The 288,358-nt window shown below is 39.8% G+C and overlaps 4 protein-coding genes and 1 non-coding gene across 10 annotated transcripts in view; 3 read left to right on the top strand and 2 right to left on the bottom strand.

Moving 5' to 3' along the window:
• VIRMA (vir like m6A methyltransferase associated) overlaps nt 1-58,951 on the bottom strand; it is a 63,262-nt gene extending 4,311 nt beyond the window's left edge. Inside the window, exons 1-21 of one of the 2 annotated variants that reach the window (XM_043483232.1) lie at nt 58,711-58,950; nt 43,410-43,525; nt 39,464-39,550; nt 38,320-38,368; nt 36,664-36,832; nt 29,671-29,793; nt 28,825-29,097; nt 25,825-26,965; nt 21,627-22,118; nt 20,506-20,660; nt 18,378-18,460; nt 16,086-16,179; nt 15,379-15,923; nt 14,625-14,860; nt 13,927-14,179; nt 11,686-11,903; nt 6,257-6,389; nt 3,003-3,155; nt 2,394-2,554; nt 1,403-1,499; nt 150-316 (exon numbers count right to left, since the gene is read on the bottom strand). In XM_043483232.1, the coding sequence (XP_043339167.1) occupies nt 150-316; nt 1,403-1,499; nt 2,394-2,554; nt 3,003-3,155; nt 6,257-6,389; nt 11,686-11,903; nt 13,927-14,179; nt 14,625-14,860; nt 15,379-15,923; nt 16,086-16,179; nt 18,378-18,460; nt 20,506-20,660; nt 21,627-22,118; nt 25,825-26,965; nt 28,825-29,097; nt 29,671-29,793; nt 36,664-36,832; nt 38,320-38,368; nt 39,464-39,550; nt 43,410-43,525; nt 58,711-58,773 (4,808 nt within the window). In that variant the 5' untranslated portion in view covers nt 58,774-58,950. Of the gene's footprint in view, nt 1-149; nt 317-1,402; nt 1,500-2,393; nt 2,555-3,002; nt 3,156-6,256; nt 6,390-11,685; nt 11,904-13,926; nt 14,180-14,624; nt 14,861-15,378; nt 15,924-16,085; nt 16,180-18,377; nt 18,461-20,505; nt 20,661-21,626; nt 22,119-25,824; nt 26,966-28,824; nt 29,098-29,670; nt 29,794-36,663; nt 36,833-38,319; nt 38,369-39,463; nt 39,551-43,409; nt 43,526-58,710 lie in introns of both variants that reach the window. The other variant, XM_043483233.1, reaches the window with a different exon arrangement.
• An 82,720-nt stretch (nt 58,952-141,671) lies between these two features.
• LOC122450957 (translation initiation factor IF-2-like) lies at nt 141,672-146,003 on the bottom strand. Its single transcript, XM_043483327.1, has 4 exons — nt 145,999-146,003; nt 145,152-145,937; nt 144,757-144,929; nt 141,672-142,706 (listed from the first exon to the last, which is right to left on the bottom strand). Exons 1-3 carry the CDS (start codon nt 146,001-146,003, stop codon nt 144,899-144,901), a joined length of 822 nt encoding a protein of 273 aa, XP_043339262.1. The 3' UTR covers nt 141,672-142,706; nt 144,757-144,898.
• A 1,481-nt stretch (nt 146,004-147,484) lies between these two features.
• Nucleotides 147,485-204,386, top strand: ESRP1 (epithelial splicing regulatory protein 1). 5 transcript variants are annotated; one of them, XM_043483927.1, is made up of 16 exons: nt 147,485-147,674; nt 148,176-148,304; nt 149,929-150,042; nt 152,845-152,959; nt 166,304-166,402; nt 166,569-166,623; nt 167,877-167,987; nt 168,114-168,246; nt 168,356-168,398; nt 170,450-170,751; nt 173,651-173,869; nt 176,303-176,489; nt 179,265-179,433; nt 191,169-191,319; nt 194,576-194,685; nt 202,866-204,386. In XM_043483927.1, exons 1-15 carry the CDS (start codon nt 147,543-147,545, stop codon nt 194,648-194,650), a joined length of 2,034 nt encoding a protein of 677 aa, XP_043339862.1. In that variant the 5' UTR covers nt 147,485-147,542; the 3' UTR covers nt 194,651-194,685; nt 202,866-204,386. The 5 variants fall into 5 exon arrangements, with proteins under 5 accessions (XP_043339862.1, XP_043339861.1, XP_043339863.1 ...); XM_043483926.1 differs by having other exon boundaries at nt 176,303-176,501; XM_043483928.1 differs by lacking the exon at nt 191,169-191,319 and having other exon boundaries at nt 176,303-176,501.
• A 4,257-nt stretch (nt 204,387-208,643) lies between these two features.
• Nucleotides 208,644-208,750, top strand: LOC122451567. The gene has a single exon (XR_006272461.1). It is a non-coding gene; the product is annotated as a U6 spliceosomal RNA (small nuclear RNA).
• A 9,054-nt stretch (nt 208,751-217,804) lies between these two features.
• DPY19L4 (dpy-19 like 4) lies at nt 217,805-281,401 on the top strand. Its single transcript, XM_043483509.1, has 19 exons — nt 217,805-217,960; nt 223,700-223,810; nt 232,688-232,812; nt 235,181-235,271; nt 235,541-235,662; nt 235,769-235,914; nt 244,125-244,248; nt 248,824-248,958; nt 251,461-251,592; nt 251,690-251,788; nt 252,336-252,409; nt 255,041-255,199; nt 255,894-256,013; nt 258,813-258,933; nt 264,790-264,846; nt 265,559-265,641; nt 268,472-268,604; nt 272,192-272,350; nt 274,347-281,401. Exons 1-19 carry the CDS (start codon nt 217,945-217,947, stop codon nt 274,509-274,511), a joined length of 2,172 nt encoding a protein of 723 aa, XP_043339444.1. The 5' UTR covers nt 217,805-217,944; the 3' UTR covers nt 274,512-281,401.
• Nucleotides 281,402-288,358: the final 6,957 nt, after the last annotated feature.

Here is a 288,358-nt window from a genome sequence, read left to right as displayed (position 1 = left end):
ATTATCTTCTTAAAAAATTCAAGACGATATTTATGACTCAAATACTACATCAGCGTCCTTTTTCCTTTAATAGTCACGTGTTTTAAATTACACTAAAATAACTAACCTTACTTGACCCTATTCAAGATCTGCAGCAAAGTGTATTTTACCTTGAAGTTATAAAGGTCTCGTGCTTGTGCTTCCCAAGTTTGAATCCTTTAGTCGTCTTGGTTCTTCCGGGAGATGACGGCTCGGACAGAAACGAGCGCTCTAACTCTGAGTGTAAGTCAAAGTCACTACAACATTTTTCAGAGAGCTCAATTAAGTCAACCTTAACCTGCAGTCATAAAAACAAAACAAAAAGAAAAATATACCTTAAATGCAGCTATTCATGCAGCATTATACTTTAAATGTAACTATTAATGTAACATTTGAATATAGCAATTCCAATTTTCTATAAACTATATTTGATTCTCATAAGAAATTACAGGTCAGCCTCTTTCCTTCCTCTTTTCAAAAAGCAGCATCACTGGTAGTTTAAAAAAAAAAGTCTTAGCAATTCAGCTGCTTTTATTTCAGGGGTTGGAGGTGGGAAGTTAGCATTCTTACTCAAAGAAGGGCTATGAGTCTGAGATCTTTGCTGCCTGACAATGAACTTAGGGTTTCTCTAAATAAATTAACAATGGAGTATCTCCGGAACTTTTCCAAAAGAATCTGAAAATAACATACTCCACAAGCCTTGTACAGTCACTGTGTTATAAAAGGATTCTGTACCAAGGATCTCCAAGTTTTATGAATTTAATGAGGTGCCAACCAAAGTCAACTTTCAGAGGAATGAAAATTATGTTTACTTAGGTTTTATCCAAATTAATTAAAACTAAAAGATCAAAGATGTGGCTGCCATCATCCTTCCTAATACATCTATGAGAAGCATAAAGCAGGCTCCATTAAAATCTTTAATTATACTTTTACCTATTCAGTATTAAGTTAAATAATGTCAATTCCCGTTCACACTATAATTACTTTAGCAAATGTCTTTTTTACATTTCCCCAAAGAGCAGATACTACAACCTATTTCTTTCCTTAAACCCAAATAAAGAAATCAATTATAATTTCGTCAGATACTACTCTATGTCTACAAATATAAGAAACCAAAGTGCTTCACAGTACTTATGCAAAAACATGGTTTTCCCCTCATTCTCAAATGTACAGATCATTAATTAGAAAGGCAAAATCAGTAGCATAAAAAAAAATAGTCCTCGACACCATTAAATGGGCAACTGACATAAAAATAGTGCAGTGTGGTCCTGAGACAGACTTTTGACAGCCATATAATATGTCATCTATTTTAGTTCTAACAACATGCAAAGAAACAAAAATCAACAACTTTTTCCTAAATATTTAGTAATAAAATTACTTATACCAAATCCAGATCTGTGTCAATTTCCTCAGCCTGAAATGGAGTGAACCACATAGATTTCAACTGATCATCCATGACATCAGCTAGCACATAAGCAGTTCTAGAACAGAAAAAGTATTTCTTAAAAAGCAGAATTCCAATATCAGGTATTTTGGCTTAACTTCTAAGTAAAACCTGTGAGCAACAGAATTAAAAATATTACCCTCTAAAATATTAGCAAAATTAGCACTTTTAAAAAGACTCCTTCAAAAAACTACTTAAGAATTAAGTATCCTTAAAAACTAGCAACTTGGGAATTAATCTTTCTGTAACAAATTTTGATTTTTCAATAAAATAAAACAGAGCCCTAGCTTTCTTTCCAAAAAGCCAAATTTATAACACTGTACCAATGTGCAATTTTTCTAAATTTAGAGAATAATTTCACCACATTAAACACTCATTATCTCTAGAACGACAGTGCTCCAAAGATCAAGAGGCATAGCCTCTAGATCAGGGATCAGTAAACTATGACCCTATTCGGCCAACCTGCTCTTGTATAGCCTGCAACCTAGGAATGGGTTCCACATTTTTAAAGCTTTTTTAAGAAAACCAAAAGAAACAAGCAAAACGCTACAGAAGTGTATGCAACAGAGACTGAACGTGGCCTGCAAAGTCTAGATTTTTTCTTACCCAGCCCTCATGTGTGCTGTGCTGTGCGTGTTCAGTCGTGTCTGATTCTTTGCAACCCCGTGGACCAGAGCCCGCCAGGCTCCTCTGTCCATGGAATTTTCCAGGCAAGAATACTGAAGTGGGTTGCCATTTCCTACTCCAGGGAAATCTTCCTGACCCAGGGGTCAAACTGTGTCTCTAGCATCTCCTGCATTGGCAGGAAGATTCTTTACTACAGCGCCACTTGGGAAGCCCTTACAGAAAATAATTTGCTGGCCTCTTCTAGATCCCAGCCATTTGCATGTTTCCCACTCTCTACTCAACCACAAAACATTGCTTGTTTCACCTGTTGTTAAACAGATTCTGGAGAGATTCTGGAGCTGAAAGTACTGGTTCCACATCCTGGTCACCAAGAGGTAAAGGATCACCTGATGACTCTAGCATCTGCTTAAGTCCAACCACATTGTCCAACAGAGAATCCAAATTGTCATCATCTTTTGAATGCTCCTAGATACAAACAAAAGCAGAGTAAGAGAATGCAGGTAAAACTTGAACATGTATGCCCATAATCTACTGACTCTTTAGTAGAAAAGGTGGTATTCCATTAGTAAGAAATTTGGAACACCATCAAGAAATTAGCAATATTAAACATATTAAAGTAAAATAAATGCCAAAAACACTTGCGATTTTATTTCTAAATAATGGTATCGGGGGCACTCTGCATTCAAACAATAGATCATTCAAAAAGTACTGCCTTCGTGTACTCCTTAAAATTCATAATAGCATGGAGGACTTCACTCCAAATCATTAATTCAGAGTATAAACACCCAACTGAGAGTTCACTATTTTTAAAAGTCACTAGGAAAACTTGTACTAGTCAAATTGAGAAGAAAGTATGTCTTAGGAAGGAGCTGTTTTTGTTTCTGGTTTTTTTGTTTTGTTTTTCTTTTTTTACCAAAACAAGCTTCTCTAGTTCAAGGAACAAATTTTCTGGACTTTCTTCTTTGCTTTGTAGAAGCTGTTTTAACTCTGCAGCATTAATACTCATCGTCCGTGCTGAATGAGCTCCCTCTACTTCCATGAGACCACTATCGTCTCCACAACATCCCTGTAAATGTCACACACAAGTTAAATTTGAGAGCAGAGAAATTTGCAAAAATGCTTCCAAAATTTCTCAGATATTTAAAGATTGCGGCAATCTTCCCCTCAGTGTTTTGGTTTTTACATCAGTACAAACGGCTGGTTTTAAGAATTAGTCAGCTCAAAGCAGAAACAAGTTTTTAAGACTCACAAAATAAACAGGTAAACACATTTCTCAACAAAAATATCCAATGACAAACACACTGGCACTTGCAGGAAACAGAATACACTAATTGATACTCAAATTAATAAAAATGCCTGCTATAACAGCTAAAAAAAGCTGAACTTCCTTTTCTGGAGACAAGGCAAACAACTAAAGAAAACAGTAACCATACACCTAAGACTATGTGTTGTCTACAGATATCATACAGAAAGCTATTATTTTCTGCTTTAAAAAATATGGCACATAATAATGTGAATGTGGGAATGGTGAGAAAAAATCCATCAGACAAAGCAAATCTCAGTTCATGACAATAAATCCATCCGTATTGTCACATAGAAAGAAAACTTAAGTAGTTTCAAATCTTAGAACACAGCCCTGTTTTAAACATCTCAACATCTCAACATGAATAACGGTCCCACCAGTTCAGATTTAGGATTTAGTATTTTTAAATTAACAGTAACATTAAAATTTGTTTATAGCTCCTACCATTTTTCCTATAACTGGACACATTTCAGTGAAAATGAAATGAAAATTATTCTCCACGGATTTCCACTCAAACTGATACTGTGCCTAAAGCATACTTGCTCCTTTCAGTAAACACTAGACTAAGGAGTCATTTACATGGCATTAAGGAAGAGGACATGCAATTTTAACGAGAAATTCAATAAACCATATGTCTACAAGGGTTTTACCTGCTCTGTTTGGAAGTGGTGATAAAGGGTATATTGATGATGGTCTACCTTATACTTTATTATTTTTTAGACGTATGAATTAACAGACTAAATATATTTTATAGAAGCAAGTATATTAATGAGATTACAAATTACCAAGGCATCTATCTGACTTCTTTCCTCACTTAGTTATTCACACCACGTTAAACAGGTGGAACAATACAGATGAATCAAAAAGTATTGTATGTTAAATGTTGGTTGCTCAGTCATGTCCAACTCTTTTGTGACCCCATGGACTACAGCCCGCCAGGCTCCTCTGTCCATGGAAATATGCAGGCAAGAATGGTGGAGTGGGTAGCCATTCCCTTCTCCAGGACATCTTCCTGACCCAGGGACTGAACCCAGGTCTTCCATGTTGCAGGCAGATTCTTTACCATCTGAGCCACCAGGGAAACATTATAATGATTATTATTTTTCAAGGTCAGGAGAAGCAGAAGAAAATAATTTTTTAAAGAGAAAAACTACGAATGAATTAAAGTATTTGGAATAAAATAAAAAAATATTTGGAATGATATAAAGTTTCACCTCTCGCTCCTACCTTGCTTCTTCATTATAAACAGAAATTGTTTGAACAAAATAAAATACGTTTTAAATTCTTATCTACTTGCTATTAAAAACAGCCTTAGAAAATCTAGAGTCAAATTTAGCATAATTTGAAGATTGCTCTCTCTATATATATACATATACATTACTGTGAAAAGTAGCAAAAGAATTTCTAAGGAGATTTTTTAAAATGATAATCTACAAAGTGATTTTAGGAAAATAAAAATTCTATCAAATATGTCATACCACTTCAAATCTTCATAATCATTTGTCAAACGCTTTAGCCATTAAACTACAGAAGACACTATGCAATTACACTAGGAAAAAGCCAGTAAGACATGGTCTCTGACCTAAATGATGTAACACTTGGGTAGTGGAATAGGAAATGGTTAAGCAGGCATATAAATGATCTATAAAAAGAAATCCAGTAACATTATGTGAAGTATACAGAAAGAAAAGTAATATTAAAAGGCTTCACAAATTGGGATGTGTTAAAACAGGCACTATAAATAGATCACAGTTTGACCAAGGAGACAGAGAGACAGAGAGAGAGAGAAGAACAAACTAACAGAAGCATGGCCAAGGAGACACATGTGCGTCGAGGAGATTATGGATGGGGCCTCCCAGTAAGAGAGAAGTGGCTGCAAAGGCAGCTTTTTGCCATGCAGTGAACAGTCTTAAATGCCACGCTAAAAAGTCTGGCATTCATTCTACAGACACCAGAAGTTATTGGAGTACAGTGATATGATCTGCTGTCTGCTTTAGGAAGTTATAAATTCATACAGAACTATTCAGAATGTACCAAAGAAGTAAATGCTGAGAAGGAAAAACTGGAAAGAAAGTTGATACAGTACTCTACAAGAAAATATCAATAAACAGCTAAGAGTTATACAAAACCTGAACATAAATTCTGGAGTGGGAAAGGACAATAAGTCAAACAAAAAAATTCACTAGAGGGGCTCAAGAGCAGATTTGAGCTGGCAAAAAAAAAAAGAATCTGTGAATTTGAGCACTGTCAACTGAGATTATCTATTTTAAGGAACAGAAAGAAAAACATTAAGAACCACAAGCACAGCCCCAAAAGATGCTTGTGGAGATACTATCAAGAGTATCAACACACATAATAAAGGGTCTCAGAAGAGGAAGAAAGAGTCCGAAAAAATATCTAAAGAAATGGTGACTGAAAACTTTACAAATTTGATGAAAAACATTAATTTACACTTTCAAGAGGCTCAACAAACTCCAAGTAGAACAAACTTAATCCACTCTTAACACATGATCAAGAGCCAAAAACAAAGCATCTTGAAAGCAGTAAGAGAGGTGACTCAACTAATAAAAGATTAACAAGTGATTTATTGTCAAAAACCATGGAAGCCACAATGCAGTAGGAAAACATATTCAAACAGCTGAAAGAATTAAGAATGATTCCTAATAAATTCTACTCTTAACCATCTATTTTCTTTTATAAATCAAAAACCCATACTTTTAGTGGGGTGAGGACATATTAAAAAAATACGATTTAAGTTCCAAGTTCCAAATAACATCATTCCAAGATATTTTTGAACCCGTGATTTTTTAACATATATATGTTTGTAAATATGAGAAATACCAAATACATATATATACACTTACCATTGTATCAGAATTAAGAATTTGTCTCATAAATTCCAAAAATGAAGAGGCAAGTTCACCTGTGTCTTTACTAAATGTGCTGACCACTCGTTTCAGTAAACTATGCAGAGCATTACTATTTTTCCTTAAAGAACTGCAGATAAAGGAAATAGAGAGGCAATGTGTTAAAATTTGAGCATATAAATCTGGTATGAGAAACGAACCATCTCAGTTCAGACAAAATTTAGTATATTAAAATGTTACATTTCAAGAAATGTAAAAAAGTACTTTGGTTTATCTGTCATACAAACTATATAACAAAGCATTTCTTTTTATAGTTGATATCTCCTTTTAAATAAGACAGACTTCAAAAGGGTTTCCTCATAGCTCCAGCGGTAAGAAATCTGCCTGCAATGCAGGAGACCCAGCTGCAACCCAGGAGACCCAGAAGAGAGGCCTGACGGGCTACGGTTCATGTGGTCGCAGAGCTGGCCACGATGAGCATGCATGTACATGAACTTCAAAAACACAGAAAGAAGAAAAACACCCCAAATAACAAAGCTACAAAACTAAGCAAATAAACTCGAAAGCCTAACTTATATAATAACTACAAAGGCTGATTATGACACTGTAATCTGAGAGAAAGAAATCAAGGGTATAAAGTAGGCATCAGTAAACTTTTTATGTAAAGGGCCTAACAATAAATATTTTAGGCTTTACAGGGTTATACAGAACTCAACCTGCTCTCTATACAAAATAGCAGTCTCAGTCACAACTACTCAATGGCCAGTGTAGTGGGAAAGCATCTGTAGACAGCACATAAATATTGACTATGTTCCGATAAGGGCTGGATTTGGCCTGTGGCTCACAATTTACCAACCTCTTACACAGAGAGATTTTGGTATAAGAAATAATCATGCTATGTGTCCAAAATCATGACAATACATATAGTCCTGCTAAAATTATGGATTTACATAGTTCTTAGTCGATCAAAATAAAATTTCAAGACTTGGGTAAAGCAATACAAAATGGAGAAGATAGGACTCGTGCTCATGAGAACTTTATAAAATAATGAAATGGGCAAAGCACAACAAACAGGAATGAGGTTAAACACAGAGATAGTACAGTCAACTGAAAAAGCTTAAGTTAAAAATTGGATTATACCAATTACTAGCCTCTACTTATAACCTTAAGAGAATGAACTTTATTTAGATGGCCTATCAAAAACAGGGGTCCACTGCACACTTTAGAATGTCTACAATTAGAAAAGTAAACTAGCAATACCAAAATCTGGTATTTTGTCACTCAACTTGTAGCAGTTGTCTATAAGAGGGTGGCACCTAGACTGCCGGGGTGATGGCTTTGCATGGAAATGTGATAGGAGATACATGACAGTCAAAATCCACAGAACTGTACATCATACAACATGGATGATGTTACAAAGAAAGGCGGAAAGTTAGAATCCACCCTCGGATATTGTATGAGAATCAAAGTACTTGTACAGACTCATCTTTTAAAAATACATACATACAATAAATAGATGGAAAAAAAATGTAGATTTTTTTGGTAGATGCATGAGTTAGGACACACATATTTCCCAGCCTTAGTCACTGAGAAAAACCAAAATTAGTGACGTAACTTGAACAACAAAATAAATAACAACACACTGTTCAATTATTATACAACAAAAAAACTTAATGTCCACAAGTCCATATGGATATAAATACCCAAATAAGTAAGTAAATGAGGGAAAAGTGATGAATTCATCCCTACAGATGATAATTAAGTGAAAAAGGAATAAGAAAAATAGGAAATCACTATTAAAACACCATGGGTTTCCCCTGATGGCTCAGCTGGTAAAGAACCCGCCTGCCGAAGGAGGAGACATAGGAGACACCAGCTTGATCCCTGGGTCGGGAAGATCCCCTGGAGAAGGAAATAGCAATCCACTCCAGTATTCTTTCCTGGAAAAATCCATGGACAGAGGAGCCTGGCAGGCTTCAGTCCATGGGGTTGCAAAGAGTCAGATATGACCAAGTGTGCATGCACACACACACACATTAAAACACCACAGTAATAATTGACATGTGCCAAGATTCACTGATGGACAGTAAAATTGAGTGGATGAAAATTTTAAGTAGAAATAGGACATTTACACAGTCTTGAAGTATATTATTCAAAATGTTTAGTATTTAAAAACAGAAAATTAGTAAGTCTGCTGTGCAGAATCCTAGCAGACAGCATCTCAGTTTGGTGACCAAGGTTAGCAATGCATGATATATTTCCTGATATGATGTACTTAGAACATTACTAGAAAAATTGGTAAAATCTAAGCAAGTTCTGTATTTTAGTTAACAGTATTATGTCAAGTTTAGTTTCTAAATTTTGACAAATATTCAATGGTTATTCAAGACATCAACATAAGGACAGGGATAAGGGTAAGTTGGATGAAGGGTATATCTGAGCTCTGTACTATTATTTTGTAATTTTTCTGAAAGTCTAAAATCATCTCAAAAAAAAGTTTTTTTGAGTGAGGCCTGTCTCAGGAGTAGAGGATATAGTGATCTATCTATTTAAAAAGCCAGATCACACTATACCTCTGCTCAAAACCTTATAATGGCTCTTGTGTGTATGTGTGTACGTTAGTCGCTCAGATGTGTCCAACTCTTCGTGATCCCATAGCCTGCCAGGTTCCTCTGTCCATGGGATTCCCCAGGCAAGAATACTAGAGTGGGTAGCCATTTCCTTCTTAGGGAATCTTCCTGTACCAGGGATCAAACCTGGGTCCCCGCATTGCAGGTGGATTCTTTACCATCTGAGTCCCCAGGGAAGCCCATAATGGCCCTTATAATTAACTCTAAAGGCCCCTGATGACCTGTCCTTCCCTCACCTACCCACTACCTCTCTGACCCGGGGCCCTGTCATTTTCCAATTTGCTTACTCACTTCAAGAGCAACCACCACGGTCTCCAGGCCATTTCTCAGACAAGTTAGGCATACCATATGCAATTGCTCTCCCCCAGCATATTAACATGTTTCATTCACCTCCCTCAGTTCTTTGTTCAAGGGCCACCCTCTCAGTGAGGACTTCTCTGATTACCTCCTCAAACTTCAAATGACAACTCTCACCCTCACTTCAGCACTCGCTATTCTTTTGCTCTATTTTATGTTGTTCTATAACATGCTGTGTATTTTATTTACATGTTGATCATCTGTCTACTTCTAATAGAATGAGAACATCAAGAAGAGACAGGGATTTTTCTTTTTTTTTTTAATTAAATCTCTAGCACCTAGAGCAGTGTCTGGCCGAGAGAGGAGGGCATTTAACAAATATCTGTGAACTAAATAACTCTAACATTCCTTCATAATGCCTACTATGAACCAGGTTTCTAGGTGCTGGAGGGAGTCCAGTCAAGAAAAGACAGTCCCTGTCCTTGTGCAGATTATATTCTATTGAGGGAGACAACCAAATAAGCAATAAGTCTATATGACATAATGTCAAAATATAAAGGGGTATAAGGAATGGGGACACAAAGGATATGCATTTTAGGCAGGCATTTAGGCAGGAAAAATATTGATACAGATTCCTGAGTGAAGTAAAAAAATAAGTCCTAGAAGAAACTAGGGAAAAAGCATTTTAGTAAAGAAAAAAAAAGGTCTAGAAATAGGAATGAGCCTGATAGGGAGCCAAATTGAGGATAAAAGAGCTATGAGAACAGTCAGAAAAATAAGCAAGAGTTGGACTGTATAAGAGCCCGAGAGATCAATATCAAGTTTGAATTTTATCTGCAGTTCAACGGAAAGCCAACAGAAGGATTTAAGCAAAGTAACAATGACGCATACACATTTAAATTGTTTTAAATTTAAAAAGATCGATCTGAGCGCTAAGAAAATATTTTTTATGGGGACAATAGTAGAAGTAAGAAGACTGAAGGCTATTGCAATGGGTCATATAAGCAAATACAGTCGAGGGGACAGGGGTGGTAATGATGGAGGTGGAGAAAGGCGATCAGATTCAGGATGTTTTGAAAACATAATGTACTAGACTTCTTGACAGACTGGACGCAGGGAGAAAGGAAAAGAGAACCAGCAAGAATCTTCACATTTAACATTTACCAAGATAAGCAAAACAGAAACATGTCTTAAGCAAGAATATCAAGAACTCTGCTTTGGGTCAGCTTGGGTGCCTGTTAGATGGCTAAGTAGAGACATCAAACAGATACATGAGTTACATGGAGCTCAGCAGAAAGATCCAAGCTAAAGATACAAAAGGAAATAGGTTACAATGACTTACATGAACCTAGCAGAGCCAGCAACGTCACATAACATGCTATGGAAGCGGTACGCAAAGGGTATTTGTGAGAACACCTAAACCAGCTAGGAATGGAAGAATCAAGGAAAGCTTTTTTTAAAAATTAAGTTTAATTGGATATGTAGTGTATAAGATGAGTTTTAAAAGATATACAGTAAGTATCTGGGCAATAGGAAAAAAGACATTTAAGAAATAAAATTTAAAGACTTTGGCGAAAGACTGGGAGGTGGCAGGGGGAGAACCCGGATGTTCAGCAGGTACCATCAACTGAGAGAGCGTACAGGAGGACAGGCTAAGCGGGGGAAAGATGGGAAGCAGCAGCAAGCGCTCCACCTGGAACATACGTTTCCAACCAGTGTTATAAGAATTAATGAGAGGCACAAATACATGTTGCCTAATCCTCTCGATCTCATAATCCTACATACTTCTACAAATCCCCAGGGAAACTATGTAGTAGCTATCTATCTCCCTAGTGAAGAAAAAGATGAGGGCATGGACAGCAGTGGGAAGCAGACATTACACCTGAGAGACTGAGCAGAGCATATCTCTATCATTCCAAATCCAGCTCAGACCAGCCACTCCTCTAGAGAGTGAAACACACAGCAGCACTTTCAGCCTCAGAGTCCACAACACCACACTACCACCACCTTTGAAGAACCAGAGGTGTCCATGCAAACCAAACAAGTATCTTCGGGCACTGAATTCATGACCCCGGAATGATAAGACTTCCTTCTCAATTTACATTACCTAAAGATTTTATTACTAGTACATTTCATTGCTAATGAATCTTTTCCACAAATTCAAAATTTCTCCACATGAAAGAAATCATACCTTCCACCTTCTACAACATCTATGAATTAATTAATATGGGGGGATTAAAATACAAGAATATAGTAAATTTGTACCACTTCCTGGCAGCTTATTGGTAAAGAATCCACCTGCCAATGCGGGAGATGTGGGGTCAATCTCTGGGTTGGGAAGATCTACTGGAGAAGGAAATGGCAACCCATTCCAATCATCTTACCTGGGAAATCCCACGGACAAAGGAGTCTGGCGGGCTACAGTTCATGGGGCTGCAAAAGAGTCAGTCACGACTTAGCAATTAAGAAACAACAGAATTAAATTAGATAAAGCATTACCTTTTTAAATGAAATAATCCATAATCATGCTCTGCAAGAAACATCATTGTTCTGACACATGTCAGTAAACAGCTGTAACTGCTCTCCGAGTTAGCTACCACAGCCAGGAGACAGTCACAGATTGAGGCCATCAGTTCTTTGTTTGGTAGAGAATTGGAGAGTTGCTCCAGTTCAGAAACAGAACCTTCAGAAGAGTTTGGCAAAATTAGTGCAATGTCCTGTGAGGGAGGAGGGGAGTTGGGGAAAAAACAAATTTTTTTAAATGATTGTCACTATCACTTCAAGCTTTTATTTCTGAAATACACAGCAATTAATAGTTAGTGGTTATCAAAATATTATAGTTATTATCCCATCCCAAACACAGATTCAAACACATTAAGTACAAAGGAATTGTTCTGCCCTTCTATAAAGGTTAATACAAGGATACACACCTAAAGAAATAAAGACAAATACTTTGCTTCACAGTGTTTTTATGCTTTGTAAGACTGATACCTAACCACTTGTCAACAGAACCTGACTCACAGTATTCTTATTTTAAAAGAACATCTCTTTGAAAAATTTTTCCTTCTGGCTTATATTAAGTGTAATTTCTATCTTCAAATGGTTAGGTTAGTACTTTTGGTACTAAAATATTTTAAATTATTATATTATTTATTCATCTGAATATTTTTAAATTTATAAAGAAAGCATTCAGAGAAATAAATTTTAATAAATATATCCATACTTGAATTTATAACATCACAAAAAGAAATGGATGCAGCAAAAAAACACTTAGGCACAGTCTTCCAATACCTTCCTCTAGTTTTTATATACATCTAAAATTCAAGTTTTTCAATGTCAGCAAGTTTACCTAACAACTAAAAACCCACATCACTCTTTTTATAGAAGTAAAGCAGACTTTACAGAAACATTTTTAGCTATGTGTTATTGCCTTTAATTACTTCAACACACTGGAAACCACTATTCAACTTGGGTTAAAACTATAAAACAAAGCTTGAATAGAAGGGAAATACAACTAGGTGAGGCCAGCCAAGAATGAAGTTTATGTCATCAGGGCAGCCAGGATGCTAAGCTGTTACTCAGCACAGTCATACAACTCAATATTAATTATAATACAAATACCAGCTGATTGGACATTTTGAGGTATAAAGACTTAAAACAGCCTTTTGGCCAGGTCCAAAACTATTTTCTACCAGATCTCCTTTTTGTGAAAACAAGTCACACAAAAAAATGTTTCTTCTTGACTTGAGTGTTAAATGTAACCACATTGGATTTTCTTTTTTTTTAGCTAGAAAAAGGTAATCTTCTAATATGTGTGTGCTTAGTCACTCAGTCGTGAATGACTCTTTGCAACCCCAAGGATGGCAGCCCTCCAGGCTCCTCTGTCCACGAGGATTCTCCAGGCAAGAATACTGGAGTGGGTTGCCATGCCCTCCTCTAAACCTTCTAATATGGGATCCTATTAAAAATACTCTGCCTGGAAAAATCACATTCGATTAATTAGATAGTAGGAGCATTTTGACAAGCTAAAATTCTATCAGGCATAGAAATCTATGATGATCCCTGTAACAATGGGCTTTAAAAGTTAGAGCAATTCTCATTAACTCATGGAACTACAAACTGGAAGTCAATAATATGAACAGCAGGAAGAAGTACTACTACTTTTAGTCAACATCTATAAGCACAGTAGTCTGAAACACACTAAAATTGTAGTAGCCTGTGATGCCTTCCAAAGTCGTCCAAAGACTTCCCTGGCTTCCCAGTGGTTAAGACTCTGCACTTTCCTGGTTGGGGAACTAAGATCCCCACATACCTCTAGGCACGGCCCCCAATTTTTTTTTTTTTTAAAGTCCAAACAAAAAGATATAGTATTAATTCAACCAATCACAAAACTACAATATTCAAGAATGAATCAGTACAGAATATAATTGGAAAGAAAATGAAATTACCAGACATAACCAATCCCAAAGACTAAAACGGCACATAGAATAAATACCCAAAGACAGCATCTCATAAAGAAAATGAAAAAACCTCTTCAGAGAAATATGTGATGTACAAGGTCAAAGAAAGTTATGTAGCACCAAATCATTTTATTGTTGGTTCACTGGTCAAATATTCCCCTAAACAATAACATGAATAATGAAACAGATAAGATCTCTTTGTTAGCAGCCAAGAATTACATCAGAAGTTTTTTAAAAATATATACACCCACAAAGAATTTATAAAAATAACTATAAATACCTGATCACAGAGAGACTGCAAAATGGATGTGATATATTCAACACACTGCTGACGAATAACACTGTCTCCAGGAGACCGCACCAAAACCAACAGATCCTGGAATATCTCTGCATATCTTTCATCACCTTTAATAGTTCCACTAATTAGATGCAAAATAGCTAATTTACAAGCTTTGTGTGAAGCCAGAGCATCAAGAAGAGCAAGCAACCTGGTGGTTTGGCTAGTATACTGTTTTTCTTTATCTTCTGAAGTGCTGAAATAAAATCAACACATTTAGTAAACAAAATTCTTGATTTTAAGGCATTACTTAATAATTTTCTTTTTCAACGCATATTATACAAATCATAATAAAAAATTTCATTCCTTGGGTATGACAACTCTGGAATTTTACAATTACTATAAAATTTTGTAAATTTGGGTTTTCAATAACATATTTTCTTAAGTCAGAGTACTTCATAGTTCACTTTTCCAGTACCCCAAATCTTGAAATAATTCAAGGTATCTTGCACATAAAATAATAGCTTTCTAATTAAAATTTATCTTTATATATTCATATATGTGTGTGTGTGTATTTTATAGGTACACATATTATCTGAGCATTCTAAAGCCTGGTTTCCAAAGGCTGTTAATTTTTTTTTTAAAGTATTTGTGTCAAAAATACCTTGAGGAAAAAAATTTTTAGTGCAAAATGAAAATACCTTTGCAAGTCTTCTACAATCATATCCAACACAGTTCTCATAATCAGAAGTGCAGTTGGTGAGGCAAGGTCACACAATTGAACACAAATACGCCGTAACATATGTTGAATGGGCTGGCAGGTTGTGCCAGAGAAAGAGCGAACTATTTCTTGGAGCAACTTTGCTTGAACATGAAGGTGCATGCTCCACAACTTTCGGGTGTTGAGTGCCACTGATATATCATGTGGCTCAATAACCTGTTAAAAAAGTATAATGTGTGTGTACATGGATTTTTAAAAAATATTTATTTACAATCACAAAAACTGTTCAGGAAGAACTAAATATGGAAAGAACATCTTTACCGCATGCTTAAAACATTTAATTTTCTGTTATATAATTATACATTTGCTTGAGTTCAATGCATCTAATAAAAAATCTTATTGTTCTCAGGTTAGCAGTCAGTAGAGCAGAGTCCATTGATGAAGCAACCTAGTTAATGGTGGGGGAAAAGGATTTAAAAACAACAAAAGTACAAGTATACATAACAGCATAATAAAATTCACATTAACAAAAATTTATTTAAAATGTTACTCCCATGTTTCCTTAATGACCAACTTGCTTCAGTTTTTATCTCACCCTCATCCAGTTATTTTGTCTTTCTTAGGGGAAGGAGATGAGGGGGTTTTGTTTTTGTTTTTTTTTAAGCAAAACCACTGGATTTTAAAAAAGTGTTATTGCCATCATTTATAAGATGCATGTTATATGGAAGTGATACCTGAGTTGTTTGCATGGGCAATGGTAGAGGCAGCAGCTCTGAAAGGAGTATGAGTCCAGAAAAAAATCCTTCAGGAACCTTCAATATCGAAGAAAGAACTTCTTTTAACATTAAGGACCAAGTATTGTTAGCTAGAGTCTCTTCTGAGATAGTGAGCTTTTCATTAACTCCTTGGGTAAAAGTCAGTAAGATATCAATGATATCATTCTGAATTTTCTGCTCATCACTGTCCAGACGGCCTGAGAGAGGGATAGAGCAGAGGAGCATGTGTAAAGTCACAAGCGCTGAAGGGACACGCATGTCCTTAAACTCAAAGGAGCCACCTCTCAGCAGTTCCGTTAACATAGTTTTAAGAAGAGTGAGTGTGCAGCGAGCCATCGAAATAGTGGTAACTCTGTGAAGGGTAGTCCCCATGTTGACATGGAGCCTCCAAGGCTGAGTCAGAATACTGTTCAATTTTTGCAGCACCCGAATAAAGGTGTCCATTCCTTCAGCAGAAAAAAGCTGAATGACAGCAAGATTCCATTTCAGGTCTTTCTGTTGACCTTTACATAAATAAGGGAGAAAAAAACACAAAACTAATTACTTAAATATTAATCATTGGTTAAGATTTTTTTAATAATTATTAATATTTTTAATATTTTATTTAATAAATGATATTTACACCAGGCTTAAAAAATAGTTTTTAAGTACAGTAGCCACATTACCTTCAACAGGGGGTGGGGGACAGGCCACATTACAGAGAACACGCAAGGCAGTAGTAAGGCCAACTCCTTCAGGGGTCATCAAGTTATCAGTATTCTTCAAAAATAAAAATGAACAGAAACTTTAATTTCTTAGTACCTATCAGACCCAGAGAAGGCACTGGTTAAAAATAGGAGTTTCAAGTTAAGTGCTTACATCATTTTAAACTTCCTAAGTACACTTAAAACATGAATAAAGCTAATGAAGTTTTAAAGGTTATGCAATCTTTGGCATATGTTGTATCATATTTGACATTATGTTTATAAAATGAATAACTGCTGACACAAGTATATTAAAAAGTACTGACTAAAACAAAAGCTATATACAGATATTTATGAAACTCTCCATGTTAAGAATTTAAAATAGCTCCTTTGTGGATACTCTTTCTATATATCTGTTTTTCCAAAAAGAAAGCAAGGATTCTGATTTTACAGAGCCCTGTGGGTACTAAAACCTCTTTCAAAATTGATGAAGCATCCGGGAGTGGTTTAATACTACATAACATATATTTCAAAAAACACAAATACCACAGGAATCTAGTTATGATGGCCATTTGGGGCATGAAGAGAGGAAAAAGAAATACAGTTACCTATGTCCTCAGCACCTGCCCAGGCTGTTTCCTGGCAACAAATAGTTACACTTAAGCTGCTTTATTTTTGTAATTTTCAAAGAGCAGCAAATAGATGGTTTAAAAAACTTAAAGTAACACTTTAAAATGTTACTACTTCAGCCTCTAAACCTCAGAGTTTGAAACCTAAAAATAAGAAAACGCTTTTCCTCATATGTTTCCCACCCTTGTGGCTCAGCTGGTAAAGAATTCGCCTGCAATGCGGGAGATCTGGGTTCAATCCCTGGGTTTCGAAGATCCCCTGGAGAAGGGAAAGGCTATCCACTCCAGTATCCTGGCCTGGAGAATTCCATGGACTGTATAGTCCATGAAGTCTCAAAGAGTCGGATACGACCGAGTGACTTTCACTTTCCCCACCTTAGGTTATCTTTCCCTCTAACTTCTTCCTTGCTGCCTTTCAGTTATTCCACAAGTTACTTAAGACAGCAGGGAGCCACAGAGTGACGTTTCTGTCCTAGATCAGCTGTTTTTTAGCACATCTTAACAGTCATTTATAATAACCATACTTAATGGGACAAGGATTTACATAAAAATTAAAACTTTTAATTAAAACATGGAATTCAAATTTCTAGCACTGAACTTTTTACTGGTTAAATACTTTAATCCAAGTCCTCTGGTATTTACTGGATACTTAATATATTCTCCTAACTATGCACAAGTACCCTAAATACCTGACCATCTAGATTTACAGGACACTAATATACCTCCGCTAAATAAAAGACTGAATATAATGAAAACCTCTAGATATTCTTTGAGGCATAAAATAAAGAACAGAAGAATGTGATGGCATTATAGGAGGTAAAACTACTCTTAGGGGGAGATGGAGGAAAAAGAGATAATTCAAGGTCCATTCTGCCCCTCTAGTTTAAAACTTTTTATGCATCATTTTAAAAGAAAAAAAGGAAGAGCACCTTAAAAAAAAGAGCACTTTTTTTTAAAGCACTTAAAAAGAAGAGCACTTTTAAAAAAAAGAAGAGCACCTTTAGTCCTTCATCCTATGATACACACTGGATCAACTAAGGAGCAAAGAAAACTTTTTAAACTTCCCAAACTAACAATGTTTTGATTATAACAGATTTTTTCATTATGAATTACCTGACTTGTATATGAATTTTTCAACTGTAATATTATGAAATATAAGATTTTTCAACTCCCATAAATTACTTCAATTGCAGATTGAAGTAATTTAACCATCCCAAATGAACAAACAGAACTAGTCCTCATTCCAATTATCTAGAATTAACTCTTACCAATTTTCACCTAAAAATTTTGAGGAAAATTCTTTTTCAGAAAGTTTAACTAAAATAATTATATGTCACATTATTATAGCATTTAATTTAAAACACTTTTGTAAATGTCACCAAAATGGTAGGTGATATTATTCTTATTTGAGAAAAAAAAAATAGGACAGAATCTGGCAATAGAAAGCAATATCATTGTGGGCATCTGTGTTCATGTATACACACAATTATACATCCATCTATACCCACTACCAATCTATACCCACAGGACTAGTAAATCAATCACATATACTTAAATACATTATCTATACAAGTGATTTAATATAACATTACTATATACTACCACACAGTTCCATAAAATCAAGATACTTTTAAGTTTTACTTACCTGTTTAACATATTCAATTAGGTTTGGGATGCAGTTAATCTCAAATCTAAGGTTTTTCAGAGGTTCAAGCCACTTGCCAAGTTCTTAAAAATGAAAAGTAATTTACAATATAATATTTTAAAACAAAAGCCTTATAAACAAGACTTAATAACAAAGGAAGTGAAAGTATTCTTTTCCAGAGAAAAGCCATGTTTTCAGATTGCAAAATCCATGCTCATTTCAATGGAGTCAATTTTATACAGGAATTATGTGTCTAAATTAACTAAACAAGCCTTAAAATAAAATGTAAATGTTGTACTATACTGGTTCAGAAATAAGAAGCTATCACTGTTAGTTAATTTGGCTTCTGAAAACTTAAATGTTTATACGATTAAACAGAACTATCTAACTAAACTGAATTTTTCTACAGCAATCAACTTACAACATTGAAACAATTATAAAATTAACTGCCCATAAACAAACAAAATAACATAGTGCTTATTCACCTAATACTACCACTGATTCCCACACCCCCCAAAATAGCATACACAAATGCATTCATTTCTAACAGGATCAAAATCATGGAGGAACATTTGCTGAGGGCCTTTTCCCGTAACAAGAATTTTAAATTTTGTCAATTTCCTAATCTGCCTTTACAAAATTAAAAGTGATCACTCTCACCACCAAAACAGTAACAGAAAACTTTGTTTGTGGAAAAAATACATGAAATACACCGTTACTGCAACTGAACCGCCTGGAAGCTGTGCCGTAAAAGTGAAGTGAAAGTGTCAGTCACTCAGTCATGTCTGACTCTTTGTGACCCCGTGGACTGTAGCCCGTCAAGGCTCCTCTGTACATGGAGTTTTCCAGGCAAGAATAACTGGAATGGGTTGCCATTTCCTTCTCCAAGGGACCTTTCCGGCCCAGGGGTAGAACCTACCTATCACCAAAAATGTTTTTATAAAAGTGTTATAATGTAATAATTTCTAGACACTTTATAAGAAGAACTGACGGAAACTGCAAATAGGAGTCATCTCTCCTTGGTACTACATTCCTTCTGAGGACTACAACAGTTTACATCTGAGTATTTTTCCTATGCACTTTTAAATTACCTCTTTCATGTATATAGAATATATATTGCTCAAATGAAAGATAAAAGGAATAATAAAATAAACATAAGTGTACTCATCACCCAGAATATGTACTAAAGCATTAATAATACCTTTGAAGATGCTACATACCCTCTTTTTGTAAGGGCATACTTCGAGGGGGGAAAATGATCTATTTTCAATATGGAAAGTTGAGTTTAGTATCCAACTTTTACTGGTAACACTTTAATCTTTTTAGGATTAATCCTAAACTTTAATCTTTTTAGGATTAAAAGGAAAAGAGGCCTGGGATTTCCCCAGCAGTCCAGTGGGTTAACACTCCTCACTTCCACTGCAAAGGACACAGGTTCCATCCCTGGTCAGGGAACTAAGATCTAAGATCCCGCATACTGCGCAGCATGGACAAACGAGAAAAAAGAAAAGTGGCCACATACTATCCTAACATTTACTGTGTTAAAATTTCTATTTGGCTAGGTCAAAAGCCAAGAACAAAAATAAAATAATAAAAACCTATAATTAAATACCTTGAACTTTTCAAGACTACCTACATAATAAGGTTCACCTTATTATAAACCTTATTATAAACTTAATAAACTTCATTCAACATACATTTAGAAAATAATGTTCTCTCATCATTTTTCACTTGAGAATAGCACGTATGTGTTAAGCACAAGTGGATTTCTAAGTGGTACTCAGAAATAAGCATATATTCAAAGAACACACACACCTACAAACTGTACTTCTGAGTTCATCTTTAATTCTATGTTGATTAGGAACTTCAACCACCTACAAATTTCCATGACTTCTCAGATAAAGGTATTTTCAACAACTTCCTAAAAAAATCTTCTTAAGAATACCATATAAAATACCTCCATAAAAGGTGTTGAAACTTATACAGAAAGTTAACACAGGGTGTTACTAGGTATATTATCAAACATGATAAAGCCCCTGGTCCCAAATGGCAAATACGAACTACAGACAGTCAAGGGCTTTTTTCCTTCATGTATCATAAATGCTTAAAATACCTTCAAGTGCCATACCTTGCAATTTAGCATTATTTTCATCTGCTTTACAAAGCTTCAAGAGAGATGCTGCGTGCTGCTCCAACATTTGGACGTCACTGGAAGATTGGACCACCACCAAGATAAGTATGCACGCGTAATTATAAGCGACTGACTTCTTAGACTTGGAATCACTGAAACAAAATAAGGTTTTAAAGGTTTTGGTATGAAAATAATTTTTTAGGAACAATTTTTTAACTGTTTTGTTTTTTTTTTACTTGGTTTTAAGAGGATCAAGGAATTTTACCATGAAACATTACTAACTTCCTGAAAACAGGAAATCACATTTTAGTTTAACCTCCAATTCACCTGAAACCACTACTTAAAAGTATATTAACAACAAAGCACATGCGTCAAAATGGAAAGTGGAATTCTATTAAGAAATATGATCAGAACAATAAAATATGAATAAGTACACTTCATCAGCAACGAAAGATTAGGAAGCACACTTCATTAATCTCCTTTAAAATGTTTTTTCACTCTGGATAAATAGGAAAAAGTGTGATGAGTCAACCTACCACTGTGGTTATTCGGACTTCCACTACAGAACTGTAAAGGTACCGCTAGGCACAGAAGCACTCCTGTTCGCCTTTTACAGTCCCCTCGAGAGATCTGTCACTCAAGGGGTCGTATCAAGACTTGGATGCAAAGGATCCCACTGCTTTGTATGGCATGAACCAGGAGGAGCGAGTTTCTCTTCTCATAGACTAAAACCCTCTGCCCAAGAGGGCAAGGTCTTCAAAAACCACTATCATTCTCAAACTCCCTCATCCAGTCAAAACACTTCTAAAGTCAGAGCAGGTGAGGGAAGAGACACCAAGATAGTCTTCATGACTCTTAAGTTATATCTATAACTTTGAGCCGTAGTTATGCAATCTTTGTTAACTCTGTGGGGAAACTGAAGAAGCTGCTATTTCATTTCTTTATATCCACATCTTAAGAGAGTTCATCATTCTAATCCTTGATTAACAAGTTATAGGCTATGTCAAAAAAAATTATAGTTTTTATTTTCAAAACAACACATTCTTTCAAGAATCTATCCCACTAGTGATGCAGTTTTCCAATAGAACAGGAAATTTAAGGAGTAAGCATAAAATTACCCTAAGGCTTCTTTGGAATAGTACTCCATTAGTGTAATAAGACTTTGGAGATTTTTCTCAAGACTGAAAACGTGGCCAACAGCTGATCTTCCCACAGGATTAAAAGTAATCAAGTAGAGGTTGTGCAGAGTTCCCAGCAGATCCGAGTGGTCAGTTTCCTCACTGGCTGTACGATGCTGAAAATGGCTGAACAGCTCTGTAATACACTGCAAGGTTTGTGTTGAGTCCTGTAGCCACAAGGCAAAGGCATCATCAATAACACCGTCAGATTGGAGACCTTCTTCTTCATCTTGATCATAAAGATGACAAAGAGCTCGGATCAACAAATTTGTTGCTTCATATTCTGACATAAAAAAAAGAAGACCCTTTTGTGACTGAGCAAGAAACTTTAAAACATCTTTTGTGGCTTGCAGCACACCAGGGTGTGCACTTGTTACTGGAATTGACAGAAGCAAAGTAACCAACTCCAAGAAGTGATGACTGTGAAGATACCTGTAGAAGAAATAACAAGATATATGTTAAGTCAGTGCAAAACATTTTATTTATTCAGTTTTCATTAGACAGGTAGTGTTAAAAATTTTAATAGCAAAAAAAAAAAATTTAATGGCAATAATCCTTATTCTCAGCAATATACTGCTTTAACTAAAAACATAATGTGAATAGCAAGTCTTCTCTCCACAGGGCCAAACGAAAGTGAAGGTTCTATAAGGCTTTTTCCTAGCATTCAAAAGATGTTTAACTAGTAACTGTTGACAAATTTTCTCTTCCCAGAATCAATCTTGACTTTAAATTCTGGTCCTTCTCTCCAGGCCACTTTTCAAATGCTCCCTCCTTTTTAACCATGGTCCTACTCAACTCATGGCATATCAGTATATCTGAATTCATGTATCTAGGGAGAATACAGTGCATATACTATAAAAAGCATTTGGTATATTCAGATTTACTACAGGTAGTATATCTGAATTGGTACTTCTAGAAAGAAAAAAAGGCCAAATTATCAATCTTTAGTACTTAATACAACAGTACTCTTTTATTACACCCAAGAACCATTTTTTAGTACACATAGTTTCAGTAGAAAAGGTATGAATTTACCTAACACCCCTAAAAGACACAATTCCTACTGATACAGAGTATTTTCATTAACCTAATAATACTCTGTGTCCATCTATGCATCCCCCAACTAGCTCCCAGTCCCTGGAAACTGCTGATCTTTTAACTGTCTCCATAGTTTTGCCTTTTCCAGAATGTCACAAAGTTGTAATCAAAAAGCATAAAATTGCCTTTTCAATCATATTTCTGCTTAAACTCAGGCTTCTATATCATAAGGAAAGCACTTGCAGTAAATGCTTACCACAAAGGTAAACACTTCCACACTCTTACGAGTATCCTTAATCACCTTACAGAATGTTCAGAAAACAGTTAACATGGCAGGCCTCAGAATGCTTATTCTTAGAAAGGCTGGTCCTTGGCTGGCCTCTAGGGACTTGGATTTTGGGATCGTTTCCACCCACCAACTGATAAGAATACTCACTGCACATAAACTGTTTATGCAAATAATACGGTTTATTCTGAACACCTGCTTTCCCTCTGGCAGTATGAAATTCTAGTACATGCTAGGTACTGGGTGCCTACATGGCTATCCACCATTAGGAAGCCTGGATGCTGAGATTCTAATGAACTTCCTCAGTATGCAACATTTCACACATGTCATAATTTGTTGTCAGGGGACTTAAGGTGATCCTTTGCCCTAAACTAGGAAAGGACTCTGGAAGTTTATGACTCATTTCCCCAGGCTTTGTCCCATGTACCTCCTTCCCTTTGGGGATTGTGTTTTGTATTCTTTTGATGTAATAAATCCTGGTTGTGATTACAACACTGAGTCCTATGAGTCTAGCTAGTCAATCTGGGAGTTATCTTGAAGACCCCAAGGACATTAGAGCCTTGTCATCACTTCAAACTAACCCTTCCAAAATGTAATCAGTTCTCTTTTCAAAGTTCACTCTCCCTCCTAATTTATCAATTTCTGTCCATAAAAGCACAGTTACAGTAGTTACCCTCGTTAGAAACCTCAAAGCATTTTAGCTCCTTCTTACTTTCTCTTACCAGGTCCAGTTGCCAAGTCCAAGTAATGCTCCACCACAAACTCTCAATATTGGCACAGTATTTTTGTCTTCCCATTTTCTATAAATGCCACTATACTAGGCCCAGTATTCAGCACAATACCCACACCCTGGAATCTTCAGACAGGCTTATCTACCTAATAACATCAATTTGTTTTTCATGGCAATACATCTCATAACTATAATATAATCTTAGAACACTACTCAGATCATATCAGATCTGCTACTCTAAAATATTCAAGATCTTTCACATTGTAAAAACAAAATCCCCAGGAATTCCCTGGCCATCCAGTGGTTAGTATTCAGTGCTTTCACTGTCAGGGGCCTGGATTCAACCCCTGATCAGGGAACTAAAATCCCACGCACCAAGCAGCACAGTCAAAAAAGAAAAATTAATCAAAAAAAAAAAAAAAAAAAATCCAAATTCCTTAGCCCAGCATTCAAAATCCTTTATCTCCTAAAATCTGACACCCAAATGTACAATCTCCAATTATGGGAGGGAAAAAAACAGCAATACTTAATAAGCCATTAATTACTAGTTTCCCCTCAATAACTATTTGGGAGCATCATCTCTCTTCTTATACTCAGTCACCCTCAGGGCATTACTTCAAGTCTTAATTTACCAAAAACAAGACCAGTGAGAAGCACCTGTCTCCTCTACTGTCTCCATACTACAAAGATAACTGTATTTGTATACTCAAAAGGTTTCCATTCTCTTGTTCAAAGCCAAACCCTTACACTTGTACTCTTGGCCTCATCTCCTACTAGACTTTGCTCTAGCAATTATCATCTTACACTCCTGTAAGAACTCAAGCTAAGGCAAATCTGAGTTTCAGCTAAAAACAGGAATGGATAGGTACAGATTTTAGAATGGACAAGTATTGATTTTTTGCTAATACATTATGCTCCAAAGCAAGGCAAAAAATAGTCACTGAAATAAAGAATAAAATAATAAGAATGTAATTTTTACATTTGATAAAAGGTTATTTACAGGCAAAATGCCAAAAAAGAAACCCTCAAAAATTAACGCAAATTTAAAAAATCTACTGTGAGTACCTAAAAATGGCAAAACTGTACCAGTAGATAACTAAAGCGTTAGAAGGCAGAAACAAGTGACAACTGAACCTTTAATATATCTTTAACAAGGACTGTAAAATTAACTTAGTAAATTATCAGCTTAACTTACGTTTTAGAATGATAAGGTACAAAGAGGCTTACAAGGAAAAGCTCTCTCCTTCCTATGCCATCCTCTTTGCTTCACGTTCCCAGAAGCCACCCAGCAATTTCTCCTTTATTCTTACTCACAGATATGCTAATATAAGCACTATGGTTGATTATTACTTATATCTTTTTTTTTTCCATTTATTTTTATTAGTTGGAGGCTAATTACTTTACATATTGTAGTGGTTTTTGCCATACATTGACATGAATCAGCCATGGATTTACATGTGTTCCCCATCCTGAACCCCCCTCCCAATTATTACTTATATCTTTAACTTAAGTTGCTATTACTACTTTTAAGTATTAACAAAATATAGCTCAAATACAGTAACATACTTCTCACTACTACCTATTTTGAAATATCAAGGCATCTTTACAAAGACACACATTACCTATAGACAGATTTTTAAAAAAACAAGCAAGGGGCTCCCTTGGTGGCTCAGTGGGAAAGAATCCACCTGCCAATGCAGGAGGCACGGGTTCAATCCCTCGTCCAGGAAGATCCCACATGCCACACAGCAACTAAGCCTGTGCACCCCAACTATCAAGCCTGTGCTCCCGAGCCCAGGAACTGCGACTACTGAAGGTCATGTGCCCTAGAGCTTGTGCTCTGCAACAAGAGAAGCCACTGCAATGAAAAGCCCTCACACTGCAATGAAGAGTAGCCTCCATCCGTCTCCAACTAGAGAAAAGCCCGCACAGCAACTAAGACCCAGCCCGGCCAAAAATTAAGTAAATAATAAATAAAATTTAAAAATAAAGCAAAGGTTTGTAGCTTTAAAAAAAAAAAAAACAGCCACATGAAACTGCCTCTAATAACTGGTAAAATGTACTTTCCAAAGCCAAAAATGTCTCACCTAAAGAGAACAGGGTATGGATCATCCCTCTCTGGTGGACCAGTAATACGTGCCATTGTTGGGAAAGACTTAACAGGAGGTTGGATCATTGTATGAGGTGCAGTTTCCATTAAATGAAAAACTTCTTCTAAGAGGTTGATAAGCTTTTCTATTTCTCCTTCACTTATATTTGAGGATTCCAAAAGATCCATATCCATAGAAGCCTCTACCTCGTTTTCATATTCTGGGTTTGTTCTCTCAAGTCCAGCATCTGTATCATGATCAGGTTCACTGTGGTTAGGAACAGAAGTCGTCTTCTCTGCTAAATGGTCACCAAGTCTTTTAATCTCTGACAAAATTTCATAGAAATGGCATTTCTGAAGAATAGCTGAACCAGCAGTGACAACCCTCACAGTCTGATCTAAAAGTATGAGCTCCAGAAGTTTCTGATAGCCACTTTTTTCACTCTGCCTACTTCTCAGAAAAGCTTCCATTCCTTCTGTCATACTAATGACACTGTCCAAAGCTTTAAATGCATTTAATTTAAGGGAAGATGAGACATGATCAGCAAACAGGAGCTCAAATAAGCCACTGATCACTCCTGCTTGTAGCAGTCCCATGACTCCTTGGGTCCCACATTCTGCTAGTGAAGACACTAACTTGGTCCCAGCTTTAAGCTGTCGGACATTTAAGGCAATGGGTTGGCGAAGAGCTACTTGTAAATTTAAAGCTTGCATGGTCCAGTCTATCAACTGACCAAGGGCGTCTTGTTTTGTGTTTTTCAACTGCAAATAACTTAGTCCTTTTATTATTAAACTAGGAATTTCTTCTAAAGCTGTTACCCATTTTGCACCTCTATCTTCTTGATACAAATCCAACAGTTCAGTTAACTTCACTGAGGCTTCTACTGCCCCTGAGTTCTCTTTATCTGGACCTTGATCCTTCATTCTACTGATTTCAATTTCAAAGGTGGTCTTGTATGGACAGCTGAAGTGTAAGAGTGGTACCAGCTCCCTATCATATGGGTCATATGTCATAGGAGGCACTGAAGCTAAGTCTTCAGCAGTGTATTCAACATCGAAGTTTGGATACTTGAATGTTTCACGTTCCAAGTCAGCAATTCCATCTTCATCACTGGAAATCTGCTCATAACCATCATCTCCTGAAAATGAGTTTAAATAATACTTAGTTGTTACATCATTGTTGTTCAGTGCAAAACAATCTGGTTAATCAAGATAAATTATTTAATAACATGGCAAAAAAATGAAAAGTAATGATTCCATCAACAAAATTAACTTCTGCCTCAATATTTTATCAACACTTATTAACATTTTATAACTCCTAATAGAACAATTATAGAGAAACTTCATAAGCAAAGTCTCCTATTATATCTGTTCAGCTTTACAATAACTCTGCTATAGATCTTTCCCTCACAGAAATAAAATTAGAGATGTCTAAAAAAAAAAAGCAGCAAAAATACCTCTCTCAGGAGGGGAGAAATTAAGCTTGCCTTGTGAGAGAGTATCTTTAAGATGGAAAAGATAAACTGATGGGCCAAAATAATTAACTAAGAATTATACCGTAATTACCAAGTCATACCAAATATTCTCAGGAAAAACATACTAGAATTTCATATTCCTTCACCTCTACTTCTCAGTATTTACCTGTTACACAGTTCCCAGTTCTGTATCATGTTTGCCTGGAAAATTTGTTTATAAAAGTACCCATCTTTGCCAAAGCAGAGTTTTCATATCGTGACACATGCAGTTTTTCCCTCTATTTAGTAATACAGGACTAGAGACAGAAAATTTATTAGTTTTAAACATGACTATTACCTGGCTGTGGTAAAACAGAGATGAGTAACATACAGCCTAAGAAAGAAAAGGAAATATTTCCACAGTACTCCTCCAGTAACAGCCCTCTATGGACATTCTTAAGCTCAAAACAACTTAACCATAGCAATACACTCATATTTGATAAGAAAGGGCTTACAGAGACTTGATTCAAGACTAATCCCCAGATGTCTTCTGGTAAAAATCAAATTAACCAGCTTCATTCTCTTATCTTCTCTACAAAAATGTCCTCTGATTAACAAAGCTGCCTGAAATCTAACTACTTGCTAAATGCAATAAATGTAAAAAGGATTTTGCGGTATCCTAGAAATAGGGTAAGTTAAGAGTTATCACTCAGTAACTCAATCACTTCTGTTTTGTAAAAGGGCCCCTGTGATACTGAAATGGTTCTCATCCTCATGTAGAATGACGCTCCCCTTTACTAGCTTATAGAACAAAGCAGATGATCTGTCATTTTACATAAATGCTTTAACATTACACTCTATTTACTGGACAAATTAAGAGTCAATTAGCTTGAATAGCTCTTTTTGCTTTCAAAGGAAAAATAAGACCTAACTAAAAGACTGCATCGTGATGCCTTATGTCCATCTGTAATTGAGATTTCTTTTTTTCCCTTGTGAATGTCTAATAATAATGTAGCATTTTGCCAAAATATTGAGGTGACAGACATCTTTGGGGATTCTAGGCAGCTTAAAACACCACTCCTCTGAAGACAGATCACCAAATCCCTAATCACCATGTATTTACTGCATATCCTTGCTTTCCTGGACAAAGCCTATGGTATCAAGGGGAAGCGGATACCACAGCAAGCCAAACAGAATCTCTCTCCCAGAAAATTGGAAATGGATCTGAGACACAGTCAGGTAGTTTAAACTTGTTGGTTAAAGAGAAGATATTAAAGATGTGGGGTGAACAGAGACATAACAGTTAGTTTAAAAAAAAAAAAAAAACTAAATTCATTTTTCTAACTAAATAACTGTTAGAAAAACAAAGCAAAGCAAAGATGGAAATCCTCAAGTCTAGTCAAGTCTCATGGCCCAGCTACAATCTGACTTTTGGGTTTCTTGAAAGCCATTTATCTCAGCTATAAATTCTTTTGCATTGCTAAAAGCTACATCAAGCGAGTTTCCAGCACTTAAAAGCAAGAAGTCCCAGGCAATTCACCCACCTTCACCTTCTTCGTCTTCTTCACCTTCTTCCTCTTCATCCTCCTCTTCCTCCTCAGGGATACTGTCTACTGTATGGCGATCATCTTCATCCTCATCCTCTTCGTCCTCCACATCCACATCATCTTCATCATCTTCCCCTTCTTCCTGCTGTTCCTCCTCTACCTCTCCTTCATCAGAATATTGACTTTCCTGGGGAACAGAATTCCGATCAGGAGAAATGGGTTCAAAGTAATCTTCTCTATGAGGAGCATCCTCTTCCTTGTCACCAGACACTGAAAAATTGATATTTAAGGCACAGATTATTTTAACTGTTTAAATAATAAGAGGCAGAAGGACCGGATATTGCAACTATTGGTATTTTGGATGATTTAGCTCATAAACACCTTTAAAAAAAAAACATGGTAGAATTACCTGCTCTTAAAAAACATTAAGAGTAAACACTGCACAATTTTCTAGAGTGGGAATTAACAAAGTATGCTATTTCATGTTCTTACACAATAATCCTCTTTTTTAGCTATTAAGTAACTACAGATTTTATCTCTTCCAATACATACAAGTTATTTTTACTGGTCCTTCTCTATACTATCATTATAGTACATTAACATTTTATTTTCAAAGCAATGTTGCTTCAGTTTCAAATGAATTAACTGATTTTTTTTAAAACAAATTCACTTGCCAACAACAATAACAACAACAAAAAAAAACACAAGAAAACACTGCTCAGAATGCGGGTGGGGGACATTCATCAAGATTTAATTACCAGCATCTAATTTTTTTTCTCTAATAAAAAAAGTACTATTATATTAACATTAAGCAAGAGAGGAAAAAAATATTATTATTTCTACCTGGCAATGGCATGGGATCATCTTCATCATCATCAGGGGGAGGGGGTCCTGGTGGAGTTCTTGGTCCCCTTGGCTGTGGTCTTGGAGGGCTTCCATTAAATTGATCTTCTTTCTCCCCATCAGCTGATTTTATTAGAAAAAGAAAAAGAACTTTAAAATTATTAAAGTTAGTGATATAAATACATGACAAAATTGCTATTGATCATTTAGGTTTTCATCCTCAGAATTTATTAACTTTTTTGTTCCTGATGTCTAACAGAAATTTTGCTAATCAGTTTATAATGGGACAATTAGAATTTCTGACATCCCATATACCAAAATATAATGTATGGAACTCTTAGGAATTATCCCAGAGAAATAGAGACTTATTTTCTCACAGGAAGATGTACACAAATGCTCATAAATAACTTTATTTGCTAAAGTAAAAAACTAGTTCAGTTCAGTCGCTCAGTCGTGTCCTACTCTTTGCAACCCCATGAATCGCAGCATGCCAGGCCTCCCTGTCCATCACCAACTCCAGGAGTTTACCCAAACCCATGTCCATTGAGTTGGTGATGCCATCCAGCCATCTCATCCTCTGTCGTCCCCTTCTCCTCCTGCCCTCCATCTTTCCCAGCATCAGGGTCTTTTCAAATGAGTCAGCTCTTTGCATCAGGTGGCCAAAGTATTGGAGTCTCAGCTTCAACATCAGTCCTTCCAATGAACACCCAGGACTGATCTCCTTTAGGATGGACTGGTTGGATCTTCTTACAGTCCAAGGGACTCTTAAGAGTCTTCTCCAACACCACAGTTCAAAATCATCAATTCTTTGGTGCTCAGCTTTCTTTATAGTCCAACTCTCACATCCATACATGACCACTGGAAAAACCATAGCCTTGACTAGACGGACCTTTGTTGACAAAGTAATGTCTCTGCTTTTTAATATGCTGCCTAGGTTGGTCATAACTTGTCTTCTAAGGAGTAAGTGTGTTTTAACTTCATGGCTGCAATCACCATCTGCAGTGATTTTAGAGCCCCCAAAAATAAAGTCAGCCACTGTTTCCCCATCTATTTCCCATGAAGTGATGGGACCAGATGCCATGATCTTAGTTTTCTGAATGTTAAGCTTAAAGCCAACTTTTTCACTCTCCTCTTTCACTTTCATCAAGAGGCTTTTTAGTTCTTCTTTGCTTTCTGCAATAAGGGTGGTGTCATCTCCATATCTGAGGTTACTGACATTTCTCCCGGCAATCTTGATTCCAGCTTGTGCTCCTTCCAGCCCAGCACTTCTCATGATGTACTCTGCATATAAGTTAAATAAGCAGGGTGACAATATACAGGCTTGACGTACTCCTTTACCTATTTGGAAACAGTCTGTTGCTCGATGTCCAGTTCTAACTGTTGCTTCCTGACCTGCATACAGGTTTCTCAAGAGGCAGGTCAGGTGGTCTGGTATTCCCATCTCTTTAAGAATTTTCCAGTTTATCGTGATCCACATAGTCAAAGGCTTTGGCATAGTCAATAAAGCAGAAATACATGTTTTTCTGGAACTCTCTTGCTTTTTCAGTGGTCCAGCAGATGTTGGCAATTTGATCTCGGGTTCCTCTGCCTTTTTTAAAACAAGCTTGAACATCTGGAAGTTCACGGTTCACGTATTGCTGAAGCCTGGCTTGACTAGAAGCTTACCTAAATGTCCTTCAATGACTGAACAATTAAATAATACATCCATACTATTTCTTACTACTCAGCAACAATAAAGAATGCTCTACTGATACACAGAGAAAGTAGATAAATTTCAAAGAAATTATGGTGAATGAAAACAGCCAATCTTAAAAAGATCCCAACTTCATGATTCCATTTTGTAACATTTATGAAATAATACAATTACAGAGACAGAGAATAGATCAATGATTGCCAAAAATAGGTACAGGCGGGATGAGTGTGGCTAGAAAGGGTAAAACCAGGGAATACTGTGACAGTACAATCAAGTATCTTAATTGCAATGATGGGTATGCAAAACTATACATGACATAAAATTACACACAGCTACACATATATACACACACACGTGTGCACGAGTACATATACAAACTGGCGAATGTGAACAAGCTCTGCAGATTGTAACAATGCCTATATTGTTTTGATATTGTACTAGAGTTGTCAAAGATGGTAACTAGGGGAATCTGGGAGGAGTGCACAGGACTTCCCTACACATTTCTTTGCAGCCTTCTATAAATCTGTAACTATTTCAAAATAAAAAGTTAAAAACATGCACACATATATTTTAAAGCAAGTAAGAGTGAAATAAGTCAAGAAAAAGACAAATGTCATATAATACTGCTTGTATGTGGGATCTGAAAGAAATTATACAAACAAACTTTTTTACAAAACAGAAACAGAGTTATATATGTAGAAAACAAACTTATGGCTACTAGAGGGAATGGCTCATGGCTACTGGAGGGAATGGAGCAGGGATAAGCTGGGAGACCGAGACTGAGACATACACACTAGTAAGTGTAAACTAGGTAACTCATAAGGACCTATCACTGACTCACTTTGCTGTATATCTGGAACTAACACAACACTGTAAATAAAAATTATACTCCAATAAAATTTTCTTTAAGAGTCAGTAAATTTTTTTCCACTTCTTGTTATTTGATGTACAGTTGAATAACAATGCCATGTTCAATTCTGCTGTGCAGCAAAGTGACTCCATTATACACATCCTTTTTTATATTCTTTCCCATTGCGGTTTATCTCATCTTGAATGTAATTCCTTGTGCTATACAGTAGAACCTTATTGTTTATCCATTCTATATGTAACAGTTTGTATCTAACCCTAAACTCTCACTGCATTCCTCCCCAACCCTGCTTCCCCACTTGGCGACCACAAAGCTGTTCTCTGAATCTGTATGTTTCTGCTTGGTAGATAGGCTCCTTCGTGTCACGTTTTCATTCCAGATATAAGTGATGTCATTTGGTGTTTGTCTCTGACAAATCAGTAGACTACAGTGTGATAAGACTAGAGACAATATTGATGAAACTACAAGCTTAGGAAAGATGACATTAGTAAACCTTTAGATAGACTCACTGAGGAAGAAAAGAGAGAGAACTCAAGCAAAACCAGAAATGAAAGAGGAGATGTTACAACTGATGCCACCGAAATACAAAGGATCATAAGAAGCTACTATGAACAATTATACACCAACAAATCAGACAACCCAGAAGAAATGGACACAGCCCTAGAAACATACAACCTACCAAGACTGAATCATGATTAAACAAACTATCTGAACAGACCAATTACTATAAGGAGATTGAGTCACTAATCAAAAACCTCCCCAAAACAAAAGTCCAGAACCATATGGTTTTACTGATTAATTCTACCAAATATTTAAAGAAGAATTAATACCAATTTTTCTCAAAGCTTTCTAAAACTCATTTGCAAGGCCAGCATGACTCTAATACCAAAACTAGACAAGGATGTCTCAAGAAAACAAAGTTGTGTCTACGTGCTCAGTCGCTCAGTTGTGTCTGACTCTTTGAGACCTCATGGACTGTGGCCCACCAGGCTTCTCTGTCCATGTAATTTTCCAGGCAAGAAATACTGGAGCAGGTTACCATTTCCTTCTCCAGGGGATCTTCCCGACCCAAGAATCAAGTCTGTGTCTCCTGCTTCCCACGCAGATTCTTTATCACAGGGAAGCCCAAAAATGAAAACTACATTCTCCAATTAAAAATAAATAAGTTTAAAAACAAAAGAAAGGTACAGGTCAGTATCCCTAATGAACATGCATGCAAATACCCTCAATAAAATATCAGCAAGCAAAATTCTATAATACACTAAAAGGCCCATATACCATGATCATGTGGGATTTATTCCAGGGATGCAAGGGAGGTTTAGCATCTGCACATTAGTCAATGTGGTATGTTAACAAAATGAAGGATAAAAATCATATGATCATCTCAACAGACGCAGTAAAATAATGTGACAAAATTGAACTCAATTTAAGATAAACACTCCCAACAAAGCAGGTACAGAGGGATTGTACCACACACCATGTGTGTGCTCTTTGTCATTCAGTCGCGTCCAACTCTGTTCACCTTATGCCACTTTACATTTACAAAACTTTATGTTAGCACCTGTTTTCACTAACCAAATAAATTTTGCAGTGCACTGTTATAGAGTGAGCATAACCCCAAAAAAGTCAGAGTGGCACCACCAAGCTCCTTCCCCAGCAACTACACTTAGCATCTCAGCATTAAGCCACCACAGCTTTGAATTATGTCTGTGATCATCTGTGCTTTATCCCAACTGACTCTGTACATCCATTAGCAAGATGTGTCCTAAGGTAATTGTTTCTCCACTTTGTATCATTCTGGCTTACAAAACGTTTCACAGGAACACACTTTCAGAGAGCAGGGAAAACATGTATAACATGTATAAAACCCTACAGATTCCATCGGATTTCCCAGGTGGCTCCATGGTAAAGAATTCACCTGCCAATGTAGGAGACACAGGTTCGATCCCTGGGTCGGGAAGATTCCCTAAAGGAAATGGCAACCTACTCTAGTATTCTTGCCTGGAGAATCCCATGGACAGAGGAGTCTGGCGGGCTACAGTCCATGGAGTCACAAGAGTCGGATATGACTGAAGACTCCATCAGAAACCTATTAGAACAAACAAAAGGGACATGGAACGATGCTCAACACCATTAATTAACATGGAAATGCAAATCAAAACCACAATGAGATCACTTCACACCTGTCAGAAATTGTTGCTTTTTTAGTCTCTAAGTTGTGTCCGACCCTTTGCTACCCCACGTATTGTAACCCACCCGACTCTTCTGTCCATGGGATTTCCTAGGCACAGATACTGCAGTGGGTTGCCATTCTTCGCCAGGGGATCGTCCCAATCCAGGGATCAAACCCACATCTCCTGCTTGGCAGGTGGATTCTTTTACCACTAAGCCACCAGGGAGTGGCTATTACCAGAAGACTAGAAATAACAACTGTTGGTGAGAATGTGGAGAAAAGGAAATCTTTGTGTACTGTTGGTGAGAAGGTAAACTGGTGCTGCTAATAAAAAGAAAACAGTATGAAGGTTCCTCAAAAAATTAAAAGGAGAACCAACATAATGATCCAGCAATTCCATTTCTGAGTATTTACCCTAGAAAATAAAAATTTAATTTGAAAAGTTATATGCACTCCCACGTCCACTGCAGCATTATGTACAGTAGCCAAAAAACAAGGTAAACATCTATCAACAGATGAAAAACTAAAGAAAATGTGAATGGTGTGTATGTGTTATTCCATACACATATTAATACAACGGAATATTATTCAGCCACAAAAAAAAGAAAGAAATCTTGCCATCTGCAACAACATGGACCTCAAGGGCATTATGCTCTGTGAAATAAATCAGACAGAGAAAGCCAAATACTGTGTGATGTCTCTTATATGTGCAATCTAAAAAAAGTAAGTTTAAAAAGAACACCAATAACAAGCTCATAGACACAAACAGACTGGTTGGTGGTTTCCAGAGGATGGGGGGTGGAGATGAGTGAAATGGATGAACTGCTTTTGTTTTATATAAATAAAATTTACAAAAAAGACCAAAGATACAAATACAAGTAAAATATACTTCTCTGTCCACAAAAAGCTCACAGTCTAGAAAAAAAGACAAATGAGCACAGAAGAATGAAGGATACAAAGAAAAGTGAAATATTAACTGTGCTTAGCAGATAAGATACGAGAAAAAAGGTTAGACAACAGTGTGTGACCACCATCAGAGACAAAGGCCTCACACAACAGTGTTATATAAGGGTTAAGAGAAACAATGGTCATTTTATTAGTGCTCATAAAATGCTAACTGTAAAGCAAACTATTTTTCCCTATGACCTCAACTGTAATTTCAAAATTTATCCCCAAATCTTCTTAGTTCCACTAGCTCAATCTCCTTATTACAATGAGTAATACCAGTGAGGAAAACAGGCCCTGGAAAACCTAAGCCTACCTGTCTGCTTTATATAAGGAAAGTCACTGAAGTTTATTAGAAGGCTTATGCTTTGTTTTGTTTCAGGGGGGTGGGTGGGTTTGTGGGGGCGTTTTCTGGGAGCCACGCTTCATTGTATGTGGGATCTTACCTTCCCAGCCAGAAACTGAACCCTCGCCACCTACACTGAAAGTGCAGAGTCTTCATCAGTGGGCTACCAGGGAAGTCCCTAGAGTTTTTATTTTTCCCAAAAGGGGAAAATCTCCTTTAGCTAAGATTTAGACATACAAAGAAATCTGATAAAAGAAATGCCATTAACACATATTGAACTTATTGCCTCTTTTTTTTTTTTTTAAATAAACAATAAACATGTATTTCGTGCACTTCTGAAAGCTAAGAAGTCTGACATCTGACTGCCAGCATGGTTGTGTTTGATGAGAGTTCTTCCCCTGGCGTGCAGACAACTGCCTTCTCACTGTGTCCTCACATGCCAGAAAGAGGAAGCTCTGGCCTCTCTTCCTCTCTGTTTTTTAATACTATTTATTTGGCCTCACCAGGCCTTTACTGTGGCATGTGGGATCTTTAGTTGCAGTGTGAGAACTCGTAGTTGTGGCTTGTGGGATCTAATTCTCTGACCAGGAATCCAACCCAGGCTCTCTGCAATGGACACACAGAGTCTCAGCCCCTGGACCACCAATGATGTTCCATTCTCTAATTCTTTGAAAGACAATTTTCATAGTAAATCACAAATAACCATGGATTCTACTGTCATTTATATATTTTAAAGAAACAAACAAAAAACCTAGATCAATTAAAAAAGCATTTTTGGAAAGTAGAGGAAGAAAATAAAATGCAACCACCTCAACAGAAAAAGGAACTCTTCTAAGAAAGAATGGAAGATTGACAGATAACTTGTCAAGGCTTAAACAACGTTCAAAAGATACAAGAGTTCTTTGAGTTACCTTTCCCACTGTAATGAAAGTAAATTTCACTGATAAAAACAAATTTAAAATTCTCACCATGCTTGGGATTCCTTTTCACACTTGGCTGTGGCTGGGGAGGCGGTGGAGGAGGAGGTGGAGGTGGAGGGGAGTCTCTGTCGTGACTTATGACTCTGTCCACTGATCCATATATTGCCAGCGTCAGACAGTTGTACCAGCCTCTCAGCACCAAACCATCAGTATTCACCTGATTTGGTGGGAGGGGGAGAGGGGAAGAGATATCTTTCAAATTAATGTTTTAATATGTCAGAAGTAAACTGGTATCAAATTACTCTGTGGGTTCAACTAACATCTAAAGGCATGCTGAAAAGGCAAAGATCAATATTGGTGGAAATTCACCCAGAGGCACAACTTTTACATGGCCCTCTAGAGTTATCATACCTAAAAGTGTCTCAAGACTATATCTTCTCAGTCCTATACTTTAGATCAATTCTATTCAAAAAGCATAACCAGATTTCTAACCAAGAAAAATGAAAGGGAAATTAGAAGGGAGGTACTGCCAATTAATAAATTAAACCCAAATAGTTACAGGGGTCATGAAGATACACAAAAGTACAAACTGTGTCCAGTCTCAAGAATTATAAAGCCCATAAAATTACATGGCATTCTTTTTATTAATACATGCCTGACTCATACATGCAAATCAGGTATATTCTATGTACCCACCCTGCACTTAAAAAGTAAGGGTAACCAGAGGCATGAAACAAATTATTTTTGCAAAGACACTTTATCCTAAAAAGATCAAAGACTTTATCAAGGCCATTAACTCTCAATATTTCCTTATAAAATAATTTTACATTTTTCAGAGCTTATCTACCAACAACAGAAATATTATCAACAAATAAGAAAATGAGAGTGTCAGCAGGAAAACCCTGCAACTAAAGCCACTGACTTCTGAGTTCTTCTCCCACTCTCTATGTTGGGTAAAGATGAAATAAGTGGTAATGGGATCCCTTCTAGAGAAAGAAATTATTATTTCCCTTGCTCATCTTAGCAAACTCCAGCAAAGGGAAACTGGGGACCAGAAGTAATGCTCAAAGATTATACCCATGGACTGACAGACTTTGAACAGAAAAACCACTAGAAGGAAGATAAAGAGATAGAGAACACGATTTTTAGTTTAAACAACATGCAGAGTATTAAGTACTCCTTCACCAAAAAAAAACAGCAGGCTGAATAGTCCCATATTAGATCATCATTATAGTTGGATTTTGGCTTTTTCATGGTTCAGATCTTTTAGATGCTTTTAGAATGGCATTTGGTATCAAGAAAAAAGACACACTTCTGATATGCAAGGAAGAAGTATGAAATATGAGTTTTTAAAAGAGACACCTTAATTAAGATACAATGGTGTTTAATAATTTACCTGCCCATCATCTTCAAAATTCGCCCACCTAAATGAAAAGAAGGAAAAGCAGATACTGGCTTTTTCCTGACCCAAGTATGAAATTAGAATGAAGACCTACATGGGTAGATAATAGCATTACAATAGTTTTGCTCCATTTGAAAATAGCTTCTGGAATACAAAGGAATCAGACAAGAAATGATTAAATTCTCTAGAACTAGAACTAAATAAGCTAACATTCTGCATCACTAGGTTTATCTGGATCAAAAACTCTAAATGGAGGTGAGAACAACAGTAGTAACAAGTTGAAAACTGACTTCCACAATTACCTTTGAGTTGGGTCTAAAGATGATGGAAGTATTCTCATCATATTCCAGGCTGTTAAAAGAGGAGGAAAAAATATATAGGCTCAAACACTGAACATCACAGTTCATGAAGATTCATATATTTTAATCAAAGGCTAGATTTTTATTTTAATAAACTACAAAGTTGGGGTTTAATTTACTCCCCACAAAATGATATCAAGTATAAAACAAACCCCCCAGATTCTAGTTCAACTGCTTTTAGGTGAGTGTAGATGTCAAGGTTTGTTTAAAAGCACCCCATGTAAAAATAAATAAATAAATAAAAGCACCCCATGTAATTCTAACACACAGCCAGATCAGAGATCCACAGCCCTATAGTCTTCAAAAAAAATGCATACTGGGACTAAAATTTTTTAAAAGCCCCTATTTTATCAGGTAGGTACCAACTTAAAAAAAATATTCTATATATTCAAAATTAGCTGCATCAGATTACCCAGGCTCCCTTCATTTAAAAAAAAAAGTTAAATTATCAATGTTATTTAATAATAAATGAATGAAGAATCAATAAAAGAATAAGCAAAGCTTAAAAAACTTACTTATGACAGGGACAGAAAAATCTCCATTTTTAAGCTGCCTTTAAAATTTTTTATTTTAATAAATGAGTAAAACCATTTAATGGTTAATTAATTTGCAGATATCAAAGCAACCAGTGCTAATAATACCTAGTCAGTATGTATTAAATTATTGAAAGTAGGGGTAGCTATTAACGAAATTCTCATTCTACAAAAATGTGGCTGTGGAATTTTAAATTATGCAGCAGTATGATGTAAAAACACAGATAAAAATCTCAATGCATTTATAGAGGGTTTTTTTTTTAAGAATAAAAAAGTAATATTTTCCAAATTAGGCTATTACCAAATCATGTGATATGTATAAGAAATGCATACACCTATGAAAATCAAACAAAAGATGGCTAATGTTTCACACATTTAAAGTTTTATTTTATAAATAAACACAACTTGTTCTTAGGAGCGTGACATTTCCTTGATATTGTCAACTGTTAAAATCAAACCAAATTCTTGGGTCTACTATCATATATATAAAAGAATAAAAAGGCTTTGCTTACTAACTTATGAGTGTCTGGTGAGATTACCTACTAAATACATACCTTCCCAGCCTATCGAAAACTGGGGCACTTGGTTTGCTGACATTGTTAAAGAATAAGTCTAACTGAAATGTGTGCGGTGAGGTCTCCCTGTGAATGAAACAAAGGTGAAATGTCAGCCTTTACAATAACCAGTTCCTAAGTTACAACAAAAACAAAGTAAGTACAAATTTAAGAGCAAGTCCAGAATTAAAATAAAATATTCCTAATATTTAAATAAAACACAGAGTTAACTGCAACATTTCCCGTAATTTTATTCACACCCAATTCTCAAGTAGTCAACTATTCATTTTGAATATTACTGAAAAGGTTTTAGCCATCAAGTTTCTTTTGCCTGATGCTTGGACCATTTTAACACACACATACATTTAAATTTTTTATGCATTTTAATGCAAAATGCTAATTAATCAAGATATATAGTTTTTTAATTCTTTATATCATTATTCTATTAGCAAAAAAGAATCAGGAGTTAACTTTAAGTTGTAAATAATAACTACCATTTAATTTCAACTTAACCCCTATTCATACAGGACTGTAATAATTTGAGCATCAGAGCCCTAAACTGTGACTTAAAGCCTAAACTGCAATTTGTATAGCATTAACTTACATGAATCTTGTTTTATAGACTTACCTAGTAAAGTTTAAAGCCTATTTAATTTGCATTAGAATGAAATCTTACTATATACCCTTGGCTGAAATTCCTTTGCCTCAACTAAAATCAATTTTTAGACAACCCATGCTTTGTTTATTTACAAAAAATCTAAATGGTAAAAAGTGTAATGCCCAAAGTACTATGGAAGAGATTCCCTTATAACTTCTGGTAGAAATACAAACAGGTACAGCCATTGTGAAAGACAATATGGCAATACAACTCAGGAGACTGAGAAAATATTCACACCATTTAATCTAAAAATACTTTTCATTACAAAGTGTTTCTATGGAAACACTGATATACAAAGATTTTGTTTTCAAGAGGAGATTCACTATACTAATAATCTGAAAACTAGAAACCATCTAACAGTCCCCACTTTAGGAACTAGCCAAATAAATGACAGTACATTGATCTGTTAAGATTATGCAGTCATTAGAAATCATATTTTCAAATAAAACTAAATGATGAGAAGGAGTCCTGACATAATCTTGGATGAAATAAAGGAATACACAGAATACTATGCAATTGGGTCAAAGCAGCATCATACATTTCATCTTACCCAAATTCAACTACATGTGCTCAACAACTCTAGTCTCTCTTCTCCTATCTTTTGCCTTAAAACCAGACCCTGGCCTCCAAAAGGAAAGGAAAAAGGGTTGAAATGCAAATTATTTCCTCTGGAGGCAACAAAGACTTAGGTGCTGGTCACTGAGAAGTGCTTTAATGAATCCATGGTAGTCTGATTTCAGAAGATCTTCACCTTAAAAACTGTTGACTCTAAAACCTAATCTCACATAAGATACACTTACTCCCCCCCCCCAAAAAAAATACATATACACATATATATACATATACACACACAAATATACATACATATACACACACATATATACATATACATTGGAGAAGGAAATGGCAACCCACTCCAGTGTTCTTGCCTGGAGAATCCCAGGGATGGTCAGCAGCAGCATATACATATACACACGCTTCACACCACCTGGGGAGCCCCCTCATTAAATGCTCCCATATAAATTTAAAAACACAGGACATCAAAATGCTAAGATCTCTCAGAATAGAGGGATTATAAGGATTTTAATTTTACCTTACACAGTTCTGAATTTTATAATGAGAATGTTATCATAAAGTGTGCTGCACAAATATATGATCTCTAACATTACTTTCAACCTTGAGATTTCAGGCTTCCCAATATCTTATTGGGTCGGCCAAAAAGTTCTTCCCGGTTTTTCCATAAAATGTAGTGGAAAACCTGAATGAACGTTTTGGCCAACCCAATACATTTGGATTACTGAATTAGTACTTCATTTTATGGTTTATAACATATTGTGTATAACGCTGTTTCTGGTAACAATTTCATGTTTGGAATTATTAAAACATAAGTAGTCATTTATCCCCAGCTAAGAAAAAGGAGAGAGAAGAGGGGAAATGTGACTCTCTTACCCACTGCAGCTAACAACAAGAGATCCATTTTGCCTGCTGTTATAGCCAGCCTCCAAAACAGACCCCAAAGACTCCTGCTTCCTGATATTCACACCCCTGTATAGTCCCTCCCACACTGTACCAGTAGAATGTGTAGTCAACAGAATATAGTAAAAGCAGTATGCTGAAGCATGTGACAGATGCCACTTCTGACATTAAGCCACAAACTACAATGACTGTGGCTTCCTTCTTGGGCACGCTCTCTCGCTCATTCTCGGATCACTCACCCTGGAAGAACCCATGCTGTGACGCAGAGACCCCCAGAAAGGATCTCCTGGCAAAGAACTGAAGATCTCCCGCCAACAGTCATGTGAGCGGGCTTCTCAAATTCCCCAGCCTCAGTCAAATCTTCTGAGATTGCAACCCGAGGCCTGTAACTTGGTTATAACCTCATGAGGGAACCTGAGCCAGTCAAGCAGCGCCCATGTTCCTGACCCTCAGAAATAGTGGGGGATTAAGTTGCTAAATTTCCTGAGGTTTGTTACACAGCAGCAGGTAACAATAGAGCCTTCTTGCCCCAAAGCAGTGCATTTAGAAAAGTCTGCTGGATACTCTATCATTACTCCATCTTTCTCATTCTATACATTCTAGGAAAAGTAAAAAAAAACACAGGAAAGCAGGAGTTTTTATTTCCTTACACGTGGCAAAAAAGTTAACTATAATGATCTGTCATATAAACATTAATCAGTCTTATTGCTTTGTTTTTATGTTTTCCCTTTGAATGACCTTAAAACATTTGAAAAATTTTATATCTACCTCTACAAATAACAAACTACTTTTCACAACTATGAAGAAATGAGCCCTTAACTTTGAGTCTGTACTGTACCAGCCACCACTACGTAGCCGGCTTAACTCTCGTGCAGCAGAAACTGAGCTATCAAAGCAACGTGGCACTGCTACCTGGGCTACAAGCTAAAAGCCCACGACACATTCATCACACACATTCATGCTTCCGTAACCAAATTTAGCTCTTATCTCCAATTCATGTAACTAAAATCAGAAGATGATGATTATTATTCACATTATAACAAAGATCAAATTCCTCTGTTTTATGTCAGTTGTTAAAGTTATCAACAACTCTACATCAAGGAGTTCCCTGGCAGTCCAGTGGTAAGGAACTTTTTACTGCCACGACTTGGGTTCAATCTCTGGTCAAGGAACTAAGATCCCACAAGCCTCACAGCACAACCAAAACAAAGAATAATTAAAAAAAAAACAACTCCACATTAGGAACAATGTCTTACATTTGATTTCCCACAGACCTTAAAAAAGAGAAATGAAGCTCAAGTAACTACTTGCTCAGTACAACTAATGGCAAATGTGAAGCTACATATTTACAAAAAGACACATGTATCAGGCTAAGATGATCACCAATAAGGCATGAAAACTAACACTATAATATAAAAAATGTAACATAATAAAAGATATATTTCTCAATATTCAGATGCATTTATTTTCAAGGAAAACAGCACATTAAAAATACTCTGTCTACTATACTGTGCCACCCTACAATAGTTTGGAAAATATAAACCTATTTCTACCAATTAAAAAAAAAGAAATGAAGAAAGAAAAACTTAATCTAGTACTTAGGTCAAATAATTACTCTTTTCAAGTTTATAGTAATATATGGATTATACAGAAAACTTAAAAGTCAATTATAATGCAACATAACTAAAACTGAATAAGGGTTTATTTTTGTTTTTTTTACTTACAAAATTATTACCTTAAATTTTTGCATTTGAAAGTATGTTTCTAGGTCATCTTTAGTCAAAAACACTTTAAAAAAGAAAACTGACTCACCCATATGCTCTATTGTCAGGCAAGCTGCTATGGGCTCTTACTCCCGGGGGTATGACTCGAACTTCATTTATATAAACCACACATGGAAAACGAACCACATCTATATGAGAACTTTGCTTTAAGAAAAGAGAAGAATATACTGTAAGCAAAACACTTTGTCTAGTCAAAATTTATTCACCTTCAATTTGTTTCATTTAGAATGTCACAAATAATTTTTAAATAAACACTATCATTAAAACAGTGCTATTATATTATAAATGGTGTAAAAATCATTTTTAAAAACAGCCAATGAGGGACGTTCCTAGTGGTCCAGTGGTTAAGAGTCTGCCGGCCAATGCAAGGGACGTGGGTTTGATCCCTGGTCCTGGATAACGATTCCACATGCTACGGAGCAACTAAGCTCACATGCCACCTCTACTAACCCCACGCTCTAGAGCCGGCCAGCCGCAACTACTGAAGCCACACGCCCTAGAGCCCGTGCTCTGCAACAAGAGAAGCCATCACAGTGAGAAGACCAGGCATGGCAACCAGAGAAGAGCCCGCACTGGCCACCAGCTACAGAAAGCCCAACGCAGCAACGAAGACCCAGCACAGCCAAAAATTATTGTAAAAAAATAGCTGATGATACAATGTACCTAGTTAAATCCCTCCCCTTGTATAACAACATTTTCTGCATCTGCTTCCCTGCTGTCTTGCCTGGGCCAATACAGACCAATGATTCCTTACGGCAGGGTTCCCCCAAGCCCAGGGCACAGGCTGGAAGCGGCCACATGGCAGGGCGTGAGCAGCAGGTGTGCAAACGAAGCGTCACCTGCAGTGACAGCAGCTCCCCCTCACTCACGCTGCCCCGAGCTCGCCTCCCGCCGGCTCACCGGTGGCATTCGATGTTCACAGGAGCGTGGATCCGACACTCATGAGGGACCGCAGCAGCATGCTCCTTATGAGAATCATCCCCAGAGCAGCACCTCCCACCCGCAGTTATGCTATCTCCCACGAAACCCGCCCCTGGTGCCAAAAAGGTTGAGGACTGCTGCTTTATTGGAAACCTCTGGAGCCAGAGGCCTTTCAGAATCCTGACTTTTTGGATTTTTAGAAACGAATGAAATACTGCATTATTACTTAACACCCCAGTAGTTTCTGCGACAGTACTGTATAACCAAAACATTAATACTTCTGCAGCAAATGTATAAACATTCACACTAAGTAAAGATTATAACAAGCAGTAAAGTCAGTTCGAAGCACAGCACATGGCCTGATGAATTCAGGGCAGATTTTCCTGCCATTTTTTGAATTTCTGAATTACAGATGACAGATTGTGAATCTCTTAAATTAGCTTAGTTTACCAAACTTATATACTAACTAATCTCAGGAGATCAAGGGAAGTCAATCAGGTACTGATTAAAGTAAACCCTCTCAAATTTAAAAAAGAGAAAAAAAAATCCACAAACTTAAGAATTTATCAGGACTTGCCTGGTGGTCCAGTGGCTAAGATTCTGAGCTCCCAATGCATGGGGCCTGGGTTCAATCCCTGGCTAGGGAACTAGATCCCACATGCTACAACTAAAGAACCTGCAGGGCGCAACAAAGATCAAAGATCCCTCGGGCCACAACTAAGACCTGGTACAGCCAAATAAAGCAATAAATAAATATTTTTAAAAAAGAATTTATAATAACATAAATGGATACCATAAATTTAGTGTACATTTATTTCTATGTATCACTAGACACAAGATCAGACAAATTAGCTCTTGTGATTAATAATTTTAGAAGAAATTTTTCACACTGTTTTTGGACTATTATTTTATATCAAATTTTCCTAGCAGTTCAGCTACAACTACTAACCCCATGCTCTAGAGCCTGCCAGCTGCAACTACTGAAGCCCACACACCCTTGAGCCTGTGCTCTGCAACAAGCAGCCAACCATCACCGCCTGGTGAATGCAGTTTTTAACAAAAATGGTTCATATAATTTGTATCTAGAAGGACTGAGTCCTGAGTGCTCTTGATGCTTCAAAGAATACTGTCTCTCTACAGACCAGAAGACTGGTCAAATGAGTCTTTCCTAAAAGGGGACAGAGGATGACTTTCTAATTTTGCACTTTAAACTCAGAGACTAAATATTTAACCAAATATGTAGATCTAGAAATCTTAATATAATTTAACTATTCAAATGTACTTTATACTCTCAAAGCTATACAAGAAACACGATGAACATGAATTGAGGCCGACTGCTAGCTGTTTTCCAATACAACTCTCTTAGAGTTAGGCACAAGTGAACTAAAGACTGAATTTCCTAGATTCTGGGAAGCCAGTGTGAACATGTGATTGCTAGATTCCGATCAATGGGATGTAAATGGAAATGATGTAGGCAACTCTGGGTCCTTAAAAGAGAAAGTCCTGACTTCAGAACCTCCTGCCACCTCTTCTTCTACACTCTGCTGCTTTTCTAGAACACATGTTACAGTGAGCTGTCTTGGACGATGCAGGAGATATCCTAAGAATGAGAGAGGAAGAGACCAGAAAAGCCTGTCCCTGACAACACAGAGCTGTCACGCTAGCCCTAGAATACTTACGGTCAGACTGAGAAAGACAGTCTTATTTTACCTAATCCACCATTATCCTGACTTGAGGGCAGCAGCTGAAACTGTATCCTAATTATTACAAATATACTGTAGGTATTCAATAAATACAACAGTAGAGTTTTTATAAAAGAAATAAGCATTCTGCCTCAAACTTTGGTTCTATGTTTCCTTCCTGTAAATAACTCCTTTATTTAAAAAATCTACTGTATAGAAGCTCCTTTGCTTATATGGTTAAAAATTATCATTAAGGGTGGGATGAACTGGGAGAACGGCATTGAAACAAGTATATTATCATATGTGAAATGAATCGCCAGTCCAGGTTCGATGAATGAGGCAGGGCGCTCAGGGCTGGTGCACTGGGATGACCCAGAGGGATGGGATGGGGAGGGAGGCGGGAGAGGGTTCAGGATGGGGAACACGTGTACACCCGTGGCTGATTCATGTCAGTGTATGGCAAAACCACCACAATATTGTAAAGTAATTAGCCTCCAAATAAAATAAATAAATTATATTAAAAATTATCATTAATATTTACAAACAAAACTTCAAACAAAACTTTACTCTATCCTCCTCCACCCTGCAATTCTGCTATTTAATGAAGGGTATTAGTAGTAGTTAGGGTATAGTCACTATGGACCTAAAAAAATAAACTTAAGGTTTTACAGCTTTTCAAAATCTATTTTATTTGTAAGTAGAAGAGTTTCTACATTAGTTGCTATCACTTTTAGTCAATATTTATTTCTAAACATTTGTTAAATGTTTGTAATGTACCAAGGTATGCCAGGTCCTGAGAATATAAAGACAGATAGGGATTATTCCCTATCATAAAGGTACAATCTATTGTGGTAGACAAACAGATAAATTACTGTGATATAGACTCCTACAGAAAACTTCAAACTGGAAGGAGTACTTACCTAAATCAGATTGTAGGCAAACATTTGTGAGGGGAAAAGAATGTCAGGGAAGGCTTCCCAAAAGAAGTACCACCTGATCTAAGTAAATCTTTAAGGAAAACAAGAATCAGTGGAACAGAGGGAGAAACAGTTTTCCAGGCAAAGTGAGAAGCATGCACAAAAAGAATGCAAACAAGAACTAGGAAGCTTCAAGAAGTTACAAGCATAGTTCACAAAGGCTAGAGGGCAAAATGTGGGAGAAAAGTAGGGCAGAGTAGCTTGTTGTTGTTCAATCACTAAGTTGTGTCCAACTCTGCCTGTCCGAGCAGGCTTCCGGGTCCTTCACTGTCTCCTGAAGTTTGCTCAACCTCATGGCCATTAAGTCCACGATACCATCCAACCATCTCATCCTCTGTCATCCCCTTCTTCTCCTGCCTTCCATCTTCCCCAGCATTGTGGTCTTTTCCAGTGAGTCAGGTCTTCGCATCACATGGCCAAAGTACTGCAACTGCAGCTTCAGCATTAGCTCTTCCAGTGAATATTCAGGGTTGATTTCCTTTAGGATAGACTGGTTTGATCTTGCTGTACAGGGGACTCTCAAGAGTCTTCTCTAGCACCACAATTAGAAACCACCAATTTTTCAACCCTTACTCTATTTTATATATTATGGTCCAACTCTCACATCTGTACATGACTACTGGAAAAACCATAGCTTTGACTAGATGGACTTCTGTCAGCAAAGTGACGTCTCTGCTATTTAATACACTGTCTAAGTTTGTCATGGCTTCTCTTCCAAGGAGCAAGTGTCCTCTAATTATGTGGCTGCAGTCACCATCTTCATTGATTCTGGAGCCCAAAAAAAGAATATCTGTCAGTTTCTGGTTTTTCCCCATCTATTTGCCATGAAGTGATGAGACCAGATGCCATGATCTTAGTTTTTTGAATGTTTAGTTTTAAGTCAGTTTTTTCACTCTCCTCTTTCACCTTCATCAAGAGGCTCTTTAGCTCCTCTTCACTTTCTGCCATTAGAGTGGTATCATCTGCATATCTGAGGTTGTTGATCTTTCTCCCGGCAATCTTGATACCAGCTTGGGATTCATCCACCCCACCATTTAGAATGATGTATAAGATAAATAATGTTCCGTGGTGGCTCAGATGGTAAATAATCTGCCTGCAATGCAGGAGACCCGGGTCTCATCTCTGAGTTGGGAAGATCCCCTGGAGAAGGAAATGGCAACTCACTCCAGAAATCTTGCCTAGGAAATCAAAAGGACAGAGAAGCCTGGTGGACTACAGCCCATGAGGTAACAGAGAGTCGGACACGACTGAGTAACCAGCAATTTCACTTTCATAAATTAAACAAGCAGGGTGACAATACACAGCCTTGATGTACTCCTTTCCCAATTCTGAACCAGTCTGCTCTTCCATGTCCAGTTCTAACTGTTGCTTCTTGACCTGCAGACAGGTTTCTCAGGAGACAGGTAAGGTGGTCTGGTACTCCCATCTCTTTCAGAATTTTCCAGTTTGTTGTGATCCACACAGTCAAAGGCTTTAGCATAGTCAATGAAGCAGAAGTAGATTTTTTTTAATCCTCTTGCTTTTTCTATGACCCAATGGATGTTGGCAACATGATCTCTGGTTCCTACACCTTTTATAAATTCAGCCTGTACATCTGGAAGTTCTCAGTTCATGTACTTCTGAAGATGAGCTTGAAGGATTTTGAGCATTACCTTGCTAGCACGTGAAATGAGCATAACTGACGATAGTTTGAACATTCTTTGGCATTGTCTTTCTTTGGGTTGGAATGAAAACTGACCTTTTCCAGTCCTATGTCCATAGCTGAGTTTTCCAAATCTGCTGGCATACAGACTGCAGCACTTTAACAGCATCATCTTTTAGGATTTGAAATAGCTCAGCTGGAATTCCATCACCTTCACTAGCTTTGCTTGTAGTGACGCTTCCTAAGGCCCACTTGACTTCACACTCCAGGATGTCTGGCTCTAGGTAAGTGACATCACTGTGGTTCCCTGGGTCATTAAGATCTTTTTTGTATAGTTCTTCTGTGTATTCTTGCCACCTCTTCTTAACCTCTTCTGCCTCTGTTAGGTCCTTTCCATTTCAGTCCTTTATTGTGCCCATTTTTGCATGAAATGATCCCTTGGTAACTCCAATTTTCTTGAAGAGATCTCTAGTTTTTCCCATTCTATTGTTTTCCTCTATTTCTTTGCATTGTTCACTTAAAGCTTTCTTATCTCTCCTTGCTATTCTCTGGAAGTCTGCATTCAGTTGGCTATATCTTTCCCTTTCTCCTTTGCCTTGCACTTTTCTAAGGTTTTCATCCACTGCTGGGAAGTCAACTCCAAAAATCTGTACCTCCATTAAGACTTCTCTCCTGAGCCCCAGACCACTACATACAACTGCCAGCTGGACATTTCCATTTGTATGAACCTCTGGCAACAAAAGCTCAACAAGTCCAAAACTAAACTGTCTTATATCAGTGATTCTTTCTCATTCTCTCGCACCTAAATAATTTCTTCATTTAAACATCAAGTTCTATCAATTAAACCTACAAACAGCTCTCAAATCTGTGTATCATGTTGGTGCAAAAGTAACTGCAGTTTTTGCACTGCTGAAATTTGCTGCTTGATTTTGGAATACCTTCTTAATAATGTGGGTATGTTATCATTTTAATGTGCATTTCTGGCTTTTTTTTTTTTTGCTAATGACTTATTACTTGCTGTTTACTTTGTATTATTTTAGACTATGGAAATGATGTTAGACAAAATGCAAATTCAAGCAATTTTCTTACGAGTTCAAAATGGGTCGTAAAGCAGTGGGGACAAACTGCAACATCAACACCACATTTGGCCCAGGAACTGCTAATGAACGTACAGTACGGTGATGGTTCAACAAGTTGTGCAAAGGAGACAAGAGCCTTGAAGATGAGGAGAATAGTGGCTGGCCACTGGAAGTTGACAACGACAACTGAGAGCCATCATCAAAGCTGATGCTCTTACAACTACACGAGAATCTGCTAAAGATCTCAACATCCATCATTCTATGGCTGTTCAGCATTTGAAGCAGACTGGAAAGGTGAAAAAGCTCTATAAGTGGATGCCTCATGAGCTGACCAAAAATTTAAAAAAATGTCATTTTTGAAGTGCCATCTTCTCTTACTGTACGCAACAAGGAAAAATTTCTTGATCAGATTGTGATGTGCGATGAAAAGTGGATTATACACGATAACCAGCGACGGCCAACTTGGTGGTTGGACTGAGATGCTCCAAAGCACTTCCCAAAGCCAACTCTGCACCAAAAAAAGGTCATGGTCACTGTCTGGTGGTCTGCTGCCTGTCTGATCCACTACAGCTTTCTGAATCCTGATGAAACCATTACATCTGAGAAGTATGCTCAGCAAATCAATGAGATGCACTGAAAAACTGCCAATGCCTGCAGTCAGCATTGGGTCAACAGAAAGGGCCCAATTCTTCTCCACGACAACACCTGACTGCACTTTGCACAACCAACACTTCAGAAGTTGAATAAAGTTTTGCCTCATCTGCCATATTCACCTGACCTCTCACCAACCAACTACCAAGCATCCCGACAATTTTCTGCAAGGAAAAAACTTCCATGACCAGTAGGACCCAGAAAATGCTTTCCAAGAGTTCACAGAATCCCAAAGCATGGATTTTTTATGCTACAGGAACAAACGAAACTTAATTCTCATTGGCAAAAAAAGTGTTGATTTTAATGCTTCTCATTTTGATTAATAAAGATTTGTTTGAGCCTAGTTATTAATAATAATTTAAAATTCATGGTCCAAAACCACAACTGTATTTGCACCAACCTAATATTTCCCTTCTTTTCAGTGGTCACTTCTCTAGTTCTAGACACTAGGCCAAATTCCTTGGTCTTACAGACAAGTATTATCACTCCAAACGTATAGCCTCAACATGCCCTGGTTTTCCTCATCTTTAGGCCCTCACTCATGCCACTGTCTCTGCTTAGAACTCTCCCACACTCCTCTCCCAATTCCATTCAGATGTCAACTTTCTCTTTTTTTTCTTTTTCTTTTTTCAACTTTCTCTTAAAAGCCAAGTCAGATCAAGTCTAGATGAGTGCTTATCAAACTAAGTTTGAATTGCATTTTTTTTGAAGAAATATTATACTTCTATCCATCCAATAAGCACTGTATAGCAGATCACACTTTTTAAAATTTGTTTTTAATTGGAGAATAACTGTTTTACAATGTTGTGTCGGCTTCTGCCGTACAACGATGTGAATCAGCTACAAGTATACATATATCCCCTCCCTCTTGAACCACATGACCCCATCCCACCCCTCTAGGTTGTCACAGAGCACCAGGCTGAGCTCCCTGTGTTAAAAAGCAACTTCCCACTAGCTAGTGAGAAGCTATTTCACATATGATAATGTATATGTTTCAACGCTACTCTCTCAATTCATCTTCCTCCACTGTGTCCACAAGTCTGTTCTCTGTCTGTAACTCTATTCCTACCCTACAAATAAGTTCATCAGCAGCATTTTTCCAGATGCCATATACATGCGTTAAAATATGATACTTGTTTTTCTCTTTCTGGCCTACAATGTTGGCCACATCCTCTGTTTAACAGGCTCTACGTTCATCCACCTCAGTTCAACTGACTCAAATTCATTCCTTTTAATGGCTGAGTAACATTTCATTGTATACATGTACCACAACTTCCTTGTCCATTCATCTTCAAAGGACATCTAGGTTGCTTCCACATCCTGGCTATTGTAAATAGTGCTGGAATGAACTAACTGCTTCTTTTAACTCTCCTGTTACAGTGGTATTTCAAAAAGACAAGAATCAAGTCTTAGTTTACTATTACGTTCACAGTGCTTAGTATATTCATTTAATGAAAGAAAGACTTTTAACAGGTGCTTAATAAGAGTGGACTGAATTGTGTTTTTAAAGCTAAAAATATTACAGTGAAGTAGCAGGTACTTAAAATATCCAGAAGAGTACATATACCTACAAAGACAGGTTGACAGTGGGAAACCACAGAAGGTTTATGACTAGAGAGGTAACAGGAAACTGAAGAATAGATTCCACAACTCAGCCACATTTATCTAAGAAAGAAGTCATTCTGTGTTTAAGTCTTTCTATGACTAACAATGGCCCACCAGTTCTGTAGTTCCACTAGTTCTCTATAACTAGAATTCTCATTTTTAGCTACTCTTACATGATGAGTTGCAATCCTGGCAATTCTTTTTTTTTTTTTTTTTTTTTTTAGTATTTACTTATTTATTTTGGCTGTGCTGAGTCTTGCTGTTGCTCTTGGGACTTCTCGCCACAGTGCGCAGCCTCTTGAGTCATGGCACAAGGACTCCAGAGCACGCAGGCTCAGTAGTCTCAGCACACAGGCTTAGTTGCACCGAGGCATGTGGGGTCTTAGTTACTGGGCTAGTGAACAAATGTTCATCCCCTGCATTGCAAGGTGGATTCTTAACCACTGGACCATCAGGGTCCCATCTTTTCAACTCTATAACCAGAATTGATAGTGTACCTATTCCTTCCTTCTTAGTCCCAGTGGGACATAGCATTGCACAGCTTTAGAGTCAGGAAATATGCATTGGCATGTCTTAATTCAGCTATGTCACATTAGGAAAGTCACCTAATTTTCCTAAGTCTCACGCTCAGTTTCCTTATCTATCAAATGGGGATAACTATCTTTTAAAATGATGGGTTGACATTGCAACAAAAAGAATAAAATACTTAGGAGTATATCTACCTAAAGAAACAAAATACCTATACATAGAAAACTATAAAACACTGACGAAAGAAATCAAAGAGGACACAAACAGGTGGAGAAACATACCGTGTTCATGGATTGGAAGAATCAATATTGTCAAAATGGCTATACTACCCAAAGCAGTCTATAGATTCAATGCAATCCCTATCAAGCTACCAACGGTATTTTTCACAGAACTAGACCAAAGAATTTCACAATTTGTATGGAAATACAAAAAACCTCGAATAGCCAAAGTAATCTTGAGAAAGAAGAATGGAACTGGAGGAATCAACCTGCCTGACTTCAGGCTCTACTACAAAGCCACAGTCATCAAGACAGTATGGTACTGGCACAAAGACAGAAATATAGATCAATGGAACAGAATAGAAAGCCCAGAGATAAATCCACGAACCTATGGACACCTTGTCTTTGACAAAGGAGGCAAGGATATACAATGGAAAAAAGACAACCTCTTTAACAAGTGGTGCTGGGAAAACTGGTCAACCACTTGTAAAAGAATGAAAAACACTTTCTAACACCATAAACAAAAATAAACTCAAAATGGATTAAAGATCTAAATGTAAGACCAGAAACTATAAAACTCCTAGAGGAGAACATAGGCAAAACACTCTCCAACATGAATCACAGCAGGATCCTCTATGACCCACCTCCCAGAATATTGGAAATAAAAGCAAAAATAAACAAATGGGACCTAATGAAACTTAAAACCTTTTGCACAACAAAGGAAACTATAAGTAAGGCGTAAAGACAGCCCTCAGATTGGGAGAAAATAATAGCAAATGAAGAAACAGACAAAGGATTATCTCAAAAATATACAAGCAACACCTGCAGCTCAATTCCAGAAAAATTAATGACCCAATCAAAAAATGGGCCAAAGAACTAAACAGACATTTCTCCAAAGAAGACATACAGATGGCTAACAAACTCATGAAAAGATGCTCAACATCACTCATTATCAGAGAAATGCAAATCAAAACCACAATGAGGTATCATTACACACCAGTCAGGATGGCTGCTATCCAAAAGTCTACAAGCAATAAATGCTGGAGAGGGTGTGGAGAAAAGGGAACCCTCTTACACTGTTGGTGGGAATGCAAACTAGTACAGCCACTATGGAGAACAGTGTGGAGATTCCTTAAAAAACTGGAATAGAACTGCCATATGACCCAGCAATCCCACTTCTGGGCATACACACTGAGGAAACCAGATCTGAAAGAGACACGTGCACCCCAATGTTCATCGCAGCACTGTTTATAATAGCCAGGACATGGAAGCAACCTAGATGCCCATCAACAGACGAATGGATAAGGAAGCTGTGGTACACATACACCATGGAATATTACTCAGCCGTTAAAAAGAATTCATTTGAATCAGTTCTAATGAGATGGATGAAGCTGGAGCCCATTATACAGAGTAAAGTAAGCCAGAAAGATAAAGAACATTACAGCATACTAACACATATATATGGAATTTAGAAAGATGGTAATGATAACCCTATATGCAAAACAGAAAAAGAGACACAGATGTACAGAACAGACTTTTGGACTCTGTGGGAGAAGGAGAGGGTGGGATGTTTCGAGAGAACAGCATGTATACTATCTATAGTGAAACAGATCACCAGCCCAGGTGGGATGCATGAGACAAGTGCTCGGGCCTGGTGCACTGGGAAGACCCAGAGGAATCGGGTGGAGAGGGAGGTGGGAGGGGGGATCGGGATGGGGAATACATGTAACTCCATGGCTGATTCATGTTAATGTATGACAGAACCCACTGCAATGTTGTGAAGTAATTAGCCTCCAACTAATAAAAATAAATGAAAAAAAATAAAATAAAAAATAAAATGATGGGTGGATTAGAGATAATATATTTAAATTACCAAAGGACTACGTCTTGCACAAAATAAACATTCAATAAATGCTAACAATGATTGCTGCTGCTGCTGCTTCAGTCATGTCCAACTCTGTGGAACCCCACAGTTGGCAACCCACCAGGCTCCTCCGTCCCTGGGATTCTCCAAGCAAGAACACTGGAGTGGGTTGCCACTTCCTTCTCCAATGCATGAAAGTGAAAAGTGAACTCAAAGTTGCTCAGTCGTGTCCGACTCTTCGAAATCCCATGGACTGTAGCCTACCAGGTTCCTCCGTCCATGGGATTTTCCAGGCAAGAGCACTGGAGTGGGTTGCCACTGCCTTCTCCCTCACAATGATTACTGCCCATCTATTATTAAGTTTTCATTATGTCTCACCTTTTCTTCTTTTTTTTTTTTTTATTATTATTATTTTTTTTTTCCAGTGGGTTTGTCATACATTGATATGAATCAGCCATGGATTTACATGTATTCCCAATCCCGATCCCCCCTCCCACCTCCCTCTCCACCCGATTCCTCTGGGTCTTCCCAGTGCACCAGGCCCGAGCACTTGTCTCATGCATCCCACCTGGGCTGGTGATCTGTTTCACTATAGATAGTATACATGCTGTTCTCTCGAAACATCCCACCCTCTCCTTCTCCCACAGAGTCCAAAAGTCTGTTCTGTACATCTGTGTCTCTTTTTCTGTTTTGCATATAGGGTTATCATTACCATCTTTCTAAATTCCATATATATGTGTTAGTATGCTGTAATGTTCTTTATCTTTCTGGCTTACTTCACTCTGTATAATGGGCTCCAGCTTCATCCATCTCATTAGGACTGGTTCAAATGAATTCTTTTTAATGGCTGAGTAATATTCCATGGTGTATATGTACCACAGCTTCCTTATCCATTCATCTGCTGATGGGCATCTAGGTTGCTTCCATGTCCCTGGCTATTATAAACAGTGCTGCGATGAACATTGGGGTGCACGTGTCTCTTTCAGATCTGGTTTCCTCAGTGTGTATGCCCAGAAGTGGGACTGCTGGGTCATATGGCAGTTCTATTTCCAGTTTTTGCCATGTGATTATTCTGAACCATTTTAGGCACTATTGATGTACCAATGTACTGATGTACTTGTCGCTTAGTCATGAAGTTGTGTCCAACTCTTTTGTGATCCCGTGGATGGAGGAGCCAGGTGCGCTCCTGTCCATTGGATTTTACCAGCAAGAATACTGGAGTGGTTTGCCATTTCCTTCTCCAGGGGATCTTTCCGATAGACCCCAAGTCTCCTGCACTGCAGGCAGATTCTTTGCCACAGAGCCACCTGGGAAGCCCACTAGTGTACAAATCTACCTTAATTTTACTAATCACATCATTTTCCTGCTCAAAAACTAATTATTTCTTACAAAATAAAGCCCATGCCCATTTGCTGACCATTTAAGGAACTCCATGATCTGGCTTCAAACTGTCCATCAGAGGCCACTTCAAACTGCTACTTCAGCATACCCTTCCAAAGGAATTACTACTCCAGGATACCCTTCTTTCCTATCTACAACTGTGTAGCATATCCTCTCCCACCAAAGATCAAGTTCAAATGCCACATGCCTTGATGAAGTCTTCCCTGATACTCTCAAATGAAAAGTGATCTGTCCCTCCCCTGAAATCACACAGCCTTTATTTGCACCATCAAAAGGAGCTAAATAAATACTGCCTGGAGTCCTAATATATCAGACACTGATGGGTATTTTGGAAATAAAGGAAAGAAATCTCAAGGCTTTTCCACTCCGTCTCTTCAGGCGCTCGTCATTATTTAACTTGAGTCATAATTTTGTGGATCTCATCTCCAATGCTAGTTATAAACTCCTTGAGGACAAACATCCGTCCCCCAAAACCCCTACTCCTCCTTCAAGACTCAGTTCAAATGTGATCTCTACTAGGTCTTCCCCAATCATTGCCAAAAGGTATTTATTACCTTCTGGTAGTCCTATCCTCTCCATGGTCCTCAATGCTTGCTTAAGAATGAAAGAAAACTAGATTTCTAAATAAATGAATGAATGCTAATGTTCCTAAACTAGAATACTACTAATTCATCATACCCTTTTCTTTCATTTTTAACTGTTCTTTATTTCTATATTCATGATAGGTTTGTTCTTATCCAACTACTGCCTCTACTGTGAGTTTTCTAAAGCATAGCTGAAACTATATTCAGAGATGTATGGTCTTTGAACAAACAGAGCTATTTGACCCACATGAAATGAAAGACCACAAATCAATTCACTATTAGTATGATATGCTAACAGGCTTTCCAGGTGGCACTAGTAGTAAAGAGCCCACCTGCCAATGCAGGAGACATAAAAGATACAGTTTCCACTCCTGGGTCAGAAGATCCCCTGGAGGAGGGCATGGCAACCCATTCTGGTACTCTTGAGCGGAGAGTTTCATGGACAGAGAAGCCTGACAGGCTACAGTCTATGGGATCACAAAGGGTCCGACTGGACTGAAGCAACTTAGCACACACACAGCACATGATATGCTACAGTTTCCAAATATTTTCTTTTTTAGATCTATAAGTTATTCATTAAAATAAGACCAAGGTTGTGAAAGTTTTTATTTTATCAAGTTCCGAAGTACATCTGCTACCCACTACCATCTCTATCTGAAGAAAGAAAAGTTTTCCCTCAAGGCACAAACGACTGAGCATGTGTGTGTGCTAAGTCGCTTCAGTAGAGTCCGACTCTTTGTGACCCTATGGACTGTAGCCAGCCAGGCTCCTCTGTCCACGGGATTCTGCAAGCAAGAATAGTGCTGGAATGGGATGCCAGGCCCTCCTCCAGGGGGTCTGCCTGACCCAGGAATCGAACACGCGACTCTTATGTCTCCTGCATTGGCAGGCCACTAGGCCACTTGGGAACTCCACAAATGACTCTATGTATAGAATAAATAAGCTTAAGGGCTTCCCAGGTGGCCGCAGAGGTAAAGAATCCGACTGCCAATACAGGAGACGCAGCCGGTGCAGGTTTGATCCCTGAGTCGGAAAGATCCCCGGAGGAGGAAACGGCAATCCACTCCAGTATTCTTGCCGGTAAAATCCCACGGACAGAGGAGCCTGGCGGTCTACATTAGTCCATGGGGTCGCAGAGTCAGACACAGCGACGTGCACACAAGGATATATTGTACAGCACTGGGGATACAGCCAATACTTTATAATATCTCTAAATGCAATATAATCTATAAAAAGTGTAAAGCACTATATTGTACTCTTGGAACTAATAATGTAAATCAACTATACCTCAATTTAAAAAAAAAGTTCTCTAAATTACGTCTACACTTAAAGAGAAATGTGAGCTCTGGGGTTTCTTTTAAGTTTCTCTACGGACTTCATTACTGTTCGTTGTTGGCCGGTTTTCGGGAACCTCTGGTTAACTGGTTATTTAATTTATATATGGCAGAGCCAGTCATACATTCAAGGGCACTCAAGTTAATACAGAACGATTACAACAGCCCACTCTCACCCCTCAAGACGACAACACAATTGTTCTCTACAGTCTGACTACAAATCTCTCCTCTTCACAAGCATTCTCCATGCAAAGGACGTTCGGTGTGAGTACTTCTTGTCCTTACGTGTGAAATCTTTCTAAGAGATAAGTACTTATTAAAGTTTCAGAGCAAACTGGAGAACGCTGCAGTCTTCAACCGAATGAATGTCACACTTGGGTGGCATGACTCCCGTTAGAAAAGGGACCTAGGAGCAGGAACTTAGAAACCAGAAAACCAACGTAACCCGCTGAGTCACCGACACTGCTGTCAAACACAAGCTGTCCAAGACCCCTTTCGAAACACCACTTGCAGTAAACGTGATACTCAGGATCCTTTTCAAGGCCCAAAGAGGACCCGAGGGGACTGGTGGGAGGGTGGGGGGAAGCAAAGCCAAGTAGAGCAGCCAACTCAACCAAAGACGACGCGGGGCCTCAAGTAACTCAGGGAAATGAGGAGGGGGTGGGGGAGCTCCCGCCACCCTCCCCAGACGCGGCGCCCACACCCAGGCTGAGAGGACAGTGTGTGATGAATTAAAGCGGCAATCGGCACAAGGAAAAGGCGAGGCACGCCTAACAACTTTTTTTTTTTTTTTAGGGTCCCCACGTCGAAAAACAGGGTCGGAATCACGTCGCGAAGACGTACCTCGGCGCTCGGGTGCTTGAAAGTGTCTAAAAATAGCAGCTCCATCGCCGAGTCCACCGCCATGTTTGCTGCGGGCGGGGGAAGGGGGAGGACTTCCGGGGCAGCCCTCCAAGCTCGGCGACAGCGGCTGAGGAGAGGGAGAGACGACGGTACTTCCCGTGACCGGAGCGCTGGCGCCGGAAGCCTGGACCTATCGCTACGCGTCGCGCTGCCGGAAGTCGCCTGCCCAGCCTTCTCCAGGGCGGCGGAGAGCGCTCTCCTAGCGCCGAGAGATGTAGAGGGGACGGGTGGGCGGGGAGAGGACTACGGAGTCTCCAGTGATCCAAACCGCGTCGTCCTACCGCGTTTTAGAGCCACGACGACCTCCGGGTGGCCGAGTGCCGAGCGGGCTTAGCAGAGGCGGAGGAGGGTTAGGGAGTCTTGCCAAGTCAGGATACCCGGCCCCGGTGAACCCGCCAGCAAGTAACTTTTCCAGGGCTGGCAGGAACAAGGTGCAGTCAGCGCGGGTGAAAAGTAAGACATTTTTCTTTTTAAAGATGAAACTCTCAAAACGAAGAGGTTATTTTTTTGGTTTTGTTTTCTCATCTGGAAAAATGTCCCTTGTCAATCATAATACCTAATCCACAGGCTTACTGTGAATTTTTTTTAATAAATTTCAAAAAATTGTAAAACGTGAAATGCCATGAGCAGTTACCATGTAGAGTGAAAAGGAAGCCTCCCTGGCTCCCTGTTGATGAACACTGCGGCAACTGGAACTCTTCAGTAGTGTACCGTGGCGCAAGTGCAGGAGAGAGCAGTTAGGGATTCTCTAGTAAAATCACTCGTGCCACCCCACTTCTAGCTTCCCAGGTGGCTCCATGGTAAAGAATCCACCTGTCAATGGAGGAAACGCCGGAGACTCAGGTTGGACCCCTGGATCAGGAAGATCCTCTGGAGCAGGAAATGGCAACCCACTCCAGTATTCTTGCCTGGAAAATTCTATGGACAGAGGAACTTGGTGGGCTGCAGTTCATCCGTGGCAAAGAGTCCGAAGCGACTGAGCATGCATACCCACACACCCCACTTTACGAAACTTCTTGCACGTGTGCCCAGAGAAATACCTACAGATACGAGAGTATTCATGGCAACACTTTATAGCTTTAAAAAACTGTAAACTTAATTGTCATTAATAGGAAATAATCAAAAAGAAAAAAAAATCTCAAAAAAAATCAGTAAACTCTGGTATATTTATGCAATGCAAAATATAAAGCAGGTAGAAAGAATGCTGTATTTAATGCTAAATGCAGTTCTATATGTACTAACATGGATAATCTAAAAAATGGTTAAGCAAATACCCATTCACATGTCGAAAAGTGTACAGCATTTAAATAGTTTTAAACATACAAGATAAATTTTTAGGAGCATATATATGTTACAAAATTAAAAAGAAAAGCACTGGAGTGATAAACACTAAAATTTCAAGATAGCGGTGAACCATAGAGAGATGTAATTGATGAGCTTCATATGTTTTGATAATGTTTTATTTTTTAGACTGGTGTTTTTCGGTGTGTCTGAAATATTTAACAAATTATTTTTAAATTTTTTAAAGTAAGTCTCCTATCCACTGCCTTCCTCAGCCATCCAGTTTCCCCCGTTAGCTAACAGTTTATCTATTTTATTATTTGTTTTTTTCAGAGAGCCAGTTGTTGCATTTATGTTTATTACTCTTATCATTTTTCTGTTTTCTGATTCTTTGGTTTCTGCTTTTGAATTTTCTGATTCCTTCTTTCTGCTCTCTAGGCTTATTTGCTCTTCTTTCTCTAATTTCTATGGTGATGTTTAAGTTACTTCTATTCTTATTACTTTGTATGTCCACCAACTCCTCCCTAAGCTCTGCCTTAACTGTAATTAATATATGAATTACTTTGCCAACAAAGATCTGTCTAGTCAAAGCTATGGTTTTTCCATTAGTCATGCATGGATGTGAGAATTGGACCAAAGAAAGCTGAGCACGGAAAAACTGATGCCTTTGAACTGTGGTGTTGGAGAAGACTCTTAAGAGTCCCTTGGACTGCAAGGAGATCCAACCTAAAGGATATCAGTCCTGAATATTCATTGGAAGGACTGATGCTGAAGCTGAAGCTCCAATACTTTGTCCACCTGATATGAAGAACTGACTCACTGGAAAAGACCCTGATGCTGGGAAAGATTGAAGTCAGGAGGAGAAGGGGACGACAGAGGATGAGATGATTGGATGGCATCACCGACTCGATGGACATTAGTTTGAGCAAGCTCCAGGAGTTGGTGATGGACAGGGAAGCCTGGTGTGCTGCAGTCCGTGGGGTCACAAAGAGTCAGATAGGACTGAGTGATGGAACTGAACTGAATATATTAATACCATATAATGCTTTTACTATTGGTATTTTTTGCATAGTCTGATTTTCTTAGCTTTAATTTTCTTTTTGACCTAAAAGTAATGTGAGGTAGATTTAAAAATATAGTAATATCTGGAGAATTGCCTGGCTGTCCAGTGGTTAGGACTCCACGCTTTCACTAATGAGGGTGTGGATTCAATCCCTGGTTGGGAAACTAAGATCCCACAAGCAGCGTGGCTTAATAATAATTAATTATTTTTTTAGAACAGCCTTACTTTTATGGGAAATTGAGTAGGTAGTACAGAGTTCCTATCTATGAGCTTCACTGGTGGCTCAGATGGGTAAAGAATCCGCCTGCAATGTGGGAGACCTGGGTTCGATCCCTGGATTGCAAAGATCCCCTGGAGAAGGGAATGGCTACCCACTGCAGTATTCTTGCCTGGAGAGTTCCTATCTCTATATAGCCCCTTTTCACTAATCAAGGATTCCCCTATTATTAACCAGGGCACCACAGCAGTGAAAGTGCTGAGTCTTAAAACACCTGATACACTGGAACACCAGGGAATTCCCAGGATGATACATTGATTACAACTGATGAGCCAGTATTGATACACTGTTATTAATTAAAGCCCATAAATTACCTTATGTTTCAGTCTTTGTGCTGCACGCATATACCATGTGTGTATTTGAATTTTTAGATTATCTCTGAAATAATTATGCAAGAAACTGATCATTATTTTTGCCTCCAGGGAGGGGAACTTGATGGCTAAGAAATAGAACTTATTTCCTAATATAAAATAAAATTTATCAAGATGAATACTAATTGAGGACTGTAAAAAACTTGTATAAACAACTCTTTCAAGAACTTTTGTTGCATAGGACAAAGAAATGGGGTAATTGTTGGAGGGGAACATGGAATCAAAGAGAATTTTTAGGATGGAGTATAATAGAGCATGTAGACTGCTTGGAATGAAGCAGTGGAGAAACAGTGATGATGAAGAGAGAGGGGACAATGTATTGCATGGATGGCATCTACTAGCCAAGTAGAAGGTGACCTTTGCCATTAATAGGATACCTGCTCCTTGGGAACCAGGGGCAAAAAAGGAGTCCATGGGTTCACAACAGAAGGGAGTAATGGTTTAGTATGTGGAAACAAGGGAGTTCCTTTTTTATGATTTTTACTGTCTCAGTGTGATCATCAGCTACAACTGAGAGAGCAGAAAGATGTATAGGAGGTCAAAACAGTGAGATGTATTAGCCAGACTTCTGGGAGAGCCCAGAATCCCTGATTGTCTATCCATCACTTCTCACGGTGTGAAGGATCCCAGATTTGGTTCTCCTTGCTCACTCTTTCACCTTGTCCCACTTTGATGATTCAACAATTCCCATCTAGATATGGCTCCCTTAATCCAGAGGTGTTTTACATCTCTGTGCCCTTGTTACATGTTTTCCTCTGCTTTCAATATCACCCCCTCAATATGGCTTTCAAAAACCTATGTACAGTTACAATAGTATCTAAAAGAATGAAACACCTAACAAATGAATTTTACCAATGAGGTGACCAGCTTGTACAATGGAAGATACAGAATATTGCTGAAAAAATTAAAGAGGACTTAAGGAACTGGAAAAACATTCCATGTTCATGGATTGGAAAACTTCAAATATTGTTAAGATGACATTACCCAAAGCAATCTAGAAATTCAATGCAATCCCTATCAAAGTCTATCAGGCTTTTTTCTTCTGAAATGGAAAATCTGCTCTCAAATTCATATGGAATTGCAAGGGGTACCAAATAGACAAAACAATTTTTGGAAAAAAGAGCCAATTTGGAGGATACACACTTCCTTATTTTAAAACTTACTACAAAACTACAGTAATTATAAATGTGGTAATGGCATAAGGATAAACATATAGATCAATGGAATAGAACGGAGTCAGAAATGAAAAGATGCTCAACAGCACTAACTTTTAAAGGAATAGAAATCAAAACTACAATGAGGTACCACTTTACAACAATCACAATGGCCCTGGTTAAAAAGTCTACAAGTAACAAATGCTGGAGAGGGTGTGGAGAAAAAAGAATCCTATTACACTGTGTGTGGGGATGTAAATTAGTGTAGCCACTGTGGAAAACAGGATGGAGGTTCCTCAAAAAACTAAAGTTGCCATATGATCTGGGAATCCCACTCCTGGGCGTATACCCAGACAAAACTAATACAACACAAAAAGATACATGCACCCCTATGTTCATAGCAGTGCTATGTCCAACAAACAGATGGAATATTGTTTAGTTTCTAAGTCATGTCTGACTGTTTTTGCAACCCCATGGACTGTAGCCTGCCAGGCTCCTCTGTCCATGGGATTTCTCAGGCAAGAGTACTGGAGGATCTTACCGATCCATGGATTGACCCTGTGTCTCCTACATTGGCAGGCAGGTTCATTACCACTGAGCCACCATGGAAGCCCAGTATGGAATGTTGCTCATCCATAAAAAAGAATGAAATAATGCCATTTGCAAAAACATGGCTGGACCCAAGAATTGTCACACCGAGTAAAGTAAGTCAGAAAGATAAAAATACCATATCACTTACATGTGGAATCTAAAATATGACACAAATCAAAATATCTGCAAAAAAAAAAACAAAAAAAAAAAAACAGACTCCCTGATACAGAGAAAAGAGTTGTGGTTGCCAAGGCGGAGCTAGAGGAGGAAAGGATTGGAACTGGGGGATTAGCAGAGCCAAACTTGTATTTTTTTAAATAAAATAATGCACTTTTTTTTTTTTTGGCCATGCTGTGCAGCTTGTAGGATCTTAGTTCCCCAACCAGGGATAGCACCCTGACTCCCTCAGCAGTGAGATCACGGAATCCTAGCCACCAGACTCTCAGAGAACTCCCAAACGTTTATGTATAATATGGACAAACAACACGATCCTGTTGTATAGCACAGGAAACTATATTCAATACCCTGTGATAAGCCATAATGCAAACGAATATGAAAAAGAATATATGTATGTATAACTGAGTCATTTTGCTGTATAACGGAAATTAACACAACATTGTAAATCACCTATACGTCAATAAAATGAAAGAAAAGAGTCAGAAATAAACCTTTATATATGGTGAACTTATTTTCAACAAGGGGGTCAAGCCCTTTCAGTGGGGGAAAGAATAATCTCAGTAAATGGTGCTGGGGTAACTGGATGTCTATATGAAAAAAATGGAAAAAAGTTGAAATATGAAAAAAACCGGAGCCTTATGTCATACTGTATACAAAATGAACTCATAATGGACCAAGGACCTAAATATAAAAACTGAAACCATAAAAATCTTAGAAGAAAACATAGAAAATCTGTATTACCTGGGATTTGGCAGTAAACTCTCAAGACACAAAAAACTTGAGCAAAAGAAAAAATGCATTGGACTTACTCAAAATCAAAAACCTTTGTACCAAAAATGATGCTGTTGAGAGAGTAAAAGACAATTTGTAAAATGTGAGAAAATATTTGCAAATTATGTGTTTGATAAGGGCCTATTCTCCAGAATATTTAACAAGTAATACAACTCAACAAAAAGTCAAACCACTCAATGAAAAACTGAGCAGAGAACTTTGAATAGACATTTCTCTAAAGAAGTTCAAATGACCAATACATACATGAAAAGAAGCTCAACATCTTCATTATTAGAGAAAGGCAACTCAAAACCACAGTAAAATGCTTCACACCATTACAATGGCTACAATTTTTAAGAGATTATTTATTTATTTATTTGGCCACGCTGCACAGCATATGGGATCTTAGTTCCCTGACCAGGGATCAAATCCACATGTACCCACTGCATTGAAAGCTAGGAGTTTTAACCATTGAACCACCAGGGTCTTTTGTTTGTTTGTTTGTTTTAAATCAGAATTGGTGAGGATGTAGAGAAATTGGAACCCTTGCGCACTGGGAATGTAAACTGTGCAGTCACTGTAGAAAGAAGTTTGGCAGTTCCTCAAAAAAAAAAAACAAAAAAAAAAATAGAATTACCATAAGACCCAGCATTTCCACTGCTAGGCATATACCCAAAGAACTGAAAACAGGTACTCAGATGCTTGTATTATACATGTATGTTCATAGCATCACTATTCAGAATGGCCAAAAGGTGGAAAGAAGCCAATGATAACAACTTGAATAAATGGATAGACAAAATGTGGTATATACATACTTCCTGCACCACACAGCTCCCCCACTCCGCAGACTTGATTTTTTTAAATCTGTACTTTGGAGTATATTCAACAGACTTAAGTTCTAGAGCCCAACCAGCTTTAGCCTTTCTTTCTTCATAGGTTCAGTTCAGTTCAATTCAGTCTCTCAGTCGTGTCTGACTCTTTGCGACCCCATGAATTGCAGCACGCCAGGCCTCCCTGTCCATCACCAACTCCCAGAGTTTACTCAGCCTCATGCCCATCGAGTCGGTGATGCCATCCAGCCATCTCATCCTCTCTTGTCCCCTTCTCCTGCCCCCAATCCCTCCCAGCATCAGGGTCTTTTCCAATGAGTCAACTCTTCGCATGAGGTGGCCAAAGTATTGGAGTTTCAGCTTCAGCATCAGTCCTTCCAGTGAGCACCCAGGACTGATCTCCTTTAGGATGGACTGGTTGGATCTCCTTGCAGTCCCAGGGACTCTCAAGAGTCTTCTACAACACCACAGTTCAAAAGCATCAATTCTTCGGCACTCAGCTTTCCTCACAGTCCAGCTCTCACATCCATACATGACCACTTAGTGTCCTCCTTTTAGCCTATGAGCTTCTTCCAAGGTAGTGATAATACTCTAAGTACCCAAACATGTTTATTGGATGAATTGATTTTTTTTCTCTATTTCAAATCACACATAAAATTATGTATTATGCCTGTTTTATATATCAAATGCTTGGATTGTACTATTCTTTTTCTTTTATTTTTATCTCTTTTGGTTATCAGATTAGAAACTTGTCCGGTTTCTACCTGTAAATAACCCACAACAGCTATTGTTGTTTGACCCACCACAGTGTCTTTCCTTCTTTGATTTTCACCACCCTGCTGTGGAAAGAGCCATCTGAAGGAAAACAGGAATTGCCTCTAATGTGAAAAGCAATTTATGCGGATCTGAACGCCTGCCAGGGACAACGTGACAAAAAGGCAGAGATGGGAGAGAGCCAGGCAGCCCACAAGGGCATGTTTGGTAACAGAGGAGCTCTTTGCCAAGGTTTCAGACATGCATATCAGTACACGGAGCAGGGGGAGAGTTGGAATGAATTGTCAAAGCTTTTCAGCCTCTCCAGAGATCAAGGACGTGGAGAACAACCGGCTTGGCAGTCTGGCAAACTGCCAACTGCACAACACCCGTCCACCAGTGGAAACACAAAAGACTTTCATTTTCCTGCCTCTCTGGGCACCCTGATGAAAAGGAACAGCTGCTGCCCTTTCCCCACGAGACTTTATCATGGTGATTCCCTCCTGCCGAGGGCTTGCTATGAAACTTCCACATCATTTCTCAAAATGTGCTCTGGCAATTACCTAAGATTTGAGAAGCACGGATTGCAAACTGCTACCTACACAAACCATCTCCAAATAAGCACACCCACTAGTGCCTGTGGTTTAGAAAGATTCATGACCCCAGCTATTCTCCGATGCTTTTCCAACCCCATGAAGGCATAACATTCTGGGATCCTGTCTATTCTGAAAACAGGCAAATAGCCAAAACTCTGGTTCGGTTGCACAGAGCTGGCATTGTGTAGACCATAAGCCTTACATATGGCACTTTTTTTTTTTTCACTTTTTTGTAATTGCTCTACTGTATTCAGCAAATCTAAAATCTCTCAAAGCATGTTTCCTCAAGAAGCCCCATAGAACTAGGTTCCTGTGATCAAAAAGAATTTGGGAAATCCTGTATGCCCTAGTAACCTCTCATAGCTTCACCATGCGTGTTAGAAGCTGTGAGATATACGTAGAAAAGAAACTTCTCTAACTTTCTAGAACTTAACTGCTTATCAGGGCTTCCCTGATAGCTCAGTTGGTAAAGAATCTGCCTGCAATGCAGGACACCCTGGTTGGATTCCTGGGTTGGGTCCCCTGGAGAAGGGAAAGACTACCCACTCCAGCACTCTGGCGTGGAGAATTCCATGGTCTGTATAGTCCATGGGGTTGCAAAGAGTCGGACACAACTGAGCAACTTTCACTTCACTCACCAGCCATTGCAGTTTAATCCAAACTTGCTCTTAACAACTTTAGGGTTATTTCAGAGGAATTTGTTCTATATGTAGCTGTAGATTTGATGTGTTTGTGGGAGGAGGTGAGTTCAGGACCCTATTACTGTAAGTCGTCATCTTGAACTAGAACCTTAACAGCTTTCATTATTTCTGTAAAAAGTACAGAAATAGTGGACATTATTATTAAATGTCCATTTATTAAAAGGACATCAGCCTTATGGGTTGCTCTTTCTTTTAGCAATTAAGCAAGGGCATAAGTACAATCTGAGGTGAATTTGAGGATGACTGGTTGAATGAATTGACTTAGCTAGAAACTTGCTTTTATATAAGAACTTTATGTTAATCGATGAGCAAGTGTTAATTAGATTCCTCTCTCCCTCCCCTCTTCCCTTCCTCCTTCTCTCTCTCTCCCTGGAGCCACTTATGTTTCCACATCAGAGATTCCACCCCTATCTAAATCTTCCTTGGATTGTGCAGTGGCTGTAACCTGGTCTTCCAGCTCCAGCTGACTTGGCCAAGGATGGTCACCAGGCATGAGGCGGGTTGTGGGGAGTCATCAGTTAGCAGCAACCTCTGACTTACGTGGCCTGACTCCAAAGGTGAGAGACTTGAATGTAACTCCCAGCTAGTAGTCGACAGAAGGGCGCAAACTCGTGGAGTAGCACTGAGTCAAGTTCATGACTGGACAAACTGGAGTGAGCCGATCAGCTCTGCTGAGGTCCTAGAGCTGCCTTCAGTCCAGAAGGAGGTTCCCTGAGGGAGGACCAGCCATGTCTCTTATTTGAGATTAATTTTTCTTACTGTAATCCCCTTGAATTTAAATAGCTTAAGTGGTCTCTTGTGATCAAACAATTCTAAATTTAAATAACTTCTCTAAAAGTGTTCTTCTGAATTTGGTAGGACATATGCAGCAAAATAAAACATGGTCATGATCTTCAATGAATTCCTACTAGAGTTGTAAAAATAAGCAACAAATATTAGGAAGATGACTTTATAAAGCTGTAGAGTATGGTATAAAGAGATTACATGAATTCTTGAGACCTGAGGCTCAGGGTTTTGACAGGAGAGAGATGGAACATTCAAGAGATTAATTCATGGATGTTTAGTAATAAACTGAAAATATAAAGAATGTTTGAAACCTTTGAGTAATTAATATGATCATTATATGGATTGTGGTGATAGTTGCACGGTGTACATTGTCAAAAATTAGTAAATTGTACAGAAACATGGACGAACCTAGAGATGGTCATACTGAGTAAAGTTAAGTCAGACAGTATGATACTGCTTATAAGCGGAATCTAAGAAGAAATGATACAAATGAATTTACTTACAAGACAGACTCACAGACTTAGAGAAGGAACTTGTGGTTACTGGGGGGAGGGGGAGGGGAGGGAAGGGAGAAGGGGTAGTTAGGGGTTGGGATGGACATATATACAGTGCTCTATTTAAAATGGATTACCAGCAGGGACCTGCTGTATAGCACGTGGAACTCTGCTCAATGTTATGTGGCAGTCTGGATGGGAGGGAAGTCTGTGGGAGGATGGGTACATATATATGGACGGCTAAGTCCCTTCGCTGTTCACCGGAATCTATCACAACAGTGTTTGTTAATCGGCCGTACCCCAGTACAAAATAAAAAGTTTAAATAATAACAATAAAATAATGGGCTTCCCAGGTAGCTCAAATGGTAGAGAATCTGCCTGCAATGCCGGAGACCTGGGTTCAATCCCTGGGTCCAATCCCTGGGTCAGGAAGATCCCCTGGAGAAGGGCGTGGCAACTCACTCCAGTATTCTTGCCTGGAGAATCCCATGGATAGAGGAGCCTGGTGGGCTACAGTCCAATGGTTATCCATTTTGTTTTTAAACAAGGACCTAATGTATAGCACAGGGAACTCTGTTCAATATTAGGTAACAACCTAAATGGGAGAAGAATCTTAAAAAGAATAGATACATGTGTATCTATCAGTGAATCACTTTGCTGTACACCTAAAGCTATCACAACATTGTTAATTAACCACACTCCAATACAGAATTAAAAGTTAAAATAAGTAAATACAACGGCGAAAAATTTCAATCAATTGTACACTTTAAATATATCCAGTTTACTGAATGTACTATGGCTCCATAAAGCGAAAAAAGGAAAAAGAATTTTAGTGAAAGAACTATTTACACAGTTATAAGCAGAGTCAAGGGTAAAACACTCATGGGCAAGCAGCCCTGAGATGTAATTACAGCCCCAGGGCTAAGGAAGCTAGGGAAAGAGACTTTTCAGGGCTGTAGTCACAAACTTGAGGCCAGCAGTCTACAAACTATTAATATTGTTACCATCTAAGGAGGTGAGTATATTAACAGAAAATGAGAGTGAGCATTTAGAAGCTTCCCAGGTGACACCAGTGGTTAAAAAAAAACCTGCCCACCAATGCAGGAGATGTTGGATCCCTGGAGGAGGGTATGACAACCGCTCCAGTATTCTTGCCTGGAGATCCCCACAGACAAAGGAGCCTGGTTAGCGGGTTACGGCCCATAGAGTCTTAAAGAGTGCAGTCAGACTACAGCGACTTAGCACACACACGCATGACAATGTAACAGACCAATGTTACATTTGTCAAATCAAATAATATAAAACCCGGGGATTATATTTTGTATGTCTCTGGGGCTTTTTAATTTCGCTTTTCTAGTAATTCTTTTTTTTTTTTTTTTCAGTTGTTGACCAGTAGTGGATGGTGATGTTTTTTAAAAGATCATTCACCACTGACAGTTTGAGAAATACTGATCTGGAGGAATCCAGCCTCTGAAAAAAAAACTTCAGCTTTCCCTCGCTTCAGGAGAGAGCTAGGGAAAATGCATTCCGCAGTCTCTCGTTTCTCCCACACTCTGATCTCTGTTTCTCCCTTGGACCAAACCCAATTAGAAGCCAGAGGGCAGAAAGGTCCAGGTAATAAAGCGGGCAGCCAGCCAGGTCACAGAGCAGGGCAGAGAAGGGCAGAAAATGGCTCTGCAGCAGCAGAGAATTAGCTGTGGGCCACGATTCGCCCTGTGATCTTGGGAGAGTTACTCCGTCTCAATGACCTTCGGGACCTCCGCCCCACCGTGTCATAAAATGGAGATTCTTAGACCACCAGCCACTTGTTCCAGCACTCTTCATTCACTTGCATAGTCCAGAGACCTGGTAGCCCTTCAGATCCCCCCAGTCAGTCCTGAGCCTCTCACCCCCATGGTGACATTCACACAGGCCCTCCTCTTTACTGCCCGGCCTGAGCTGAGCTCCTCCGCCTTTGTCCATTATACGGCTCAGCCTTCCTGCCTGAGCTCTCATCCAAGCCACCCGCCAGAATGACACCCGAGGGATCTTTCAAAATACAGATTTGGGGGACTTCCCCCGTGGTCCAGTGGCTAAGACTCCAACCTCTTAACTCAGGGGGGCCTGGGTTCAATCCTTGGTCAGGGAACTAGATTTCACATGCTGCAAGTAAGACACGTTGCAGCCGGAAAAAAAAAAACAAAACAAAACACAGATTTGGCCTGTTTTAGTTTTAGAAATAACTAATTTCCTAGCTTCAGTAGAGAATTGGAGAGTGAGCATTTAAAACTACTTTAGTGTTTAGAATGCTTAAGTGGTTTTGTTCTGTTTTGATTTTGGCCTTCAGATTATAAAAGTTTTGTTGTGCTTCTCATCAGGCTCCTTTCCTCTCTTTGAAATGCCCTTGTCCCTTCTTTGCCAGCTAACTCCCTAATCATTTTTCACAACTTGGGGAAACCTCTCTGACTCCCACACTCATCACAGGCAGGGGCTCTTAAATGCTCTTATCTTACACTTTATTACTTCACTTATTCCTGTGTTGTAATTCAACTTCTTTTAGAAACTGCTAACCCCTTGAAGGAAGGAACTACACGGTCTTCATGGTTGTATTTCCTTGCCTAATAGTATCTGAACACAGTTAGTACCTTCTCTATATATTTATTGAATGGCTGTTGAGTAAATGAAAATTGGGATGGTCAGTTAAGTCTTTATGAAAATGGAATTTGAACTAAGTAGTTTCTAAAGAATAGACAAGATTAAGATGGCCACAGGGGAGGGGAGAAGTTCTTGGTAGATTTAACAATTTGAATCAAGGCAGAAAGTGAGTAATTGAGTTTGAATTTAATTAGTTTGAATTTAGTTAGTGAATACTTGAGTTGGAATGTAGGAGCTAAAGATGGGAGGTCGGTTGAGGTCCAATGGAAGATTGCCATGAATTCCATATTGGAATTTGTTTTATAAACAGGGAGTGAACTGAGGAGTTGAGATTGAGTACTGACCTTTTTTGAAAAGATGATGAAATTATATAAAAGATGTGTCAGGAAGATTACTCTTCCTGGGGTGTTTACAATGATTTGAAATAAAAGATTAGAAGCAAAAAGGTCGTTAGGAAAATTTCTTAAAAGAATTCATATAAGGGGGTTAAAAGTCTGGATGTAGATTGCTGGCAGTGGATATGGAAAGGAAACAAATGAGAAGAGACATTATAAAGAAAGAAGTAATAAAAATTTGTTAAAATAATGATGTTTAAGGACTAGCATGCTGCTGCTGCTGCTAAGTCACTTCAGTCGTGTCCGACTCTGTGCGACCCCATCCCTGGGATTCTCCAGGCAAGAACACTGGAGTGGGTTGCCATTTCCTTCTCCAATGCATAAAAGTGAAAAGTGAAAGCAAAAATGCAAGGAATTCAGCGTTTACTGATTATTTGACACTCTAAAATTCTGGTCAGTACTAAAGACAGAAATAAAGAGGGTACAAAATGAGCTGTTTTAATAAGGTTTATTATTGTTATTACTTACATTTAAAAAGTCATGTTGAAAATGTATGTATCGGGCAAAGGTTTTACACGCTGGACTCCAAGGCCCTGTTGCAATATCTACTGCCACCTTCTGGCAGAGGAGAAGTGATGATAATCTTTTAGTTGCAAACCTACAAACTTAAGTCACAGTTACCATTATGCAGTCATCTAAATGTCAAGCAGCTGGATGATAACAATTATTTCTGTTCTGTATTGTACACTCTAATTGTGTTGCTATCAGATCAAGGGCCCCAGGAACTTGCCACTGGCTGGTTAAGCTTGGTGTCTTATCCCATTCTAATTCCGCTATTGCTGAGTGGTTTTAGGATTTCCTTAGGTTTGTTTCTTTTTACACAATTTTTATTGGAGTATGGTTGATTTACAATGTGGTATTTAGGATTTCCTTAGGTTTATCCTGGTGGCTCAGTAGGTAAAAAATCTGCCTGCAGTGCAGGAGACCCGGTTTCCATCTCTGGGTGGGGAAGATCCCCTGGAGAAGGAAATGGCAACCCACCCCAGTGTTCTTGCCTAGAAAACTCCATGGACAGAGGAGCCTGGCAAGCTACAGTCCATTGGGTCGCCAAGAGTAGGACAGGACTGGTTGCTTTTATAAGGTTATGGTAAGAAAGAATTGAGAAAAACATGTTGAAAGGTAAAGATACTCTTATTTGTACCAGGCATCAGATTTGTTCTATAAAATGATATTTAGGTTTTTATTTAAATTTTAAAAGATTTTTGTTCAATACTATCACATTTTTATTTTTGCCATATGGTACCAATATGCTTTAAGACCTAATGGAAGGATTCTACATTTAAATGAATATTGATATGTTAGTATTGATAATACTGGATCCACACGCATGGTCTTAAAATATTCATGCCCTTTGATCCAAATCTTTTCAGTTTGGAAATTTAAGGAAGTAATCACAAAATAGTGAAACACCTTTATTTACAAAACATGTATTACATCATTTATAATCTCAAGAAATTGGAAATAATGTAAATATTTAATAAAATAGTAATTGTAAACAATGTTATAATTGTAGAACAAAATATTTTACAGTCATCAAAATGATATTCATGAATAATTTATAATTACATGGGAAAATTTTATTGTTTGGAAAAATGCAGAAGTGTTATGATTGCAAACTATATAAAATGAAATAAAATTTAAATAATTCATTATAAAGACTAGAAAGCAACATACCAAGGGTCATACTTGACTATGAATACCATTTTATTTTCTTTTTTATTGTGTTAAAATACACATAAAATTTTGTAAAATTATTATTATATTCTAGTCAACTCTTCTCCATGAATTACTAAAATCCCAGATGGATGCTTAACAAATATTATGTATTCAGTAAGTATTTCTTTCTTTCTTCTACCTACCCAGTCCTGGGGGTGGTGAGAGATTTTGTGTATTGCTTTATATTTTTATTCTTACCAACTTACGGGATAATGTTTCCATTATTTGATATTCCCAGATAAGACCATGTACTCTGAGTCTGTGCCAGAATATTCGCCATGAACACATAAGAATGTAAACAGGTGTGGCTGTTTGAGGCCAGAGTCATGTTGAGGTGCAGTATCTTAGCATGATCATGGTCTGGATCCTTGATCTGCAGTCAGGACCTGAGCTTTGACCTCACAGGATTAGCAACTCTTGTTAACTGTTTTCCTCAGGAGTGATCGGCATGGAGCCGTCTAAATCACACTCACACGTGGGTTCGATCCCTGGTCAGGGAGCCCAGGTCCCGCATCCTGAGACAGCTGAGACCACGTGCCGTAACTGCTGAGCCTGCACTCTGGACCCTGTGAGCTGCAGCCGTGAAGCCCGAGCGCCTACAGTCCAGGCTCCACAGGAAGAGAAGCCCGTGAGCTGCAACCAAGACCCAGCACAGCCACAAGTAAGTAAATAAATGAAAATGCAAAGCATCACACCCACAAATAAACTGATGAGTAAATCTTGAGCTTTTAATTTTATTGCAAAACTGGAACATATATGTTAACTCACTGGAATCACAGTTGTGGGGGGTGATGAATGAGCTCAGAAAACTCCAGTGCCCCATGTGAGTGAGCTACCTCCAAATGCCCTTTTCTTCTGTCGGGATATATCTAGTGAGGGAGATGACGACTGCAGTAGAAATAGGTGATCGTTCCTTCTTCTTTTTTTAACTGAGCCGCGTGACTTGTGGGATCTTAGTTCCCCCACCAGGAATAGAACTTGTGCCCCATGCAGTGGAAGCATGAATTTCCTAGCCACTGCACTGCCAAGGAATTCCCATGATTGCTTCTTCTTGTGCTGAGAATCCTGATTTGTTTAGGATATACACTCCTCATTCCCCTGAAACCATGCATTTTAGGAGAGCTGGCATCAGTCCTAGCCTGAGAGGATGAATCTTGTTTGGCCTCATTTCCTTTTGTGGCTGCCATGTTCTCCATGCTAGTGACTGACTGAGGGAGAAGCATATGGTGCCACTCAGGCCAATGAGACGTGCTGAGTTTAGTTCAGTCGCTCAGTCGTGTCTGAATGTTTGCAACCCCATGGACTGCAGCACGCCAGGCTTCCCTGTCCATCACCAGCTCCCGGAACTTGCTCAGACTCATGTCCATCAAGTCAGTGATGCCATCCAACCATCTCATCCTCTGTCATCCCCTTCTCCTCCTGCCTTCAATCTTTCCCAGCATCAGGGACTTTTCTAATAACTCAGCTCTTTGCATCAGGTGGCCAAAGTGTTGGAGCTTCAGCTTCAGCATCAGTCCTTCCAGTGAATATTCAGGGTTGATTTCCTTACGGATTAACTGGTTTGATCTCCTTGCAGTCCAATGGACTCTCGAGAGTCTTCTCCAACACCACATTTCAAAAGTATCAACCTTGAGACATGCGCAGAAGTTGACTAAGTGGGATTCCAAAAGATTTCTTAGCTATATTTATAAAACTTTTAGAAAATATGGAGGAAAAGCTTTATGATTTTAGATTTGGCAATGATTCCTTGGATAAAACACCAGTGCAGAAGTAACAAAAGAACAAAAATAGATAACTATACTACATCAAAATTTAAAATTTCTGTGTATCATTACATCCAATAGGGTTAGTATCCAGAATATAAAAGGAGCTACATACAATTTAACAACCACCAAAACCACAGTTTTAAAATGGGCAAAAGGAACTTGAAAATATGCTCATAATCATTAATCATCAGACAAATGCAAATCAAAACCGCAGTAAGGTACCACCTCACCCTTGTCAGAATAGCTATTATCAAAAAGGCCACAAGGGTGATCCAGCGGTTAAGACTCTGCACTTCCACTGCAGGGGGCACAGTTTCCAGCCCTGGTTGAGGATCTAAGATCCTGCATGCTGCATGACAAGGGCAAACAAGAAACAGTATTACTTAGTAAAACTATCCTTTAAAATAAAATAACTTTAAAAAACAAAAAGACCACAAGTAACAAACGTTGGTGAGAATGTGGGGAAAAAGGAACCTTGTACACTGTTGGTGGGAATGTAAATTGGTACAGTCACTATGGAGAACAGCATGAAGGTGCCTTAAGAAACTAAAAATAGAACTACCATATGATCCAGCCATTCCACTGCTGAATATAAATCTGAAAAAATGAAAATACTAATTCAAAAAGATGTGTGCACCCCAACGTTCATAGCAGCATTACTTACAATAGCCAAGATATGGAAGCAATTTACATGTCCATCAACAGATTGATAGATAATAAGGATATGAGATATATACATACACACACACACACACACACATATATACATACAATGGAATACTACTCAGCCATAAAAAAGAATGAAATTTGTCATTTGCAAAAGCACCAATGGCCTTGGAGGATATTATGCTTAGTGAAATAAAGACAGACAGATACTGTATGACATTACTTATATGTGGAATCTAAAAAATAAAACAAATGAGTGAATATAAAAACAAAAAAAAAAGATTCACGTATATAAGAGAATAAACTCTTGGTTACCAGTGGGAAGAGGGGAAGGGCACTATTGGGATAGGGGATAAAGAAGTACAAAGTACTAAATATAAAATAAATAAGCTACAAGGACATATTGTACAGTCCAGGGAATATAGACAATATTTTATAATAACTATAATATGGAGTATAACCTCTAGGAATTATGAATCACTATGTTGCATACCTGAACCTTTTTTAACTTTGGGGGGCTATGCTGAGTCTTTGTTACAGCAAGTGGGCTCTTCACTGTGGTAAGCAGGCTTCTCTAGTTGTAACAGGTGGGCTCAGAAGCAACTAAGGGCTTAGTTGTCCTGCAGCATGTGGGATCTTAGTTTCCCAACCAGGGATCAAACCCACGTCTCTTGAATAGGAAGGCAGATTCTTAACCACTGGGCAACCAGGGAAGTCCTCCCTGAAACTTATATAATACTGTACAGCAACTATACCTCAATTTTTAAAATATTTTTATAAATGGCCATAGGACTTGAGCAGACATTTCTCCAAAGACAATATGGCCAACAAACATTTGAAAAGGGAAGGAGGAGTTACTATTTAAAGGGTACAGAGTTTCAGTTTGAAAAGATGAAAAGAGTTCTGGAGATGAATGGTAATGATGTTTGCACAAAATGCCAGTGTATGTAATGCAACTGAACTTAAAAGTGGTTAAGATGGTGAATTTTATGTTATATATATTTTGCCACAATTTTTAAAAAGAAAGAGAAGACCCAGGGATGAAACAGTCTCTTTTCTAAGTCCAGTTGTTTTTGTGGAGAGATGCCCGGAGCTGCTGGAGTCCCAGGAAGCATCTTGCAGCCGTGCGGGGACCACCCAACACTCTGAAAGGAGCAGAGCAAAAGGACAGAGCCTGGGCTCTTGGATGACATGGTTAAGTCCCTGAATTAAGGAGCCTCGATACTGGTATTCTTCCAGACTTCTTGTTTTATAAGACACTACATTATCCTTTTTGTTTAAGTCCTTCTGAGTTGGGTTTTCTGTTATTTGCAACTGAAACATCTCAACAGATACAGTAACACTGTGGTCTGTCAGCCAGCACACCATATTCCCCAGGCAGGGACAGGGCAACTATGACCAACTTTCCTTGTCTAAACCCTCATGAAGTATTAGAAACTTGTATTACCACAATATCACCGCCTGACCCACTACAGTTTTCAAGATTTTGAGCTGTAAGATGCTACGATTCCAGATGGATAGTTTCCCACAACCTCCCACCCACCTATGGCTATTCCCTGAGGATGTCTGCAAGAAAAACTAGATAACCTCCGTTTTCACTTCTGTTGTCATATTTGTGCAATCCCTCTTGTGTGAATGCTGTGATTATTGTGCTTTCTTATATTAAGGCAGTATTACACAACAGGGATGAAGCTACATTCTTTGCAGGTCCCCCAGGAAGGGTGAGGTCATTTCTGATGTTAGATAATGAAGAAAGAAGTCTGTATTCAGTCAGAAGGTTGAAGCCAAGAGGGCAATCCAAGATAAATCCTTAATGTGGTTTTGATGAATGAAGGGTCAAATGCCTAGGAACCAAAGGACATCATCAAGAAAGTGAAAGGGCAATCTGCAGAACGGGAGAAAATAATTTGCAAGTCATATATCCAATATGGGTCTACTATCCAGAATAAATAAAGAACTTTTAAAGCTCAGCAACAACAACAACAAAACAGTTCAAATAAAACGTGAGCAAAGATATTTCTTTGAAGATATGCAGATGGTCAACAGGCACATGAAAAGATACTCAACATCACTGACTTCTAAGAAAAATAAAAAGGCAATGAAATGCCACTTCACACTTAATAATATGGCTATAATAAAAAAAAAAAACAAGTGTACAATGAAGTGAGGATGTGGAGAAACTAGAATCTTTATAGGTTGCTGGTAGGAATGTAAAACGGTGCATCTACTGTGGAAAACAGTTCGGAGGTTCCTCAAAAAGTTAAGCACTGAATTACCATATGATCCAGAAATTCCACTCCTAGGTATATACCCAAAGAAATAAAAATAGATATTCAAATACTTGTGTACATATGATCACAGCAGCACTATTAAATAGCTCAAAAGTAGAAACAATCCAAATGTCTATCAATTGATGGATTGATAAACAAATTATAGGGAGTTCCTTGGTGGTCTAGCAGTTAGGATTCAGAGCTTTCACTGCCATGGCCTGGGTTCAATCCCTGGTGGGGGAACTATAACCCATAAGCTGTGAAGCATGACCAAAAAAAAAAATATATATATATATATAGTATATATATGCAAGGGAATATAACTCAGCCTTAAAAAGCAATGAAGTATACTATATGCCACAATATGAATGAATCTTGAAAACATGCTAAGTGAAAGAAGCCACACACAAAAGACCACATGTGATGCCACTAATATTAACTATCCAGAGCAGGTAAATCCACAGCGTTAGAAAGCAGACTGGTGGTTGTCATGGACTGAAAGGGGGAGGAGAGAGGGATGCTTGCTTAATGGGTACAGTGCTTTGGGGGTTTTTTGGCCATATTGCATGGCTTGGGGGATCTTAGTTCCCCAACCAGGGATCAAACCTGTCCCCCCTTGCAGTGGACTCCTAACTACTGGACAGCCAGGGAATTCCCAGGTCCAAAGTGTTTTGAGAGGGGATGAAAATGTTTTGGAACTAGATAGGGGATGATGAAAAAGTTTGGGGGTGATGAAAAAGTTATGGTTGTACAACACTGTAAATAAACTAGAAGTCACTGAATTGTTCACTTTAAAATGATTAGTTTTATGTGATTTGAATTTTACCTCAAAAAATAAAATAATGAAGTAAATCAAACCAGGATGCCTAGGAAGCTACTTCCGGATATTCAATGAGGATGGCTTCTTCCATGGGGATAAAAGTGAGAACCTAGAAGGGGAGAAGACAAGGCCGCTTTGGGTCAACTCTTGGAGCTAGAGAGAGAATGTCTTGAAAGAACACACAGAATGGGAAGAGGTTAGCTGTGCTAAATGTGGAAATTTCTTTGTAAAACAGACTGTTTATAGTGCTACAAATTTCTGTATTTATTTTCCACAGTTTCAAGTAAAGTTATTTGTACAATTTGGAAAACTTAGACTGTGAGTTTCTTGAAGAGCAAAAACTGTCGTATCTTTGAACCCTTTTGGACTGGTATGCAGTGGGCTCTAGAAATGCTGATTTGATGAAATTAGAGCAGGAGGTTTTGGTTACAGAATGGTTGTCTGAGGAGGCCTTACAAATAGCTGTGAAAAGAAGAAAAACGAAAAGCAAAGGAGAAAAGGAAAGATATTCCCATTTGAATGCAGATTCCAAAGAATAGCCAGGAGAGATAAGAAAGCCTTCCTCAGCGATCAATGCAAAGAAATAGAAGGAAACAACAGAATGGGAAAGACTAGAAGTCTCTTCAAGAAAATTAGAGATATCAAGGGAACATTTCAGGCAAAGATGGGTTCGATAAAGGACCAAAATGGTATGGACCTAACAGAAGCAGAAGATATTAAGAAGAGGTGGCAAGAATACACAGAAGAACTGTACAAAAAAGATCTTCATGACCCAGATAATCATAATGGTGTGATCACTGACCTAGAGCCAGACATCCTGGAATGTGAAGTCAAGTGGGCCTTAGAAAGCATCACTATGAACAAAGCTAGTGGATGTGATGGAATTCCAGTTGAGCTATTTCAAATCCTGAAAGATGATGCTGTGAAAGTGCTGCACTCAATATGCCAGCAAATTTGGAAAACTCAGCAGTGGCCAAAGGACTGGAAAAGGTCAGTTTTCATTCCAGTCCCTAAGAAAGGCAATCCCAAAGAATGCTCAAACTGTTAGGGGAAGCACACTGACTGAAACCACCCACCCTGGCCAGGCACCATAGTAACCATTTGCATGAGTTGTTTTATGGCAGGAGATCCTGATAAGGAATACGGAACTAATAGGCCACCACCAGCCGGAAGAGTTCGGGGAAGAGTTCGGGAAAGATCGAGAGGAGACACTACCTGTCCGTCCACTTCCCAGAATCCCTCTCGCTAGCATCCATCTTGGCTGAGCGATGCGTGTGCCACCAGGAAAGACTGTGAGTTAGAATGATTGGCCAAAGACCACCCGGAAACTAATCCCATCACCATAAAACCCAAGACTGCGAGCCACGCGGCAGAGCAGTTCTCCTGGGTTCCCTTACCTACTGCTCTCCACCCGGGTGCCCTTTCCCAATAAAATCTCTTGCTTTGTCAGCATGTGTCTCCTCGGACAATTCATTTCCGAGTGTTAGACAAGAGCCCAGTTTCGGGCCCTGGAAGGGGTCCCCTTTCCTGCAACAAAACCACCGCACCAATTGCATTCATCTCACACGCTAGTAAAGTAATGCTCAAAATTCTCCAAGCCAGGCTTCAGCAATACGTGAACCATGAACTTCCAGATGTTCAAACTGGTTTTAGAAAAGGCAGAGGAACCAGAGATCAAATTGCCTACATCCGCTAGATCATAGATAAAGCAAGAGAGTGCCAGAAAAACATCTACTTTTGCTTTATTGACTATGCCAAAGCCTTCGACTGTGTGGATCACAATAAACTGTGGAAAATTCTGAAAGAGATGGGAATACCAGACCACCTGACCTGCCTCTTGAGAAACCTATATGCAGGTCGGGAAGCAACAGTTAGAACTGGACATGGAACAACAGACTGGTTCCAAATAGGAAAAGGAGTACATCAAGCTGTATATTGTCACCCTGCTTATTTAACTTCAATGCAGAGTACATCATGAGAAACGCTGGGCTGGAAGAAGCACAAGCTAGAATCAAGATTGCCAGGAGAAATATCAATAATCTCAAATATGCAATGACACCACCCTTATGGCAGAGAGTGAAGAGGAACTAAAAAGCCTCTTGATGAAAGTGAAAGAGGAGAGTGAAAAAGTTGGCTTAAAGCTCAACATTCAGAAAACTAAGATCATGGCATCTGGTCCCATCACCTCATGGGAAATAGATGGGGAGACAGTGGAAACAGTGGCAGACTTTATTTTTTTTGGCTCCAAAATCACTGCGGATGGTGACTGCAGCCATGAAATTAAAAGACGCTTACTCCTTGAAAGGAAAGTTATGAGCAACCTAGACAGCATATTAAAAAGCAGAGACATTACTTTGCCAACAAAGGTCCGGCTGGTCAAGGCTATGGTTTTTCCAGTGGTCATGTATGGATGTGAGAGTTGGACTATGAAGAGAGCTGAGCACCAAAAAATTGATTCTTTTGAACTGTGGTGTTGGAGAAGACCCCTGAGAGTCCCTTGGACTGCAAGGAGATCCAACCAGTCCATCCTAAAGGAGATCAATCCTGGGTGTTCATTGGAAGGACTGATGCTGAAGCTGAAACTCCAGTACTTTGGCCACCTGATGAGAAGAGTTGACTCATTGGAAAAGACCCTGAAGCTGGGAGGGATTGGGGGCAGGAGGAGAAGGGGACGACAGAGGATGAGATGGCTGTATGGCATCACTGACTTGATGGGCATGGGTTTGAGTAAACTCCTGGAGTTGGTGATGGACAGGGAGGCCTGGCGTGCTGCAATTCATGGGGTCACAAAGAGTCAGACACGACTGAGTGACTGAACTGAACTGTGTAGGAGCATAAAAATGGGAACAGCACACTTTTTTTTTAATATCTTTGTTGTGGCAGCAGTAAACAATTGCAGATCACAAGGGAAAGTGAGACCCTGAAATTCAACTAGAGGGAAAAGAGGAGTAAAATTTTATATGATTAAATCAATATTTGCTTTCTTAAAAGAGGTGGTAATCCCTTATATTGATAGTATATAAGACAGTACATCTTACTGCGGTAGGCAAACTCTATCAGGAAGCAGGAATCGCTTCACAAATAATAGAAAACCAAACTCAGTCAGTTTAATAATAAGGGGGATTTACATACACAATGCCCAGAGGTAGGGACAACTCGAAGTCCAACCCTAAGTACTGGTTTGATTTGTACACTGCCTTCTTTGAAGAGCTGGCTCTCCTTGCATTTCCAGAATGGTAGCATAAAGTTCCTGGGATAGCTTACCTTCTTACACCCAGCAGGAAGAAGCCAACACAGTTCTCCCATCAGCATTTTCAGGAAAAATGTTTGGACTTGTTCTGATACCTGCCCACGCCCAAACCAATCACTGTAGCCTATGAGAGGAAACATTTTGAGACTTTGCCTAGGTCATATGTTTCGTCCCTGGATTCAGGGTGGGATCAGTCTCCCCAGAACCTTGGGACCCCAAAATGTAATTCTTGCCTTGAGAACTCCATGAACAGTATGAAAAGGCAAAAAAGATATGACACCAAAAGACAAACCCGCCCTGCCCCAAGGTCGGTAGGTGTCCAATACACTACTGGAGAAGAGTGGAGAAATAGCTCCAGAAGGGATGAAGAGGCTGAGCCAAGCAGAAACAGCTCCCAGTTGTGGCTGTGTCTGGTGGTGAAAGTAAAATCTGATGCTGTAAAGAACAATACTGCATAGGAACCTGGAATGTTAGGTCCATAAATCAAGGTAAATTGGAAATGGTCAAACAGGAGATGGCAAGAGCAAATTTAATTCAGATGACCTTTATATCTACTACTGTGGGCAAGAATCTCTTAGAAGAAATGGAGTAGCCCGCACAGTCAACAGAAGAGTCTGAAATGCAGTGCTTGGGTGCAAACTCAAAAATGACAGAATGATCTCATTTTGTTTCCAAGGCAAACCATTTAACACACTAATCCAAGTCTATGCCCCAGCCACAAATGCTGAAGGAGATGAAGTTGAACAGTCCTATGAAGACCTACAAGACCTCTAGAACTAAGGCCAAAAGAAAAGATGTCCTTTTCATCATAGGGGACTGGAATGCAAAAGTAGGAAGTCAAGAGATACCTGGAATAAACAGGCAAGTTTGGCCTTGGAGTACAAAATAAAGCAGGCAACGGTTAACAGTTTTGACAAGAGAATGCACTGGTCAGGGCAAGTAAGTACCCTTTTCCAACAACACAAGAGACAACTCTACAATACCAAAACCAGATTGATTATATTCTTTGCAGCCAAAGATGGAGAAGCTCTATACAGTCAGCAAAAACAAGACCAGGAGTTGACTGTGGCTCAGATTGTGAGTTCCTTATTGCAAAATTCAGACTTAAATTGAAAGAAGTAGGGAAAACCGCTAGGCCACTCAGGTATAACCTATATCAAATCCCTTATGATTACACAGTAGAAGTAACAAATAGATCAAGGCATTAGATCTAATAGACAGAGTGCTTGAAGAACTATGGACAGAGGTTCATAACGTACAAGAGGCAGTGATCAAAACCATCCCCAACAGAAAGAAATGCTAAAGGGCAAAATGGTTGTCATGATGAAGCCTTACAAATAGCTGAAAAAAAAAAGAGAATCAAAAGGCAGAGGAGAAAAGGAAAGATATACCCATTTGAATGCAGAGTTCCAAAGAATAGCAAGAAAAGATAACAAAGCCTTCTTAAGTGAACAATGCAAAGAAATAGAGGAAAACAATAGAATTGGAAAGACTAGAGATCTCTTCAAGAAAATTAGAGATACCAAGGGAACATTTTGTGCAAAGATGGTCACAATAAAGGACAGAAACGTTATGGACCTAAGGAGCAGAAGATATTAAGAAGAGATGGCAAGAATACACAGAAGAGCTGTACAAAAAAGATCTTCATGACCCAGATAATCACGATGGTGTGATCACTCATCAGACATCCTGGCATGCAAAGTCAAGTGGGCCTTAAGAAGCATCACTACAAACAAAGCTAGTGAAGGTGATGGAATTCCAATTGAGCTATTTCAAATCCTAAAAGATGATGCTGTTAAAGTGCTGTACTCAATATGCCAGCAGATTTTGAAAACTCAGCAGTGTCCAACAGGACTGGAAAAGGTCAGTTTTCATGACAATGTCAAAGAAGGGCAATGCCAAAGAATGTTCAAACTATCATCAGTTATGCTCATCTCACATACTAGCAAGGTCATGCTTAAAGTCCTTCAAGCTAGGCATTAACAGTATGTGAACTGTGAACTTCCAGATGTACAAGCTGGATTTAGAAAAGACACAGAAAGCAGAGATCAAATTGCCAACATCCATTGGATCATCAAAAAAAGCAAGAGAATTCCAGAAAAGCATTTACTTCTTCTTCGTTGACTATGCTAAAGCCTTTGACTGTGTGGATCACTGCAAACTGTGGAAAATTCTAAAAGAGATGGGAGTGCCAGACCACCTTACCTGCTTCTTGAGGAACCTGTATGCAGTTTAAGAAGCAACAGTTAAAACCAGATGTGGAACAATGGACTGGTTTCAAATTGGGAAATGAGTAGGTCAAGGCTGTATATTGTCACCTTACTTATTTAACTTATATGCAGAGTACGTCACACAAAATGCCACGCTGGATGAAGCATAAGCTGGAATCAAGATCATCAGGAGAAATACCAATAATCTCAGATATGCAGATGACACCACCCTAATGGTAGACACCAAAGAGGAACTAAAGATCTTATTGATGAAGGTGAAAGAGGAGAGTGAAAAACATGGCTTAAACTCAACATACGAAAAACTAAGATCATGGCATCCAGTCCCATTACTTCATGGAAAATAGATGGGGAAACAATGGAAACAGTGACAGACTTCATTTTGGGAGGCTCCAAAATCACTTTAGAAGATGACTGCAGCCATGAAATTAAAAGACCTTTGCCCCTTGGAAGAAAAGATATGATACACCTAGACAGTGTATTAAAAAGCAGAGACATCCCTTTGCTGACAAAGGTCTGTCTAATCAAAACTATAGTTTTTCCAGTAGTCATGTATGGATGTGAGAATTGGACTATAAAGAAAGCTGAGCACCAAAGAATTGATGCTTTTGAACTGTGGTGTTGGAGAAGACTCTTGAGAGTCCCTTGGACTGCAAGGAGATCAAACCAGTCAATCCGTAAGGAAATCAACCCTCAATATTCAATGGAAGGACTGAGGCTGAAGCTGAAGCTCCAATACTTTGGCCACCTGATGCGAAGAACTGACTCATTGGAGAAGACCCTGATGCTGGGAAAGATTGAGAGCAGGAGGAGAAGGGGATGACAGAGGATGAGATGGTTGGATGGCATCACCAACTCAGTGGACATGAGTTTGCATAAACTCCGGGAGTTGGTGTTGGACAGGGAGGCCTGGCATGCTGCAGTCCATGGGGTCGCAAAGAATCGGACATGACTGACCAACTGAACACAGAGGATGAGAATGTTGCTGGGAAGGCAACTGACAAAAGTCTACTGTACTACATAAACTAATCTTAAGGTCTCATTAAAAAATCCATCTCATTTTTGTGGTCTAAAGCCCACATTCAGTTATGCTATATTAGTCCTGTGGGATGGTCTTCAAAGAAAAAGTCCTCAGATCAAAGTTGGCAAATAATATATACTGTAACCCCCTCTTCAGAGGTTCCCATTGTGCATTAGTATAGCGAAGGCTTTGAGAAATGCTTCAGCATAGAGGCTGATGAACTTTGTCTAGTCAACTGTTTCACAAGCTTCTATGACTGAAGAAACCTCTTTTTGAGTAACATCTATCAACAGCCATGGAACAAGGCAACATATTTTGGAAAAGACCATGTCATTGCAAAAGTCCGACGTCTTCAGACTTGGCTCTGTCTTTGGTGGCCGCAACTGCTTTCTACTTAGTCACCAACTCAACAATCACAGAGCCAGGAGTGATTTTGCAACCAGAAGATGTAATGTCGTATTACATTTTTTTTTTTTTTTGCGATATGAGATTATAGTGTCATAATTTCATGAATTGTCTGCCAGTATTTGCCATGTTTAATCTCTTGTACCTCGTTTATGACACTGTGGTTAGAAAGAAATGAAATAACATTAAATAGTTATCTCTGGGAATGGCAAACTGTCACAGGGTCAATTTTAGACTCTACAATCACAAGAGCTTTACAGGAAAATGACACCCAGACCTTCCAGTATTCCCATAAAGTTCCCTGTTTATAACTCCCCTTGCCCCACCCCCATCCCTATTTCACAAAGTGAAGAGATTTTACCCATGACTTGGTAAAACATTTTGCAGGAATGTCCCCTTTAAAAAGAAAAAAAAAGGTGCTAAATATGCCATTACCTTTTGTAAACTTTCTCCTAAAATATCTTGTGGATTTGGAGGGCATTGGAGAAAAAAAATTCTGAAAGTGAGTAATGTAAAAAAATGCAAAAACTATGATTCTTTATCAAAAAGTAGAAGAAATGTGGGCACAGATGAAATTCCCTTTGATATGCAGTGCAGGGGCTGAGGGTTTCCCTGATGGCTCAGCTGGTAAAGAATCCACCTGCAATGCAGGAGACCCCAGTTCTATTCCTGGGTCAGGAAGATCTGCTGGAGAAGGGATATGCTACCCATTCTGGTGCTGGATTCTCAGTGGTTAAAATAATCTAACCTGCTTAGGGCCTCATATGATTCTTTGTTCCTTTCTTGCCCTCACTCACCAGCTATGTTTAGTTGTCCTCATCTTGATACCTTAGTCATCAGTAATATATTTCTATAAAATGCCTAATACCAGGCTAAACTCTGGCTTCAGAGACTTTTCAAAGCATTGCAACAGATCAGTCAAGTGCCCAGCAAGGAATAGGGTCTTTTATAGGCAACATGGACAGCAAGGAGATTCAAGCAGTCCATCCTAAAGGAGATCAGTCCTGGGTGTTCATTGGAAGGACTGATGTTGAAGCTGAAACTCCAATACTTTGGCCACCTGATGCGAAGAGCTGACTCATTTGAAAAGACCCTGATGCTGGAAAGATTGAGGGCAGAAGGAGAAGGGGATGACAGAGGATGAGATGGTTGGTTGGCATCACCGACTCAATGGACATGAGTTTGAGTAAACTCCAGGAGCTGGTGATGAACAGGGAGGCCTGGTATGCTGCAGTACGTGGGGCTGCAAAGAGTTGGACACGACTGAGTGACTGAACTGAACTGATAGGCAACATAGCTGCAGATTTACTTATTTCTGTGCAAAGTATTGCTTAGTTGATAGGCCATTTGGCTTTTTTTTTAATTGCAATGATAATTTAAACAATCCTTCTAAATCTCTATTCTAATCCACAACCCTGTGGTTCAGGAAAAACAAATTTAAGTGTGATGTTGAGGAATGAATTAGGGTCATGTTAAGCAGATTTCCTTTAGCAGCATATATATTCTTGCTGTATTTTGCATAATGTATTTGTAGAATTGGGCTTCCCTGGTGGCTCAGTGGCAAAGAATCAGCCTGCCAACACAAGAAATGAGGGTTAGATCCCCTGGAGAAGGAAATGGCAACCAACTCCAGTATTCTTGCCTGGGAAAACTCATGAACAGAGGAGCCTGGCAGGCTACAGCCCATGAAGTCACAAAGAATCGGACACAACTTAACGACTGAACAACAATTTGTGGAGTTAGCTTTTAGAACTCCCATTTGTATTATGACAGTCACTAGAAATGTGGTTCTAAAGCCAAAAGATAGAGCTTTCATGGGAATGCAGAAGAAGCAAAATAAATATAGCTCTATTAGTAAATATCATTTGAGTATACTCCATCTGGGGCTTCCCTTGTAGCTCAGATGGTAAAGAATCCACCTGTAGTGCAGGAGACCCCGGTTCAATTTCTGGGTTGTGAATATCTGTGGAGAAGGGATAGGCTACTCACTTCTGTATTCTTGGACTTCCTGGTGGCTCAGCTGGTAAAGAATCCTCCTGCAATACGGGAGACCTGGGTCCGATCCCTGGGTTGGGAAGATTACCCTGGAGAAGGGACCGGCTACCCACTCCAGTATCCTGGTCTGGAGAATTCCAGGGACTGCATAGTCGGTGATCGCAAAGAGTCGGACACGACTGAGCAACTTTCACACACTTTCCATGTACCGGGAATTATACCAGGCACTAGAGATTCAAAGATGAATAAGAAATGTATTTTGTCTCACCCAGTTCAGTTCCTGGTCATCTTTTCACCAGACCATCACGTTTGTACTCTGACTAGACCCCTCCCTGCAGTCTTGCCCCTCTTTAAGCTCTCAGCCACCCTGCAGCACAGAGTACTGCCTAATGCTCAAGTGTAACTCCAACCTGCGTTAAGTCCAAACTCTTGGGTCTCATAGCCAATAATGTCAAGACACTCCTCTCTTTGTCCCCTGTCACCCTTTACCTTGACGTTTATGTTCTCACTGGATCCCATCCCTCGAGCTTTCTGCACGTGTCACATTAATTTATACCTCTGAGCCGTTGCTCAGGGCCCGAACCTCTGCCAGGCTTGCCTTTCTCAGCATCTTCTTCCAGTCGGTTTTGTTCTTCCCTCAAGGTTCAGCTCACTACTTCCACGAAGACTTTGCTGTGTGCTAGGTCGTCTCAGTCCTCCGCCATGTCTGGGCATTCTTCTAGCACTGTACCTAGCGTATTATAGTAAAACTATGGGTGTGTTTCTTCCCTCCCACCATTGGCTCCTTGATGGGAGAGACTGTGCCCTGTTCATCTTTGTGCTCCCGGCATTCAGCACCATCCCTGGCCTGTAGTTGACCCTCAACTATTGCTTATTGAATAAAATAGAGGTGGATTTGAGACAGGCTGGGACCTGGGACTCTTTGCTGCAGGGTTGCGCCTAGACACACCTCTCCATGAGCCACAAAATACAGAGAAAGTGGATGGGACTGAAATAATTGTGTGCATTCACAGTTGGGGCAAATTATGGACAAAAGATACAAAGAGACCAAAAATAAATAAATAAGCAAACCCAGCTGCCACTTTTGAAGAGCATGGAGCAAAACCAGGACATTTTAAGGAAAATGGACCTTAAGGGGGACCTAAAGCAGGAAACTGAGCGTGCCCACTGCATTCAACACTGCCAGGGGCAGGCGGGCAGACCACCTAAGCCACCCCTCTGGCCTGACTCCTGGCCATACCCCTGTGCTGCGCTGTGCTTGGTCGCTCAGTCATGCCTGACTCTTCGAGACCCCCTGGACTGCAGCCTGCCAGGCAACTCTGTCCATGGGGATTCTCCAGGCAAGAATACTGGAGTGGGTGGCCATGCCCTCCTCCAGGGGATCTTCCAAACCCAGAGCTCAAACCCAGGCCTCCCACATCGCAGGTGGCTTCTGAGTCACCAGGCAAGCCCAGGAATACTGGAGTGGGTAGCCCATCCCTTCTCCAGGGGGTCTTCCTGACCCAGGAATCGAACTGAGGTCTCCTGCATTGCAGGCAGATACTTTACCAGCTGAGCTACCAGGGAGGCCGGGACACACCCCTACCCTCACTCTATACAGGGTACAGCGCACCAACCCCTGCTCAGCCAGCGAGCAAGCAACGGAATCTGTTTTTCGTTCTCGTTCCCTTTGGCTGCAGCAGGGGCCCCAGTAAAGCCTTGCCTGAATTTCTTGTCTGGCCTCTAGTCAATTTTTATTGGTTCGGGAAGGCCAAGAACATTGGTCGGTTATCAGATTGATCATCTTAAAACAATTACATTTTAAATTTTACATTTGCTAAATGAAATTAAACTTTGCACGTTCCATTTTATAGGAACTAATAAAACCTACCAGACTCTAGACAAGAATTTTTACATAGCAGAGCATTATATAAATTCACTATGATTTTCTTCTGTTGAAAAGTCAGATATACTGTTTCTACATAATAAGATAACAAGCATAATTAATGTTGGAGATACCTTTCCTACCAAACATAAATGTTATCCTGTAAGAAAATCTCTTCAGTTTCATTGCAAACCCTAAGATCTATAATAATACAAATACTACTTTATTCTTTCTATGATTCCACAAAAATAATAAGTAAGTTCAGCACTATTGTCATTTTCCAAATGAGGATAATTCAAACGTAAGCCCCACAAGGCTGTTCACAGATGACAAATCATTTTGAAAGGAAGCTTGAGTGGACAAATGGGATTTATCTGCCCAATATGCCTGCCTTTGGGAACCACCCATTCTCTCCTCCTGATGGTCCAGGTGGGAGTGCAGTCACTGAACCTCACCTCCTAAGGGACGCCTTTGGATTAACTCATTCACGTGGTAACAGTGACCGATTCAGAGCTGAGTTCACAGCTCAGCCAGGGAGAGCCACAGCCCTGCCAATGACTACCCATTCCTAGGAGGCAGAGAAGCTGGAAGCACGTGACACTGAGGGGGTCAGCGGCTAACAAACTGAATCGCTATCACTTGCAATGAAAAACTTTTGTCTAATACAACAACCTAGAGTATTCAGTAGAGTATTTCCAAAGAGGATATAGTCAGCAAAACAACCTTCTACATTTTATAACTGTGCGCACAACTGACCTTCCACACTTAATAACCATAACAACATTAAAATACTTCATAACTGTAAGCAAGACAACTTTACATAACATCTTAACTATAAACACATCCAGGCTTCTGGACTTTATAACTGTAAACAAACTCTTGCAACATTTTATAACTGTAAGCAAAACACCTCTTATAATATTTTATAACTTCAGTCACAAGTTTAACAGGAATGACCTGCCACCTATTTGACATTTTGCACACATATAAAGGCTCGAAAAATCCTGGCCTATTTATCAGTTAGTGAACAGTTTCAGATGCTAAAATTTTAATTATTTGATTATTTAGGGTTTTTTAGCACACAATAGCTCAATATACATCTCAATCGCTATCATTTATGTCATAAGCACAATTTTACACAATAACTGTAATTGATGCTGGAATTTAAATAATTCACCAATTATTTTAAAACACCCAGAAAATCCAAAGAAAGATTCAAACTATAAATTTTAAGGCATTTTTAGTGACTGATCAAATTACAAAACTGAATAAAAGTAACTACATCTTTCAAAACATGTATTAACATGTCCTAATCTTTTTTTTCTTTTGATTTACTAATAAAACGAGAACATGACTTTTTAAAAATTAAATTATTACTTTTACTTTTTTTTCTGATATGGCTGTGACTTCACTAGGATAAGGAGGCTATTTTGACCAGAAAGTTCACAAAATATTTAGTCTGTATACAAATGGTCTTAAAATTGAGAAAGTTATTTATATATATACATATACATATATATATATATATATATGGTGGTGGTTTAGTCCGACTCTTGCGACCCCATGGACTGTAGCCTGCCAGGCTCCTCTGTCCATGGGATTCTCCAGGCAAGAATACTGGAGTGGGTTGCCATTTCCTTCTCCAGGGGATCTTCCCAACTCAAGGTTCAAACCCAGGTCTCCTGCATTGCAGGCAGACTCTTTACCGACTGAGCTACAAGGGAAGATCCCTATATATATATATATGTGTGTGTGTGTGTATATATATATATATATATACACATACATATTATTTGTTTTTGGTCACACCACATGGCTTTTGGGATCTTGTGGGAGGGCCAGGGTTTGAACAGGGAAAGCATTGTGCCCTAGCAGCAAGCGTCTAGCCAGCTTGAGAAGCAGGAAATAACCTCCACCCCCGCCCCTCAGCATGCAGCCCCCTAGTAGCGCCCTAGGCCTGACTCCGAGGGCTGTCCTCCTGATCGCCCCATCGTGGCACTGTCTACCGCTGCAGCAACAACTCCAGGCGGCGGTCGCCACTGGCCTCCAACCCATACTCTGGGGCTTGGGGTTCAGATCCCCCAGCACTCACCTCTGAAACAAACTTTCTTTACTTTGCATGACAGGAACAAGACAGTGACCTACTTATCTTTCCTCCTCCTCCTCATTTTTTTAGAAAATATCTTTTGTCTCCTGCCCCTTCCCTTTCTCCTTTTGGTCAATTCTGATCCCTTTTTCCTCCTCTCTCTGGGATGGAGAAGGGAGTAAACCTGGGGAACTGAGGAAGGAGGTTTTCCATTCAATCATATTAAAGACCCTGGGGGAGAGTAAAGCTCAGAGCCTGTAAGGAAACATTTCCTTTTTGCTTTTATTTGGTTCTAGCTTCTCATATTTGAAAACACTGCAGTATTCCTGAGTTGGCCTTGTGGAGGGTGTTTCTAAGCACGGGTGAGACAGGAAGGAAAGATCTCAGGCCCCAGGTGGGAGTTGCGTTGTTAGTAACTAGGCAGAGATGTAGTGAAGACGCAGTGTCCTCTGTGCCTCTGGACATCTTCCAAGGCCTGTTTCCCCTCACTCAGCCTCTTACATAGCTTTCCCCCATAGCGGGGAAGACCCTGGACCCCAGAGTCCTCCAGAGAATCTTCACTGGTAGCCTGTACCTCTGGCTCTGCTGGGATCTCGTTGGAGGAAGGACAAGTTTCTGGTGCTCACGCTGATCCACACACAAGCATTTTTCCCCGTGAATTTCAGATGGCCTCAGCCCCAGTCACTTAGTCCCCCTACACCTTGTCCTTTAATTAATGATAGTTCCGTTGTGATAGTTGCTCTAGGAAGGTTTCGATCGATTTCCCTGCCCTCTTGCCTTTTTAATTATATGGAATCCAGTGTATACGAGGTTTGGGGAGGGGCTGTAGAAAACAGTACCGGTGGCAGGTCCTCTAGTCCAGTCTCCACTATCAGCCTCCTCCAAGTCTCCTCCTACTCCACCTGTATTCCGGTCAACCCAGCTTTTGGGCAGAGGTATGCCCCACCGGCTTCCCTGGTGGCTCAGACGGTAAAGAATCCACCTGCAATGCAGGAGACCTGGGTTCCATCCCTGGGTTGGGAAGATCTCCTGGAGAAGGGAATGGCAACCCACTCCAATGTTCTGGCCTGGAGAATTCCATGGACAGAGGAGCCTGGCAGGCTACAGTCCATGGGGTTGCAAAGAGTCGGACACAGTTGAGCAACTTTCACTTTGCCTTTCCTGGGGAATTAACTGAGCAAATGGAGAGCGATCTCAAGATGGTGTAGACCAAAGGAGGGAAGTGAAGAGAAGTCAAGAAGAAGGAGGGGTTTTGTCTCCTTTCCCAGGGTGAGCCTTTAGTGTGATCCACTGAGTACCATGCCTTTTCTGCTTCCCTATAAGTAGGTATGTGCTTTATCCCCACCGACCAGTCCGTTTTATTCCCTACTTCCCGTCAGTCTTATTTCTTTTCTCCTTTGTTATTCATTTTAGTTTGGTCCCTCCAGGCTTATCCCCAAACCTACCCATGACGCAACCAGTGGTTTAATCCTTGTACCACTGCCGGTAGCACCACAGAAAGTGAAGTGTGCCACTCAGCCATGTCCAACTCTTTGCAACCCCATGGACTGTAGCACACCAGGCTCCTCTGTCCATGGGATTCTCCAGGCCAGAATACTGGAGTGGGTTGCCATCTCCTTCTCCAGGGGGTCTTCCCGACCCAGGGGTTGAACCTGGATCTCCTGCATTGCAGGCAGACGCTTTACCAACTAAGCACCAGGGAAGACCTGGCACCGGAGAAAGAAAGAAAGTGAAGTCACTCAGTCGTGTCCAACTCTTTGCGACCCCATGGACTGTAGCCTACCAGGCTCCTCTGTCCATGGGATTTTTCCAGGCAAGAGTACCAGACTGGGCTGCCATTTCCTTCTACAGAGGGTCTTCCTGACCCAGGGATTGAACCCAAGTCTCCCGCATTGTAGGCAGACGCTTTACCGTCTGAGCTACCAGGGAAGTCTACCTCAAATCATAACACCTGTTCCTGAGGACAAGGAACGACGGGCACTGAAGGTCCCGTCTCACACCAGCAGTGAATGAGTGAGTGAAAGGCGCTCAGTTGAGTCTGACTCTTTGCGACCCCATGGAGTATACAGTCCATAGAATTCTCCAGGCCAGAATACTGGAGTGGGTAGCCTTTCCCTTCTCCAGAGGATCTTCCCAACCCAGGGATCGAACCCAGGTCTCCCACATTGCAGGCGGATTCTTTACCAGCTGAGCCACCAGGGAAGCCCACGCCAGCAGACGACTTTCTAAATCTCTAGCCTCTCTTCACATTCCTCATCAGTACTTTGGGATGTCTTTGGGAAGCCAAGACAGGAGAGAACTCTAAACTCCTTGTTCTAGCCCACTGTGTTACTCGCTCAGTTATGTCCAGCTCTTTGCGACCCCATGGCCCGTAGCCCGCCAGGCTCCTCTGTCCATGGGATTCTCCAGGCAAGAATACTGGAGTGGGTTGCCATTTCCTTCTCCAGGGGACCTACCTGACCCAGGGGTTGAACCCAGCTCTCCTGCATTGCAGGCAGATTCTATACCATCTGAGTTCTGAGAAAATTGAGGGAAATCGATGAGAGGCCACAGTGCCCTAGGATGGAGCTTTTCAGCCCTCCTGGACTACAGACTCCTGCAGAAGGAAATGGCAGCCCACTCCAGTATTCTTGCCTGGAGAATTCCATGGACAGAGGAGTCTGGTGGGCTGCTGTCCGTGGGATCAGCAAAGAGTTGGACACCACTGAGTGACTAACACACTGGACTACAGACTGCCTTCTGTCCCAGAGCAGCTGAAAGACCCATGAAGCTGAGCTTCTGAAGGACCCAGCTTAGGGTCTTCCACTGGGTGTCAGTTCCCTTCCACTCCAGGGGCAGCCTTACAGCCTGGGGCCCTGAGACACGTACATGTTCGCCTTCCTTCCCTTGCACCCACTGGCTCCCAAAGCAGCCGGTATGCTTGCAAGTAGAAGAACTAGGATGGCTCTCTCAAATTTCCTAGAAATGGACATCTCTGTGCCGCTTTCTCTGTGGAGCAGGAGTAGAGAGATTTCATTGCCCTGGGGCCGGGCTTCTCCACACCTGTCTCCCCTCTCCCTCCTGCTAGGAACAGCACTGGGCCTGACTGCTGCCTGCCCTCTCCTCCCTGCTTTCCTCTGAGCGCTACTGGGCTTGGTGAATCTTGGTGTTTATTTCCCAGCTCTTCACTTTTTTTCCTTTGGCTCAGTTTTTTTTTGGGGGGGGGAGGGTGATGGGTGGGTATTGTGTTCTTTTTTTTTTTTCCTACTAGGAAAGCATTTGCCTTTCCCACCCCCTTCCTCTCTCAACATAACAATTATAATAGAATGTAATTGCTGATTTACTATAAGTAAAAGAGTAAAAAAAAAAAAAAAGAAAGTAAATTAAATGAATGACAATAATAACCAGAAAAGTGAAAGTGAAAGTCACTCAGTCGTGTCTGACTCTTTGTGACTCTATGGACTGTAGCCCTCCAGGCTCCTCTGTCCATGGAATTCTTCAGGCAAGAGTACTGGAGTGGGTTGCCATTCCCTTCTTCAGGGGATCTTCCTGACCCAGGGATCAAACCTGGGTCTCCCAAATTGCAGGCATATTCCTTCCTGTCTGAGCCACCAAGGAAGCCAAATAAAAAGTATATGTTATAGTAAAAGAGGGGAAAACAGAACTGCTTATTCAAAGATTATATCTACCTACCAGCTTTCATTTTGATCCTTCAGTTACACTCTATTTTACCATTGTAAATGTTAAACACAAATAATAAGTTCAAGGGGTCACAGGGAATGGCAGAAATGAAGTAATTAAAATTCTTTATATAATTACTGTACTGTCATTATTTATTTTAAATATGTTGTTTAGACACAAAAGCATGTACTAACACAAGGCTTGGAAGCATGAACTAAGCTCAGAGTGAGCTCAGATCATTCTGATCCTTTATGAACTTACTCTGTCTCCGTTTTGTTGGCCACAGCACATGGCTTGTAGGGTCTTAGCTCCCTGACCAGAGTTCCAGCAGTGAAAAGGCCGAGTCCTAACCACTGGACCTGCAGGAAATTCCTACGAACTTACTCTTGAAATTAACTGGTAGAGTAGCCAACTGTTTCACCGGGAGTTCTCCCAATTCACTTCCATGTAGAATACCATGTTTATTAAAATATAACTAATAGTAATGTGTCAGTTTGAAGCTATTAAAACTCTTGACATTAACTGCAGCAAGACTAGAATTTAGAGCAGTAAAAGGGCTTTCACTGCCGGAGCCCAGGTTCAGTCCCTGGTTGGGAAGCTGAGATCCCAAGTGGCATAGCCAAAAACAGAAATAAGAGGAAGACACATTCTCTCTGTCTCTGCATTCACAAGCTGAGGAAGGACCATGTGACAACATGTCAGACAGCCATCTAAGAGCCAGCAAGAGTGCTCTCACCAAGACCACATTGGGGGTGTACCTCAATGAGGCTTTCCGGCTAGCAGTGAATTGGAAGAATTCCCAGTTAAATAGTTGTCTCCAGTCACATATGGACTCAGCTACATGCACTCACTTCAAGAGTAAGTTCTCTGTGAGAAATGAAGTTCTGTTGCTTAAGACACCCAACTATGGTATTTTGTCATGACACTCAAGCAGACTAATACATTGCTCCTTGTAGTGAGCTGCACCTTGCTCCATTGGGAATAGCTGAAGATGTGTCTGTAATCAAGTGAAAGTCGCTCAGTCGTGTCTGACTCTTTGCAACCCCATGGACTGTACAGTCCATGGAGTTCTCCAGGCCAGAATACTGGAGTGGGTAGCCTTTCCCTTCTCCAGGGGATCTTCCCAACCCAGGGTTCCAACCCAGGTCTCCTGCATTGCAGGCAGATTCTTTACCAGCTGAGCCACAAGGGAAGTGCAAGAATACTGCAGTGGGTAGCCTATCCCTTCTCCAGGGGATCTTCCTGACCCAGGAATCAAACCGGGGTCTCCTGCATTGCGGGCAGATTCTTTACCAACTGAGCTATCACGGAAGCCCTGTAATCAAGGAGAATATTTAATCCATGGCAAGTAGATGAAGAACTTTGGGGCCCTTAGAGTGCCCAGACTGGAGAGGCTGTGAGCTTGGTTAAGGGACTCCAGGGAGAAGAGAGACACGTGAGGCCAACTCCTGTGCTTTGACACCACTTTTCCTTTCACCCCCAATCAATGACCAGTTCAGCTGTGTGTGTGAACATGTGCACGCTCATGCATGTTTTTATTATGATTCCAAGTATCTTTGGAATTAAGACTTTGATAGATGAAAGTAAGAGAAGAACGAAAGGGGAGGGATTAAAGACAACCATAAATAGTGAACAGAGAAAGAGGCATTGAGAAAGAAAAAGGAGGAACTCAGAAGATAGGACTAAATGGTGGAGGAAACGCTGATCAGTGGCAGGAGCTCCCTGCATTCACACCAACTGGCACCATGAGCAGTGACTAGAGAGTCAGCAGGGTCAAGAAATGTATAAAAAAATTAGTTACTCCAGGGCTTCCCTGGTGGCTCAGCGGTAAAGAACCCACCTGCCAATGCAGGAGACACGGGTTCGATCCCTGATCCCGCAAGATGCCACGTGCCGCAGAGCAACTAAGCCCACGGGCCGCAACCCCTGAGCCTGTGCTCAAGAGCCCGGGAGTCACGACGACTAAAGCCTGCGTGGTCTAGAGACCTCGCTCCGCGACTAGAGAAAAGCCCGCACCACAACAAAGACCCAGCACAGCCGAAAAGAAGTAAATAAAAAACTGGCTTTCAAAAAGCTATTACATTTATCATCATTGGGAGAAGTTGTTTGAATGCATATAGGAACTCATACGCATTCACCCAACTGTTCATTGCAAATTCTTTGAGTCAAAGTGTTTAAAAGTATGTGCATATTTAAAAATACATGTATATTTCAGCTTAGAGGAAAAGCTACATCCAATACTCCACTAAGCAGGTAATGTAACATGTTGTCAGATAAGAGTATAGTTCATACCGATTAAGTGATCTGTTGAACAAATATTCCTTCTTTAGTAATATTAAAGTTTTATTCAAGGGATAGACACCTACAGAATCTTAAAACAAAAATGGCAGAGGTTTAGGTCTGACTCTATTTAATTAGTTTTAACTAACCACTAGGGAAAAAATTATGAAGGGTATACAAAGAATAAATAATGGACATTTTCCACAGTTATGAAATTGAATAAATACTCTTTAATAGAGACTTGGGCCAACCAAAGTGCTAGGTGGTATGAATATAGAAGTGAAAGCACAGGTCACTGTCCACAAGGAATGGATGATTTAGTGGGGAAATAGACACACATTAATATAATACAATCACTATTTCAAAGGAAAGATGGACAAATTCTGTAATGGATATTTATTCGTTTTGGTTGCCCAGCTTCTAAATACCCTTCCTACTTGGAAGCAATCTTAAGACCAGTGAGAGGCACGGCTTCACTGCCAAATATGGAACCTAAAGAGGGCCCTGCCGTTGTCTCCTGGCCATGAAATCACGGGCATATGATTAAGTGCTGGGGCTCTGACTCTTGAGGGAATGACCCAAAGTCTCTGGGTCACATAGAGATAGATATTCAAGGTAGCTCCTGCAGAGGCAGGAGTCCAGTGGCTCGGGGAGGCCGTCCGCGGAGGCCGGCTCGGGGAGGTTGTCCGCAGAGGTGGACTCCACCAGTCTAGTGGCGAGTGTCCCGCAGCTATATGATAGCAGTAGTAACTCCAAAAGACCATTCCTATAGGAGGAACTGAGCTATGCTTCCTTGGCCTTGGTATTACCCTGAGCCTGGCTCTACAGCAGCATTCCAGCATATTCTGTGAGCCACCTTGATAGAATAGCTACTTAACAATAAAAAGGTACAAACTACTCTTATATACAATATAGATAAATCTCAAAAACATATGCTAGATGAAAAAAAAAAATCAGAACAAAAGAGTGCATACTGTGTTATCCCACTTATGCAAAGAACTAAACTAGGCAGAACTCACCTACAGAGACAGAAATCAGACAGAAGGTGGGGATGGGGGAGACTGAGAAAACTTTCAAAGGTCATGAAAATGTTTTCTATCCTGATTGGGTGATATTTATATGAATGTTTACATTTGTCAAACTCATCAGACCAAACATGGGTCCATTTTATGGTATGTAAATTATATCTCAACAAAGCTGATCTTCTAAAAAGTTAGAAAAAAAACAATATATAGAGGTTGAAACATGAGACATTTGGGGGGAGAATATCCAATAAATTGAAAACACTGGTATCCTCTGAGGAGGGAAACTGGGTGATGAGGGAAGGGGTGTGATAGGATGTTCACTGTATTGCCTCTTGGACCTTTTAAATCTTTGTATTTATATGAGTGTGCTATCTATTTTAAAATGTTTCCAAATTAACAACAAACAAACATATCTTCCAAAGAATCAATGACATTGTCAATAACTGGTAAGAGGTGGGGAGACTTAGCTCATTCCCACTAAAACTTCAGGGTGGTAGGTGCAGAAAAGGGACTGATTTTGAAGAACACCTGTGAATTATCATAAGGTCAATAAGGTTTGCTGAGCAGCTTGTGGATCTTAGTTCCCCAGCCAGGGATTGAGCCGGGGGCCACTACAGGAAAATCACTGAGTCCTAACCCCTGGACCTCCAGGGAACTCCCAGTCAATAAGGTTTTGACCCCATTAGCAGCTGATGTTGAGATGTGATGTACTTACTGGAGCAAATCTATACAGATCTCAGCACCTGGTATATATTTCAGTTCAGTCGCTCAGTCGTGTTTGATTCTTTGCAACCCCCATGGACTGCAGCACGCCAGGCCTCCTGTCTATCACCAACTCCTGGAGTTTATTCAAACTCATGTCCATTGAGTCGGTGATGCCATCCAACCACCTCATCCTCTATTGTCCCCTTCTCCCGCCTTCAGTCCCTCTCAGTATTAGGCTCTTTCCCAATGAGTCAGTTCTTCACATCAGGTGGCCAAAGTATTGGAGTTTCAGCTTCAACATCAGTCCTTCCAATGAACACCCAGGATTGATCTCCTTTAGGATAGACTGGTTGGATCTCCTTGCAGTCCAAGGGACTCTAAAGAGTCTTCTCCAACACCACAGTTCAAAAGCATCAATTCTTTGGTGCTCAGCTTTCTTTATAGTCCAACTCTCACATCCATACATGACCACTGGGAAAACCATAGCTTTGACTAGACAGACTTTTGTTGGCAAAGTAATGCCTCTGCTTTTTAATATGCTATCTAGGTATACATTTGCTGACCTGAAAAATACTATTTTTTCTCCATCTCAAGATTCAGAAGATACCAGAAATAATTTGTTTTCAGGCTGTTACTCAGCCTGTCATTAATGACCAATCTTTCAGTTCTTACTGAGTACAGACTTGGTGTCAGATTCCTAACACAAGCACTTCACAGCAAGAGGGTTGAGTCAGCAGAAGATAAAACCTATATTCCTTTCTTTGCATGAGTGTGTACTCAGTCATTTCAGTCATGTCCAATTCTCTGCAACCCCATGGACTGTAGCCCACTGTGTTCCTCTGTCTAGGAGATTTTCCAGGCAAGAATACTGGAATGGGTTGCCATGCCCTCCTCCAGGGGCTATTCCCAACCCAGGGATTTAACCCAAGTCTCCTGCATCTCCTACACTGCAGGCAGATTCATTACCGCTGAACCACCAAGGAAGCCCATTCCCCTCTTAGCCAATGTTACATTTATGCAATCATTCGAGGTATATTTATAAAATTTTTCCTATGAGCTATGTGTTGTGCTAAACAAATGTTGATGAAAATGGGTGCAGACTCTGTGCTGGTGGAGGTCAGAGTCTATGGAGGAAGAGAGATACCAGCTAAGTAAGGAAACCAATAAATGCAATTTTTAAAAAAAATAAGAAGGATGCTAGGAAGGAAAGAAACAGGGTCCTGATAGAGAAAGGTGTGATGGTCAGGGAAGCCGTGGGTAAGAAAATAATACTGAGAACTTCCCTTGTGATACAGTGGTTAACAATTCGCCCGCCAGTGTAGCAGACATGGGTTCAATTCCTGGTCCAGGAACTAAGATCCCACGTGCTGCGGTCCAAGTAAGCCTGAGCACCGCAACTTGAGAGGAGCCCCGACTCGCCTCGAGAAACCTGCATGCAGACAAGAAGACCTAGCACAGCCAAAAATACATAAATCAGTTAATTAGTTTTTAAAAAAGAAGGCAACCCTGAAGCTGAGACTTGAGGAATTGGGAACCAGTGCTGTGATGGGTGTGGGGAAAGATGTTACCAGTGAGGGGCCTCTGTGTGAGCAGGCTCTGAGGCTGGACTAGAGCATACGTGGAGCCAGCATGGACTAGCGCTGCGAGAAAAGGCTGTGGTGACGCCAGACTGCTTCCTTGAGGTCCATTTATTCTCCAAATAAAGCTCCCTTTCCCACAAAGCACTTGCCACGGTGACTGTATTTACCTACGGCCAACTCCTGTCCCAACATGGCCATGAACCAAGCCACACCCTTCGAAGAGATCCATCTAGTGCAGAAGGCTGTTAGAAGGGAACCTTTGCTCTCAATTGCCACCTGTCCAGGTTGCCAGACTGCAACACTCAAGTTTGGTCAGAGTCTTTCAACAGTCTATTTTTCTACATAGGAGGGCAAAAGTGAACTTGCATGTTAGTTCAGGGGAATATAACATTCTAGACAAGTAGATATATATTTTTTATTATTTTAAAAGAGCAACTAGGGACTTCCCTGGTGGTCCAGGGGTTAAGAATCCAGTTTGCAGTGCAGGGGATGCCAGTTCCATCCCTGGTCAGGGAACTAAGATCCTACATGCCATGGAGCAACCAAGCCACCATGCCACAACTAGAGTCCATGTGCTGCAACGAAAGATCCCATGTGACACAGTGAACAGAGATCCCATGAGCCAACACAGCCAGATACATAAATATTAGGAAAAAAGAGCAACAGATATGTTCTCTGCCTGTGAATCTATTACACACATTGACACCTAAACAGATGCACTTTACCTAAATAAGAGAAGGTAGTTTCACCTATCTGCTGAATATTTGAAAATGTAGTAGTATTTTTTTTTTCTTTCAGAACTGCTGCTTCTGTTTTGTTCTATATTTCATATTTGATTAATACTGTCATTGTCCCTAAATGCCATAACTGTTAACTGTATTATATTCACTAGAACCTATCATTTGTCTATCGTTATTGTCCTTTCTGTTTTCAAATTAGGGTACTGACATTCCCATTTTTAAAATTTTAATTAAAATACAGTGGATGTACAATATCACATACATTACAGATGTACAATATAGCCATTCACAATTTTTTTTTTATTTACCATTCACAATTTTTAAAGGTTGTGTACTCTGTTTACAGTGATTACAAAATAGTCCCTGTGTTGTACAATATATCCTTGTAGCTGACATTATTCCCACCTTCAGGACAGAATTCTTTAACTCAAAAACAAAAGCTTTCAGGAGCTCTATCGTCTCTGGTTACGGAGAACTCTTCTGTAGGAACGTCTGTTTTAAGCAACTTTAACAAAGGACAGGCAGGGAAGGCAGTTGAATTCTGCAAATTGCTGTTCTGACTCCATATGGCCACGAGGGGGAGACAAAACTATGGAGACTCTATTTTATCTCCAGAGTTCAGGCGGTGTTTTTCTTTAGCTGTAATCTGCCTCTGACTTGTTTCAAAGCAAACACGTACCCAGATTGCATAAGGCAGCCCAGTCCTGTTTTCCTCATATAATTTAAAGAGAGCCTTATCTATTTATATACTGCCTGAGAGCCTTATCAGTGTACATACTGCTCCACCAAAACGGTTAAGGGGCCCATGTGACAAAGTAAGTTTTCTAAATGCAAGCGAGGTCCTGGGGATCCAACTTCCAACCACTGCGATGTGCACACGTGCCCCAGTAGATCCTGTGGCAGAGAATCAATGTGAACTCAGCTTCCTACACCGACGTGTGCATCTTTTATACTTCAGGTAGAGCTCTCAAAAGCGGCTGAAAAAAAAAAAAATGTAGGGACCCTGGATACTGAGAAGATAATAGGGCCTCAGCCGTGCTAACATCAACATTAAATCATAAAAGGACAAGTCCAGCGTCTTCTGAGGGCTCCCCGCCACTTCACAGGGGAGGTGCTGGGTACACAGTCTCAAGCACAGAAGTTCCAGACAGTGTTGCCCTCGTCTGACCCCTGACAGGCAGCGGGACTCAATCCAGCAGGTAGAAGTAGGGCTGACAGGTCACTTTATAATGATTGGCTAACTGATTTCATGGCGAAGTGCCTCTATTTATATCTCTGTTGATGCATTTATTAAAAGGGATGTGCTCAAATTTATCAAAAACTGATAGAGTCAATTCAATTTTAGTGAATTGAGTTGTTTTAGCCATGTCTTCTGGATTCTCTCTTAATGCCCCAATTACGTGTGGACTCTTTCCAAAAAATATTTATTTATTTTTATCTGTTTATTTGGCTGCAAGGGGTCTTAGTTATGTTCCTTGCAGTCTGTGGAAACTTTAGTTCCAGCATGTGGGATCTTATTCCCAGACCAGGAATTGAACCCTGGCTCCCTTCATTGAGAGCTCAGAGTCTTAGCCGCTGGACCACCTCAGAAGTCCCACTTGTGAACTCTTAAAAACATGGTCTGGCACTGCCTTCTTAAATTTAGGTTCAATAGATGGGGGAACTGGTCTCAGATATCTGCATTTTTTTTAAAGTAATACAGATGAGTTTGATTCATAATCAGACCTGAGCAAAGGCGACATGGGGCTGAGACAATGACCTGCTCTACACAAAGACACAATCTCTACAAACCTTCCAACTCCCCACGTCCATGGCCGGGTCCAAGCCTAGCCCAGTGACCTCCCAAATGGACTCACTATAGCCCTCTGTTATCCTCTTGTACAATTACTGTAACCTGCCCTGAACTAGTGTTCCTGTATTACCTCTTCCCAGGTGGTGCTAGTGGTAGAGGATGTGCCTGCCAATGCAGGAGACACAGAGACGGAAGCGAAGTGGGTTCGATCCCTGGGTCAGAAAGATCCACTGGAGGAGGAAATGGCAACCCACTCCGGTATTCTTGCCTGAAAAATTCCACGGGCAGAGGATCCTGGTGGGCTACAGTCCATGGAGTCGCAAAGAGTCGGACAGGACCGAACCTCCACACACGTTACCTCTTAGTCGACAAGAAACTCTTGGGAGGCAAGCCTGCAACTTACTTGCATCCTTTACAATGTTTTGAATGTGATAGATGGCACTTGTTCTAAAGGCAATGTGGTATCCCAGATCAGATTCTGGACTAGAAAGATTAACTGAGAAGCCAGTGAAATTCAAATGAAGTCTGAAGCTTAGTAGTGTATCAAGGTGAATTCATTATTTCTGACCAATGTGTCAAGCTTCGGGAAGATGGAAGCGGGTGAAGGGTAAACAGCTCTCTGTACTTTGCAACCTTTCTGTAAATCTAAAATTACTCCAGGACTTCCCTGGTGACACAATGGATAAGAATCCACCTGCCATTGCAGAGGACATAGGTTCGATCCCTGGTCTGGGAAGATTCCACGTGCCAAGGAGCAGCTAAGCCCTGTCAAGGCCACAGCAGCTGAGCGTGAGCTCCCTAGAGCCTTCTCCACGGCAAGAGAAGCCACCACAAATGAGCGGTGGTTCTTCTCACCGCCAATCAGAAGCTTGAGCACCCTAACGAAGACAAGGGCCCTGCTCGCCACAACTGGAGAAAGCCCACCCAAAGAAATGAAGACCCAGCACGGCCAAAAATAAATAAGTAAAAATTTAAAACTAAAATGAAATAAAGTAATTCCAGAATAAAAGCTTATTTTAAAGTAAAAAAGCAAAAGCAAAGAAATAAAGTGAAAAAGCTTAATAGAACAAGTTAAAATAAATAGCCATAAAACATTTGAAATATTTCCACCAAAAAAAATTTAATTGTCAAATTTTTTTAAAAAAGGAGACTGAAAACAGTATAATTTATGTATAATATAAATGACATACAAGTAATCAAAAAGATACATGTATACTAAATGTTACAGTTATCTCTCTTTGGAAGACAGGATTATAAGTGGTTTTTATTCCCTGGTCACCTTTATTTTTTAAATTTTCTATAATAACTAGGTGTTATTTTAGTAATGAAAGAGTTTTTTGTTGTTGTTTTTTTCCAAATGAATATTCTCCAGCGTAACGCTAGAGAGGTCCCTTATCATGGCCAGTTGTAATGCACAGCTCTGGGCTTTTTCCAAAATTCTAATTCTTATTAAATAGTGCTTTCTAGGAAGTGTTCCACTTAATAACAGTAATTTCCCTACAAGCAAAAGTTAGGAAAGACAGATTAAATTTCCTATAGGTCTTTCAAGTCAGAGCAGCTACTAAGCTGGGTCAGAAAACCCAAATATGGCTCTCATTGGGAAAAAGTACTAGTTTTTAACATAACATAAAATTTACCATTATAAACTTTTTTAAGTATACAATTCAGTGGCATCAGGTAAGTCCATTGGCAATGTTGTGTAATCAAAACCACTATCCATTTCCAGAACTTTTTCATCATCCCAAACAGAAATCATGCACCCATTAAACACGAAATCATCACATCTCCTTACCCCTAGTCCCTGACAACACGGTTTTTACTTTCCTTCTTCTTTGGTAAAAAATTATTATATATTTATTTGGCTGCTCCAGGTCTTAGTTGCAGCATGAAGGATCTTTAGTTGTGACATACAGACTCTTAGTTGTGGCATGTGGGATCTAGTTCCCTGATAAGGGATCAAACCCGGGCCCCCAGGATTGAGAGTCTTAGCCTCTGGACCACCAGGGAAATCCCTGTTTTGTTTTATCATAGTCATCCTACTTAGTACAAAAGCCACCCCATTTTATATGTCCTATGTATTCTTAGTAAGCACATTACCAACAAACAATTACAGTTTGTCAAGGTTTGTCAGTTGCCCTCATTTCACATGCTAGCACAGTAATGCTCAAAATCCTTCAAGCTAGGCTTCAGCAGGACATGAACGGAGAACTTTCAGATGCACAAGCTGGATTTAGAAAAGGCAGAGGAACCAGAGATCAAATTGACAACATCCACTGGATCATAGAAAAAGCAAGAGAATTCCAGGAAAACTTCTGCTTCATTGAATACATGAAAGCCTTTGACTCTGTAGATCAAAATAAACTTTGGAAAATTCTTAAAGAGATGAAAATAGCAGACCACCTTACCTGTCTTCTGAGAAACCTGTAAGCAGGTCAAAAAGCAGCAGTTAGAACAGGACATGGAACAACAGACTGGCTCAAAATTGGGAAAGGAGGATGACAAGGCTGTATATATTGTCTCCCTGCTTGTTTAACTTTTATGCAGAGTAAATTATGTGAAATGCTGGGCTGGATGACTCACAAGCTGGAATCAAGACTGCCAGGAGGAATATCAACAACCTCGGACATGCAGATGACACCACCCTATGGCAGAAAGTGAAGAGGAACTAAAGAGCCTCTCAATGAGGATGAAAGAGGAGAATGAAAAGCATGGCTTAAAACTCAACATTCAAAAACCTAAGATCATGGCAACTGATCCCATCACTTCATGACAAATGGATGGGGAAAAAGTGGAAACAGTGGTGAATTTTCTTTGCTTGGGCTCCAAAATCATTGCAGATGGTGACTGCAGCCATGAAATTAAAAGACACTTGCTCCTTGGAAGGAAAACTATGAAAAACCCACAGAGCATATTAAAAAGCAGAGACATCACTTTGCCGACAAAGGTCCATATAGTCAAAGATATGGTTTTTCCAGTAGTCATGTACAGATGTGAGAGTTGGACCATAAAGAATTGATGTTTTCGAATTGTGGTGTTGGAGGACTCTTGAGAGTCCCTCGGACAGCAAGGAGATCAAACCAGTCCATCCGAAAGGAAATCAGTCTTGAATATTCACTGGAAGGACTGAGGCTGAAGCTCCAATATTTTGGCTACCTGATGCGAAGAGCCAACACATTGAAAAAGACCCTGATGCTGGGAAAGATTGAAGGTGGGAGGAGAAGGGGACGACAGAGTATGAGATGGTTGGATGGCATCAGCGACTCAATGGACATGAGTTTGAGAAAACTCTGGGAGATAGAAAAGAACAGGGAAGCCTGGTGTGCTGCAGTCTGTGGGGTTGCAAAGAGTCAGACACGACTGAGCCTCTGAACAACCACAACAAGATTTGTCACACTAATTAATAATTGACCCAGGACAGTTGGAAAGCAAAATTTGTTGTTTACTGTTCCATCCCCAGGCAGTGTGTTGGAAAACAGGCGCAGGATGAGACTGCCCCCAGAAAGCAGGACTAGGGGGACAGGAGGGAGTCTCAGGGAAATACTGGACAGGCAACCAGAGCCCAGGGAACCAAGCAAAGCCAAAGGCGCACAACAAAGAGACAAAAGGAAAAGGAAAGATTAAAGAGCTAAAGGGAGGGAGTGAGAGATCAAAAATTCAAAGGAGATTTTACCGGAACAGAAATATCACCAACTGCCACTCATCTGGATCAAGCCTGCTTCCAGAAAATCCAGTTTGGCAGCTTGGAGAAAAGAGAGGGTGAGAATCAAAGCTTCTGATTTGCGTGTTAAGAAACATATCTGGACATGACCCTTCTACATTTTTATCTTTTTGGGTTACTTTGTTAATCGCCACCCTGATTTAAGTGTTTTCTGAAATTAACCTGGGCATGACATAATCGTAAAATTATTCAAGTATCTGCAGTGAAACGCCTCTCACCAGCTTTCAAAAATAGATGTCTGGGTGTGTGCAGTCAGGTAAATTACCAAGCTTGCATGTCTCATACACCATCCTATCGCACAAAAGCATTTTGAAGATCCACAATATACTTTATATTTTAAAAGATTTCTAAAATTGTTTATATCTTTTTTTTTTGCTAGAATTGTTAGATTTTAATAGAAGCCTTCTATTTTAACTCTAAAGAATTAGCCTGTAACCTCAAACAAAACATTTTCATGTATAAGTATCTTTGGTTGCAATAAATGACTTGTATTCCTAATGATTCATTTTCTTCATCTCTCACCTGAATTTGGTGGTCTGAAAAGAGATATTTTTTTAAAAAATCTTAAAATTAAAAACAATACTTGTGAGAAATATTCTTCCTGAAAAAATTTTAATTTTCTTAAAATGTTTGCCATAGGAAAAAAAAAAGTGATAAATGAAAAATAGAAAAATTCTAAATGGAACCTTATCTATTATGCTACTCTTCCAAACTAATTTCATTTCTAGAAAGGACTAACTGGACATCACTGGAGACCTTCAGGGTAAAACTAATGTGTTCAGGAACACAATATAGGTGATTCAGTAAACAAAATTTCCTCCTGAGTCTGCACCAGGACAAAACTGTTTATACATAGAATGACATATAAGGCGTAGACAGGAATTTCTGTTTTGTTTTTAATTTTAATTTTAAAAACAAGTATTGTTTTTAAGATTTTTAAAAAAATGACATGTAAGGCATAGACAGGAATCTCAGGCTGAAATTTTAAGGTACCAAGTAGGTATTTTCTCATTTATTACTATATGTCATTTCAAGAACATATTTATTTACAACTCATCTTCTTTTTTCTAATCTCTGATGAGGTTCCTTTTTTATGCTATCATTCAATTTCTATATACCAGAGAAACAATCAAACACAGTTTATTAGTTTCCTCCGTGTACATCACAGTAGTAGACATCATGAGAGACAGAAATGTGTAAAGTGTAATTCTTGGTCCTTAAAAGAAGTGACTTTTTTTTTTTTTTTAAGATTTCCCAAGAGCTGTGTGCTCTGTGTTTGTGTATTATGTTTTGCCTTCTGGCATCATTAGCTATTTAAATATCTGTCTCTCCCAATGGAGTCTACATGTAACTTTCTGAAGATAGGAATAAAAACTATCCAGGAACCAGGCTTTATTCTTTCATGGATCCACCACAGTGCAATAAACATTTACCGAAATATATAGACAGATAGGCCACTATTTACAATACCCTGTGTTTCCATAGCTTATTAGTTAGTTTCAGGACCTCAGCACAAGATTTCCTGTAGATACTTTTATTTATTTTTGAAATTTTATTTATTTTTAAATTTTCTTCCTTTATTTTTGGCTGTCCTGGGTCTTCCTTGTCGTGCGGGCTTTCTCTAGTTGCAGCGAGCGGGAGACAGTCTAGCTTCAGCGGGCAGTCTCATTGCAGCGGCTTCTCCTGTTGCCGAGCACGCGCTCTGGGTCACGTGGGCTTCAGCAGCGGCAGCACGCGCGCTCAGCAGTTGCGGCTTGCAGGCTCTAGGGCACAGGCTCGTAGTTGTGGGGCAGGGGTTTAATTGCTCCGTGGCATGCGGGATCGGCCCAGGTCATGGATCAAACCGGTGTCCCCTGCATCACAAGGCAGATTCTTAACCACTGGACCACCAGGGAAGCTTGAAACTTTTCAAATTGGTGGTTCGATGACCAAAGTGTTAAAAATGGGAGTTAAGAGGCCAAACATACAACACTAGAAGCTGAATTTTGATAGGATATAGGTCTGCCTTCTAGAATGTAAGGGGTGGGAGAGCAGGAAATGTGTCTATCTCGGTGTATCAGTAAGGATACTTTTGCTACAAAGCAACATGAATCAACTCCAGGGAGGCTGGAGTGTAAAGAATCATAATCAGGGACCTTCCCAGCAGTCCAGAGGTTGAGATTTCACCTTGAATGCAGGGGCTTCAGGTTTGATCCCTGGTTGGGGAGCTAAGATCCTATGTGCCTCATGGCCAATATACTAAGACCAGAAGCAATATTGTAACACATTCAATAAAGGTTTTGGAAGATGTTTTCATAAAAAATAAAAAAGAATCTTAATCAATGAAGCATATGACAGAGGAATGCAGAGTGACTATAAGAGCACACGATGGAGAAGGGACGTGGAAAGATCCCAAGAGGTTGTTTCATCTAAGGTGAATCTCGGAGGACAGACACATTTCCAGACAGACGGGAAGAGAAAGGACCATCCCAATGGAGTTGGCAGGGACTGCAAAGGTGAAAAGGGGAAGTGAGAGTTTATCTGAGGCATCCAGTGAGTGGCTGCCGTTTAATATGGCAGGAAATAAAATTGTCAAGTATTCACTGATTCACATTAAAATATTCATTGAGTGCTTGCTATGTGCTAGTATAATGAATGGTGGTTGTCTTTTTTAGCAAGGTATCCATTTTCCCTTCCCCCAATCATCATATTTCCTTTCAAATTACCTCATCCCCATTCCCCAGTTCCTTGGTACTTCATCGGGGGCCCCCGCTTTCATGACTAGGGATGGGCATGGCTATAACAACTGGATATTCCTTTCTCGAATATTGCCCAGCCAAAGAGACAGAGAACGGCTGATGTTCATCAAGTTTGCTCCAGCTACAAGACTGTTCTCTCCACTTCTGTTTCCTCTTTCTCAAGAACAGCCCTGGACCGTTCCTACTTCCAAATCTGGCTTTCCATCCTCCCCATTGACTCTGTGAATGATATCCCTTCTGTAAATTCCCTCTGATTAAATAGCAGAAGACTCAACTTTTACAGCCAGTCCCTATATTAGCAGCGAAAATGTACAGCTAAAAATTGGTGGTTCTTATTCTGAAGAAGCATGTTGTTCAGAATGGGGTTGGGGTTGTAGTGAGGATTATATAAGCAAACATAATTGAGTTGCGGAAAAGATACAATGAGAGCATAGGAAAACCACCCTACATCTGTCTGGGAAAAGCAAGAATGACCTCACAGAAAAGGAAGTTCTTCCTCTATCTCTTGAAGGAGAGGAAGGAATTTATGGATAGAGAAGTGTGGAAGAACATACCAAGAAAAGAAAACCTTATGCAGGAGGGAAGGATCAGGGCTTACTTGGGGGAACTACAGGGATTGCCCTAAAAGTATATTTTAGAATGTGAAGAAGACCTTGCATAGGATGCAAAAAACATCTGCATTTTATCCTAGAAACAGTGACAAGGCATTCAAGAAATTGTAAGCAGTAGAATTAAATGACCTGATTTATATTTACAGATAGAACTCTAAGAGTACTGAGATTCGGGTAAGAAATGAGAAGAAGGAAGAAGTGTGCAGTGTGAGCAGAAGGGCTGGGATGGGGAGCAGGGAAGCATGAGCCTGGAAGGAAAAATAGCCTACAGAAACAAAAAAGATTATTTAGACGAGAGGTGACAAGGGCTCCAGTCTAAAAGTTATAGTGGGAAGGAATGAGTCTAGAGACATTTCAAAAGGGACTTGACAGACTTGAAACCTATGGGCCATGGGAACTGAAGGAGAGCTGGGGGTGAGGTAGGATGGTCTAAGATAAAGGATAAATCACTGGGTAACTGGTAACAACAAGTTACCAGTAAGATAAAGCGCACAGGGGAGGAGCAGGGGCAACGGTGATGAGGCACCTTCGGGAGGCTACGTTGGCATGTCAGGTCTAGAGTTCAGGATGCATGAATGTGGGAGTCATCACAAACCAGTAATTAGAGATATGGAAAGAGACGAAATTACCTGGGAGAGCATGTGGAATGAGAAGGGCAGAGGAGGGCCCCCATGGAAGTTAGATGTAGAGTAAGTCTCCAAAGATGGCCCCAGTGAGCCACGCCTCTCATTATTCCTGCCCGTGTATAGTCCCTGCTCGCAGCGAGTCAGCGTTGGCAATGTTCTGTGCCTTGACTGTTGTCATAGCTACACAACTACACACATCTGTCAAAACACATCAGACTGTACACCTAAAATGGATGAATCTTACTATTTGCTGTTGCTCAGTCACTCGGTTGTATCCAACTCTGTGCAACCCCATGGACTGCAGCCAGCTAGGCTTCCCTGTCCTTCACCATCTCCCAGAGCTTGCTCAAACTCAAGTCCATTGAGTCAGTGATGCCATCCAACCATCTCATCCTCTGCCGTCCCCTTCTCCTTTTGCATTCAATCTTTCCCAGCATGAGTCTTCTCAAGTAAGTTGGCTCTTCACATTAGGTGGCCAAAGTATTGGAGCTTCAGCTTCAGCATCAGTCCTTCCAATGAATATTCAGGACTGATTTCCTTTAGGAATGACTGGTTTGATCTCCTTGCAGTCTAAGGGACTCTCGAGAGCCTTTTCCAATGCCATAGTCCAAAAGCATCAATTCCATACCTCAAGGTAGCCAAATTACTTTCTTCTGATGAAGAGAAGTTGCTCCTTCTTCAGAAGCATTTCAAAGATACATGTGAAATGGATGCTCAAACCAGGATATCATTTTGCAACCCGTAATGAACTGAGCCTCAGTGGCTGTTAGCAACACAAAAAGAGCCACCTGGACACCAAGTGCTTCTTGAGGAAGAAGACAACACCATCGGCAAAGCAGCCACCCCACCATCAACCAGTCAAACCTGACTCTGATAAAGCCTCTAGATTCAACCATCAATTTGCAGGAAGTACAGAGGACAGGGCATAATGATAAATAAACTATGTTATAAGGTTGCAGTCCACAAAATTGTGATTTTGGGAAACCTATATGACAAATGATCCAGTTTCTTCAACAAATAAGTTGCAGTGGGGGGGGGGGGAGATAAAAAGGGAATCTACCACACACACTACAGTGTTTAGGCATGCAGAGTTGGACAATAAAACTGCAAATAAGAGAAAGTAACAATGGACATGAAAGTCAGGAAGCGGTGGTCTTTCCTTGTGGAGCGGGGAGGACTTGTGTGCGGTTTGGGCATAGGAATGGCTTCTGGAGGGACTGGCCAGGTGTCCTCTCTCATGGAAGGTGGTTACAGGGCATTTGCCTTGTAACAGTTTATCAAAATACATATTATTTTTTGCTTTTTAAAATGTTTACTATAACTAGATTTTAGAGATTTTAGGTTTTAGATGGTGCAGTAAAGATGGTCCATTCGCTTCTCCTAAAACAGTAATAATAACAACAGAAAGATGCCCATATGCCTGAATTTTCCAAGCAGTGATTTGTAAGGAGCACTAAACACATTTATTCACTAGAGTAAATCTGAAATATTACCAGTTAACTTGGTTTTCCACTTGAATGCTTACAGAACTGATAACAGATAAAGAGTACTTTTTAAGAGAAATAAAAAGCCAAGCCTTGTTAGAATTGACGAATCTTTTTTTTTTTAATTGACTTGACTAATCTTGGGTGGTTAATTTTGTGACCTGAATACATGATTTGTATGATGCAACTGAAAGAGGAGCCTCCAGCGCCATGACGTTCCAGCGGACAGTTTCCTGGGGTCTAGCAGTCACAACTGACAAAATTCTTATACTGAGCAAAGCATACTGTAGGGATAGTCCCTGAGAACAACTTATTTTATTATCTAAAGTTTAAATGGTTTCATATGACTCCCAAAATATTAACATGACACAACTACTTTGGAAAACCGGCAGTTTCTAATAAACTTACATATATGCCCTATGACCCAGAAACTCTGCTTCTTAGTAACATCCCAGAAGAAGTTAAAACAGACGTCCATGAAGAGCTGTATACAAATGTTGAGAGTAGCTTCCTTCATGATAGCCTGAAGAGATCTGGAAACAGTCTAAATGTCCATCAGTAGGGAATGGAAGAATTCCCTGGTGGTCCAGTGGTTAGAATTCCGTGCTAGGAATTCTGTTAGGGAGCTAAGATCCTGCTAGTCATGTCGCATGGCCAAAGAAAAGAGCGGGGGTAGATAAACGTGGTATATCCATACAATGAAATACCATTCAACAATAAAGAGAACTACTTCATGCTACAGCATGGATAAATCTCAAAAACATGCTGAGTGAAAGAAACCAGACCCTCCCCAAAATAAAGCACACATTGTCTGATTCCATTTATATGAAGTTCAGCAACAGGCAAATCTAATGAATGATAATAGAAGTCAGAAGAGTGGTGATCTCAGAAGGGCAAAGAAATGCTTCTTCCCAGAAAGTTTGGAAAATTACATGTATTATAAATTCTTTAGTTTGAGTCATTCATATTAATAGAAAACTAGTTTCTCTCCACCCTCACTAAATAAAGGTTGAACATTTGCAAAATATCTGTTATTTGAAAGGACACCAAATTCTCAGCCCAGCTCTGGGAGTAACTGCTCTCTGTATCTTGAATAAGGAACACGGAGGGAAAAAAGGCCACGTGCACTCGAAGCAGTGAGCGGAGAGTGGAACTGAACAAAGAAACACCTTGGCTTCACCACCGCACAGAGAACGCCAGTTCCCCTGAACCCGGCCCCAGGGAGAGTCTCCAGGGCATGGGTCTCTCTGGGAACAGAAGCCGAGGAAGGGAGATTTCAAGTGCTGTCGCTGCCATCAGAGATGCGTGTTTGCAAGTTTCAGCTCCTAGGGGGCAGAGTTACAGCAGCAGCAATGGCAGAACGTTTCCAGAAATGGAGAGGCTGGAGGACGAACTAGGCATCTAGCCAGCGTAAAAGCAAGAGAAATGAGAGGCCAGAAAAGGCACAGGAAACACGGGTTCAGCAGAGTTGGCAGGTGGAAACGAGGGTGTGGACGGATCGGGAGCCTAACGCTGAGGTGGCAGCGGGCTGCTGAGTGCTGCTGAGAGGCAGGGTGAGAAGGGCCCAACCCACCTCCAGAGCCTGGCAGTGCCTCTGATAAGGGGACCCAAGGGGTAGCTGCTGCAAACTAGAATCCCCAAGCCTGGACCCTTAAACATATATTAAGTGGGGTTGGGGGCGGGGGGGTCCCAACTAGAGAGGAACAGTCTTCAGAGGGAACCTCCCAGGACAGTTGGAAAGAATCCAGAAACAAGTACAGACAGAGAAAAGGGTGGCCTCTGAAAATCGAGGGAGGGTGTTTTTAGGACAGCGGTGAAGAAATTCTCCTCTGTCAGTAAACTGATGACTGAAATCTCACTAGCTTGCTTCTTCTTGATCTTAAAGCTTCTATCCCAGTTAAAATTCAATGCCCTGCGCCACCTGCCCCCCAAAAATGGAATACTTTGAGTTACTGCGTAATTTATTAAGCAAGTGTTAATTGAGCATCTGCTTTGTGGAACTAAGAGCTTGCATTCTAGTGGGGCTGTAGCAGCAATAAACAAGTAAATATGTAAATAAAAATTTCACACCATGAAAGAGCGAAGGAGAAAATGAATCAGATATAGAGAAAGAGGACAACTAGGCAGTCTGGGAGAATCTTCAGCTAAGATGCTCAGAAGTCTCAAGGGTGGTATCCAAGTCAAGACCTAGGTGGTCAGTTCAGTTCAGTTCAGTCGCTCAGTCATGTCCGACTCTTTGCGACCCCATGAACCACAGCACGCCAGGCCTCCCTGTCCATCACCAACTCTTGGAGTCCACTCAAACCCACGTTCATTGAGTCGGTGATGCCATCCAACCATCTCATCCTCTGTCATCCTCCTTCTCCTCCTCAATCTTTCCCAGCAGCAGGGTCTTTTCAAATGAGTCAGCTCTTTCCATCAGGTGGCCAAAGTATTGGAGTCTCAGCTTCAACATCAGTCCTACCAATGAACAGGACTGCTCTCCTTTAGGACTGCTCTCCTTTAGGATGGACTGGTTGGATCTACTTGTAGTCCAAGGGACTCTCAAGAATCTTCTCCAACACCACAGTTCAAAAGCATCAATTCTTCTGTGCTCAGCTTTCTTTATAGTCCAACTCTCACATCCATACATGACCACTGGAAAAACCATAGCCTTGACTAGACAGACTTTTGTTGGCAAAGTAATGTCTCTGCTTTTTTTTTTTTTAATGTCTCTGCTTTTTAATATGCTGTCTAGGTTGGTCATAACTTTCCTTCCAAGGAGTGAGCATCTTTTAATTTCATGGCTGCAATCACCATCTGGAGTTCGCAATGCAAAGATCTGTGGGAAGAACCTTCTAGGCAAGAGGGGGCAGCAGTTTAAGTGATCAGACTTTGGAGCAGTTAGCTCCAAAATAAGGGGTTGGATTTTATTCTACTTGCAATGAAGTTATTGGAGAGTTATAAACAGAAGCGTGGTTGGATTGCATTTACATTTTTTTTTTTTTAATAGTGCTCAGTGAGGCCTCAACTCTAAGGAGGCCAGAATGGAGGCAGAGAGACCAATTAGGGACCAAGTGCAATAGCTTCAACGAGAGATGATGGTGGCTGGACTAGAGAAGAAGCAGAGGGCTGGAAAAGGGCTGGAGGGGTTTTGACTGTTTTATAAATGGATGAGGGAGGCCAGCAGAAGCACAGAAGACAGCTAGATATTTAGCTTGAACAAGTACATGGGTGATGGTGTTGTTAAATGAAAGGAGGAAGGTGGCAGAACCAGTTGGCGGTGTCGGTTGTGGGATCAAGGGTTCTATTCTGGACAGGTTTGGTTTGAGATGCTTAATAGATATCTAATGGAGGTGTCAAGTAGGCACCTCTGGAGGAAGGTCAGGGGTCAGAACAGTAAATGTCATTAGCATATGGATAGTAGAGGTGCTAGTATTTGGATAGCATTTAAAGCCATCTGCTTTAGTGGGATCACCTAGCAACAGAGTGCGGACTAGTCAGAAAAGGGAACCCAGCCAGAGCTCCAGGAAGGGACCCCGGAGTGAGGACAGGGAGGTGGAGCCTGAAAAGGAGCTGAGAAGGAAGAACCTGAGAGTCGGACAGCCCACGTGTGGTAATCAAGAGCTGGACATATTTCAAGTCAGGGTGTGCCAGGTAGCACCTGGTCCAATGCTGCCGAGCTGTTGAGCAGGATTAGAAAAAAGTGATGATGACCTTGGCAAGGGTAGTTACAGGGAGGGAAGAGGTTGAAAACCCACTGGAAACCAGGTTGTGATAAAAAAAAAAAAAAAAAGAAAAATTTTGAGGACAGAGAAATACCCAGAACTGTCAGGAAAAAAATCTATTGAGGGAGCTGAAGGCAAATCCCAAATAGAAGAGATTCCAATCCTGGCTGAATGTCAGAATCATCCAAGGAGCTTAAGAATATATACGTTTCCTGGTCCCCTCCCAGATCTACTGAATTAGTAGGCATGGAAATTGGAATTTATTTATACATTATTATTTTTATCATCATTAGTTTTGAACTTGGCTTTTCCTGGTGCTGGTTCAGTCGCTAAGTCATGTCTGACTCTTTGCAACCCCATGGACTGTAGCCAGCATTGCTGCTCTGTCCATGGGATTTTCCAGGCAAGAATACTGAAGTGGGTTGCCATTTCCTTCTCCAGGGATCTTCCTGACCCAGGGATGGAACCTGGGTCTCCTGCATGGCAGGCGGATTCTTTACCAACTGAGCTTCCAGGGAAGCCATTGGTTTTTCCTAATTGAATCTAGATTGGCTTTTTAAAAATCTATTTATTTCTTTTTGCTTGCATTGGGTCTTCGTTGCTGCGTGGGGGCTTTTCTAGTTGCAGTGTCCTGACTTCTGGTGCAGTCTTCTCACTGGGCTGACTTCTCTTGTTGCGGAGCATGGGCTCTAGGTGCATGGGCTTCAGTAGTTGGAGCACGCAGGCTCAGTAGTCGTGGCGCTCACGCTCAGCTGCTCCACAGCACGTGGAATCATCCCACACCAGGGATCGAACCCGTGTCCCCTGCATTGGCAAGGAGTCTCCATTTAGACTCAAATCTAAATTGTTTTAAAAGCTCCTCGGGTAATTCTGGTTTAGCTGATTAGAGCAGAAGGTGAGCAAGGCAGGAATGTTTCCACCAAAACAGAATAAATACCTTCTCTTGGTTTGGAGGGAAAAAAAAGTTTATTAAACTATAAACTTTTTGGTCGAACTTTCAAATTTTGTTTATCTCCCCTAAATTATTCTTCTACCTTTAGAGCTTGCTGTCACGTGTCTTTTGATGAACTTTGTCAGAACACAAAATGAATATTCACAGGAAAACTCAGAAACAGGTAACCAGGAGTGGGCATCCTGCTCTTTTTCATGGATATGTCTGCTCCTGACTCTATACTGCATACAATTAGATGTATTTTTTTCTGTCATTGAAATTGGTTTTTGTACTTAATAGTGGCATTTTTTTTTTTTAGCAATTTTGACAGTGTTATGCAAATTGCCATCAGAAGGGGTTTGAGAATTGTTAAAAAGAGCCCTGAAATCTTTATCTCTCTCCTGTTTCCTCTCTCCCCCATTCTCTCTCCTCTCTCCTCCACTTTTTTTTTTCCCCCTCTCTGCTCAGGTAAGCAATTTCCCCAAGGGAGGAAGGCCTGAAAGTTAAATTCCTGTCCCCCTTGAATTCAGTTGACTGGAAGAAAATCCCCAAACAAGAGTAATTTGATATGTCTGGAAGAAGCAGGGAAAACAACATTTAAACGAGGAGCTTCCCTCAAAGAAGCCTTTATTGACAAGGTCTGTGTGCATCACTTCACAGTCCTCAGTGCGTCACCTTGTCTGTTACTTCGTTTGATGTGATATCAATCCTGGGAGAAACAAGGCTCTTATCAACTTCCCCCCATTCAAAAAAAAAAAAACAGCAGATGAATAAACGGAGGCTTAAAAGGGTTAATACAGTTCCCAGGGTCCTTCAGGTAGAAAAGCAGAAACTTCCAAGTGACTTGTTCAGAATCGCAGCGTTGCAAAAGTGAATGAACGTAGCAAAGACAGGGAGCAAACTATTGATACATCCAACAGTTTGGATGACTCTCCAGGGAAAGACGCTGAGTGAAAAAAGCCAACCCCAAAAGGTTGCATACCCTGTGATTCCATTTACAAAAAATGTTTGAAATGATGGAAGTTTAGAAACACGCTAGTGGTTGCCAGGGCTTGGGTATGGTCTAAGGAGGTGGGGCAGGAGGAGAAGGGTATGGTTGTAACAAAGCAACACAAGGGACCTTTGTGGGGGTGGAACTGTTCTGTATCTAAGCTGAGACGGCGGATACCTGAACCTACATGCGTGATACAAGTGCATAGGTCCAAATTCACACACACACACACACCTGAGTACAAGTAAAACTGGAGAAATCAGAATAATAGATTATCTCAATGTCAACCTCCTGGTTATGATACTGTACTTTGGTTTTGCAAAATATTACCATTGGGAGAAACTAGGTAAAGGGCACGCTAAATCCCTACTTAATTTCTTACAACCACATATGAATCTCTAATTATCTCAATAAAAACTTCAATTAAAAAAAAACGAAATGAGTCAGGGTGTGTCCCTGGCTGCTGGCTGTCTAGCCTGGGTGTTCTTTACCTTCCCCAAGTATAGTGAAGTGAGATATGGCCTTACTCTTGGAATCCCCAGCCCAGTTTGACTCAATGCCCTTTGAGTGGCTGAGTTAGAGATGAGGTATATCCAACTGGAAACTACTGTTAAATCAGGCAAGGGGAATGGTTTCCCTATATAGTTAAATTCAGCAACAAGGATTTACTGTATAGCACAGGGAACTATATTCAGGAGCTTGTAATAAACTATAATGGAAAAGGATTTTTTAAAGAATATAGCTACATACATACATACACATGTGTAGCAAAATCTGCTCTACACTTGAAACAAGCACAAACTTTTAAATCAACCGTACTTCAATTAAAAATAATAATTTAATAGAAAAAAAAATTAACTCCAAAGGTGTTTCCTACATGGAAAATCAGAAATTAGATTTTATACTCAGCATTATAACATTTAAATTTTCCTGAGTTAGCTATTCCAACACATGCACCCTAAGTTTTCCCTGACTTTGGGGGCCCAGCTACATACAGTTGACAGAGTTAAGCGTAGAAAGGAGAGAACAGGATGGAGCCCTAGCTCTTGGGGGGGTGGGGACAACTGGTGGGAACAGTGACGCTAAGTGATTATTTGTGTGATAAGCAGAAGCTGACGGTTGGTCTCTGGCCAAAAGGGCGGGAACAGGTTGGTCACCATTTCCATGTGTCAGACTTTATTTGCCCTTTTCCTTCTCTCCTCATTACGTGAATTTAATTTCTTTTCTCTCTCCTCTCCTCACCCCACCTTCTTGCCTGTCTCTTTCTCTTGATTTTTTCTTTTCTTTCTTTTTTTTTTTGCTACATTTTCCTACTATGGTCACATTTTAATTAATACACAATTTAAAAATATTAAACCTCCCCACCAAAAAAAAAAAAAAAAAAAATCACAAGAGAGTTGCTGAAGTCGTTCTGAAGCCCTGAAGGTCAGGACTGCAGCTCTAGGCCAGAGTGGTCCCCATGTGAAGCAGCTTCCTGACAGAAGTGTGCTTGGTCGTGGGGAAGAAAACCTGAGTTAGTCGGGGCCACACCACGGAACTGGCCACTTGCCCTAGAGCAGTTTGTTTTCTTACCTACTAAACAAAAGGCATGCACTCAAAACTTCCTCTCTGAAGTCCCTTTCAGTTTTGTCTGAGTCTAAAGAAACAAGCTTTGCTGACGAGGAGTGGTGAAATGCTGATAAAAGACTGGCAAATGTAGGTGGAGGATAGGAAGGTAGACGTTCACTTCATCTGGAGTCTTTCCCAGAGGCTGAGTGTTCCTATGGGCCAGGAAGTTATGACCAAACCACGTGCCACCAACCCAGGGCTGAGCAGGCCAACGCTGTAATTACACCTAGGCCTTAATGGCGGGGAAGACCGGTAGGCTTTGGACCACTAATGGGCCGCTGTAGGCGGGGAAGATCTGTAGTCATTGGACCACTAATCGAGAGTGGAGGAGGGATCTGACCTGTGCAGAATGACTCTCAAACTAGGAAAGAGAGGTGATTCATTTTGTGCATCTAGGCATAAGTTTGGGTGGGGCAGTTCAAACAATGGCAGGGCGAAGGAAGAACTGGCTCTCCTTAGGGACCGGGGGAAGAACAGAAAACAGAGTCAACTAGTGGAAAACGCTGAGTAAGGGGAACAGCTTTTCCCTAGGCCGATTCCCACGGCAACAGCAACCTCCAACCCCGGCGCTCACAGCTTAGGAGCAAAGTGGAGGGGAAATCGGTCGTTGGGGCAGGATACACAAACATTCACGGTGCCGTTCGTCTGTGCCAGGCGCTCTCATGGGTGTTACCTCATTTAATCTTCACAGCAGTTCCACAAAGTCATAGCACCTCCATTTTGCACCTGAAGAAACTGACACTCGGGGAGGTCAAGTCACCAAGCAGGACCTTGGGCAGAGCCAGCGCTGACACTGCGTCTGTCTGAGTCCCAGGCCTGAGTTCTTCCCCAGGGAAGAGCCTATTTCTTTTCAGGTTCTTTTTAGCTGCTCCAGAGCCACCATCTGCTCTGAAGTTGCTCATCTCACCCTGCCGCTGACCATACTTCAGCTCAGTTAAGTCGCTCAGTCGTGTCTGACTCTGCGACCCCATGGACTGCAGCACGTCAGGCCTCCCTATCCATCACCAACCCCTGGAGTTTACTCAAACTCATGTCCATTGACTTGGGAATGCCATTCGACCATCTCATCCTCTGTCATCCCCTTCTCTTCCCACCTTCAATCTTTCCCAGCATCAGGGTCTTTTCAAATGAGTCAGCTCTTCGCATCAGGTGGCCAAAGTATTAGAGTATCAGCTTCAACATCAGTCCTTCTAATGAATATTCAGGACTGATTTCCTTTAGGATGGACTGGTTGTATCTCCTTGCAGTCCAAGGGACTCTCAAGAGTCTTCTCCAACACTACAGTTCAAAAGCATCAATTCTCTGGTGCTCAGCTTTCTTTATATTCCAACTCTCACATCCATACATGACTACTGGAAAAACTATAGCCTTGCCTAGGTGGACCTTTGTTGGCAAAGTAATGTCTCTGCTTTTTAATATGCTGTCTAGGTTGGTCATAACTTTCCTTCCAAGTAGTAAGCACCTTTTAATTTCATGGCTGCAGTCACCATCTGCAGTGATTTTAGAGCCCCCAAAAAATAAAGTCAGCCACTTAATATCAGAAGATACTAAGAAGAAGTGGCAAGAATACACAGAAGAACTGTACAAAAAAGATCTTCATGACCCAGTTAATCATGATGGTGTGATCACTCACCTAGAGCCAGACATCCTGGAATGTGCAGTCAAGTGAGCCTTAGGAAGCATCACTAGGAACAAAGCTAGTGGAGGTGATGGAATCCCAGTTGAGCTCTTTCAAATCCTAAAAGATGATGCTGTGAAAGTGCTGCACTCAATATGTCAGCAAATTTGGAAAACTCAGCAGTGTCCACAGGACTGGAAAAGGTCAGTTTTCATTACAATCCCAAAGAAAGAAAATGCCAAAGAATGCTCAAACTACTGTACAATTGCACTCATCTCACACGCTAGTAAAGTAATGCTCAAAATTCTCCAAGCCGGGCTTCAGCAATACGTGAACTGTGAACTTCCAGATATTCAAGCTGGTTTTAGAAAAGGCAGAGGAACCAGAGATCAAATTGCCAACATCCGCTGGATCATCGACAAAGCAGGAGAGTGCCAGAAAAACATCTATTTCTGCTGTATTGACTATGCCACAGCCTTTGACTGACCTTACTTGCTCACACACTGATGACAGCTCTAAGAACACTGTGTTATCTGGCGGTGGGCAGGGAGCTGGGGCCCAGATTTTGAGTCAGAAAACCCTGAATTTGAATCCTGACTCTGCTAACTTGGGGCCCTGTGGGCTAAACTTAGTAAGCCTCAACTTTCATTTCTGTAAAGTGGGAATAATGATACTAAAGTCCTAGAGTTGTTGTGAGAATTCTATGTAAATATAATGAGACGCTCAATGCTTGGCACATTGTCAATGCTTAATAAATGATGGCTATTAAATTACATTAGCATGAGCCTAAACTGTGGTTCTCAGGCTTGGCCACACATCAGAATCACCTGGGGAGCTCTGGAAACACGGAGGCCTGGGATGGCTCCACCCCTAGAGATTCTGGTTTCATAGGTCCAAGATGCAGTCTGGGGTTGGGAGTTTTACAGACTCACCAGGTGATTTTCCTGTGGATCTCAAGACTTCGGAGCATGCTTTAAGATCACCTGGAGGATGTGTTGAACCACAGTTGGTTGGGCCCCATCCCCAGCTTCTATGTCTGAAATCTTAAATCTTTTAGACAACCTCCAAGCTTTCCAGCTTCCTTAATGAATATAACATTTTTATTGACTCGCTCTTTTGTGTGGTTTTATCAATTGGGTATTTTGTGCAGACTTTATATTACAGGTAGTGTATCTTATTTAATCCTCACAACAATCCTATAAGTATTTTTCATTTTACAAATGAGGCATGTGAGGGACTTTCCCTGGTGGCCTGGTGGTTAAGACTCTGCGTTTCCACTGTGGAGGCAGGGGTTTCATCCTGGTCAGGGAAATAAGATACCACATGGCGCCAAGCAGCCAAGAAAGGCCCACGAAACAGACAAAAGCAAGTGAGGAACCTGAGTCTCTGAGTCTTCGAGAGGGTTGGGTGCTTTGTTCAAGACCCCAAGCTGCTAGGTGGACAAAGACAGTTTGGACTCTTGAGAGCACCCTCTTTTTTTTTTTTTTTTAAATAATTCTATTTATTTATTTGGCTGCATTATTTTAGTTGCAGCACATGGGACCCTTGTTTCACCATGGGACCTTTCGTTATGGCTTCAGGTTCTCTATAGTTGTGGTTCAAGGGCTTAGTCATCCCGTGGCATGTGGGATCTTGGTTCCCTGACCAGGGATCAAACTGACAGCCCCCTGCATTGCAGGGCAGATTCTTTTTTTTTCCTTAATATTTTTAAATAATTTATTTATTTTGGCTGCTCTGGGTCTTTGTTGCTATGCGTGGACTTTCTCTAATTGTGGAATCTTCTGAGACCTGGGATCTAACCTGCATCCCTTGAAGTGGCAGGTGGATTCCTAGCCACTGCACCACCAGAGAAGACCCTCATCTATGATTTTTCTGATGTTGTTGCTCAGTATTTGGGTTTATTTGTCATTACATTTTTACTTGTTTCCACATTATCCAACCCACTATAGTAGTCAGGCGGTAGGGCAGGGACAAAAAGGATCCTAGAGCTGAACCAAGAAAGGAAGGGTGGAGTCCCCTGGTGGTCTAGCGGCTAGGATTCACTGCTTTCACTGCCATGGCCTGAGTTCAATCCCTGGTCAGGAAACTGTCCCACAAGCTGTATGGCCAAAATTTGAAAAAAAAAAAAAGAAGGGGCTTAGTTGTTATGTAAGGCTCTGCCCTCTGTCTCTGCCCTTCACAATTGATGGTATCACCAAGGAATGTGATCTGGGAGTGGATTCGTCTTGGATGCTCCAAAGGAGGAAAGGGAAATCAGGCCACACCTGCAAAGAAGGCCACACAGTAGCAGGGCAGATTCTTCACCCCTGGACCACCAGGAGGCCCCTCCCTGCGTCCTCTTAATCAAGACCCTGTAGACCCCTTTTTCCTCCTAATGCAACTCTCCTTCAGTCTTACTGAGAATCGCAAGCCTTGGCCTCCTGTCTCTCCCAGTCTCTCAGGCATCATCCTTCCTTCTCTTTATTCTCCAACCAAGGATGGAGCCTCAGGATCTGCATTTCTAACACGTTCCCAAGGTGACGGTGATGCTGCTGGTCTGGGGGACCACACGGTGAGAACCACTGGCCTAGAGGAAGTGGAGAGGAGACTGAAAGGTGGGAAAGCACTTGCTTTAAAATCCTGCACCCAGGAATCGTGGCCAGGTCTCTGGAGATTCACAGACCATTTGCTTCCAAGAGCAGCAACCACTGCTGAGCCTGGGGTTCCTCACCTGCTGAATGAGACTGTTCAGAGTTGTTGGGAGATGTGCTTAAAAGTGCCTGGGCATGATCCCCTGGGGGTGCAGAGGTGAAGAATCCAACTGCCAGTGCACGGGTTTCGGGTTCGGTCCCTGGTCCAGGAAGATCCCACGTGCAGTGGGGCAGCTAAGCCCGTGCCCCACAGTGACTGAGCCCATGGGCCCAGAGCCTGTGCTCCACAACCAGAGACGTCACCGAAATGCAAAGCTGCAACTAGGGAGGGGCCCCCACTCACCACAACCAGAGAAAGCCTGCACGCAGCATCGAAGATCCAGGGCAGTCGAAAACTAATTCATTTTCATTCAAAAAAGTGCCCAGGATCTGTGCCACTGAGTGGGCAGCCAACATCTAATCTTACACTCAGCAGAATAGCTACCTTTGCCTTAAGACCTAAGAGAACAGGTAGTCCCATTAGGAAAGGAACATTCTCACAAATTCTTTACACCTGGCTAGACAAAACTGCCCGCCCTCTGCACAGCTGTTCCTCCATGGCCCCACGCAGGGAGTTGAGTGCCACGGCTTTCTTGCTTTCAGGTTCTGCACAACAAGGCATTGTCCCTCTCTGGAATATCTGCAATTTAAAAGAAGCTGATCTATAGGATAGAACTAATAAAAATGCCTTTCAGCGGGGAGAAAGACAGCTGAGTTAGAAGCTATGGAGCTACCACCTCTAGGTCCTTCTCCCTGTTCAATTTCCTTGTTAATTTAACAGCACTCTAGGGTCTAGACATGGGCTGACCTGGTCTGAGTAGAGTTTTAGCACGGTCACTGGAGCGGGTGGAGGATAGATTTAAGAGGGAAACTCTGGAGCCAGTGAGACCTGCTCAGAGGGTTTGAACAAGGCAAGAAGAGGCAGCCTGGGAGCGGAGGCGCTGAGCGTGTGACTTTAAGGAACAAGAATCTTCTGGCCTTTTGATGCATTGAGTATGGAGGCTGATGGGGAAGAAGAAGTCTAACACGATGCAGGATTCTGACTCCTGGATGGGAGTTTAGAAAGAGGAGTGGATTTACAGGTAGAGAAAAGAATACTTGGTTTGGGAGATGTGCAATTGTTTTCATGTGTTTGGAACAGCTGAGTAGAGGTATCAAGTAGTTAACAGTTATTGATCAAAACAGATACTGGGGGGACTTCCCCCTGCAGTCCAGTGGATAAGAATCTGCCTTGCAATGCAGGAGACATGGGTTCAATCCCTGGTCTGGGAACTAAGATCCCGCGTGCCTCAGAGCAATTAAGCCCATGCACCACAACTACAGAGGCTGGGCACCACCATGAAAGATCCCGCATGAAGCAACTAAGACTGGATGCAGCCAAATAAATAAATAAGCATTTTAAAAATAGATACTGTGGGGAAAAAAATAGATACTGTGATGAGTGCTTCACAAGCCTTATTTCTTGAGTCTTTTGGAGACATGCTTCACTTTCAGAGAGGCAAAGAATTCATTGATAAGCTAAAGAGTGTTAAGGTGGGTGATAGAATTGAGGATGCTAGCACTGGGAGAAGAGGGCTGCTCTGAGGGCCTGGGACTTGGGAGTGGAGCTGGAGCCCAGGCCACACAGGAGAAGGAAGGTGGGAAGTGGGCATTCAGAGACGAGAAATCTGCCAAGGCCACCAGGATGCCCAGAGAGGTAGGAGGAAGACAAGGGGAGATGGCTCTCTGAAAGCCACGCAAAAGGAAGTGACGCAGGAAGTGAAGGGACAGTGCCAGGTGGGAGAAAGGGCAGAGATGCGGTGCTGGGACTTACCAGCTTCCCGTGCTGATCGTCGCCAGGGTAAGTTTCATCACACTGTGGGGACCTGAAGCCAGGGGATTATTGTGGGGTTGCAAGGACACAGAAGAAAGGAAGAGGAGAAAGATACTCATTTCTTTTTTGAGGCAGGGTGACAGAAGAGGAAAAAGCAAAGGCTCTATCTAGATGAAAGTCCAAGAAAAGCTTTTCTTAATGAGGGGGCAAACTGTATTATCAGTTTTAAAATATGTATGTATCTTTGTAACCACCTAAACTTTTATATTATGAAGTCATTCAAACATACAGAAAAGTGTAATGATATAACGAACCTCCTCGTCCAGACATTTTATTTTCTTGGGCTCCAAAATCACTGTGGATGGTGACTGCGGCCACGAAATTGAAAGATGCTTGCTCCTTGGAAAAGCTGGGATGACAGCAGTATGGAGGTTCCTTAAAAAACTGGGAATATGGAGAAGGAAATGGCAACCCACTCCAGTGTTTTTGCCCGGAGAATCCCATGGACAGAGGAACCTAATGGGCTACAGTCCACGGGGTGGCAGAGTCGGACACGGCTGAAGCGGCTGAGCACGCACACAAGGAGCTCTAAGATGTTTCAGGATGTCGCATGATGACTACTTTTAGGGTCTTTGTTTTTTTTTAATAAATATTCCTCAGATTATTAACAACAACAACAAAAAAACTGGGAATAGAACAGCCATACGACCCAGCAATCCCACTGCTGGGCGGACACCCTGAGGAAACCAGAACTGAAAGAGACGCATGTATCCCAATGTTCATCGCAGCACTGTTTACAATAGTTAAGACATGGCAATGACCTGATGTCTATCAGCAGATGAACGGATAAGGAAGTTGTGATACATATATCCAGCAGATTATTACTTAGCTATAAGAAGGAATGCATTTGAGTCAGTTCTAATGAGGTGGATGAACCCAGAGCCTATTACACAGAGTGAAGTAAGTCAGAAAGAGAAAGACAAATACTGTATATTAACGCATATATATGGAATTTAGAGAGATGGTACCAACAATCCTACATGTAGGGCAGTAAAGAAGACACAGATGTAAAGAACAGACTTTTGGACTCAGTGGAGAAGGCGAGGGTGTGATGACTTGAGAGAATAGCATTGAAACATTTATATTACCACAAAGAAAATAGATGACCAGAGCAAGTTTGATGCATGAAGCAGGGCACCCAAAGCCAGTGCTCTGGGACAATGCAGAGGGATGGGGTGGAGAGGGAGGTGGGAGGGAGGTCCAGGATGGGGGGACACATGTGTACCTGAGCCTGATTCACATTGATGTATGGCAAAAACCACCACAATATTATAAAGTAATTATCCCCCAATTAATATAAATAAATTAATTTGAAAAAAGAAAAGCTAGACAGCATATTAAAAAGCAGAGACATTACTGTGCCAACCGCATTGCAGGTGGATTCTTTACCAGCTGAACCACCAGGGAAGCCCACGAAAACTGAATTGGGTAGCCTATCCCTTCTCCAGCGGATCTTCCCGACTCAGGGATCGAACCTGGGTCTCCTGCATCGCAGGCGGGGTCTCAGCAACTGAGCTATGAGGGAAGCATCTGAGGGCTTCCCTGGTGACTCAGATGGTAAAGCGTCTGCCTGCAAATTCAGGAGACCTGGGTTCAATCCCTGGATCAGGAAGATCCTCTGGAGAAAGAAATGGCAACCCACTCCAGTACTCTTGCCTGGAAAAGTCCATGGACAGAGAAGCCTGGTGGGCTACAGTCCATGGGGTCCCAAAGAGTTGGACAAGACTGAGCGACTTCACTTTCACTTTCAGTCACTGTAAGAAAAAATCAATCAGAAATATTTTAAGTAAAAGAGAAATCTTCAAATCTTAGAAATTAGAGATAAACACTCTTAACAGTTTCACATACTTCATCCTCCTAATCTTCATTTTTTTTTCTCCTAATCTTTAGAAAATTATAAAATTATATTATACATATATACCTTTTGTAACCTGTGTTCTTTTTCTTTTATCAATAGATTTTTGCCTTATGTCTATACATAGAAAATTATACTGTTTCTATGCTGTATCAAATTTCTAAAATTTTATTATTAAAAACAATCTATGATAATATTGTAAATCAACTGTACTTCAATTTTTAAAATCCTTTGAATTATCATTAAAAATATTTGTGATGAGCAATCTTTCTCTCCTTGCAACATTCATATTTAAACATTTAGTAAATAATTAAAGTACAATTACTGGTTCAAATGTTCACCCTCTTCACCCCCCCAAAAAAATTCGGTATTTCAAAATGTTACTCCAGAAAAGCTCTACTACTTACACTCATGCAATGGTGGCTTGTCTGTTTTCTACTAATCATTTCATAAGTACCTACTACTTTCTCTGTTGTGCAGATCTGCACGGATTCTCCTTGGCCACCTTGAGTTTGGTAACCTTACACTATTACAGGCAGTTACCCTCTTCTACTTCTTTTGCAGTTGGTGTTGTTCAGTCGCTAAATCATGTCGCTTTGCAACCCCAAGAACTGCTGCACGCCAGGCTTCCCTGTCCTCCACTATCTCCCAGAGTTTGCTCAAATTCATGTCCCCTGAGTCAGTGATGACATCCAACCATCTCATCCTCTGCTGACCCTTCTCCTCCTGCCCTCAATCTTTCCCAGCATCAGGGCCTTTTCCAATGAGTCAGCTCTTGGCATCAGGTGGCCAAAGTATTGGAACGTTAGCTTCTGCATCAGTCCTTCCAATGAATATTCAGGGTTGATTTTCTTTAGGATGGACTGGTTTGATCTCCTTGCAGTCCAAGGGGCTCTAAAGAGTCTTTTCCAGCACCACAACTAGAAAGCATCAATTCTTTAGCACACAACCCTATTTATAGTCCAACTGTCACATCCATACATGACTACTGGAAAAACTACTCGTTCTTTAGCACACTTTATAAACTTCTGGCTTAAAATAATATTTCTGCCATTGAAACATACGTTTGAGTTATATCACTTTTTCTTGTCCATGATTTTGTTAATTTGAATTTTCCTTTTATTAACTGAGCTAGTAGTTTCAGAATTCTTTCCAAACCATACTGTTCGGCATCAATTATATAAAGGCAAAAAAAAAAAAAATAGAATTGATAGGCAAACCAATATAGTTCTTTAAAAATTAAGATTCATTTTTCAAATCCCTAATTAATCCCTAATATAAAATATGGCAAAATGTTAAGGTACGGCTGGAGTGTAAGTGAAACAGATACTTTGTTTCTCTCATCTTTAGCAGAGAATTCATCATTAATTTCTTAAAAATTTTTAATGATGTTTTATTTATTTATTTCTGGCTGCCCTGGGTCTTGATTGCTGCGCTCGGGCTGTCTCTAGCTGCGCTGAGCAGGGCCACTCCTGGTGCACGGGTTTCTCACTGTGGCAGCTTCTCTTGCAGTGGAGCAGAGGCTGTAAGCGCTTGGCCTCAGTCATCATGGTGCACACGGTTAGTTGCCCCGAAGCATGTGGCGTGGGCCAGGGGTCAAACTCAAGTCCGCTGCACTGGCAGGTAGATTCTTTAACCACTGGGCAACCAGGGAAGCCCCTATGAATATTTTAAGAAATTATTTAAGAGCAAAGAGGTTTTCTTCTAAATACTTATTATCTGATAAGTACCTTGTATTTTGTTGTGTTCTTGTTGAGAAAGCTGGTATTTTCATGGCTTTATGACTTGGGTTTTATTTAAGAGACTATATGTATACATACCCATGCACACACATTACACATACATGTATGCATATATTTATTTCAAAAGACACTGTACTGAAATCATATTTAAATTTTTGTTTTGTCACCGTCTAGAATATCAACTGGGTCTTCCCCGGTGACTCAGTGGTAACGAATCTGCCTGCAATGTAGGAGCCACTGGTTCGATCCCCGAGTCAGGAATATTCCCTGGAGGAGGGCATGGCAACCCACTCCAGTATTCTTTCCTGGAGAATCCCATGGACAGAGGAGCCTGGCAGGCTACAGTCCCTAGGGTCACATAGAGTCAGACACCACTGAAGTGATTTAACACACAAGAATATCACATATAGAGATAAAATCTTGAGCTATTAACTGTATCTTTGTCCTGTAATACAAGATCACATTCCATGAATCTCACAACTACACTTGCAGAGAATGTATTCCCCATATTCTACCAGTAAGATCTTTCCACATGAAAGTTTACAGTGAGTTTTCCAGTTCTGTAATTTCTTTAACTTTTCCAGTATGAGGAGAGTGCCATATTAACTTTTCACGTATACTGTCCTATCATGATTCCTTTTTATCTTTCACTCTGCCAGATTTCAAGTGGGCTGGGTGGCTCTGTGATCGGGCCCATCCAGGCAGTGGAAACAACTTGTGCTAAGGAAGCGAGGTACCAGACAACACACTGGGGTACCTAAATGGTTTGGTGGGGCTAGAGGATAAAGCGTAAAGGAAGGCGAGGAGATGGCCAAGAGAATGAGGAGAAAAAGGAGGCCAAGGCCTCAGGAAGATCAAAGAACCGTTGCCTTAGGAGGAAAAGAGGCCTGGTAGAGTCTTGATTTAAGAGGATGTGCTTGGGAGCCTAAACTGGCTCTATTCACGCAGAAGCTGTGGGACCTTGAACAAGTCACCCACCCTCTCTGAGCTTCAGATTCCTCATCTGTGCATGTGTGCTAAGCCAGGCCCCTCTGTCCATGGGGATTCTCCAGGCAAGAATCTTGGAGTGTTATTGTCATTCCCTCCTCCAGGGGATCTTCCCAACTTAGGGATTGAACAGTGTCTCTTATGTCTCCTGCACTGGCAGATAGGTTCTTTACCACTAGTGCCACCTGGCAAATTCTCACCTGTAAGTGGAAAAACAATCATAGGGTGGTCATGAGGATTAAATGAAATGTACTCCCTATAAAGCAGTTAACATAATGTCCACAGTAGCTGATCAATAAAAATGTTATTTTCATTAAGGAAGCTGGAAAGCTTGGAGATTGTCTAAGGTTTAAGATTTCAGATGCAGAATTATTCTTTTTTTTTCTCTTTGACCACACTGTGCGGCATGTGGGATCTTCGTTCTCTGACCAGGGATCAAACCTACGACCCGTGCAGTGGAAGCAAAGAGTCTTAACCACTGGACTGCCAGAGAAGTCCCAGAATTATCCTTAAGTATACGTAATTGTTTCCTACACACAAGTGTCTCCTAATTTTATTTCTTAAGGAAATTTCCATATTATTACATCACTTGCCCATTATACATGTATTCACACTGCATTTTAATTATTTGCTTCCCTAACATAAACCAGGGACTCTGAAAGCTGGGGTGGGCCTGATCTTGGTTATGTTCTCAGTGCACCAGGCATTTTGTCAGCCCACTGCATTTGTTGAATTGATTTTGGAAATCATTCCCACAGAGGCAGATGACTGAGGTAAAGGAGAAAGATCTCCAGGAGGGAACTTTGGGTCAGGAACTACACACTTTGCTAGAGACTAGTAGTCTACAGATTTGATTTCTCTTCTCATTAACTGTACACTTACAAGTCTCACAGAAACATATTTTCACAATGTTGCCATCTGTTGTGTTCATTACTTGGCTTCTTGCTGCCTGTTTATAAAATTGATAATAAGCACAGTGGTGATTTATTAAAAATTTAAAAAGAGCAAACCTCTGCTGCCTTATTGTTTACGCAGGCAGAGACAGCTGCCCCCTGTAAAGTCAGACCTTCCCGCCTGGGGAAGCGCTAATAGAAAAAGCAGCCAATTAGAAGTAACAGCTGGGCTCCCAAGCTGCCTTTGCTGCTTACTACCTGTGTGAATTGAAGGAATCAGTGAATCTACCCAAATCTCACTTGTCTCAACTGCAAAATGAAAATAATCCTTGTCCTACCCTTTTTCTTTTTAACAGGTTTGAGCACTTGGAAAGATTGACAGCAGGAGGAGAAGGAGGCGACAGAGGATGAGAGGATTGGATGGCATCACCAACTCAATGGACATGAGTTTGAGCAAGCTCTGGGAGTTAGTGAAGGACAGGGAAGCCTGGCGTGCTGCAGTCCATGGGGTCACAGAGTCGGACACAACTGAGCAACTGAACAACAAAAAACATGCAATATTGCATGTGAAATCCTTGAATACTGCAAACGTTCATAGCCGCTCAGTTGTGTCTGACTTTGCAACCCCACGGCCCACCAGGCTCCACTGTCCACCTGATTTTCCAGGCAAGAATGCTGGAGTAGATTGCCATTTTCTCCTCCAGTTCTTCCCCACCCAGAGATCGAAGCATCTCTTCCCAAGTCTCCTGCCTTGCAGGCAGATTCTTCTATTGATGAGCTGCTGGGAAGCTCCTGAATACTGCAAAGTTCTCTTTTATTTAAATGCAAGACAGTGTTATCACACAGTCACTACAGCCTGGTTTTTAAGCTCTTTCTAAAATAGTGCTACTAATAATGCTGTGAAAATGCTTCAGCTCAACATTGGATGCTGCGACATATATTGAGAGCAGTTTACTAACTGGCTGCCATATCCAGTGCGGCATAATATTCGCAAAAAGTAAGTGTTTGATAAATACGTACTGAATGAAAGACAGAAGGAGTAAGGCTGGGCAAGTAGGTACGAAGAGTAGGTTTCTGGCTTTAAACTGCATGAAAGCAGGCCGAGTAGCTGTGAAGGAAGCAGACCGATCCCCTTAGGTGATTTTTTTTTTTTGCTGCATTGCTCTGCTTGGGTGATCTTTGCTCCCAGACTAGGGATTGAACCACGCCCTCAGCAAAGAAGGTGCAGAGTCCTAACCACTGGACCACCAGGGAATTCCTACCTTAGGCTTTTTAGGCAGGATTTCCAGAGTGAGCAGAGGTTTTTGTGGCAGACAACGATGAAACTATTTCCTTTCTCTGTTTTGTTCCCACTGAAGCCGTCTCCTCTGTGCCTTTGACTAATCCAAGGAGGTAGGAACAGGCATAAAGGAGAGGGGTTGAATTAGCATTTTTTTTTCCCTGAAAATATTGTTAGTGAAACACCGTCAGTTAACAATATTTAACAACAATTAAGAATGGACCAGTACTGCCCTTACCACCCATATCTAGACTGCTACCTCTCCTGGGTCTCCCAGCCTAGGGAAATGCTGACTGCTTCCAACCTCACACTTTCCCTTCCTCATACCTCTGCTCTGACACCAATAATCTTTCCTTCCAACTGCCTGCTCAAGCCTTAAAACTTCTTTCAAAGATTTCAAAGAATTACTTACTGGATCAAGTATTTATTGTGTTCACTGACTATGTACAATGCGTAAGGATGAAGGGAGTCCATAGTCTAATTCTAGTAGAAGAAGAAATACATATGGACACATTGTTTTAATGCTGTATGATAAGAACTTCTTATACAACAGCTTTATTGACATACAATTCACACACCATAAAATTCTTACTTTCACAGGGTACAGTCCAGTGGTTTTCAGCATAGCAGAGTTGTGAAGTGCACATCACACTTTAAAGTTAGAACATTTCGTTACCCCCAAAGAAACTCCATGTCTATTAGCAGGAATCCCCGATTCCCCTCTCCCTCCCAGCTCCTGGCAACCACTAAACCACCACTTTCTGTGTCTATGGATTTGTCTGTTCTGGCCATTTCATGCAAATGGAAATATATACCATACAGCCTCTTGTGACCGGCTTCTTTTACTTACTGTAATGTTTTCAAGTTTCACCCACGTTTACAAGCATGTATCAGTACTCCAGTCTTCTTTATAGCTGAATAATGCTTCATAGCAGAAATATACCATATTTCTTACAGTTAGGTCTATGATCCATTTTGAGTTAGCTTTGGCTACAATATAATGCAAGAATCTAACTTCATTCTTTTGCATATGGCCATCCCATTGTCTTAGAACCACTTTTGAAAAGACTATCTTTTCCTTATTAAGTGGTCTTGACACGCTTGCAGAAGATCAATTAAGTGTAAGATTAAGAGCTTTTTTAAAAAATTTATTGAGGTATAGTTCATTTACAATGTGTTAAATTCTAAATTTTTTTGAGCAAAGTGATTTAGTTATACATATTTATACATTCTTTTTCACATTCTTTTCCATTATGGTTTATCACAGGATATTGAATACAGTTGGATCTTATTGTTTATCCATTCTGTATATAATAGTTGCATCTGCTAATCCCAAACTCTCAATCCTTTCCTCTCCACACCCCTCCCCCCCGTCAACCACAAATCTGTTCTCTATGTAAGTCTGTTTCTGTTTCATAAATAAAAAGTTCATTTGTGTCATATTTTAGATTCCACCTATAAGTGTTATTATATATTTGTCTTTTTCTGTCTGGTTTATTTCACTTAGTACGATAATCTCTAGGTCATTTGCTATTGCAAATGGTATTACATCATTCTTTTTTATGGCTGAGTAGTATTCCACTGGATATATGTACCACATCTTTATCCATTCATCTGTAGATAGACATATAGGTGGCTTCCATGTCTTGGCTATTGTAAATAATGCTGCCATAAACATAGGGGTACATGTATTTTTTCAAATTATCATTTTCTCCAGCTATCTGCCCAAGTAGTGGCATTGCAGAATCATATGGCAACTTAGAATTTTTTTTGATTCTCAACTGTACTCTATTGATCTATATGTCTATCCATATACTACATTGTCTTGGTTATTATAGCTTAGTAGTAAGTTTTGAAATTAGGAAGTGAGAGTACTCAAACTATTTTCTTCTTTTTCAAAATTCTTTTAACTATTCTGGTTCCTTCAGCTTTTAATATGAATTATAGGATCAGGCTGTCACTTTCTGCAAAAAATAAGGCCACTGGGATTTTGATTGGGATTTAATCCATATATCAATTTGAGAAGTTCTATCATCTTAACAACATTAAGTCTTCCAGTCTATAAACATGGGATGACTTACCGTTTAGGTCTTCTTTAATTTCTTCCAACAATGCTTTGTAGTTTCCAGTGTACTCATGTTACGCTTTTGTTAAGCTCATTTCTAATTATTTTATTCCTTGTGATGAGACTGTGAATAAAACTGCTTTTTAATTTCATTTATGGGCCATTCATTGCTACTGTGTAAAAATACGATTATTTTTAGTATATGAGCTGCTGAAGTGGGCACCACAATTGATTTTTGTACATTAACCTTGTATCCTGTAAGCCTGACAGTATTTTAATTCAATATTTTTATGTGTGGATTCCTTTTGATATTCTGTTACATCATGTCATCTGTGAATTGTTTTATTTCTTCTTTTTCTTCCTGGATGCCTTTTATTTTCTTTTCTAATTACTTGGGCTAGATCTTTCCAGTTTAATGTTGAATAGAAATGGCAAGAGCAGACATTCCAGTCTTGTTCCTAATCTTAAGGAGAAAGTATCCTGTTTTTCACCATTAAATGTGAGGTTAGCTGTGGGTTTTTCATAGATGCTGTTGATCAAGTTGAGGAAGTTTCCTTCTGTTCCTAGTTTCTTGAGAATTTTTATCGTAAAACGGGCTTCCCTGGTGGCTCAGATGGTAAAGAATCTGCCTGTGATGTGGGAGACCCAGGTTCAATTCCTGAGTAGGGAAGATCCCCTGAAGAAGGAAATGGCTACCCACTCCAGTATTCTTGCCTGGAGAATTCCATGGACAGAGGAGCCTGGTGGTCATAAAAGGGTGTTTGTGGTGGTATAGTCGCTAAGTCGTGTCCAACTCTTGCGACCCTATGGAGTAGCCTGCCAGGCTCCTCCATCCATGGGATTCTCCAGGCAAGAATACTGAAGTGGGTTGCCATTTCCTTCTCCAGGGGAGCTTCCTGACCCAGGAATCAAACCCAAGTCTCCTGCATTGCAGGCAGAGTCTTTACCAACTGAACTAAGAGGGAAACCCTAATGAAGGGAAAGTCGCTCAGTCGTGTCTGATTCTTTGCGACTCCATTGACTATACAGACTATACTGCATGGACTATACAGAATTCTCCAGGCCAGATACTGGAGTAGGTAGTCTTTCCTTTCTCCAAGGGGTTTCCCTGGCAGCTCAGCTGGTAAAGAATTGGCCTGCAATGCTGGAGGCCTGGGTTTGATCCCTGGGTTGGGAAGACCCCCTGGAGAAAAGAAAAGGGTGCTGGAGTCTTTCAAATGCTTTTCCTGTGTTAATTGTGATGATCATATGGTTCTCAGCCTTTATTCTATTCATTTGGTGACTAACACTGACTTTTATATATTGAGGCAACCTTACATTCCTGGGATAAATTCCTCTTGATCATAGTGTATAGTTGCTTAACATGTTGCTGGATGCAGTTTGCTTTGTTTTCTATATTCATAAGAGATATTGGTCTGTAGCTTTGTTTTCTTGTGATATCTTTGTCTGACTTTGGTATTAGGGTAATACTGGTATTACCAGTCAGAAAGTATTCCCTTTTTTTCATTTTTGGGAGAGTTTGTGAAGTATTAGTGTCTTTTTTCTTTCTTTCTTTCTTTTTTTAGTGTCTTCTTTAAATGTTTGGTAGAATCACCTGTGAACCATCTGGGTGGATGAGTTCTTAAATACTATGATAGGAAGCTTGGAGAATTTGGGGAGGCTGGAGGAGCAAGTGACCAACTTTGACTAGAAGAATGGAAGCTGGAAAAAGAGGAAATAGTAAGAGTTTTATTTCTATAGCTGGATGTTAGGGGTAAGGAGGATGAGAGGAAAGGGGCTGGAAAGACAAGCTGGAGACCAGGAAGCAGGACAGGAACGTGTGATCCGGACCCCCACCAGACATAACTTGCTACTTCTATCTGGTTGATGTTGCCATTGTTTTGAGGGCAGGGGGTGTAGGGAGGTTAGCTGAGGGCTTTTTACGAAAGCATAGAGCCACTGAGCAAGTGATGGTGGAAATTTAGCAAGCAGACTCTGTCCGTAAAGATCACACTTCAAGGGGAAGAGAGAAGTTGAAGCCTGAGTGCTCAGTAAGGAAGATGGAGAGCTGAGAGAACAGGGAGCCCAAGCTGGAGGATGGAACAAGGTGAGGGTAGAAAGCAGGCTAGCCATGCTGGTGACCGAGGGGTTCAGAGGAGCGTTCCTGTTCACACCATCTGCTCCAGCGTCCTGGGGCTTTCTCTGGGCCAAGGCCATTCTCTCACGGAGTCCACACCTCACCAAGCTCTTTGAACTTTGCCTCTTTTATCGGATTTCAATCTCCTTAACAGCAGAGATCATGTCCTATGTGTCCATCATCTACACAGAGATTCATTAAACTCAGAAGAATGCACCCAGCGACTTCCCTGGCAGTCCAGGGGTTAAGACTCCACACTTCCAACCAAGGAGTGCAGATTCAACCCTGTTCGGGGAACTAAGATTCCACGTGTTGTACAATACAGTGGAAAAAAAAAAAGAATTCATCCATTAAAATTTCTTCGGAAACTTTTTTTTTTAAAAGGCTCACCAAAGGTCCACTTCCTATTCTTACTCTTGTTTCTCTTCAAAATGAACCTTTTCAAGTCCACCTCCCACCTTCTGCCCCACCACCAAAAGTGAAAGTGAAGTCGCTCAGTCGTGTCCGACTCTTTGCGACCCCATGGACTGTAGCCCACCAGGTTCCTCCGTCCATAGAATTTTTCCAGACAAGAATACTGGAGTGGGTTGCCATTTCCTTCTCCAGGAAATCTTCCCGACCCAGGGATTGAACACAGGTCTCCCGCATTGTAGCCAGACGCTTTACCCTCTGAGCCACCAGGGAAGTCTCACCACCAAAACCTTCTAAATTCTCAGTGTGTGAGGCACTGGTTCCAGACTCAGACTCCAGGGAAGCAAGCAGCAGCGTGTCACCCTCAGAGGTGGACTCCCAAGTGATAGCTCCATCCCCTAAGTTGCAGTGAAGAGCTCTCCACCAAAAATGTCTTTTCCCTACCAAAAGGGAAAACCTTAACCCAAACCAGCTACACAGACATCTCCAAGTCCCATCTAGAAACCCTGTCACAGTCTCAGAGGGAGCACGCTGCCTGGGTAGTCATGGACACGACAGGGAAAGAGCACTGGGTTGGGAGCCAGGAGACCTGAGCTCCTAGTTCAGTCCCTGCTGCTAATTAGCTGTGTCGCCTTGGTTGGGCAGGTCACTTAACTTCTTTGGCTGCTTGTGAAACAAGGAGGTTCGAATATAATTTACAAAAGTCTCTTTCAAGTATGAAAGCAGTAAGCTTTGATGACATACTTGGTATTTTCACCACCATGCTACTGATAACTGTTCTAGAACGTTACTTCTAGTAATTCTCAAGTATAATTTATAGTCCATGGTTCTCTTGTAAACAAGTGGAGGTATCCAATGCAGATTATTTGATGCAATTTAAGGTGCAATATTGGGCTTCCCTGGTGGCTCAGCTGCTAAAGAATCTGCCTGCCTTGCAGGAGACCTGGGTTCGATCCCTGGGTTGGGAAGATCCCCTGGAGAAAGGAAAGGCAACCCACTCCAGTATTCTGGCCTGGTGAATTCCATGGACTCTACAGTCCATGGGGCCGCAGAGCTGGACACGACTGAACGACCCTCACAAGGTGTGACATTACTAATCTGTTAAGTCAGTTTACTGTAGCTTTGCTGTGAGGGCTGTTACTGGTCGTGTGCACATGGTGGAGCTCAGCTCTCATAGGGAGATAGGTTTGCCTTTGTGATAATTTGCCTTTCATTTTTGAGAAAAGATTTCTATAGTACAAAAGTGGCTCATGTTCAGTATAGTACAGCAGCTAAACACAGTTTCTGGAGTCAGAATCCTCAGGTATAATTCCCAACTCCATCAGTACCACCTGTCATTTTCACCAAGTTATTCTTTACCTCCGGTTTCCTCAGTTGTAAAGCAGGGGTAAAAAAACAAACAAACAAACAAACAAACAAACAAACAGTAGTTTTAACTACTTGTAAGAACAAATGAGATTATGCTCCTAATGGTGATTGGTATGTAACGTTGATTCAATAAATAAAAGCTATTTTATTGTTGTTATTTATATATATATAAGGAGAAAGATCTTTCTGCTCTCTCTCCATCAACTTACAGAGAGTAAATCCAATGATTTTTTTGTGTTGCCTTCCAGAATGAGCTGATTAATATGCTATTTGCAGAAATGAATTCTGATTAGAATCAGATATTTTCCCTACCAGCTAAAGCAGGGACACCAGTCTGGACAAGAAAGGGAGGTCCTCTTATTGGCAGCAGTTCTATTTCAGTAGTGTTTATTCTTCCCTCTCAGGCCAGCAAAACTGATAGGTACCCTCACCAGATTTCTTTCCCAAGTTTTAAGCATGAACAAGTTCTACTGGTTGTTATATGCATACAAAGAGAATTTAACAATGGGAATGAAACCAGCCATGAGGACAGTGATCAATAATTGAGTCTAGAATTTTAATAAAAGAAAGCTGCTGCCTACTTGAAGTAGATAATACAGAGCAGCATTTTAAGTGTACAGTCTACCGTAGTAACCACTAAGAGCTGTATCTGAGAAGCATCATTGATGGATTTGAGATTTTATATAGAGGATATACTTTATTCCATAGCTCCAGTTCAATTTGAGAAGGGGAGCAACACAATCAAAGTAGACTTTTACACTTTAAAAAATGGTGTTTAGAATTACATATTTACAAATGAGATGGTAACTACAAAAACAGAAAAAGGTTGAAGTAGACAGTAGCTGCCTCTTGGAAGCAGGAATCAGAGTTCAGGGGTATTATGTTCTTTATTATAAGCCATGTGCAACTACTAGATTTACAAAGTGATATATTTATATTGATTTAAATAAATATGTATTAATGTTTAAAACAAGTGAGTTTTAGGAAAATCAATTTGTTGGTAATTTTCAGAAGGGGTCAAGGTACTGGCTCCAAAACCGTAGCATATAATTTTTTTCCAATGTGAAGTTGAATAAGACAGAAAAGGACAATGTGACAAATTTTTCATAAAGCTGATTCACGCAACTAATATGAAGATGGTCCTTTATTCTGAGATTAGTCTTTCTTTTTGGTGTTAAAATAGCCTTTCTTTTATGAAATAAAGGAGACAGTAAATGATAATTGGTTTCATCTTAAAATACCCTTCTTGGGAATTGCCTGGTGCTCCATTTGTGCTTTCACTGCTGTGGGCCCAGGTTCAGTCCCTGGTTGGGGAACTAAGATCTCACAAATCCTTAGCAAAATTAAAAATTGAAATGCTTTCTATGGCCGTCACCCTTCCCTCCGTTTTGACTTAATTGGTCTGCAAAATTCAGTATTTCTAGACACCACTGAATGTGTGGGAAAGGTTAGAGCACACAGCAGACAAGTTGCAGCCTTTAGAAAGATTCCAGTTTTGGCCCAGAAAGGTCACCTGAGTGATGTAGGAGTGACCAAGGAAACTTCAAGGGACTTGATGAAAATGCGGACGGGGCTGGGGGAGCAGCCGGGAGGTGATGCCCGAGGCCTTGCCTTCTGCTCCAGCACCTCCCATCACAGGCTGTGCACACCATGCTGCTGAGACATCGCGTTCCCTCTTCCTTACCTGCTCCTACCTCTGCCTATTTCACTTCTTTCTGGATTTTAGTTCAAATACTGCTGCTCACTGGCCTCTTCTGGGTCTCCCTGGTATTATTTATGTCCTCTTGTGCAATCCAAGAGCACTGTGTACCTTTAGGGTTGCAAATCACTGTTGCAATGGTGCATTTGCTTTTGTGGTTATTTGCATCCCACACTTAATAAGGGTAAGGACCTTATTTGCATTTATTTCCTATATATTGTGTGTGTTCGGTGCCTAATACCTGTCTTGCCTGGTACACAGTCTGCTGTCAGTACGTACTTTTTAAATAAATGACTGAGCACATCCACCAGGACTGACACTTGTATAAACTGTTACACTCATTCAGGAATCCCTAAACAAGAATGCACTGACATGCAAATGAAGAGATATAGTCCTGCCATAAAACCATCACCATTATCTCCAAATGGCAGTGTCCAGCAAATAAACTATCTCAACAGCACTTTGAATACTTCAAAAGACACAAAACAGGGCAATAATGATTTTGGAGTCTTTGGGTTACATTTTATTAGAGTAACAAGACTGGCTAGTTATCAACCAAATAGATGAGTAGGCGAAGTACAGGGAAACCAGAGGAACTTAGGAAATAAGAGTAACAAAACTTTTTTTCCTTCCTAAAAATCTTTAAACACTCACTCCCATCAACCGACTATGGCTTAAAACATAAGTTCTGCTGCTGTTCTTTCCTCTCTGACTGACTTCTGGGAGATGCAGGGATGTACAGTCATCCCTTGGGGTCTGTGGGTAACTGGTTCCATCCCCACATCCACATACCAAAATCTGAAGGTGCTCAAGTCCCTTACATAAAATGATGATAGTATTTGTATATAATCTACAGCACATCCTCCCATTTAAACCATCTTTGTTGTTTTAGTCACTAAGTCAGAAATTATAGAATGTGTTAGGTAGGGCAGAAATCAGTCTCTGTTCCTTGTTCAGTCACTAAGTTGTGTCCAACTCTTTTTGACCTCAGGGACTCCAGCATGCTAGGCTCCCCTGTCCTTCACTATCTCCTGGAGTTTGCTCCAATTGATGTCCACTGAGTCAGCGAGCAATGCTTTCTAACCATCTTATCCTCTGATGCCCCTTTCTCCTCCTGCCCTCAGTCTTTCCCAGCAAGCTGGCTCTTCACACCAGGTGGCCAAAGCTTCAGCTTCAGCATCAGTCCTTCTAATGAATATTCAGGGTTGATTTCCTTTAGAATTGACTGGTTTGATCTCCTTGATGTCCTCTCGAAAGAGTCTTCTCCAGCACCACAGTTCAAAACCATCTTTAGACTACTTATAATACTTAATATAATGTAAATGATATGTAAATTGTTGTACTTTTGGAATTTTTTTCCCTAATATTTTCAGTCCTCAGTTGATTGAATCTGCCTTCGGATGCAGAATCACAGATATGGAGGTCTGACTATACTCCTGAGCAAAGGATGTTGAAGCCTGGAGGGAGGAATTCCCTAACTGGCATCTTCTCCCTGGATGCCCAGTTTAAATGGATAAGTTCTGTGGTCCCCAACGAGTGATAGTCGCTCAGTCGTGTCCAACTTTTTTCGACCCCATGGACTGTAGCCTGCCAGGCTCCTCTGTCCATGGAATTCTCCAGGCAAGAATACTGGAGTGGGTTGCCATTCCCTTGGTCCCCAAGGAGAAGTCATATCTTGCCCAGATACATGACACATTTCCCCAGGTGAAGTTTTTCTGTACATTTTCCTTCCACAGATAGTAAGATCTTATTTAATGTTTCACCCTGCCTTGATGGTGTCTTTAATCTAATCTAAGGTGAGAGCCTTTGTGGTTGTTGTCTAGAGAGAAAAGTAAAAGTAACAGTCACTCAGTTGTATCCGACTCTTTTGCAGCCCCATGAACTGTAGCCTGCCAGGCTCCTCTGTCCTTGGAATTCTTCAGACAAGAACACCAGAGTGGGTAGCCATTCCCTTCTCCAGGGGATCTTCCCAATGCAGGGACTGAACCTGGGTCTTCTGCATTGCAGGCAGATTCTTTGCAGTCTGAGGAAAGACCAGGAAAGACCCCTCCCCAAGAGAAGGTTCCAATTTTGTGGTAAACTTCTTGGTTCTCAAGGTTTTTTTTTCTTTGAAGAAGACACTTCTTTACGTATTTCCTCTCCCCTGAAGAGCTATGACATACACATTATCATCATGCCCAATTATATGGATGAGAAGCTGAGTCCTGGTAAGGTTAAGGAGCACACCCACAGTCATGAAGGTCGCACAAGACAGGGCCAATTATTAAACCCACACTTTTTACACACAGATCATCTCCAATAATTGCCATAATAAAGGCTCAGACCAGTAATTTGTTTAAATGTGTAATGCACAGAGTAATTCATAGAAAATTATAATGTATTTCATTAACCTGATCATCCTGACTATCCCCCTACCTTTTCACTTCAGAGAGACTTGTCTAGGGAGTATAAAATGTGATCTCTTTTACAACTTTATCTGGTACAGATAACTAAGAAATATCAGTGGTTTGTGGTAGCCTCAGAACCCAAGGTTTTTATAATACTTTGATTTGCTCTTTTAAAAATGGAAATATAATTCATATGCCATAATATAAACTTTTGAAACTGTACAATTCAGTAGTTTTTAGTCTATTTACATGTTCGTGCAATTATCACCACTATCTAATTTGAGAACACTTTGATTCACTTTTGAAGGCTCTTTTCTTACAGGTACAAGAGAACCACTGAATATGTGCAAGTGAAAACTCCAAGAAAGATCTGGAGACCTCAGAGCAAGACTGGAGCCTGCGAATGCAATGCTGCTATGTAGTCTTAAAAAGGGAACTGCATTGTAAGTAATAAGAAGATGCATCTAGGGAGTTCCCTGGGTTAGGACTCTGGGCTTTCACTGTCAGGCCTGGGTTTAATTCCTGGTCAGGGAACTGAGATCCCATAGCCGCAGAGAAGAAAAAAAAAAAGACAAGACTATGACGTCTAGGTACTACTGTGTCAGTGGTCAGGCCACGAGGACACATTTGTTTTCTGTCTACTACAAGAGCTGCTCTCTAAAAGTGGTAAGAGGAGAAGGGTCCAAGGAGCGTGATGAAGATAAAGAGCAGGCAAGTACGATTCATGATGAAACCTTTAAAGAGCTTGCAGTAATTTAGTCTAGTAAAGTTATTTAAGAAAACCCTAAAAGATATGAAAGGATGTTTACACAGAAAATGTGACCTTTCTTTGTCCTTCTTTCACTAGGGAAAAGACAAAATGGATTCATTCCATAGTATGAATGGAATGAATGAATTTCCATAGTATGAATTCATTCCACAGTATGAATCCTCCTAATCCATGGAGGATTAGGTTAACATAGAAAGTCAGGAGATAGACCCTTCTTAAACACCAAATGATGGTGGCAGCAAACAGTCCTCTGACACTAAAAAAAAAAATTTTAATTTATTTTAAAAAAACCTTTTTTTTTAGGTTGCAAAGAATAGTATAATTTGTTCACTCAGATTCTACATTAACATTTAATACTTTTTCTGTATCATTCTCTTTCTCTTCATATATGTGTATATACACGTGTGTATATATATATATATTTTTGGTCAGAATCCTTTGAGAATAAGTTACACACAATGATTTCCCTTTATCACTAATTACTGGGTAGTTCCTAAAGCAAAGGCCATTTTCCTGTTGAATCACAGTAAGATTACAAAAGTTCGTAAATTAACAGTGATACAACGCTACTCTCTAATTTTCAGACCTTATTCAAATTTTTCCTTTTGTTCCAATAATGTCCTTTAGAGGGGAAAAAAAAAGTTTTTTTCTGGTACAGGATCCATATTGCATTGAGTTGTCATATCTTCTTAATTCTGGAACAGTTCTTCAGAAAATAATTTTAAGGTCTTTAAAAATTTTAAGAATACAGGCCAGTTACTTTGCTGCCTGTCCCTCAATTTGGGTCTCTGCTGCTTTTAACAAAGGTTCGCTTCTGTTTGGGGAGTTTTAGGGGTGTCCTGAATTAAGACCAAAGGCAGAAGGTTCCTCTCTCACAAGGACTATTCCTATTATAATCGAACCATTTGTAAATGGTGGGATGGACAATAAAACATCTTTGTACTCAGAACTCATCGTTTTTGTATTACATAGTTTGCTCAATATTCCTGCATTTCACGAGTTTAATTTTTTTTTTTTTTACAATATCTTGATTTCAACAGATTTGTTTGTGAATAATTAGCAACTACTCTTTTAAAAAACACTTGAGACTTGAATTACCTATAAACTCGCCTCTTCATAATCTCACCGCTGCAGTAGTGAACTGTGCCGTAGCTCAGGAGACAAACAGCTGCAAAAACGGTTGGGTGTTGTTACTCGCTAAAATCTTTCAACAAATATTTGTGGAGTACTTCGTGGATGTCTAGCTCCGCTCCAAGTCCTCGGAATCAATTCTAGAACAAAGTAAGACAAAAAACCTCCTGTCTGTGTAGTTGGACGAACTAAAATTCAGATTAAAAAGAATCGGACACTAGGAAACCGACTTCCTTAAAGAGGAAACAGGCAAGGCTCTGAGAAAGGGGGTTAGCTCTGAGGTTCGATCCTAACGCGCCCAACGCCGCCGATCCCCCGGCAAACGCGCAGGTAATCAAGTTCTGCGTTTACCCAAAACGCACTCCTCAGACCCCGACAGCAAAGGCCTCAAAGGACGGGCGGGGCAGGACTCCTTGAGCAGTTGTAACACTTTCTCAGCAACAGTCTCCCGCCCGGTGTGTGTGTGGGGAGGACCGGTTGTTCCCCACCCCCAGCCGCCGCCGCGCGGGGACCCCGCACCAGGCCCCGCGCCCCGCAGGGCCGTGCGCCTGGGAACCGCGCGCGGAGAACGCCCCGCGGGCAGGCGGCTCGGCGGAACCGGCTCCTCCAGCGGCCTCGCCCACTGCAATGCAATCTGGGTGGTTTTTCCAGGTCCCTCCCTGCCGCCTTCCGCGCCCAGTCCCTGCCCCCGCGGCGCCTGCGGGCCTGGGAGAGCGCGCGGGGACGCGCGGCCCGGTGGGGCGAGGCTGCCGCCGCGGAGCCCGCGAAGGGGCTGTGGGCGCCCTTCCGGATCCCGCACCTGAAAGCGCTGGACGCTGGGGCTCCGGCTGCCGACAAGGCTGGTACCCAGCCCCCTCGGGGGCCCCCGGAGGGCCCGGCATTCATTCTCCCGCTCTCCCCGGGCGCGCTCTGCGGTTACCTGCGCGGCGACTCTCCACGCGGCCTCGGGCTCCTGAAACCCTCCCACCACCTGCCCTCTCGGTCCGCGCTTCCTCCCGGGCGGCAAAGCCCTATCTCCAGCGTCCCCGGAGCATCCTGAAAGGGGCTCAGATTTGTACCTGGCGCGGGTTACTGTAGTGATTGGGGTACGGTTACCGGTTCTCCCACTATCAATCAAGGGCTGGATACTTGGAGCCGAATGAGTAATACTTCAGACGGCGTTGTGTTCTCAATAAGAGATCGAGTTCAAACATAAAAACCCAAGGAAACTTCATCTCCAGCGCTTTTCTCTGGAAAACGGCGACAGAACCCACCACACTGCCGTCCGACCAGGGGGGCAGGGCGATGGGAGGAGCGCGAAGGTGGGCGCTCAAGCTCCGGGCAGGTTTAGCTGGACAAGGGTAGGGAGATCGCTCGGGGAACTTGGCCAAATCGACACAGAAGTACAAAGGCGACGGTACGAGGTGGAGGGCGGGAGATCTGAGCCACGAACTGTGCAAAAAGCTTAGCTTTGGCTTGATTTAGGAAAACATCAGGTACGGTATTCGATACATTTTATTTAGGGCCCAGGGCAAAGCAAAGGAAGTGGGCCCCTGGACCGGAGGAGGCTGCAGTCTCCAGCGAGCAGCCAGCACCGAACAAGGAGGAGCAATTAAGGGAGCAGTTGAGAGCAAAGGGCGTGGGGGTCACCGGTGCCCGAAAGCGTGCATGGGGCGACCGCGTCATTTGGTGGCCGAGCGTCCAGCCCCCTCCGCCCCCGAGACCCGCGCAACCGCGCGCGGAAGTTTCACTCCGCAAGGTGGGCAGCGAGTGACTCGGGGACCGAGGGGCGTGCGCCCCGAGAGGGGGAGGGCCGGCAGGCTTTCGCCGGCTGTTTGCACTTAAAGGTGTGTTGGGCTCGGGAGCGGCTTTTCCGGGGCTTGGCCAGCGCGCCCGCCACCTCCCGGCCGCCGTTGGCCGGTCCCTCCCTCCGCGGTTCGCCCTCTCCGGGCGCCGCGCCCCGGGCAGCTCCGCACCTGGGCCTCACCTCTGTCCTGCTTTCGCCTCCCCGCGCCAGGCCTTTGCGCTTGACCCTTTAGAACCTGCGGCTTCGTTCCCCACAGCCGGCCTTTCTCCAAGCACACCCGCCTCGCCCCCCACAATCTCTCGGGTCCTTCCACACGGGCGACCCGTCCCTCCGCGCCCTCGACGCCTCACCCTTTCCCGGTCCGGCCTCGGCTCCCCCTCTGGGTGGCCGCCGCCTCTTCCCCGCCCTTAGCGTCTCCCCCCTCCCCTCCGCAATCAGCCAGCCATTGTCTCCCGCCCCCTCCTCCCCTTCCCCCCCTGCCCCGGGCGGCCTCCTCCCCCCGCGCCTCTGCCACGTCGTGGTTTGAAGGAGCCAATGGGCCAGCGCCGCCAGGTGTCTCTTACCTGCACCACGTGGGGGAGGGGGAGGGGGCGGGCAGGTAGGGCCACATCCCAAAACAGAAAAGCTTTTCAGCCATTGCGCGCCTCCCGGGGGTGCAGCCTCGGCTCCGAGCTTTTTGCATAGACGCACGGGGCCATTGAATACAAAAAGGGCAGGCCTCCTTCGCCCTTCTTCCCACCCCCCTTCCTGCCCAGGGCGTGGAGCTCGGGCCAGGTGAGGGCTCGGGTGGTTGGTTACCGCCTTTTGCACCGGCGGCGGCGAGGTGGAGGAGGAGGGGGGGTGGGTGGGCGCTCTTTTTTTTTTTTTTTCCTTCGGAGAGGTTTTAGCACAGGTTTTCCCCTCGTTCTCACGGCCGCCCCACCTCGCCGCCTCCCGACCCCCCTTCTCCCCCTCCCCACCCATCGTCATGACGGCGTCTCCGGATTACTTGGTGGTGCTCTTCGGAATCACGGCTGGGGCCACCGGGGCCAAGTTGGGCTCGGACGAGAAGGAGCTAATCCTGCTCTTATGGAAAGTCGTGGATCTGGCCAACAAGAAGGTATTTCTCCACGGTTTCTGTCCAAGGGATAGGCGTGGGGGCAGAAGCTGGTCTGAGTTGAGAGGAAGTGGGTAAACAACTGCTCTCGTTTGCCCACTTGTGAGGCTGGACCCGAGGTCTGGAGACTCCAAGGAGAAAACCAGACTTCCAGCCGCTTTGGAACCAGCCCTTTCAGCTCTCCAAAATCTGGCCCAGGTGGGGAGGCCGGACGCCGCCAAGCTCTGTTCTCCTCCCGTCGGGGGCCACCCGGCGGAGGCGGGGTGGGGTCCCTGGGGGGCCCGAGCGCGGACTTCCAGGGCTTTTTCGGACCTGATCCGGGTGGGGGTGGGGCTGGGGGGCAGGGCTGCACCGACCTCTCGGCTACCGGAGCCGCAGGCGCCGGGAGGAGTGGGCCTTCGCCACAGGGGAGCGAGGGAGGAGGGTGAGGATGGAGGTCCCCGCGTTCAGGGTGGGGAAACTGACCCCCTGCTTCTTGTTTGTTTTCTTTCTTTTTTCCCGGAGGTGGGACAGTTGCACGAAGTACTAGTTAGACCGGATCACTTGGAGCTGACGGAGGACTGCAAAGAAGAAACGAAGCTCGACGCCGAGAGCCTGTCCTCGGCGCCGCAGCTGGACCAAGCGCTCCGACAGGTGACAGCGCGGGGCCGCGCCGCCCACCCCATCCGCGGCGTCCAGGCGGCGCGCGCTGGTCCCCGGGGCGGGGTGGCGAGACCCGGGCTGGGAGCCCTCGGTGGACTCTGGGCGGCGAAGTCGCTCTTGTTTGAAGCCTCCCAGCCCCCCGGGGTGGTGGTGGTGATGGTCTAGTCGCTCAGTCCTGTCCGACTCTTGGGACCCCATCAATTGTAGCCTGGCAAAGCTCCTCAGTGCGTGGGATTCTCCAGGCCAGAATACTGGAGTGGGTAGCCATTCCCTTCTCCAGGAGATCTTCCCGGCCCAGGGATCGAACCTGGGTCTCCTGCATTGCAGGCGGATTCTTTACCATCTGAGATGGGGAAGCCCAGCCCCCGGAGTCTTTGAGCCAAAACTTGTTAGTTTTCGGGCTGTTTCCTGACTCGCTCCTTGGGCCCGAGATCCGCCGGGTTATTCACCAGTCATGTGTCGAGAGGAGTTGGAATCCGAGCACCCCCAACCCCAGGCCGAGACCCCGCTGTGGTCTGCGGCTCTGCCCCCGGGGCAGGGGGCGCTGCGGTGCCGGCGGGCGGGCAGGCGGGCCTCGCGCGGAGAGCTAGAGGGGGGCCCCCGCTGGGTGAGAACCGGGCGGGCGGGGGGTTGCTGCTTGGTTTCAGGCTCCTGAATTCCCACCAAGGGCCCGGTTTCGGTTCCGTTTACCTCTTTAGTGACCTTGGGCCCAGCGCCGGGAGGGTTTGTGGGCCCCACCAGGTGGGGTTGCCCCTTGGGTGGCCACGAAAGTAGTGGAATCCCCTTAGCTGGGGTTGAGGTGACCTGAAAACCAGGATGCTGACGGGTACTGGACCGCGGCTAGGGCGGGGCGCTGAACACCTGTGCGCAGGTGAGTGTCCAGCATGCTCCCGGCTTCTGCCCTAGAACAAGAGCTGCTAATTACAGGGGAAAGTTACCATTGCTGGGGTGTGTTACAGGAAACGTGGTACTACGTTTAACAGAGTTCGATGTACCCATTGTTGTTGTCTGGTCTCTAAGTCGTGTCCGACTCTTTGCGACCCCATGGACTGTAGCCCACCAGGCTCCTCTGTCCATGGGGTTTCCCAGGCAAGAATACTGGAGAGGGTTGTCATTTCCTTCTCCCGGGGATCTTCCCGACCCAGGAATCCAATCTGCGTCTCCTGCATTAGCAGGCGAATTCTTTACCACCGAGACACCAGGGAAGCCTTCTGTATACCCATTGGCCACATTTACTTCAGAAACTGGCATCTTTTTTTAAGTCTAGAGCATCTTAACAGAAAAAAAAAAAAGTAACACCAGAGAATGATGTAATCCGAAGGCAATTTGCTGATGAAATGAGACCTCTGACTTAAAAGTCTTGAATGGATTTATTACAAAAATGCAAGGAGGAGGGATGTTGAAGGATGCATTTACTAAATTCTTCTGTGGGTTAACTGAGGATTGATTGGAAAACTCCCTTGACTAAAGGAAGCTGGACCATTTGGAGGGACTGGGTCCTTGTAATGTTGCCCCCAGTAGTGGTGTTCTTTGCAGCTGTTAGCCGGGTTTTTTTCTGGTTAAGTTTGTGAATCCTGCATCCTTTTCATCCCTGGGTGTGTTCTGTCCTTTTCAGTTTAACCAGTCAGTGAGCAATGAACTGAACATTGGGGTAGGAACCTCCTTCTGTCTCTGTACCGACGGGCAGCTTCATGTCAGGCAAATTCTGCATCCCGAGGCTTCTAAGAAGGTAAGCATGCCGGTTTCGGAAAAAGATGATTAGACCTTAAGGGTGACTGGAGGCTTAAGCAACGGTTTATCCAGTTTTCTCTATAATATGCAAATAGTATTTTATGGGTACAGAATTTCAGTTTGAGAAGGTGACAAGGGAATGGTGGTGACGGTTCCACAACAACGTGGGTGTACTTAATGCCACTAAATTATACACTTAAAAATCATCAAATAGTAAGTAATGTATTATGTATATTTTACCACAATAAAAAATTTGCAGCACTTTTGTAGAAATATTTGAGGTAACAGTAATTTTGTAGATGCCCTTTGGTGACTTGAAAGTTTGTTTTTTGTGTATGTTAAGTTTTAGAGGGACTTGACATTCTCTCTTCCCCAAAGCATATGAGCTGAATTTTTGACATTTAAAGTGGGAAAAACTGTAGTTTAATACGTCGTGATATTCCCATCTGTGTAACAAATGCCTTATCCTAGAAAGGAGGGAGCAAAGAAAAATCTTTCAAATTAGAGTGTAATTCTAATGATTTCATTAAAAAGCTTTGTACTCTTAAGTAACTAGTTAAATGTTAATTATAGCATATGTGTTTTGTCTGACTTTAAGTAAATGTGCAACTGATTGAATTTTGTATCAAAATAATGGGGTCAGCCTCATCTTTTACCTTTACTCATCTTTCTGGTATGGAAAAAAGTATGAAATGAGAAAGATACTATCTTATGTAGATGTGATTCCCCTTCTGGGGGAGAATACTGAGGGATTGAGAAAAAATAGTACCCATAGACAGCAGACCCAGTGTGACCAATTATTGTTAATGTAGTTGATCTTATCAACTTAATTAGTTAGAGCTGTAACTTTTTATTGTGATAGGCAGATACTGAACTTGAAAAGATGGAAGTAAAATATTTTCCTAAGGAAAGGTATGTGAGGTAAATCTTGCAATAAAAAGTTTAGACTGGCGATTGATGTCACAAGTGAGCAGTCAGTGCAGACTTTTTCTTTTTACTCCAATAGGGAAAGGAGAGAAATGAATTAAATGGATAATGACAACTTTAAAAGTTTAAAGGAGAAACTCAAGTTCCTGTATCTTGAGAGTTGGATTAAAAACTCCTCTTTTTACAGCACCTTAGTAATTGATGAAAAGAGGAGGGTTTTTTGTTAATTAAATAAATGCTAAGCATAATTGCTATACCCTCAATCCAGAAAAAAGATACATATATGGGAATTTTTTTTTCCCTTCATACTCATATAAGGGATAAAATTAAATTTTTCTCTATTGGGCTGGAGTAAAGCAGCAGTTTTTGTTATTTTAGATACACTGCTTTGGATGTGAGACAACCTCCAGAGAAAAATTTTTCTTGAGTAACTTCTGTTAAGATTTTGATAAAACTAAAACAATTAATTTAGCATCATAATGAAAATAATTCTATTCATTATAGAAAAATAAGGACATGGTAAAACAAAATAATCCTTCTAGTCAGAAAACAAAGTGGTTTTTTTTGAATGTGAACGTAATTGAATGTGTTCTTTCAGATTTTTATAAAAAAGCCTTACTTTTACACGGAGCATTCATACTACATAAATCTTTTAACCTATTTTGAATTTAATATAACATCAATATTTTGTGTAAGCAGTAAAAAAAAAAAAATTCACTGTCTTAAATGGATATACCTATTTAAACCAAACTTTTATTGTTGGACTTTTGAGTTATTGTCATTATAAACAGCTTTTAAATAAGCATTTTTGTAGCTAACCTTAAAAGATTCACAATTCAAGATTACCTATTTTGAAAACGTCACCATGATATACTGATACTTGTTTCAAATATAGCATGAACAAACCACATCTAATAGAATCCAATAAAGGAAATTTAGAGACATTATTGCATAAATATTATGGGTCACAAACCGTAAAAAGTCTCTATATCCTTGACTTTATAATGTACAAGTGCCCAGTAAGTGAACATAGACTGTCTTGAAGTTTTAAGACAAATCTCAATTCACTGTGACAAAACTAAACTTTGATAATTATTCAATGAGGATTTTTTTTCTTTAAGAAAAGTGACACAATAGTGTGATATTTGCTCTGACAGTTGAGCTTTGTTTGACTACAAGAGTGATGCTAGTCAATAGGAACCATGTCTTCTTTGCCACTGAGATTTGTGATATATTCTTTTAAGTCTAATTTGAGTTCTCAGGGTTTAGCTAGAATAATAATGGTCTGGAAAACTAATGTGGGACTGTAATATGGCAGAAAAATAATCCTCTTCAGGTAATCAGGAATTTGCTATGTTATTCTAATTTTAGTGTGTGGAATATGCTTTATCAGAACCCAGTATTTTAAGCTATGTTTTAATAGAAAACTAAATTTTTATAAAAACTTTGGATCCCAGGTCTAGACATATATTGTAAACATATGCATCTGTATGAAAACTGAGAGGACTAATATCGCTTCCTAAAAATATAGATGGTCTAACATAATTGTGGCTAGACAAAGTACATTGTATTATCAGACAGGAAATATAAAGTATAGTAGCCTAAATGTTTTATAGCTTCAGAACTGTTTTAGAAGAATACATAGTGGAGCACACATGTATAATCCATTGCCTTAAAATAAAATGAATTATTTTTTCATGACACTTTTTTATAGGATGTAATACTTTAACAGAAAATGAAGACACTCTAAATTAAAAAAAAATTTTTTAATTGTGGTAAAATATAATTACATTCAGTTCTTAGGTTCCTAATTGTTAGGGAATTAATGAACTAAATATGTCTAGTTAACAGTATCTTCCTTGTCCTTCCTCAGAATGTATTATTGCCTGAATGCTTCTATTCCTTCTTCGATCTTCGAAAAGAATTCAAGAAGTGTTGCCCTGGTTCACCTGATATTGATAAACTGGATGTTGCAGCAATGACAGAGTGTATCCTTTAAGTGATGACTCAGGAATCATTTGAGAAGACAGCTCTAGGAAAACATAGCAATTCAAGAAACTTTAAAACATTGTATGAAAATTCACTTGTCCAAAATTTGTCTATTGTGCTAGGGGAAAACGGTACAATCAAAGTAGTTATAATTGAGTGAATTGGAATGGTGATCTACATGGCTTTAGACATTGATTTTTGTGAGGTGAACACATAAAATAGAATTCAATTTTGGATTTATAGGAGTGGCTTGATTTTGTTTATTTTGTTTTTTCAGTTGATGAATTGATGAATGTGAAAAACAATTTTTTTGCCAATTCTAAGGCCACTTATTCTTGATTATCTTGGTTTTGGTGTTTATTTCTACTGCTTTTGATGGATAAGGGTGTGTTGGTTTATTTTTAATTGTGGATGTATACTCTTTACAAACAGCTGTTCATCATTGGCACCACTTTTAATCTCTGTTTTTCAAATACATGTAGATTGTGGTGGTTACTATAACCTATCTGTTGAGATGATAAAATGAGGTTGAGATTTTACCCCAAATTATTTCATTACCAAGCTAATATATCTGATGCATCATGTACTGTAAAAGTAAATTTTATAATCACAAATCTTGTCATGAATGACCCATCATCTTTCATACAGTAGGTCTTTAAAGTGCTAACTAATAAGCAATTATGTGCTAACTATCAGATGTAACACTGAGTAATAGAGTTGTTGGGGACCCACCCAAAGCCACTATGAGAATCATCATGAAGTCAGATTCAAGTTATTTTCAGAAACTTGTAAGTTACAGATGGTTATTCTTAAACTTTATCATTCTTTTTCAGGAGCTAAAGCCTGATTTTTATTTCAAAATTTCTTGATGAAAAAGGTGGTTTGGATATTTTTCCTAACCATTTGTAAGCAGATCAAACTCATTTATTTGCTTTCTTGGAATTAGATAGCTAGAATTTTGGTGTAACTGATTAGCTGCTCAGGCGATAAAGAATCTGCCTGCCATGTAGGAGACCTGGGTTCTAATCCCTGGGTTGGGAAGATCCCCTGGAGAAGGAAATGGCTACCTACTCCAGTATTCTTGGCCTGGAGAATTCTATGGACAGAGGAGCCTGGCGGGCTACGGTCCATGGGGTCACAAAGAGTAGGACATGACTAAGGGACCTTCACTAAGTTACTGGTTTACCTCCCAGCAGTTCTGGGAGAAGGGTAGAATAAGCTCATTTGAAGGAATTCTAAACAAGAGTTTTCATTAGAAGGTTGGGACAGTAGGAAAACATTTGTTATGTGATTTGTTAGTTAGAATGCTGTATTAGTTAGCTCAGGATGCCATAACAAATACCCTAGACTGGGGGTTTATTACCAACAGAAATTTATTTTCTCACAGTTCTGGAGTGTGGGAAGTCCCAGATTAGGGTGCCATCATGGTTCACCTCTGGTGAGGACTCTTTCTGGCTTTCAGATAGCTGCCTCCTCCTTGCGTCTCACAATGGGGTGGGGTGGGGGCCTGGCACAGCCAGGAATGAGGTGGTTCTTTCCTTTCTTTATAAGGCTGGAGGCCTTTCCTTGTGGCCTCATTTAACCTTAATTATCTCCTAAATCTATCCCCAGATAGTCACATTTAGCAGCTAGGGCTTCAACACATGAAGTTTGGGGAGGGACACAATTCCATTGACAGCAAATGCTAAACCGTTTAATGTGCTGGTACAAAATAAAGAATCAAAAACTTTTGCAAAGTATTAATAGATAGTGGAGGCAAAGTCTAATAGAAAAAGATAATTTGAATGGGAAAGGCAGTATTCAGGTTTATTCCTGATCACCCAGTTTTCTCTTTTAGCAAAGAAAATCTTTGTCTAGTAATGAGTCAGATATTAGTAAAAATTTGCATAACTACAAACAAGAGGTTCTTACATTTAGGTATTCTGTTTTTTTTCAATGTGTTTTCAGTTCAGAGATAACTTGTTAAAAGCTTACCCATTTTTTCACCTTGGTTTCTTAAGAGCTTAACATATATAAGATTTGGGGTATTAGTAAACATTTTCACTATGGTAATCTGGGCTTTTTACTTGCTCTGTGCTGTATCATCTGGGCTTCCCTGGTGGCTCAGATGGTAAAGAATCTGCCTGCAATGCAGAAAACCTGGGCTCGATTCTTGGATTGGGAAGATCCCCTGGAGAAGGGAATGGCTACCCACTCCAGTATTCTTACCTGGAGAGCTCCATGGACAGAGGAGCCTGCTGAGCTACAGTCCATGGGTTGCAAAGCATCAGACACCACTGAGCAACTAACACGTTCACTTTTCACTTCATACTGTATTACCTACACATTATGCTCTCTACGTGTTAAAATTACTATTACCTTTATATAATTTTTGTATTATCTGACCTTTAGGTAAATGGGTAATATGCTATGCTGACTATTTTTTTTCTGTCATTCCTTTTCATTCTAGTTCCATAACTATTCATTGGCAGTTTTGTGTTTTTTTTCCCCCCAAATACCGTAGAACTGAAAATCGGAAATATTTGACTACAATAAACAGGTGAATTATGAATAAAGCTAAGTTAGGCTCCATTTCAGGCATGTGCGTGTGCTCAGTTGTGTCAGACCCTTTTGCAACCCCATAGCCTGTAGCCTGCCAGGCCCTTCTGTCCCTGGAATTTTCCAGGCAAACATACTGGAGAGGTGCCCATTTCCTACTCCAGGGGAATCTTTCTGACCTATGGATCAAACCCCAGCCTCCTGCATTGGCAGGCAGTTTCTTTTCCACTGAGCTGCCTGGGGAGTCCTCTAGTTCCTCAACCACAGATCAAACCTAGGAGTGTGGGGTCTTAGCCACTGGACCACCAGGGAAAGTTCCTCAAGCCTCACTTTTGCTTATGGTATTTCCCAGTGAAAGCTTTGTGAACACTTTGTGTGGATGTAAATGAAGCAGTGTGACCGCCTTTAAAAGAAAAGGTTTAGGCATTTCTTGTATGCAGTCCTGCTTCTTATATTAGCACTTATTTTCCTCTTTTGTCTTTGTGTTGGTTCTAAAAACCACTGCTGGGGTTAATGTTGAGCCTCTCTGAGTTATTCCAGCTGCAGTTTTGTTACCTGCTTTTTTGAGTTATGCAGTCCCAGTTAGCAAGTGAACTACGGCTGGCATTTTGTAATCAGGTGAAGTGGTAAGGGTGTGATGATAGGAATTGGGGCCATGTAATTTTTTTTTTTTTTAAAGGAAGAAATTTAGCATAGATCCCTTGGGGGAAATGAATTCTACTTGTCCCCAGCTGAAAGTCCATTTTGATTATGAGGCTGTTTGTATGACTTACCTGTTTTTTTAAGAGCAAACCTGTTTCTCCCACAATGTTGTGTGGAATTACTTCCTCCTGGTTTCTTAACCTATTTGTTTGTTAGCTCTGTTATCCATGGGCTGATTTATTCTCCTTAATCAAGACCTTTACCACTGTTTATTTCATTTTTACCAAGCCTTTACTGAGAACTCATTTTAAATGAAGTATGGCCTTATCCAGAGAGCTCGTGAAAGTAGAGAACTGTCCATTGGGAGTTTATTATTTATCCCAGTAATAGCCTCCCAAGAGCCCAGTGGAGGAAGTATTGCCCCCTTTTTATAGCTAGGGAAACTGAGGCTTCGAGGTTTTTTTCTTGAGTTAGAAATGGCAGCATTTGAACCTGAGTCTGATTGCAAACATCCTGCTTGTTAACTAGGGGATAAAATTCTAGAATTTGTAACGATTATTTGAGCATGGGGTTGCCTATTTAAACAGATTATCTCCCTTATAAATTTATATTCTGTTTCCTGATACTATAATATTTAGGGGGAAAGGGAAGTTAATTTTGTAAAATTTCGACCCAGTTGTAGGGTATTGCATCCATATATGCTGTTTGACATTATTACCAAATGCCATTTCACTAGTGCAGCTTTACAATATCACGGTTTAAAAAAAAAACAGTCACTAAACCACTCTTGTCTGTTCATCCGAGTGTCAGTAGGAGTGTGTCTGTGTTGGTTTCACCACTTCGTGACAGGGGTAAACAATACATGTTTGTGTGGGTGTGCTGCTAACACGGCAACAGTGGCCTAATTTTCCCATGTATTAAAGACGGACATAATAGCCTTACTGGCAGAGTGGTAAGAACATGAGCTTTGGGGTCAGATTTACTGGGGGTGAATTTGCTGGACCTTCCAGCCTCGGTTTCCCCATCTTGAAATGGGCGTAGCTATTGTAAGGAATAATGATGTGGTTCATGCAGCCGCTCAGCCACCGCCTCCCTACTGTGCGCTCTCCAGTGTAGACTGGGTTGTTGAGTGTCATGGAGAAAGACAGCCAGCTGCCGATGACTGAAAGGACTTCCTTATTGATTTAGGACCTTATCTAAACTATTTTACACCTACATTTTTTCTAACCTTGTATGAGACTGGGTATAGACCTTTTAACATGTCAGCTACATGTTAGTACAGGTAAACTTAAGGGTTAATTTAGCTTCTCCATTGTAAAATTGTGTGAATGTGGTTCATTCTGCGCTTATGTGCTTGTTTTTATATTTATTTTTAATTGATTGGTTTGCAATATTGATTTCTGTCATACGTCAACATGAATAGGTGTACATGTGTCCCCTCTCTCTTGAGTCTCCCTCCCGCCCATTCCCACCCCTCTAGGTTATCGCAGAGCCCCAGTCTGAGTTCCCAGCAAATTCCCATTGGCTCTGTATTTCCTTATGTTAATGTATGTGCAGCCATGCTCCTCTCTCCATTTCTCTCTCCCTCTCCTCCCCCACCCTCTGTCCGTAAGTCTGTTCTCTAGTCTGTATATCCGCTGTTGCTCTTCGAACAGATTCGTCAGTACCATCCTTTTAGATTCCATACATATGCATTAATATATGATATTTGTTTTCTTGATTTAACTTCACTCTGTATAATAGGCTCTAGGTTTCCTCCACCTCATTAGAACTGACTCAAGTGCATTCCTTTTTTGGCTGAGTAATATTGTCTTGTATATATATGTACCACAGCTTCTTTATCCATTCATCTGGCGATGGACACCTAGGTTGCTTCCATGTTCTAGCTATCGTAAATAGTGCTGCAGTGAACGTTGGAATATACGTGTCTTTTTCAGTTTTGGTTTCTTCAGAGTATATGCCTAGAAGTGGTATTGCTGGGTAATATGGTGGCTTATTTGGTTTTTTATTTTAAAAAATGTTGTTTTGGTTTCGCTGGGTCTTTGTTGCTGCCAGAAGTCTTTCTCTAGTTGCGGTGTCCGGACTTCTCCTTGTGGTCGCTTCTCTTGTTACAGAGTGTGGCCTCTGGAGCACAGGCTTGGTAGAGGCTTGGGGGCTTAGTTACTCCGAGGCATGTGGCATCTTCCCGGAGCAGAACCTGCGTCCCCTGCATTGGCAGGCAGATTCTTAACCACTGACTGCCAGGGAAGTCCACTTGTTTGTTATGATTAGTTGAACTGGATCTTTGTGGTCGCACACACCTTCATTGCCCTTCTTAAAAAACACAGGCAGATGCTGAATCCTCCCTGGTATCTTTTTGTATATGAAAGAGATTTAAAATACAACCAAGATAAGCCGGGTTACTAGTTGACCTTGTTAACTGGAGTGGAGAAGAAATTATCTTTGGTACCACACGGCCATCACGTGAGCCAAATCAGCCAGTAGTCTGGTTTGTGGTGTGTAGTAAGTTAACGTGACTAGAAATTCTTTATTTGTGTGTGTATGTGACTAGAAATTCTGTATATTCTTGGCCAGCACTCAAGAGTTGTTATGTTAATTTTATGTGGTTTATTTTGATTACAAAATAGTTTACTTTTAAAATGTGAGTTTGGGAATTCTAGGATAGTTGTTTTGTTGTAGAAAGCTTTGGAAAACATTATCATGCAGTCTCTCTTTCCTAATTTGTTTATCCCATATAAATATCTTTTTCTAAGGTAGAAAGTTTTCTTTTATTTTGCATTGGCCCCCACTTCCAGCTTATTTCTTCGGAGGTATAATTGACTTGTCAGTTCTGTGCTTTTGTTAATAATACCTCCTGAAGTAGTAGTTGTTAGGATGAATCTCATTTTTCCCTCCCTCTTAGAAAGTGTAGGCTTCTGCAGAAAAGTTCAAACTACGGATATATGTTCCCCCGCATTTATTATAAAAAAAGTTTTTGCTGCTTTGAATCTTAGTTACATTCTTTTATAGTGGCATTCTTATTTGATTCTTTCAAAGATGACTTTAAAATATAGCAGATTATGTATACAACCTGTTTCATTTTTTTATTTTATTTTTAGCCACTCATCGTGGCTTGAGGGATCTTAGTTCCCTGACCGGGGATCGAACTGTGCCCCCTGCAGTGGAAGCACGGAGTCCTGTCCACTGGACTGCCAGAGAATTCCCTAGAACCTGTTTTTTGAATTATGCAACTCATATAAGGGTAATTTATCACTTCCCCTTTTTTCCTTCACATAATTGTAGGAAATTCTGTTCTTATTTGGAGCATTGTTTCAACTTTTTGGTGTGGTCTTTTATGCTTGCTATTCCTTTGTTCCTTTAGCACAGGAATTTTATTGAAAAATGTCTGTCTGGCAATATAGGCAGCCGTGTTAGACTCTAAAAAAGGAAACAGTAGAAGGGAAGAAGCAAACTTGTCTTTGGCGAGAGGTGGGGGGCTGCTGTTTAATGGCAATGAAAAATGGCTTTGAGTTGGAAGTTTCAATTGTGATACAATTTTCACATAGTTTAAGTTTAGTTGCTCCACAATGCCTTTGTTTTATATGTGTGCTTTCTCCTCGAAACTAAAAACTTGTTTTAAACTAGTTTTAAAAAGATGCTGTTTACCAGGGAAAATTGAGTGTTCTGAAATGAAACGTGTCACTTTTCAGGCCATGAGAAAAGGGAACTTCTTTTGAATGGATCAGTTGATACTGATGTGTTCTGAAAAATTTCTCTCTAAATTCTGCCTTCAGAGAGTATAAGCATGGGTTAAGTCCTGAAATCTGTTTCACCGACGTGGCACCCTCTGTTCAGCTACCAACGAGGTCTCCGGCCGTGTCCGAGTTCTGTGTAAATGCAGCCCTTAGCTCAGTTGCAGCCTGGAACACTCATTTTGTTCCCACATGTCTGGCTTTACCCTTCTGCGTTTCCTCACGGCGTGTCTCATCTGTAGAGCTGGCCCAGCCTGTTGGTGCTGTTGTGGCCGCCTCGAGGGCAGAATGACTAAATTGCATGACGAACCATAGATCAGGAGACACAGGCTCATCTTTCCTTCCCTCAAGATCAGACGCGTAGCAGGTCATTCAGTATATAATTATGAATTGATAGGAGAAAGAATCGGTACTAAACTCTCCTCTATGTGTTGTTCATGTTACATTCCGGTAAGAATTACTCAAAACTGAATGAATCTTCCGAAGAGAGTGGTGTGGGTGATGGGTGGTTTGGGCATGCAGGAGGTTGGGTGACTTTTAAAAGTTGCTAGGAGCTCAGAGCTGCTGATCTTACTGGTGTGTGATGACTTGAAGGGAAACATGTTGGGACCTGTTATGTGGAACCAGGTTAGCCAAATGTCTACAACACAGTCTTAATTCAAAAAGTCGAGTTCAGTAAAATAATTCTTCAGGTGCAGATCCATTCTACACAAACAGGGTACTTCACGTTGTTACTTCTGATCCGTCTTTTTCACTTGGCTTTCATATATTTATGTGCTAATTAATATTTTATTACATGCATTATTCCAAAAGTAGTTTCCATAGGTTGGTTTTAGAGTTAAACTAGATAGAATGCCTTCTTGGCCTGAGTACAACTAAGAGGATGTCTGCTTAACATGTGATCCGAGTATCTCAGGTCCAGACTGTAGTTCAGACCGGATCATGGCCCATGCTAGAGCGTTTAGTCACCTGGTCCTCTTTTCTGTTCATTGGTTTTCACACTTTAAACTTTTAATTTTGTATTGGAGTATAGCCAATCAACAGTGTTGTGGTAGTTTCAGGTGGACAGTGAAGGGACTCAGCCATACATACACGTGTCGTATATACATTTAGAAAGCTTCTCACAAACGGTCGCTCAGAACAAATGGAGCTGCTTATCTCGGGGCGGCGAATTGCATACACATAGTCAGATCAGAACTGTATGATAATTCCAGCTCCATTACCTACCAGCTGGGGAACTTGAGTGAGTTACAGACCTTCTCTCCATCCGAGGTTCTTCATCTGTTTGATTTCACTGTTACCCACCTGGCAGGACTACTGCATAGTATAGGAGGAGATAGTGTTTGGCACAGAATGGTGTGTAATAAATATCACCATTTATGTCAGTAGAATCTTAGAAGTTAATAGGTGCTGTGGTAGATGGAAAGAGATCAGAGGAAAGGGAACCTGTGCTCAGGAAATGCAAAGTAGAGTTGACGAGAGTCATATTAATATTGTATAGAAATAGTATCTAATCAACGCAGATTGATGGTTGTGACCTCAAGCAGTTAGGGGAGGCTTTGGTGCTGAGTGGGAGTGACCCATGGTCTAATTTGGTTAAGGGATTATGAAGATAAGAGGATTTTATAGGGGAGTTACCTGAGCAGAGGTGAGAAGGCTTATGCCTCTTATCATTTACAGAAGAGAAAAAACTGGTTTGAATGGAGCATACTCTCCCCATCCAGTTCCTTCAAAGTTTAAGTTCCCCCCAAGATTCTGTTTTGGGATAGAAAGTTACAATGTGGCAAATATTTCTGTAGCATTCTCTATTTTTGGCAATTTTATTCTTCCAAATCAGAAGTTAGCAATCCTGTTCACTATAGGGCTAGAGAATCGATGTTTTAGATTTTGCAGGCCACATACAATCGCTTCTCATTCATTCTTTACAATCCTTTTAAAAACAGGAAAGCCATACTTTTCTCTGGGCTGCCCAAAAATTGAGTGAGGGTCAAGGGTTGCCTTATGCTGTGTTTTCATCCATGTTCCTTAAGGTGTAGGGTGTGTGTCTATGTGTCTCTCCTGATCGGAGTTTTGCCAAAGCATCAAATTGCCTTATGCAGTGTTTCCTTGGTCAGATATCTTCAAACTTTCTGTCCAGTAATGATCTCCTACATATAAAACTTTTCTCTGAATCTGTAGTAAGGGGTTAAGTTGCCACTCTTTGGAGCTGTTAGCTTTTAATGGTGTTTCTCAACCTGGGCTAGATTTTGCCCACTTGGGGACACTTGACAAAGATCTGGAGACTTTTTTTGGGGGTGGGAGGAGACTTTTTAATTGTTAAAACTAGTAGTAGGTAGAGGTTAGCATGGTACTAAAAATCCTGTAGTACACAAGCCACCACCCCCACTCCCAACAAAGATTTATCTGCCCTACATGCCACTGATGCTGAGGTTAAGAAACCTTGCCTTTATGATGGATGGGATTGGTCTCTGTTTCTTGGATATCCTTCTCTTTACTTCATTGTAGGCCCTTACAAGAGGGAAAGTGTTATAAGAATTGCAGGGTTCTAGACGATTGGTGGCATAGTTTACATGATACATTATGGCTAGTCACAGCTCTTAGTTCTGTGAAGGCCCTTAAAGTCCCTCCCATCTCCCCAGAAAACTTAGGGCAGTTGTCTTCCTAAAGCATCTTCATCTTTTGGCTCCAGTTTTTCTGTCCTGTCATTACATTCTTTGAAAATGGCCCTGAATTCATAAATACAGTACAGTCTTCCAATGATGATCATTCTTTTAAAAGCTTCTTATTTTGTATTGGGGCATAGACAATGTTATGATAGTTTCAGGTAGCAGGGAAGGGACTCAGTCATACATATACATGGATCCATTCTTCCCCAAACTGCCCTCCCATCCAGCTTCCACATAACATGGAGCAGAGTTCCCTATGCTATACAGTAGGTCCTTGTTGGTTATCCACTTAAAATATAGTAGTGTGTCCAGGGAACTATTAAGTTCATTCTCTTAAGTGTGTGAGTCTTTTCTGTTTGGTAAGTTCATTTGTATCGTTTCTGTTTAGATTCTGCATATAAGGGATATCACACAGTATTTCTCCTTCCTCTGACTTCATTCAGTATGACAGTCTCTAGGCCCATCCATGTTGCTGCAAACGGCATTATTTCATTCTTTAACTGCTGAGTGATACTCTGTTGTGTATATGTACCACATCCTCCTTATCCCTTCCTCTGTTAAGGAACATTTAGGCTGCTTCCACGCCATCAGGTTGCTGTTGTCAGCAGTGCTGCAGTGAGCATTGGGGCGCATGTATCCTCTCAGATCATGTTTTTCTTCGAATATACATGCTCAGCGTTTCGACTGAGCACGTTCTGTTTTGGCACGTTCTGCACATTCTTCCCGGGTGGTGCTGGTGGTAAAGAACCCGCCTGCCAATGCAGGAGACAGACTCGGGTTTGATCCCTGGGTTGGGGAGATCCCCTGCAGAGAGGCATGGCAACCCACTCCAGTATTCTCGCCGGGAGGATCCCAGGGACAGGGGAGCCTGGGAGGCTACAATCCATAGGGTCACACAGTCAGGCTGAGCACGCAGAAGCATGAACATATGCCCAGTTGTGGGATTGAGGGTCACATGGTAGCACTGTTTCTTAGTTTTTTAAGGAGTCTCCCTACTGTTCTCCGTAGTGACTATCAATTTACATTCCCACCAACAGTGTAGGAGGGTTCTTCTGTCTACGCCCTCTCCAGCATTTATTGTTTCTGGATTTTTTTTGATGATACCCATTCTAGCTTGTGTGAGGTGATATCTCATTGTAGTTTTGATTCACATTTCTCCAATCATTAGTGACGTTGAACATCTTTCATGTGTCTTTTGGCCATCTGTATGTCTCCTTGGGTGAAATGTCTATTTAGGTCTTTTGCCCATTTGTTGATTGACTTGTTTGTTTTGATGTTGTTAAGCATCATGAGCTGTTTGTAAATTTTGGAAACTAATCTGTTGACAGTCATTTCATTTGCAAATATTTTCTCCCAGTCTGTGGGTTGTCTTTTTGATTTGTTGTTTCTTTTGCTGTGCAAAAGCTTTTGAGTTGAAGTAGGTCCCATTTGCGGAGAAGGCAATGGCACCCCACTCCAGTACTCTTGCCTGGAAAATCCCATGGACGGAGGAGCCTGGTGGGCTGCAGTCTATGGGGTTGCGAAGAGTCACACACGACTGAGCAACTTCACTTTCACTTTTCACTTTCATGCATTGGAGAAGGAAATGGCAACCCACTCCAGTGTTCTTGCCTGGAGAATTCCAGGGACGGGAGAGCCTGGTGGGCTGCCGTCTAGAGAGTCGGACATGACTGAAGCGACTTAGCAGCAGCAGGTCCCATTTGTTTACTTTTGTTTTTATTTCCATTATTCTGGTAGATGGGTTGAAAAAAGATACTGCTGCAGTTTATGTCAGAAAGTGTTCTGCCAATGTTTTCCTCTAAGAGTTTTATTGTGTCTGGTCTTATATTTAGGTCATTAATCCATTTTGGGCTTCTTTTTATGTATCGTGTTAAAGAATGATATAATTTCATTTTTTTTTTTACGAGTAGTTGTCCAGTTTTCCCAGCACCATCTGTTGAAGAGACTGTTTCCAACATTGTGTAGTCTTGCCTCCTTTGTCATAGATTGACCAAGGACAATCATTTTAATGACCCCGGTCAGCGGTCATTACTCGGTTGCTTGAACATCTCCTGGGATTGATTTTCTAATCCCTCAGTGGGCAGCACATTTATTTCTTCACTTGGTGATTAATGTAAAGGGTGAGGCTACAGGGGGAATGCAGAAATTATCCACCATTTTAGCTTGATGATTATCCTATGAGTATGCAAATAGGCATCTGGTGAGCTCAGATTTCTTTTTAGTCATAAATGTGACCCTCTTAAAGTGTCCTTATCATGGGTTATGAAAGTTGGTCACCTAAAAGCAGGGAGCTTCAGGTATTAAATGCCTGCTTTGTGTCCTCAGCTTGTTTTATCTCATTTAATCTTCACAAAAGTCCAGGAAGGTAAAGATGATCACAGCTTTGGCTTTACAAATAGCATGAAGTTTAGTGGGGTTAAGTAATTTGCCAAGGAACATATGGTTGCCTTTCTACATGTAGTATATTTAACTACAGAGAAATGGAACTGGTTGAAGGACAACAGAAAAATAAATTTGCCTAGCGTGGGGGAAAGCAATGCAATGTCTTTTTATTGGAGAAGGGAAAGAGGAAGCCAATGGGTATGAAATAGAAAGGGATTTTGAATTGAGAATAGAAAAGAATATTACTCATTCAGAAGACTGGCTATAATTCTTGGTGGGAAAGAGATCTCTGAGTTGTTTTTACGTTGTATCCTCTTTATTTGCAGTTAAATGTTACCTACTTTTATTAATATTTGTCTTCATTTTTTACCCATATTACAAAATACCAATCACAAAACATTTTTATAAAATGAGGCAAACATTTTAACAACCACCATGCAAATGGCTGTTTACATTTTAAACTCAAGAAAAGGTAGTCCTATTGTATTATTTGTTATGTGCATTGTACTACACTATAAAACTTATAACAAAATGAATTTATGACAAAGTGACTATAGCACTGAAGCTTGAAAATAAAGAAATGAACCATTTTAATGACTGTTGGCTTTCTAAGGTGACTATTTTGACAAAGTCACATGCTTTAGACTGCAAATTGATAAAACCTGGCAGAAACCTCTTTTGGTTGCACCCTCAACACAACTTGAGCCCAGCATTTCTTAAAAGCCATGTTTCATGGCTTATCCAGACAGTGTACTCACTTGATCAGAAGTCACATTGGTCACTGTTGGCCCTGAGTACTTGAGTTGTTTCTATACATCTACTCTGAAAAGACAAGCATTTGTTGCCATCCAAGATAACTGGGTCATGGGACTCCAAAAATCTTGTAAAAAGGAGTTCAGGATAAAAATAATATCAGAGATACAATGTTATCTATTCCGAAAAGTTTTTGAACATTAGGCTTAAAGCCATTTAATACCTTGAGATTTTGGTAGATATAACTATATCTTTAGGTCAGCACGGTCGTTGCCTGCGTGTGCTGTGAAGGTAAGGTAGGGATTCTGTTAATTTCACTGTATACTTCATGGTTTGACAGTAAAGTGCTTATTATTCATGCATTTGCTACCCCTCAATAAACATTTTATTCCTGGTATTATTCCTCAGGACAGGATTGATTTGGCCATCTCAGTCCAAAGGGGCAATTGGATACTTCAGGAACTGTGGGTAAAATCCAGACTGATGGGAAGCAACTGTTCTGAGAGTTCAAAGAATTTCCAGTCTAGATGCATTTTACTTGACTTCTTCTTGGCTCCATGACAGTTTAATTTGGGGTTAAAAGCAAGCTCATTTTACCTCCCCAAAATATTTCCTCAACTTAATTTCCCAGGTTTAAATTTTGAGAAGAATAGTTCAGCCTCCCGGTATGGAGCATCTCAAGTTGAAGATATGGGAAATATAATCTTAGCAATGATTTCAGACCCTTACAGTAAGTACTGGTGTTATAACAGTGGAGACCTAGAATCTGATCCCATCCACTTTCCGTCTCCTAAGCTGCTGAGTCCCGTTCTGCCCCACCCCACCCATACCCACACCCACACCCACTCACAGCTTTCTTCCCAGCTAAAAGGATGACTTGTATGTTCTCGTTTTAGATCACAGGTTTTCAGATCCTGAGAGAGTAAATTACAAATTTGAAAGTGGCACTTGGTAAGTACTTGCATACTACTCCATTTGAGTCTTTCAATGTGTTTTTATTCATATTGTGGTATTTAACTCCCCTTATATTTAGTGATTTTACTGACCCTTTTGGCTATCCATTTTTTTTACTAGTATGTCATTCATTAAAGGAGATTGTGATTTAAAGTGAGCTTGGATGTTGGAATTAACATTTAATGAAATATTTGTATCCTTAGTCACTATGACCTTAGGGACATCTTGTGTTCCTATCTGTGATTTTGATTTTAGCCTCTCTGAACTGTCCATCCTCGCTGGAAAACTTCCAAGGGGGAAAAATCACAGGGCTTAAAAGAGTTCACAAGGTTTTTACGGAGATAATTTTAAGTATGTTCTATCAGGTCCTACTTTGAAGCATAGGAAATAACTGGGGAGAAATATGAGATGGTGGTATCTCTGTTTATGATCACAGGTAGACCTGTTTGTACATCACTGCAGTGGCTTGCATGAGATTACTTGGTGCCTGAAGTGAACAGAAACTTCTGACATCTTTGCCCATTAGAGAGACACTGAGGCCTATTTAGTTGTGGGAAAAGTGACTCATTAAGAAAATGTCCTCAGAGTACTGAAAATAAAAATATGGGAGGAATAGAACATCAAAAGATGTCAAAATATAGAATAGGTGATTTACAAATGACTCATTAAGGTGTGGGAACTCCCAAGCATTTCCATAAACACTCTGTGATGCCTCCCTGTTTGATAGGGGAGATATTTTAATGGCAGACTTCTGACCACGTGCACGCATTACTGATGTGGGTTAATTACCAGCTTTATGGGCATCTTAAGTTTTTGCGGTCAAGCTGGATCTAAACCCCACTGGTGTACTGGCCAGATCAGAGAATGAGTTTAAACCTACCCTTCTCAGCTCTAGGAACTTACAGGCCATCAGGCTGGGAGGATTTTTCTTCCTATGAATTGATCTTGGGTTCTTGTGAAAGCAAGGAAGCAGCAGCTTAGCTGATAGGTGGTTTGCTGGGTGAGCAAGCTGTGCTGAACTTGCATAGGCAGTTGCCTTTGTATAGTTAGTTACCCACCTAAAGAATACTTTGAACTATATACCCACAGAATTTTTGAAGTTACGAAGTACACTGGGCAGTATGACAAGTCTGTCTGAACTCCAAATGAAGAATAGCTCAAGTGCAAATAGGCCAGTTGTCTTAGGAGGGGGTAACAGGTCAGACTGCGTAGCATTAATCACATAAGCTGAAGTTTCGCTTGATCCACAGCAGCAAGATGGAACTTATCGATGACAACACGGTGGTCAGGGCACGAGGTTTACCATGGCAGTCTTCGGATCAAGATATTGCAAGATTCTTCAAAGGACTCAACATTGCCAAGTTGGTTTTCCTTAATCTCTATTTGACTTAACAGTCCCAAAGGGGATACATAGATGTTGTGTCATTTTTTCCCTCCTTACTGTTATTTGTCTCCCCCATTGTTTTCTGTTCGGTTATTTTTCAAAGGGGCGGTGCCGCACTTTGTCTGAATGCCCAGGGGCGGAGGAACGGAGAAGCCCTGGTTAGGTTTGTGAGCGAGGAGCACAGAGACCTAGCTCTGCAGAGACACAAGCATCACATGGGGAGCCGGTACATCGAGGTAGGTGCTCGCCCTGCCTGGCGACGTCCTGACAAGCCTGGCGTCCTGCACGAGGGTGCACATCAGAAGGTTCAGAAACTGCATTTCATTTCCCTTTGTCTTTCCTTAGGTTTACAAAGCAACCGGTGAAGATTTTCTTAAAATTGCTGGGGGTGAGTACCTTCCATACAATGTGGCTATATTGAGAAGGATCTAAAATTTTACTTCTATACCAAAGGCAGATAAATACCCTCATGAATGTTTTTTTACTCCCAATGAAACATAGGAATTGACTTTTATTCTTTTGACAGGTGGAAGAAATATCCAGTGGTATCAGGTCGTGTACTGTGTAACACTTGTCCTAAGGCTTAAGTCAACCAACTGTAGTTAAATAGCAATTAAAGATACTTGTATACAAAGGCCAAAGGGTACATGTAAAGTCATGTATAAAGGGAAAGAGTAGTTGATGAAAGAAATTAAATAGTCTGAAAACTTTCAAACAGCCAAAACGGACATACCTAAATACCTGGAATCGTTGCATATCTGCTTCTAATTTTTCTCTCAACTTCATAACTCATTAGTGGCCAGGAACATGGTAGCTTTCTGGCTTCTAGTATTTTAGAATGTGTGATGTTTGAAGTAGTATGGTCAAAAAGAAGTAGGAATAGGAAGTCTTTATCTAATTCTAGAGTGATTTGTAACTTTAAAAATAACAGATGCATAAAAAATGTCAACTGTGGTTTGTCCAACAGATGTTTTTCTTTCCTCATATTGCTTTAATTTCCTTTCTCCTTTTAGTATATTGTGAATATCTTCTTAAATATCTCAGTTTTCCTCAGTGCTCATTGCTGGGCTTCTCAGGTGGCGCTAGTGGTAAAGAATCCACCTGCCAATAAGGAGAGGCACGAGATGAGGGTTTGATCTCTGGGTCAGGAAGATCCCCTGGAGAAGGAAATGGCAACCAACTCCAGTACTCTTGCCCAGAAAATCTCATGGACAGAGAAGCCTGGTAGGCTGCAGTCCATGGGGTCGCTACGAGTTGGACACAACCGAGCGACTTCACTTTCACTTTAGCACACACATGCAATTTACCATAATTTTTTATAAAAACAATCATGTTGGAAACAAGCTCCAATTGCCCAACTTTTCACTCTATATGTTGCAGTGAATACTTTTGTATCTCTGTATGTGCCACTCATTAGGATAAATTCCTAAAAACGAGATAACTAGATCAAAGAATATGGACATCTTAAGGCGTTTTTGACACATATTGCCAAAATATGCCAAGGCGGCTTTCACTTAAATACAGAGAACTTTTATACCCCTTCATTATCATTTTATTATTTATCTCTTATAAAAATCTTTACAACTGTAAAACTTGTAGTAACAACATTCTGTTAATACAATCTGCTGGTATATTTCTTGCACTTATTTCTTGAAATGAACCAAGGCTTCCAAATTCAAAACTTCAAGTTTAATAGGGTTTCCGATGTTTGATATTCACTGGGGATAAAGTATATTTTGAAGTGCTACGGTCTTGAGGTTCCATGGTAGATAACATTGTACATCACAGGTGGCAAAGTTGACCAAGTGTTTGAGTATTTGCTGCAAGGCAGCACTGGACAAAATGCTTCATGTTCAGCAGAGTATTGATAAATGCTGAAACTAGCTGCCAAATATGTTCATTATCCTCTCTACTTGAGTATGTTTGGACCTTTCCTAATAAAAAATAATTAGGAAAATAATAACAAAAATCACTAAGTGCTTTGTATGTAATCACTTATTCTCATAATTTATGAGGTAGGTAATTTTACTCCCATTTTACAGATGAGCAAACTGAGGTACAGAGATTAAACTTGACTGAGATCACAGCCTGGAAAATGATAAAGAGCCACAGTTGCACCCAGGCATTCTAGCTTCAGGATCTGTGCCCTTAACCATTATGACTAGTTGCTTTTCCTCCAAGAATGTGATTGTTAGTCCATGATTTAACTGTATGGCTGCTTTCCTAAATTAAGAGAGGTATTTTATGAAAATGGTAGGGTGGAAGTTGCAAATTAGTTGGAAGAGAGTTCTGATTCCTGGGATATTACTATGAATTCATTTGGTAGTGCAGGTCTTAATTATAAATTCAGGACATTGCCAAAGATCTCACCCTTTTAATTTTGGTGGAGTTGATGTCTTAACTGTTTCTCCCTGTGCCTCCTGCTGTTGGTGTTCCCAGGTACATCCAATGAGGTGGCCCAGTTTCTCTCCAAGGAAAACCAAGTCATTGTCCGCATGCGGGGTCTCCCCTTCACGGCCACGGCTGATGAAGTGGTGGCCTTCTTTGGACAGCATTGCCCCATCACTGGGGGGAAGGAAGGCATCCTCTTTGTTACCTACCCAGATGGTAGGCCCACGGGGGATGCTTTTGTCCTCTTTGCTTGCGAGGAATACGCCCAGAATGCACTGAGGAAGCATAAAGACCTGTTGGGTAAAAGATACATCGAACTCTTCAGGAGCACAGCAGCTGAAGTTCAGCAGGTTGGTGGCTTTGCGTTATTTCTATCCTCTTTTTGTTTAACTAATTTATTTTTTAATTAAAATATAGTTCGTTTGCAATGTTTTAGGTATATAGCAAAGCAATTCAGTTATATATATATGTATATTCTTTTTCAGATTTTTTCCATTATAAGGTATTACAAGATATTGAATATAGTTCCTATTCATTATTTCTGATCCTACAGTGTGCTAAAATAAAACTTGGAAATAAAATTTGGACATTACAGAAAGTATAAGCACGTGAAAAAAATCTTAATCTGTAACTAAATGAGAGCCACTATTATCTTAATGTACACACAGAAAAAAAGTCAATCTTTAATTCTATGTCTAACAGCAGCATATAATTCATTTAGAAAGTCTACTGTGCCGGGGTTTTTTTTTTTCTTTTTTTGCTATCAGTAGAAATTTCTTGTTTAACGTGCTAATAAAACGGTCAGTTTCTGATTGATTTCTTTAGAACTGGATACAGGGATATAGGGTTTTAATGTCTTGCCAAATATATTTCCCCAAAGGCTTGATCAGTTTCATACTGCTGGGAGAGTGCAAAGTGACCTTTTGTCCTGCTGCTGTTCATCCCTTTCAGAATTGAGCACTCTTTTTGAGACGCGGATGTCAATTCCTGAAAACATGCCAAGATCCAAGCATAAAACCATCTCTAGGGTCTCAAGCCTTTCAGCTGTTCTTCTTGACTTACAAGCTGATCATTTCACTTCAGGGATTAGTTAGCTTCCACCTGCGATTATTATAGACTGTTTCACATGGCTCTTCAACTTACTCTACTTGATTCGATAGTAGGATATAGTTATTTCAGTGATTTTCTTTGGTCTTTTTTGCAAGCAGTTCAGACACTGACTCTATCGTTATTTCAGTGAGCTCCTAGAATGATTTTGTTTAGCTTCTGCAAAGCCCATTGTAATGATTTAAAATAATTCTCCAAAGTTAAATAGAACCATCACCTGCTATAATATCAGATTGATTTTTATGCCTCAAATAAATGTAAATGAAATGCTACATTTATTCTGTGTTCTATTGTACTGGTGCTCTTGAATCTTAAACTATGAGCATACTTGTAGTATAAACAATTCTGTACTTGTTGAAAGTGAGTATCATAAATTCTGAATCTCTAAAATATGCTGAGCATGCTTAAGGCTTAAAACATCCTTCCCAAACTAGAGGTGGGGGGTGAAATCTTTATTTTAGATCTTTAATTCAAAAGACCTGTTTCATGGAAATCATTCCCTAGAATGTATTACCCCAGAGCCTTGGCTGCTGTGTATTTATTGGCTTTGTGTATTTATTGGCTTGGATGTAGAGTACGCTGTCTCTATGACTCTGCCGTAGGTGGTTTGAGTGTAAGGGGGAGTTTTCCCTTTCCTGCCTCCCACCTCTAATAATTTATTTAATAAGCACTGAAGTAGTCTTAGACTTTCCGCTGTCTTTGTTACTAATAATCACTTAACTCAGGAACTTTTTACTCACCTTCTATTTGGCAGGTACTGTAGGTGCTAGATCATTTCCTGTCCCAAGTTTGTTTATAACTGCATTTGTTTTCTATTCATGTTCTTTCCCCTGATCTTTGTACTGTGTCTGGATTATTTGTGTATTTTCTCAAAGTCTTGCTTTCTCTTTGGCTGTGTTGTGTTTACTTTTTATCGTTGTCACCTCTTATTCACCTAGCAATTGGACAGGCTGTGAGTGAGGAAGTTAGGGCAGTTTGGGGGGAATTTATGGATTGTCTTATATTTTTAGTTACGAGCTGTTAACTAGTTGGCCTTCCCTCATAGCTCAGTCGGTAAAGAATCTGCCTGCAATGCAGGGGACCTGGGTTGGATTCCCGGGTTGGGAAGATCCCCTGGAGAGGGAAATGGCAACCCACTCCAGTATTCTTGCCTGGAGAATCTCATGGGCAGAGGAGCCTGGTAGGCTACAGTCCTTGGGGTCCCAAGAGTCGGGAACGACTTAGTGAATAGACCACCACCACATGAGCTGATAAAGGTTACAGTGGTAAATGGTTCAGAAATCCTGGGGATTCCACACATGGCATTTGCACAAGGACCTCCTCGTATTATCAACTAATAGCCGTACTCTAAACTACAACAGAAGTAGACAACAACCGTGTAACATGAGTTTTGCCTGGGAGCAATTCTTTCTCCATTCCAAAATGTACCTGACCTCTATCCATTCTCAAGAGAGCTGAATTCCGTAAATTTAAAAGATAGGATCCTCTTTTTTGCCACTGTCTCAAATTCACATGGAAATTGATTTTTATTTTCACTAATGGATTTTTCTTTTCAGGTTTATGTTATCCAGGAATTCTGCTTTATATATCATTATAAATGTGACATATTTTAATATAATTGAGAGTCACTATTTGACCTGTGGTTCCTTTACTGTGTCATTTTCTTTATATTTCTTGAGTTTGGAGGTGGAATGTGAAGATAATATTGAGAGAAGCACTATTTAATGAAATAAAATCTAATAGGTTGTCCATAAGTCCACATTTTTAACAATATGTCCTGAAAAGCAGCAGACTTGAGTACTTTCTCAAAGCAGATAGTGATGCATTTGTCCAGGTCAATAAGTCCTTAATCTAAGTTCATTGTGTTGTGTGTGGCGTATACCTCACAATGCCTCTAATAAAAGTGGGTTCATGCTCTCACAGCTGAAAAGCATGAAAGACTTTCTGCATGAGTGCTTCTCAAACTTTATTATGCTGGTTGATCACCCAGGGATCTTGTTAAACTGAAGACTCATCTGGACTGGGTCGGGGTGGAGCTGAGAGGATGCAGGTCTAGCCGTTCCCCAGGGACGCCAGCCCTGGCCTGCAGGCAGCATTGCAGTAGCGAAGCTCTAAATCACTTCTGTTTTGCTTTGAGCACAGGTGCTGAATCGATTCTCCTCGGCTCCTCTCATTCCACTTCCAACCCCTCCCATTATTCCAGTACTACCTCAGCAGTTTGTGCCCCCTACAAACGTTAGAGACTGTATACGCCTTCGAGGTCTTCCCTATGCGGCCACAATTGAGGATATCCTTGACTTCCTGGGGGAGTTTTCCACCGATATCCGAACTCATGGGGTCCACATGGTACTGAATCACCAGGTAAGAAAACCACTTACTGGGAAACTGATCTGCTGCTGCTTTTTAAAGACACTCCTCAGTAAACAAGTAACAAGTGTTCATCCGTTTGTATAGTAAGCTTTGCAGGAACAATTTAACTATAAATGCAAGAGATCTTCTAAGATGAGCTCCAGAAAGAATGCTGGAGTTGGTGCAGTAAGTCAGATTCAGCTCTGATTCCATTATCACATACATCCACCAAGTCATCAATAGCATCAGGTCGGAGAAAAAGAGACGTTATCAGCATTTTACTACTGCAACTGCTGAATTCTGCTGGAGTGAGAAAGCCATCATAGACAACATTTAAAAGCAATGAGCATGTCTGTGCTCCCAAGTATTTTGTGTCCATAGATGATTTAGAAATGGCTTATTTCATGTAGCTATCAAATCACATTTTAGTAGAGTGCAAACTCAGATAGAACTTGTATCTATACCACTTGGAACAGTATGTGATCATAAAAGACATTCAAATGTATTAGTGTATTTGTGTGCGTGCCAAGTCATTTCAGTCGTGTCCGACTCTTTGTAACCCACCGGACGTCAGCCCTCCAGGTTCCTCTGTCCATGGGATTCTCCAGTCAGGAATACTGGATCGAGTTGCCATGCTCTTCTCCAGGGGATCTTCCCGAACCAGAGGTCAAACCCGTGTCTCTTACGTCTCCTGCTTTGGCAGGCTGGTCTTTACCATTAGCGCCCTAGTTGTTGAGAATCCTCTGTGAAAATCTAACCAGATTCTTATAGTTTGCAATATATATTCTAAGCATATTGAAAATAGCTCTCAACTTGGTATCTCTTGCTCTTTTAAATAAAGTTAATTTATATTAGTTGCTGGGCAATTTGCCGGTATGTTGTGTTATCATAAGCAGGACAGAACTCTAAATACCCATATAGCATGTAATTCTAATTAAAATTTTGGAACTGTTTATTAAAAAGCCAAGTTGTATTAATTTTTGAAAAGAGGTTTTCTGTGCATTATAGTCTGAATATAGGTTTGTATTAGAAATACCCACTTTTCCTAAACTGCGAGTTTCCCACTTTCTATTTTCTTGTGAAGATGGGTCACATTCATAACCATAATCCTGTCTCACTGGAAACTACACGCCACTGGGTATAGCGAACCAGAAGATACTGAGTCCCTGGTTGATGCTCCACACTCACACGTGCTCACTCTCACAACACTTTTGAGCTGTGTGACTTTTTATCCAGCTAGGACTCCTCTCGGCATGCTTCACTGATGGGAGTCCTTTTGAATCAAATTCCCCACAAGCCAGCATCACCAGGGAATTGTTTGGGTTCTGAGTCACCATTTCTAGTAATCTAGGGGCTATTATTACTCTTTGATTAACAACCGTGGACAGATTTGCCTCTCATTGACCCTTGTGACCTACTGTGATTGCACCTGGGAGAAGTGCTTCTTTGATGATGGATAAGCTCTTAGCTGCCTCGAAGATGTTAGTTTTCCATCTTGGACTGGGTTTCCCTGGTGTCCTTAATTTCCCTGGTATGGTAACTCTGATGGTAACTTGCATGGTAATCATTTGCCATAACTAGTCCCTTAGAGACTTTCAAGAAACCCATAAAATAAAAAAAGGAGTCTTATAAGCCAGCTGTATCTTTTTTTTTCCTCTCCCATAATATATCTATGCTAAATAAGACTAAGGCATTCTGGTCCTGGGTAGCAGAGATCCACCAGCTTTGTTTTAAGTAGGATTTTTAGCAAGCTGTTAGTAACAGAGGAGATGTCTATAGGCACCTGTTGGCCAAGGTTTAAAATGGAGATGCCAAGGGAGAGATGAGAAGGGCTCCCACGCAGCTGGTGCCCCAGCTCTCGCCGCCTTCACCGTGCTCTGCAATCCCAGCTCCTCTCCTCCTTCCCCGCCTGCAGGCCACACCCCAGTCTAGGTAGGCTTCAGGGAGGAGGAAGAGGGATGTTACACCTCAGTGAGGGGCAGACTTGGGAGCCCATCGAGAACACTGGTTGGTTCATTTTCATGTAGGAGGATGGGTAAAGCTCTAATACTGGTTCTGTGACTAGCTTTTCTCAGTTGAGTGAGATTTAATCAGATTTTTCAGAAAGGGGGAAAAAACCCAGTGTACAATCCTGTATTTTGAAACCACAGTCACAAGGAGACCCTTTCAAAAACCCATAAATCCATTTCTAGTTTATTAAAAGCCCAAAAAGGATCGCTTTCAGCTATGAGCTCTCAAAACTTATTTCTTCAAGGTTTTGTGGGCAATTCTGTTGATTAGGTGATGAAACATAAGCCAGGTTTCAGTAGATCTTACTGTCACCCAGATTTTGTGGCTAAAATGTCTGTACCATGGGTGATTGTCACTGTGCATGTTTTGTAAGCAACCACTTCCTTGTTGAAGGAGACAGTCTCCTTTTGTTTTTATTCTTCCTTACGCGCTCAGGGCCGCCCGTCAGGAGATGCCTTTATCCAGATGAAGTCTGCGGACAGAGCATTTATGGCTGCACAGAAGTGTCATAAAAAAACCATGAAGGACAGATATGTTGAAGTCTTTCAGTGTTCAGCTGAGGAGATGAACTTTGTGTTAATGGGGGGCACTTTAAATCGAAATGGCTTATCCCCACCGCCATGTAAGTTACCATGTAAGTTTTTCTTGGGTCTTGGCGCTATTCTACGCTATATGCTGGTAGGTGCTTAAGCTGCTTTCATAACTTTCTGTGCCCCTGGTTCTTTCTAAGGCAGGTGAGGTGGTTACATAAGGCTTTCCCATCTGAAATTGGTAGTATCTGATAATCATTTAAGACCTTGGTTGTGGACACCCATAATTAGAGATGCTACAAATACCTCCTTTCAAATTATATTCTTGCTTTTCCAGTGATAAGCACTTGATTTCTGAAGCTTAGTGTGCTCAAGATAAGCACTGACTCTGGGAGGCAACCTGGCTATGTAGATATTTTAATACGCATTTAAAGGTAAAATAAGTATGACAGATCCTTTTTGTTTTTTTCCTGCAACATATTGTGGGTTTCTTTCTTTTTTAAAGCAAAGGGTGATTCGATGCCCATTTTGCATTTTTAATTTTTTGAGCATTAAGTATTTGGGGGGAAGGATAACCTGAAGAGCATCTCTCTCGCTCTCTAGGATATCTAGAATGAGCAAGTTAGTAAAAACTAAAATGCGTAAATAAATTAGCCAAAGTTACCATTGGATCACAGGATCAGTGCTTAAATCAAGCCATGCTGTTGCTCATTGGCACCTGGGTGCAAGCCATCTGGAATCCTGTTTGAGAGGAATAAGCCCTTTAGCATGGAAACCAAGTTCTGGTTCACGACTAAGAAACATTTGGGGATCTGATGTTCAAAACTTCAATTTCGTGACAAAGTTTTCAGTTTTGAATAAGACATTTTCTTAGTAAGTATGTTGGGTATGTTTAAAGAATGTAGCACTCAAAGTATAGTCCAAAGATCACTAAGAAAGTGAACTGGATGGTGTGCTTGATTCCAATAAAATGTGGAGAATTAAGACATCACTTTCTAGTAAAGAGGAATCCATACCAATAAACCTATTTGATAAAGTATTATTCATAGAACATTTGGTAGGGCTTAATCCTTTATTGCCCTTGGAATTCCTAAATGCTAATATTCCATTTATCTGCTGCTTGCTGTTGGTGAATATCTAAGAGTTGATCACTAATGACTATAAAGTTTAAAACATTCTTACTGGGCTCAAGTGGATATCTTAATGCAATCTGTTGTGTGTTTCCTGTCCATAAACCACTGATAATATCAGTAACTTTTACAATTTCCTTTACTGATAATCTATCAAGCATTGTAAGATAAGGGAATTTCTCCATCATGTATAACCCCAGTTCTTTTACTGTGATACCTGTTTGTTTTTCTCTTCCTAGTGGAAAAAATGGTCATTACAGGCTTCATAAGACTTGTATTTCTCTTCCCCCCATCACAAACCCTAAAATAATAATTTTTCAAAATTTAAATGCAGTTTTACATAAAAACTTACTTCCATATTTTTATTACCTTCTAAAAATGTTAATTAAAATTCAGCTGTTTGTCATTTTAATGGAAGAGTTTGCTCATTTAAAAAAATCAGAACCAATTTGTGCATTTTCTATTATGCTTGTTCTCGTGGTTTAGTTGCTTAGTCGTGTCCGATTCTTGTGACCCCTTGGACTGTAGCCTGCCAGGCTCCTCTGTCCATGGAAATTCTCCAGGCAAGAATACTGGGGTGGGTTGCCATTTCCCTCTTCAGGGATGCTTGTTCTACTGCACTTATTTTTTTCTGCCAACTTACTTCAGGTGACCCTGTCTTTATGACTTAGGTGCCTCAGTTCTGTTTGCCCTTTCTCTGGACTTTTTCAGGCCAGAGATCATAATTTTAAAACTATCTACACATCAGGTATCTAACATGTAACAGTTTTTGATGGATACGAAGGAGGTTTTCCTGTGAAATGTTACCCACTGGGCCTCCTGGGTTTGAAAACTGAAGTCTGGGAGCCCACATTCAGGCCACCTCTCCTCATCTCTCCTATCGGGCACAGATGTCCTGGAAAGCTGTGTTCATCCCACACCTTAGAGCTAGCGACCAGCACGTGGTCTGACTTAAGTGAGTTGCTGTCCTCAAAGACTTTGCATCACCAGAAGACAGAAAATCCAGTCCTTTCTAATTTAATCTGAATCCATTTTTCATCAGCTGACTCTCAGGAAGACATGCACATATTATTTCTTCAGGGTTCTTTTTCAAGGAATCTGACTTTCTTTCTTATTTTGCACTGGTCTGAAGATGTCGATTAGTTTTGAAAACCCATCTTCTGGGTTGCCTTGAAGTGTGCACAATACAGAGATAATCTACTTCTTTTAGGTTAGTTCACTCTGTCAAAGTCTCTGCTTTGGCATAGTACATGGTCCTGGTGAATAATATTTTACCGTAACTGTCCTCATGCTGTGCTGTAGAGTCGATAACAAGATGGACTGGCAGTATAGCTCTCAAAGGGGGGAAAAAGAAAGCTTTTAGTTTGAAGTTACACGAAATGTCAGTCTGTCACATGTTTCTTTCCTCAAAGAGTTAGTTTGTGGTATCTTACACTTAGGAGCAGGGAAGATAAAAACCATGTGTCATGAAATTTTGAGAAGACTTGAAAGTCCACTTGGTACTGGGTTTTTTTTTCAAAGTTCAAACGAAGAACCATTCTTTAGGTAGATGAAGTGTGTGAGATTTGAGATTGCTTGTAGGTATTATCTATGTAATCAAAAGGCAGTTGCTTGGGACGGTATAGGGAACTGGTCTCTCTTTCAAATGTGTGTGTGGAAGGGCGAACTCGTGGCTTCAGTGCTTGCCCGTGTCACTGTTACTAATGTATCTCAAGGTCTCTCTCTCTGTTTGTTTAGGCCTGTCCCCTCCCTCCTACACATTTCCAGCGCCTGCAGCAGTTATTCCCACTGAAGCTGCCATTTACCAGCCCTCGGTGCTCCTGAACCCACGAGCACTGCAGCCCTCCACGGCGTACTACCCCGCGGGCACCCAGCTCTTCATGAACTACACGGCCTACTACCCCAGGTGAGGCTCTGGGGGAGAGGAGGTGACGGGCAGGAGCTAAGGCCTCCCGTGACGGCCGCTGCCTGGGTCCGCAGCAGAGCGTCGCCCGCCACGTGGCAGGTTAGCATGCAGGCTGCAGTTTCTGGTCATATATATCTCTGTCCAAGAAGGTTGTTTCAAGACAACCAGAATGTTTATTTTTTTTATTCATCTCTTATTGACAGCATAGTCTTTTAGATTACTTGTGTATACAACTTTCCTTTTTTCCTTCTGTTTTAGGGCTGCTCGTGAGTTAGCCCAGTAATCATTATAAAAGAGGGACAGTATCATGTGAATGAATTACAAAATGAGAAAATCTGTGGTGAGGGCAATTAATTTTTAAGAATTCATGTCAGCCCAAAAGAGATAAAGACTGTTTTAAATTTTACAGGGCTTGTATTCTTTCCCCTCTAAGTCTTTACTAACAAGTCCAGAATGAGATTTTTCAGTACGTTCTTCCGTATTTTAAATCTGATTACTTTTAGTTGTTCTCAACTAAAAGTTGTATTCTGTATCTCAACTAAAAGTGGTATCCTGTTTCTTGGAGGCAACAGGATATAATGGAGAGAAATTCATCAGTCTCATCTCTTCTGCCTGCAGCAGTTCACTTAACCTTTCTGGTTCTTACACAGTGATGGGATCAGCCGTGTTTCTGGAGTCCCTGAATCCCTCCCGGGTCTGATTGCCTGTGATTCTAACTTGGATACATAATGTCCTCTCATTCTCAATTTTTAAAAAAAAAAAAAAATTTTTTTTGTAAGTCTTTGTTTAGTTACTAATCAGTTCACTTTATTAAAATAAAAATTTTACTTTGGCACAAGCAATATTGCTCAAAAATTTTTTTAAAGTACACGAGGGCCTTGTTTTTTCCTTCTGAAGCTATTTAATGTGGATGTTTTGAACACATCCACCAATGTCCATGTGAGGTTTTGGCTTACCTGTCTGATCTCTAGAGTTATGTCACACTGGTTTTTTATTTTTGTCGCTTGTTTGGCTGGGGAGTTTTTTTGGCCTTGCTGCGTGGCTTTCGGGATCTTAGTTTCCTGACTAGGGATCAAACCTGAGTCCCCTGCAATAAGGTGTGGAGTCCTAACCACTGGACCACCAGGGAATTCCTTGTCACACTGTATTTCTGTACCCTCTCCATCTACAGTTTCCTCACAGGGAGCAAGAGCGTTGAGATCTTGGTAGCAGTGAAGCTTCTAGCCAATAAATTTGTTTTTATAGGAATTTTAAAAACATTAATTTTGGTTTTTAAGTGGAAAATATTTAAAATGTTCTTTATTCTGTTGGGGAAGAAGAATAGTGAGAAAGCCATGATAATCATCAGCTTTTGAATGTTTGAAAAGTCTCAGAAGCATGAGTAATTGTTCTTGGTTGAGACTGTCAGGCACCCACTCCAGTCCCAATCTGTCACCTTCTCTGGACCCTGTGACAGTCACTTGCTGGTAGCAGCTCTGGTTATAAGAAAGAGCTTGGTCTTCCTTTCTTATGCCATCAGAATGCCAGAAATGGAATGCTCTGTGCCCCTGGGTGTCGGGGGCAGTTTCTTGTGCCTGTAATACACTTGCAGAGTATCCAATTCCATCATTGCCTTACTCTCTGGACACTGTTAAAAGAAGGAATCTCTTAGAAATAGTTTCCCATCACAGTGAGTTGGGAGCTTAAGTCTGGAACTAAAGCCCCAAAGGTAAGAGAAACTGATTTAAGGGCTTAATAGTTCCTGTAATTTTTTTCTACTAGTAGTTTTAAAGTTTGTAATGTCCTCCTTATTAAGTCTAAGAGGATAGAGGTAGTGAGTAAAAGTAGATTCAGATTTTACACAACTCTAAGTCCAAAAGTAACCTCAATTATCAATTTGAGAACATACACATCTGTGTGCTTATAAATAATGTGACATACTAACATACACTTGGTTTGTTTTTTCAACTTGCCAGTATGTCACTGACTTCTTGCCTAAGGAATATCTGTAAATGTACCTCACTCTTGTAACTCCCCATGATAACTAACAAGTTACTTCCCATTCATGTAACTTTCTAAGAATGAAAATATGTCATAATTTTTAAATTCCTTTATTTTTATAGACATCTAATTGTATCTTTCTCTGTTAAACCTCATACTGATCATTAAATACTTCTATGGAACAATTTCACAAAAGTGGGATTTTTAAATCATGCTTGTGTGTTGTATTTAAATTAATATTTCCAAATAACTCCTAGTATGTTTCATTATTTGAATTTTCATTTCCCTCATTCTAGGGAATTATACACACAAAGTGTTCAGACATTGGAATGTTCTGTTAACCAGACTTAAAGTCTGATATAATCTAAAAAAATATTCCAGAAGCCATAAAATATTTCATAGTTTTGGGAGAACACCATTAATTTTTAACCTCACTTGACTGTAAGGCATTTGAGACTCTGTAATGTAAATGTTGAAAGTATATTTTGGCTTATTTACTGATGTGTAGGAAAATGGGAGATAGCATACTTCAGGCTAAAACAAGATATTGGAAGTCTGGAGTTTGTCTCTTTTCAAATTAGAAATAAGTTTAAATTCCCTCCACTTAAAATACTTTATTGAAGTATAGTTGATTTACAAAATTGTGTTTATTTCTGCTGTACAAGGTGATTAGCTATACACATTTTCTTATTCTTTTCCATTATGGTTTATCATAGGATATTGTCTCCATTTTTTATTTTATTTTATTTTTTTGTCCCTCCACTTTTTAAGTGAAAGCTGTCTGTCTGACTTCAGATTAATGTCATATGTTCATTACTTTTTTTGTGTGTGTGTGTGTGTTCATTACTTTAAAGATGCTGACATATTTTGCAAACTTAAAAGCAGGCCCCTCAGAAAATGATACTGATTTTTACCTGTTTATAATTTTATTTTTTATTTTTTTTGTTTATAATTTTAAATTTGTCTGGGCAATCTGTTATTCAGTACCTCTGTGTGCAGCACATTTGGAATATTAGGATTAATAAAATATGAACCCCCTCCCCCCCCCAAAAAAATGAACCCTTTCTGCCATAGGGTAGCTGACAGAATTCATCCCTGTGCAAAGTCAGTGACTTCAAAGGGCTCCTTCCGCTAGAGGGCATTTGTTCTTATTTTATTTCCTCCTACTTGGTATATCTTCCAGTGGGTGTTGCTCTGAGAATATATTGATAGCATCTCTCACCATAAGGATTTGGATTATTTGAGGAACGTGTAAGGAAAAAAGCAATGAATCAGTGAATTGCTTTTTGTTTATTACTAGATGAGTTTTTAGCAGTCTAAATGTATGGCTGTGACAACAGCATCTTGAAGAGCTAGTGAAATTAAAACAAGTGGTTCTATTTTCTGCTTAAGAACATTGGTTTTCTACTTTCTCCACTTGAAAGCAGGTTTCAGGTACCCGGTATGCCAGAGCTTAGCCTGGGATACAGAAGAAATGTTGATGCCTACCCTGCTTATCACTCAAAACTTCTCTCCCATTATACCTTTTCTCTCCCATTGCATAAAGTCCTGCCTTTTGTTCTGACGTTTCATTTTTCTTAGAAAAGAATATTCTCTTTTGCATCAGAGCTATAAGCACAGGTAAGAAACATGCTAGGTCTTCAGCTAAATGTCATATAATTTAAAGAAAGATGGATTAGCATAAATGTCTTATGTATATCCATTGCCTCACCTTTTGTAGGACATATAAGTAATAACATCTTCACCTTGAACCAAAGTAGAGGGCAAGGGTATGCTTGACATTTTTAATGAGGAATGCTTTATTTGCATGCCCACGAGAAAGGTTGGGGGTGGGATGAGGGATCCTTTTATTTCTTGGGATAACCATTATGTGAAATCAGCTCTTTTCTACCCAAGCATTAAATACATGAATTTAGTAAAAGTGAAACATTCTGCAGTGCTTGGTTTGTCATGTCATTTTTGTATTCTCTTCTGAAATTCTTTGCACTTGAACCAAAAGAGTACCAACCCTCTGACAGATGCTTGCATCTGCTGTTTTGAAACACTTGACTGACTTGCTCCAGTCTCCTTTGTTTTATTGAGATAAGTATAGGTTCACACGCCATGTAATAAGCAGTAAGAGGCATTCTATATACACTTTACCTTGTTTAGTCACTAAGTTGTGTCCAACTGTTTGTGACCCCATGGACTGTAGCCCACAGGGCTCCTCTGTCCCTGGGATTTCTCAGGAAAGAACACTGGAATGGGTTGCCGTTTCCTTCTCCAGGGGATCTTCCTGACCCAGGGACTGAGCCATGTCTCCCGCTTGGCGGGTGGATTCTTCTCCACTGAGTCACTGGGGAAGCCAGATTTACTTGCTGAAAGCTTTCTGATAGGACCAAGAAAAAGAAAGAATTGTTTAAAAATTGTTTTAAAATTTTCTTTTTATTTTATAACAAATACTTAGTGTCACAAATGCAAGCTGGAACTCAGCATGCAGTAAAATGACACTAGAATGTTGTAAAATGTGATATTAATGCAATATCAGACAATGTAATAATGAAGAAGCACCAGATAATTTCTGTTGGTGGAAACAACTTTTTTTTTCTTTCCCAATTTGAATGTCATTTCTAAATGACATAAGCAAGAACTGTTGTGGGCAATAGACTATACTCTAAGTGCCTGAGAATTCAGTGTAGTTTCATGGAAGAAATAGTTGTTTACTAAAGACCTTATATAATGAGTAACTCAGGGAATTTAAAATATACTTAAAATTCTTTTTAACATGGTAGAAAAGTATTAAGTGCAACAGACTTCAAGAAAAAAACTTTACTCAAAACACTTAATTGATTTCAATATATAAGGTTTTTTCCCCCCTATTCTTTTTCTTAAAAATGTTATTTTCAAGCATAGCTTTTAAAAAAAACCTATTACAGAAATTTCCAAACAAGCAGTTTGGGAATATATCTATTACTCAATATTTTGCCAATCTGGTGTCGTCATACCGAGGACACGTTAAAGCACAAAAACCTAGACGTCATTTCTTTCCTGTGTGGCTATTTATGTGCCTGGTGTATGTTTAAGCGCCTTACTCTGAAGCATCAGTGCTGTTGCTGCACCCCTGCTCAGCTGGGTTCACCTCTTCTCAGCCCTGCTGTCCATGGGAGTCTCCAGGCAAGAAGCCTGGAGTGGGTTGCATTTCCTACTCCAGGGGATCTTCCTGACCCAGGGCTCGAACCCACATCTCTCGCGTCTCCTGCATTGGCAGGCGGATTCTTTATTACTGTGCCACCTGGGAAGCCCTAAGTGTTGATAACTTTAGTTAAAGCAGATAGCCTTAAGTGTAGAACACATATACCCATCTTGGTAAACCAAATAGGCCTCTTTTGCCTCCATTGTTACCCTATTTAAGCATTTCCTTTGTATATATTTATTGAACTGAAGTAGGTTTAAAGGAAAAACTGACACATGTCTATGAATTTTATTTAATAATAGAGTAATGCTTTTTATTTTGTTTTTTATTTTGTTTATTTAAGTTAAAAATAAACCATAATTAAACCACAAAACTAGAATGGGATTGCTTCTAGACAGGGTCTGATTTGAGGGGAAAGAATGTGATGGGAGTCATCCTGCTTGCCTTTTAAAAATTTATGCCTTTCAATGTTGTCCTCAATTCCTATTCAAAAATAAGAAAAAGATGTGTTTAAAAAGTGAAAACCCAAAAGTAGTTTCCAAAATAATAGCTTTTGTAAATGTACCTCTTTGGAAATTGTAACATAGCATGGATCACAGTATGTTTTGCTTGCTTCTTCAGCTATAGCTTTTCATCAAAATACTATTTAAAATGTCATTGTTCTCAAAATATTTAAGAAGATCAGTTATCATTTTGTGCTTTAAATCAAGCAAAAAGATTACTTTTAAAATAATTTGTGGTGTTGGATGTGGTTTTCAAATGTAAAATGAAGCTTTGTGGGGACAATTCTTGTTTTGAGTAAGCAGTCTGTAACTTTACTATGTATTTGGAACATATGATAAATGTAGTAGGGGGTTTAAATTTTTGCAATCTTTAACATAATTGGAGTAAATTTAGCTACCAAACAATTTTGACAGTACCTAAATTTGGTTACTATTTTAGTGAAATAGATTCTCAACAGATTTCTTTATTTCTTCCAAAGTTTTTTTGTATTTGTTGGTTACTTAAACTTTCTCCAGGGGGTAGATGCACTTGGAAAGAGAGACTTGCAGCCTTTAAGAAGAGCTAACAGAAATGGAGGATCCACGTGTACTAACCAGTCCATCTACCTCAGTATTAAACTCAAAAGAATGTTGCAAAGTCAGCCTTCTTGAGATTGTTCCCTTCAGATGAACAAGTTAGTTCAGAAATTTCCAAATGAAAGTTGATTCCAGCCTTTACACTTGCTAGGATTAAAGCATCGTTTCTCCAGTCACTTTCCAAATATAGGGTCTTTACGGGGTGTTAATAACTGGTAAACAAAGTAATTTTGCAGTAATTTCGCAAGGAAGTAGAAACCAGATTTCTTTTTGTAAGACTTCTCAGGATGTTTACTGTGTTAATGTGTTGTTGATGTATTGTGACTCATTCAGAGAAGAGTATGTTCTCTCCTCTAATTTTCTTTTCCCTTAACCTCTTTCTCTAATAAAGTGGATAATGCTTTTGATCTCTGTCCTCTAGAGAAATATGACAAGTCATCACATTGCTTTGTCATGCTATAACTGCTTCTACCTTGGAATGCTATCTGTGTTGCCAGTGTTTAGTAATTTATAATTGTTAAATGAAAGAGTATTGTATTATGAGAGCTGTTTTTGAAAATATATAGTTAGTTTTCTTGGTTGTTAGACACCTTGGCTTTCAGTGTTTTCATATATCTTCCCCTGTTCTGAAAAAGAATTTGCAGTGATGTATTATGATACAGAGTATTTAAAAAAAAATTGATATTAATTAAGACTTGATAAAAATATAAGATAGGAAATGTTAAATAGTCTGGCAATTAAATTAATCTTAGGCAATTAATATTGGCATAACAGTCATGGGCTTTGGGCAGGAGGAAACTTGAATTGCACACTCATAATTTCAAAGGAAAGGAAGTCATAAATTTCTCAGGGAAATCCAGTTTTTCTCCGCATTGAGAGTTATTACTCAAATCCATAGACAGAACGTGGAGTACTCGCATGGAGATCTTCAGCTTTTTAACTCATGTGTTTGAATCCAGCCACAAGTATACATATATCCCCTCCCTCGTGAGCCTCGCTCCAGAAGTTTCTTAACACGATCTCAGGGTCACTTGCTGAATGAGTCTCAGCAGCAGTGTCTGCATAACTGTGATGCTCTAGCAGTCTTTTGAAAATAAACCTTTGGGGAGAACATCCCCCACCATGCTGTTTTCTTTTTCTCTTCATTTCGTCTCACCTCCCCTCAGGTCTTTTGCTAGTCAGGCAACAGGGTTTCTTACCAGTTCAAGGGCAGTCTCCTTGTTAGTTGATACAGTCTTTCCATGCCCTGTAGGAACTCAGGGTTCAGTGTTAGGTCGACTCATTCATTTGGACCCTAACCCTTGGGTTCCTTTGTGGTTCTATCAGTTTTTGAATCTTTGCAGCTTTTGAGTACTGGTTACATTATTGGTACTATGTCCATCTGAGATTTTTTTTTTTTTTTGCAGAGTGTTGGGATCTTAAGTTTCCCAACCAAGGGATTGATCCACACCCCCTGCAATGAAAACACAGTCTTGACCACTGAACCACTAGGGAAGTGCTTCTAACAATTTAATTTTACAGTAACCACTAGAACCACGGTGTCCGTTAGTAGCAACTCCAGTTCACTTCCCTTCTACCCACTTTACTTGCCCCTTCCTTATCCCTAAATAACTATTATTCTATTTTCTGTTTCTATGGATTTGCCTGTCGAGATGTTTCATATAAACAGAATAACGCCATTTGTGGTCTTTCGTGACTAATTTCTTTGATTTAGCTTGTTTTTGAGGTTCATTCACGTTGTAATATGGATCAACAGTTTTCATTCCTTTTTATGGTTAAACAATATTCCATTGTAGGAGTATACAACATTTAGTTTATCATCAGCTGTCAGACACTTGGACTTGTTTATTCTGTCAGTAATGCTATATACATCTGCATTCAAGTTTTTGTGTGGACCTAGATTTTCAGCTTTCTTTAGTTAGGTATATACGTAGGAATAGAATTGCTGGGTCATATGGTAACTTTATGTTTAACTTTTCAGAAACAGCCACTATTTTCCAAAGGGGCTTCACCGTCTTAATATTCCCATTAACAATGTTTTGGCATTTTTCCTTTCTTTACATTCTTTTCAGCTCTTTTAACTAATTTTCATGGGTATGGATTTGCTGTCTCATTATGGTTTTAAGTTACATTTATTTAATTATTGATTTTGAGCAATCTTATATGTGCTTACTAGCCATTCACATGTTTTCTTTGGAGAAAGGTTTATTGAAGTCCTTTGCACATCTTTTTTTTGCACACTTTTTAATTGAGCAATTTTTCTTACTGTTTTTTAGTTGTAAAGTTTCTGTATATATTCTAACTAGGACATCTAATATGACTTACAAATATTTTCTCCCAGTCTGTGGGTTGTCTTTTCATTTTCTTAATGATGTTCTTTAAAGCACAAAAGTTTTTAAGTTTTGGTGGGTTTTGTTTTTGGCCGTGCCACATAGTGAAAGCAGGGATTCCTAACCATTGGATCACCAGAAGAAAAAAGTGAAAGTAGAAAGTGTTAGTTGTTCAGTCGTGTCTGACTCTTTGCGACCCCTTGGTATGTGTCCATGGAACTCCCCAGGCCAGAATACTGGAGTGGGTAGCCTTTCCCTTCTCCAGGGGATCGTCCCAACTCAGGGATCGAACTGAAGTCTCCTACACTGCAGGCATATTCTTTACCATCTGAGCTACTAGGGAGTAATTCCTCACAAGTTTTAAATTTTGATGCAGTTCAACTTACCTATTTCTTCTTTTCTCACTTATACTTTTGTCATATAGAATGCAAGGTCATGAAAATGTATTACTACATACTCTTTTAAGAGTTTTGTAGTGTTAGCTCTTATACTTAAGTATATTATCTATCTTGATTTAGTTTTTTATACAGAGTAAGGTAGAAGTCTAAATTCACCCTTTTGTATGTGGACATTTCACTTTCAGCACCATTTACTGAAGAGACTTATTTTCTCATCAAATTGTCTTGGAACTCTTGTCAAAAATCAGTTGACCAGGGACGTCCATGAGTCCTATGGTTTGGACTCTATGCTTTCATTGCTGGGAGACTGGGTTCGATCCCTGGCCTGGGAACTGGGATCCCATGGGCTAACAAACAAGCAAATAAACTGACCATAAATATAAGGGTTTATTTCTGGCCTCTCAAATTCTGTTCCATTGATCTTTGCCTACCATTATGGAAGTACCACACCAAAATTACTGTACTTTTATAGTAAAGTTTCTGGGAAATTCAAAATACTTTGTTCTTTTTCAAGAAAGTTTGGCTGTTCTTGGTCATTTGTAATTCCATATATGTTTTAGCTTCAGTTTTGTTGATGTCTGGGGGGAGAAAAAGAATGTGATAGCTATTGCATCAAATCTATGCAATTTAGAATGTTGCCATTTTAACAAAATTAAATTGTTTATGAACATGGACTGTCTTTCCATTTATTTAGATGACTTCTATTTTTTAACAATGTTTCATAGTTTTTAGTGTGTAAGTCTTGCTCTTCCTTTGTCACATTTTTTTGTAATATTTTGTTCTTTTAAGCTATTGTGAATGATTGCTTTCCTTATTTCATTTTTGGGTTGTTCATTGTAGTGTATGTATGTATGTAAAAGTCGATCAGTCGTGTCCAACTCTTTGCGACCCCATAGACTGTATATAATAGTCCACGGAATTCTCCAGGCCAGAATACTGGAGTGGGTAGCCTTTCCCTTCTCCAGGGCGTCTTCCCAACCCAGGGATCGAACCCAGGTCTCCCATATTGCAGGTGGATTCTTTACCAGCTGAGCCACAAGGGAAGACCTATTGTAGTATACAGAAATGTAATTGATTTATTTTGTGCATTGATCTTATATTTGTAACCTTGCTGCTTTGAGTGAATGCTGCTGTGTGGGGGGAAGCATTGAGCTAGGAGTTGAGAAATCTGGGTAGTTCTTTGGTTTTGTGAAGAGCTAACTGGTTGACCTTCGGGAAATTATTTAACTCTTAGTTTCTGTTTCTACCTCTGTGAAAACAAGCAGGTGTGGCTGAACAATGGCTAAAGTCCCTCTCAGCCCTAAAGATCAGCATTCTCTCTTGCTCTCACAGTTACACATAGATTGACTTTTGGTCTCTAGACACTCTCTCCTTGGAGAGAGTTGTAAAAATCTCTCCAAGTAACTCAAATATGCAGATGAGTTGAGAATTAACTGTTTTAGAGACTTAGATTATGGATAGCTTGATGTCAAGTAATATTTTCAGGCTTCCATATTTTAGAGATGATGAAATGGAAGAATGGTGATGGAAATAGCAAGAGTGAGAATAATAACAGAATAGCAAATTACTGCATTTTAATGTTTGTGGAGTAATTAGATACATTAAATCATTGATGCTGAAAAATTCTGTGAAACTAGGATGTGTTTTCATTCCCCTTTAAGAAATGATAAAATTGGAGTTCCAAGAAATTAAGTGACTTGTTCAAGGTTACTGTGCTAATAATAAAATGGAAGCTAGGATTGGATTCACCATGTGGTATCATTCCTGTTAACCCACCAGTTAGGACTATGTAGGATAGATAATCTCAAAAATTTTTAGTCCCTTTCATTATGTTTACTTGTCTTTGAAGTGGGACAATTACCTACTTAGAATGATTTGTGTTAATAATCTAAAGCTGTGGATCTTTATTGCTCTTTTAAGCTAATGACTTAAAAAAAAATCCCTATGCATATATGAGTATCGAGCAACTAATTGTGAAAAACAGATTGGTATGGGACATAGTGAAACTAATTTCATGATATGGTCATCACTTGAGTTACTACCTAAAGAATGATTCGTTATTCATGTGGCTTGTGTTTCTTGGAGGTAATTGTTGCAGATACACTAAAAGGACCCACCATCAGTTTCCCCTCATGTTATTGGTGGTTAATGTAATTTGTTATGCATCCCTTCCAGTTTCCTTGTCCCCTCCCCCAATACACACTTTTTTTTTTTTTTTAGTTAGGTTGGAAGAAATAACTCATGGCTGCTATAGTACTTTGCTCTCATATTGTTCTGTACTTAACTATGTTGTGCATTTGCTTGTCTACAGGGATAGAACAGTGTGTTCTTTGGAGCAATCGTTTTGTATACCTTTTGGTCTCTGTGGCTATGCTTTCTGTCATTCTTTTGTGTTCATGACTTTCCTTGCCTTAGTATTCCTAGTAACTAGCCAGTTAATCATCAATGAGCTGGGCTTTGGAAGTGGTGCTTTGTGGTTGAGTGGCTGCAGAAGTTTCCTTCTCTCCTTCCTTCACTTAAGAATCTCGGATAGAACCGGATCTTTGGGGACACCCTGCATTTAACTCCGCATTAACCCTTCTGTCTTTCCAACTTTGGGCTTTTGTAGAAATGGGGGACAGATAGCTGTGGTATACTTACCTGCCTTGGGAGAGAGAACTGAGAATTCTAAGAAAGGTCACCTTGAGAAAGTGTTTCTTTAAGTAACTGTTGTTTTTAGAGTAAATATTAGACATTGTCTATTTCTATTGGTTCATTGTGCTTTCTCTCCCTTTAGCCCCCCAGGTTCGCCCAATAGTCTTGGCTACTTCCCTACAGCTGCTAATCTTAGCGGTGTCCCTCCACAGCCTGGCGCGGTGGTCAGAATGCAGGGCCTGGCCTACAATACTGGAGTTAAGGAAATTCTTAACTTCTTCCAAGGTTACCAGGTCAGTACCTTGAAGAAGAAAATTACTCAGTGCCCTTCTTACTTAAGCTGATGTGCCTAAAGAATGCAGCCAGGAATATTCTCTGAAACTCATGTGTATAAGTGCTTTTAAACAGATTTGCTCTATGAAGAACCAGAGTCAGGGGGGACTTGTTATCTGAGTGCTTACTTCACACTCATCCCTTTGGAAGGATTAGGGCTCTTCCATGCTGTTTTAATTGCTTCCACTTAATCTTAGGGGCTTTTCTTTTTCTCTCTTTCAGTTGGGCTACTTTGAGAAAGCTCTTTATGCACACAGTGGTGTGGGTCTTTCCATCTAGAATAAGATAGGCTAAGAAGGAATTTTCTTCAAAGTCAAATTGTTGACTAATGAAAAAATACAGAGTTTGAATATTTAAAAAGTAGTCTGAATCCTTTCTGCCTGATATGGAAGAAACAAGGATGACTCAGTGAATCTTTAGATGGTAACTCTTTGGAAAAGAGCTGTAGGAAGTGTGTCTTTTATGATAACTCTAATGAAACTGATTTTTACTCTTTTCCATTTTCCTAACACTACCTGTGTCCATCACTTGTTCTTTGACTTTTGGTAGGAGCTCCTTAAAAGCAAGCAAAGTCTTCTCATTCTCATCTCACCTGGGAGGATACTTTTCCTTCCTTAAATCACATGGTTAGACTCAAACTCCTTCTTCCCTACAATGTCTAAAAATCAGTATCTTGCAGTCTTTTACTTGCACTAAAAGCAAAAACGGTCTTTCCTCTTGGAGCTGAGCCTTGCTTGAGTCATCAGAGTCGAGAAGCATCGCTTCTCGGCCTTTTGGCTGAGATCAAGTGTGGAGTCGAGAAGCAGCTGTAGGCCTCACCATCAAGTCCTAAAGCATTAACCGCACGACACGTTAAGTGTTTCACCCGCAGGCGCAGTTGCGCCCGCACTCTTAGAATAGGTTTACAAGGTTGGTATCCATGAGCTAGGGAGTCGCAAAGAGTTGGACACGACTTGGCGACTGAACAACAACAAATCCATAAATTGTGGAGGATTGTGGAGCTCAGCTAAAGCAATGTCAGTGGGGATGCCCCAAACCTACCAAGTTACCATCATGGGATATTTTTTGACAATTGAAGAAAATCTATGTCTGATAAGTGAAAGACTGAAATTGGACAAAAGTTATGTTTTGTTACTGCTTGGCTTAGCACATTCTTTGCAGACATAAACTATTTTTCAGAGATCAGCAGATACTTTGCTTCTTCCCTAAACAATTGCTACCTGTTGGAATCCCTTCGAGTGGTAAAAAGTTACTTCCCAAACTTCATATCTGATTCACTAGATTACAAAGAGAGAATTTTACTAAAGGCTATTGAAAAGATAAAATCACATGGAGAATACATTTGAGTTTTGTGTTTTCTCCCATGATTTTCCAGTTGTTTTGACTAATTAATTTTTATTACATTCAAACTGAACAGCATTAAGTGATCATACATATAAACCGTATGTGAGTAAACAAAACTGCTCTTCTTACGGGTATTTATTAAACCACAAACACATAATAGCAGTTATTTCTAGATTTATGGCTAAAAGATTTACAGCCTTCAAAATTAAGATGAACTACTACAGATTGAAGTTATTTTATCTTCTAGTAGCTTCTAGGGAATTATTCAGTGTTGGAGCAGACCTGGTATAATGAGAAGGAAAAACATTCTGCAAAACTATTTTGTCTCAAGGCATTTGCCTTCATTTCTGAAGTGCTTGGAATTTATAAACTGGATTAATAAATTAGGATTACATAGGAACCTCAGTGATCTAATTCAGCATATCAAATTATTCTTGAATAGTTTTAAGGTAGTTAAAATGCATACATTCAAAATTTTTTGTATATAACCTAATTTCATGTCACTCTTACATAAAAGTTTATATTTTCTGCTGTCTTTAGGAGTCCTTGCCTTATTTATTTTTGCCTGTTCTCAGTTATTTTAGTAATGGCCACTAACCATGAAGCTCTAGATTGTTTTAGATATGGCTTTGTCACAAGATAAAAAAATCAATGGATGACTTTTAAAAAAAATTGTTCTGAGGTGTAATATTTGTGATCTTTGTATATGGGGCCTTTATTGCTGTTGCTTATTTATGGGAGGTTTTCATTCAATTTCTGGTTACTTATAATTTATCCTACATAATTACATAATTTATGTAGGTAATAGTACCAAATCCTTGGTAATAATTGTTTGAATGAATGAATAAAATCTCTTTATGGTTTCTGATTCTGTCTTTTAAAACATACATATATATATATATATATAAAATAATGGCATATGTCATTTTTATAAATGTTACTTTTAATTTTTAGATGTATAGTTCCCCTTTCCTCAGCAAAATTCTTTCTATAAAACTACTCCCACTTAATTTTTCCATATTTGATTTGGGGTTGAGGGGGCTGGAAAGGGCTGATTTACAAAAAGAGAAGAATTGTGATACTAAAGCAAGATGTAGGATATAGGTTCTGCTATCAAATCTGCATTTTTGTAAATTAACCTGAATGAGGCCCATTTTGATAAATGAAATTAATAGAATGAGAATTGAATTTATGAAGGCAAGCTACTATAAAAATATTTAGTGATGAGGATGTCATTCTGGTCGTGGAAATAAATCTTTGTCTTTATTTTAGTTGATGAACCTCTTACTCTGAAATGGGCTCTTAGGTATCCTTATATTAGTCCTTTGACTTTTTCATTTGCTCTTTGCATTAACCTTTGCTGTCAGTGGCTTTGCATTTTCAGTAGTGCTAACTTTTTTTTCTCCTCCAAGTACCGACTTTAATCATTATCTCTTTGGGCCTCTCACTGCTCTTAACTTGCTGCACTGCCGAGAGAACTGGATTGATATTACAATCTAGTTGTAATTTTGTAATATCAACTAGATTGATATTACAAATATAGCTAATGTTTGTGGTGTCATGGAAACTGTATTCTTAGCAAGATCTGAATTGTTTGGTGATGTTGTAGTACACTGTTCTTTTTCTATCTCTGCATGTTCATCCAACTTCTTGCTTAGAAGAGATTTTTATGGTATTTAGACATGTTGAGTAAGAAACGATGATTTGAGATTCGCAGTTTCATATATGGCTACTATCGGCGTTAACTTGTTTCCTGTGGTTTTAATGTCCTGTATATAATTCAGTTGGTAGAACTATTCAGTTGAAATATTAACCGTCTGTAGTGATAGTTTGTCCATCTTTTGATCCTGTTTGTTTTAACTTGCATTTTAGTATGCAACCGAGGATGGACTTGTACACACAAGTGACCAGGCCAGGACTCTATCCAAAGAATGGGTTTGTATTTAAGGGCCCCAGCAGTTAGATCATCCTCAGAAAAGAAGGTAAGGCTCTATGCTGTGGAAGTTAAATTGTAAAGGGCCTAACAAATAGAGATCAAGAATCTCGGTGTTTTTTAGGTCAGGTGGGACTTCCCTTCCCTTTATGTGATATAAGAAATGACAGAAATCTTGGAAGGAGTGGAGACTGAAATTAAGATTGTCATCTAATTATAGTATCTAAGCAATATATATGGAAACGGTTGTATGTTACTTTGGCGTAAGGGAAAACTTTTCCATTTGGAAATTATTTGCAATATCATGCAGAATACAGGTTGGGTATGTTTTCTTTCTTTTTTTCTTTTGTTTTTTTAAGTTGAGTTAGAATCACATAAATCATTTTAAAGTATACAGTTAAATGATATTTAGTGTATTTGCAATATTGTGCGACCACTATTTCTATCTAGTTCCAAAACATTTTTATCAATTCCGAACGAAAATCCCATACCCATTAAGCAGTAGCTCCCAGTTTTCCCTCCCAATAGACCCAGGCAACCAATCTGCTTCATTTCACATGTTTTTGAGGTTTATCCATGTTATAGTATGTATCGGTACTTCATTCCTTTTTTTGTGACTGATTAATATTCCATTGTATCAAGTCGGAATTAATATTTTGACTCAATGGACATGAGTTTGAGTGAGCTCCAGGAGTTGGTGATGGACAGGGAAGCCTGGCATGCTGTAGTCCATGGGGTCGCAAAAAGTCAGACATGACTGAGTGAGTGAACTAAATATTCCATTGTATGGCTATGTGAGATGTTTTTTTTCCCCCATATATCTATTGATGGTCTTGTGGACTGTTTCCACCTTCTGGGTATTGTAAATAGTGCTGATGTGAATAATTATGTACAAATATTTGAATATTTTAAATTATTTTGGGTGTATATTTAGGAATAGAAACACTGAGTCATATGGTAACTCTGTTAAGTTGGTTATACTTTTTTTCCTAGTTTCTCTTTTCTAAAATTGTGGTAAAATAATATATAACATAATATGATTTTAATCATTTTTAAGTGTACAGTTCATGGCACTAAGTACATCCACATTGTTTGCAACCATCACCACCCTCTAGCTCCTGAACTTTTTACCTTCTCATGCTGAAACTTTAAATAACATTAAACAATCTCCTATCCCTCTTTCCCCAGCCCCTGGGAAACCATTATTCTCTTTTATGTTTCTGTGCATTTCACTATTGTAGTTATCTTATAAATGGAATAACACAGTATTTGTTCTTTAGTGGCTGACTTATTTCACTTAACCTAATGTTTTTTAAAGTTCATCTGGGTATACTTTTAAATATGCTTCATTCCAAAATGATTGTAAGGTTTTTGTTGCGTGCCTTTCTCCTCTTCTAAAACTAAACCTAGAGGAAAAGGATTCTGATAGCTTTTTGAATAATTTTTTTCCCCTACTAATTGATAACCTTCCCCTAAAGAATATTAACATTGTGTATGAATCTCCTCAAAAGAGCTAGTTATAAGGACATGGTCAGGAATTGGTGTTTCTTATTTCTTTCTCTCTCTCTCTCTTTTTTTTTTTAATTGGGTTGCTGAAATTGGTTTGTTGGCATGTCATTTTCAAATTTTGGTAACCATTTTCATGGCCAACGACTGTGTGGGCTTCAATCACATGGATTCTAAATTAGAAAAGAGGTTGTCATTGCAATGTTGTCTTTGAGAAAATGACAGTTGGGGGTCTTAGTCTATCATTCTGAAGTTGTAGAAGCCCCAGTTCTGGGTTGGAAGTGTTGATTCTCTGCCATTTTCAGTGAGGTTTCAAGATGCTGTCAAAGGGCATCACGCCCACATCCATGGTAATGTGAATGGAGAATTTTCTAGTCCACAGACTAGTCCACTGTGCACTTTTTCGTGCACAGTGATGAAAGCACCTCAGATGTTCTTTGTTCAGCCCCTTGATGCTGCCTATAAACTTGACAAGCATACTGTGCACATAGTGAAATATGTGTTTTGAATAAGGAAATGACTAGAATTGGGAATATTCTGGTCGTCTAATGGTTAGGAGTTGGCACTTTCACTGCCAGGACCCGAGTTTGATCCCTGGTCAGGGAGCTAGATCCCAGAAGCCTCATGACCAGAAAAAAACTGACTAGAAGTGGGAAGTTTTGAAATATCCTAAATTGACTATGACCATTCCTCAGTACCTCTAATTCTATCTTAACGTTTGTATATTTGGGGTCATGGTAGGATAACAAGTCAGGTCCTTTGTTAAAATCCAGGCTTTTGCATTTAACATCAGATTAATCTGCCTTTATATTGAGCATTTTTAAAAACTCACATGGAGTACTGTATGAAGTACTTGGCATAAGTTATCTCATTCAATTATATCAACAACCTTGGGAAGTAAGGATCATAAGAGTATTTGTGCTCTTTGTAAAGAATTTGAAACATATAGACAGTTACAAGAAAATCAGTAATCATCCCACCATCTAGAAATAGCTACAGTGAATTGTTCTTTTCAACTTCTTTTTTTACATGCCCTCTAGGAATTTTGAACCTTTTTCTTTCCCCTTAACCTTTTACTGTGACTGTATATTTGTATATTTTCCTCCTCATCCACATGTGCATTAAATTCATTATCATTAGTCATCTTTGACACCAATGGAGTGGCTTGTGCTCTGAAAGCACTTGTATATCTGCAGTCTCATTGGAGTTTCGGCACAGCCCTGTGAGGTCTCAGGACATGTACCTTGGCTCCATTTGTCAGAGGAGATGAAATCCAGAGGGCTTAGACAATTTTCACAAGTCATACAACTAGTGACCAAGCTGATCAGAGACCCAGAGCTTCCAGCTTCACTCTTGGTGCTCTTTCCTTTGGGCAAATGGGAGGACAGCAGTAAGTGTTTGAACTGAGCAGTGACCCAGAACGTCTACATCCTGATTCCTGGAACCCGTGTCTTTTGCCTTACCTACTCAAAGATGTAAATTAAGGATCTCGAGAGGAGGAGTTTATTTTGGATTACCTGGGTGGCTCCTAAGCGCGATTATAAGAAAGAGAAAGAGATCAGGTAGACACATAAGAGAGGAGGTGGAGGTATTAACTATGAGAGATTGCGATCAGGTGGATGCAAGGCAAGGAACACCTGTAGCCGCCAACACTTGGAAAAGGCCAAAAGTAGATTAAGTAACTAGTTTGTAGCGATTTGTTACAGTAGCCACAGGAACCTAATATGTTGCTCTAAAAAGTCACTGAAAGAACAACGTCACTGCTGGTTATAGAATCAGGTCAAGGTAACCACAGCCCATGGTGAGGTCTGGTAAAGAAGTCACACTGTCTGTCTTTTCCTGTAGCCTTGTCCCCTCAAAGGAGCCTATATTTGCAGACTGCCCCCAAAAAGATAATGCCTGATTTTTTGGTCATAAGAAACCCCTAAGGACAGCTCACAGGCTATTAAAGATGCCCAAGGGGCCCTTCAGAGGAGGAGGTTGTGATGACTGGCTGGAAAAATGCCTCCTCACATGGCCAGAGTTCTTGTCGCCTCAATTTCCACTGTGAGCTCCAAGTCTCCTGCTCTTAGGCTCTCAAAGGGCGGGGTCAGCTCATAAATTTAAATTTGTCAACAAGTGCTTCCTAACTGTATTTACAGCTGTATTTTGCATACATAAGGAGATGGTAATCCTTTAGAGGGGACACTTCCCTTCTCTGTAAAAAATGAGGGAAAAAGTAACTTCTACATATGAAACATTTTTGGGTGTTAAGAATCAGGTGGATTAATGAAGTTACACAAACTAAAGTTCTTTCTGTATACAAGTACCTATTTTGTTGCTATGATCACAGTAATCATAACAGGAGCAAACCACTCTCTGCATTCCAGACTTACTCAGATTTCACCAGTGTTTTCTTTTTCTATTCCAGGATCCAGTCTAAGATTTCACATTTACTTGGTTTGTCTCCTTAGTGTCCTCTGGCCTGTTAGCTTCTCAGTCTTTGCTTGTTTTCTTGACCTTGACAATTCTGCATTATACTGTTCTTGATGTCTTGTGTGCTGTCCTTTAGGTGGATTTGTTTAATTTTTTTCTTGTGGTTAAACTAGAGTAGTAGGTGTTAAGAAAGAGTACATGGAGGTGAAGAGCCCCTCTCATGAAGTTTCGTGATATATATCATCTGTTGTGTTTGTACCCACGTGACTTCCCTGGTGGTATCAATTTTGATCTCTGGGTAAATGGCTTCATCCATTCAGGCTGTCTTAACACAATTCTGTGGACTTGGCTGGCTTGTAAACGACAGACATTTACTCTCACAGGGTTCTGAAAGCTGGAAAGTCCAAGATTAAGTGTTTCTAGTTTCCTTTTGTGTGTGTGTGTATGTGTGTGTGTGTGTGTGTGTGTGTGCAAAGGTTTGTCTGTATACTAGGTATTTTTGGAAGCTCTTGTAATCTATTAAGCCTGGTACTGTCCCAGCACCTAAGTTTTATGGAAAACAAAGCGAATCTCCATGTAGCTCTCATTTGAGTAGGTGTCTTTTTTCTCCTTTTGGCTGCACTGGGTCTCTGTTGCCGTACTCGGGCTTTCTCTGGTTGCAGTGATTAGAGGCTACTTTTTGCCAGTTGTGCTGCTCACACTCCTCATTTCGGTGGCTTCTCCGGTGCTGAGCACAGGCTCCATGCGTTTGGGCTTCAGTAGTTGCAGTAGGCAAACTCAGCAGTAGGCGGCTGGCGGGCTGTATTTGTGGCACATGGGCTTAGAAGCCCTGCAGAATGTGGGATCTTCCGCAGCAGGGATCGAACCCGCGTCTCCTGCTTTAGCTGGTGAGTTCTTAACCACGGGGCCTCCAGGAAGTCTTGATGGGTATTTTTTTATTCTTGGGCTCTTAAGTGTATAGTTTGGATTACTTTGTGGATTGAAAAAAAAGTTTTTTTCTTTTGGATCAATATAGTGACTAATATTTTAGTTTCCGGCCCCCAAATTCAAGGTATCTTTTGAATAAAAAGAGCAGCTTTGAAAATTGGACAAAACTTCTCTCTTCCTCCTCCAACTAAGATTTTAAAAATGGGCCAGAATGACAAATAAATATTGATTCTTTTGATTTAACTGACAAACAGCTTTTCTTCGATTAAAGAATTTGAGTTACGGGTTTTGTTTTATCTTAAAGGAAGAAGAATCTGTTCTTCTGTCCAATAAAACAACCCACCTATGAATTATACTTTTCAGAAAAGAGATGTCAAAATCACTGGGAGGAAATGAAATATTACAAATACAGAAAGTCCCCTACATATGAACAAGTTCTGTTCTGAGAGTACTTTCTAAGTCCAGTTTGTTAGTAAGTCCAACAAAGTCAGCCTAGATACCCAACTAACACAAATCGCTATATAGTACTGTACTGTAATAGGTTTATAATGCTTTTCACACAAATAATACATAAAATCAAACCTGAGAAATAAGACATTTTCCATCTTACCATACAGTACCTTGAAAAGTACAGTAGTACGATACGGCAGCTGGCATGGAGTGAGCAGGCAAGAGCAGCTTCTGACTAGAGGAGGGACGGGAGGTGGGAAGGCTGAAGGACCTCGGCGATAGGAGACGCGGGGCAGGCTCACCGCCCCTCGTACACCTGACGCCGCTGGCACGGGTTCTGGTTCTTTGCTGGATTAGCTTCTGTCTACCCTCTTGAAAAAAAAACGATCCAGCGATATCTGGGTAGTAGCTGTTTTTTACTTGTCATAGATGACACAGTAGCACTGGATCGCATTCTGAATGGCTGCTGCAACCTCCAAGGCTAATAGTGCCTCCTCAAATAAACAAAATCCCCTCGCCATCTTCTGCGTCGTGAATCTCTTCAGTTCTCCGCTTACTTCTTCCTCTTGTCTCTCTTTGTCCTTTCCCTGGGCCTCCAGTGCCATCAGGTCTCTAACACACATTTGCATCTTTGAAAGTTCGCAACTTGAAGGTTTGTATGTAGGGGACTTACTGTAATCAGAGTAGCAGGCATTTTTTTCTTTTTAAGGGGTGTAGGTTCATTCCATAGGACAGAACACCAGTTAGTGAAACCAGATCTCTTAAAAGAATTCTTTGTAAATGTACATAGAACTTTTAATGATAGCTTAGTGCAAAATACAGCATTATATGTTTTGACTCAGATCTTACTAGAAAGGAAAGACAAATTTGTGGATATTTGCAGTCGTACCTTAAAAATCATCCTTGCATAATAGTGTTTGCTTTTCTGCAGCTGTAGGGGAATATGAAACATTTTCTCCTTATCCACCTGAGGTTTTCTTTTTTGTTGCTGTTGACAGCTAGGAATCTACAGTTGCATTGCTAAATTCTAAAGTTGCATTGGATACCATGGGGATTAAAAGGCAGGTCTGAGAAGGTTAAGCTTTTAAGTTTTTCAGAACTTGTCCACATTTTCTCAAAACATGAAGGTATAACTTTCAGCATCTACAGTGATTTCCTACTGGAATACTAGTAGTCTGGGCTGAGAATGAGGAAGGTGGAATTCATTGACTCTGATAAAGACAGGTCCATAGTTGACCAACTTGGCTGCATCCAAGGCCGCACTCTCAGCCCAACTCTCTTTGTGCCATACTCCCAGCAAATCCTGGCTTGCCGCCCTTCCGTTGCCAAGTCCAGAGGAAGCCAGGACTTCAGTGTCACTGGCCTCACTTTTAAGTCCATCTCTGAAACCACTGTGGCCAAGGACACACAGGGCTCTAATTGGCTATATCTGGGTCACTTTTTGGGCTCAGTGGTCTTAAAGTTGCCCCTTTATGGCCTTGAGATTGGGGGCGGGGCAGTCATTTAAGGAAAATCAGGTGCTATTGCCAAAAGATAGACAAAATAGATATTGGACAACAGTAATAATGTTGGGTCATTGATAGAGATTTTCTTATCAAAAGTTAGTATCCAAAGAGCAGGTTTCAATGCATAGTATTTTAAAGCTAAGTGCTAAATTATGGTCCCTTTGAAAATCACATTTAAAAATGAATTCTAACAAAGAAACAAATGTTTCTCTATTCTTAGAGTACCTGAATCTAAATCTGTATTCCGGTTTTGAAATCTTATTTGTTTTTTTGGCTATATGCTGAGTCTTAGTTGTGGCACACAGGATTTTTATTTTCATTGCAGCGTGCAAACTCCTAGTTGTGGCATGTGGGACCTGGTTCCCTGACCAGGGATCGAACCCAGGGCCCTCTGCATTGGGAGCACAGAGTCTTAGCCATTGGACTACCATGGAAGTCCCAGAATCTGCTTTTAAAGCAAATCTAGTATTAACCACAATTACAAATTGGCCATAGAACAGAATTAAACTCTGAAGAACTATATTTCTATCTTCATTTCTATTTCTCATTTACATGTGAAAGTATACACATGCCTAGTTAGTTTTCATTTTAAAGATTGTATGTGGGATATAAGTAAATAGCACAGAAGAACCAATTTGCATTCACATTCTAGATCTTCCAGTTATTGGCTTAATTGCACTGTGCCTCAGGTTTCCCATCTGTAAAATGGGGGTGACATGGCGTATAATAGGGTGGTTGTAAGGATGAAATAGTCCACATCAAGGTGGTTTTTATAGATTGGTCACTGACATATAGAACTCTTGCTACAGTGTCATTATTTAGTGCTTTTTTTTTTTTTTTGCCTGCACCACGTGGCATGTGTGGTTAATTCTCCCACCAGCTATGAAACTTGTGCCCCTGCTTTGAAAGCATGGAGTCTTAACCACTGGACCACCAGGGAAGTCCCCTCTCAGTGCTTCTTACTGATACAAATATTCTTGTTTGAATTTTTTTTTTTTTTTGAAATTTCTCATACTAGAATTTAATATTAAATTTTTGTCTTAATGGCTTGATTTATTTAAAAAATGGTATTGAACTGCCACTATCACTAAAATGCTCGGATAACTTGGGGACCCAGAATAAGGAATGAAGAGAATAGTCTCTTCACAAAAGATTTAAGTGGGGAGGTAAAAACATACATTATCCCATACATGATAATATGGCTAGGGTATTGGGGAAATGCCAGTTATCACATAAACCTCACTTGTTAGCAGTGTATTCCCTGAGAATTGGCTGCGTAAATACCAATTATGTCTGTGTAAAATAAAAATTTTGAATCCTTTTAAGACTTTTAGGCCTTTTAGAATTCAGAATCTTTTTTATGGTGACTAAGAATAGCAAAATTGAGAGACTGTAATTTTTCCTTTTGTTCTTTTATTTTTTTCAGTGTTTGAAAGATGTATGGAGATCCTGAAACCTTCAGACATAAGACAACTTCCAGCAACTTCAGGAGAAGTTTGTCTACACTCAGGCTGCAGTATTTTCAGCAAACATCATTGGACGGTGGGCCAGTGCCCTATCTTTTGGTGGAATGAAAAATTTGAGCCAGTGAAGCCAAATTCTCATTGCAAGCAGTATGCTTGGCTCCTTGATCGTTGCAAACAGGCATTTAAAATGTGAATTTGAAATTGGGTGTCTCCATTACTACCAGCTAATGTGGCATCATAGGTGTTTCCTATGTTTTAAGTCTTGTGGGAAAAAAATACTCCACTAGCATCTGCCATCTCCAACAGGAACTCTTTTATGGAAGCTCCATTTTTGTGTGTTCCCACTCTTCTCCCCGTCTCCCCATCTTCTGCACAATCACATGCTCTTCTGAAGTAAGAATAAGGTCTTGGAGTATGTAAGTCCCAGACTTACAAAAAGAAATAAAGCTATTATTTCCCCAGTCTCTTGGCCATCACAATGTCTTAAAAGCCACCAAAAACTCTTTTTAGAACACCTTGGAATAAGTGAGAAGAAATGGCACACCCATCACAAAACATACATAGTTTAACAGTTGCGTTTTTTCTCAGTGGGTATCAGTTGTAAATAAAAATGAACTAGGGGCCAAAATGTAAAACCAAAAATGAAGCAGCTACGTGTAGTTATTAATTTCTAGTTTGAACTGTAACTGAATACTGTGGCTTCGTATGTATTATTTTATACTGTACTTTTTCCATTATTGATGGTTCGGACTTTAATAAGAAATTCCATAGTTTTTAATATCACAAATGAGAATATTTGAACAATGTATTCTAGAAAGCAATATACTAACTAAAGTGAATGCTTGTATATAATGAGATAGCCTTAATCCTTTTTCTCTAATGCCTTAACTGTCAAGTAATGAAAACTTTTAAAAAGCCTAGGGTTATAGTCAGCATGCTAGACTGAGAGGTAAGCACTGATGTGATGAGAACAGGTACTGATGTTGTCAGTGTTTAGCACTATGTTTAGCTGTGTTTATGCTCCAGAAGTGCAATATCAGACACTAGCTAGATAGTACTGCTGCCTCATGGTAACTCCAAAGAGAAAAACAGAATTTGATTAACCGAGTGCACATGTTCCTTTAAGTTACTCTTAATGTCCTTAGCTTGAATGCAATGCCATACAGATTTATGTGGCTGCTATTTTTATTTACTTTGCATTATTTTGATTAATATCTTGAATGGAAAGCCAAACATTCCCTCTTCACTGACCAGTAATGGCCCTTTAACTGCAGTAGGAAAAATAAGAAAAACCATGTTGTGTGAAAATTGGTGATAACTGGCACTTAAGATCATAAAAATAGTTCTTTATCCTTGGCTGCCTTAAGATGCTGTTTGCCCAGAGCTCTGAAAGACTTTAAGATAGGCGGTAATACTACAATACTACTGAATTTTTGTAGAATTGTTACATTTGATAATAAAACTTGCCTGTTTAATCTCAATGTTTGCATTCTGTTTTGTAATTAGAAGAGTTAAGGGTAATAGATGAAGGGTGTGGTGGGTAGAGCCATCTTTTCCTGTGGTGGTAGGATATTTCCCTAAGTTACTGTGAGTATTTGTAGGTGTCCTCTGTTGTGTCTGACTCTGCGACCCCATGGACTGTAGCCCACCAGGCTCCTCTGTCCATGGAATTTTCCAGACAAGAGTACCAGATTGGGTTGCCATTTCCTTTTCCAGGGGATCCTCCTGACCCAGGGAATCGAACCTGCATGCCCCGTACTTCCTGCATTGCAGGCAGATTCTTTACTGCTGAAACACAAGGGAAGCTATCAATGATTAACGCACTCCAGATACAGATTAAACAACCAGCCTTAGGGTATAAATCATTGAGACTTTGATCCCAAAATTCTTAAAACTGTAGTCATAGTTATTAATATGTGGTCCTTGCATCTTATTATTAGAGCTCTGTTTGCTTGACAATTTGAAAACCTATTGGAGTCACGTAAGACATTTCTTAAAAGCCATATAATAAAAGCTAGAACTCTAGTGTTTCTGAATCCCGCATACTTCTTTATTCCAATTTCTCTTTTTGCTAATTCTGAGTTGTCCAATATTCTCTCTAATCCAAATTTTATCCATTTTTTAGGAGCCAGGTTAAGACTTGCCTGACTTCCACCATTTTAGAGTTGCGTATATTGACCGTACCATTATTTGAAGTATATACTCTTTATGGAGTTCAATACCAGATCTAGTACATTTTTACACCCATGATCTTGTTAAGCACTCACCAAATGAAGTTTAGTTCACCTGGGACACTTTTGCAATCTCAGTCCTTGCCAACATCATTTATAAGAATGAAACAACAACAACAAAAGAGTGAAACAATTGCTCTCAGGTTTGTGTTTCAGCTTTGGGTCTGTGAGGAGGGAGCAGAGCCCTCTGGGCAACCTAAGGTTCTGCTCCAGGTTCCTGTACCTTTATGTCTCTGGTAGGCATTTAATGTCCAAGCTATTCCTTGCCTTAAAGAAAAACGGGTTGCCTGCACTAAGGAGTTAGCTATTTGCCTCCTTGAAATAGTACCTCATTCAGTTGCTCCTAAAGCAGAAAAAGAACATAGGCAGTCACGATGGTATGAGATTAAGAAAGGCCGGTGGGGAAAGTGTTGAGAATAGAGAGGACCGGAGAATATATAAAAAAAAATCTTAAAGTCCATCTCTTAGGTTTATAGTTGGTTACATAATTTCTCTTCCTCTCTCTGCTTCCCCCAGCTCTTTGGGGAAAATGATTTTAACATCTACAAAAATAGAATAATGGCTACCAAGCCTCTATCCAGCTTCAACTATTACAAACTCAAAACCAGTCTTTCCTATAGGTGGATTATATCATCAGTTGTAAAATCTATTACATATAGGATTATATGTAGTTATATTGTTGTTCAGTCACTACGTCGTGTCCAACTCTGTGACCCCATGAACTGCAGCATGCCAGGCTTCTCTGACCTTCATTACCTCCCTGAGTTTGTTCAGACTCATGTCTATGAGTCAGTGAGGCCATTCAACCATCTCATCTCTGTGGCTTCCTTCTCTTTCCCTCAATCTTTCCCAGTGTCAGGGTTTTTTCTAATGTGTCAGCTCTTCGTATAAGGTGGTCAAAGAATTGGAGCTTCAGCATCAGTCCTTCCAATGAATATTCAGGGTTGATTTCCTTTAGGATTGACTGATTTGATCTTGCTGTCCAAGGGACTCTCAAGAGTCTGCTCCAGCACCACAGATTGAAAGTATCAGTTCTTTGGCACACAGCTTTATGGTCCAACTCTCACATCCATACATGACTATTGAAAAAACCATAGCTTTGACCATACAAACCTTTGTCGGCAAAGTGATCTCTGCTTTTTAATACTGTCTAGGTTTGTCATAGCTATTCTTCCAAGGAGCAAGTGTCTTTTAATTGCATGGCTGCAGTCACCATCCACATTGACTTTGGAGCCCAAAATGAAATCTGACACGGTTTCCACATTTTCCCCATCTGTTTGCAATGAAGTGATGGCATTGGATGCCATGATCTTAGTTTTTTGAATGTTGAGTTTTAAGCCAGCTTTTTCACTCTCCTCTTTCACCTTCATCAAGAATCTCTTTAGTTCCTCTTCACCTTCTGCCATTAAAGTGGCATCATCTGCATAGCTGAGGTTGTTGATATTTCTCCTAGCAATTTTGATTCCAGCTTGTGATTCATCCAGCCCAGCATTTTTCATTATGTTCTCTGCATGTAAGTTAAATAAGCAGGGTGACAATATACATCCTTGAAGTATCCTCTCCCAGTTTTGAACCAGTCTGTTGGTCCATGTCCAGTTCTAACTGTTGCTTCTCATCCTGTATACAGGTTTCTCAGGAAGCAGGTAATGTGGTCTGGTATTCCCATCTCATTAAGAATATTCCACAGTTTGTTGTGATCTGCACAGCCAAAGGCTTTAGTATAGTCCATAAAGCAGAAATAGATGATTTTTTTGAATTCCTTTCCTTTTCCATGATCCACTGTATGTTGGCAATTTGACTTCGGTTCTTCTGCCTTTTCTAAATCCAGCTTATGTATCTGGAAGTTCTCAGTTCACATGCTGCTGAAGCCTAGCTTGAAGGAATTTGAGCATAATCTTGCTGGCATGTGAAATGAGTGCAACTGTTCAGCAATTTGAATATTCTTTAGCATTGCCTTTCTTTGGAATTGGAGTGAAAACTGACCTTTTCCAGATTGTATAGATTATCCATATTTCTTTCCACTTTTCTCCCTGTTGTATTCTTTTGAAGCAAATGCTTGGACCAAGATGAAAATGGAGCTCCAAGTATAAAACTGGGCCATGGTAGGAAGTGTTTTAATGAAAAGTGTGTGTGCTCAAGTCATGTCTGACCCTTTGTGACCCCATGAATGGTAGCTCAAAGGCTCCTCTGTCCAGGGAATTTTCCAGGCAAGAATACTGGAGCAGGTTGCCATTTCTGCCCCAGGGATAGAACCCGTCTCTTGCATCTCCTGCCTTGGCAGACAGATTCTTTACCACTGTACTACCTGGAAAGCTTCTTAGTGAGAAGAGGCAAAGGCTAAACAGGACTGAGCTGGTGGAAATAACTCGGTTTCTGAATTTCTGCAATTGTGCTTTGTAATCCATTCCCTATCCCATGTGCCAGTATGAGACAGACTAGACAGGAGACGGTGTAAACTGAGGACTGGCAGTCCACCAGGATGGGATTCAGGAATAAGAGAGCTCTGAATGAGAACTATAGGGAGAAACTGTTTTTCTACATTTTTGCTGCCTTCTTTGAGTTTTGAGGCCAAGATCCTAAGGGATCAAAGGTTCAAAAACAAATGACTTGCTCCTAACTTAAATAAATTAAAGGGAAATGTCCATATTTCTGTGTACTTCCCCTCAGTTACTATATGTGGAAAGTGGAGGGATATTGCAAGCCAAAACCATGCTGATAATCATTACTTTGGAAGAGTATACAACCAAAAAAGCACTGAGAATATGTATGGTCCACAATAAAAAGCAATGTGTAGGTTAAATGAATCTTCCCAACAACCTATCAGGTGGCTCTGGGTGGTAAAGAACCGCCTGCCAATGCAGGAGACATGAGAGACTCAGGTTTTATCCCTTGGTCAGGAAGATCCCCTGCAGGAGGGCATGGCAACCCACTCCAGTATTCCCACCTGAAGAATCCCATGGACAGAGGAGACTGGCAGGCTACAGTCCATGGGGTCGCAAAGAACCAGACACTGTTGAAGCAATTTAGCATGCACGCAACACTATTATTATTTTTATTGACCAGGAAATTAAGTGTAGGTTAAGTAATATCTGTCATGGCTGCACAGAAAGTACAGGAAAGGATCTAGAAGATAAAGATTTGGAGTCTAGTTGATGTGATTAGTGCTCTCATAACTGCTTCTTAGCAGTTCTGGCTCTTTTCTTAGCATTGCACAAATACAGTCCATCATTACAGAGTCGTAGAGTTGGGCTTCAAAATGTTCCTTTGGCCTGCCTTTTCACGTTATTACCAATGTGCCATCAGTTCAGCTGCTGAATTATTCAGCAGCTACATACTATTGCTGTGCTAAAAGGCAGTGTTGATAAATGAGTAACGAAGCTGCTGATTACACACTCAAATCTGAGCCAGTGCTTTTTAACCCATATGAAACCAATATGATAGTGGAGTTAAACACTAGAAACATATTTTTAAAAATCAATGTGGGAAAAAAAAAAAAATCAATGTGGAGTGCTTGCTTCGGCAGCACATATACTAAAATTGGAACGATACAGAGAAGATTAGCATGGCCCCTGCGCAAGGATGACACGCAAATTCGTGAAGCGTTCCATATTTTTAAAAAAAAGAAAGAAAAAAAAAATCAATGTGGAATTCTCATGTTCTTCTGGATGGTTTTCAGCGTGTGTGTGTGTGTGTGTGTGTGTGTGTGTGTGTGTGTGTGTGTGACAGAGAGAATCATCCTTCCGTTCTCAGCCTCTGTGTGTGTGTGTGTGTGTGTGTGTGTGTGTGTGTGTGTGTGACAGAGAGAGACAGGAAGTGAGAGAGATTCATGCTTCCTTCCCTGATGGTGTTTCTCATGGTTTCTGCCTTAGCCACTTTCTCTATCAATTTTCTGGGCAAATTTACTAACTTACTTCTGCATTCTTCTTTGGAGCTACCAGCTTCTAAACCCAACAATTCAATGGACATTTATTTCCATTTAAACATCTCTCTGGGCATTTCAAACACAACATGCTAAAAGCAAACATATCTTTCTATGTTAGCAGGTCTGAAAACCTGCTACTCATGTTTTCTCTACTTCAGGAACCAGCACCACATAGTACAGGTATTAAAGTTAAGAAAGCCATTTGTAACTTCCTCACCTCACCAACCTCATCATCAGTATCTTTCACCAGTTCTTTGCCTCAGTATTGAATCCATGCATCAAATTCTGCTTTCCTCTATTGCCAGAATGCTTTTTTATAAGAATAATATTTCAAATTATTACATTTTAAAATAAAAATGTTTATTTATTTATTTGGCTGCACTGATCTTTAGTTGTAGCATGCAGAATCCTTAACTTCAGCATATGAACTCATAGTTGTAGTATCTAGTTCCCTAACCAGGGATCAAACCCTGGCCCTGGGCATTGGGAGTGCGGAGTCTTAGCCACTTGACCACCTGGGAAGTCCCTGATTACATGTTTTGAAACCACTTCATTGAAGTATTATTGAGATATAAAGACTGTACTTAATATATGAAACTTGGTGAGCTGGATCATAGAAAAAGCAAGGGAGTTCCAGAAAAACATCTGCTTCTGCTTTATTGACTATGCCAAAGCCTTTGACTGTGTAGATCACTACAAACTGTGGAAAATTCTTAAAGAGATGGGAATACCAGAGTACCTCACCTGCCTCCTGAGTAACCTATATGCAGGTCAAGAAGCAACAGTTAGAACCAGACATGGAACAATGGACTGGTTAAAAATTGGGAAAGGAGTGTGTCAAAGCTGAATATTGTTAACCAGCTTATTTAACTTAAATGCAGAGTATATCATGAGAAATGCCAGACTGGATGAAGCACAAGCTGGAATCAAGATTGCCGGGAGAAATATCAATAATCTCAGATATGCAGATGACACCACCCTTATGGCAGAAAGTGAAGAGGAACTAAAGAGCCTCTTGATGAAAGTGAAAGGAGAGTGAAAATTTTGGCTTAAAACTCAACATTCAAAAAACTAAGATCATGGCATCCAGTCCCATCACTTCATGGCAAAGAGATGGGGGAACAATGGAAACAGTGACAGACTTTATTTTCTTGGTCTCCAAAATCACTGCAGATGGTGACTGCAGCCATGAAATTAAAAGATGCTTGCTCCTTGGAAGAAAAGCTATGACAAACCTAGACAGTGTATTTAAAAGCAGAAACATCACTTTGCCGACAAAGGTCTGTATAGTCAGAGCTATGGTTTTTCCAGTGGTCATGTATGAATGTGAGAGCTGGACCATAAAGAAGGCTTAGCGCTGAAGAATTGATGCTTTTGTGCTGTGGTGTTGGAGAAAACTCTTGAGGGTCCCGTGGACTACAAGGAGATCAAAGCAGTGAGTCCTAAAGGAAGTCAACCCTGAATATTCATTGGAAGATTGATCCTGAAGCTGAAACTCCAATACTTTGGCCATCTGATGCGAAGAGCCATCTCATTGGAAAAGATCCTGATGCTGGGAAAGATTGAGGGCAGGAGGAGAAGGGGTCAACAGAGGACAAGATGGTTGGATGGACATGAGTTTGAGCAAGCTCCGAGAGATGGTGAAGGACAGGGATACCTGGCGTGCTGCAGCCCATGTGGTCGCAGAGTCAGACAAGACTGAGCAACTTAATAGCATACTCGGTAAGCATATTAGTGAAACCATCACCACAATCAATGCCACAAGTATCTATTACCTCCAAATATTTCCTCCCACCCTCTTTTTGTGTGGGTGTGTGATAAAAACACAACAAAGTGATAATGTGTTCTTAACATGTTTTCTACTAAAGGTTTCCATTTGCTGTTTAAGATACCCAAACGTATTACTGCATGCTATTGGGTGAGCTGACTTCTGCCTACCTCTTGAGTTTTATTCAAGGCACCCTTATCCTCATGCTCTACATTTGTTGTCTTTTTTCCTGTTTGTCACAGGAGTGATGCACTGTTTTTTTCTGTTATCTTTCTCTTCACTGACTAACTGCTATGCAGAATTCTTACCCTTCCTAAGGAAGGCCTTTCCTGACTCACTAGACTCTGTAAATCTCCCTATAATCTGCTCCCCAGATTGTAACTTCAATCAAGGTAAAGTGTATCTTCTTCCCCACTGAATCCTTAGTGACTAGGCAGCACTTGGGATATAAACTCTAAGTATCTGTTGAATGAATAAGTGTGTATGTTCATTCATGTAGGTGAAAAGGAACGTGCTTTATGCAGTTTTCCTTTAAAGTTGTCTATAAATGTAAATGTTAAAAGTAAAAAATCATTTTTCTTTAGCACCATTTAAAATGTTAGTATTACCTAGTTATTAACAGTATGCTTTTTACACTAAAGTGTAAAGTCAGAGTCACCTTTCACATTGATGTACACATCCAAAGAGAAAGTTTGGTATGAAATTCACCCAAACATGATTTTGGATGCTTCTGCCATCTCCAGGACTCACAGTGACTTTTCAGGGTCCTATTCTCAACCAGAGTGCTTATGCAGAATTATAATAAGATTTTTAAAATTTATCTATGTTTAAATCAAGTCATAATTGGTGAACAGATTTTTTCTTGTCTTTGTTGTTGTTTTTTCTTTTACTGTATTAAGAAAAAAATACCATGGCAATTACCCTGTTACACTTAAATTGTTATGGTGATACATCGTAATTTTGCTGGGAAAACTTTTCCCCCTACAATCACTGTATGCTTTTGGCTTTAAGATATATCTGTACTTTGGAAGTGTGACTATTCCTCCACACAGCTGGTCTAGATACACCCGACCAGTCATCTGCACTGATTGGCTGGCTGAGAAGTAGATCGATGGTAGCTCTAGGAGGCACCAAGCCTATCCAAGGTCTAGCTGGGAGCATTTTCAGGGTGGGATGACAGCATCAGCAGTTTCATGTTTCAGGGCTTGAGGAATGGCAGGTTCTTTTCTGAATCAATAATCGAGGTACTCAGAACCCACCTGCTATCTAACTGCCTTCCCTCTATCATGAGAAAGAATTTAATCTGTTATTTACATGGGTCCAGAATGCCGGAGAGTAACCAATGCTAGGGAGCTCCTAATGGGGCAGTCTCAATCCATAAATAGGTTCGACAAAGGAACGAAAGGCCAAACCAAACTAAAAGCAGGATACTTAATTAATGGAAATTTCAAATAAACAACAAGTAATTTTTAGCTTAAGCTGGCCCAAATATTGCATGGAGCATATTATACTAAAGTGTCCTATATTATCTGGCAATTCTAATATTCAATTTAACTAAATTTCACAAATATTTTCTTACTTACTTACCTGAAAGAAGAGAGGATGAAATCTTGGTCTACTAAAATAGAACCTTTGCCTGGGAAAATCTTAATAATAAGCCATTTAGTACCACTAATTTTTTTTTATTAATGAATGAAAAAAATGTGTTTAATGAATTATTGCTTTCCTGTGACTAATTTGGTTAAATAAAAGTCTCTTCCTAGAGGAGTTTTAACTGGAGGAAAAAACTATACGTTAGAAAATGTCCTTGAGTTCAATTGTCTGTGTTCAAATGTCCTATGTTCAATTTAAAAATATTTAAATATGGAGAAGGAAATGGCAACCCACTCCAGTATTCTTGCCTGGAAAAGTCCATGGACAGAGGAGTCCATGGGATCACATGACTGAGCATGTGTGCATGAGGTTGGAGGGAGATGGGTTGGTAGCAATAAAGTGGTAGAACTAAAAAAAAAAAAAAAAATTTAAATATAATACACATGTGTTATGTGTTTTCAAGGACTAATTGATCATACCTGGTTCAGACTTCACACAGGAGATGGTATTGAGAATAACTTAAGTATGTTACTTAATGGGTAATTACAAATTTATGACGTAATAAGGGTGAGAAAGAGCTCCATATCTTTAATAGAAGAAAAGCTGAACTAATGCAAAGATTTCACACTAATTATTCTATATGCTAAGACGGAGAACTGGATAGAAGAGTATCTTTTTTTTTTTTTTTTTAGAAGAGTATCTTTTAAAATAGACTTTACTTATATTTTTTTGGTTTCAAGTAGGTAAGTCTTCAGGGGCTTTTGTTTTGTATTTGTCTCATATCCTGGTAACAAACAGTACTTGGCACACAGAAGGCACATGATCAATTTTAAGATAGAAACCTTAAGAGTCATTCTCAACTCATCATTTATCACATCCAATTTGTCACTAGGCCCTGTAGATTTTACCTCCAGCATCTTTTGAATCCATTCTCTTTGAACACTTTTATTTCCATTGCCTTATTTCAAGTCTTTATTTTTAACCCAGTTACTACAATACCCTTCTAATCTACCTTTTCTTAAAAGACTTAAGTTCTTAAACAAAGCATTTCACATCAATCCCTAAAAATATCCATTGCATATGAAAAGGGTCCTTAAACTTCTAGGTGGTGGTTTAGTCTCTAAATCGTATCCAACTCTTGCAACCCCATGGACTGTATCCTGCCTGGCTCCTCTGTTCATGGGATTTCCCAGGCAAGAATACTGGAGTGGGTTGCCATTTCCTTCTCCAGGCGATCTTCCCGACCCAGAGATGGAACCAGGGTCTCTTGCATTGCAGGCAGATTCTTTACCAACTGAGCCACCGGGGAAGCCAAACTTCTAGAGGAGGTAGCAAATCATACTGTTCTTTGAGTGGAGACTGTAAATAAAAGACCATTTGAGAAAATCTGAAGTGTTTAGGATTGGTCAAGATGCTGCTGCTGCTGCTAAGTCGCTTCAGTTGTGTCCGACCCTGTGCGGCCCCATAGCCGGCAGCCCACCAGGCTCCCCCGTCCCTGGGATTCTCCAGGCAAGAACACTGGAGTGGGTTGCCATTTCCTTCTCCAATGCATGAAAGTGAAAAGTGAAAGTGAAGTCGCTCAGTTGTGTCTGACTCTTAGCGACTCCATGGACTGCAGCCTACCAGGCTCCTCTGTCCATGAGATTTTCCAGGCAAAAGTACTGGAGTGGGTTGCCATTGCCTTCTCTGTGGTCAAGATGAGGCAAAGGTTAATGAAATGGCCCTTCACATTCTGGATGGGAAACTAGCAGTCCATGGTCTGTAGTCATAAAATGGTCAATGAAGTCAGGATCAGAAGTTATCATTCTGATTATCACACATATTAGGACCACGTGTGTGCCTGGTTGTGTGTAGTACCATCTGGAATCACCTGGTCTTATCGAGTTATGGAGTGACCTAATGAAAGCTCAGCTATACTGCCAGGTGAATGGCGACATCCTGAGCAGTTAGGGGGTACGTCTTTTTGGATGAAGTTGATATTTGGAATAAAAAATGTCTTATTTTTCTCATAGGAAAATTACACTGGTTCAGGGATGAAATGATTAATTCTCAGTCTTATGGGAAGTTTTCGGGTTCAAGGGAAGAATGCTCCTCTTAGGGAACACAATCACAATTCCACTGATTTGTATCTAAAGATTGAAAAAGTATCTCTCCTTTCATATTCCCATTTGATTTCAAGAATCAATATTTTTTCTCTTTTTCTACTTCTGTGTAGAGCATGTAGGAATTGAGGAATGGTCATCACCTCAAGACCCTTGACATGGAAAACAGTGGTCCTCATGAGCTGGAGCTCTGCTTGCTTCTCATCTGATAAGCTGGGCACTGAAATCTGCTGCTTGTGTACATGGGCTCTTGCAGTTTCCAATGACCAACAGTTTTGTTCTTAGTTTTGACTCAGGCCTTTTTTGGGCAACTAGCGTCTTCCACCCATGTTTCTAACTCCTTTTCCAATGTTACTTGTCAGGCAAAAAATATTTACAGGTGACCAAAGGCATAAAAAGAGTTCCTGGAACTGTTCTTGCATAGCACTGAAAGCTGATAGCTTCTCCCCAAATGTACTGACTTAATATAGGTGTTATTAGGAAGGAGACTCTTGCTGTCTGCTAAAAATGGGACGACCATCATTACCCCGTGACTTCAGTGAGTTCCTGTGCTTTTTTTCTCTCATTCTATAATGGGCATTTTATCAGTTCCTAAATGTACTTCTTCCTACTGTTGAAATGCATGAATGCAAAGTGGTAAGACATGGATAACCACAATAGTGTGGTCACTCACCTAGAACCAGACATCCTGGAGTGCGAAGTCAAGTAGGCCTTAGGAAGCCTTACTACAAAGCTAGTGGGGGCCAAGGAATTCCAGCTGAGCTATTTAAAATTCTAAAGGATGATGCGCTTAAAGTGCTGCTCTTAATATGTCAGGAAATTTGGAAAACTCAGCAGTGATCACAGGATTGGAAAATGTCAGCTTTCATTTCAATCCCAAAGAAGGGCAATGCCAAAGTATGTTCAAATTACCATACAATTGCACTCATTTCACATGCTAGCAATGTGATGCTCAAAATCCTTCAAGCTAGGTGGTGCTAGTGGTAAAGAAACCATCTGCCAATCCCAGAGTTGCAAGGGATGCAAGTTTGATCCCTAGGTGGGGGAAGATCCCCTGGAGAAGGAAAGGACAACCCACTCCAGTATGCTTGCCTGGGAAATCCCATGGACAGAGGAGCTCGATGGGTCTCAGTTCATGGGGTCGCAAAGATTCAGAGACCACTGAAGCGACTTAGCACAGCACACAGGCTTCAGCAGTATGTGAACTGAGAACTTCCAGATGTACAAGCCGAGTTTTCAAGAGGCAGAGGAACTAGAGATCAAATTGCCTGCATTCATCAGATCATAGAGAAAGCAAGGGAGTTCCAGAAAGATATCTTTCATTGACTATGCTAAAGCCTTTGACTGAGTGGATCACAATAAACTGTGGAAAATTCTTAAAGAGATGGGAGTACTGGGTTACCCTGCCTGTCTCCTGAGAAATCTGTAGGTAGGTCAAGAAGCAACAGTTAGAATTGGACATGGAACAGCTGACTGGTTCAAAATGGGAAAAGGAGTATGACAAGGCTGTGTATTGTCATCCTGCTTATCTCGCTTATATGCAGAGTACATCATGCAAAATGCAGCCTGGGTGACTCACAAGCTGAAATCAAGTGCTGGGAGAAATTTCAACCACCTTAGATATGCAGATAATAGCACTCTAATGGCAGAAAGTGAAGAGGAACAAAAGAGCCTCTTTGATGAGTGTGAAAAGCTTACTTAAAACGCAACAGTCAAAAACCTAAGATCATGGCATCCAGTCCCATCAGTTCATGGCAAATAGAAGGGGAAAAAGTGGAAGCAGTGACAGATTTTATTTTCTTGGGCTCCAAAATCACTGCAGACAATGATTGCAGCCATGCAATTAAAAGATGCTTGCTCCTTGGAAGGAAAGCTATGACAAACCCAGACAGTGTATTCAAAAGCAGAGGCATCTTTTTCATATGTGACAAAGTCAAAGCTATGGTTTTTCGTAGTCATGTACGGATGTGACAGGTGGACTGGAAAGAAGGCTGAGTGCCAAAGAATTGATGGTTTTGAACTGTGGTGCTAGAGAAGACTCTTGAGAATCCCTTGGAGAACAAGGAGCTTAAACCTAAACCTAAAGGAAATCAACCTGAAATATTCATTTGAAGGACTGTTGCTAAAGCTGAAGCTCCAATAGTTTGGCCACCTGATGTGAAGAGCTGACTCACTGGGTAAGACTCTGACTCTGGGAAAGACTGAAGGTGAAAGGAGAAGGGCTGCATCAGAGGATAAGATGGTTAGAAAGTATCACTGACTCAATGGCCATGAATCTGAGTAAACTCCAGGAGATAGTGAAGGACAGAAGAGCCTGTCATGCTATAGTCCAAGGGAACACAAACACAAGACTTAACCACTGAAGGACAACACTGTTGAGGGGGAAAGATCCAGGTATGTTTGGAGAATGCCTGATACAATAAAAGTGAAGACAAATGGTATGACAAGTTAAAACTGTTTCATTGCTGTGGAATATCTAAACTGCACCCTCTCCTCTGCACTGGCCATAGTATTATTGTTTGTAAAATAATATTATGAAATGCAGATACATTTGTTTAACCACTTTGGGCGGTTAAGACACAAGTTGCAAGTACAAGCTTCTTTCTTGCAAATGTCAAGCGGGCTACTAACTCAATGTGCCAACAACCCAAATAGTTTTTGCCGCGCTCTGAAGGCACTGTGAGGATGCAGGGGCCCTGGCTCAGATTAGCCTGGTGACCTACTCTCGCTGGACCTCCTTTTCCTCTCTGTAAAATGGGGAAGGTCTGGATATTCTCTGGACTGTGCCTTAGTCACTCAGTCGTGTGCGATTCTCTGTGACCCCATGGACTGAAGCCTACCAGGCTCCAATGTCCATGGGATTATCCAGGCAAGAATGCTGGTGTGGGTCTCTATGGACTTCTCCAGGGGATCTTCCAGACCCAGGGATCGAACCCAGGTCTCCCTCATTGCAGTCGCAGTCTTTACCGTCTGAGCCACCAGGGTATACCTGATTCCAGTCACAAAAGTGCCAGAAAGGCCCTCAGACACCCACCTTTACCGGTGAGGATTGGGGGAAGTGCCCCAGCGGGAACCCCCGGGATTTGTCTCCTGGGGGGCGGGCGGAGGGCCCGGAGCGCCAGCCGTGGGCGGAGCCACCCCTGACTGAGCCGCCTTCCTTCCTGCCCGCGCAGTCCCAGGCGCGCTCGCCAAACACTCCGGCCAGCCCTCCGCTCCCAGCACTCTGGTTCCAGGGCGGCCCGGGGCGGGGGACGCGGTTGGCGGCGACACCGGAGGGGGGCCGGGTGGGCGGGTCAGGAAGTGGGGGCGCGGCGGCCCGGGAGTGGGCCTGCAGGAGAGCCGCGGGGTTCGGCTACGCGGAGGCTGGAGACGCCGGGCGGCGCGGGAGCTCCGAGGGGAGCCCCCCCGGCCTCCGCGGGGACCATGGCGGAGGAAGAAGGTGACCGGCCCCGGGGTCCGGCGGGCGTACGGCCGCCAGAGGTCTCGGGAAATGAGGGCCGAGAGACCGGGGCGGCGGGTGGCCGCGGCTGTCCGGCGGGAAGGAGCGGGACCGCGGCGAGGGGGGCGGGAGGTGTGCGGAGACATCGAGAGGGAGCGGAGTGGACGGCCTGAAGTCGTGCCGGCTCGAGTGGGAGGCAGAAGTGGAGCTTGAAGTTGAAAATCGGGTCGCGGGAGAGAACGCCGTGGGGGGAGTGGCTGAGAGGAAGGGCCGGGAGCTGCTGGTGAGCGGAGCTGGGGACGGACTCGGGTTGAGAAGATGTCGGTGCGAGTGCTGAGTGTCTCTGCCGGAGTGAAAGTCTTGTAGCCGAGTGCCCCTCAGTCTGAGTGCGCTCCTGACAGGTCTGTGGGTGCTGACCAGGTCACCCCCGGATAAGAGGAGCCGCACGCCGAGGCGGAGGACTGAAAGAGGCAAGGGTTTGGGATGAAAGTGCTAAGTGAGGTGGATGGGAGGAGACGAAGAAGCAGAAACGGAAGAGAAGGTCACCAATTTCATTTGCGGGTTAAGGGGCGACGGCCCAGGGAGAAGGAGTGAGTGGCTTTGGGGGGGATCCGGAGCCCGGAGTGCTTTGAGGGTGAAAGAAGGTGGGCTGGAGAAAGCTTTTCATGTCTTCGGGGCCACTGCCAAGACAACTCACTCAGTATTGATTCACAGAAGTTGATAGGTGTGAGAGAAAAATGGGGAGCTGAGGCGGAGCTTCGCCAGCGAGAGGTGTTCTAGGAAACATTTGTGTCACATGTTCATAATAGGCATGGTGCTTTCAGGCATAGATAATAATGGTATCGCCTGATTGAGCAGTTAGGCTTTTCATTCTCCTGAAAAACATGACTTTTTAACCCTGTTGAGGAGGGTTGTGAACGTGATCTGTTTAGACTGAAGCCTTGCCAAACCAGGAATGCAAGAAGGGAGTCTGAAGAATTCAGTGGAAAACAGTTAAAAAAAATAATTTTAAGAATTGTTTGCTCTGTGACTTGCGGCTCTGTTCCTGCACTCACTCTTGCTTCATATTTGCCTCCTTCTCCTCAAGTTTTCTGGGTTAAAACTGGTCTAATTTAAGACACTGTACCTAAAAACAGCTTCAAAACTAAACTCTTTGTAGTTGGTAAGGAGGACTGTGTTTCTGTTTGTTGCCTTGGTTTTATCTTTGGTTCCAGTATATGTGATACATTTTTTTATATTTTTTACTTTTCTAGCTACCTGCAGATCTCTGGGGGTGGGTTGATAAGCTCACTTATATGTTTCCATGAGCACTTAAAGCATAAAAAATTTGAAACTGCAGTATTAAAAGTCTTTAATATTATATATCATGCTAATAAGGAATTGTTTTAAGAGGTTAAAGTTAGACCTAACTAAACAGATATGATGTGGAACCAGTTATGGTTTCATAAGCCATACAAGTTTGTGAAATTTACTTCCATGATACAAAGTGAAAAATGACTTTTGTTTGTAGAACAACAGATAATCCAAAGGAGTGAAATACATCTTACTTGGAATAATTAATGCATTGAAGTTTTGTTAAGTTATAGTTTCATTCAACAAGACTTTTAATTCCAGAAATATTTGGCTGTCTAATATGTTAGGTGTGCTTCCCCAATGGCTCAGCACGTAAAGAATATGTCTGCAATGCAAGAGACACAGGAGATAGGGGTTTGATCTCTGGGTTGGGAAGATCCCCTGGAGGAGGATATGACAACCCATTCCAGTATTCTTGCCTGAAAAATCCCGTGGACAGAGGAGCCTGGAGGGCTACAGCCCAAAGGGTCCCAGGGAGTCAGACATGACTCAGCACAGCAACAACTAGTAATTAAATTTTTATTTATTGTAATCTAGTAATGATATTTATAGTAAGCATGTCTATATGCTAGGCATTTTTTTGAGTACTTTGTGTTTATTAGGCACTCCATACTTTTTTTCAAAATGCATGTTATTTGTATTCACTCTATTAAAATTTGACTAGTCTGTTTTACTTGTATCCATATGTTCTCTATATTGCCTTTTAGCTTATCATTCACTTCACTTGGACCCTTTGCTTTGTCCCACGTTTTTTCTAAGTAAATACTCTTTGGGAATCTCATCTTCTCTTTATGCTGTAGAGAGTCATGGTATTATATTTGTATTTCCTGGACGAAATGTTAGAGCAAAGAAAGTGACAGCCTTGAGTAGAGCAGTATTCACACTTCTCTTGGGAATTGCTATGTATAGTCTAGATGGACATTTGAAAGCCTATTTGTAGTCCTGTTAACTGTATGATGTGAAGATCACAGAGCCAGAGACTGAAATAGTAGGTTGTTCCTGTGGCTGTGTTATCATTTTTATTTACTGGAGTTTTTCTTTACAATGCTAAAATTATAAGGTAGCGAAAAGAAAACTTGAATTCTATCCCAGAGCTTTCCTATCAGGATGAATAATCTGGTTTATCCACTGCTTTGGTCTTTGTTGCTTATCCACCTAGAAATTCTGGCTTTGTTTGTCAATTATGACCTTAAAAGATCAACATAAAGAAAATGAGGTAAAACTTGCATCCAGTCAGTTTTGTTTTATAGTCACAGGCAACAAGTTTAGGAACAAGATTGAAGATTGGTTAAAAAGCTTACTCTGTTTCCTAAGTAGTACTTTTTGCTCCCACAGTTTAATGCCACTGAAATTGGCATGTCTTAGAATCAGTGCATGTATTAAATATGGTAGTGTTTTTTTTTTCCTCTTGAAAAACTGTTATTAAATAGTGTCTTAAAATATATGACACTTTAGAATCAAGAAAATAGTAATGGAATTCCTTGGAGGTCCATTGCTCAGGACTCCGAGTGTCCACTGCAAGGGGCATGGGTTTGATCTCTGATCAGAGAACTAAGATCCCGCAGCCTGTGCAGCATGGATGCAAAAAAAACAAAACAAAGAAATCCATGTGTGTGCACACTCTATTAAAATCTCTGTAAAGTGATTCACTGTATAGAGACATTTTTTTGAAAAGAAAAATGATAACTTTTTGTGAAGAACGCTTTTCTGTGAATACCCTCATCCTTCCCAAGTTATCGTTATCTTAAATGCATACTTTTAGACTCTGTGTAATAAAAAAAGCCCTATGGCAACCCACAACAGTACTCTAGCCTGGAAAATCCCATGGACGGAGAAGCGTGGTAGGCTACAGTCCATGGGGTTGCAAAGAGTCGGATACAACTGAGCCACTTCACTTTTTCACTTTAACCCATTGGTCACATATTTTGTTTGTCTTGCCTGGTTGCTCAGATAGTAAAGAATCAGCCTGCAGTGCAGGAGACCTGAGTTTGATCCCTGGGTCAGGAAGATCCCCTGGAGAAGGAAATAAGCACTCCAGTATTCTTGCCCGGAGAATCCCACGGACAGAGGAGCCTGGCGGGCTGTAGTCCACCAGGCCGCAAAGCATTGGGTACAACCGAGCTACTAACACTTTAACTTTCAGTAGATTTGTTTACTTGATTTCTGAAATTACCCAATTACTTTTTTTAAAAAATCTAATACTATTAACGTATTTAACCGTGGATGTGTGTCTACTAAGTAAATGTCTTGTGGTTAAAATTTTTTCTTATATTCTTTTTAAAATTTTTTGTGTATTTATTTTATTTTTGACTGTGTGGGTTTTTCGTTGCTGGGCGAGGGCTTTCTGTGGTTGTGGGGTGCAGGGCTACTCTCTAGTTGTGGTGCACGGGCCTCTCATTGTGGTGGCTTCTCTTGTGGGGCGTAGGCTCTAGGATGCCCAGGTTTCAGTAGTTGTGCATGGCCTTAGTTGCCTCATGGCATGTGGGATCTTCCTGGACCAGGGACCGAACCCATGTCTCCTGCATTGGCAGGCAGATTCTTAACCACTGGACCACCAGGGAAGCCCTGTGTTCTTTTTCAACAAAATTTAAAATGATCGCTTGCATCAGAAGACTTTGTTTGGCTTTACATAAATTTTCATTCTTGTTGACTGCTTCTAACTTTTGCTTTAACCCATAGGAAAATTAAAAGGAAATCATAAATGAGGAATATAATAGTATTTATTAGTTGTCCCAGATTTGTATGTAAAAATGCTGGATATCCATGGTATGACTTTCTAATAATGTCATTTTCTAATCTGTTCACTGACTTTGCTACTTAACATGATTATAAAATAAAGAATAAATGATATAAAAATGTTTAAAATTTAGCCTAGTCAGACAGAATCCACTATGGTATATGGTATATGGTATTTTTTTCCCTCAGTATGTCAGTGTTGAAAGACATTTTAATAAACATACAAATTTGCTTTGAAGCTCTTTTAAAATAAATTTTATTCATTTTCCACAGTGAAATTAGAATTAGCCATCTGATAATCAGCAATAGTAGCTGATTCATTTGTCCTTTTTTGACTTCTCTTTTTAGACTCATTTTTCTATCCTTAAGCTATTATGAAGAGAAAAGAAAAAAAACCCTGCTTCTGTAGGAAAGAGATAAATTCTTGTACCACCTTAAGCCTTGACAGCCCATGATAGTGTCCTATATCTACATGACATGGTCTACCTCATAATTAACTAGGGAGGAAGAGTAATTACGGAGAATATAGTAAGTTCTTGTTTAATTTGGAATCTGGTTTATTGATTTGAAAGTACTTGCTGCATTACATTTTTTTTAATTGGTTGTAGAAATAGTAGATAGTGTAATATTGGAAAAATTTCTTAGAGCTTCCCAAGTCCAGGGATTTTTATAGGTTCAGCCTATTTTCTTTTATTTATTTATTTATTTTCCATTTATTTTTATTAGTTGGAGGCTAATTGCTTTACAATATTGTAGTGGTTTTTGCCATACATTGACATGAATCAGCCATGGATTTACATGTATCCCCCATCCCGATCCCCCCTCCCACCTCATTCCTCATCCCATCCCTCTGGGTCTTCCCAGTGCACCAGCCCTGAGCACTTGTCTCATGCATCCAGCCTGGGCTGGTGATCTGTTTCACCCTTGATAGTATACTTGTTTCAATGCTGTTCTCTCTGAACATCCCACCCTCGCCTTCTCCCACAGAGTCTAAAAGTCTGTTCTGTACATCTGTGTCTCTTTTTCTGTTTTGCATATAGGGTTATCATTACCATCTTTTTAAATTCCATATATATGCGTTAGTATACTGTATTGGTCTTTATCTTTCTGGCTTACTTCTCAGCCTATTTTCTGATACCCAAACCTCTAAGACTGTTGAATGATAATGATAACACAGCACTGTGAAATTCTGTAGAACCTTCAGGATTTAAAAAAGATGAAGTATAATTTTATGATCACTTTATTATTTTTTTATTTAAAAAAAATTGTTATTTCATGAATAATGCATATGATACTCTCAGGTAACTTGAAAAATAAGCCAATTTATTAAATAGCACTTTGTTCTCCAGTCATTCTGGAAAAGAGTTTACTTATTTTAGGATGTTTTGAAAATAGCATCATCTCAAGAGAAGAGCTCAGTTTATCAATAAGACTTTGAAAGCATGGATTGGAGGCAGAACTTATATTGTCTTTTGGTTTGTAGGAATGTATGGTTTGCAGGGAGTGCTAAAATAATTATGAAAAGAATTATCTTTTCTACTAATAGTTCTTCATGGGACTTTTGCCTTAGTATAATAAAGGTAAATCAGTTCAAGATATAGACAGAATAATTTGTTACACACATTACAATAACTTCTCAAATCTTTTAAGGACCTGCTATAGAACTGCGCCAAAGAAAAAAGCCAAAGTGTTCAGAAAATAAAGAATCTGCCAAAGAAGAGAAAATCAATGACACTCCAGTTCCTGAAAGAGCTCCAAAACGTAAGTTAGATTTGGAGTTTTTTTACTATTATAAAAATAGTTATATTAGGTAGCATTTTTACAGTAATATTTTAAATTATAAATATATTTTGTCTTAAGTATGTGGTGATATCAGTCAGCTTTCATTAGGTTTTGCTATGGAATAATTCCTAAGTGTCACTGGCTTACAAAAAGCATTTATTTCTGATTAACTTGCATATTGTGACTGTCAGTTGGCTGATGAAGCTTCATGTGTTCTGAAGGAACAATCTCTATTTGGGATATGTTCTTGTGGCAGAGAAAAAGAGCAGGAGACAGGCAGAGTCATGCAGTACCTCTTAAAGGTTTTGCTGAACTGCACACTGTCACTTGTACTTGCATGCTCTTGGCCCAAAGAAGTCTTCCAATCAATCCAGGCAGTGGGATGGAGAAGTTTATTCTGACTACAAGGATGCATGGCTAGTCACTTGGTAATGGGCAGGGATGAAAAATCTTTACAGGAAAGGACAAGGTAGTTGGAAGTAATAATAATAGTCTACCACATTCTGGCCTTTTGGTCATAAATATTTACTTCTCTCCCTCAGATAAAATACAGTTGGTACTTTCCCAACTCCAAGGAAGATGCTCAGTCTTACCTAGTGAGGGCATCAGTCTTGAAGCCTAAGGTCATCTTATCAGGGTCTATTCAGGGTCAGCTCTGACTCATTCTGATCCAGAGTCTGAAGAATGAAAAAACAAGTTACTTGCTCTGTGTCAGGGTTCCCCAAACCCAGTCCTGTGTTCAGAGATTGAACAATACAAAACAAAATCAGCAAAGGGAAAAGGCATATGGGCTGAAGTCTGCAAGAAACTAGGCAAAATCTTCCAGGACACATAGGACATGCATAATTCCTTCAGCCTCAATTTGTGGCATTTGTAGTTTTGTCTCCCTGGGAAGCTTATTAACAACTTTGCTCAGGATTTTTAGTGGTGGCTGATCATCTAACCTCTGCTTAATGCATGCAAAAGTTCTAGACTCCTAGAAAGAAAGCAGTATGTGTGAAGCTTACTGTTTGCACAAATAAGTTAGACACAGTAAACCACTAATTAGAAAATGATGGGAAACCTTATGAAATCCAGGTTCCCAGAGACCTACCAAGAGCCTAGCTGTTAAGCAGGCTTTTCTTAGCAAAGCAGTTATAAGCCTGCAATGGTAATCTTTTCTGTACATGTCTCCTTTTCCGTTAGACATTTTTGGTTGGAGACAGGATAACCAAAATAAATGCTTCCATTCAGAAAGAGGAAGAGTGAGAGACACATTAAACACTGGTCCACAGCAATTTTGAAATCCTACTAGGTAAATATGAGGTCTTCCTCCTCTGGGGAAGGGAATGTTTCTTGATTAGGCACTAGCTGTTTTCCTTGGGGATAGTTTCCCAGTTCATTGTTCTTTGTGGTCCTTGGCTTTATCCTCTGAAGGTCCTTCCTTTTCCATTATCCTCCTGAACCATATCTGAAAGTGGCTTTGGAGAATATGCCATCCTTAGGAGCTGAATAGCTTTTACAAATAGATTGTTCCCAAAGGAAGTTCAAAGCCAATTTATGTAAATTTGTTCAAATAAGATAAACATTTTGGGAGATGGAAAATAATGATCCATCATATGTGTGATAAATCATTTTATAAAACTGTTTCCTGTGAATAGTTGCAATTTTAGTACAGACTTTTGTTTTTATTCCTTTAGATAATAAGATCACAAAAGAGATTATAACTAGAGTACCTTGATTATGAACTGCTTTGATTGCAGGAAAGAGATCCATTAGAACAGAACTGGCCCATTTGCCAGCAGACATGAAGAGAAAAATAGGAGTCCAAAATTTCTGAGACTTGTAGTGTTGAAGTTAGTATTATTTATCTTTTCAACTAGTAAAACATAAAATTGAGAAATAATTTAAGTAACAAAGGCTGATAAAGATGAATCCTTAGGGCAATGACCAAATCAAGGGCATGACTGGTCACATAGTCTGTTAAAATGTATGAGGTTTAAAGTTCAGTTCAGTCGCTCAGTTGTGTCCGACTCTCTGCGACCCCATGAACCACAGCACACCAGGCCTCCCTGTCCATCACCAACTCCCGGAGTTTACCCAAACCCATGTCCATTGAGTCAGTGATGCCATCTAACCATCTCATCCTCTGTTGTCCCCTTCTCCTCCTGCCCTTAATCTTTTCCAGCAGCAGGGTCTTTTCAAATGAGTCAGCTGTTCGCATCAGGTGGCCAAAGTATTGGAGTTTCAGCTTCAGCATCAGTCCTTCCAATGAACACCCAGGACTGATCTCCTTTAGGATGGACTGGTTGGATCTCCTTGCAGTCCAAGGAACTCTCAAGAGTCTTCTCCAACACCACAGTTCAAAAGCATCAATTCTTCTGTGCTCAGCTTTCTTTATAGTTCAACTCTCACATCCATACATGAGCACTGGAAAAACCATAGCCTTGACTAGACGGACCTTTGTTGACAAAGTAACGTCTCTGCTTTTTATTTTTTATTTTATTTTTTTTTCGTCTCTGCTTTTTAATATGCTGTCTAGGTTGGTCATAACTTTCCTTCCAGGTAGTAAGCATCTTTTAATTTCATGGCTGCAGTAACCATCTGCAGTGATTTTGGAGCCCCGAAAAATAAAGTCAGCCACTGTTTCCACTGTTTCCCCATCTATTTGCCATGAAGTGATGGCGGATGCCATGATGTTAGTTTTCTGAATGTTGAGCTTTAAGCCAACTTCTTCACTCTCCTCTTTCACTTTCATCAAGAGGCTCTTCAGTTCTTCTTCAATTTCTGACATAAGGGTGGTGTCATCTGCATATCTGAGGTTATTGATATTTCTCCCAGCAATCTTGATTCCAGCTTGTGCTTCCTCCAGCCCAGTGTTTCTCATGATGTACTGTATAGTTCTTAGTAACTCCTTCCAGTTGAATAAAGCACTCGGGAAAAGAAAAAAGGGTGTGGCTTTTGTGACAGATAAGCAAAGCTGGATTAGCTCAAAATACATGTAGTTAAATCTCTGAGAGAGGCATATCTAGAAGAGAAATTTTGGGTATAGTTATTGGAGAACAGAGCTGACTGGAATCAAGTAGGTAAAAAACCAATAAATCATTCATTTTTGCAAAGAAAAAAACAATTTTAATTTTGTAAAATTAAGGTACAACTTACAATAAAATGCACAGAATCATCAGTATTAAATGAATTTTGGTACTTGAATACAATTAAGATACGTAACATGTCCCCTATCCCAGAAAGTTCTTTTGTATCCCTTTCCAGCAGAGTTCCCCTGTGCCCCTTAAAACAACCACTCTTCTGATATTTTTCAATATTGATTAATTTTGCATGTTGTAGAATTTCATGTAAATGGAATCACACAACATATATGCCTTTGTGTCTGGATTCTTTGGATTAGTTCAGTATGTTTTCCTTAAAATGTAATCATTTTGAGATTCATTCATCTTGCTGTAGGAGTTTATTTCGGCTTTTCTAGTTTGATATTTGAGTAATTTCCAGGATTTAGCTATTATGAATAAGGCTGCTATGAATCCTTGTACTGGTCTTTTTGTGGACATCTATTTTTATTTCTCTTAGAGAAAGAAATGTCAAGCTACTCCAGTATTGTCTGGGAAATCCCATGGACAGAGTAGCCTGGTGGGTTACAGACCATGAGGTCACAAAGATTCAGACATGACTTAGTGACTAAATAACAGCAACAGCAATTTTTATTTCTCTTAGGTAAATACCTAGGCAAATTGTCAGCTAAGCTTAGAGAGAGACATACTGTCAACAGAGCTGCCAGCCTAGGTTAAGAAGAACCCAACTATTCATGTCTTGAAATGATGTTTGAATCCCTAACTTTCTATGCTCAGGAAGCAGGCCGAGTAGGCTGCTCTTAGGGTATCTTTCTTGAGGAGCGAGTGCTTTTTGCCTTTGAAGGGAAGTAGATACTTGTGATGAATGGGGCAAACCCTGGTGGATTCTTCAATTGTTCTCAAATATTTTCTCCCTTCCCTGAAAATGCGTTACACGTTCTTTCCCATTACTGTGTTGATTTGGAGTGTCTCTCTGAAGCAAGTGTACTTCCCTACCCTGTTGTCAGATTTATATATGTGACTTGCCTGAGCCCATGGAGTGTGAGTTAAAGTAGCAGTGTACTTGTTCTAATCAGAAATTGGAAGAGGAATTATATGTTTTTGCCTGTTCTGTTCTTTTCCTCTGTAATGAGAACAGCATGTCCCAAATAGGGACTGATTCTGTTCTGGAACTCTGAAGATACAAGAAGAGCCACAGCTAATCTAAAATCTGGAATTGAGTGGAGAGTGACTGCTGATCCAAAATCCATAGTAACATGAGTGAGAAACAAATATTTGTTTTCTAAGCCATTGGAAGTATGGGGGTCACTTTTTCACTACAGCAAAGCCAACTAATACAGTGATCATTTAAAATGTTTTGGAAAATACAGTATAAGCAATTGTTCCATTAAGCAATTTAGAGATAGCTACTATAAAACAGTATTTTCCCCCAACTACAAAAATATATTTTTAGGATCGAAAATGTGAAAATAGAGAAAAGTATAATAAAAATAAAATATATGTGTAATTCTACTAGATAATTAGCTATTATTATCTACTAGATAATAGCTATTAGTTGATGCTTTTGAACTGTGGTGTTGGAGAAGACTCTTGAGAGTCCCTTGGACTGCAAGGAGATCCAACCAGTCCATCCTAAAGGAGATCAGTTCTGGGTGTTCACTGGAAGGACTGATGTTGAAGCTGAAACTCCAATACTTTGACCACCTGATGCGAAGAGCTGACTCATTTGAAAAGACCCTGATGCTGGGAAAGATTGAGGGCAGGAGAAGGGGATGACAGAGGATGAGATGGTTGGATGGCATCACCGACTCAATGGAAATGGGTTTGGGTAGACTCTGGAAGTTGGTGATGGACAGGGAGGCCTGGCGTGCTGCGGTCCATAGGGTCGCAAAGAGTCGGATACGACTGAGCGACTGAACTGAACTGAATAGCTATTATAATTTTGACAAGTATTGCTTATATCTTTTCAATGTATTTATACCTTTTTCTTTTGTTTATTTTATTTTTTGTGAAATTGAATACTATGTTTCTTTTTTTTTTTTGGCTATGTGGCTTGTGGGATCTCAGTTTCCCCACAAGGGAGTTAACTTGGGACTGAAACATACAGAAGTTTTTTGATTAGGCCTGTTTGTGACTAATGTAACTTAACTGGAAATCAATCCTTTATTTTCCAGTTTCCAATTTAAATAGTAATTTTTTTTGTGGCCATGCTGCACAGCTTGCAGGATCTCAGTTCTCTAACCAGGAATTGAGCTCTGGTTGGGCCATGGCAGTGAAAGCCCGTAATTCTAACCACTAGACCACCAGGGAACTCTCATGATAATTTTTAAATAAATAATTTCCAGGACCCAGAGCTCCTTATTTTCTCTAAAACATACATACTTACACACCGAACACTGATAGCTTGATTCCAGCCTTGACTCTGCAGAATCTTCACAAACAAAATAGTACTAAGGTAAGGCATTTATGGGCTTCCCTGGTGGCTCAGAGGTTAAAACGTCTGCCTGTAATGCAGGACACCTGGGTTTGATCCATGGTTCGGGAAGATTCCCTGGAGTAGGAAATGGCAACCCACTCCAGTATTCTTGAAATGGCAACCTACTCCAGTATTCTTGTCTGGAGAATCCCATGGAGAGAGGAGCCTGGTAAGCTACAGTCCACGGGGTCGCAAAGAGTCGGACACGACTAAGCGACTTCACTCTCTCACTCTCTCTCAAGGCATTTATATGTAGGATTTGGTTGAATGTATTTTTTGTAATAGCCCTTGATTATCAGGATTAATTTTCATTGTCCAGGAATTACTTGAAAAGATACAGGAAAAGATACATGTTTAAAAACTGTATAGCACTTTTACCAAATTACCATGTTAGGTAAGTTTTCTTGTAGTCTTTTTATAGGTTACATTGTGTCAACACTGCTTTAACTATCTATTGTATATATTTTTGCAAATATCCTTTTGTAGCCCAATAAAAATAACTATTATTTACTGGTCTCTGAGCTTTGTGCCAGGGCAAATGCTTTCCATTTGCTATTGGAAACAGTAATTGTAAAATATTTGTGTCACGCTGATTCTGTTTTTAAAATGTTTATTTATATATTTATTTTCATCTTTGGCCAAGTCAAATGACTTGGGGGATCTTGGTTCCCTGACCGGGGATTGAACCCCCACTGTTGGCAGTGAAAACAGAGTCCTAACCACTGAATCACCAGGAAATATGTGCTATGCATACCAGTATTTATTAAATAATTTATTAAGCTGCAGTTTTAGTTTAGCTAAATTAGTAAGTCAACAGGTTTGTTTTTACAAACCTGTCAAGCATTGAGTAACATAACACTGGGCATTGGACCTTGAGGCCTGGGCTTAATTTACTGAATCTTTTTTCCCCCCCATAGTTTTATTGAGATATAATTGATATACAGCACTGTACAGGCATAATGATTTAACTTGCATAGATCATGGAATAATTATCACAAAAGTTCATTAGATACAGAATTAAAGAATAGAAATTACAGAATTAAAGAAATACAAAAATTTTTTTTCCTTGAAAACTCTTAAGCTTTACTTTCTTAACAGCTTTCATATGTAATATAGCAGTATTAATTATATCTACCATATAGTACATTGCATCCCTAGTACTTATTTATCTTACAGGTGGAAGTTTGTACATTTTGACTGCGTTCATTCAGTTCCCTCTTCCCCACCTGTCACCTCAAGTCTGATCTTTTTCTCTCTGAGTTTGTTTTTGAAGTATAATTGACCTACAACACTATGTTAGTTCCTGTTAAACAACATAGTGAATCGATATTTCTATAGATTTCTAAATGATGACCACCGTTAGTCACCTTGCCATCTGTTACCTTACAAGATGTGTTCTGTCACGGGGAGGAATTGTTAGCGAGTTTGAGATTGATGTGTACACACTGCTGTGTTTAAAATGGATAGCCAACAAAGACCTGCTGCGTATCACTGGGAACGCTGCTCAGTGTTAGGTGGCAGCCAGAAAGGGAAGAGGGTTTGGGGAAGGGCAGATCCATGTATGTGTGGCTGAGTTGCTTTGCTGTGTACCTGAAACCGTCAAAGCATGGTTAATTGCCTATATTCCAAAGTAAAATTAAAAGTTCTTTTAAAAAGATATATAATTATTGACTATAGTCCCCACACTGTACATTTCATACCTGTGATTCATTTATTTTGCAGCTAGAAGTTTGTACGTCATAATCCTCTTCACCTATTTCTTCATCTCCCCACCTCTCTGCTCTCTGGCAACCACCTGTTTGTTCTCTGTACTTGACTCTTTCTGCTTTGTTACGTGTTTATTTGGTTATTTTAGATAACACATAATAGGTGAAATCATATGGTATTTATTATTATACTGAATCTTAATAGCTGTAGAAGGGCTAAACCATCCTGTGTGTAGAAAATTCAAATGTGTTCTGTGCTTTTGACAAGAAGTATTTACATACATATATATATGTAACAGTTGTGTATGATGTTTTAAATATATAATCATCAACAGTCATTACCTTGTATAATTCAAAGAGCTATAATTTGTAGTGTGTAAAGTATTCCTCAATAAAAAATTACTTGATAAGGAAAAAAAATAATAGTAATTCTAAATGAACCTGTATTTTTTTCTCTAGATATTTGGTAGTACATTTCTTTTATTCCTTTTTTTAAATTGATAGACTTTTATTTTATTTATTTTTTTAAACTTTTTCTTTTGTATTGGAATATAGCCAATTAACAAACAATATTGTGATAGGTGAAAACTGAAGGAATTCAGCCATAATATACATGAATCCATTGTATATTATGTATATCCATATACATATATATATACAATATATATAATATACATGTATCTATTCTACCCTGATAGACTTTAATTTTTAAAACTATTTTTAATTTATAGAAGAATTGAGTAGATAGTATAGTAAGAGTTCCTATCTTGCACACCCACCTGTAAGAATTTTCCCTATTAGTAACATTTTATATTAGTATGGTTCATTTGCTACAAATAATGAACCATTTTATTGATACATCCTTTTTGTTTTAGCATCAATAATATATTATTAATTTTATTAGCGTATAGTTGCTTTCAGTCGCTTTAGATACATTTTTTTTAAAGTAGTTGATAGAATACTCCATATACTGTCTTGTGTGCTCAGTTGCTCAGTCATGTCTGACTCTCTGCAACCCCATGGACTGTAACCCACCAGGCTCTTCTGTCCATGAGATTTCCCAGGCAAGAATACTGGAGTGGGTTGCCATTTCCTCTTCTAGGAGATATTCCCACCCAAGGGATCGAACCCGCCTCTCTCGCGTCGGCAGGTGGATTCTTTACCACTGCACCACCTGGGAACCCCTCAATACATTATTTTTTTAACTAAAGTCCATACTTTCTTTAGTGTTCATCTAATGTCCTTTTCTGTTAAAAAAAAAAGGGGATCACATCCAGGATACTACATTACTTGCAGTTATAATGTCTCCGTAGACTTTTCTTAGCTGTGACAATTTCTCAGACTTCCCTTATTTTTGATGACCTTGACAGTTTGGTAGAGTACTGACCAGGTTTATTGTAGGATTCCCCTCTATTGGAATTTGACTGCTGTTTTTCTGGTGATTAGACTGGGATTATGTATTTTGGGTAGGAAGACCACAGAGTTAGAATGCCGTTTTTGTCAAACCACGTCAAGGATGCATACTACCTTTGATTACTTTTTCTTTTTAATAGAATTGCATACATTTAAATGTCATCCATCACTGATTACTTTTAATATGCCTTTTCAGATATATTATTTCAGCGCTTTGCAAAGATATTCATTGGCTGTCTTGCAGCAGTTACTAGTGGTATGATGTATGCTCTCTATTTATCAGCATATCATGAACGGAAATTCTGGTTTTCCAACAGGCAGGTAAGAAGAAAGAATTTTGAGCATATGCTTCAATATTTAATACTAATTTTAAAAATGTGTTTTCCAGGGAGCCAAAACATAAAAGCATATGGTAATATGACAGGTGTTTTCTTATGTTGTGGCTGTAAGCCATTAGGAACAAAATGGTATAGAAGCTATTTTGAGTCATGGTATCAACCTGAAAGGTATAATAGATTGTATTTCAAGGTCATAGAATAGAAACAATGAGGGTGCTTTTCTTCATGCAATTGATTTATCAGGTACTTAAACACAATTTTTTTTTAATTAAATGATAATTGCTTTACAGAATTGTGTTGTTTTCTGTCATACATCAACAAGAATCAGCCGTAGGTACACCCATGTCCCCTCCCATCTCCCTCCCCATCCCACCCTTCAGCCTGTCACAGAGCCCCTGTTCCTGAGTCACACAGCAAATTTATCAGGAACTTTTGATGACAGTGAAATGTTATAAAGTCTAGTCAGCTTTTTAGTAGTTTTGGTAGTTTACATTTATGAAATATTATGTGGATGTTTCAGCATCAAAATATTTTAACTTTTGGATTACATGATTAGAATGTCTGGAGTTGCTGAAAATGATGAGCAGACATAATGGTATTTATTAAAATGTTGCCTCATATTAGTATGTTTCATGTTTGGTTTTAAATCATGTGTAACCCACAGATGTTTGCTGTGGTTATATTCATAATTCATTTGGCCTTTGAATAAGTTTGTTTTCAGACTTATCTTTGCAGTCACATATATCTGTAATATGCGCTGGCAAAGTTCACAGTGTTACTACTTGACTTTAAAGATTTTTTGTTTTTGTTTTAGGGGAAACTCTTTGTTGGTGTTCTTATTTTTGAGCAAATAGTCAAGCTGACTATATGTTTTTCAGACACTGGTTTATCTAACAACACCTGAACATTTAACTGAATAGTTACTCATCTGTGTTGATTTGACCAAGACTTTTGCATAGCCTATTTTTCCTTGAAAATAGTAGTTTTCAACACTGGATGTGCAGTAGATTCATCTGGGATGATTTAAAAACTAACTCACAGATTCTTAGGTGAAGCAGAGGGAGTATCTGGGGTCAGTATTGTACAGAGTCTTTCCACATGATTCTGTTATGTAGGCAGAATTGAGAACAACAAAGGTTTAGTAATCTAGAAGACATTCATGAAGAACTTTGTTTTCCAGAGCATTGTGATGAGTCAGGGGTATTGGCATCATCTGGGAGCTTTTTCAGAGTTGCGTATTCTCAGGCCACACTTTAGAATCAGAATGTGTTTGAATAAGATCTTTAGGAATTTATATGCACATTTAATTTGAGAAGCACTGATTAAGAGTTTACATCTTTGAAATTGTAGAAAGAAAATCCTGTATTCATTCATAAAAAATTATTTTCAGGAAATTTATTTAAACTAGTAAACTCTAAATGAGAAAAAAGGGGCTCAAAAAAAGGGCTCTAGATCTGGTCAGACAGATCTAGAAAAGACTATATGAGATTCACAGTGCATAATGACTACCTAAATTCTGAAGAGTTGCAATTAAGAAATTCATTTAACTTTCTTTAATCTACCCTTTACACAGCTTATTTAACTACAGAACTCTTTATAGATAACACCCCTTTAATCTTAATAAGTTCTATTGATCAAACTTTGGGGAAACTGCTCTGATATCATTTGTATCATACAAATGATATGGTACAATTTTATCAAGTTATGATAAAATCATGCGTGAAAATAACTTTCGTTTTTAAAAATTATTGATTTGTGAAAGTTTGATTCAGCATGAAAAGCACAGATTTCAGTGTTTTTGAATATCTATATTCTTGGTTTGTTATAGCCCAGTTTAGGAATTTTAAGATTTATTTACTTTTCTGGAAGTTCATTTGAAAATCACAGATTAGTTATCTGCTGCTCTTCTAAATCCCTAATTATAGGCTTGCTTTTCTGGATACATAGGGAAATGGAATAGCAATAGAAAAATAATACTTTCTTCTTAAACTTATATTTTTATTATGGACTTGTGACACCTCAGCTGTCATTTTTTATTACCTGCCATACCATTCTTGTGCTCCTATGATAATACTTTGGGTTTTCCTTCTTGATTTTTCTTATATATAATAGGCAGATAACTTATGAGTTACAATCCAGCTTAAACCTTAGGTGTTTCATTTAAGTGCTTGCCAGATTATGGAAAAATTTAACCTTATTAATATGGCCACTAGTGATTAAAGGAAAATTCAAATATGTCTTTGGATAAAAGAATAAATAAATAACATTAATTTGGAATATGAGGAGAGAAAAAGATAGCAGTTGAAATTGAAGTCACTGAGTATTTCAATAATCATTTAATTTTCTTTTAGGAGCTTGAACGGGAAATCACATTTCAGGGTGATAGTGCCATTTATTACTCTTATTATAAAGATATGTTAAAGGCACCTTCATTTGAAAGAGGTATGATAACTACATTTGTATATTTAATAACGATATTTTCCTAAAATAAAGCATTGTTCTATGTGGGAGCTCTTGAATGTGGAGGTTTGTCTCAGAATATAGATATTGTTCTTTTCATGTAGTTAATTTAAAAATTGGAAAAAGAAGGCACAGAGTATTATATTTTTACATCCTTCTTGATTATAAAGTATTTAATGACCTCTGAATAACATGTTCAATTTTCATAAAAGCAGAATAAATAACCTGGAGAAAAATGTTTCTGACTGTAGGTGTGTACGAACTGATGCACAATAACAAAACCGTATCCCTGAAGACTATAAATGCAGTTCAGCAAATGTCTCTATATCCAGAACTTATGGCCAGCGTTTTATATCAGGCAACTGGTAGCAATGTATGTGTCTCTTTTGACTTTAATATTCATTTTCTCACATATTTATGAATATTCAAAATTATATACTGTCATCCTATTGTCTCCTCCTCTTTTTTCCCCCAATTAGGAGATTATTGAGCCAGTATATTTCTATATTGGCATTGTTTTTGGATTGCAAGGAATATATGTTATTGCTTTATTTGTTACAAGTTGGCTTATGAGTGGAACTTGGCTAGCAGGAATGCTAACAGTTGCATGGTTCATTATTAACAGGTAAGAAAGGTGTTTTTAATGAAACTTTACAACTTTTTGTAACTGCGGTAGTCAGAGTTATAAAAATAGCTCCCCCCCTCCAAACTTTCCATACCCCTAATTCCTACCTGTGCATATGAGATATCATTCCTGTGGTTGTGTTATGTTGTATGGCAGAGTTGACCTTAAGGTGGGATGATTACCTGGTGGGCCTGTTCTAATCGTGTGAGCCCTTAAAAGTGAGCAGCTTTCTGTAGCTGGTAGAGAAGGGAAGTCAGAGATACTTGAAACGTGAGGAGAATTTGGTGCCTTGTTGCTGGATTGAAGTGAGGAGGAAATGAATTCTGCTAACAACCAGTGAGCTTGTAGGAGGACTACAAGGCCTGGATGAGAACTACAGCCCCAGTTGCTGCTTTGATTTTAGCCTTAGGAGACAGTAGCCTTAGCCTTAGCCGTAGGAGAACAGAGAATCAATCTAGTCATACTGTGCTGGGTTTGTGAGCTAATAAGTTTGTGTTCTTTCAAGCCACTACATTTGTGGTCATTTGTCACGCAACAGCTGAAAAATGAAACACTCACCTCTGCCTCTCTTTTTTTTCAAACATAGCAACATTGGCGTACATGGATACACCTCATCTTTCCTCATTTATTTAAAATTGATAAAAAAAAGAAATAAAAATAAAATTGATGACATAGCTTCATGAAAAGAAGGAAGAGGCATCAGCTGTATCAGTTTTAAGCCAACCACTTCTTTTTTTATTAATTTATGAATTAATAAATCCATTAATTTGGATTAATGTGTGCTTTAGATTAATAAATCTATTCCTTTTGGTGATCAGAGGAGTACCACTTCTTTAATAATGAAGTACAAAGAGAGAAGGGGATGGGGCATTTTTGAATTAGAGGGCTGAAGTTTTTGTGGCATTGGTCAGTGTCAAAAACTTGTTTTTTCAATGATCCATGTTTTGCTTTTGAAAAGTACTTCTACACAGAACTTTCTCTCCATAACACTTAATGTGATTAAATTTTAGAATATGAGACATTTCTTTTGTTATACATTTTCTTTTGGCAACTGCCAAATGAAAAATATGATACTACCACATTACTGAGATTCAGATTTAGGGCTATATTTCTAGCTGGGCTTTGTTTAGGGTCATATGCTGGCAACATTTGATGTAAGAGATTTGGAAAATCTTCCTTAGGGCCTTCCCTGGTGGCTCAGTGGTAAAGAATCTGTCTACCAATGCAGGAGACATAGGTTTGATCCCTGATCTGGGAAGATCCCACATGCTGCTGAGCAGCTAATCCGTTGCACTGCAGCTACCGAGTTTGCGCTCTGGGCCAGGAGCTGACACTGCTGAGCCCATGTGTCCATGCTCCACCACAAGGAAGCTACCACAGTGCGAAGCCCGTGCACCACAAGTAGAGAGCGGCCCCTGCTCACCACAGCTAGAGAAAGCCCACGCAGCAATGAAAACCCAGCATAGTCAAAAAGAAAACAAAACAAACTTCCTTAGAAGTTTTCGAGTATAGCTTGCCAGCTTTTATGAGTCAGGTATGTTTTTTTTTAAAGTACAGGGATGGGGGGCTTTCCTGGTGGCTCAGTAGTAAGGACCCACCTATTAATGCTGGAGTCGGGGGTTTGATCTCTGGGTCAGGAAGATCCCCTGGAGAAGGAAATGGTAACCCATGACAGTATCCTTGCCTGGGAAATCCCATGGACAGAGGAGCCTGGTGGCCTATAGTCCTTGGTGTTGCAAAAGAATAGTTGGACACAGCTTAGCAACAAAACAACAATTATTTAAAATAGAGACCTTCTAAAAGGATTGCTTTGTAGACTATCTGATGTATGATAGATCAGCCCCAAACTTAACTTAGAACAACAGACATTCTGTCTCACCATTTCTGAGGGTCAGGAATCCGGAGTGGCTTATCTGGGTGGTTCTGGCTCAGGGTTTCGTGTGAGATTAAGTCAGTAATTGTTTGGGGCTATAGTCATCTGAAGGTTTGAGCGGCCTGGCCCATTTTTCCTCTTCACTCATGTAGCTTTTGCAGGAAGCCTCAGTTCCTCACTGGGTATTGTCTTGGAAGGCCTTAGTTTCTCATCATGTGGACCTCTGCAGAGTGCTGCTTGGTTTAAGGTGAATGATGCAAGAAAGGCTGGGGTGAATGTGTCGTAGTGGAAGCCAGATATCTTTTATAACCTAACCTCAGAAATGATAGAACATTGTTCTGCCATATTCTGTTGGTCATATAGACTAACCATGGCACAAAGTGGGAAGTGGCTACATGGGTTAGTACCGGGTTGCTGTTCAGTCACTAAGTTGTGTCTGACTCTTGCGACACCATGGACTGCAGCCTGCCAGGCTCCTCTGTCCATGGGATTTCCCAGGCAAGAATACTGGAGAAGGTTGCCATTTCCTTCTCCAGGGGATCTTCCTGACCCAGGAGGCAGGGGCTTTTCTGAACCATGTTGGAGGCTGGCTTTAGTACTAATTTCATTTAATCCTTAGATCTTTCTTCATCAGAAGTTCAAAGAGAGAGACCAGGCAACTTTTCCATGTAAAAATAACAGCATTAAAAAATAAATAAGACTCCCTGTCAAATAAAATATTTTAAAGATCTTAGTGAGAATTGTAACAAAATTGCCTTATTATAATTCAGTTGCCTTATAAGTTGCCTTGTTTAATGATACAATATATCCTGGGTGGCTGGAATAAGAGTTAGGTAGAAAAATTAATCTGATATATTCTGTTAAAATGTTATCTTTTAGCAATTTAGAAATTCTTAGCAAGTAGTTTTTCTTTATATGTTTGTTTTGGGTTGTTTATTTTTTGGTATATATTTTTCTTTTGTTTTTTTGGCCACTTGTTTTGTGGCTTTGGGATCTTAGTTCCCTGACCAGAGATTGAACCCACATCCCCTGCAGTGGAAGCAGAGAGTCTTAACCACTGGACCACCAGGGAAGTCCCAGATTGGTATATATTTTATATGGCAAAATATATTTTAATGCCAAGAAAAAATATGCCATCTTTTTTATTCATCAGTTTTGGTTTATATATGATAGCCTGGAAAAGTATAAAAAGATATTAGTTATTCCATTGTATTATGAGTATTAGTTGTATTATTAATGACATTTTGTGTTCCTTAATATTAGAATTAGAAAGCAGGATAGTAAAATAGCTCCTGTTTGTTCAAATTGAAGGATGTAGGCATACTAGAGAATTCAAGAAAATTTCAGAAAATAGCACTGTGTATACAGCAGTGGGGAGAAGTAAGATGATTCCCTCTGAATAGTCTTGTCACCAAAATGGGGTAATCTGTGTCCAGTCTTCATGTATAAACAATACAGAAACTGCTCTTGGTCCCTCACTGATCTTCTCATCTACAAATATACCAGAAAATCACTTTCAGTGGACCCAACTTTGTATTTGAAGAGCAAAAAAATTATCTCTGATTAAAAGTCTATATTAAGTTTAATCTTTGGCCAAAAAAAAGGTTACTAAACACATTGGTGGTTAATAAAAGGTAAAATACAAGGAATGCACATGTTGCGGAGTTAACAGGAAACAGTGGTAACACGTGGTGCTGGATTTATAATAATCATATTGGTACACTGCACATACTTGTGGAATTATAAGGTTTTTCAATTTTAGATTCCAGTTTTTCCCAGGAATTTCATTTTATCCAAAAAAGTAATTTTAAAAATAAGGGAAGATAGCACTGCCTCAGTAGTATTATTTGTAATAAAATGAAAGATTAGAAAACAACCTAAATATAAGGGAACTAATAGGTAAACTATAATATGTCGATGCAAGAGAACATATAGCTATTTGAAATGATACTAATATTGCATAGGTATTTTTCAGCTTTCACATATGATACATAGACATGCCAAGCTGTTTTTCACATCTAATCTAAATCAATGTTTGTGAGCTTCCCTGTTTGCTCAGTGGTAAAGAATCCACCTGCCAGTGCAGGAGACATGGGTTCCATCCCTGACCCGGGAAGATCCCACATGCTGTGGAACAGCAGAGCCCATGGGCCACAGCTGTTGCACCTGTGCTCCAGAGCCTGGGAGCCACAGCTAGTGAGCCCACCTGCTGGAACCACTGAAGCCTGTTCTTTCTAGAGCCTGTGCTCTGTAACAAGAAGCCCCCGCAATGAGAAGTCCACACACCACAAGTGGACAGTAGCCCCCACGACTAGAGAAAAGCCCATGCAGACAGAGACCCAGCACGGCCAAAAGCAAATAAATAAAGAAGTCAGTGTTTCTCAAACCTCACATATGTATATTGAAAACTTTATAATCATGGATTTCGTGTGTTGACTTAAATAATCTGAATCATGCGTGCATGTGTGCTCAGTTGCTTCATTTGTGTTCAACTCTGTGACCCCATAGACTGCAGCCCGCCAGGCTCCTCTGTCTGTAGGACTCTCCAGGCAAGGATACTGGAGTGGGTTGCCATGCCCTCCTCTAGGGGATCTTCTCGACCCAGGGATTGAACCCGCGTCTTCTGCATTGGCAGGTGGGTTCTTTATCACTAGCACCACTGGGAAGCCCAATTTGAATGATCATGTTACTTAAATAAAAAGCATAAAACTATGTTTTCAAGCTCCTTGTGCTGAAAACATTTATGCTAGTATTGAAACCAATTTACTAATGAAGTAACAAACTAGTAAAATATTAACTAGAAACTTTAATGTGAAAAATTATATTTTGCTAAAGCCTAATTTTTACTCAGCGTGTTTATAGTACCAGGGCTTCCCTGGTGGCTCAGTGGTGAAGAATCTGCCTGCTTATGTAGGAGACACGGGTTTGATCTGTGGGTCAGGAAGATGCTCTGGAGAAAGAAATGACAGTTCACGCCAGTATTCTTGCCTGGGAAATCCCATGGACAGAGTAGCCTGGCAGTCTACAGTCCATGGGGTTACAAAGAGTCAGACACGACTTAACGACTGAATAACATATACCACTCCACTAGGTTCTTTTGAGTATCGCAAACCTACATAACTGGGTACTGTGAGATGACTCAGATCTCATGTTGCTTGTTATCCATTATGAAATCTTTTTTTTTTTTTTTAACCATAGTGATCTGTACATTTTGTTTTTACTTGGCAATACATCACTTAGCGTTAAGAAAACCATCTCATGTTTTTTTCTGATTAACCCAAGGCAGTTGAAGTAGTACTGTGTAACCAATTGGATAATTAACAAACATGAAAGTGAGTTCTGAAATCTTTTGGCAATAATGGGTTACAAAGTGGTCATCTAGTTGATTCAGGTTATGTTTATGCTATGATGTATTTGAAATGAAAACACAAAAACTCAGAGTTGGCTGATCTCTGGGAATATATCCATAGGCCCAGTTGAAGACAGTAGTTATTATTTTAACTGCTGGTTTGTGCTGCTCTCTGCTCGACTCTGCCACTGGGGAGAAAAAGTCAGTCTCGCTGGATTTTGTCACATCCCACTGTCACCCTTCTGGTTCTTACAGCCACCAGGCATGGTGGTGTGGGGAAGAGCATTGAGTAGCACAGGCATTCAGGACTGGGGCTGTGAGGAGGCTTGTTCATGTAGAGAATAACTGGCAGAGTTACTCAGTTTTTGCTGCAGTGACTGAGAAGGTTCCCTCATCCCTTCCCAGACAGTGTTTCTGGTGCACAGTTTTGTAGGTTTGATCTGTGCGTTGGGTAGGGGTAGTGAATGAGTCTTTGGAATGAGGATTACAGGTTCAGCTTCCCAATTCTGGGCTGGTAGAGTGGTTGGCAAAGTCCTGACTTGAGACTCGACATCCTCTCCTTCCTGTTTGCTGACTAATGACATGTGAGTATCTTGTTTTGTTTTAGAAAGCTAACTTTCACAACAAATTTCCAGAAGTAATATTGTATGAGAATAGGTGGTCTTTAGAATACATGATATTCACAAAATGGTATTGCAGCAATCACATTTGGAGAAGAAATACTTACTGCATACACAATAAAATAAATTCCAATTGGGTTAAAGAATTAAAAGTAAACAATGAGACCAATGATCACTATACAAAAACACTGGTTCCTGTTTTTAAAAACTGTTGTAGTCAAAAACAAGGTAAGTATATAACAATAGGAAGGAACTGGTTAGGTTATGATAAACATGTATAGTTATGTACCATGACCTTTCAATGTTCTTGAAGTTTATGGGTGTATATATTATAGAAGGATGCTCATAATATATTGTTAAGTAAAAATAGATCATACAGAGTTATAAAAGAGGAAAGATCTAATACTGTTTACTAAGTTCTAGAAACTGTATTAAGTGTTTTTCAGCTTGTATTTCATTTGATCTTCATGTTTTTAATATGTGTGTACATATATATTTTCAATTACATATGCATTCATAGAATGCAGGTTATTTTCTAAAACTTTTTAGCAGTTTTGAGGTATAATTGACATAGAACAAACTGTACATATTTAAAATGTACCAGTTGATAATTTTAGATGTTTAGACACACTTGTGAAACCATCAACAAAATCAGTATAATGTTATCACCACCCAGAGTTTAGTTGTGCTATCTGGTAATTTCTCCCTTGTTCCTCTTATCCCACGTCTACCGCTGTTCCACTGTCTTCAGGAAACTGATGATTTGCTTTCTGTCACTGTAAATTAGTTTGCAGTTTCTAGAATTTTATATAAATGGGGTCATGTGGCATATAATTTTTTGTTTTTTTCTTCCAGTCAGCAGAGTCATTTTGAGAATCACATATGTTGAGTGTATCAATAGTTTGTGCCTTTTTATTGCTAAGTAGTAGCCTATTGTATGGCTGTGCCACATTTAAAGGATGCTCCCCAGCCAGCGACTGAACCTGCACACTTGGCAGTGAGGCTGCAGCGTCCCAACCACTGGACTGCCAGGGAGTTCCCCTGTACCACAATTTAAAAAATAATAATTTTACTTCCTTATTTATGGCTGTGCTGGCTCTTCATTGCTTTGCGCAGCTTTTCTCTAGTTGCATCGAGAGGGGGCTCCTCTTCATTGTGGTGCTCAGGCTTCTCGTTGCGGTGGCTTCTCCAGTTGAGGAGCACAGGCTCTAGGCGCGTGGGCTTCAGTCGTTGCAGCCCACAGGCTCAGTAGTTGCTTGGGGCCCCGAGAGCACTTGGGCCCAGTAGTTGAGGCTCACAGGCTCAGTAGCTGAGGTGCACAGGTTTAGTTGCTCTGCAGCACGTGGGATCTTCCCGGACCAGGGATTGAACCCCTGTCCACTGCATTGGCAGGTGGGTTCCTAACCGCTGTGCCACCAGGGAAGCCCCTGTACCACAGTTTGATTGGACCAGAATAAATGCAAGCATGTTTGTCTCCATTAGGAGAATTATGCAGCAGTTTTCATGAAGTATTTTAAAGCAGTAGCACCATTGTTTTTTTGTGTATGTGTGTGTGTGTGTGTGTGTGTGTGTGTGAAGTAGCCATTGAATTTATGGAGATCCAAATTTAATTGTTGAGAAGGGAGTCTGTTGTGGTAGAGGATATGCATAGGAGATAACACTCAATAAAGATTGATAGAGGAGAAACTTATGAGGCACCTCCAAAAGCATTCTGTGTTTGTGATTCTGGAAATTTTCAGAGCTCTCTAGATCTATCATATACAGGGCTACTGTAATGTTAATTCTGGATAACCTGCTGATTGAAAGCAGTATTAAGTAGATATTAGAAGATACACATTGTAATTCTAATTGTGTCATCTTCTAGCTATATGACTTGATTGAGTCACCACTTATCTGAGTTTCTTATTCCTTTTACGTAAGAGTTAGTATTAGAACTGCTAATTCCATAGTGCACACTGTGCTCTAGAGCGATAACCATGTCTAGAGATATCCCTCTAGAGAGGGATAACCATGTCTTTTCAAAGGGAAGGGAAGATGGGAGTTGAACTCCAGTATACTCACGACAAGTTGTGTTTTGTAGCATGAGTCTGTATTTGCCCAGAGCAGAGATGCCTTTTTCAAATTCTCACAAAGGCCCATCTATTCATCAAGCAGACACAGCAGCAATGAGTCTTCCCAGGTGGGAGGTAAGGTAGTAGTGAAACACTGAATTTGTTGTAAGATGTTGTATAGGTAATGGTGGCTTTGTCCATGCCTACCTCACAGAATATGGAGAACAATGAGATGTGTGTGAAAGTGTCTTGAAAAGTGTAGTGTTACAAAAATATAATGTCTTGCTCTTTTGCTGTTCATCTGTGGTTTATTTTAGGGTAGATACAACAAGAATTGAACACTCCATTCCTTTAAGAGAAAACTGGGCACTACCATATTTTGCATGCCAAGTTGCTGCACTTACAGGCTATTTAAAAAGCAACTTAAATTCTTATGGAGAGGTAAGATGCAAATTTATTTGTCACAATTCTGATGTATTGCAAATGTGGTATATAATTTTAAAGCTATTCATATGAAAAGTTATATTCAGTGAAACCTAGTTACTACATGATAGATAATCTTGTTATAACTTTTCCTGTAGTCTGATTGGCAGTAAATTATATTTAGGAGAAGGGAGATGTTACCTTGTTTCAGTGCAGTTACTTGACAAATATGAAGAATATTTTATTATGAAAATGAATGTCTCGTTATTTTACTACTTCTCTCACTTTTGGGACATTCATGGCCTCTAATCATCATGAGTTGAAGAATATTAGTGAAGATAGAAAGTGACTGCAGGTGACGGCAGTGGTCGCAGTGCACATCCTGTTTACAGTTACGTGTCGTTTGCCCTCACGCTTTCTGTGCCTGAGGGAGGTCAGGTTCAGGAGACTGTCCTGGGTGGTGTAGATTCTTAACTTGTTGTTACTGCCATAAGCCCTTTCAGGAATCAGATGAAGCTTAGAGACTCCATCTCAGAATAATGATTTTAAATGCATAAAATAAATGTGATTATAAAAGGCAACCGATTACATTGAAATTGACTTCAATGTAGTAATCTTTTGACAGTCTGCCTGCCTGTCTTGGATCAAGAATTCTCAGCCTGAAAAAGGGACTGACTACAGGGACCTGGTTGGCTAGGAAATAGGATTCACTTATGGTTCCTTTGTGAAATCTCTGAAAAATACTCTATTCTTTCAGGGATGTCAGATGTCCTGAGCATAGCAAACTTTATTTCATTTTTGATGGTACTAGAATTTCCTTTGTTTTTGTTTTCTTTTTCTTATTTATCTAGAATTTCCTTTTTTATCTAAAATAATAACACATTTGAGATTTGTAATTTTTCTTTTGCTGCGTTTGTGTAAAGACCTTTCTGAGGAGGGGGAAAAAAAAGACCTTTCTGAGGAGGAATATTTTCTACAATAGAAAGTCTTTAATTGAGTTTTCCTGTTAGATCGTGCAGCCTTCTCCTAGGGAAGAAGAGTTCTTCAGTTTTTGTATAAAAGTGTAACATAGCAAAATGAACTGCCTAAGCTTCTGTGTATTTACCATTATTTTGAATTAAAGTGAAAATTTTGTTGCCACAAAAAAAGATGTGTTTCGGTTTTTTTTGGCCAGGCCTCGAGGCATCTTAGGTTCCCTAAGCGGGGATCAAACCTGTGCCTTCTTTAGTAGAAGTGCAGTCCTAACCACTAGACTGCAGGGAGTTCCCCATCAAAGATAAAATGATTTTTAATAAAATCATTCTTCTGGGACTTCCCTGGTGGTGCAGTGGTTTAGACTTCGTCTTCCAAGGCAGGGTGCATGGGTTCGATCCCTGGTCCAGGAGCTAAGATCCCACGTGCTTTGCAGCCAAAAATATGAAAATATAAAACACAAGCAATATTGTAACAAATTCAATAAAAGACTTTAAAAATAGTCCACATCAGGGCTTCCCTGGTAGTCTAGTGGTTAAGAATCTGCCTGCCAAGCAAGGGACACGGGTTTGATCCTTGGTCCAAAAAGATCCCACGTGCCTTGGAACAGCCAGGCCTGTGCACCTGAGAACCTGAATGCTGCAACAAGAGAAACGACTGCAATGAGACGCCGAGACTCCGCAAGGAAGAGCAGCCCCTGTTCTCTGAAACCAGAGAAAGCCCACACACAGCCACAAAGACCCAGTGCAGCCAAAAAAAATCAATAAAAATTTTAAAAAATCATCAGGAAGTGCATTACTAATAAACAATAAAAATTTTAAGAAATAGCCCATGTCAAAAGTTTCTTTAAAAAATAAAATTATTATTTTAAGAGGAGTTTCAGAAGAGGTAGAATGAAGTGTTAACATTTTTTCCCTTCTATACCACATTCTATATCTTTCTGAATATCTTTGTTTCATTGCCATGTTATGTATTCTTTCTAGTACTTTAAAAAAATTTTTCTTTTTATTTAAAAGAGGACTTCCCTGGTGGTCCAGTGGTTAAGAGTCCACCTGCCAAGGCAGAGGATACGGGTTCAATCCCTGGTCCAGGAGGATCCCACACGGTGTGGGGCAACTAAGCCCGTGCCGCACAGCTCCTGAGCCTGTGCTGTGGAGCCTGCCTGCCGCGAGAGGGGGGACCACCCCGAAGAGACGCCTGTGCGCTGCAGCTCGCGAGCAGCCCCGGCTCGCTGCACACGGGGGAGGCCTGCGCAGAGGCCGCGGGGACCCAGTGCAGCCGAAATGCACTTGTATATATAGTAATAATAAAATACATACTGTAAAAAGTAATAAATACATGTACATTATGCAGATGGTAAAAAAAAGTGTAAATGGATAGATACACAGTGAAAAGTATATTTCCCTTCAGTTCACTATTGTTTACCAAAGACCTGGTACTTTTTGAAGGGATCTAAGAATAGTTTATACTCCTATTTTTGTTTACATTTTTTTCTCCTTTTTTATTTAAGCACAGTTATTTTTCTGTATTTTGAAAGTATTCCATGAGTTTCTCACTCTTCCATCCTCTTTCATTTTTTTCCTCTCAATATTAAGGTAAAGGAAGTAAATTATGTTTAGCAGTTATTTGGTTATTTGTAACCACTTCCCTGGTGGCTCAGATGGTAAGGTATCTGCCTACAATGTGGGGGACTCGGGTTCAATCCCTGGGTTGGATAGATCTCTTGGAGAAGGAAATGGCAACCCACCCACTCCAGTATTCTTGCCTGGAAAATCCCGTGGACGAAGGAGCCTGTTAGGCTACTGTCTATGGGGTCGCAGAGTCAGACACGACTGAGCGACTTCACTTGGCTTTAACTACTCATCTGGTCCTGGGCTTCCCTGGTGGCCCAGATGATAGAGTCCACCCTGCAGGGCAGGAGACCAGAGTTTGCTCTCTGGGTCGGGAAGATCTGCTGGAGGGGGAATGGCAAACCACTCTAGTGTTCTTGCCTGGGAAATGCCACAGACAGAGGAACCTGGTGGGCTACAGTCTATAAGGTCACAAAGAGTTGGACACGACTAAGCAACTGACATATCTGGTACTCAACAATACACAGCAAGAGCAAAATATCAATTCAAATATTAAAGCGGTAGCAATATTAAGGATTGTATAAAAACGTGTTAAAAATGAGCACGGTTTTACTATGGTGTATTCTCAACCCTTCAGCTAAAAACTCAGTTTTTTAAGAAAACAAAACTGCACTTTCTGCTGCCGTGATGCCCGTGAAAAAGCCTGTGGCATGGGGGGAGCAAAGAAAGAGAAGCAGGGCCTGAAGATTACTCGCAACTGCACCCACCCTGTAGGGCTTCCCTCGTAGCTCAGTTGGTAAAGAAGCCGCCTGCAATGCGGGAGACCTGGGTTCAGTCCCTGGGTTGGGAAGATCCCCTGGAGAAGGAAACAGCTACCCACTCCAGTATTCTGGCCTGGAGAATTCCATGGATTGTATAGTCCATGGGGTCGCAAAGAGTCAAGACACGACTGAGTGACTTTCACTTCACTATACGCACCCTGCAGAAGATGGAATCTTGGGTGCAGCCGATTTTGAGCAGTCTCTTCAGGAGAGAATTAAAGTGAATAGAAAAGCTGGGAATCTTGGAGGTGGTGTAATAATTGAAAGAAGCAAAAGCAAGATTACTGTGACGTCTGAGGTACCTTTTTCCAAAAGGTATTTGAAGAATCTCACCAAAAAATATTTGAAGAATAACCTGTGTAGTTGCTAAAAGCAAAAAAAAGTTACAAATTGTGTTACTGCTAAGGAATCAATCAAGATGAGGAGGAGGAAGATAAAGATTAAAATTCAGTTATCTGGAATATTTTGTATGTTATTGCTCTTTAGTAGTTGTGTCAGATTCTTTGTGACCCCACTGACTAGCCCTGCCTGCCAGGCTCCTCTGTCTGTGGGATTCTCCAGGCAAGAATACTGGAGTGGGTTGCCATTTCCTTCTCCAGGGGAACTTCCTGGCCCAGGGATTGAAACTGTATCTTCTGCATTGACAGGTGAATTCTTTACCACCTAGTCACCTGGAAAGCCCAATTTTGTATGAGTTCTTCACTAAAATTTAGAAACCAAATTATATATATATATATATGTATGTGTGTATATATAAACTGTCCTTCCATTGTTTGCCTCCCCTGGAATTCACCGTATACATACACATCTTTGTGTGTGTGTGTGTGAATTGAAAGAAGATTTGCACCTGAATCAACCTGAATCAGTAGTATTGACCACCCAGCAGTCAAGTCTAGTAAAAGCCACCATTTAAAAATACTTACTACTTTATCTCTTAGAATGAAAGAAAAATTTACTGCATTTTCTTCCTTTTCTTTTGTCTTCCTGAGATTCTCAGTATTGTGCTGAACACTGAAGGGCAAGTGGTTGATTTCTTTGTAGAATGTTTGATTTAAGATCTTACTGTTTATGTAAGGATTTAATAATAATTATGTGATTTTTAAAACAAAGTTTTAAGAGTTGCTTTAAAATGGAACCAGTAACAGCCACAGAAGTTCAGGTAACAACTTGATGGGTTTGTATAGTAACAAAGCTGTTAATACTTAGTTTCTTTCTTTTGTTTTCCCTAGAGGTTTTGCTACTTGTTGATGAGTGCTTCAACTTACACCTTTATGATGGTGTGGGAGTACAGCCACTATCTCTTGTTTCTTCAAGCAATATCTCTCTTCTTGCTAGATAGTTTTTCACTGGAGCAGAGTGACAAGGTATTAATGGCACTTTAAAACTATGATTTTAAATCTGCAGAATTTTAAATCTAGTATTTATAGGATTGTATAAAAACCATTTAGCTTTTAAACTTATTTTGAAATACTTTAATAGGCTCTGATTTATACTTCTACTCAAAAGGTTGTTAAACTCATTCTTCCCTAGTCCTTTTAGAAGCACTTTGAAATTCCCTTAAGCATGGGCTGTTTAACCAAAGTCACCCCTGTGCTTCCTCTCTTATTTCTAGTCATTTCTCCATCTTCCCTGTTTCTTTAAAAAAAAAAAGTGAAACATAGGACACGTGCAAAAGAGTGTATGATATCTATATCCCATGGGCTGAGTATCCAGGCCGTGGGGTCACAAAGAGTTGGACATGACTGAGCAACTGAGGACACATATAGTGTATAGTAAAAATACGAGTAATTGAACACCCAGGCCAAGAATTGGAGCATTTCAGTACCCTGGAAGCCCCTTTTTCCCAGTCATATCCTACTCCTCTCCAACAGAGGCTAACTGTCCTGAATTTTGTTAATCCTTTCCTTCTTTTTCTTTATGTTTTTTTTACCACCTATCTATGTATTCCTAAAAATACGTTGTTAAATGATAATGTATTGTTTACTTTTGCCTGATTTGCTTTTGAGATTCATCCATGGTGATATATAGTTATATTTCATTCATTTTTATTTATTAATGTATTCTGCTGCTAAATAACATTTAAGCTTTTTTCCAGTTTATTGTTCATATGACCAGTGCTGCTATAAGCATTCATATACATGTTACCTGGCTCAGATTTTTCTAGAATATATACCTCATAGTGGAATTAGAAGTCAAAGGATAAGTGCATATTCAATCTAACTAGAGATACCAAGCCTTTCCCCAGAATAGTTATATTGATTTATACTCCTGTCAGCAGTAGTTTCCCATAGACATTCAGTTCCTTTATCTTTTTATTTTTTTGCCTTGTTATCTTCCTTTTCCTTATTTATAAACATTTATTGAGTATGTAATATATTGTCTTATCTAGAAATTTGGGAATCTTCATGCTCATCCTTTTTCTTCCGCTTGGTCCAGAATCCTGGTAATTAGCTTATTTAAATAATCATTAACCAAGTATAAACTTGTTAACTTGTGAAGTGAAAGGGCAATAAGTACCTAAAAGTATTACAGAGGTAAAGCTTCAGGAAGCAGCTACCACTCCAGAAGCTGTGGAAGAACTGGGAATTATTAAAACTTAGAAGTTTAGAGGAGGGACCCCCATGGAGCTGAAACAGACCTCTGATAAAGAGCCACTGCTCCACTTTGCTGGTATCTCTGTACTGGAAAGAAGGGCTCTCTGGAAATGGGACCCAGACTTCTGAGAATGGTACTCTGGCCAGCTGATCCCATGGTCTCTGGGGTAAGAAGACATGACAAAGATGATTCTTGAAGCTTAAGAAAACTGAAGCTGCATGCAACTCCTGTTACAGGAAAGAATTACTCCGTTGGAGTGAAGAAGCCTCGCTAAGGTGATCCACCCAGGAACTGCAGGCTGCAGGAAGGAATACATCCCTGCTCTGTCCTCCAGCCTTACCTCTCAGGAACACAGATTGGAAGAGCTTACTAGGGAGCCAAATGGAAGAGCAGAAATGTAGATTTTAGAGGTTGGCCCCAGCATTATGAATCTGGGATAGAGACATAGGTTTGGACTAAGAGAACCAGCAGTCAAAATGAAAAAATAGGGTATTACTAGCACCCAGAAGATCAATAGAGCCCTCTCCTTGTGATTGTGTCAGCCTCCCAACAGTGAGGTATCTATTTAAAAAATGGCTCTGGCCTTTTAGGGAGTTTTTTCTTTCTGTTTTTTTTTTTTTTTAACATCACTCTGCCTTTTGATTCCACCCCCCACCCCGCCCCTGGCCAACTAATGTCTATATTTCATCTTAGTTCTCCCCTCTCTATTCAATAAAAGGAATCTATTTTATGGTAGATTAAGTTACACTATTGAAGTTTAGAAAAGAAACCTAGTGAGACGTAACTTTCTAGAAGAACTAGGAGGTCTTCTATTAGGAAATTAAATTTAACTTTCTTAATGTCACTGTTAAATGGACCAAGTGCAAAAATACTTTTCTCTGGTGCTGTGTTTCATGGCAATATATTTTCCTTGGGTAGGTTTTGGGGACTACTGCTAAAAATTATGACTTTTTACTTACATAGCTTCATGTTGCTCAGGTGGACAAGACAAAGCAAGTGAAATGAAGTCAGAGCCTGGAATTAAAGATGGTTTTTCTAGTCTGATTTAGACATCCATGGTTTCAATGCTTTTTACTTTGTTTCTGGAGAGTTCTTTCTAAAAAGAAAGTGATAAATTACCTATATTCCATGACATTCAAAATACAAGTTGAATGGTTGTACAATACTGTCCAAAATTATAGTAGAGCATTTACTTCATAATTGCAGTCAAATTTTATCTAATGAAAAAATGTACAATAAAATTAATTTTGTTCTCATTTTTGTCCCAACAGGTTCATGAAGTTTATAAAATCTATATATTTTCTCTCTTTCTGGGATATTTACTGCAGTTTGAGAATTCAGCTTTATTGGTGTCTCCTTTATTAAGTTTAGTAGTAGCCTTAATGCTTGCTAAGTGCCTTCAGGTAAGTAGAATTGACTGTCATTCTTGGGGTGAATTTTTAAATTGTTAATTTTTTAAAAATCTCACTTATTTGTTCATATGGTTCCTCCTTCCCATAGCTGAATGTGAAGAAAGGAACTTTTGTGGCTGAAATAATGAGAGTGATTAATTTTTACTTGGTGTGCGCTCTGACAGTGACACTGACTGTTACAATGAAGGTAAGTGGCTCTGCTGGAGATGCGTGCAGTAGAGCAGTTTGAATAATTTAGTTTTAATGAGAATAGTGGGATAACAATGGAGTTTATACAGTAATATTTTTAGCTGAACAGTAATCATACCTAGTGTATTAGGTGGGAAAATAGGATTCTGAATTTTTTCTAAATATACTTTTTAAAATTCTACTTTATTTTTCATTTAATTTAAAATGTCATCATTACCCCAATTAGCATAAAGTAATATGTAGAATAAATTCAGATGAGTAAAAGACATTCAAAAGTGTGGGGTAAGTTGTTTATGCTAGGTGGGAAAAGGTTAAAATTTTCTAACTACCCCATTATACTTTTATGCTTAACTATAAGGTAATGTGATTGACTTATGCCAGTGAATCTCCTTGCTTCATAGTTATACCTGGCATTTTTAATTCACATTTTTTGTTTCATAATCTTGCTGTGTTTTCTAGTTCTAGTATTGGACAAAAGCATATTGCTATAAGCATAACTAATAGTTCTACAACTAATAGTTCTAACTAGTGTTTTTATCCTCCAGATGTTTGTCCCACACAAAGAAAATGGACATATGCTGAAGTTCCTTGAAGTAAAATTTGGACTAAATATGACTAAGTAAGTTTTGGATTATGTAAGTTTACCTAACTCTATACCACTTATAAGATAAAGAGCAAAAATAATCAAAGGATGTTGTATGCACCTAATTACATACCACTCAGAAAATAATCTGGGATATTATAATAGTTAGAAGAAATATGACATTCATACTTTTCTTATTTTAAAACATACCTCATTTAGGTCTTTTAAAATTAGGTGTACTTAAACCTCAGTAGCATCACAGCGTGTTAGCTCACTTTCTCCCTTAATGAGGAAGGATGATACAACCTAAGGTCAGGATAAACTAAAGATTTAAAATGAATAAAGAAGCAAGGAAACTAACCTCTAATCAGCAAAATGCTGATATTTAAAAGAACATGGGGATTTCCTTGGTGGCACAGTGGATAGGAATTTGCCTGCCAGTGTAGGGGACACGGGTTTGATCCCTGGCCCAGGAAGATCCCACATGTTGCAGAGCAGCTAAGCCCACCTGCCACAGCTACTGAGCCTGCACTCTGGAACCCGTGAGCTCCGACTCCTGAGCCTGTGTGCTGCAGCTGCTGAAGCCCTCACACCTGGAGCCTGTGCTCCGCAATGAGAGAAGCGCCCCAGGGAGAAGACCGCACACTGCAGCAGGGTAGCCCCTGCTCAGGCAACTAGAGATCGCCCTCACAAAGCAACGCAGACCCAGTGCAGCCAGAAAAGGGGATGAGGTCAGCGATAACTCAAGTAAAAAAGGCTCATGGCATATTACACATCTGTGCCTTAATAAAAGCGGGGTATGGCATAAAAATGAGGTAGTCAGTAAGATATTTATTTCATAGCAGAGACTCTCATCTTTGGTCATAATAGTGGATTGGGCCAGAAGCTGACTTTTTAAATCCAAAAATAGTGTACTTTTGTTTGTTGGTTAAGTGCATGTTTTAAAATCTAAAATGAAATAAATGATTTTATATACTGATAGAATTCATTTGCATAGCAGAAAACATATATTTACCTATCGGAGTGTTAGTTGCTCAGTCGTGCCTGACTCTTTGCAACCCATGAGCTGCGGCCCACCAGGCTCTTCTGTCCATGGGATTTTCCAGGCAAGGATACAGGAATGGTTTGCCATTTCCTTGTCCAGGGAATCTTCCTGACCCAGGGATATATATTCAGATGTATCAGTTGGATATCAGGGTTTGTAATGTTCTTCAGAATTTCAGGGAGCATTTCTGTTGAGAGAAACTTTTAACAATCACTAAAGAAGTGTTAATATTTATTTAATGTGCAAGATACTGGGCCAGGTACTCTTTGGGATACAAAAATGTCTACAGTCTGACACATGCATGCTAAGTTGCTTCAGTCATGTCTGACTCCTTGTGACCCTATGAGCTGTAGCCCTCCAGGCTCCTCTGTCCATGGGATTCCCCAGGCAAGAATACTGGAGTGGGTTGCCATTTCCTTCTCCAGGGGATCTTCCTGACTCAGGGATCAAACAGTGTCTCTTAGTCTCCTGCATTGACAGGTGGGTTCTTTATCACTAGTGCCACCTGGGAAGCCAATCTGGCACATAGCGGATTGCATTAAGCGCTATAATAAAGCGACAATTAAAGTGCCATGGGAATATGGGGAAGGAAAGATTGAGATTAGGATTATGGAAAGATCATTAAATTGGGAATTTGAATTAGACCTTAAAGAATTAGTAGGTTTAATAGGCGTATTTAAAAACAAGATGCATTTGTCCTGAGGACAAAGATTTCGATGACAGCCTCTTTGATACAGTTTTATTGCTGTTTGGCACATTGAGAAACTTGAACCTTTTAGTTTAAACCCGGTGATTTGTGAAGCATTCTTGGTGCCTCCATGAGCACTCCTGAACATCACTTTTTCACTTATCTCTTTCCCCAGGGCTGGGAATTTAAGGATTAAATGGAAGTTAAAGATGGTTTGGGAGTGAGAATGCCGATTAATCTACCTATAACTAGGAGTCTTGGTTATATTTAGTGTGGGTTAAAAAAAGCAGTTTATCTGATAGGACTGTCTAATATAAAACAAGAGTGTCCAATAACAATGTAACTTTAGTCGCATATGTAATTTTTTAGTAGTCATATTAAAAAAACAGTAAAAAGAAACAAGTGAATTTAATTAATGTGTAAACAATATAAAATTACTGAGATATATTTTGTATTTCTAAAATTCCTTTCTTCAGCTGTTTTTATCTTTGAAGTCCAGTGTATATTTTGTGCCCTAAGAATATTTCCACTTGCCACATTGCATGTGCTGACAGCTACATGTAACTAGTGACTATCATATTGGACTGTGCTGGTTGAGGCTACACAGCTGAATTTTTTGTTTTCTTCCAGGTAAAAATAGAAAGTAAAACTACCTTAAAACTATATTGAGTCCTATATTTATTGGACTGTATATATATATTATCACATTGCTATATCATAAAAAAGTAGCAGTTTTAAATTTATTAGGGCAGCTTGTTGAGGAGGGTTACTAATGCTATTATTTCCATTTGTAAAGGGTATGACCTTGCTGTTGTAAGTTAATAGATTAAAGAAATGTGTTTTGTCTTAGTTTTTACTGAGATAAAAAATAACTTTTATGTTCAGTATTTTAAAACATCTGTAATTTTAGTATCATGCTTTTTGTTTTCTGTAGGAATTTTACAATGAATTGGCTCCTGTGTCAAGAATCCCTTCAGGCACCATCTCAAGATTTTTTTTTGCGATTGACACAGTCTTCTTTACTACCTTTCTATATTTTGGTGTTAATTATTTGTTTTCTTTCTATGATTCAAGTTATTTTTAGGAGAATTAAGTAAGTACCTAAGAAAACCAATTGTATTACTAATTAATAAATTATGAAATACATAAAACATTTAATATCTTTCCAATATTTATGTATTTGTTTTATAGCTTCTAATTTAATTCTTTTCATCAGTATGTAAAATATTGTTATAAGTTGACCAGATAAAATTCAGATTTAAGCATATATATCTAAAATATGTAATGTCCATTTTTAATTCAGGAATAATATTAAATAATCAGTTAAACTTTTAAAGATTCATTCAGTAATTTACTCAGGATTTTTATTTATTGTAAGAAGAATCTCTTCTTCTTAAATGAAACTAGTAGTAAAAGTTATTTTAAACTATAAAGTTTGACTATTTAAAAATATTTTTATAATGTTTGAAAGGAGGTTGTATATAGTATCTTAATTTTGAGAACTTACTCTAATTATGATTTAACTATATTGATTTAGCAACCACTAGTTCGGTTATAATGGACAAGGAACATAAGTATCTAAGTCTCTTTTACTTTCATGTTTCATCTTCATTGAGTCAGTTGTCTTCCAAAGTTGAAAAGCCTCTTTCAAAGACTTGGAGATATATAAGTTAGGTATTTGACCAGCAGAAAGTACTTTCAAATTTTAAAAACTACCTATGTATTTTTTATGAGGATACTAAAGATCTTTGATTTTTCAAAGTAGTCAAAAACATTTCTTTCAGTAGTGATAAGTCCCTGAAAGAAACTGTTGCACTTGAAGATGGACGAATTGGAGAAAGGCCAGAAATAATTTATCATGTGATTCACACTATTTTACTGGGTTCTCTTGCAATGATTATAGAAGGGTAAGTGTATATTTGATCCATTTGTTTTAACAAAGAATTGTCCTTTGTGATGGTAGGTAGTGTTTACTTTCCAGAATACATTTATAAAACACTACAAAAACTCAAAAAACCTTAATATAAGTGGGGTTTAGAGAGGTATTTATAATATAATGAACCAGTATTTACTTATGCTTTTATTTGTTCAAAAACTGTTGAATGTCTTCAAAGGGTCCAGCATTGTGCTCACTGCTGGGGGTACACTGGTGAACAAAAGTGGACAGCAAAAGTCTAACCTTATGTGATTTATGGCCTATAAAGGTGACAGACACTAACCACACAAAAATAAAATCACAACTTTGCTAAGTGAAGGAGAGGTAAATGGTGTTTTGAGAGTGAGGGTTCAATAAATGATACCCTTTTCTTTGAAGTTTGACTTAGGTGAGAAATAAGACATAGGAATATAAAAGTGTTTTGAGTACCCGGTTTTAATGAAGGTAGGAGGTTTCTTTTTACCAACAGACAATTCTCTGGATGCCAGCTGGGTATCCTACAGTTCAACTCAGTTTTGACACTTGTCTGCCAGGACCATCAGGATCCATACGCATAGGGTTCAGTCCTACAAGACTCCCTTGATACCTCTTCAGACACCGATTACAAGTCCAGGTTATTACCTGTTTCTGATGAACTGACCAGAGTGTCCCAAACTCTGGCTGGAACACTAGTCACTTCAAGAAGTAGTAGGAGAAGAACTGAAAAGGTGTGTCAGGGCCATATCTTAGAGGGCCTTGAAAACCATTTAGATGAGTTTCCATTTATTTCTGTAGGTACTGGGAAACTAAAGATTTTTAAACAGAACATGTCTTCTCATGGTTATGTTTGAAAAGGATTCATCTGGCATCTCTTTGAATTGGAAGAGAATTTAAAGGTTGAAATGTTAATTAGCTGGCTAGGTGAAATAAATGGTAAGGAAGGGTTGGATACTAAGAAGTCAGTAGATTGGCATAATGGTCCAGTGTCTCCAGTAGAGTTTATGTTCCAAGGGATGTCATATACATGTAAATTGAGCGTGAATTGATGTCTCTTCAAGTTACAAATTAGACTTTAGTGTTGATTCCGGCTGACTGGAACAACTGGTTTGGTATTCTGAAATGGGGGTGTTAGGAGGAGATATTAGTTAACCGGGGAAACTAATGCGAGTCCTCTGTCTTAATAAAATGTATTCTGTATGCATCCACTACTTCTCTCAGAGCCTGATTCAGTATTCATTTTTTTAAACCTTAAATACAATACAGTCTCGAATTGATGCTTTCACATAACCCTTGACCTTATGAAAATGCTTTTTAGTACTTATTTTCTAATGGTTTCCCATGTGTTCGAGTGCCACATTAGCTGCTTCCCAGGTGGCGCAGTGGAAAAGAATGCACCTGCCAATGCAGGAGATGCAAGAAATGTGGGTTTGATCCCTGGGTCAGGAAGGCCCCCTGGAGTAGGAAATGGCTACCTACTCCAGTATTCTTGCCTGGAAAATTCCATGGACAGAGGAGCCTGGCAGGCTACAACCCATGGTGTCACAAAGAGTCAGACACAGCCAAGCATGCATGCAGGAAATGCGTGTGTTCAGTTTTATTCCATCTTGATAAAGACCTCCTTGAGAGCTGTAGCCACGTCTTGTCTTTTTCCTCTGTAGTACTTTGGTCACCCTGAAGTGCATGAAAGTGCATGATCAATAACTTATCAGATGAATGAATGTTACTTTGCTTTCCCCATTTCATAACTTTCCTAATTTTATAAAACCAAAATAGTTCACATTTATACTCTGGCCTCATATTCTTCTAGTCTCTGTAGAGTTTGTCATCAAAGAATATTGCTTGGAAAGGTCTTTTTGTTTTCTTAGTATTAACTACAAAAGTTATCCTTTTAGATGTTGTTTTTCTTTGTTAATCTGTGTGAAGCAATGCATCCACAAATTTTTCTCACTCTTCCTCTTCTGTCTTCAGCTTTTACCATCAACTCTTACAGCTACAAGTTACAACTTACAGTAATGTTCTGTCTTTTATTTATACAAGTTGATTTTTCTGTACACCTGGAATTTTAATCTTTTTAAGTTAAGAGCCCCAGTTTTTCAATTCTGCTTTTAAAAAGTTAATCTCAAAAGTAATACACTTCAGACCATGTAACAAACACAGTGTAGAAATGTATGAAGTAAAAAATTAAAATCCTTCCATCTCACTCCTCAAAGGCCACAACTGTCAGCCGTATCTTTCTAGATGTTATCTTTTAACTATACTGTATATAGGTACATTAGGGGGAAAAAGTCACCAAAAAACTAGGGTAACAACATACGTAAGATTTTGCAGTTTGCTTTTTTGTTTTTCATAAGGATTTGTTTAATCAGTACCTATTAAAGGATAGTTAGGTTTCTATTTATTTTGTAATTAAAACAACATATTTTTAATATTTATGCTATTATATCTGTAAGCTAGATTACTAGAAATAGCATTGTCTTGTGCTATTTAAAATTTTTATAGGTTCTGCCAAATTGCCTTCTGAAAAGGAGAAACAGTTTATATTCTCTCCAAGAGTACAGTTTTACTACACCTCATCTATATTAATGCCTAATCCTCATTTTAGTAACCCACATGTCTCTTGATTATTTAAGAAGTAACTATCTGTCACTGAAAATTAGAGGGTAAGCTTTTTCACTCTCCCTTAACATTGTGGTGTTTTCATGAATGTTAGGAAACAACTCAGAATAGAGAAATCATATAATAATGATGTTCATAGAATAGCTAATGTATGACTCTTTTTTGTCTTTTCCAGCTTGAAATACCTGTGGACTCCTTATGTGTGCATGTTAGCAGCATTTGGTGTATGTTCTCCTGAACTTTGGATGACACTTTTCAAGTGGCTTCGATTACGAACTGTACACCCAGTGTTGTTGGTGAGTCATTATTTTGTGTTAAGTTCTTGTTTCTCTTTCAAGTATATTAATGGAAATCATGTTGAATATAATTGAAATAGCATGAGTAAATCATTTTATGATTTATAGGTAGAGAAAAAGAGAAAGAGATTCTGGGGAAAATATTTTTTCCATAATTTCTGATTATAAAAGTAGTGTGTTTCAATGCAAAATCCTTAAAAAATAGAAGGTAAAAAAAATTAAGTGAATCAATAATTTGAGAGGCTATCAAAAATTAAGTTTTATAACATTTTTCTTGGTTTGACTTAGAACTATGGTATGTTTTCAGTGTGAATGGAACGTTTACACTGTACCTGCTATGAATCAGTTCAGTTCAGTTTAGTCACTCAGTCTTGTCTGACTCTTTGCGACCCCATGGACTGCAGCACGCCAGGCTTCCCTGTCCTATCACCAACTCCCACAGTTTACTCAAACTCATGTCCATTGAGTCGGTGATGCCATCCAACCATCTCATCCTCTGTTGTCTCCTTCTGCTCCTGCCTTCAATCTTTCCCAGCATCAGGGTCTTTTCAAATGAGTCAGTTCTTTGCATCTGGTGGCCAAAGTATTGGAGTTTCAGCTTCAGCATCAGTCCTTCCAACGAACTCAGGATTGATTCCTTTAGGATGGACTGGTTGGCTCTCCTTGCAGTCCAAGGGACTCTCAAGAGTCTTCTCCAACACCACAGTTCAAAAACATCAATTCTTTGGCGCTCAACTATCTTTATAGTCCAACTCTCACATCCATACATGACCACTGGAAAAACCACAGCCTTTACTAAACGAACCTTTGTTGGTAAAGTAATGTCTCTGCTTTTTAATATGCTACCTAGGTTGGTCGTAACTTTTCTTCCAAGGAGTAAGTGTCTTTTAATTTCATGGCTACAGTCACCATCTGCAGTGATTTTGGAACTCCCAAAAATAAAGTCTGCCACTATTTCCACTGTTTCTCTATCTATTTGCCATGAAGTAGTGGGACCAGATGCCATGATCTTTGTTTTCTGAATGTTGAGCTTTAAGCCAACTTTTTCACTCTTTTCTTTCACCTTCATTAAAAGGCTCTTTAGTATTTCTTCGCTTTTGCCATAAGGGTGGTGTCATCTGCATATCTGAAATTATTGATATTTCTCCCGGCAATCTTGATTGCAGCTTGTGCTTCATCTAGCCCAGCGTTTCTCATTGATGTACTCTGCATTTAAGTTAAATAAGCAGGGTGACAATATACAGCCTTGATGTACTCCTTTCACAACTTTGAACCAGTCCGTTGTTCCATGTTCAGTTCTAACTGTTGCTTCCTGACCTGCATACACATTTCTCAGGAGGCAGGTCAGGTGGTGTGGTATTCTAATCTCTTTCAGAATTTTCCAGAGTTTATTGTGATCCACACAGTGAAAGGCTTTGGCATAGTCAATAGAGCAGAAATAGATGTTTTTCTGGAACTCTCTTGCTTTTCCAATGATCCATCAGATGTTGGCAGTTTGATCTCTGGTTCCTTTGCCTTTTCTAAAACCAGCTTGAACATCTGGAAGTTCATGGTTCACATATTGTTGAAGCCTGGCTTGGAGAATTTTGAACATTACTTTACTAGTGTGTGAGATGAGTGCAGTTGTGTAGTAGTTTGAGCACTCTTTGGCATTGCCTTTCTTAGGGATTGTAATGAAACTGACCTTTTCCAGTCCTGTGGCCACTGCTGAGTTTTCCACATTTGCTGGCACATTGAGTGCAGCACTTTCACAGCATGATCTTTTAGGATTTGAAATAGCTCAACTGGAATTCCATCACTTCCACTAGCTTTGTTTGTAGTGATGCTTCCTAAGGCCCACTTGACTTCACATAGCTTCACATAGACTTCACCAGACTTCCAGGATGTCTGGTTCTAGGTGAGTGATCACACCATTGTGATTATCTGGGTCATGAAGATCTTTTTTGTATAGCTCTTGTGTATTCTTGCTACCTCTTTTCAATCTTCTGCTTCTATTAGGTCCATACCATTTCTGTCCTTTATTGAGCCCATCATTGCATGAAATGTTCCCTTGGTATCTCTAATTTTCTTGAAGTGATCTCTAGTCTTTCCCATTCTGCTGTTTTCCTTTATTTCTTTGCACTAATCACTGAGGAAGGCTTTCTTATCTCTCTCTGCAGTTCTTTGGAACTCTGCATTCAAATGGGTATATCTTTCCTTTCCTCCTTTGGTTTTTGCTTCTCTTCTTTTCACAGCTATTTGTAAGGCCTCCTCAGACAGCCATTTTAATTTTTTTGCATTTCTTTTTCTTGGGGATGGTCTTGCTCCCTGTCTCCTGTACAGTGTCACGAACCTCTGTCCATACATAGTTCATTAGGCACTCTTTGTCTGTCAGATCCAGTCCCTTAAGTCTGTTTCTCACTTCTACTGTATAATTGTTAGGGATTTGATTTAGGTCATACCTGAATGGTCTGGTGGTTTTCCCTACTTTCTTCAATTTAAATTTGAATTCAGCAATAAGGAGTTCATGATCTGAGCCACAGTCAGCTCCTGGTCTTGTTTTTGCTGATTATATAGAGCTTCTCCATCTTTGGCTGCAAAGAATATAATCAATCTGATTTCAGTGTTGACCATCTGGTGATGTCCATGTATAGAGTCTTCTCTTGTGTTGTTGGAAGAAGGTGTTTGCTATGACCAGTGCGTTCTCTTGGCAAAACTCTATTAGCCTTTTCCCTTTTTCATTCTGTACGCCAAGGCCAAATTTGCCTGTTACTTCAGGTGTTTCTTGACTTCCTGTTTTTGCATTCCAGTCCCCTATAATGAAAAGGACATCTTTTTTGGGTGTTAAGTCTAGAAGGTCTTGTAGGTCTTGATAAAACTGTTCAACGTCAGCTTCTTCAGCATTACTGGTTGGGGCATAGACTTGGATTACCGTGATATTGAATGGTTTGCATTGAAAATGAACAGAAATCATTCTGTCGTTTTTGAGATTGCATCCAAGTACTGCATTTTGGACTCTTTTGTTGACTATGATGGCTACTCCATTTCTTCTAAGCAATTCTTGCCCACAGGAGTAGATACAATGGTCATCTGAGTTAAATTCATCCATTCCAGTTCATTTTAGTTCGCTGATTCCTAAAATGTTGATGTTCACTCTTGCCATCTCCTGTTTGACCACTTCCAATTTGCCTTGATTCATGGACCTAACATTTCAGTTTCTTATGCAGTATTGCTCTTTACAGCATCGGACCTTGCTTCCATCACCAGTCACATCCACAACTGCGTGTTGGTTTTACTTTGGCTCCATCTCTTCATTCTTTCTGGAGTTACTTCTCCACTGATCTCCAGTAGCATATTGGGCACCTACCGGCCTGGGGAGTTCATCTTTCAGTGTCCTGTCTTTTTGCCTTTTCATACTGTTCATGGAGTTCTCAAGGCAAGAATACTGAATTGGTTTGCCATTCCCTTCTCCAGTGGACCACGTTTTGTCAGAACTCTCCACCATGACCCGTCTGTCTTGGGTGGCCCTACACAGCCTGGCTCATAGGTTCATTGAGTTAGACAGGGCTGTGGTCCATGTGATTAGATTAGTTTTCTGTGATTGTGTGAAAACCACAATCACCTGCTATGAATAATGTGCTTGAAATAAAAAGATAAAACATGATTTGGGGCCTTCCCTGGTGGTTCAGTGGTTAGGACCCCAAGCTTTCACTGTTGGGGGCATGGGTTTGATTGCTGGTTGGGGGACTAAGATTTCGCATAGTGTGCAGTATAGTTAAAAAAGGTTAATTTCAGGAGAGGGAAATGGCAACCCACTCCAGTACTCTTGCCTGGAAAATCCCATGGACCAAGGAGCCTAGTAGGCTACAGTCCATGGGGTTGCAAAGAGTCGGACACGACTGAGCAACTTCACTTCACTTCATGGCAAAATGTCTTGTGTGAAACATGTTTTTCTTAATTTCCATGAAACAACATTCTGCAGTCTAATAAAACTTTTATCTACTGTAAAAAAAAAAAAAAAGGTTAATTTCATTAAGTGGATTACCATTTCCTGGTCATAAAAAGAGATAATAAGAAGTATTAATAGGGTGCTGTTGGAACAGAGAAGGCCTGCTTAATTCAGTTTTTTTTTTAATCCCTAAAAGAGGACTTCAGTTCTGAGGTTTGAAAGATGAGGGTAAAAGCGGTATTCATGGTAGAGGGAAGAAACACCGGTTGCAAAGTACATGATATATGCAAAGGGAGTAAAATCAGAGGCAAAGAAAAAGCATGATACATTTAATTTTGTTGGCACATAAAATGTGAGGTAAGGGTGAAGAAATGAGACTGGAGGAATCAAGGAGGGTAAGGTCAGTGAGGTCTTTTGAGTGTTCTGCTGAACTTGGTGTTATCCTATAGGCATTCAGAACACATTGACATATTTATGCAGAGGTGGGAGAAAGTCAGCCTTACCTTTTCTGTCAGCCCACCCTTAAAGTTCCATGAAGAATAGGCTTAAGGGTGATAGACTTGAACCAGGAAGGAGGTTGAACCTCCTTAAACCAGGTACAGGCCATGGAGGAGGAAGCGATGAGGGCTTACTATGTGTCAGGTACTGTTTGAAGCATTTCATAGGCTATTCAAAGCTTACGAAGACCTTGTTGGCAAGTTTCATTATCTGTATTTTATAGACAAGGACACGAAGGCTTAAAGTGATGAATTAACTTGCCCAATATCGTATAAATTATAAGTGTAATAAAATCATGATTCACACCCACTTTGGAGTTCTTCTAGCTCCAAAGCCCATTTAATTAATACTGTTCTATACTGAAGTGAAAAAAATAGAAGATTTGGTGCTTCATAAAGTATGGATGAATGAAGAATAGGGAGAAATCATAGATGTTTCCTAGGTTTGGCATTTGAATGACTAGGTTGTGGGGTCACCAGTTGCCATGGGAGAGTACGAAGAACAGGTTTTGGCGGAAAGCTGATAAATTATTATCTCTAATAATAGTCTTCTTGTATTTTGCCAACCTTTTTCCAGAGGAATTTATATATTCTTAGCATAGTAGTATACTGGTATTAAAGAACCAGCCTGCCAGTGCAGGCTAGAGACATAGAAGATGCAAGTTCAATCCCTGGGTCAGGAAAATGCCCTGGAGAAGGAAATGGCAACCCACTCCAGTATTCTTGCCTGGAAAATTCCATGGACAGAGGAGCCTGGCGAGCTACAGTCCATGGGGTTGCAAAGACTTGGACACGACTGAGCACACACACATACTGGTATGTACTGACTGTTTTTCCTGTGTTAATTCATTGTCTTTTTGCTGCTGTTAGCTATTCACATAGCTGTTTATTTATTTACAATCCAGTGTTTTTTGTAAACTTCCTAAGTTAGATTCCTGGGAAAATCAGATACTCACTTGCTATTTGAAATGTTGTGATGAGCATTATGTTCTGCCTTAAATTTATACAGTAAATATGTATGTCTCACTTTACGTCCAGCTTGTTATATCTTAAATCCATTGTTTATGTGGTAGTCATTCAGTTGTGTCCGACTGTTTGTGACCCATGGACTGTAGCCCACCAGGCTCCTCTGTCCATGGAACTCTTCAGGCAAGATTGCTGGAGTGGGTTGCCATTCCCTTCTCCAGGGGATCTTCCCGACCCAGGGATCAAACCCAGGCCTCCTGCACTGCGGGCAGAGGCTTTACCGTCTGAGCCACCAGTAGTCATCACCATCTTACTCTATGAACTAGGTTCCATGCTGACTCCCAATTTCTCTGAAATTGTTATAACTGTAAGAATATTTGATTGGTCATAGAGTCATTGTCTAGTACCTCTGAAGTATATTCTGAAGTGTATTTATCCATAACCCTTTTTGCTTTAACATTTTAGGCTCTTATTTTGAGCATGGCTGTGCCCACTATAATAGGTCTCAGCTTATGGAAAGAGGTAAGAAAGTTAGATTTTTCATAAGGTTAAAATATATGTTGTTTATAAGGTAGTGATAAATTTTTATGTGTGTGTAGGATACTTATATTGGGACAGTATTTTAACAAAATAAAATGTGATATACTAAATAATACTGAATTTTCTACCAATAGGACCATGATAGAAGAGTTAAAACATTTTTAGAGTGCCATCTGATGCAATTTTCTATAGTCTAATATTGTTAGACTATTAACAATTGACAAAGGAAATAGCTGAATAAATAGTATTTACTAGTAAAGAGTAAAAAGCATTTTGGCAACCCCAAAATTTAAATATTTACAAAGTAATATAAACTCTTTACCTTACCATAATGTGACATGAAATTAATTGCCAGTAAACCTGTGAATTATTTGACTTAACCTGAAATTTATTTGTTTACTTATTTTTTCAGTGTGATGTGCATGAAAGATACAACTGATGATTAATTGGTGAAGCTAAAATTATGTATTGAGTATAGGTAGTAAATTAACCAAACGGTAGATTATTTGGACTGAGAAGAGTGAACAAGAAACTAAGAGAAAGTAAAGTGCTCTGTGCCCTTTTTTCTGTGAGAACAGTGTTGTAATATTGTTTGTCACAAGTAGGCCTCTTAGTCTTTGGAAATACTTTGAAAAAGCTTCAAACTTTCTAAATACTTACACACAGGTTTCGGGGATTTTGTTTTGTATTTTAGTTTTTTCCAAGATTAATGACAGAACTAATGGAACTACAAGAATTTTATGACCCAGATACGGTGGAACTTATGACCTGGATAAAGTAAGAACTGAATTACCTGAGATTATTGTTAAGCTATTAATTAATCGTTGCATGCTATTTAATAGATTCAGGGGGAATAATAAGGTAATCCTTTTTCCATGAAACTCAGGAATTTTACCCTATATTTTTAGGGACAGTTTTTTAATTAGACATATAATTCTAATTTTCTAATTGAACTCGTTTCCATCAAAAGTACAGTATTGATAAGTTGAGATGTGAAGCTCTAGCTATTAAGCATCTAGAAATGTGGAATAAAAAGGAATCAATGTCCTTTTATTTAGATAGTCAAGAGATGCTTCTTTTAACCAGGGTTGGAGGTGAATGAACGGTGGGTTTCTAGTGTTGATAACCAAAGTTAACAACATTTTTAATTTTGATACTCATGCAGATTTTAAGGTGACAGGAGATGTGCTCTTGGACCTATGCAAGTGGGGAATTGTAATTGAAACACCCTATTCCGTCCCCTAACATATTAATACATACAGAACCAAGGGATCCTCAGAGGGTCATACTGTCAGTGAAGGGATGAACTCAAAATATCCAGCAAGTGGTAGAAAAAGATGGTAAGAAAGCATGTCTTCCTTGGCCTCAGCTCTTGGTCAAAAATAAAGTGTTTCCTCTGAATTTGTAGCGGTCCATCTGAATTCACATGTCTGTAGCTTGAAATTATACTTGTTTAATCCAGGGAACCCTGTATCAAGAAATTAGCATCAAAATATTTCTGGGATGGTCTGGAGTGCCTAATAAAATCCTCAACCCAGGCTACCCAGGATTTCACAAATAAAGCTTCATGGAGATAAGTTCTAAAGTTACAAAACACATGAAGAAATACTTCGACACAGCAAGACATATTGCTGTCATTTATGATAAGCAATAGAACTAGACCTCTAGCAATTTCTGATAGTAAAATTTGTGTCAGGTTTTGTGGCACAGTGGACTCTCATAAAAGTTGGTGACTTACAAGCAATAAACATTTGTTATTTTGCACCACTTCCGTGATCAACTGAGTGGAAGCAATAGGTAGGCTTCTGGTCTGGGCCAGCTCATGTGGAATTGGTTAGTCTGGCCTGGCCCCTCTCACGTGTCTGTGGCTGGGTAGTGTCAGCTGAGGGCATGGAATTGACTTAGCCACTTCTCATCATCCAGCCCAGGTGAGACTGGGCTGATTCACAAGATGGTGGTTGTAGAGCTCCCTAGAGCAGCATGTTTTAAGTCTGCTCACGTTGTGTTTGCTAATGTCCTATTGGCCAAAGCAAGTCACATGATGGAAACTAGAGTTTCCTCCAAGAGCATAACTATGGGGAAAGAATCATTGCAACCATTTTTTTCAACCAGTCTACCCCACGAATAGAGACTGATAAAAAGTATGAAAAATTTTAAACATATAGATAAGGAAATTAATACTTGAAAAAGGAACAAAATACTATCAGAAAAAGATCAGGATAAAACGGAGAAAAAGATTGAAACTGTTTCTAGAAATGAAGAATTAATTTTATAGAATAGGTGAATAGAAGTGAGAATTGTTGTTGTTCAGCTGCTAAGTCGTGTCCAACTTTTTGCGACCCTATGGACTGCAGCACGCCAGGCTTCTCTGTCCATCACTATCTCCCTGAGTTTCCTCAAACTCATGTCCGTTGAGTCAGTAATGCCATCCAACCATCTCATCCTCTGTCACACTATTCTCCTCTTGCCCTCAACTTTCCCAGCATCAGGGTCTTTTCAGGCTCTTAGCTCATGGCCAAAGTATTGGAGCTTCAGCATCAGTCCTTCAGTGAATATTCAGGGTTGATTTCCTTTAGGCTTGACTAGTTTCATCTCCTTGCAGCCCAGGGGACTCTGAAGAGCTTCTCCAGCACCACAGTTTGAAAGTGAGAATAGGTCTTATATGTAAGGTCTCATTATTATGACGACACCTCTTGTATGTATAAAGATTATTATTTTAGATCATCCTTAACTACTGCCCGTTAATATTTTTTTGTGAATTGTATTTACCTTTGTGGAACACTGACTGTATAGCCTTCTGTTGTTAACAAAAGAGTAAGTAAAAAAAAAAAAAAGTCATATTAACATGTATGATTTACCACAATATTTTTAAAAACAGCAAAGGCCTAAACATTGGACCTTTTACATCAAATGATTGAGCGTTTATGTTACTGTGATGTGATTTTTCTGTTTCATTTTTGTTTCCCCATTACCAGGTGCTCCTTGAGGACACTGGCTGTGTCCTCTTTACTTTCAGAGTTTTATACAGTAGGTGGAAGCTGATTGTTGAATACAGGGAGGGAATAAATAAGTCGGGACATTAGAGCAGCCCTTTGGGATCTGTCTTGTGAGGGGCATCCATCTGGGACTTTGGAATTACGATTTAGAGGAGAGAAGTCCTTCATGTGTTAACTGGAGCCAGACACACGGGTAAAGGCAGGGAAGGAGCAGGAGGATAGGTGCATCTGGAAGGAGCTGGGTTATGGTGGTTAGTATTTGCCAAAGATGAATTTGAGAATTCACAGCATCACCATTGAACTGTCACTGTTGCATTACCCTGCATTATTGCCACGTGACCTAGATGGCAATAGATGTATTTATCCTCTCCCCTGCTCTGTCTTGAAAGCAGTGACCTTGTCCTCCCACTTCTCTTTTTAAACAATTTCTGACACATAATAGCTGCTCATTTTTTTTAATGAATCAAAAAATGAAATGAAATTAAAACTGACATTAAAACTTAAGTATACAATCCATTTTAAGTTGCTTGGTATTTCAGAATTGATACAGATTGGTAAACTAAATAGTATACTTACCTTTTCAGTGTGTGAATCTTTGTGGTTCTTTGCAGAAGGCAAGCTCCAGTTGCAGCTGTGTTTGCAGGAAGTCCACAATTAATGGGTGTGATTAAATTATGCACCGGATGGATGGTGACAAGCTTGCCTCTTTACAATGATGATGATCTTCTCAAGAGAAATGAAAATGTAAGGCATTTTATATTCTACATTGGGATCTTTTTTATAAGACGTTTTAGTATAGTTTTATAATGATGTATATGTTCCTTGGGTTAGCTAGGAAAATCCAGACAATTTCAGAAGACTTAATTAGTTTTAATTTTTTAAAAAGCTGTATGGTACATTTAAGCAAGAGGGACCAACATTAGAATATGAAGTTCTTTTATGAAAAGTATTGATATGTTTCTAGGAGAAACATTTCATTTCCCACAAGGCTCCAAGGGACTAATGTGTAATAGTTTACAAAGGAAACATCTTTAAGAATATCATTGTTCTCAAATTATTGAAGGAAGGCTTTCAGTTAATGTCTTTATACACTTTGTATTTCTAAGCCAAAATTCTATTATTGCTTATAAAGCACTGATTTAGTTTTCAGTATGGGCTATTGTTAATAACTTAGTATGTGTAACATTTGTATGGTATCTAATTGCTTCTCTTTCAGAGAATTTATAATTTTGAATGTTTGGTTTAGATGTAAATGTAACTTCATATCTGAAGTAATGACCAATTGAACCTGAGTTCTAAATATTCTGTTTTTCAATTGGAGAGAATTTCGTATAGTTTTTAAGTATACTCTATGCTAAGTAGAAAGTATAGCAGCATAGAAGTTAGACTGTAATACAGAGGTTAGACTCTAAGAGTCCAGACTCTAGAATTAGAGTATCTGGACTCAAATGATACCTCTGCCAGGTACTAGCTTGTGACCTTGAGCAAGTTTCTGAATCTGGAAATAATAGTTCTGACCCTAATTCTACTTAGGAGAATTAAATAAGATAATACACTCTGTCTGAAACAGTAAAATTTAAATGTTAGCTATTATTATAATTATGTACTATTAATATTATAATTCTTTGTGTACACACACATTCACATATAATCACAGAAAGTACAGAGAGGAGTTCAAAAGCAGAAGCAAGTCAGTTCTGCCTACAAAAATCCAAGTCTTCATAAGGGGCATTCCTTTGATCACAGATTTGAAGGATGACTTACTTGTTTGGCAAAAGAATACAGTGATTCCAGATTGAAAAAGTCCCAAGAGCCATGAAATTTGTTTGGCCATGAAACTAGAAAATAAGAGGCCAAATTCTGAAGGACCTGGAAGGTCATACTTAAGTATTTAGACTTACCCTTCAAGGCATTTGGGAGTTATCAAAGACCTTGTATAAACCTAGGAATGCTTAGGAGTTATTAAGGTTACAGAACAGCTGAAGCGAGGGAGAGGTCAGAGATGGGGAGGTCTACCTGGGAGTGATTCATCTGGGAGACAACAGTCACCTCTGATTAATATTCGCTGCACTTGGAAAGGTAGCACTGCTTAGAAGATACATCACAGCGTATTCCTAAACCTAGTTTATGTTCAGTCACTCTGTCATGTCCGACTCTTTGCAGCCCCATGGACTGGGGCCTGCCAGGCTCCTCTGTCCATGGAATTTTTCCAGGCAAGAATACTGGAGTGGGTTGCCATTTCCTACTCCAGGGATCAGACCTGCATCTCTTAGGTCTCCTGTATTGGCAGGCAGATTCTTTACTACTAGTGCCACCTGGGAAGCTCCTTCCTAAACTGTATTTTTCGTGGATTTAAACCAACGGACTCTGACATGTCTTTGTTTTCTTTGTTATTTTTTGATTGTTTTTTAATAATTTTGTTTTTTGAATTCTAATATAGAATTTCAGAATCACATGTAATTAGGTCAGACTTCTAATTACATTCTAGTTAAATTTAAACATTTTAGAGTTTTCAGTTTTATATGAATAGGAACCAATTTTTTCCCAAAATCTTCATCTTTCTCTGTGGTGTCTAGTACATAGCAAAGTACTGAATAAATTTGTTTTTAAATTAAAATTCAAATTGAAGTCCATAAATGATATCATTTCATTTGAATTAGACACCACAATCTATAATTCATAACATGTGACTAATCTTTGTATAATCTCCTAGGCCAATGATTCTCAAACCTGGAATGACGGTGCCCCCAGAGGACATTTGGCAATGTCTGGAGACATTTTCTGTTGTTATAGCTGGAGAAGGGGTTCTACAGGCACCTAGAGGGTGGAGACCAGGGAACGCCTAAACATCCTTCAGTGTGCAGAACGGCCTCTGTTTGGTCCCAACAAAGAATTATATGCCCCAAAATGTTAATAGCACCGAGGTTGAGAAGTCACACCCTAGTCTAACAGTAATGTTATTGCCATTGCATCGAAGTCATTTTTTTTTAACATGCCCCAGTAGTATGTTACAGTTGTCCCAGACTTGAAAATAAATAAAAATGTGTATAAAATACACAAATAAGTATAAACTGGATAGGATAGAACCATTCACATGAACTTACTTAGCAGGTGAAGTGAGTGAGAAACTTCCTCTTGTTGTAGTCACATTCTGTATCCCACAGAATGAGTATCTAGCATGTCAGTGGATATTGGACCTGAAGTTGCTGAATAGACAGCAACCAGAACATGTCGTCAGCAGCTGCTGAATATCCTGCAGATAGACTGGGATCTTGTCCAGTCTAGATTACAAACCTCAGGATTTTCAGGACAGTCTGATACTTTTGGCCTAACTTTTATGGCTTTTCCAAGTTTAGCATTTCAGAAAAACTGAAAAAAAATATATTATCTATTGTAATAAGATCCAGAGCTTATTATCTAATAAGGTCAGCAAAATTATAATGAAAAAACACCATGTAATCAAGGCATGGGTTTTAAGCATGCCTGTTCTTTAAGTATTGTGACAAGGGTCAAATTATTTTTAACCTCACTGACTTTATCTCATGTATAAAATGAGTATTAAATACTTTGGTACATGGTAATAAAAATATTAAAGGAACTATTACAACTCACTAATAAAAAGACCACCCAATTAAAAAATGGACAAAGGCCATTTGCAAAAATGTAGATAAACATTGAGGGCATTATGCTAAGTGAAGTAAGTCATAGAAAAAGACAAATACTGTATGATATCACTTACTTACGGAATCTAAAAAAGCTGACCTCATAGAAACAGAAGAGTTGTGGTTGCCAGGGGTTGAGAGACCTCGAGAAATGAGGAGATACTGGTTAAAGAGTACAAACTTCTAGTTATAAGATGAATAAATTCTAGGGATTTAATGTACAGCATGGTGATTGAAGTTAATACTGTATTGTAGATTTGAAAGTTTTTGGGAATAGATCTTAGATGTTTTCCACACACACACAAAAAATGGTGATTATGTAACATGATGCAAATATTAGCTAAAGCTATGGTGCTAAATTATTTTGCAGCATATGAGCTTATCAAATAAACATGTTGTACACCTTAAACTCATACACAATACTGTATGTCAGTTATATCTCAATAGCATTGAAGGAATGGACAAAGGACTTGAATGGATATTTCTCTAAAGAAGATATGCAAGTAGCCAAGAGCAGATGAACATAAGCTTATTGAGGACAGGAATCAAGTCTTAGTGAATATCTTTATTTTCCACAGATAGTACTAAGAACATAGTAGATGCTCAGTGTTTGATAAATAGAAGTTTTAAATGTCTTTTAAAGTTGTTGTTTTAATTATTTTCTTTCAGATCTATCAAATCTATTCAAAGCGATCTGCTGAGGATATTTATAAAATACTGACATCGTACAAGGCTAGTTACCTAATAATAGAAGATGCTATCTGCAATGAAGTGGGAACCACGAGAGGCTGTCGGGTTAAAGATTTATTAGACATTGCAAATGGCCATGTAAGTAACCATTTGTAAAGTTTTAATTATTTTTTTCTTTTTGAGAAAAATGACTATTTAAACTTGTAATAGTATCTTCAAACTTTATTTTTTGGAACTTAACTAAGAATATGATTAAAAATTATGTAATAGTGTATGCATGTGCTCAGTTGTGACCGACTTTTTGCAACCCTGTGGACTGCAGCCCGCCACGCTCCTCTGTCCATGGGATTTCCAGGCAAGAATACTGGAGTGGGTTGCCATTTCCTTCTCTAGAGATGTAACAGTGGGGAAGCTTATTAAAAGTAGTTTGAAGTGTTTTTGCAATGTACGAAAGAAAAGTTGGACAATTTTGCAAAAAAAAAAAATTTTTATCAATACCGGGACTCATAATAGTTGCCTGTACTTGTACATGTTATACATTTATGAACAAAAGATAATTTGTTTTGAATTATGATTTTATTTTAACATTATAATATAAAGAGCAGCTGTTTGTTTTGTTATATTCTTATGTTGAGAAATTTCTTATAATTTGGTTCATATCTAGAAAAATTGTTTATTAAATTAACATAGTCTTGTACATTGAGCCCCTATTATCCACAAAATTAGTGTATTCAGAACTACTTTAGTTGTTAGGATTTAACTGTATTTTCAGTTTTCATTGATTTTGCTCTTTTACCATGCTGAGTTACTTCTCAGCCTGAAGTGTATATACTATATACCTGGCAACTAAGACTTGACAGGGGAGTTTGTCAATGTTTAGTAATTAGTGTTTGTATATCTGGTAATTAGGCACTAGAAAGGGTACCTTCACTCCTGGGAAAGTTGGGGGTGGAGGATCTTAAAGTTTAGTAGGTCATTCTTACTTAGATTGCATATTCTATTCAGACTGCAGCCAAGACTTCTCTGTCTCTTCCTAATTTAATAGCTTTGTCATAATCATCCCAGACCAGTTTGGAGGTGAGAAATTAGTTTGTTGCTTTGGGGGTTTTTTTGGCCATGCTGCGAGTCATGTGGGATCTTAGTTCCCCACATACCAAACCTGTGCCCTTGCCAGGAGAGTCCAGAGAAATTGACCTCATGACCTCTTAATCTTATAAACTTATTCTGTTTTCTGCTGCATGTATTTTGAATTTTCTCTCTTGGTACTTGATGTCTGTGATCTTTGGCTAATTGGTGACAGAATGGAATTTTATTAAACATCAGGTATTTGGTAATAAGAGTAGGAGATGGCAACCCACTCCAGTATCCTTGCCTGAAAATCCCATGGACAGAGGAGCCTGGCAGGCTCCATGGGGTCGCAAAGAGTCAGACACGGCTGAGTGACTGAGCACCCACGCATTTAGTAATTACTGCTGTATTGCTGTCTAGAGTTTTATTCTGCTCTTGGACCCCTTCTTGCTCCATTTTGAAGGTCAGGTTACTTCTTTCATGTAATTCCAGGCACAGGCTTAAAGCTAATCTCTTCTTTTATTCTTAAAGTTGATTCTCTGACATCTCTCCAAGGCATTAGGATATTTAGTGTTTTTATTGTAGGAAACTCTTTGAGCTAGCTAAGCTATCTTAGTGAACCTCATTAAAGTGAAAATGTAAAGGATTTACTGATTAGTCACAGAAACGTACTGTTGAGTCAGTCCTGCACAAGGAGAATATGAACGTACATTAAGAATATATGTCCATGTCTTAGCTTCGGTAGGCTCCCTGATAAGATTCTTCAGATGAATGATAATAGACTATGGGGACATAGCCTTCTAAATTTTAGGATTAAATCTTTTAAAAATTGGAAAAGACTCTATGCTGGTTTCTCAATCTCAGTGGGAAGTTCAAGAATTTACTGAACATGGTAACTCTTATGAAGAGGCTTTTATTTGCTGAATAATATGAGATGTTTGCTAACCACTGTGAGATACTCCATATTTAACAAATATATATATTTTTTATATAAATATAGTCACTTGTACCTTGATTGCATTTCTCCTATAACCTTTTTAACATTATGTTTCATATCATTTGATAGGTGGTTTGTGAAGAAGGTGACAAGTTGACCTACTCAAAACATGGACGATTTTGTCATGAGGTCAAAATTAACTATTCTCCCTATGTGAATTATTTCACTAGAGTATACTGGAACAGATCCTACTTTGTATATAAAATCAACACTGTGATATCCTTTCAGTCTTGAAAAATAGCAGAGCCTTCATTTCAAAGACTTATATATCACCTGAAGTAAAATGCAATTTTCTTCTACGTACGTGGTATCTTTTGGAAATCAGAGTGTGGACGTTGAAATGTTGCTGCTGATTTTCCCTCCTGCTATTAACTGGATCTAGAGTTCTGTGGGGGAAAGAAGATCAAACATTACTGTGCTTCAGTAAAATGTAAAATCTGCCACACTGCAGTATTCCAGCCAGGTGTTTTCGTTATTGCTATGATTTTACCTTCCAAACTGTTGTAAAATTTTTCTCATAAATCTTCTTTCCATCATAACATTAGTCTTGAATTTGAATATGTTCAAGGTCAGAGTATGTCTCAAACATAACATTTAACAAATACTTAATGTGATATAATTATAGAATAGAAGGAAAGAATTATCCTTACCCTCAAGGCAGTCTCTGAAGGTTTTTCATGATGTATAATAGAGCTGAAATAAAAAACTAATTTAAATGTTCACTGAGAATTTGTGGCGTTTAAATTAAAATGGAAATTATATAAAGGAAAATGATTTTTAAGGATATACGTTGATATATCCAGATTTTCCATGATATAGCTCTCATCATCTGCTGCTTATATGTGAGCACTTTCTTAATAACATATAGTGCTTGATACTGCATTTCACTACATTGTGACTATTAAGTGGTTAGTTTTTTCACTTACACCCATAAATTTGATACCAATTTAATCATGATAAAACAGTTAACTCTTGTTACCTATGTATTTTTTAAAACAGATATTTAAAAGAATGTTGCTTTAAGTTAAAAAATAAAAGAACGTTCAAGGTTTTTAAAAATACGGATATGGAGTATATAATGTATTCATGTGTTTTCTATTGAAGTATGAAGTAAAAACTTAAATCTTTATCAGAATGAGAATATATCCACTAAAGTGAGCAGCAATTTCTGGAGATATGTGTAGATGCTGTTCAACATGCCTCTGCATAGACAAGCATTTGTGGTAAAACACAAGTACTGTTCCTTGTGAAATGGTGGTACGGTTTTCATTAAGAACAAAATGACAATTACCATAAAATTCACAGCACAGTTCCACAGTCTGTGTTCCTTTTTGCCTTTTTAATTATATTTAAAAGAAATTCTATAATGATTAATGTGGCCTTATAAAGAGTTTCAGGATGGGTGTATCACTTTAATAAGATGGGATGCATGTTTAGTTTTACCTTACACACCTGTTAAGTGAAAAGATTTAAAATTTTTTCAATGGTTAGAGTGCTGCAAAAATTGCAATTTCATCACTCTAAATTACTATATTAGAAAGGAGCATCTTTCCATTATCTTTATGTTCTGTAATATATCTTTTAAAAGTACAAGAGCTCATGCATTCTTAGACTAACTCAGATGTTTTGTTCTTTTGGAGCTTAAGAATTGTTTGATGGCAGTATCGTATGTCTGGTGCATTAGTTTTATTGGTTCTCATGTCATGCTTTTATGTAATGTTTAGCAATTAATACTAAGATAGCTACAGGCAGGCTATTTCAGCTTCTCTGTACATCTTAATAGTGAGTCACTAGTATTTAGCTTCAAGCCTTATAAAAATATTACCATAGTTACCTAAGTACGAAGTGTACAGAAAGAAGTACATGGTAGTACTTATGATTAGATGCAGCATGTAAAACAATGTAATTGAAAAGATGGCTTGCATATTTTGAAAGGGAAATAGAACAACCTACTTTCTATGTAGCATGAAATATTTAATTGAATTTTTACTGATTTATTTTATGATCAAATATGCTGAATTTTGATTGTTGTGTGTTTTTTGTTTTTGACATATTAGTAAGTTGCTTTTGCTTCTATCAACTTATTTCTTAAATAAAACAGGTTTGGAGCAGCTTTTAATTGATTTTTTTAAATAATGAATTTTTCATTTAGCATCAGTTGAAAAGAAAAATGTGAGCTTTATTATAGAAATAATACTACTAGGTATGGAAGATAAGCTTATTTACTTCTATTTTAGCTCTAGTTAAAACAATAGTGCTAGAAAACTTGAGCATTTAATTTCCTTACTTATTTGTAGAGTAAAATGATTAAGAATTCTGCAAGTAATTCTATTTGGGTTAGGTTTGACAGTAGAGATCTACTGTGAAAGGGGCAAAGTTTGTGGGCTTGGGGTGGAAGGAATTTCTCAAAGAAATACAATACATACTTTGCCCTTGATGTTGCAACACCATGGAAATAAGTGCCTTAACCTCCTTATTTCAAAGTTTACTTTTTATTATTAAAAAATTATCCATTTCTTTCATTTTCATAAGAAAAATTTGATAACTTTTCCCTCATCATTAAGCACAGAGAAAGAATCCTCAGTATACTATTTTCACTATTAACTTTAATTCATTAGTAACCAAATCTTTGTTAAAGGTAGTGATGGGATTTCTAGCCTGCTAAATTAATTTATTTAGCTTCCCAAATGCCAAACAATCCAACAGATAAAATTTACTTGATAAGATGTATGATATTGACTGTGCTGGTTTATATGTTTTCTGACTTTGGCATCTGTGTTAGACTGGTAGAGTTTTACAACCTAGGGAGTATGCATTGCACTTATAAATTTTTTTCTTCATTACTTTCTGAGTATATAGACAGCATGTTTTTTGGGGACATTAACTCATATTGCTAAAAGCCTAATATGACACTCTTCCATACAATCTAGATTGACTAAAGGAAAAGTAGAGATGGAGGTCAAAGTCTGTTACAAGTTGGGGCTGAAAAATATGCTTTAAAAGATAGGGTATTAATTTATTGAACAGCGAACAGCCATCTTATTAAACTTTGTTGTTTGAGGGAAATCAATTGCTTTTTGCCTTTTTCTATTTTTGAGCTGTTAAAACATTTTGATGCCTTTTGGGGGTAAAAGTAGTATCTCTCTCTCTCTCTTTTTTTTTTTTAGTATCTCTCTTTATAAAATTATTGGGTTTTTAAAAGTTGTAGGTAAATCAGTTTTATTTGTAAATATACTTTATGTGCATGAATATTTAAAGGGTATTTAAATGAACTGTTCTGTGCATTTAAGAACCTATTGTAAAACAAACTCGCTACTGCATCTCAATCTATTTTCTCATTTGTCCATTTTTTATTTTTTTGTCCAGTTTTTAAAATATACTTTATTATTACTGTTTGCTGATAGTTTTAGATCCCAATATATATTAAAATTACAGCCTGAAAAGTTGCAGTTAAAACTGAACAATTTCTTATTGAAATAATAGCTCATTGTTTAGTTTTTGAATGTATAAAATTAGCAATTTAAATAAAATTAGATGTGAAAATTGCAAAGGAATATATTTGATTCAACTATTTTCCATCCATTAAGATTTCTAAACAATATATTTGTTTTCCATAATTTTAAAAAAAGGACATTTTAGAACCAGATTTGCTGAATTTAGCATAAAGGACTTTCTGAGTCATTTCTGTTTTGTAAGTCTCTTAGAATTAGCACATTCTAATTTTGGCAAATATAATCTTATGTGCAGTTTTATAAGAGATACATTGGACATTTGACTACAATAGTGGAATAATAGCATCAAAAAGAAACATGCATTCCATACTTCTAATGTATGATATCTAATAAATAACCCCCTTCATATTTTAAATTAATAGCTTTTGTACAGCTATTTAACAAAGATGAATACAACTGAATTTTCTTTTTTTTTAATTTATTTACTTTTAGTTGAAGGATAATTGCTTTAGAATACTGTGTTGGTTTCTGCTGTACAGTATCATGAATCAACCATAGGTACACATACATCTCCTTCTTAAACTGCCCTCCAACTTCCGCCCATCCCACCCCTCTGGGTTGTCACAGAGCATTGGGGTGAACTCCCTGCATCATACAGCAAATTTCCACTGGCTGTCTGTTTTGATGGCTCAGCTGGTGAAGAATCTGCTTAAAATGCAGGAGACCTAGGTTGGGAAAATCCCCTGGAGAAGGGAACGGGCTACCCACTCCAGTATTCTGGCCTGGAGAATTCCACGGACTGTATAGTCCATGGTGTGGCCAAAAGTCAGACGTTACTGAGCAACTTTCACTCTCACTTTTGGTCTGTTTCACATGTGGTGATGTATGTGTTTCAGTGCTTCTGTCAGTTTGTGCCACCCTCCTTCCCGTGCTGTGTCCACACATCTGTTCTCTATGTCTGACCTCTACTGCTGGACTACAAGCAGGTTCATCAGTACCATCTTTCTAGATTCCCTGTATGTACATTCATGTACTATATTTGTTTTTCTCTTTCTGACTTATATTCACTCTGTATAGCAGGCTCTATGTTCATCCACCTCTCTAGAACAAACTCAAATTTGTTCCTTTTTATGGCTGAGTAATTACCCATTATATATATATGTATCACAACTTCTTTTTTTTTTTTTACAACTTCTTTCTCTGTTCATCTCTCAATGAACTTCTAGGTTGCTTCCATGTCCCAGCTAATGTATATAGTGCTGCAGTGAACCTTGGGGTACATGTGTCCTTGAGAATTGTGGTTTTCTCAGGGTGGATGCCCAGGACTGGGATTTCTGAGTCATTTCTGGTCATTCCTAGTTTTTTAAGAAATCTCCACACTGTTCTGTATAGCCACTGTTCTCCATAATGGCTGTATCAATTTACATTCCTGCCGCAGTGCAAGAGTTCCCTTTTCTCCACATCCTCCTCAGCATTTATTGTTTGTTGATTTTTTGATGATAGTCATTCTGACCAGTCTGAGGTGATAGCTCATTGTCATTTTGATTTGCATTTCTCTAGTAATCAGCATTGTTCAGCATTTTTTCATGTGTTTGTTAGCCATCTAATACAATTGATTTTATGTATGTTGACTTTTGAATGGTGTCTACAACAATGTATATTTAGATTGTGTTCTTCTGTAACTAACGATACATCTTCACAAAAGAATAAAAGTTAATTTCAGTAAACAGAAATCCTTTAAAAAAGTTGGGTTATAAACTAGTTTATAATATTAAATGTACTTTTATCAAGAATGAAATTATTTATTTCATGCTTAATTTTACTCCTTGTTTTGTTTCTATAATAAAATTCTTAGAATGTTAAGTTGTCTTTTATTTATACATGAATCTTTTTTGGTTACAGCTTTATTGAGACATAATTTATATACCATACAGTTCACCATTTAAAGTGTACCATTGAACAGTTTTTAGTATAATCACCGAGTTGTGCAACTGTCATCACGATCAATTTTAGAATATTTTCATCACCCCAAAAAGAAACCTCACACCTTCTGTCTGCCACCCCCAACCACTTCATCCTCAGGTAACTTCTACTAATTTACTTTCTGTCTCTGGACAAAATGTTCTACTTTTAACATTTCACATAAATGGAATCACATAATATATGATCTTTTGTGACTGACTTCTTTCCTTTAACAGTGTTTTCTAAGTTAATTCATGTTGTTGCATGTATCCCTTTTCCTTGCTAAGTAATACTCCATTGTATGGGCGTACATTTATCCATTCTGTGCACCCATCCGTTGATGACATTTGGGTTGTTTCCACTTTTTTGGCTGTTATGAATTATGCTCTATGAATGTTCATATACAAGTTTTTAGGTGGACATACATTTTCACTTTTTTGGATATATGTCTAGAATTTTTTAGTCATATGATAACTGTGGTCACTGAGGAACTGCCAGATTTATCAAAGTGGCTGTATTTTACAATTCTGATAATGTATAAGGTTTCCGATTTCTCTGCATCCTCGCCATCACTTGCTATTATCTTTCTTCTTGATTTATAGGCATTCTAGTAAGATCTGAAGTGGGGCACATTATTCTGTTTTTAATCTGCATTTTCATCATATCTAATGATTTTGAACATCTTTTCTTGTGTTTACTGGCCGTTTGAATATCTTCTTTGGAATAATGTTTATTTAGAAATTGCCCGTTTTTAAATTGGGTTGTCTTTTTATTATTGAATTGTAAAGGTGTTTATAATTCTAGATTATGAATCCCTTAACAGATACGTAATTTGGAAATACAGTTGTCCCTTGATATCCATGAGGATTTTGTGCCAGGACCTCACCCTCTCCCCTCATTGCCCATGTATATCTGAATCTGTGGACAGATCCAGGAGACCCATAGAAGGTCTCTTTATCCTCAGGTTCTGCATTTATGGATTCAGCCAGCTGCAGAACATAAACATAGTACTATGTTTACTGAAAATAAAATCTGCATATAAATGGACCTGCATAGTTCAAACTCATGTTTTCAAGGGTCAACTGTATAGTTGTTGCTTGATATCCACTGGGGAATTGGTTCCAGGAACCATGCAGATACCCCAATCCACAGATGTTCAAGTAAGTCCCTTGTATAAAATAGCATCAAACAGTCAGCCTTGTGTATCTGTGGACCCAGCATCTGCATACCAATTAATCATGGCTTGGTTGAATCCAGGGATGAGGAGCCTGCAGATATGGAGGGCCAATTGTATTTCCTTCCAATCAGTGGGTTCATTTCACTACACTGATAGTGCACAAATGCTTTTCATTTTGATTGCATTATTTTCACACTTGATGTTATTGATAATAGCATTTTTACTTTGATGTGTTTGAAGTAGATCTCCTTACATGTATCTTATTTGGAATTTGTTGAGCTTCTTGGTTATATACATTAAGAGTTTTGTTTTAAATCAAAGTTGTTAAGATGAAAGCTAAAAAAAATTGAAACTCTTTGAGGTGGTGGAGATGTTAACTAACCTTACTGTGGTAATCATTTTTGCAATGTGTACTTATATAAAATCACTACATTATGCACTTTAAACTCACACAGTGTTGTCAATTACATCTCAATAAAGCTGGGAGGAAAAAAAAATCAAGGTTGGAACTTCTTATACTCCCATTATACATATGTTGGTGTGTTTAATGGTGATCTATGTTTCTCTGAGGTTCTGTTCAATTCAATTTTTTTTCTCTCTGTTCTTTGGATTGCATAATCTCTATCATTTGTTAATTTTTCTGTTAGTTCAAATCTACTGTGAGCCCCTCTGCTGTGTTTTTCATCTCAGTTATTGTATTTTTCAACTTCAGAATTTTCATTTGGTCCTTTTTAAAAAGTAACTTCTTTCTCTTTGATATGCTTTGTTTATAGCAACTCTGGAAATTGACATCCCCCTCTCCCCTGGTAAAGGCTCAGCTGGTAAAGAATCTGCCTGCAATGTGGGAGGCCTGGATTCAATCCCTGGGTTGGGAAGATCCCCTGGAGAAGGGATAGGCTACCCACTCCAGTATCCTGGCCTGGAAATTTCCATGGACTACACAGTCCATGGGGTCGCAAAGAGTCAGACACGACTGAGCGACTTTCACCTCACTCACTGTCCCTTGGAGCGTGTTAATTATAAATGGCTTGTTTATTTCTTTAGTGTTAGCTGGACTGTTTTAGTGATGTCTATTTCCTCCACATAGTGGAGTCTCTGTTCCTGGTCTCACACGTCACTGCCTTGAGCATGTGCACAGATAGTCTTGTATGACAGTGATTTTTGTAGGGCTCCTTGCCATCTCTTTCCTTGACTGTATCCAGCTATTAAGTTCCCTTAGTCATCAGCTGACTGCTCTGTTTATTTTTCAACAATCCCTGGGGTATAAATCTCCACAATCTGATCCAATTAAATCCTGGCTTTTTGAAGGATAGTGTCAGAGGACAAGGTGAGTTTGTTCTTTTATTTATTTATTTTTATTTTTGGCTGCACGGAGTCTTCAATGCTCCACACAGGCTTTCTCTAGTTGTGGCAAGAAGGGGCTACTCTCTAGTTGCTGTGCATGGACTTCTTTCTCTCTGCGGTGGCTTCTCTTGTTGCAGAGCACAGGCTTTAGGATGTGTGGCTTCAGTGAGTGAAAATCGCTCAGTCGTGTCTGACTCTTTGCGACCCCATGGACTATACATGGAATTCTCCAGGCCAGGATACTGGAGTGGGTAGCCTTTCCCTTCTCCAGGTGATCTTCCCAACCCAGGGATCAAACCCAGGTCTCCCGCATTGCAGGCAGATTCTTTCCCAGCTGAGCCACAAGGGTATCAGTAGTTGAGGCTTATCAGCTCTAGAGCACGGGTTCAGTAGTTGAGGTGCATGGGCGTAGTTGCTCCTTGACATGTGGGTCTTTCTGGAACAGGGATCAAACTCGTGTGCTCTTCATTGGTAGGTGGATTCTCTACCATTGGACCCCCCAAGGAAGTCCTGTGGTTTGTTCTAAAGGTAGGGGAGCTCTTCTTAGCTATCTCTTTCCCTGGTTCCCTCTGGTAAGCTAGATGGCCTATTGTTTAGCTTGTATCTCTTACAAAGCTACCTGCTTAATTGCTTTCCATCAAAATCTCTTGTTTTGAGTACCCTTAAACTTGAACTTTCCTACAGTCTGTTTCAAATAATGTCAGTTCTTTCAGGGATAGCTTTGAAGCTGTTTCATATCCTGGTTCTGTCCCTTAGGCAAAAATCACTGAGCTATAGTTGTGGAGCTGGGAGTGGAGACAGGTATGTGTCTGAGTGAGACTCTAGGAGCAGGCTTCTGGGTGGGGATGGTCTGGTCTTCTTGACATGCCTTTCCCAATTTGAAACTGTCTTACAAACTCTTGTTTTGCCTCTCCATGAAAGTGAAAGAGGAGAGTGAAAAAGTTGACTTAAAACTCAACATTCAGAAAACTAAGATCATGGCATCCAGTCCCTTCACTTCATGGCAAATAGATGGGGAAGCAATAGAAACAGTGACAGACTTGATTTTGGGGGCTCCAAAATCACTGCAGATGGTGACTGCAGCCATGAAATTAAAAGTTGCTTGCTTCTTGGAAGAAAAGCTATGACCAACCTAGACAGCATATTAAAAAGCAGAGACATTACTTTGCCAACAAAGGTCCGTCTAGTCAAGGCTATGGTTTTTCCAGTGGTCATGTATGGACGTGAGAGTTGGACTATAAAGAAAGCTGAGTGCCAAAGAATTGATGATTTTGAACTGTGGTGTTGGAGAAGACTCTTGAGAGTCCCTTGGACTGCAAGGAGATCCAACCAGTCCATCCTAAAGGAGATCAGTCCTGGGTGTTCACTGGAAGGACTGATGCTGAAGCTGAAACTCCAATACTTTGGCCACCTGATGTGAAGAACTGACTCATCTGAAAAGACCCTGATGCTGGGAAAGATTGAAGGCAGGAGGAGAAGGGGACGACAGAGGATGAGAGGGTTGGATGGCATCACCGACTCAATGGACATGAGTTTGAGTAAGCTCTGGGAGTTGGTGATGGACAGGGAGGCCTGGCGTGCTGCAGTTCATTGGGTCGCAAAGAGTCAGACACGACAGGGACTGAACTGAACTATCAGAGGAGGGCGGACTGGCTGCTGAGGGTCGGGGCGGAGTCCTCTCCTGGCGTCCGGGAGGCGCGGCTTCAAGGCCGCGGACTGCGGCTCCCCAGCCTGCCGCCCCCAGGCCCCGGGCCCGGGCGCCGCGGCTGCTTCCTCCCCAACCGGGCTTCAGAGACCCCCGCGCCCCTGCCCAGAAGGCTTCGCAGGGCCGCGGCCCCGCGCCTCCTCGTCGCCTCCGCGGAACCCTTGGAGGGCCTGCTGATGGCCTCGGGAGTTCAGCCTGGTGACCACCTGCTCGCGGTGCCCCCAGGTCCGCGCTGTTCGGAGCGCAACGGGTTTGAATTGCTTGGTCGGCAGCGGCTCCGCGGCGGCCCCGGGGGCGCCCAGGTGCGCGTGGAGGTGCCCCCGCCCGGTGGACACTGTAATCCCGCCGGCGGGCAGAGCAGACTGTGCGCCGTTCCCCGCGCGGGCACCGGCGACCCAACTCCGCGGCTCCGGTCGGTCCCCCAGGCTGCAGCCTGCGCCGCCGCCGCCGCCGCCCAGGGAGTGGAGGTGGTTGACGGTGTAGCTCGACGTCGGGGCGCCGGGGATGCCGAGAGGGAGAGAGCCTGGAGTCTCGGGGTACACGGCCCGTGGGGAAGGCCGAGGGTTCTGAGGTCCTGTGGGTGATGCTCGTGCCCTTTCTCGAGTCCGCCCGGAGGCACTAATGTTCGCTCTCCTTGTTTTTTATTGTATGGGGCAGATGCAAGTAGCCAGCAATTCGGGGCAGAGCTGCAAACACAAATGGAGCAGGAGGCGTCAGGGACTCTGGCTCCTCGGTGCACTTACTTATTGCTATGACAAACCCAGACTGCGTATTAAAAAGCAGAGATATCAGATACGAGTGCTTTAGCTGGGCACGTGGTTACCCACAAACATGACTACATTTTCCAGCCTCCCTTGCAGCCAGGCACAGCAGTCAAATAACTAAGTGCTGGCCAATGGGATATGAGCAGACGTGGTGTGTGCAACTTATTAGTATGTCTTCAAATGAAGTGGAGTGCACCCTGCTGTGTCCCACTTACTGCGCCCCCTTCCCATATCTGGTAGCTGGAATGTGAACACGATGGTTGGAGATGGAGCAGCCATTTTGTACCATGAGGTGAATACCAGCCGCTGAGGATAAGCAGAGCTACAAAGACAAAAGAAGTCTGGGCTTCTGACATATTAACCTCTGGGTCTCTTTCCTGCAAGAGCTATATGGACTTCTCTCTAATTTTTGGCCAGCATATGGTCAGTGTAGCTAATGTGAAAGAAATCCATATGTGGAAGAGATATCTGCACCCCCATGTCTATTGCAGCCTTATTCACAATAGTCAAGACATTGAAACAGTCTAACTGTCCATCATGTGGTGTATACATACAATTGAATATTATTCAGCCATGAAAAGAAGGGAATCTTGCCACTTTTGATGACATGGATCAACCTTGAGGGCATTATGCTGAGTGAAATAAGTCATACAAAGATAGACAAATACTGCACGATCTCACTTATATGTTCAGTTCAGTTCAGTCACTCAGTCGTGTCCGACTCTTTGTGACCCCATGAACCGCAGCACGCCAGGCCTCCCTGTCCATCACCAACTCCTGGAGTCCACCCAAACCCATGTCCATCGAGTCAGTGATGCCATCCAACTATCTCATCCTCTATTGTCCCCTTCTCCTCCTGTCCTCAATCTTTCCCAGCATCAGGGTCTTTTCAAATGAGTCAGTTCTTCACATCAGGTGGCCAAAGTATTGGAGTTTCAGCTTCAGCATCAGTCCTTCCAGTGAACACCCAGGACTGATCTCCTTTAGGATGGACTGGTTGGATCTCCTTGCAGTCCAAGGGACTCTCAAGAGTCTTCTCCAACACCACAGTTCAAAATCATCAATTCTTTGGCACTCAGCTTTCTTTATAGTCCAACTCTCACGTCCATACATGACCACTGGAAAAACCATAGCCTTGACTAGACGGACCTTTGTTGGCAATGTCTCTGCTTTTTAATATGCTGTCTAGGTTGGTCATAACTTGTCTCCCAAGGAGTAAGTGTCTTTTAATTTCATGGCTGCAATCACCATCTGCAGTGATTTCAGAGCCCCAAAAAATAAAGTCAGCACTGTTTCCCCATCTATTTCCCATGAAGTGATGGGACCAGATGCCATGATCTTAGTTTTCTGAATGTTGAGCTTTAAGCCAACTTTTCCACTCTCCTCTTTCGCTTTCATCAAGAGGCTCTTTAGTTCTTTACTTTCTGCCATAAGGGTGGTGTCATCTGCATATCTGAGGTTATTTGATTATTTAGCTAGCAAGTATTTATTGGGTGCCTGTTATGTGCCAGGGACTGTACTAGGTAAGCAGTGCAACCACTGTCCTGCTCCTTCCCACCTACCCTCAGGAGCATAGAGTCTTAGCAGCGAAGTTAGCCTGTTCAGGAATTGCACGGAGATGAGATGAGTGCCCCGATGGGGATGCACAGTGCTAAGGCAGCAGGGAACAGGGCTCAGGGAAGGCCTCGGAGAAAGTCAATGTAAGCATCAGGAATTTGTTTGGTAGCTTTAGGACTCACTTCTTATCTCTCCAGAGTTCTATTTTTGGAAGCCTCTATGAAGATGTGATTCAGTTAATTGTAACGGGATAGCTTATGTAAAGAACAGATGACCTCCAATCGCCAGCCTCCTGTTACATGCCTTCTTCCTCACTGCAAAGCATAAGAGGGGGGATTCTAGGCGACTGTTAGATGTACTACACACAAAAGGCCACAAGATGGCAGTGCAGATATCAGCAAAATACTTGACAATACTTAAATATGCATTCATAATTGAACCATATTTTGTTGGCTTTTTAAAAATTTTCAGATAAATGAACTGAATTTAAATTTATTTATATTTATATGATTTTTCAGAGACCCTTTTATGAAAAAATCTTTAGGGTACACTGCGTGTGTGCTCAGTTGTGTCTGACTCTTTGGGACCCCATGGACTGTCCATGGGATTCTCCAGGCAAGAGTACTGGAAGTGGGTTGCCATTTCCTCCTCCAGGGGATCTTCCCAACCCAGGAAGCGAACCCAGGCCTCCTGTGTCCGTGGGATTCTCCTGGCAAGAATACTGGAGTGGGTTGCCATTTCTTCCTCCAAGGCATCTTCCCCACCCAGGGATTGAACCCATGTCTCTTGCGTCTCCTAAATTGGCAGGCTGACTGTTTACCACTAGTGCCGCCTGGGTACATAATAGTAATAATATCTCTATGCATTTTGTTTCCATTATAACTCTATTTTCCTGGTGCGGAGAACTGATTTCAGAAGGGAAAAGTTAACAACTTACTGGAAAACCAAGAATGCTGGGAGGATATAAGAGAAAATATTTTAAGCTGTCATGAAGCCCTCTTATATCATGAAGCTATCGTGGGGAGACTATGACCAGCTACTACGATCAGCATAAAACAGAAACTCCTGCTTGAGTCACTGTTACGCACACACAGAAGGCTACCCTTGCAAGATACTCTGCAACATGTACCATCATAGTAAACATGTTTGCTAGATTCCATTTACTCTCATGATATTGCTACATCTGGTGCCATCTCTTTTGTGAATTTTTTTCTTGACATAAAGTTAAGCACTCCAGTGCCTCTCAGGCCCTGTGACAGCCTTCAGGCCGTTTGATTGACAATTACACTTCCCGTCCCATCTTCCTTTCCCTTCCCATACTCCTTCTCCAAGGGGAGATGTAGCATCCAGTATCCGGGCAAAGTGAGGCGCTGTTGCTGCCCGTCGACTATCCTACTGTTAGGGTTTGCCGGGAAGGCGGTGGGCCTTGTTACGTTTCCGGACTTCACTTTAAAACTGGGACAGTCCTGGCCAAACCAGGAGAAGCTGGTCCCTCTACTGGTGTCCAAAGGAAACAGGGTAATCCTCTCCTGTTGTGGAGAGAGAATGATGGAGGAAGTGTGGCAAAATATTCACAATCGAGGCATTTGGGCAAAAGGAGTGTGAGAGGTCTGTACACTGTTCTTGCAACCATCCTGTAGGTTTATAACTATTAAAAAAACAAAAAAAACCAACAGCAAGGTATCTTCTTCTTGGCCATGCTGTGCGGCTTGTGGGATCTTAGATATTTGACCAGGGGTTAAACCCTGGGCTCATGGCACACAGCGATGAAAGTGCTGAGCCTTAACCACTGAGCTGCCAGGTAATTCCTGCAGTTCAATTCAGTCGCTCAGTCGTGTCTGACTCTTTGCGACCCCCATGAACCGCAGCATGCCAGGTGTCTTCTTTATGAAGCAGAATGCTAAGTTTGGCCTCTGGGATCAGATAAAATGGAAACCCAAGTCCCTATTTTAATACTAACTAGATGTGTGATTGCCAACATCTGTTGGATTATCGAAAAAGCAAGAGAGTTCCAGAAAAACATCTATTTCTGCTGTATTGACTGTGTCAAAGCCTTTGACTGTGTGGATCACAATAAACTGTGGAAAATTCTGAAAGAGATGGGAATACCAGACCACCTG

The sequence above is a fragment of the Cervus canadensis genome, chromosome 12 (genome assembly GCF_019320065.1).
Source record: "Cervus canadensis isolate Bull #8, Minnesota chromosome 12, ASM1932006v1, whole genome shotgun sequence".
Classification (NCBI taxonomy): Eukaryota; Metazoa; Chordata; class Mammalia; order Artiodactyla; family Cervidae; genus Cervus; species Cervus canadensis.
The sequence above is the reverse complement of the archived record's forward strand: the minus strand, read 5'-3'. Positions and strand labels throughout refer to the sequence as shown.

What these genes read in the sequence shown, in the direction of transcription:
- LOC122450957 (XM_043483327.1), bottom strand. An exon ending in TTGCTGTCGGGGTCTGAGGA is followed by an intron (nt 144,930 to 145,151) that starts GTGCGTTTTGGG and finishes ACTTTGTTCTAG; the next exon opens with AATTGATTCCGAGGACTTGG.
- ESRP1 (XM_043483926.1), top strand. Translation starts at nt 147,543, where the DNA reads ATGACGGCGTCTCCGGATTACTTGGTGGTGCTCTTCGGAATCACGGCT. An exon ending in TGGATCTGGCCAACAAGAAG is followed by an intron (nt 147,675 to 148,175) that starts GTATTTCTCCAC and finishes TTTTTCCCGGAG; the next exon opens with GTGGGACAGTTGCACGAAGT. An exon ending in TTTTCTTAAAATTGCTGGGG is followed by an intron (nt 168,399 to 170,449) that starts GTGAGTACCTTC and finishes TGGTGTTCCCAG; the next exon opens with GTACATCCAATGAGGTGGCC.
- DPY19L4 (XM_043483509.1), top strand. An exon ending in TGCTTGCTAAGTGCCTTCAG is followed by an intron (nt 251,593 to 251,689) that starts GTAAGTAGAATT and finishes TCCTTCCCATAG; the next exon opens with CTGAATGTGAAGAAAGGAAC. An exon ending in CTGTACACCCAGTGTTGTTG is followed by an intron (nt 258,934 to 264,789) that starts GTGAGTCATTAT and finishes TTAACATTTTAG; the next exon opens with GCTCTTATTTTGAGCATGGC.